Source organism: Tursiops truncatus, chromosome 6 (assembly GCF_011762595.2).
Source record: "Tursiops truncatus isolate mTurTru1 chromosome 6, mTurTru1.mat.Y, whole genome shotgun sequence".
NCBI lineage: Eukaryota > Metazoa > Chordata > Mammalia > Artiodactyla > Delphinidae > Tursiops > Tursiops truncatus.
This window is the reverse complement of record NC_047039.1, coordinates 40,865,366-41,153,723: the sequence shown is the minus strand read 5'-3', so window position 1 is coordinate 41,153,723 and position 288,358 is coordinate 40,865,366. Positions and strand designations below refer to the sequence as shown.

The 288,358-nt window shown below is 37.0% G+C and overlaps 4 protein-coding genes across 11 annotated transcripts; 1 reads left to right on the top strand and 3 right to left on the bottom strand.

The window, feature by feature from the left end:
• Positions 1 to 105,503: 105,503 nt before the first annotated feature.
• CAAP1 (caspase activity and apoptosis inhibitor 1) lies at positions 105,504 to 161,447 on the bottom strand. 2 transcript variants are annotated; one of them, XM_019934911.3, is made up of 6 exons: positions 161,040 to 161,447; positions 156,350 to 156,550; positions 155,429 to 155,513; positions 154,468 to 154,543; positions 128,334 to 128,407; positions 105,504 to 110,485 (listed from the first exon to the last, which is right to left on the bottom strand). In XM_019934911.3, exons 1-6 carry the CDS (start codon positions 161,349 to 161,351, stop codon positions 110,139 to 110,141), a joined length of 1,095 nt encoding a protein of 364 aa, XP_019790470.1. In that variant the 5' UTR covers positions 161,352 to 161,447; the 3' UTR covers positions 105,504 to 110,138. The 2 variants fall into 2 exon arrangements, with proteins under 2 accessions (XP_019790470.1, XP_019790471.1); XM_019934912.3 differs by having other exon boundaries at positions 160,943 to 161,242.
• A 6,428-nt stretch (positions 161,448 to 167,875) lies between these two features.
• On the bottom strand, positions 167,876 to 206,565 carry PLAA (phospholipase A2 activating protein). Its single transcript, XM_019934913.2, has 14 exons — positions 206,248 to 206,565; positions 199,754 to 199,947; positions 192,739 to 192,839; positions 192,531 to 192,651; positions 190,113 to 190,280; positions 189,293 to 189,428; positions 187,045 to 187,214; positions 183,306 to 183,463; positions 182,405 to 182,624; positions 180,256 to 180,327; positions 177,314 to 177,382; positions 174,715 to 174,816; positions 173,020 to 173,184; positions 167,876 to 171,985 (listed from the first exon to the last, which is right to left on the bottom strand). Exons 1-14 carry the CDS (start codon positions 206,394 to 206,396, stop codon positions 171,420 to 171,422), a joined length of 2,391 nt encoding a protein of 796 aa, XP_019790472.1. The 5' UTR covers positions 206,397 to 206,565; the 3' UTR covers positions 167,876 to 171,419.
• A 2,386-nt stretch (positions 206,566 to 208,951) lies between these two features.
• IFT74 (intraflagellar transport 74) lies at positions 208,952 to 286,996 on the top strand. 7 transcript variants are annotated; one of them, XM_019934915.3, is made up of 20 exons: positions 208,956 to 209,067; positions 213,812 to 213,950; positions 217,432 to 217,567; positions 219,624 to 219,672; positions 221,263 to 221,361; positions 221,528 to 221,588; positions 223,963 to 224,022; positions 225,282 to 225,343; positions 242,098 to 242,236; positions 243,657 to 243,719; positions 248,813 to 248,956; positions 250,289 to 250,329; positions 253,025 to 253,104; positions 269,555 to 269,608; positions 270,938 to 271,035; positions 271,535 to 271,661; positions 280,576 to 280,739; positions 281,642 to 281,767; positions 285,250 to 285,310; positions 286,685 to 286,996. In XM_019934915.3, the coding sequence occupies exons 2-20, from the start codon at positions 213,831 to 213,833 to the stop codon at positions 286,801 to 286,803; spliced, it is 1,803 nt and encodes a 600-aa protein (XP_019790474.1). In that variant the 5' UTR covers positions 208,956 to 209,067; positions 213,812 to 213,830; the 3' UTR covers positions 286,804 to 286,996. The 7 variants fall into 7 exon arrangements, 6 of the variants coding, with proteins under 6 accessions (XP_073662166.1, XP_073662165.1, XP_073662164.1 ...); XM_019934916.3 differs by lacking the exon at positions 208,956 to 209,067 and adding an exon at positions 209,101 to 209,239; XM_073806063.1 differs by lacking the exon at positions 281,642 to 281,767 and having other exon boundaries at positions 208,954 to 209,067.
• Positions 230,573 to 234,108, bottom strand: LRRC19 (leucine rich repeat containing 19). The gene is made up of 4 exons (XM_004315031.1): positions 234,028 to 234,108; positions 232,272 to 232,785; positions 231,425 to 231,613; positions 230,573 to 230,901 (listed from the first exon to the last, which is right to left on the bottom strand). The coding sequence occupies exons 1-4, from the start codon at positions 234,106 to 234,108 to the stop codon at positions 230,573 to 230,575; spliced, it is 1,113 nt and encodes a 370-aa protein (XP_004315079.1).
• Positions 286,997 to 288,358: the final 1,362 nt, after the last annotated feature.

Below are 288,358 nucleotides of genomic sequence, written 5' to 3'. Positions count from 1 at the left end.
AGTCTCTTTCTCAAGGTTACACAGAACCGAGATTCAAACCATATCTTCTAATGCTAATTCTCATGTTCTGAGTCTGGCTTGTATCACTTGAAAAGTTAAATAGCCCTTAAAAGGGAAAAAAAAAAAGAGGGTAAATGGGACTTAGGCTGCAATCTCAAATAATCAAAAGATGAGAGCATGGAACAGGATTAAATAATTCTTATATTGGACATTTACAATTCAAAGTGAATTGCCCTCACTCTCCATAGCACAGTCGGATTGTAATACCACAAAAACACTTGACTCTAATCAAAGGCCAACAGAACACTGGTTGTTCTCAGCCATCTGATTTTACACTAAGCTCTAAGGATCTTTTCTCAGTCAGATGTGGAATTTTATATGTTCTGCTGTGGACAAAGCACAGTGACATGGGCTATATTTTGACTCAGAAAAATATAATCTTTTGAATCTAATTTTTATTAAGCAAAATTGTAAGTGTGCACAGGCCAAGGTAGTAGTATCATGATCCCACATGTATCCATCACCCAGCTCCATCAATTATCAAGATCCTGCCATTCTTGAAAAGTAGTCTAAAAAAACCCTTTTAAATCATATCACAATGTATAAATTCGGAATTCCCCACTGCAAATCTCAAAATATTTCCTAAATAAAGAAGTGAATATGTATATTAACAAATAAACTTATACACATTACACATATATACATACTTTTAAGGGGAATAAATTGTTTCCTTCATGGGAATGCATACAAAATGCCTGCTTATAGCTCAAAAATGTGTGCGTTTTCACAATCTGTTTGGTGGCGGGCACTAATGGTCAGGAAAAATAAAATTTAGTCCTTACAGTCTGTCCTGCCTTTAAGCGAAATGTGTGCCATTTACTTGGGAGCTTTATAACAGATGTGAATTTAAAAGGAAGAGACCAGTTATAAAGCACTAGTGGGAAGCTGCACAGATGTCCGTTTTTAATGTGTTACTATGCGGGTCCAATTTATCTCACTGCAAGTGATCTAGGACTTCATGAAATACCTCCAAATTATAGATCACCAACACCCTTTAAAGGCCTTACGTTATAAAAAGAAAAAGCATTCTTAAACCTGGCCATTAAGGCACACAGTGTGGTGTCCTGGACACATTAAATCTGATAAATAAGATGGAAGGAGGGGGACGCTTGGGGACCTCCATGTAAGGCTATATAATACAAAGGCATGTGTGGACAGGCCTTAGCCCTTTGTGGGAAGGAAATTTCTAAGAGCTTCTTGTGGAAAAGAGCATTACATAGTTCATCACACCAGAAGCCTGAAACTGTCATTATCATGAATATGAAAAAGTATTCTTTTTGCTTTCCTAGAGATGCAGTTTTCAATAGACCCACTAATTATCACATATTAAGTGATTGTTTTGTGCCAAGTACTCTATTAGATCCATATATAATATGAAGATAATCTCACTTAATTTATATAATCTTTTACAATAAGTATTGCTAATGTATTTAAGAGATGAGGAAGCTGAGATATGGGTACAAGTAACTTGAGATACAAAGTGGCTGATCCAGGATCTGCACTTGGTTCTTTCTGATTCCAAAGTTTTTTCTCTCATAAACAACAGGTGTCAGTGTCATTGATATAATCCTTTTGAGGACAATCTAGCGATATATATCTCCTTGCTGAAGCCATTGCTTTCTAGAAATTTAACCTGTGGGAATAATTGACAAGGTTCCAAAGCAGTATATACAAAGAGATTCATTGCAGTGTTGTTTACAATATAAAAAATTGGGAACCAGCACAGTGTCCACTGAGACTGAAAAAATTAATTTTGATAAATCCACATACTGGAATAGTATATACCTGTTTCAAAGATTCAAAGTAAGTTATATATTGATATATAACCGGTATTTACTTTGAGGTGAAAAAAGCAAATTATAGAAGATTATTATAATAGAATTATGCATGTGTGTATGTGTGTGTGTGTAGGTATTAGAAAGATACACAACAAACTTATCCGTGGTTTCAGTGTCTTTGAATTATTTAAAATTTTGAATAACTATATTATCAGATAAAAAGGATAAAATGTTTCCAGTTGAAACACTAAGCCCCTGCTTTTTTTCCTCTCAAACGTCAAACTCCTGGGGCAATCCTGCCAAGATTTTAACAGTGGCATCAAGGGATGTTTTGTGGGAAAGGAAGGGGTTAGCTTTATTCAGATGTTACCTAATTTTCAAAACCTTCCCTGACCACTGGAGTCAGAGTGGATGCTCCCTCTCTGGGCTCCCAGGACATGCTGAATACATTCCTCATTATAACAGTTAGTTATCTCACTGCTGTAAGCATTTGGGTTGTAACATGTACCTCTGTCACCCTCAGTTTACTCTGAGACCCTCAAAAGCAGGAGCCACATTTCTTTTACCTGGCACATGACATATATTTAACACATGTTTGATGAATGAATAAGGGAGGGAGGGGGCAGAGGGAGGGAGGGAGGAGAGGAAGGGAAGGAAGGGAGGATGGAAGGAAGAGAGGATGGAAGGAAGGAAGGGAGGATGGATGGAAGGAAGGAAAAGAGGATGGAAGGAAGGAAGAGGGGGAGGATGGAAGGAAGGGAGGACAGAAGGGAGGGAGGAAGGAAGGGAGGGAGGATGGAAGGAAGGAAGGGAGGAAGGAAGAAAGGAAGGAAGGAAGGAAGGGAGGAAGGAAGGGAAGGTGATGTTTAACTTCAAAAACCTGGTGATGCATTCAAAGCCCACACCACTGAACCACAGTAGTCCATTACGAATTAATTAATCAAAGCCTGAGATGAAGGTGCTGCTGTTGAGAGAAAGCCCTGGGTCATGAAAAGAACATGGGCTTTGGGGTTAGACAATGAATGTAAATCCTGTATTTTCCATTTAGAAATTTTGTGAGAAAGTCTCTTCAACTCTGAGTCTTAGACTCGCCACCCGTGAAACCACTTTGGATCTTGGGCAAGGAAGTTGAAGTATTTTGTGACATCTTGTCTTCATGTAATCAAAGACGTTTTCTGATTTACAAAAAAATAAGCAAATAAGTAAAAAGTGAAGATATTAGGGACTCGGATACATTGTTAGTGAATATAGAATCTGGAACAACCTTTCTTGGGGAGGGAGGGAGGCACATTGACAGTATCTATCAATGTGTCAAGTATGCATTACCCTTTGATTCAACAATTGTTCATCTAAGAGTTTACCCTATAAAAACACCTGCAAAAATGTACAGTTCTACATGAACAGTGTAAAACACTGTTTTCAGGAGTGAAAAATCAGCAACAACTCAAATCAATAGGGAAATGACTAAATAAATTATGATATATCCCTCCAGTGGTGTATATCGCAGTCATTAAAATGAAATTGATCTATGTATAGTTCCATGATAAAAATGTGCCACATGTATGAATAAGTGAAAAAGCAAATTGCAGGGCAATATGAGCCCAATTCTGTAAAAAATAGTAATAGAAATTTTTTATATGCATAGGAAAAACCTAAGAAAACATATTCAAAATTATTCTATATTAGGGTAATGTGAGGGGACTTTCACTTTCTACTATGTGCAATGCCTTATCATCTGGATATTACAAATGAATGTGCATTACTTTGATAATTAAAACACAAATATATTTTAAAATCTAAGTTACTAATGGGAAGGAAGGTAAAATATGGGACAAAACTTGACTTTGTTAAGGTCTTAATCTATCCTTTTTGATGATTCTACCCCAATGCACTTTGACCATTAGCCAAAGAATTGACTGTGTCCTATAAATATGTTAGCTAACCTGATAGGCCTGACTGATGGTAAATGGGACAGAGAATATCTAGAATGATCTTTTTTTTCTTTTTTTCAAAATGAACAAAAGCCTAATATACAACCTGGCTGTGAAATATGTAATTGGAAAAATATCGCCCCTTGGTTACAGAAGTGACATCCAATGGGCGATAATTCCTCTAGATTGAACATTTTGTTACAGTTGTCCACAGAAACTTAAAGAAGTTATTTCCTTGATCTGTGGGGCATTCATTTTCTACTATAAACATCCCACAGTGTAATGTGTATACCTTACATATAGAAGATTAATAATATTTCTCTAGCACTTTTCGCCTGAACTTCTCGATACAAGCAGTGTTCATGGAAATGATTTGATCTAAATCAGTTTTGAACACCAGCACTCAAGCACTCCTAGCTGTTACTCCCTCTTACTTCCACTACTGGTGCATATTCTTCCTCTTTTTAAAAAAAAAAAAAAATCACCCCTATTCACTTAAAATCAAAAAACGCAAATAAAATTTTTTCCCACCTACAATTTGGTAAAGATTTAAGAAATGGACAAAATCCAGGGTTGATGAGTACACACTCAGGCACTGTTTTGGGGGTGTACATTAGTACACTTTTTCCAGGAGCTAGTTTGGCCATGTGTATCAAAATGAGAAATGTGAACCCCTTTGACCCAGACAGCTCACACAGAAGTGAAAAGATGTATGCTTAGTGAAAAATGAGATATAACCCGTTCTATCATTAGTAAAGAATGGAATATTCAGACAATATGACATTAGTTCTGAGATACTTAACAGATTAAGGTATACTATAGTTGACAAAGTAGTGACCCCCCAAAATTCATGTCTACATGAAACCTCAGAATGTGACCTTATTTGGAGATAGGGTATTTGCAGATGTAATTAAAAGTCTCAAGATGAAATCATCCTGGGTTTAGGATGAGCTGTAAATCCAGTGACTGGTGTCCTTATAGGAAAAGGAGAGGACACTGAAAGATACACAGGTACACACACAAGGAAGATGGCCATGTGGCAACAGAGGCAGAGATTGTAGTGATGTAGCTACAAGCCAAAAAATGCCAAGGATTGCCAGCAATCATGAGAAGCTAGAAGAGAGGCATGGAACAGGTTCTCCCTCAAAGCCTCCAGAAGGAACTAGCCTTGTCATACCTTGATTTCAGACGTCTGGTCTCCTGAATATGAGAAAATACATTTCTGTTATTTTAAGCCGCTCTGTTTGTGGTAATTTGTTATGGCAACCCTAGGAAACTAACACAAATATGATATCTTGGATTGACTTTAAAATGATCCAGTGAGGAGAGGGTTAGGGGACACTCAGAGGGAGGTATAGATAAGACAAAATTAGATAACGGGTACATGGGGGTTATACCATATTCTGCATGCTTTTGTGTATATTTGAAACTTTCCAGAATGAAAATTTAAAAAGAAATACTATGTAGATTTAAATGTATTGACATGGAAAGATGTCTGTGAACATATTGTTGGATATAATAAAATAGGTCACCAAACTTGTTGGTATCTTATGATTTATCCAAAAGATAGATTCCTGGAAGGATGTTCACCAAAATGTTATGCTTAGTCATTTCTAGGTAGTATGACTTGAGTTGATTCCTTCTCCACCTTTTTTGTATTTTTGGAATTTTTTACAGCAAGCATGATTGACTTTTTTTAATTAAGCTATTTTCAACAACAATAGTAATAATAATAATATCCCCCTCAAATTACACCATAACAAAATTTCCTTCTTTACCCTCAATATGCCTGAGATAAATCTGACACTTCCATTCCCATTTGAAAGAAAATGGAGGATCAGGGAGATAAACTCTAACATCACTAAGGATTTTGGAGCAGAATTTTAAAATTAAGCGCAGGGTTTGTCAAACCTGAAGGTGTTGTCATTGTCAGCTGTTGCCGTAGAAATTTCTTTCTCACTACCAGCAAGAGACTTTAAGAAGTTTGATCCTCACTCAGATATCACCAGAGATTGACCTGGGGGGATAGGACAGGAACACCTTGAGACCAGAGTTTTCTCCCCATGTATCAAGAGGGTCATCCTTTAGTACAGTGACATTCAAGTTATGCTACAGGAAGGAGTGAGATTCAGGAGGAGATTCTCATCCTCCTAACCTCTCCCTACTCCAGCCAGCCAAACGTTTGGAGTGCAGGGGAAACATCCAAAGAGGGTTTAAAATCCAACGAGTGAAAGAAATAACTCTAACATAGGGAGCAAATGCATGACACACTTGTTCCGCACTCCCAGGTCTATGACAGTCATCACTAATCAATGGCATTCTTTCAGACTGGAGATTGGATAACAATCCCCCTACAAAGTTAGTTCACAGGATGAAACTTATTTGCCATCCTACATCCTATTCTGAAACGAATTGTGACCAAAGACCAAAGGAAGAGTTTGTTGGCACAATAGCAAAGTAAAAGTGAACAAAATCTTAGAAAAAGAATGATAATAGTTATACATTTTATTTAGCATCTACTAAGCACCTACTCAATACATGCCAGCTCTGGTGACATAAAGGAAACTAAGACAGGACATTCTCTGTCCTTGAGGATGTTACAGGAAGAGACAGCAAATTGCTGTAGAGATTAGGAAGGTAGACTTTAGAAAGACCAAAAAACAAGATACACAAGATTCTGCTGAGGGCTCCTTCTCCTTGACTAGAACTACATTCATCCAAAGGTAGACTTAGAGTTTAGATTTCCCAGAGCTACAACCCAGGGGCTACTCCAGTCAACATATATGCTTTATTCTTTGCTAAAACCAGAAAACACAAGAAATGCAGGGAATCCTTCATTACAAGAAAAAAATTATAAGTATTACATGGTGATGGATGTTAACTAGACTAATTGTGTGATCATTTTGCAACATATACAAATATCAAATCATTATTTTATACACCTAAAACTAATATAATGTCATGTATAAATTACATCTAAGTAAAAAAAAAAAACTTGCCCTTGAAAATAAAAAATTTAAAAAGAAATTCACGGAATCCAAAGGTGCTGACTCTCTACTGATTATAGAAATACTCAGTACTATCATTTGTTGAGCAAGTGTCAAGCACTTTTTGTTTATAGTCTCCACTCCTCACAACAACTTGGCAAGGCAGATATTATTATTCTCATTTTACTTATGAGGAAAATAAAGTTCTGAGAGGTGAAGTACCATGAACAGGAAACAGCCTTTAAGGGTTTGGAAATGAGATTTAAACTTAGGTCTTTCTGAGTCCATTTGCTTAACACCACGCCACACCACATCTGAAGAGGGGAAAAGTATGTATGAGCTTATGTGAACAGGTACACTCACATCTATCTATCTATCTATCTATCTATCTGGTCTATACGGTCCTATGTATGTGTGTTGCAGAAACCAACACCCATACAGTTGCTAAGGAGAACACCTGCACTTCTATGAATTACCAGAACTAAACAGCAATGGATGCCATTAACACAGACTGCAGCCGTATAAATTGAAAAAAAGTGGCTTCTGATCATAAGAAATGCCCCCTAAAGCATTTGATTCCATGGACTCAAATCAGGAAATTTCCTACTGTACACCTTCACCAGGGCTTATAGAGCAACCAGGAACCTAATCCTATTATTTGAAGTTGTCAGACCCTACAGAAAGCGAGAAAGCAGTGTAGGAAATCACGTCAACAGAACAGCAGCAGGAATATTTCCACCGCCTTGGTCTTGATTTTGCCACTGCTTTCTTCTAAGCTATTGTGGGGCTGAGGGACTGGAAATCAAACCTGGAAAGACAGAAAGGAAACAAAGGGAATGAAACAGTTCTGGCAGACTTTGAAGGATGGTGAGATGAAGGGCAAAAGGCTCATTTCATTAGTCCAGAGGTCTCTAAAAAAAAAAAAAAAAAAAAAAAACTCAGGAAACTAGACCAGTTTGATTCAAAGGTACTGAAAAATGATAAAAACATTTAAAATCTATTCATCTGTCGATGGGCATTTAGGTTGCTTCCATGACCTGGCTATTGTAAATAGTGCTGCAATGAACATTGGGGTGCATGTGTCTTTTTGAATTATGGTTTTCTGAGGGTATATGCCCAGTAGTGGGATTGCTGGGTCATATGGTAGTTCTATTTTTAGTTTTTTAAGGACACATGTACCCCAATGTTCATTACAGCACTATTTACAATAGCCAGGACATGGAAATAACCTAAATGTCCAACGATAGATGAATGGATAAAAAAGATGTGGTACATATATACAATGGAATATCACTCAGCCATAAAAAGGAACGAAATTGAGTTATTTGTAGCGACATGGATGGACCTAGAGACTGTCATACAGGGTGAAGTAAGTCAAAAGGAGAAAAACAAATATCGTATATTAACACATATATGTGGAATCTAGAAAAATGGTACAGATGAACCGGTTTGCAAGGCAGAAATAGACACAGGTGTAGAGAACAAACGTATGCACACCAAGCAGGGAAAGTGGGGGGGGGGATGGTGGTGGTGGGATGAATTGGGAGATTAGGATTGACATATATACAATAATACATATAAAATAGATAACTAATAAGAACGTGCTGTATAAAAAATTAAATTACATTTTTAAAAAATTTTAAATATCTGCATCAAATAAGAGCTTTCTTCACATAATAAATGCCTCTGATTAATCACCCAAAATTAAAGCACACAGTTCTTGTATTTAGTTTTTTATATTGCCAACATGTTCCAGTGTTCAAGTCAAAGCCGAAGATTAAACGTCCTTATATTTTTGTTGTGATTTTACTGCCAAATGCAAATATCTAAGTGCAAGTAAGTCATTACTCTCCCGCTGTTGTGGTCTGATTAATTCTCACAATATTAGCCAGCAATTCATTTTATCCCTTGGCGTCACAAGTCCAGTTGAAGGAGATAAGTGGCTGATAAAAGATCTCTGAGAACAGTTATAAATGATTCACTTTAAAAGAATAATAAAGCAGCCACCGGATAAGCACTGCTGAGTAAACCTTACATACATCGCACAAAACTAATTTAGTTTAAAAAACTTCAGCAAATTACAGTCAATAATCTTCACTGTCACCCTGCTGCTCACAAAACTTTTGAGAAGAAACTTAATGCTGAAATGCAAATATTTAATTAGATTTTAATGGTGAGGTTTATTTTTCCTAAATCTGGTCATCTGTCTCAATTATGTTCTCCATTTTTTACAGTTAACCAGGAACTGTCATCCCCATGGGCTTTGGGGAATGTTTTCTCTTTCCTAATTCCTGTTTAGCACTTGCTTTCTCAAAAGTGTAGTTATTGTGGAAAAGGGTTTGGTTTGTTCTCTTCTCTTTTGGAAAAGAGAAACATTGAGGAAAAAAAAAAACCAACACATGTTCTGAGCAATGCTTTTAAAGCTAATTGTCCTTCTGTCCTAATAACAGAGACTCTTCAGTAGCTAAACAATTAATTGTCTTTTCCTACCTCACTGCACAGGGCAATTAACATGCGTTTTTATTTAAGGTCCAATTAAAGCAGCTTTGTGTATACTTGGAAAATTTTAAAGCTATATGTCTTCCAAACGTATTCTGTACTTTAGATTTTACATTAATTTGAAGAAGTTAGTGAGATGTGGCTGTTCATGCCCCTTTCAACAAAACCAATATTAAAATCGGCCATAAAACTCTTCGGAACTCTTACAGGGGTGAAATATTGCAACCGCCTTCCTGAATTTCTCTTCTCTGTTCTGATCATCAAGCTATGTACCCTACTTCAGACTTGCCCTTCTACACTGATGCTGAGACTGGAACTCTGAACCACCCTTCTGTCCTTTGCCAGATGCTGTTAGACTTCGCCAACAGGGGGCACTAGGGAGACTGGCAGTCACGAGGGGAAAGAGGGGCCTTGCTCACGGTTTCAACTTCCAGTCCCTCTGAGTGTCATCCCAGTAGCGCTTCTTCACCAGCACCAGCAGTCGACTGCAGTTTTTACAACACTGGCAAAAGAAGCCTCATCTCACACTCTGAGACACCAGCGCCAGCAAACTGTGCACCTCCCCCAAAGGGGGGGTGGGGGCGGTTCCAGCCCCAGGGTCCGTCCTCCAAGTGGCTCGGCTTGGTAACACCACCCTCTTTCCTTGGTTCCCTCAATGGCTGGTCACTGCTTCCTCAGCCGCTACCTCTGTGATGCCTTAATGTTCATTTATTGCATTTCCAGTTCTTTAATACCTTTCATACAATTTTTAATAATGAATTCTGAAAATTAGTTGGTGTAGTTTCAGTCTCCTGATTGGACCCTGACTGATACACCTTGTTTACTTTCAAATCAGATAGACCTGGGTTGAAAATCCCAGCCTTACTACTCACCAGCTGTATGCCCTGGGCAAATTACTTAAAATGTCTGCGTTTTCCTTCCTCCTTTATATAAAATGGGTATAATATCCTAAAGTTGTCAGGATTCATGAGATAATCTATGACAAGTGACATAATATAATAAAGGCTTTAAAAAGTTGATTCCTTTCCCCTTCACCTTCTACAGGTTCAAGTTCTCCCATTTACAACAGATAGGAGTTAATGCTCTTTCCCTACTGAGAATAAATTCATTCTTTATGCTTCCTGACAACTTATACCGTGCCAACCGTACTTCTAAAATCACCCGTTGGGACTTCCCCGGTGGTCCAGTGGCTAAGACTCCACACTTCCAATGCAGCGGGCCCAGGTTCAATCCCTGGTCAGGGAACTAGCTCCCACATGCTGCAACTAAAAAGATCCCACATGCCGCAATGAAGATCCCGTGTGCCACGACTAAGACCCGGCACAGCCAAATAAATAAATAAATATTTAATATAAATAAAATAAAATCACCCCTCGTTAGCTCTTTCATGATGCCTTAATTCCAGGCACAACCATCGCAATAATTCTGTCGATCCTGTCAATATCTTTTTATGTTAACCATACTCTTCCATTGTTTCCTGGCAGCCCATCTTCTCTTTGACTTATTTTGCTGATGTTCATGACATTTCTCTCTAAGACATTCCCGCATCTCTTATTCTCTCTCCATATGGTTTCTGGAGTGGTCCTTTTCCCCCCATCTCACCCTCCCATGCAACCTTACCTTCACAACTGACTCCCCACTTCCATTCCCTTGCTTCCTGGAAATTTCACATATTGGTAAAATAATTCCACATCAGGTCACACATGTCTTCTATTAACATGAAATTCCTCTTTGTCCATTCACTTTTCCTTTGTGAAACTTTTAGAGCATGGCTCATAACAGGCCCCTGATAAATATCCACTGAGTGAAAAAATTAATGAAATCTCCATTTATCCCAATCATCAATCGTTCCTGTTCCACCCTTTCCAAAATGCCTTGGCTTCTACCTTTTGAAAGCTATTTCCTCACTCTGAGCAAAAGGAAGAATGAACTTGGATCTTTCTGTTCTACTCTCTCCATTAAGATTATAATACAAAAACAAAACTTCAAAGACACAAAGGGATGTAAGGTATTCAAAGATCTAAAGCAATGTCCTTATGTCTAATCTGATTTCACTCAAAAAACACTCTACTTTCAATTTTTTTATGTATGATCTATTGTTTGATAAGGCACTTAAGCACAGTCTCTGCATGGACAAGCCGTATTAGGTTATTGGTATCCAATTATAGCTTCTGTAGCTGCGTGCATAATATTTGGTAAGTTGCACTCATTTTAGTAAAAACTTATTTATTTATTTATTTGTATCTACTTTATTATGAGCAAGGTTGTAAGGCAGGCAGACACTTACAAATGGACCTTCTTTCCATATGAATATTTTTTAATTGGTTTGTGTGACTGATCTCTTTCCCTTTGGTTAGGTCATACTGAACAAAAAGTTTCACAGTTTAATATTTATATACCAATATATTGCTATTAAAATGTTACGACATCTTTGGCTCCTAGAGTTTTGCCCTCAGTCCCTCTTCTTAAAATAGAATCCTCATATCATGGGTCTATCATTTGTTTTTTCCACAGAACTCTACTTTTAAACCTCCAGCAAGGAATTCCCCAGACACTGGAATTAGGTGTTGACCTTAATTGTTTCAAGACTTGAGTGAGACAATGGAAGCCATCCGTGTGATGTCCCTCCTTCACCACCATTTTACAGGAGATGGAACCAAGGCCCAAAGAGCAGGTGCAGGTTGGCCAGATTACAAAGAGGGGATGGAAAAACTGGGTGGAAGTTTGGATCCTCTGAATCTCAAACCAATATTCTTTGTCTTCATTCTTGTTACTTCTATGGAAACCCTAGACTTTTTTCAAATCTTGACTATCTGGAGGGAACCATTTCATTATTTTTAAATTTTCTTATTTTATTTTTAACATCTTTATTGGAGTATAATTGCTTTACAAGGCTGTGTTAGTTTCTGCTGTATAACAAAGTCAGTCAGCTATATGTACACATATACCGCCATATCCCCTCCCTCTTGCATCTCCCTCCCACGCTCCCTATCCCACCCCTCTAGGTGGTCACAAAGCACTGAGCTGATCTCCCTGTGCTATGCGGCTGCTTCCCACTAGCTATCTATTTTACATTTGGTAATGTAAGTCCATACCACTCTCTCATTCCACTCTGATACATAATTTTTCTATTTTTCTTTCTACCTCATAATGTACACATAAAAATTTGAATGTGTCCATGACTCATTTTCAGCACCCCACTGCCCTACCACTGCTACCAGGCACTGCCTTCTTAACTCAGAGGCAACTCAAGGGAAAAGAAGAAAACTAAGATGTTAAAAACATTTGCAAGCCTGGAACTTCCAGTTTCAAGATGGTGGAGAGAATGTATTTCCCTTTACGAACAAAAAGAATAAATGTTCTTAAAATGAACATAGAATGGATGCATACAGGATGCTTGAAAACAAGAGGAGAACTTTCAACAGACCACAAAAGGTGTAGGAAATCCCTGAAATATATAAAGCTTCTGGGAAGCTACAAATAAATTCTGAATACCTATTACAATACTCCATTAATTACCTCATGACTAAGCCGCAGCACACTCCTTCTTTGTGTTATTTGACTTTTAGCTTGGAGCTGAAAGAGGAAAGGAAACAATATTTATGTGTCATTTCATTTAATCCTCAAAATAACTCTATAATTTGGTGTTATTATCCCCACTTTGCAGGTGAGGAAGTTGAGTTCTAGAGAAGTAAAGTAACCACACTAAGGCCTCGTAGCTAGTAAGTGATAGAAAAGGAACAGGAACGTGGGTATTTCTGGTTCTAAAGCCTGAGGAATTTCCACTACACCGACACCTCCCCACATGTTGGAAGGACAAGCACTTATTACACACTACCTAACATACGACAGGCATGGAACCAGATGCAAAATTATCACTGACACTGCACTGTGCAGGTAATTGTGTTTGCTTAAGGATTTTCAAGGGAGAATGTAAGACAAAGGTGGCTAATCTCACTTATAGTAAGAAAATCTGAGGAATGCAGATACATCAGTTGCTTAGGGTCCTAGAAGTCACAAATGCCATTCAAGAACGGAAATCATCGCACCAGTTAATGGTCACCACCCAAAGTCTCTCTTTTAGTCCCGGCTTGGACCCAGCGGGCACATTTGTGAGAAGACCAGTCAGACAGTACAATGGCAGGCTATATATGGCTCGAGGACTGAAACAAGATCAAATCTGTGCTCTTGTTCTCATTAGCTCATTGTCGTAACATCCTGGGTGGCTCAGACATCAGCTACATTTTACTCCCTTGAAAGCTTAAAATCATCACTGAGGTAACTATGGCAAGTCCCCCCGGAAAAGCAAACCAAGAGGTACAAATGCCAGTCACTCTCCCACCCATGGAAATCTTAGCAGCTTCCATAGAGGTTGGCTGTGTGTGCATCACTGGCTTAAGAGTTCAGAGATCTCACAGTTGTGTCTTCAAGAGTTCCTGCTTAATTTCAATCAGCAGTGGTTTTTGTTTTTTGTTTTTGCGGTACGCGGGCCTCTCACTGCCGCGGCCCCTCCTGTCGCGGAGCACAGGCTCCGGACGCGCAGGCCCAGCGGCCATGGCTCACGGGCCCAGCTGCTCCGCGGCATGAGGGATCCTCCCGGACCGGGGCACGAACCCGCGTCCCCTGCATCGCCAGGCAGACTCCCAACCACTGCACCACCAGGGAAGCCCTTTTTTTTTTTTAAATTGATGTGTAGTTGATTGAAAATTTTCTGTTAGTTTCAGGCATATAACAGTGATTCAATATTTTTATAGATTATACTCCATTTAGAGTTATTATAAAATATTGGCTATATTTCCAATGCTGTGCTCACAGATACAAAGAACAACTAGTGGTGACCAGCAGGGAAAGGGGTGGGGGCAGAGACAAGATGGGGAAAGAGGATTAAGAAGTACAAACTACTAGATACAAAATAAATGACACAATCAGCAATTTTTGATCTGTATTGTGATTCATCCCATGAGCTTGACTTTCTACTGGAGCAACAGAATCTTATTTTAAGGTACTCTCCTCAGAGAAAGAGCTCAACAACATGGGAAAAAGAAGGGAGAAATGAACTAATGTTTAGTAAGTGTCTACTATGCCCCAGACCCGTGTGGAGTACTTTAACTATGTTATCTCATCTAATCTGCACAAAAACTCTATAAGGTAAGGTGTCTGTTTTGACAGTTGGTGAAACTGAAGATTCCACCATCAGTTTCACTTAAGTGTGAGATAAAGAAACCTGCTCAAGGGCTTCCCTGGTGGCGCAGTGGTTGAGAGTCCGCCTGCCGATGCAGGGGACACGGGTTCGTGCCCCGGTCCGGGAAGATCCCACATGCCGTGAAGCGGCTGGGCCCGTGAGCCATGGCCACTGAGCCTGTGCGTCCGGAGCCTGTGCTCTGCAACAGGAGAGGCCACGACAGTGAGAGGCCCGCGTACCGCAAAAAAAGAAACCTGCTCAAGTTCACAAGGCTAGAAAGATTGTGAACCTAAGATTGAAACATGTGTCTACTTGACAACAAAATCCATGTTCTTCTAGTTAAATCACCTTCTATAAAATACAAAAACTGTGAGTTTCCTGTACAATAGCCTATCTTATATATCCTTATTCTTTTGCTAACTTCTGCCTAGAAATAATTTGATATAAAGTATCATTTTGCCTTTTTTGGGAACTGCTGTCTAAATATAGAAAATATTGCACCATTACCTAGTAAATTGTTTTTTTACATACCATAGTTTATCATCTGCAGATGCTGTCAGGGCCTGATGTTTGAGTCATTATGCTTATGGGATTTAATTTTTAATGATGCAAAAATTATGCACAATACACCATCATTTCTCTCCCAAACCCAGAATCTGATAGCTAATAATTGCTCCTTACTTAGTGTGCTAACACTCCGTGATATTAATTAGAATGCAGCTGGAATCAGAAAAGTGACTTTCTGAAAATGGCCTTTATGAATTCTGTGCTCATTTTTTTCCAATAACTTCAAGATTAAAGTTGTTGATTACATGCATCAACAATTTTTTCCCTGACAGACTCTTCTACAAACAAAATATAAGGTCTGCAAAAGCTAGTTGATGACCTTCCCACATCACGAAAGTGCAAAGAACTCTGTAGTTGTATTAGTTAGAGTAATACTGGCTAGTTTCATTTTGTAAGAAAACTGTAAACTGAAATGTTTTTAATATTGAAGGATTGGTACAATAAAAAGGAATTAAAATGTATTTTAATATTGAAGAATATTTGCCCTGCAGCAAATTGCACTCTCATCTCCCACTTACAGGCTGCCCTTCTCTCCCATGTAACCATGAACAATAGTGACAGTAGTGCCACTCAAACCAGCAAGGGGGCCTGCCCTGGATCCCAAGCCAAAAGGCCCCGCTCCAGCATCTTCTCCAGCTACAACCCTTCCCATCGGGTGAGAACCCCACATCTACCACTCAGAGTATGGGGAGAGGGCTTGATGAAGCACACAGAAGAGCTCCCCAAAGCTTCTTCTGTAGCTACCTGTTCTATCGTGTTCTGTTCCAGGACCATGGTGCCCTGGTCTTGCCAGAATTGCTTCTGAGAAAAACAGCTATGGTAACCACATTGCCTCTGCGGCACTAAAGTCCAGGCGAACATAGAATTGAAACTACAGCTCTGAAATCATGTTTCTGAGGTTCATTTCCAAGGGTGCATTTTTGAGTAATTTTAAGAGGCAGCCTGAGGGGGCAAAGGCCATGAATCTTCAAATCAGATTTAGAGTTGAAATTTGGCTTTGAGTCATTAGACCCTTCCACATGTACACCAACCTTTCTGAACCCCAGATTCTTCACCTGTAAAATAACACAACCTGGTTCATCAGGCTATAATACAGGTCAGATGAGAAAATGGGTAACATACGTACTGGAATCTTTGGCACACAGCAAGTACACAATTAATGTTGGTTCTCACTTTTTCCTCTTTTTCTCTTCTGAGGCTGAGTCTTTCACTCTTACTTGGATTCTCTCCCCATCTCTGGCAAACAAATTGACTAATTCTTCAACATGCAACTAATACCTCGTGCCTGAATATTTGTGTCCTTTAACGTCTTTTGGATTTCATCACTTTTTTTCTGACTCCGTCTCTGTGCTCCATATACACCCTCCCACAAAGACTGAGCAAAGCAAGGGAGTAAGAATAAAGAATGGGAAGAAGGGTGTCTCATCCTTTATCACCACCATGCTCAAATTACCATCAAGAGCTCTTGATGACCCTACAGATCAACGCTAGGGTTCTCCATCTCCAAATTTGGTACTTGCTTGCAAATTCGCATAAGACAGGAGCTCTATAAAGTTTATTCTTCCTATAACCGAGATAATTTGCATAACAATTCCAGCTATCAGGAGACGCTGGACTCTGCAACATGCACCATTTGCAGATCCCTACAATGGAGAATCACTTTTGCAACTGATGGGAGAATGTGGGGGAGTTGGTCATTTACCAGAATGACTTTTTCATGATAAGCAGCCAGCAACTGTGATTATTTCCAAAGGCAGGGAACAGGTTCAAAGTCTTACATTATTGGACTTTAATTAGGAGTCAAGTTTGCATACATTTTAAATGTTAATCAATGTTCAGTGAGCCAGTGAACTCAGATAGGTCACCCACAACCTACTCTCTCCAGAAAGAACATATACTCTTTTCCTTTTTGTTGAGATGTAAAGTACCATGGTGCAAGAGCAAAAGATCCTATTTCTCCAAAGAAAATGGCAAAGGACAAGTAGAGTTCAGGATGATGACTCAGAATCTTGGGATCTGCGAATCTCACTACTCAGCTGAATTCTTAAAACATTCCTCCCTACTCCCATAAATGTGGAACAACATATATTGCCTATAAATTTCATTCATTTTGAAGACTCTTTGGGAAGCGCTAAACATAACCTGAGGCACAGAGGTAAATGCAGAAGCAGAGTTTAATATTTCTGGCCTAAAATTAGTCTGAACTGGATTTGAGCAGGTCCTCCATATACGGAACTCTAAACCTACTTCCTGGCAAAATGAGAAAACAGAAGACTAATACAACAATTATATTTCCTTGGATAAAATTGCTCATTATTATACAATTATGTTTGTCTTATTTTTCTGGTATTAAAATGTCCTTTCTTTTATAAAATTAGTTCTTAGATAGTCATGTGTGTTTGTTTTTATTTATTTATTTATTTTTTTGCGGTATGCGGGCCTCTCACTGTTGTGGCCTCTCCCATTGCGGAGCACAGGCTCTGGACACGCAGGCTCAGCGGCCATGGCTCACGGGTCCAGCCGCTCTGCGGCATGTGGGATCCTCCCGGACCGGGGCACGAACCCGTGTCCCCTGCATCGGCAAGCGGACTCCCAACCACTGCGCCACCAGGGAAGCCCTGTTTGTTTTTAAATAAGTCCTTGCTTGGTAACATTTAAAAGTTGATGGGTCTCCTAAGTTTAGAAAAACACAAATCCCTGGCAGATGGATGAAATTCACAAATCTGGGGAATGCTGAGGCAAGAAACCATACTGTACAGGTCTGCAAAAGACCAACACCCTGGCTTTGACTCTGTTGTTTTGTCATCTCTCTTTTCTGTCCAAGACAATGTTTAAAAGTCAATATTTCTCCACTTCCTGTCTGTCCTTTTAATGAGAAAGGACAAACACTTGAAAACAAAAATGTACGCAAGGTGCTTGAGACAGAAATTATTTCCTCAAAGTGCTTTAATCATGCTGTTGAAAACCACATCCTCCCATAGCCTAATCACATAAATCACAGTAAAAGGTTAAAGATGAAGTTCAGCTGTGCCAAATTGCCTGCAATGGTTTCTCAGAAATGGATTACTTTCTGAGTAAGGTGAAGTCATTCTGCTACCCACTGGTATGCTTAGGTGGTCTCTGGCTTGCAACTTCACATCCAGATCATGAGCACGGATGTCTGGTTTGAAGGACTGCTTGTTTAATTTCTTATCAACATTTGACTCAAACCTAGACATTGGGCAGAACTTCCATGAAGTTCAGGACTTCCACACCGCCAGCACCAGGGGGCAGCAGCCAGGCTTCATAAGAGGATAATGATAGTAATACAATCTAAATGCATTACCTGTACCTTGATAAACTCTTAAATACCATCTAAAGCATTTATTCCATTATTATTCAGGGTTCCCAGACACTAAGCATTGTGAACAGAATAATTCCTCAGAAATGTGATTTAGTTATTGAATAAATGTAGGAAGTTATGGAGTATATTGCAATGATTCTTAAATAACTTCAGAAGGATGGTAAAATAGAAAGGGTCTTGGACTTGGGAATCAGGTGACCAAGGGCCTATTTTTCCTTTGGTGTAAGCTTAGAGTTACCTAATTCTCCTAAGCCTCAGTTTCTTCATCAATGAAATATGTGTTTGGTCTGAAAAGACCCTTTTATTTCTGTTCATTAAGCATTTATTTTGTTCTAAGTACTATGCATGGTGCATCACAAATAGTATCTCATTTAATCCCCTATAATAACTCTATGAGATGAGTACTGTTATTAGCCCCACTCTTGTCCAAGGTCCCTTACGTGATCTCACTCCATTCTTCCCCAAACAAAATACACTGAAGCTGCTTTGGGTAAACACAACTGCTATTTCCCCAAAGCTCATCTACAGCTTCTGTGTGTTAAACAGTTTTGTTTTTCTGGTTTTACTTCCATTTTTGTGTTCCTCTTTGGTTAACTGATTGGTTTCCCTTTCAGTGGCATTGCAATTTGCATCTCAGCTCCTTACAATCATAAGAGTAAATTAGCTAACACTTATTAAGCACCAATCAAATGGCATATGCTTTCCAAATATTTTCTCTTATCCTAACAACGACCCATTGCCCCATTTTACAAGTCAAGATATAGTCTCAGAGATGTTTAACAGGCTGCCCAAGACCACACAGCAAGGCGTTCTCTCTCTCTTTTTTTTTTGAAGTATACTTGACTTAAAATGATTCAAGTGTACAGCAAAGTGATTCACTTATACATATATATAGTTTTTCAGATTCTTTTCTATTATAGGTTATTACAAGATATTAAATATAGTTCCCTGTGCTATACAGTAGGTCCTTGTTGTTTATTTATTTTATACATAGTAGTGTGTATCTGTTAATCACAAATTCCTAATTTATCCCTCCCCTTCTCTGTCTCCTTTGCTAACCATAAGTTTGTATTCTATGTCTGTGTAACTCTCTCTCTCGACTAGTCTACCTTTTATTCCCCACTAAGCCCTATAACCTATGACGCAGCTCTTTCAGAAAGCATGTTGACGTCTACATACTTTCCTTCTATACAAGGATCACTCATTTCAGGGAAGGAAACTGTAAATTAGTTTGTACAAATATTCAAATCAGAGCTGTTTGGATTTGATAAGAAAGCTCATGTTTAGAAAAGAAAGAAGGCTAGTGTTTTCACACTCTGTTCCTTAGATTGTATATGACCAATGATCTGCTGTTTAGCAAAAGGAAGACAACAGAGCAGTTGCTACTCTGTGAAGAGCAAAACTAAGTTATCAAAATTTGTTTTTAAAATCTTCCCATTTAATATGAATTGAAAAATGAGAATTATGTTGACAAAAACTTTCAGTTAATGACTGATGCATCATACTCCTGTGATTTTAAACAATGATTTCTTTGTGGCTTTGAGCAAAGAGCTTCTTCATCTATGCTACACTTCAAATGGTACCCCAAATTCCAGCTAATTTATTACATTTTTATTACAAATCAGGACACGGAGTGAAAACTATATAAATCAATCCATCTATTTGTCTAAGATTAGTTGTAGAAATTCAAATCTGAATATGTTTCACATAGCTTAGATTTCACGCCTATACCTGACCCTACTACCAGAGTTTCCTTATTTATTTTGCATCATTATTCCTTATATATCCCACAGTCTCCTCTGTGACCAAGTATCCACCAATTCTTCAGGCTCTGGGTAACCTTTCCACATCAGAATCTTGTTTTCCTAAGGCATGTTTCATCGTCTCCATTTTGGAGAGAAAGCACAAAAAATAGAGTTTCTTTAATTTCCTCCAAACTCTCTCACTCAACAGGCAATGAAGATTCAAACCGTAGGATTCAGCAATCCTACTACTGGGTATATATCCAAAGGAAATGAAAGAGATACCTGCACTCCCACGTTCATTGCAGTATTATTCACAACAGCCAAGTTACAGAAACAACCTAAGTATCCATCAGTGGATGAAAGGATAAAAAAGATGTGGTATATGTATGCAATGGAGTATTATTCAGCCATGAGAAAGAAGGAAATCCTGTTGTTTGAGACAACATGGATGGAAATTGAGGACATTATGCTAAGTGAAATAAGCCAGACAACGAAGGACAAATACTGCATGGTATCACTTATATGTGGAATCTAAATAAAAAGTCAAACGCATGGGAAACACAGTAGAAAAGTGGTTGCTGGGGGCTGGGGAGTGGGGGAAATAGGGAGAGGATGGTAAAAGTGTACAGACTTTCAGCTATAAGATGAATAAGCTCTGAGGAGCTAATGTATAACATGGTGACTCTAGTTAATAACACTGTATTGTATAATTGAAATTTGCTGAAAGTAAAACTTAAGTGTTCTCACATACACACAATAAAAGATAAGTATATGAGGTGATGGATGTGTTAATTAACTAGATGGGAAGAAATCTTTCACAATGTACATGTATATCATACCACATGATGTACACTTTAAATATCTTAAAATTTTATTTGTTAATTATACCCCAAGAAAGCTGAACAAACACCTGCTATATGTGAACTACCACATGAGGAATTATAAATGATGTTAAGATTTTAAAAAGATAGAATGTTGTACTCAAGGGGCTTAGAATCTACCAGCCAATCTGACTAGATGATCTAGTTTCTAACTGACTTACAATTCTCCTACAGAGAGGAAATTAATCACGTTATTCTAAAAAGGGATCCTTCATTTTACAAAAAGATTCACTGCACATTTCCTAATGTACAGTAGGACATTTAAAATATGAGTAGATGGGACTTCCATGGTGGTCCACCGGTTAAGAATCCACCTTCCAATATAGGAGATGCGAGTTCAATCCCTGGTCGGGGAACTAAGATTCCACATGCCACAGGGCAACTAAGCCCATGCGCCACAACTACTGGGTCTGCGTGCCATAACTAGAGAGCCCACTTGCCGCAACTACAGAGCCCACATGCTCTGCAACCCGTGTGCCACAACTACAGAGCCCATGCACTCTGGAGCCCGTGTGCCACAACGAGAGACACTGCAACTACTGAGCCCGCGTGCTCTGAGCCCATGTGTGCACCACAGCTACAGAGAAGCCCGCACGCCACAACTAAGACCCAACACGGCCAAACAATAAATAAATATTTTTTAAAAATAAAATAAAATATGACTAGATGTCCATACAGCTTTTGGGAGAACATATTTGTGACTTTCACAACACTGGAAACAGATGAGTAGTGTGTTTCTGTTTTCCAACAGTAGGAGTTAATTTTTTATGGCATAAATTCTTAAATGTTATTGGTTTTTAGGCAAAAAGTGACCCTGAAAACAGGCAATTTATTTATTGTGACTTTTGCCAAATAGTATCAAGAATGATAGCTACTTTTCCTTTTCCCAAAGTCTCTCTCTTTGTAATATGCTTCTTCAATATGTGTTAAAATGTGCATTTGTTTTATAGACTATCAATTTAATGTGACCATAACCATATAAGCTGTAAAAACTACAAAACTGTTATCATAATCAATATGATATCAAGAAACAAAAATGAGATCTAATTATACTTTACTGTAGTCATATATCCCCTTAATAACATTCATAGGAGGAGCTTCAAGGTAGCGGAAGAATAAGACGCAGAGATCACCTTCCTTCCCACAAATACATCAGAAATACATAAACATGTGGAACAACTCCTACAGAACACCTACGGAACGCTGGCAGAAGACCTCAGACCTCCCAAAAGGCAAGAAACTCCCCACGTACCTGGGTAGGGCAAAAGAAAAAAGAAAAAACAGAGACAAAAGAATAGGGACAGGACCTGCACCAGTGGGAGGGAGCTGTGAAGGAGGAAACGTTTCCACACACTAGAGGCCCCTTCGCGGGCGCATACTGCGGGTGGCAGAGTCGGGGAGCTTCGGAGCCACGAGGAGAAGCTTCGGAGCCACGGAGGAGAGCACAGCAACAGGGTTGCGGAGGGCAAAGCGGAGAGATTCCCACACAGAGGATCGGTGCCGACCAGCACTCACCAGACCGAGGCTTGACTGCTCACCTGCCGGGGCGGACGGGGCTGGGAGCTGAGGCTCGGCTTTGGTCGGAGCGCAGGGAGAGGACTGGGGGTGGCGGCGTGAACACAGCCTGAAGGGGGTTACTGCGCCACGGCTAGCCGGGAGGGAGTCCGGGGAAAAGTCTGGACCTGCCGAAGAGGCAAGAGGCTTTTTCTTACCTCTTTGTTTTCCGGTGCACGAGGAGAGGGGATTAAGAGCGCTGCTTAAAGGAGCTCCAGAGACGGGCGCGAGCCGCGGCTAAAAGCGCGGACCCCAGAGACGGGCATGAGACGCTAAGGCTGCTGCTGCCGCCACCAAGAAGCCTGTGTGCGAGCACAGGTCACTCTCCACACCCCCCTTCCGGGGAGCCTGTGCAGCCCGCCACTGCCAGGGTCCCGGGATCCAGGGACAACTCACCCAGGAGAACGCACAGCGCGCCTCAGGCTGGTGCAACGTTACGCCGGCCTCTGCCGCCGCAGGCCCGCCTCGCACTCCGTGCCCCACCCCCCCGCCCCGGCCTGAGTGAGCCAGAGCCCCCAAATCAGCGGCTCCTTTAACCCCGTCCTGTCTGAGCAAAGAACAGACGCCCTCAGGCGACCTACACGCAGAGGCGGGGCCAAGTCCAAAGCTGAGCTCCTGGGAGCTGTGAGAACAAAGAAGAGAAAGGGAAATCTCTCCCAGCAGCCTCAGAAGCAGCGGATTAAAGCTCCATAATCAATTTGATGTACCCTGCATCTGTGGAATACATGAATAGACAACGAATCATTCCAAATTAAGGAGGTGGATTTTGAGAGCAAGATTTATGATTTTTTCCCCATTTCCTCTTTTTGTGAGTGTGTATGTGTATGCTTCTGTGTGAGATTTTGTCTGTATACCTTTGCTTCCACCATTTGTCCTAGGGTTCTGTCTGTCCATTTTTTTTTTTTAAGTATAGTTTTTAGCGCTTATCATTGGTGGATTTGTTTTTTGGTTTGGTTGCTCTCTTCTTTATTCTGTTCTTTCTTTATTACGTTTTAAATTTTTTAAATTTTAAATAATTACTTTTTATTTCAATAATTTTATTTAATTTATTTTTTCTTTCTTCCTTTTTTTTCCCCTTTTCTTCTGAGCCGTGTGGCTGACAGAATCTTGGTGCTCCAGTGAGGTATCAGGCCTGTACCTCTGAGGTGGGAGAGCCGAGTTCAGGACATTGGTCCACCAGAGACCTCCCAGCTCCATGTAATATCAAACACTGAAAATCTCCCAGAGATCTCCATATCAGTGCCAAGACCCAGCTTCACTCAATGACCAGCAAGCTACAGCGCTGGACACCCTATACCAAACAACTAGCAAGACAGGAACACAACCCCACCCATTAGCAGAGAGGCTGCCCAAAATCATAATAAGGTCACAGACATCCCAAAACACACCACTGGACATGGTCCTGCCCACCAGAAAGACAAGATCCAGCCCCACCCACCAGAACACAGGCATCAGTCCCCTCCACCAGGAAGCCTACACAACCCACTGAACCAACATTAGCCACTGGGGACAGACACCAAAAACAACGGGAACTACGAACCTGCAGTCTGTGAAAAGGAGACCCCAAACACAGTAAGTTAAGCAAAATGAGAAGAAAAACACAGAAAACAGAAAAACACACAGCAGATGAAGGAGCAAGGTAAAAACCCACCAGACCTAACAAATGAAGAGGAAATAGGCAGTCTACCTGAAAAAGAATTCAGAATAATGATAGTAAAGATGATCCAAAATCTTGGAAATAGAATAGAGAAAATACAAGAAATGTTTAAAAATGACCTAGAAGAACTAAAGGGCAAACAAACAATAATGAACAACACAATGAATGAAATCTGAATCAATAGAATAACTGAGGCAGAAGAACAGATAAGTGACCTGGAAGATAAAATAGTGGGAAAAACTCCTGCAGGGCAGAATAAAGAAAAAAGAATGAAAAGAATTGAGGACAGTCTCAGAGACCTCTGGGACAACATTAAATACACCAACATTCAAATCATACGGGTCCCAGAAGAAGAAGAGAAAAAGAAAAGGACTGAGAAAATATTTGAAGAGATTATAGTTGAAAATTTCCCTAATATGGGAAAGGAAATACTTACTCAAGTCCAGGAAGCACAGAGAGTCCCATACAGGATAAATCCAAGGAGAAACACACCAAGACACATATTAATCAAACTGTCAAAAATTAAATACAAACTAAAAATACTGACAGCAGCAAGGGAAAAACAACAAATAACATACAAGAGAATCCCCATAAGGTTAACAGCTGATCTTTCACGGAAACTCTGGAAGCCAGAAGGGAGTGGCAGGACATATTTAAAGTGATGAAAGGGAAAAACCTACAACCAAGATTACTCTACCCAGCAAGGATCTCATTCAGATTTGATGGAGAAATTAAAACCTTTACAGACAAGCAAAAGCTAAGAGAATTCAGCACCATCAAACCAGCTGTACAACAAATGCTAAAGGAACTTCTCTAGGCAGGAAACACAAGAGAAGGAACGGACCTACAATAACAAACCCCAAACAATTAAGAAAATGGAAATAGGAACATACATATCGATAATTACCTTAAATGTAAATGGATTAAGTGCTCCAAACAAAAGACATAGACTGGCTGAATGGATACAAAAACAAGACCTGTATACATGTTGTCTACAAGAGACCCACTTCAGACCTAGGGACACATACAGACTGAAAGTGAGGGGATGGAAAAAGATATTCCATGCAAATGGAAATCAAAAGAAAGCTGGAGTACCAATACTCATATTGGACAAAACAGACTTTAAAACAAAGACTATTACAAGAGACAAAGAAGGACACTATAGAACGATCAAGGGATCAATCCAAGAAGATATCACAATTGGAAATATTTATACACCCAACATAGGAGCATCTCAGTACATAAGGCAAATGCTAACAGCCATAAAAGGGGAAGTCAACAGTAACACAATCATAGTAGGGGTCTTTAACACCCCACTTTCACCAAAGGACAGATCATCCAAAATGAAAATACATAAATAAACACAAGCTTTAAATGATACATTAAACAAGATGGACTTAATTGATATTTATAGGACCTTCCCTCCAAAAACAACGAGATACGCTTTCTTCACAAGTGCTCATGGAATATTCTCCAGGATACACAGTGAAGTAAGTCAGAAAGAGGAAAACAAATACTGTATGCTAACACATATATACGGAATCTAAAAAAAAAAAAAAAAATGTAATGAAGAACCTAGGGGCAGGATGGGAATAAAGACACAGACCTACTAGAGAATGGACTTGAGGATACGGGGAGGGGGAAGGGTAAGCTGGGCCAAAGTGAGAGAGTGCGTGTACATATATACACTACCAAATGTAAAACCAATAGCTAGTGCGAAGCAGCTGCATAGCACAGAGAGATCAGCTCGGTGCTTTGTGACCACCTAGATGGGTGGGATAGTGAGAGTGGGAGGGAGGGAGATGCAAGAGGGAAGAGATATGGGGATATATGTATATGTATAGCTGATTCACTTTGTTATAAAGCAGAAACTAACACACCATTGTAAAGCAATTATACTCCAATAAAGGTGTTAAAAAAAAGAATTAATTAGTAAAAATTCCATGGGGATTTTATATTTAAAGAGAGTGTATTTAGCAATACTAAACTGAAAATACAATCAAATAAGAAATAATAAAAAATTCAATTTGTAACTAAAAGAAAATAATAACATTCATAAGTTACCAGTTACATAATTAAATGCCAGAGGTGTTATCAAAGATACATTTTAAGGTCTAATTAACTGATAATAAGTATGGTTCTATGCTAAGTCTACATGATAATTAGTGAGACATTAGAAGAGAAAGTCTGCTAATCTGAAAATTATGAAGCTATTTCTTACCTGTTGCAGCATGGTTGGAATTCTGCCTGCAAAGAAATGGCCTCAGGTTCTCAGGTTGGACTCAGAAAGAAAAGATGTGGTTTTACATGCTGCTGGAATAAAATATTATTCATTGCTCCTGTGCTCTTTTCTTTTTTAAATTTTTAATTGTAGTAAAATACATATAACAAAATTTACAATCTTTATTTTATTATTATTTTTTTTTTTTCGGTACGCGGGCCTCTCACTGTTGTGGCCTCTCCTGTTGCGGAGCACAAGCTCTGGACGCGCAGGCTCAGCGGCCATGGCTCACGGGCCCAGCCGCTCCGCGGCATGTGGGATCTTCCCGGACCGGGACACGAACCCATGTCCCCTGCATCGGCAGGCGGACTCTCAACCACTGCGCCACCAGGGAAGCCCACCATCTTTATTTTTAAATGTATAGTTCAGTAGTGTTAAAAATATATTCATACTGTTGTGCAACCAATCTCCAGAAGTTCTTCACCTTGCAAAACTGAAACTATACTCATTAAACAACTCTGCATTCCCCCCGCCCCCCACGCCCCAGCCTCTGGCAAACCATTGTACTTTCTATCTCTATGAGTTTGACTACTCTAGGTAGTCTATAAATCCCTCATTTAAGTGGGATCATACAGTATTTGCCTTTTGTGACTAGCTTATTTCACTTAGCATAATGTCCTCAAGGTTCATCCATGTTATAATCTGTGTCAGAATTTTCTTCCTTTTTAAGGATGAATAATGTTCTATTGTATGTATATACCATATTTTGTTTATCCATTCATCTGTGGATAGACATTTGTGTTGCTTCCACCTTTGGCTATTGTGAATAATGCTGCTGTGAACATGGGTGTACAACTGGACTCTTCTCTTGATTTGATATAAACAGACACATTTTTCTGGTCCAAAAATTTGACCCTAACTTCAACCTCCAGTTGCCCCAGTTGCAGTGGCAATGCATCCCCCCTGCGACGGGTGAACCAGCCTTTTCCTTGAGATTGGTATGCTTTTTCCTAGGAGGGAATTTGGAAAAGATCTAATATTTATTATGCCCAGTATGTGTCAGTCTCTGTGAATGGTGCTTTCATCTTCTATTCCTAATAAACCTTTGAAGTAGATATTAATCTCTTTATTTTACAAATGAGGATCCTCAGGCTAAGAGTTTAACAATTTTCCCAAGATGTCAAAGTAGTGTCAGAAAGAAAATATTTTCCACTATCCTCTTAGGTGATTGTACGGAGGGCTGCAAATTAAACTAACAAAAACTTGATTAACAGAAGACACACAATTTTTATTAATGTTTACATGCACAGAAGTTCACAGAAAAGAAATGAAACTCAAAGAAGAGGTTAGTCTCTGGGGTTTGTATAATATTTTAACAAAGGAAAGGCAGTATATTTCTTAGCGACTAGGAGATATATGGGGGAACTAATGGAAAATAAGGGTTATTTTAGTAAAGTCTGTTTATGCACACTTGTCTCAGTGTTGACTCTCCATCTCTGGTAATAAGAGAGTCCTTCTCTTCCTGGTAGAGGAGGACACTTTTACAAAGGGACATTTATGACCTGCCTTTTAGGCAGTTAACAAGAGGGCAGAGACTCTTCCTGCATCTGTTGATCCTCCATTGCCTTCAACTCAAAATAATGCTATGCCAAAGTGGTATATTTGGGGGTGGCATATCCTGATCCCCTTCAGTAGTAAAAAGTGAAATGAAATGAAATTCCAAGTCTTTTGGGCTCTATAACCCATGTACTTTCCCCACTACATTGATAATTAATAGGAACAACTCTTCCCACTTACATTCACAGAAATAAATCATACCATTTCGGGAGGGGCGGTCATTCCACTTGTCAAATATTTCTTCATTTCATCTGCACTGTCACTCCTATCCCCTCAGTCACACGCTGTTATGTGTCTAGCCCTATCCTAGGCACAATGGGATACTGAGGGATACAATGAGGTTATACTTATAAGAAACTCACAGCCTAGCTGGGAGAAAGCATGAAAGAATTTCAAGGGAGTGAGTCTCTACAGACACATTAGGGTGTCAATCAGGGCAGATGAATTCTGATCCAGTGCCGTCCACCGTGCATCCTCTGCAGGACAATTCACCTCTCAGTCTTAATATGAATCTGGAATATGAGGGTATTGCATTGAAATTCCTTTAGACCCTAAATTTCTGATATGTCATTGCATATATACAAACAGGTGTATATTACACGTGGCTGGAGGCAACTTGCTTAAGCCCTCAATGTCTTTGTGTCCTTATTTGTAAAATGGAAGGTTGGATACGTGCCTTGCAAGATCTGGAGGAAATTAAAAGCAATACTTCCAAAAGACAGTCAGGAATACTCTTTGGTACAATAAATGGTAGCTAGAATTACTATAGATCTTCAGGTAGATTTATCAAGTCAACAACTTTGCAGGATAAAGACAGTGATATAGCAATGGGCTTCAGGTGAGGTATGGGAATTTTTGTTTCCCCTGGAAACAAAATAACCCTATTAAATATAACTTGGTTTACCATTCTTTCTCTTTTTGTGAGAATTAGTGAGCACTCTTCAAATTCTATTTTCCACCTGCGAGGAAAACATCCAAAGATTTCATAGAAGCCCCATGGGTAGGAGCGGTGACAGAGTTTTATCCAATCACAGAGTGGAAAGAAACCTTGAAATCATAGAATTCCATGATTCCTCAACCCTAGCTGGTCATCAAATCATCCAGAATACTTATTAAAAATATGGATTCGTAGCCCAGCACCCAGAAGGATTCTGATTCAGTAGGTATAGCTGTGGTGGGTAGCTCTCCAACTATACCTGGACTCTGATCCCTCCACCTACGACCCGTTTTACATCTGGCTTCAACCTCATGCCAGGCTACTAAAGAGTAGTTTTCTAAGCAATTCCACTTCTAGGTATATACCCCAGAAGAAATGAAACCAGTCACTTGAACAGGTATTTATGCATCCACATTCACAGCAGCATTATTCACAATAGCCAAAAAGGGGAAGCAACGCAAGTGTCTATCGACAGAGGAGTGAATAAACAAAATGTGGTAAATACATACAATGGGGCCTTAAAAAGGAAAGACATTCTGACACGTTATAACATGGATGAACCTTGAGGACATTATGCAAAGTGAAATAAGCCAGTGGCAAAAGGACAAATATTGTCAGTTACACTTAGACGAGGTATCTAGAGAAGTCAGACTCGCAGGAACAGAAGGTAGAATGGTGATGGTAGCTGCCAGAGGCTGGGAGGAGCGGGATGGAGTTTCAGGTGGGGAAGGTGAAAACGTTCTGGAGATAGATGGTGGTGACGGCTGCATAACAACGTGAATGTACTTAATGCCAATAAACTGTACACCTGAAAAATGGTTAAGGTGGTAAATTTTATGTTCTATCTATTTTACCACAAAAAATGAAAATAAACTAGAGTGGTAAAAAAAAAAAAGTTTTCTGGCTGGGGGAAGGCTGGGGGAAGAGCCTCTGCCATAAATCAGGTTCCCTTGTTAGCACTGGGGAGATGGTTCTGTTTCTCAAAGAACCCATGTACCTCTAGAGAGAGGAACTGGATTGTTTCAATGAATTGGACCTACAGTGGAAAACTTCTCTGATAGCAGCCTGTGGAGTCAGAAAAGGGAGCCATCAACTCGTCCAGGGAAGGATGGGGTGGTGAGGGACAGTTGAAGGCTTCTCAGGAAAATAACACAGATGCTGAGTCTCCTCCGTAGCTCCAGCTCTGCTCTTACTCGCCTCCCCAGCACTTTCAGAACCAGCAGCTGCATCCTCCTCTACTCCAGCCACTGCCCCATCTCCTCTGTTGCCAGGTCCTTTGTCTCATGTCCTGAAGTCCCAGCTTGAACTTCACGAGCACCCGTTGATTAACATTTTACAGAGGGCTGAGAAATTCTTCCTCAGTCAGAGGTTAGGTCCTTTAGGAAAGTCTCTTATACCTACTATTCTGCAGCTATTTTTGTTCTGCTTTGCTTTCTTATTATTACCATCCACATATCTATTGTAGGAATTTGTAAAAGCGGATAATAAAAAAGAAATGAAAAATAAAAGTCACCAATAATCCCACCACCTACCTACCTCCGAAAATACTAACGTGCACACACACACCACACATTTTACATGAATGGGGTAACACTATACGTTATCATTTTTAACCTGCTTTACCCACTTCACTCTGTCTTATCTCAGGTGACGACCCCTCTAGATTTGTGGATGGGGAGAGCACTGAAACAAGATTCCAACATTCACCATCCCCCATGCAGACATGCAGTTCTCACGCCCAGGTTTTCTAAATGGCAGGATCCCTCGAGGGGTAAAGCAAGGTCTGCTGCTACATGGGGCCAGGAGCCTGAGGTTGAGGACAATGCAAGAAAAAGGAGTTTCCTGCACCTCCTGTCCTTCCAAAGCGCACTGCTCTCCCCACCTCTCCCAGCCATCCCTCCAAATACCACTCACTGAAACTTCAGCCCTTTGGACTACCCCCGCCCTGCCAGGAACCAGGCAGCGTGCCACCCCATCAGATGGGCCAGAGAATAGGTAGTCAATGTTGATTTCCTGGGACAGATAGGAGTATCAAGTGTAGATGCTGAAAACAGGACTCCTAGGTAAGAATTTATCCTTCAGCACTCAAATCATGACAGACAGAGTCAGAATTCTAGCCGAGGGAAAAATTCACTCCGACCCAAGAGGAACAGCTGTCAAGTCTTGGGGAAAAAATGCTTCCGTGGAGAGGGGAGGGCGGCAGTGGGGCCAAGGAGCTCCCTGGTGGCTTCCCCTCGCATTCTGCAGAATCCATCTTCAAGCCAAAACAAGCTTGCTCAGCCCAGGCAGCGCCTGGTTAAGCGGCCATTAGAATGCAGAGCTGCACACACAGGCTCTCCAGATACATAAAGAGTCCATAACATTTGGGCTGCAGCCCTAACTCATTATTTGCTATGAAAGTTTATGTAGCCACAAAATTAAATGAGAAAAGCCCATTAGGAAGGGTTTGCAACCTACTTAACTCATGCCTGACAACAGCAAAAGAGCACAGTGTAGCTGTCAGCTTAGTGGTTCTCCTTCCCAATTTAAATCATGGCTACTCCTTTTGGGAAGTTCCAAGCAAACAGGAGCCTCTCACACATCCTAGGGCCTGCCCGCTGTGGCCTGGGACCCACTCCACAGAGGTAAGCGAGCCCTGCCTGTAGCAGTCGCACTCTTACAGGACACTGCTGGGGCCTCTGCTCCAGCAGCCACTTGGCAAAAGGCTCAGGCTGATTCTACAGGCTGCAGTGGGTCATTTTAAATAAGGTCTGAAAATTCCCATTCAGCCACAAATTAGGCCTTTCAACAAGATCTCCTCTTTTTATTAAATCCTGGGTCAGCAAATCACGGCCCCCAGGTCAAATCCAGTCTCCTACTTGATTTTTAAATACTGTAAGGTTTAACTAGAATACAGCCACGTTTCTATTTACACCTCCTCTAGGGTTACTTTTACTTTCACCCCACTGGGCAGAGTTGTAAAGTTACAAGAGTCTGCAGAGCAAATAAATTCAAAAATATTCACTAATCTGACCCTTTACAGATAAAGTTTGCCAACTCTTCTACTAAACCACTATAGCGATCAACTTTTATTAGTCATTGTTATTTTAAAACTTTTCTGGTATATTTTAGAAAAGACATGAAAACAGTGGTTATTCAGGGATGGAGGGATTATGGAGAATTTTATTTCCTTCTTTTTACAGATGTGTTTTTTTTTCCCACAAATGTTATGTATTCTTAATTATTAATAGGAAAAAAACCATTTTTAAGAAAAAGACGAATGGATGCCTTTGCTATGGAAAAAAGAATCTGTGGGACTGGTTGCAGGTGTACAAATGATGCTAAAACCAGACCAAATTTTCCATCTCCTTCCATGGAGAAAGGTGAATTTCTTATGATACCAAATATAGGTTGTATATGAGTCCAGGTCACCCAAGAAGCAGTACCCAAGACACGGAAGAACTTTCTAGGGGAAATGCCTGTGAGAGAAAATGAGGAGGAGCTGAGAGGCTGTGTAACGCTGGTCTGACCCCAAGTGAAAGGGAAAGAAAAGGAAGATTGGGCGGCAGCGTCTGAGAATGTGGTACAGTTCTAAGAAAAGTTCAGGACTGTCAAGGAGTTCTTGAGCCGAAACCATCTGTCAGTGGAACCCGCCTCTCCCAGTGATGCACGAGCTTCATATCCTAGCCTAGCTCAGGTCACTGACTGACAGCAGCTGGCAGGAAACGTGCCCTCATGGAATTGCAGGAATGGATTTTTAGGCCAGGAGCTGGGGCCTTGAGGAACTACAGTCCTTACAATCAGAGATCTGAGAGATACACTGTCACGGTCACCTCAAAGAAAACCATAAAGAACACACACACAAAAGTACGTGACTCCAGCAAAGGAAACCATAAACAAGACGAAAAGACAACCTTCAGAATGGGAGAAAGTATTTGCAAACTAATCAACAGACAAAGGATTAACCACCAAAATATATAAACAGTTCATGCAGTTCAATATTAAAGAAACAAACAACCCAATCCAAAAGTGGGCAGAAGACCTAAATAGACATTTCTCAAAGAAGACATACATATGGCCAAGAAGCACATGAAAAGCTGCTAAACATCACTAATTATTAGAGAAATGCAAATCAAAACTACAATGAGGTATCACCTCACACCGGTAGAATGGGCATCATCAGAAAACCTACAAACAACAAATGCTGGAGAAGCTGTGGAGAAAAGGGAACCCTCTTGTACTGTTGGTAGGAATGTAAATTGATACAGTCACTATGGAGAACAGTATGGAGGTTCCTTAAAAAACTAAAAATAGAATTACCATATGATCCAGCAATCCCACTACTGGGCATATACCCAGAGAAAACCATAATTCAAAAAGACACATGCACCCCAATGTTCATTGCAGCACTATTTACAATAGCCAGGTCATGGAAGCAACCTAAATGCCCACTGACAGACGAATGGATAAAGAAGTTTTGGTACATATATACAATGGAATATTACTCAGCCATAAAAAGGAATGGAATTGAGTCATTTGTTGAGACGTGGATGGATCTAGGGACTGTCATACAGAGTGAAATAAGTCAGAAAGAGAAAAACAAATATTGTATATTAATGCATGTATGTGGAACCTAGAAAAATGGTACAGATGAACCAGTTTGCAGGGCAGAAGTTGAGACACAGATGTAGAGAACAAACGTATGGACACCAAGGGGGGAAAACCGCAGGGGTGTGTGTGCTGAATTGGGCGATTGGGATGGACATGTATACACTGATGTGTATAAAATTGATGACTAATAAGAACCTGTTGTATAAAAAAAAACCAAACCTAATACTAAACTTTCTTTGGGTTATCTGTATGGAAATATGTTAATATAAATGTTTCAGACATTACATGAAATTTCTAAAAATCTTATATGTTCTGGTATAATGTTATAAGTCATAATTCTAGTAATTACTTTAAAATGTATATCTCAGAAATAACTAAATTTCCTTGTCAATTGCATTATTATGAACTTTCATCAAATCTTTAACCGTGGTCATTTTTAAGTCTTTTGTCATTTACAGACAGTTCTGGGTGTACTCTGATGCTTTTGCAAAAATGTTCCTATAGAAGGGTTTCATCTTCAAGGAATTCATGGAAAAGACTCTGACAAGTACAGGTTTCTGGTAACTGACTATACTGCTGAACTGAATGAATAAGCATTTTCAGAACTCTAATGGAAAACTGATGAACTCATAAAAGTGCTAACAAAAGATCAAGACAAAAAAAAAATTAATGACATGGGACTGAGTGAACTGATGAGGATGATTATAATTTTTGTGACTTTATGTTTGAATAAAAGGAGAAAAAATGTTTAAAAAAAAAGTGCGTGACTCTATGAAACAAATCATTTTAAAACCCCAAAGCAGCATATAAATGAGATTCCAAAAAGACACTGACATTTTGGAAGCAGAATGGACCACAGAACTCCCTAATTCAAGGTGTTTACAGATAAGAAGGTATTTCAAATAGTCCACCCTTTAGAAAATGTCTGATGTCCTATTTTTCAAGAGTATATTTTATATTCTGAGCAACACTGATTTGAGAACTTGAGATTTTCTGACATCGGTTAAATCCACGAGGCAGAGAAAAAGAGTTTCAGAGTTAAAAGTGAGCCTCAAATGTTGGGATGGCCTGGGCCCAAATTCATCAATGGTAAGATTTTCAGGCAGAGATCAAATGGAAACCCCATCCTTTCTTTCTTAGAGGCATATAAAATATCAGATGAAGGCTGGATTATAGAGCTATCTAGTCTAAATCTTTCAATTTATCAGATAAAGTCACTGAAGCTGTGGAAGTAATAAAGTAGCATTTATTGAGTAAATATTACGCAAAGCAATACAACAAGCAGTATCACGAGTTAGGTGTTTTGAGAAGCTAGTTCTAGCAGCACAACAAAGGCAACTTTGGAGGCACACAGGTCAGTTAAGAGGTTATTATAATTGCTGGGGCAATGATAGCAGGACTGGGAACAAGGGGAGACACACATCCCCTGGTCAAACAAGAAAGTGCAGAACCTAGAAAGAGAAACTGGCAAAAAAAGACAAAGGTGTTTCCAGACTGAAGGAGTCAGAGAAGGTGAGGCCTTTATCCAAGAGTCAGTAAGGACAGAGTAGGTGAGGCCAGATGATGGAGAGAGAAGAGACGCTGCTGAGCAAAACCAGACTTGTACAGTTTGAGAGGCTGCTGGAACTTTCCTGTGGACCCAGCCAGAGAGGGGGTGACAATTCAAGCCTGAATCACATTAGCAAGGACAAGGCTAGAGAAACAGACTCAGGAGTCATCAGTACAGATGTGAAGAAGCACCTGGAGGATGACAGTGTTTGGAGAGTGGATGGAGGCACAGTACCCAGCTGGGCACAGTGGGGAAAAGGGGCAAGAAAAGAACCAGGAGGGGCGGAGTCAACATGGCAGTCGAGGAGAATGCAGAGTTCGCAGCTCCGCACAACTCGGGCACCTACCAGGCACTGGTGGAGGACCAAGGACACTGGTGGGAGGAACCTCCAAGCAACTGGGTAGTACATGGAGGGTAAGTGAGCGGGGAGGAAAAGTGGAGGCGGGACGGGACCGGTGCCCCTGAGGGGCGGCTGGAGAAGGGGAGGGGTTCCCACACGCAGAGGGGGAACAGGGGAGACCCTCGGGAGAGCAGAGGAACGGAAGGGAGCGCGGCCAGTGTTTCCCCTGCCCACTTGGGCTCCAGGGAGCCTGCTGAGGTCCTGAGCCTAATCCTTTGGCCTCGGAGGCTCCCTCCAGCAGCTCTGAGCCTAAGCCGGGGCCCCCCTCAGGCCGTGCTGCCTGTCCCCAGGTCCTAAGCATAGGCCCCACCCCACGCTTAAACACCACCCCAAGCCCCGCCCCCACCTGAGTTCCATCCTCCCGCCTAAGCTCTGCCCCCCACAGCCAAGGCCTTTTCCGGCCTTTTTTTTTTCTTTTAGGTTGTGGTTCTGTTTTACCTTGTTGTTGTTGATTCATTTATATTTTTACTTATTCTAATAAATTTTTCATTTTTCTAGTTTTATTTTATTCTTTATACTTTGTTATTGCTCTGCTCCTTTTGGCTTCTTCCCCTTTTTGTTTTTTTTCTGTTGTGGTTCAGTTTTACCTTGTTGTAGTTATTTCACTTATATTTTTATTGTTCCTAACATATTTTTAATTTTTCTAATTTTATTTTATCTTGTATTCTTTGTTTTTGTATGCTCCTTTTTTTTTTCTTTTCTTTTGCTGCACCATGTGGCTTGCAGGATCTTGGTTCCCAGGTCAGGGGTTGGGCCTGAGCTCCTGTGGTGGGAACGCCGAGTCAAAACTGCTGGACTAACAGAGAACCTCAGACCCCAGGGAATATTAATCAGAGTGAGGCCTCATGGAGGTCTTCATCTCGGCATCAAGACCCGGCTCTACCCGACTGCCTGCAAACTCCAGTGCTGGACACCTCAGGCCAAACAACCAGTGAGACAGGAACACAGCCCCATCAATCAAAACAAAAAAAAAATGAAATGACAAAAAAAAAATATGTTACAGACGAAGGATCAAGGTAAAAACCTACAAGACCAAATAAATGGAAACAAAATAGGCAATCTACCTGAAAAAGAATTCAGAGGAATGATAGTAAAGATGATCCAAAGAACTGAAATGAAAAATACACTAGAAGGAATCAATAGTAGAATAACTGAGGCAGAAGAGCAAATAAGTGACCTGGAAGATAGAATGGTAGAAATAACTGCTGAGGAGCAGAATAAAGAAAAAAGAATAAAAAGAATTGAAGACAGTCGCAGAGACCTCTGGGACAACATTAAACACACGAACACTCGAATTATAGGGGTCCCAGAAGAAGAGGAGAAAGAGAAAGGGACTGAGAAAATATTTGAAGAGATTATAGTCAAAAACTTCCCTAAGTGGGAAAGGAAATAGCCACACAAGTCCAGGAAGTGCAAAGAGTTCCATACAGGATAAAACCTAGGAGAAACACAACAAGACACATATTAGCAAAACTAACAAAAATTCAAAGAAAAAAATATTAAAAGCAGCAAGGGAAAAGTAACAAATAATATACAAGGGAATCCCCATAAAGTTATCAGCTTATTTTTCAGCAGAAACTCTGCAGGCCAGAAGGGAGTGGCAGAGCATATTTAAAGTGATTAAAGGGGAAAACCTACAACCAAGATTACTCTACCCAACGAGGATCTCATTCAGATTCAATGGAGAAATCAAAAGCTTTACAGCTAAGCAAAAGTTAAGAGAATTCAGCACCACCAAACCAGCTTGACAACAAATGCTAAAGGAATTTCTCTAGGTAGGAAACACAAGAGAAGGAGAAGACCTACAAAAACAAACCCAAATCAATTAAGAAAATGGGAATAGGAACATACATATCAATAATCACCATGAATGTAAATGGATTAAATGCTCCAACCAAAAGATACAGACTAGCTGAATGGATATAAAAAGAAGACCCGTATATATGCTGTTTACAAGAGACTCGCTTCAGACCTAGGGACACACACATTGAAAGTGAGGGGATGGAAAAAGATATTCCATGCAAATGGAAATCAAAAGAAAGCTGGAGTAGCAATACTCATATCAGATAAAATAGAGTTTAAAGTAAAGACTGTTACAAGAGATAAGGAAGGACACTACATAATGATCAAAGGATCAATCCAAGAAGAAAACATAACAATTATAAATATTTATGCACCCAACATAGGAGCACCTCAATACATAAGGCAAATGCTAACAGCCATAAAAGGGAAATTGACAGTAACACAGTAATAGTGGGGGAATTTAACACCCCACTTACACCAATAGACAGATGATCCAGACAGAAACTAAATAAGGAAACACAAGGTTTAAATGACACAATAGAGCAGATAGATTTAATTGATATTTATAGGACATTCCACCGAAAGCAGAAGAATACACTTTCTTCTCAAGTACACACTGAATGTTCTCCTGGACAGAACACATCTTGGGTCACAAATCAAGCCTTGGAAAATTTAAGAAAGTTGAAATCATATCAAGCATCTTTTCCAACACAACGCTATGAGATTAGAAATCAATTACAGGAAAAAAAACCTGTAAAAAACACAAACACATGGAGGCTAAACAATGCACTGCTAAATAACCAAGAGATCACCAAAAAAAATAAAGAAGAAATTTAAAAATACATAGAAACAAATGACAATGAAAACACAATGATGCAAAACCTATGGGATGCAGCAAGAGCACTTCTAAGAGGGAAGTTTATAGCAATTCAAGCTCACCTCAAGAAACAAGAAAAATCTCAAATAAACAATCTAACCTTACATCTAAAGCAACTAGAAAAATAAAAACAAAGAAAACCCAAAGTCAGTAGACGGAAAGAAATCATAAAGATCAGAGCAGATAAATTAAATAGAAACAAAGAAAACAATAGCAAAGATGAATAAAACTAAAAGTTGGTTCTTTGAGAAGATAAACAAAATTGATAAACCATTAGCCAGACTCATCAAGAAAAAACGGGAGAGGACTCAAATCAATAACATTAGAAATGAAAAAGAAGAAATTACAACTGACACCACAGAAATACAAAGGATCATATGAGACTACTACAAGCAAATATATGCCAATAAAATGGACAACCAGGAAGAAGTGGACAAATTCTTGGAAAGGTACAGCTTTCCAAGACTGAACAAGGAAGAAGTAGAAAATATAAACCGACCTATAACAAGTAATGAAATTGAACCTGTAATTTAAAATCTTCCAACAAACAAAAGTTCAAGACCAGATGGCTTTAAAGGAGAATTTTATCAAACATTTAGAGAAGAGCTAACACCTATCCTTTTCAAACTCTTCCAAAAAATTGTAGAGGGAGGAACACCCCCAACCTCGTTCTACGAGGCCACCATCACTCAGATACCAAAACCAGATAAAGAAATCACAATAAAAGAAAATTACAGACCAATATCACTGATGAACATAGATGTAAAAATCCTCATCCAACTACTAGCAAACAGAATGCAACAACACATTAAAGGGATCATACACCGTGATCAAGTGGGATTTATTCCAGGGATGCAAGGATTCTTCAATATATGCAAATCAATCAATGTGATACACCATATTAACAAATTAAAGAATAAAAACCATATGATCATCTCAATAGATGCAGAAAAAGCTTTTGACAAAATTCAACCATTTATGATAAAAAACTCTCCAGAGAGTGGGCATAGAGGGAAACTACCTCAACATAATAAAGGTCATATATGACAAACCCACAGCAAACATCATTCTCAATGGTGAAAAACTGGAAGCATTTCCTCTAAGATCAGGAACAAGACAAGGATGTCCGCTCTAGCCACTATTATTCAACATAGTTTTGGAAGTCCTAGCCACAGCAATCAGAGAAGAGAAAGAAATAAAAGGAATACAAATTGGAAAAGAAGAAGTAAAACTGTCATTGTTTGCAGATGACATGACACTATACATAGAGAATCCTAAAGATGTCACCAGAAAACTACTAGAGCTAATCAATGAATTTGGTAAAGTTTCAGGATACAAAATTAATGTACAGAAATCTCTTGCATTCCTATACACTAACAATGAAATATCAGAAAGAGAAATTAGGAAACACTCCCATTTACCATGCAACAAAACAAATAAAATACCTAGGAATAAACCTACCTAAGAAGGCAAAAGACCTGTACTCAGAAAACTATAAAACACTGATGAAAGAAATCAAAGATAACACAGATACAGAGATACACCATGTTCTTGGATTGGAAGAATCAATATTGTGAAAATGACTATTCTACCCAAAGCAATAAGCAATCTACAGTTCAGTGCAATCCCTATCAAATTACCAATGGCATTTTTCACAGAACTAGAACAAAAAATCTTAAAACTTGTATGGAGGCACAAAAGAGCTGGAATAGCCAAAACAATCTTGAGGGAAAAAAACGGGAGCTGGAGGAATCAGACTCCCTGACTTCAGACTATACTACAAAGCTACAGTAATCAAGACAATATGGTACTGGCAAAAAAACAGAAATATAGATCAATGAAACAGGATAGAAAGCCCAGAGATAAACCCACGCACCTATGGTCAACTAATCTATGACAAAGGAGGCAAGGATATACAATGGAGAAACGACAGTCTCTTCAATAAGTGGTGCTGGGAAAATTGGCCAGCTACACGTAAAAGAATGAAATTAGAATACTCCCTAACACCATGCACAGAAATAAATTCAAATGGATTAAAGACCTAAATGTAAGCCTGGACACTATAAAACTCTTAGAGGAAAACATAGAACACTCTTTGACATAATTCACAGCAAGATCTTTTTTGACCCACCTCCTAAAGTAATGGAAATAAAAACAAAAATAAACAAATGGGACCTAATGAAACTTAAAAGCTTTTGCACAGCAAAGGAAACCATAAACAAGACAAAAAGACAACCCTCAGAATGAATCAACGGACAAAGGATTAATCTCCAAACTATACAAACAGCTCATGCAGCTCAATATCAAACAAAAACAAACAACCCAATCCAAAAATAGGCAGAAGACCTAAACAGACATTTCTCTAAAGACATCCAGATGGCCAAGAGGCACAAGAAAAGCTGTTCAACATCACTAATTATTAGAGAAATGCAAATCAAAGGTACAATGAGGTATCACCTCACACCAGTCAGAATGACCATCATCAGAAAACCAACAAACAGTAAATGCTGGAGAGGGTGTGGAGAAAAGGAAACCCTCTTACACTGTTGGTGGGAATGTAAATTGATACAGCCACTACGGAGAAAAGTATGAAGGTTCCTTAAAAAACTAAAAATAGAACTACCATATGACCCAGCAATCCCACTACTGGGCATATACCTAGAGAAAACCATAATTCAAAAAGACACATGCACCCCAATATTCATTGCAGCACCATTTACAACAGCCAGGTCATGGAAGCAGCCTAAATGTCCATCGACAGACAAATGGATAAAGAAGATGTGGTACAGATATACAATGGAATATCACTCAGCTATAAAAAGGAACAAAATTGGGTCATTTGTAGAGACATGGATGGACCTAGAAACTGTCATACAGAGTGAAGTAAATCAGAAAGAGAAAAACAAATATCATATATTATCGCATATATGAGGAATCTAGAAAAATGGTACGGATGAACCTATTTGCAGGGCAGGAATAGAAACACAGACGTAGAGAATGGACGTGTGGACACAGGGGGGAAGGAGAGGGTGGGATGAATTGGGAGATTAGGATTGCCATAAATACACTACCATGTGTAAAATAGATAACTAGTGGGAACCTGCTGTATAGCACAGGGAGCTCAGCTCAGTGCTCTGTGATGACCTAGATGGGTGGGATGGGGTGGGCAGTGGGAGGGAGGTCCAAGAGGGAGGGGATATATGTATACATATAGCTGATCCACTTCACTGTCCAGCAGAAACTAACACAAGATTGTAAAGCAATTATACTCCAATAAAAAAATTTTTAAAGGAAAAGAAAGAAAAGAAGAGCCAGGAAAGCCTCGTGCTGAGGAAGGCGGAGGAGGGGAGAGCCTCCAGACGCCATAGCACTAACTTGACCGAGATCAAGTCACCAATACTTCCAAGACACCCTGCCCCGAAACCAGGCCAGCAGAGCAAAAGTCACACTGCAGAGCTGGAATCCAGCAGATTGTAAGGAAGTGGAGTCCAGCCAGGAAGGGAGAGAGTGGGGGAATTAGTGGAATAACCACTGGAGAGATCAAGGTTCTAATTGGCCAACCTTGAGCTTTTCGCCACTGATTTTGCTGTTGTCACATGCTCGGGTACTTGGGACTTATTGCCTTATTTCTTCATTCACTCTCACTCCTGACACTTAAGTTTGCCTAATCTGGTTTCCAGGTAACTGCACCCCACAGAATTCAACTGCGTTAAGGATTAAATAGGATTTTTGTGAGCAAGCCTCACGCTATATGTAATAACCAGCTATAAAGGAAGCTAACCTATTCAGGATGTGGTCTGTCTCTTCCTCTGTTCATAGAGGCTTAATTTATGTCTTTTCTGAGCTTTATGCCTTAGAGAAGGAAATGGATTGCAGTTAAAAGGCTTGTGTACAAGAAAAAATATTTTTAAATTTCTTAGTAAATTGACCTCTAAGCATAATCATATCTTGGATCTCTGTTACTCTCTCTCTCTCGGTCTCTTTCTCTGTCTCTGTCCTTCACACATCCACACAGTAGATGTTAAAAAAAGTTACATGAGTTTTTTTGGCTCTGGGATCATTATTATAAGGTGTAATAATATGGTTTTCAAAACATTTTTGTGTAGGCTCTGTAGCCAATCTTAACTGTAAAGATGATAAGCAGTTACTGTTATATTACAAATAAAACTTACACCTGTCTCTGTCTAAAATGCTACAGTTTATTATTGTTGTTGTTGTTACAGGAAAAGGAAAAAGCAGCCCTATAGGTATAACCCTTCACAGAAGAAAAATATCTTGCTGGCAACTCATTATTTCAGGTTGTTATTATGTTAGATGATAGCTTCTAGGTGTAAGGCACACACCTACAATGATCACATTAAGGCAGAACCTCATTAATAATAGATGAGATCTGATTATATCCATTCCTGATGCTAGTTTAATAACCTGTGGCACTTTTTCAACAAAAAATAATCATTTGAACCTTTTTGCTTTTTAAAAAAGTCATCCTTGCCATATCTTGGTACCAAGCTGGAGAAACCAGGCTGCTTTTGAATCAAGGAGTAGTCCCTGATATGAGTCTTTCTGGTGCCTTTTAGCAGTAAGAATTAACATTTCAAAGAATAATCAGAATAATTTTAGACTGAATTTCTAGCCTTTTAGAGATTTGGGGAGAAGCGACTTGATCATTTTTCATTGTTGTATGTCATGATTTGGGTTTTTTAATAGAACACACCAGCTTCTGCATTTACACCAGACCCAAACACGTTGTATCTCCTGCCAGTGCATTTGGTCCAGTACAGCTATGATCTTTAAGACATGAACAGATATTCTGTGTAACGTACTTGTTATTTCACATTATCAGAAACTTTGTTGTGGCTTTCCCTTGCCCAGTTTTTGTTTAATTCATCACCTCTTATACACAAGCCCCATGTGCTGGGCTTAGTGATGTCCCCTCATTAAAAGATCTCCATATGTTACCTAATATGGCAAAAAAGAACTTTGCAGAGGTGAATAAGATTCTTGAGATGGGAGACTGTGCCAGATTAAGCGGCTATGTCTGATGTAATTACAAATGTCCTTACATGGGAAGAAGGTGATGTGATGACAGAAGAAGAGACTGGAGTGACGTGCTTTGAAAGTGAGGGAAGGACTTACTTCACTTAGGATGATAATCTCTAGGTCCATCCATGCTGCTTCAAATGGCATTATTTCATTCTTTTTTATGGCTGAGTAATATTCCCTTGTGTATATGTCAGACAGAGAAAGACAAATATCATGTACTATCACTTATATGTGGAATCTGAAAAAATGATACAAATGAACTTATTTATAAAACAGAAACAGACTCACAGACTTCGAAAACAAACTTAAGGTTACCAAAGGGGAAAGGTGGGGGGAGGGATAAATTAGGAGTTTGGGATTAACATATACACACTACTATATATAAAATAATCAACAAGGACCTACTGTATAGCAAAAGGAACTCTACCTAATATTCTGTAATAACCTATATGGGAAAAGAATCTGAAAAAGAATGGCTGTATGTATATGTATAACTGTACACCTGAAACTAACGCAACATTGTTCTGGATTGGCCAAAAAGCCAACCGAATAAATCAACTATATTTTAATACAAAATAAAAATTAAATTTAAAAAATGAAATAAATTTTAAAAAATAAAAATAGAAATACTTTATTACGGAAAAAAAAAAAAAGAGAAGAGAAAGAAGGAGCCACAAGGCAAGGAATACGGGCAGCCACCAGAAGCCAAGAAAGGCAAAGAAACGGATTCTACCTTCACAGCCCCCAAAAGAACCGCCCCTGCCCACACCTTGATTTTAGCCCCCTAAGAGTCATTGCAGATTCCTGATCTCCAAAACTGTAAGAGAATAAATTTGTGTTGTTTAAGTCACTTAGTATGCAGTAATTTGTCACAGCAGCAATTGGAAATGAATACACCCCATATCTGCTTTCCTTTCAAAAGAGTAAGAGAGAAGGGTAGATTTTATGGAGCAGAGGAAAAGGAAAAGGAGATTCAATAGATATTATTATAATCCATGTGATCTTGAACAAAAGAAAATGTGATTTTATAAACCATAATTTTCCTATTGAAATATAATGCTTGCCTATATAGAAAGTTGAAAGGTGCGAAACAAAGAGGAAAAATAAACAACCATTTTTAACATTCTATTTTTTCCTTCCAGTGTCTTTTCTAGGTTTATTTTTATATACTTGAGCTTTTACTATCAGAGTGTTGGAAATATCCATGGAAGACAGGTCTTTGTTGCCCATCTTGTAGGTAAGGAATTTGAGGACCAGAGAGGTGAAAGTCATTCTGCCCAGTCATACAACTCATGAAGGACAGAGCCTGGATTCCAGATCTCTCTTAACAACAAAACTCTTTTAACCACAGCATACAATGAAGTTAGGAGATGAGAATAAAACTATGGGGGGAAAGCTCCATCAATTTTTTTCTTTTTTTTTCTTTTTTTTTTTGCGGTACGCGGGCCTCTCACTGCTGTGGCCTCTCCCATTGCGCAGCACAGGCTCCGGACGCGCAGGCTCAGCGGCCATGGCTCACGGGCCCAGCCGCTCCGCGGCATGTGGGATCTTCCCAGACCGGGGCACGAACCCATGTCCCCTGCATCGGCAGGCGGACTCTCAACCACTGCGCCACCAGGGAAGCCCGATCCGTCAATTTTTATGGAGGCTTTAAGATTCCACTCTTGCTCAAGTAAGTCCCAAGGTTCCTGGAAGCTTGGGAACGAGGTGCTGATGAGACACCCCAGTAGAGACATCTTCCTTTTTCCTAAACTGACTCTCCTTCTAACAGGCCAGTGAGGCCAGGAAGATATTAGGTAGATGTAATTGATATTTAGATGAGATGCATAAATTAAAATCCCCTTTCATACCAGCAGCCAAACTGCTCCATTCATACAGCTGAAGGGAGATTTTTTTTTTAATTCTTTGCATCTTGGAATCCTCCAGATAAAGGCTTTCATGTCCATGCATTCTATTCATTGTGCTACCAATGTTATACTACTTTAACTTTTTCCACTTAAAAGTATTTGCTTTGTCTTTTCAAAGGAAACTTAGAAAGGAAGAAAAAAAGGGAGAAAGAAAAGAGGAGAGGGAAAGAAGCAGGGAGGACAGAAGGGAGACAGGGAGGGAGAAAGAGAGAGAGAAAGAGAGTCAAGCTCTATGCAATGTGAAAAGTTGATTAACATGTTCTCACAATTTTGAATTTTGGAGGATCCATAGGCTACTTTTTAAAAATTAATATTCACTAAACATTTCTATTTGTGTCAAGCAATTGGGAGTTGTTTGCATTTAATAGTTTAACGCCTCATGCAGTCACTGATGTAGAGAAATTAATGTAAATGAAAATAAACTGGGTATTATGCCCAGTAGGAAAGCAGCCCAGCCTGCATCCCTCATCTAATTCACTCCCTAAGCCAGAGGGCAAAACTTCTAATGCAGTGTAATTTCCTCTTCGTAAGGTGCAAAATACAGCCTCCACTAATGGTCAATTTGAAGGATGTTTCACACAGGGAGAGTATCCGCATCTCGGGAGGTACTTGGGGAGCTGGTGTCCTTTATAGGGGTTCTGGCTGGGACATTCATCCTGGAGGCAGTTTGGAGAGAGAGACAATAGGCAATAAAGCTAAATCATTGCAGAGGTATCAGAGGGCTGTCCTCTGCACCTGGCTGGTGAAGCTGGGCTTGTAGCCAAGGCTGTACTACCTACTCAGAGTGCAATTCTCCCTCCTTCAAGGTCATTCTCCCTAATAAAAGGGATAGGGAAATGGGGCTGGGACTGAGATGAGATCTCTGACCCCTTTTACACAGAAAGTCTACAGCCACCGTGCTGCTCACATTTCTCTCTTTACGCACGTACCTATTCCTCATAGACCCAGGGCCCGACTGCTCCAGGTCATCTGACTACATGGCTACAATGCATGAGGATTCACTGTGGTTGTGTTAGGACCTGTATTCCAAGATGATGATGACGACGACGACAATGATATGATGACAAGGAGAGAAGCTAGCCTTGATTTATCTCTTACCATGCACCAAGCACTATTTTAAAAGCCAAATGTATATTTTTTTCTTATTTCATTCTCCAATCAACCCTCGGAGGTAGGCACTATTGCCATCACCACCCTCTACATGAAGAAACTGAGGCACAGAGAGGCTAAATAACTTACCTGACACAGCAGCAGCTAGTAAGTGGAGAAGCCAGAACCCTGGCTGTCTGACTTCAGAGTCTTCAGCCAGTATCTCTTCTGCCTCTTTTACATTTATAGTTGGTAATTCTCCCAGCAACCCCTAGGACAGATAACATTAACTATGTTTTATAGATGAGGAAACCTGGCCTTGCCCAAGCTCACTCAGCTTCTCACATTTATTTATAATTCCATAGGGCATTGGTTTGCAACCATTTTCCTTTTGCTGAAGTCTTCCAAGAAGGGAAAATTTATTGGAAGGTTGAGGCCAAACAGAACTTTTCAGACTGGAGTGAGAACAGGGTCACTCTTCACGTCCCTACTTGCAGCAGGCAGACAACATCATCTTTGTTCCTTTCATAGCACTTTTCATAATTTCCAATTATTTGATGTCACTGTCTGATACTTATTCATTGTCTATCCACATAACTAGGCCGTAAGTTCTATGAGGCCAGGAAACTTAGTCTATCTTATTCACCTTTGTATGTCTAGCACCTAGCAATGCTCCAGGCACACAGTAAGCAATCAGTAGGTATTTACTGAAATGTACAAAGTTAAGTAATACTTTTCCGTCAATCCAATTATGGAGCAAATCAAGACAAAACAGAACTTCCAAAAACTGGAGAGCAGAAGGAAAAGTTAAATGAGTTCTCTATTAACTGAGGTTTTAGTCCATTTCTATCGCTAAAATCACTTTACAGGGCATTGCCGCCACTGTGGGGAAAGCGTGGTGACTTAGGTCACAGGCACAGGCTCCAGTCACTCAGCCCAATGGTGCAGTAGGAAAAGGATGAGAGGATGAACCCAACATGCATCTTGGAAGGTAAACAACTACACTTATGCATAGAGAGGTCATCTTCTTTTAATTTGAAAAGTGTTCCCAGAGCATACCTGGTAAATTCCCCAGAGAAACTGAAGTACAATTTACTGAAACAATGCGATGTTTCAAAGGTTTCTATCGGGAAGGCCTGCTAAAAAATTAAAGAAACCATGAAAGTAATGTCAGCAAATTTGGCTAGATCAAATAACTACATAAAATATTCACAAAGTTAAAAGAACTTTAGAAAACTATTTTTAGCAAGTAGGACAGACACTATCAAAAGATCACTCAAATTCATAGGAAAAATTCTCAGACTTAGTAGACAATTCTATAATGGGATTAAATACAAGTCTCCAAAGAACTCCAGTGGAACTAATTCTCCATTAAATGACTAATCAATATAAAGCCGTTCAATTTCACTGGAGAGCAAAAGAACTGTGACTTTAAAAAATGAGCAATGTCATTTTTTATAAGTTAGGTTTATTGAAGTATAATTTACACACAGGAAAACTCATTCTTTTCAAGTATATAGCTCAATGAGTTTTCACAAATATACACAGTCACGAAACCATCATCAAGATCAAGATACAGAAAATTTCCATCACCCCCAAAAAGTTCCCCTGGACCCCTTTCTTTTCAATCCCTTCCCTCTTCCCCAGACCCTGATCCAATTTTTTTCCCTATAGTTTTTCATTTTCCAGAATGTCATATAAATAGAATCATAAAGTTAAGTAGCCTTTGAGCCTGGTTCAATGTCTTTTTTAGTCTATCAAAGTAGCAAAGATGTAAAAGGTAATAATAATGTTCATGAGTGTGCTCAGACACAGCTAATGTATGAATAAACTGTTATTACCTCTCTTGGGTGCAAACTGGCAATATGTACCAAGAGCCTAAAAATATTGATACACTTTGACCACTAATTCAATTTGTAGAAATCCCTATACCAACAGTTAATATCAAAGATGTGCACAAAACTTATATATGCCCGAAGATGTTCATTACAGTGTTATTTATTATGGTAAAAATTTACAAACACCCTAAATGTTCAATGTAAAGGGAATGTATAAGTAAATTCATATAATAAACATATTTATCTATACACCAATTAGAAGTAAAGTTTACTGAAAGTTTTTGATGACATGGAAAATACTTGTAATACTGGGAATAGCACAAAAGCAACATACAATGTTGCATATATATTATGATATCAGAGTAAAAGCACAGAGAAAAGAATGGAAGGAAAATTATTTTCTCTGAGTGATAGATGACTGTGAAAAGTATATATTCTTCTGTATTGTCCTAATTTTCTTCAATGCCCTTCTATTATTTTTATAATTAGACAAATACCTTATAAGAGATATAAAGCTCTGCTTTCTATCTAACCTGAATCACTTTCGCTCTACTCTAAACTCTTAGGAAGATTCAGATCTACTGGCCAATTACTCACACCTTTAACTAAGATTTATTAAGCACCTACTAGGCCCCAAGCGCTCTGTTAGGTGCTAGGACTACAAAGAATTTGACTCTGCCCTTATCTCAAAGGAATATTAGGTCAATATGTAAACACATAATATTGATTACTTCTAATAATTTATTTTACATCTTTACTTTATGCTAGATACTAACCATTTTTCATACATTACCTCATTTCCTCATCTGTAAAATGGAGATAATACTTGGGTGGTTATGAAGAGTCACCCTTAAAGCACATAGCCAGTTCCCAACATAAAGCAGGCAACAGATATTTGTTCTACTCTAAAAGGTGTTATAACAGTGGCAAGAACTCAATAAACTAAGAACTAAATATTCTAGGGGCACAATTCTACAGAGGAAAGAGAGGTCAGAGACACTTGTGCTCTGCTTGACAAGATCAGGATTTTGCAGGTGGTCAAGCAAAGGAAGGGTATTCCAGGCAGAGGGGCCAGTGTACATCCTCATCTCTTTGAAGATGACTTTTCTAGCACTTCTATAAGGAAAGAGTTCCCTGTGTGATTCACAAGAGCCTCTTAAAAGCAATGCTGCCTACTTGCATGAGGCGGTCTCCAGTGTTATGACACCCCCTGATAAATGTCGAGATTCATTTTCTAACTTGATTCTATAGGAAAGAGAGACAATTCCATCCCATGCATTGGAAATTGCCCTTTTGTTGGCCTTCCTACACGGAGTAGGACCTTCACGGAAACTCACCAGAAAGCACACAAGCTACTAGGTAAGTGGAAACATCACACAGACCTTTGGAGGCAGCAACACAGCAATATTATTTTTGCCAACAAAGAGTTTGCTCACTATCTTTTCTTCCTTACTCTTTCCTTGTCCTTCGCACTATCTACTGGGAGCTCTCCAAGTGCACAAACAACATATAAATTCTAGCCATCTCAGTGATCTTCTGGAAGAGGAAAAAAGGGGAAGAAAATTTTCTTTTAGATAAAATTATCCTTGTTTTGCTTCACAAAGATTAGTCACTAGTTGAGTGGTGTGACTGGTTACATCGCCAGCTTGAGCAGCATAAACTGAACACACAAGTTCAATGAAGACAGAGGGCGAATATCCATGTTAGTTATCAACCGTACCGAAGAGAGAGCTGAAGAGAAGCACCACGTCAAGGGAAGAAGAGGCACAGAACAGGTCAACATCATGCAGTTAGAAATTAGGTCCATGTAACTGCTTATGGCAGGAGGTGGAACTTTCAATATACATATTCAGTACAGATAACCTTCAAGGTTTCTGAACCTTCCCTCAAGAATCCCAGTTATTTCAGCCATAATTTCCAAACACCACTGCTTCTGCTAATACTTTGGCCCTGATTTAAGGAAACACTCCTGTTTAATTTAGAACCTAACTCCCACTCATCTTCACATTTTTCTCATGAGCACAGCTCACAAGAGGTTTATTTATAAATGAGTACAGAAAGTCACAATGGACCGACAAAGCCAACGACATCCCTAGAAGTGGCCAAGTCAGCAGAGGCTTTGACATTCCATCAGCAGTCCTCTGCTCCTCTTAATGAAAGCACAGGAAGTAGGAAATGTAATACATGGTGGAAAACACTAGTCACAAGAGACCTTGTGAATATCTGTTCTTAGAGATGTTACGCATATAAATGAGGTCCATCCACCCTAGATTGCTGTGATGCTTTCCTGTTGGAACTGTGGGGCCGGCTCTCAGTTTGCTCACTGATATGATTTTGCAAAAGGTAAATTGAGTTTCTCTGAAGAAGCTTTCCTAAGTAACTTAATAATACGGCACTTTAATGTGATGGGACTATTCAATCCTAGAGACAATTGTCCATGTAGAGTAAGAAGACTATAAGGTGAAAAAAAAAATAGCTTCCACTCATGAATCTCCTTTTCCTAATACCTAGGACCCACTGAACCTTCTGGATGAATATGTGCCATTTTATTTCAACTCAGCCAACCTACAATGGTCCTGAGCAGAACCCATGAATCCATCTATAATTTATTAAAGACTTTCATGGCACTCTGTTCAACCAGTTCACACGGGATGCTCTGTTAAAAAATGGTTCCGTCACTGGAAAAGAGAAAATACAAGTCTTTGCCCCAAAACGTTTAGAGTGACTGCATGTAGATGTTTATAGACTGGAATTCCAAGAATGTCTTGTCGTGATGCTGACAGGGCAAATAGCTCTGCATTTAGCCACAACTAATAGAATATGTGTCCACGGACATTTCCCTAAGTATGTCTGAACATCACTTCATCCACAACTTTCCCTGAATTCAAGGAGTCCACAACTTCTAGGGTAAAATTGAAAACAATAAACACTCAGGTTTTTGGTGTAATTGCAATCTTCTGTTAGCATCTTCTTTTTGCATTTTGAGTCGCATTAGAAAGAAATGCTTCATGAGCACACCATGTGTGAACAACCCTACTGCTAATGTGTTATTTCTATTCTGGGTGTAATATATTTTTACCCAGGGCCAGCAGAAGAAGAGAAATGATGCATAGATTTCTCTAAGAGGAGCAGGAAGGGGGAAAATACTGAGAACACACAACTACACTACCAGAAAGGTCAGCCAGGGATCTGTATAAGTCGGAAGAGCTGATAAACAAGACAAGGAAAAATATGAGCCTTCACTGAACTTAACTTGGTGTCTTCCAGCCTTCTCAGGGCTGCCAGTGACAGAACTAGAGGGACCTCTCAGATTCAGAGTCAATGCAGGACATACTTGCTAGGCACTGTGCTAGATGATATCACCTCCATCATGGGTCACATGCAAAGGGCTCAGGCCTTTGCAGGAAGACTTGGCTCCCCTTTGCTGACCAGAGAATACAATAGCACCTAAGTAGGAGGCTTCCAGGATTGTGAGGCCAAGTGTCAGAGAACAAGTGGCCAATGGTGGGACTAGCACTGCTACTTTTAGAGCATTCGCTGATGTCCAAAAGAATTCCAGTGGCTACAGAAATTTAAAGGGATGAAACAGAAGCTCAAGGTCAAGGAGTGCCTTCAAGGCAGACCGTGCATGGTCGCTAAGGTCTTTTCCCAAGATGCCTCCACAGAATGATATTCACTATCTTGAAAGTAGACCGTGGTTCCCAGTAGGACAAAGTCAAAAACTAAATTTTTTCAGGATCCTGAGAATTAACCCACATCTCATATTAAACAAGCAAAAGAAACTAATGTGTAAAACCAGAAGACCAATGTATTTTTTCACAAAGAGAAATTAGTATCAAAGGGAATACATGGATTCCATTTAACCACTGTTTTCCGGTTCTGTTCACAGATCTCTATGGAAAGCCATTAGAATGTACTTAAAAACAAGTCATAGAAAATCCAGCTCAAATTGGGTTAAACAATAATTTATTGATTGCTTTATATAACCCAAAAGGTCTGTGCTAGGAAGTACTCCAGGCAAGGCTTGATCCAGCAGCTTAAGGCTATCACCAAGAATTAAATTTCTTTTGATATATTGGCTCTATTTTCCATCATATTGGCACCCTTTCCATGGTGGCAAAATGGTTGTCAGCAGCAATAAGATGATATGCATTTTTCTATTCAACTTTAGTAAAAGAATGATGGCTTCTTTCTGTCCAACCATCAAATAAAGGTCCTAAACTTTACTTTGACTGGAATAAATGAGATAAGTACCTATCCATGATCTAATCACTATAGCCAGAGGATTAGTTTAGGTCTAGGTCAGTTTTTATCCCTGAATCAATCACTGTGACAAAGAGTATGGGTTTGTGAAAATTGGTTTACAGCCAATCTCTGGAGTTAAGGGATGGCCAAACTACAATACAATCTATACAGTGTAAATAGGCTGGGATAAATGCTTGGGAGGCAGCGACATGATTCTACTGTACAAAGACATACTGTAAAGAGGGTTGCTTTATAAACCTGGGATCAGAAGAAATCCAGAAATACAAATTTTAATGGCATTAAGATAAACAGCAGGATTCCCCCAACTCCATAGGAATTCCATTGCCAAAGTTTCTAGAAAGTAACTGGCTAACTTCTATCAATATATCTTAAGAATGAAAGGGGGAAAAAGGCCAATACTGTGTGATTCCACTTACATGAGGTACCTAGAGTTAATCAAATACATAGAGACCAAAAGTAGAATGGTGGTTGCCAGAGGCTGCAAGTGGGGTGGTGGAGGCATGATGTGGAGTTATTGTTTAATGGGTATAGAGCTTCAGTTTTGCAAGACGAAAAGAATTCTGGAGCTAGGTGATGGTGATGGTTGCACAATATGAATGTACTCAATACCCCAGGACTGCACTCTCAAAAATAGTAAAGATGATACATTTTATGTTTTGTGTATTTTACCATAATTTTTAAAAAAGGAATAAATGGATTAATTGGATGAGTTATAGGCATATCTTATAGGCCTTGGAGTTGAATTTCAGTATCTCCACTCTAAAGTGTTATGTGCTTTTTTTTAAGTCAAGTTACGAAAGAAAAAAAGCATTATTTTCCCGTTGCAAGAGATCTAGGGTCAAACACCACAATGACACACTAAGAAGAAATTGTCTTAGGTGCCTTTGGGCTCAAGGAACAGAATGTAGGCAGTTACCTAGTCTCCCACCATCATATGGCTTAAGTTGAGTCCGTCTTGCTTAAGTGGGCATAGCTGGAGACAATTTAAATTGTGCTCCAGGAGAGAGATCTTCTGGTACCCACCACCTCACATATTTATAGCTGGGAGGTGACAGAGATCACCTAACCCTGTTGCTCTGAAAATGAGGCACAACCTTGCCAGTGTGAAAAAACATTCTCTTCTCAATGCCCATCTTCTGGGAAGTTTGTGTATCAGAATTGGTGCCAACCAGTATAACTTCTGGCTCTCTCTGCCGGGCCAGCTCATTACTGGACGACCTGAGAGAAAGTTGCTGGAGGCATCCAGAGAGAAAATGGCTCGTTTTTCCTCATCATCTGACATCCAAGTGCTTGGAGGAAGCTTCACTGTGGTCCCTAAGTACTGACTGAAAACATCAATTGTATTTCAAAAAAAAGTCAGTAGGACAGAGGAAAACACTTCATTGGTAGTTAAAGTAGCATGTCCAGGGGCTGGGGAAAGAGCTGGTGGAGTTAGAACCGGTAAAGGATGAAGGAAGGATGCCGAGTGTGCACACCTGATAAGGTTCATAAGCCACGGAACCGCAGCCAGGCTTTGGTTATCTTAGCATAAGTAACAGGGCTGCGTAGAGCTCTTTCATTACATTGACTTTGATTTCTTTATTCCGTGGGATCCCTGCATATCTGATAATTGAACTGTAGAAACACCGCACAGACACTGAGCTGATGTGGCCCAAGAGCAGCCAGAGATACGCCCTCCAAAGACTATGTCTAACGTTGACAACTAAAGGATAAATATCTCACTGACTTCTTAATAATCCTTATAGAATTAATGCCATCATCTGGTGGTGGATTAGCATTTCCTAAATAAAGGAGCAAGTCCCTGGAGGGATGTAAGATGTTAGGTAATGATGAGTTAGTGTTTCATTTAGGCTTTGTAGTGAGTGAGACGATTAATATACCTACTCTTAGTGTGGTTGCACATTATTATTTGTGACATGGTAACAGTGTTTTGAGAATTTATTAACTGTAGGACATTGTGGTAACCTGTATATTATACATCAGCTCCTCTAACCCTTAAAACACTGTAATGTCAGTATCATTCCAAGTTCACAAATGAAGAAATCAAAGCTCAAAGCGTTTGGTAATTTGTCCTGGATCACGTAATCAAGAAATAGCAGGGCTTCCCTGGTGGCGCAGTGGTTGAGAATCTGCCTGCCAATGCAGGGGACACGGGTTCGAGCCCTCGTCTGGGAAGATCCCACATGCCGCGGAGCTACTAGGCCCGTGAGCCACAACTACTGAGCCTGTGCGTCTGGAGCCTGTGCTCCGCAACAAGAGAGGCCAAGACAGTGAGAGGCCCACGCACTGCGATGAAGAGTGGCCCCCGCTTGCCACAACTAGAGAAAGCCCTCGCACAGAAATGAAGACCCAACACAGCCAAAAATAAATAAATTAAAAAAAAATAGCAGATCTGTGATTCAAACTCATATCTCTCTGAGCCAAAAAACTCACATTCTTTTTTTTTTTTTTTTTAAAGAAAAACACATTCTTCATCATCATGGTTCAACAGGCCTATATCTCTGTTGGACTGATGAAGTTTTGGTGGGCATTCTACACTTTGAATTCTTCTCTAAAAAGGCATCTAGACAACGCTGGATGTTGGGAAAACATAAATTTTATCCTTTAGGCAAAAGAGATATCCAGACTTGAAGTTCTATGATATCCACTGTGACTGGCGATAGGCTGCCCCATCAGGAGAGGAAATGGAAACTGTATTCCTTAGTAAGAAGTGAGTTCCCCCATTTCCGACCTTGGTTTTCTTTAAAGAAAAATCACTTTTTATTTCTTTAATGTTGTATCTATTTTATTTATTTATTTTTGGGTCTTCGTTGCTGCACGCAGGCTTTCTCTAGTTGCGGTGAGTGGGGGCCACTCTTCGTTACAGTGTGTGGGCTTCTCATTGTGGTGGCTTCTCTTGGCATGGGCACTAGGTGCGCAGGCTTCAGTAGTTGTGGCACGCAGGCTCAGTAGTTGTGGAGCACGGGCTAGTTGCTCCGCGGCATGTGGGATCTTCCCGGACCAGGGCTCGAACCTGTGTCCCCTGCATTGGCAGGCGGATTCTTAACCACTGCGCTACCAGGGAAGCCCCCAACCTTGGCTTTTGAAGCCTCCTTCAAAGGACTACTGCTTGAATAGTATCAGGTTTAAGCAGGGGTTAGCAGACCTGGGTTCAAATTCAAATTCTACCACTTAATAGCTGGTCAACCTCAGTCAAGTTATGTAATTCCCAGAACATCACTTTTCTCATCCATAAAATGGATATCATACTAATGTAAAATTTTTGCTCCCTTTTAACCTTTGCCATTTAAATAAGCATGTCAGTTGTGGTTTTAGTTTTCATTTCCCTAATGACTAATTTCTCTAAGGACTACATCTTCTTTGCCAAATTCTCTGTCGAAATCTTTTATACAGTTTTAAAAAATTGGGTTGTTGGTCTTCTTAGTATTAAGTTTTGAGAGGTTTTTTAAAAAATAAATTCTGGATACGTACCAAGTGTAGGTGAGAATATGGAGCATTTGGAAGTCTCATGCATTGCTGGTGAGGATGTAAAACGGTAGAACCACTTTAGAAAACTGGTGGCAGTTTCTGAAAAAGTTAAATATATACCTACAATATGACCCAGCCTTTCTATACCTAGGTTTTCACCCAAGAGAAATGAAAACACGTGTGCATGTTCAGTTAGTTTCCAATATTCCCCTTGTCCTGGGGATTGCCCCTTTTACAAAGGAGGAACCCCCCCGCAGTCATGCCTGGACCACGTGACCCTGCCTTCCTGGCCAGAGTCGGTCCATCTGACAGCAGGTCACTAAAGCTGAGAATTATAGATGTCAGTATCCTAGAGAAAAGGTCCATAATTTCCTGCTTCTGAGGTCCCTGACATTGCCTGGCTCCAACCCAACCAAAGACTGGCTGCTTTAACTCTTAGATTTCAGAACCTGAGTGTCCTGTCAATAAATTCCTTCTATGTTAGCTAGCTGGAGGTGGTGTATGTTGTCTGCCACCCAGGGGAAGAAATGAAATTGACATTTAACTCATTGCATTGATATTTCTTATGCTTTCTATCACAAGTGGGCACACCTCTATTTTTTTTTAAACGGGTGTTCAGTTGGCTCTGCGAGTCATTCATCCATCCCTTCATTTAACAAACTTTGATCCGATGACACACTCTATGCCAGGCACTGTACCAAACATTTTCAAATCTTGTTCAAATTATACAACTGCCTGTGTAACAATCGCATGCTCACAGCTGAGAAAGCTCAGGTTAGAGGGGTTCAGTCACTTGCTTAAACTTGGAGTCCCTGATAGGTACTGGATCCTGCCTGCTAGGATTTGAGCCCAGGCCTGACTAGCTTCAGAGCCACACTTTTTTTTTTTTCAGTACACGGGCCTCTCACTGCCGTGGCCTCTCCCGTCGCGGAGCACAGGCTCCAGACACACAGCCTCAGCGGCCATCGCTCACGGGCCCAGCTGCTCTGCGGCATGTGGGATCTTCCCGGACCAGGGCACGAACCCATGTCCCCTGCATCGGCAGGCGGACTCTCAACCACTGCGCCACCAGGGAAGCCCAGAGCCACACTTTTTCCATTACCCGTGCTCTGTCCGCTGGTAGTGGTAAGCCCCAACATGAGCAGTGAGCTCTCCGTGACCAGTCAAGCCACTGTGGCTGGCGGCTTTGGCAGTTAAGGGGTCCCAAGATGCTTCCTGGATGCTCTCATGACCAACGGGAGTTAGGTCAGGAGTTTGCCCCTAAAAGACTTAGTGTCCTGGGAACGGATGAATTATCTATTCTTGAAGGCAGGGACAATCAGAGGACCTTCTTCCCTGATGTTGATGTCTACCTAGTAATGAAACTGACTCCTCGGTGACAAATGAGCAGCAAAATCCTAAAAAAAAAGCCAGCCAACCACAAACACAGGAAATGCTCAACCAGTGCCACCCTTGGTCACAAATCAAAAGATCATAGGGCTGAAATAGTCTTCCTGTGAACTCATTGGAACTTTGACCACTTATGAAAAGCTGAGGATTAAAGCTACATTTTTACATAGTTGCTGGAAACACCCCTAATAATTTCAGTTGCACGGGTTCAGGCTAAAGCCAGAGACCTCGTGATACGTTCTTTTCCTCAGGGAAGTAAGTCTACCAGAGCAGGGGGAGATTTTCATTTTCAATTTAGAGATTTCAGTAGAGTTTAAACGTGCTACTGTTGGATTTTAAAAGATAATAAAAGGGGAAATTCCACAGACCTTCACTTTATATATTTTTCCTTATGATCAGCCTGCAGAAATACGAAAACTGCCCAGAGCTCACGTGCACTGAAAATCATCACAGTGTCATTTGTAGGAGTAAAAATGGAAACAAGCATTCAATAATCTGGTAATGATACGTACAATGTTACAAATTGATTTTATTCAATTTTTTAAAGTTTTTAAATAATCTGGTAATCCATGTGATAAAACTATGTATACATCAAACATATTTCAAATACTAATTTAATAATATAGGGTAATATTTATGATTTGTTACATGATAAAAAATAGGGTACAAAAATAGATATTCAGTCTGATCCTGAAATGTGTGTGGTATGTGTTTGCGTGTGTGTGTTAGGAAGAGAATATACCAACAGCAGTGATATCTGAATATGTATAAAATGCTTTCCTCCTTACTTTTATATCTTATCCATTATTAAAATACATATATGCTAAATGTAATGTGGTACCTCAGCAGATTGGATCCTGGAACAGAAAAGGAATATTAATGGAAAAACATGGAATCTGAATAAAGTCTGTTGCTTAGTTAATAGTAAGGTAGCAATGGTAGTACTTTAGTTTGATAACTGTACCATGGTTATGTAAGATGTTAACACTTGGGGAAGCCGAGGATAAGGCTATATGGAAATTCTCTGTACTATCACCGCAACTCATTTATAAATATAAAATTATTTTTCAAAATAAAAAAAATTTTAAATACATATATGGCAAGCCACAGTGGAACCATAGTGGCAGAAAAGCCGTTCTTTATTTGTAAGGGCTGCATAATTTAGCATGTATAAACTGTCTCATTTTCTAGATGTATCTTGTTCTTCCACTTAGACTATAACTTCTTATGGGTCAGAGCTATCCTGGGCTTCTCTGGTGTTCCCCAGAGAGCACGTAGACCAGTGCTGGGCTAAGGATGTGCGACCAAGACCAACAGCTTCATTGGTTGGTTGACTTGTCCTGAGAAAGAAGACACCAAAAGGGACACCAAAAAATCAACTGTTGTGCCACTTTTCTTTCAAGCACTTATGGCTCATTTCCAAGTGTATTTTAGATGAATGATAGAAAATATTACCAAATTAATTAGTCTGAGCCATATGAAATTGCATTTTTAGGCCAAAGATGTCTAATATTTACATCTATATGGTGCAACTTAAATAACAAGTATTTTGTGTTCATCATTGAGGGAGGCCTTCAGAGGCAATACCTTATAAGCAACAGTATACCCTTTACAGCAATTATTATTTCCATGAGTTCCTCTTCTACAGGGTTTGCTATTTTTCACTCTCAGCTCATGCATTTTCTTCTTCTCCAAAAGTTATATGAGCAGTAAAAATCTCCCCAGTGGTTTGGAACTAATTTCTGAAACACCACTTCAAAAGATCCCATGTCATGACGCACTGATATGTCTTGATTAATTGTGAGGTGTGTAGCAAACCATTCATTATTATTATTTTTTAATCCAAAATTTATAATGGGTTTGTCTTGTACTTTTCATATAAATGAGAACAAATTCAAGGTAATCCTTCTAATAGCCTTATACTCACACTCAGTCACTCTCAATATGGTTTCTCGAGCAGGGAAGAAAGAGGTGCAAAAACAGCCAGGGCTCTGGGAACCATATACAACTGGGTGTGTCCACGTGGCATGTGTCAACAGAGCATCATCAGTCTGTGCACATCTGCAAACAGAGGGAGGGTGAAAACCACTGTTGTAAAGACTTAGCAACTGGTACATGTTCCGAATTCACAATACAAGAGTCTGTTTAACTATTTAACCACACATGAGAAGTTGATTTGAAAGGTATATGCAACGTGACATCTATAAGAATATCTCTTGGGCTTATGGTAACAATCATTTAAAGGAGTGCTTTTTAAACTTTTTTAAAATTAGGGATGACTTTTCTTTAAAGAAAAAAAAAAGCAATCTTACAACTTATTTATTTGTACAAAAATTCTTCCTGAGTGCCTACGACATGCTAGGAAGTGCTGTACCACAGTAATTAATAAAATAGATGTTGTCCCTCTGCACAAGAAATTAGTTGTAGAGACAAACAAAAAGTCAGGCAAACACTAAATAAAGAATTATAAGGAGTCAAAGTGTCATGAAATAAATGAACAGGCCCCAGGTGAGGGGGGGACCCAGTTAGGCAGAGAGATCGGGGAAGGATTATTTGACGCAGTTACGTTGAAGGTGAGACCTTAAGAATCGGAAGAGGACAGCCATACAAAAAACAGGGAGATGGTGCAGGAGAAAAACACAAGTCCCTGAGGTTGGAAAATAAAGATGTGTACTGGTGTCAGTTTGCAGAACCATGTGATTTCCCCCTACTGATGCTCGCTTAGCAGCCCAGGTAAAGGACACAGAAGACATATTTTGAATTGACACAGAATTGGGAATTGGCAGTGAGCATCATTAAAGGTCTAAGATGTGATAGAAATGAAGGTGCTTTGAGAAATATGCAAACGTTAACATTCGGTAAGAGACCAGAGAGATCCAATAATTACCTATGCAGAACCTTTTTTTAATACTCCTCTGCCATCCTTTCCAGAGGTCTGAATGTTTCTTATCCATCACAGAGACACGGAGACACTCAGAATTGTCGAGCAGATTTCACTTAACCTGGAGGTGTCTGGAATAAAAGTGAAGTTCACATCATCAGGATTATACCATTTCTTAGAAGACAGCTGTCATCTATATATCAACAAATGGAGCCTAAGGCAGCACTTTCTTCAGTACTTTTCTGTGATTCCATCCCCCGCCTAAAGGAATATTGCCAAGTCCGTGATAACTTGCCATGTCTCGCATATTATCCACCATTAACATAAATCAAGTTTTCGTGTTTGTAATTTATGTTTCAGCACTTAGGGAATACTTTGCTGGTTATTTTAGATAGATACATCAAATCAAAATTTTGTTGATAAAGTATTAGAAATGTCATAAGACCTCTGATTTATTTAAAGATGTCTAACATTCTTGATCTCCATTTATTTCAAGTTTTAGGAAGAAAAACGGTTAGCTGGATCATCCTGCTCTTATTTTTATTCCTTCATTTAGGAGATTACATCTCAGCTCCAAAACCATTTTTAGTAATAAGATATGCAATTTTTAACTGTTGATATTTTTTTAAAGAATAAACACGATTAAGATTAATTCATGCCATCCCAGATATACTCAAATAATGGATTAGTCTGTATAGCATATTGGATTCACGTCTGATAGCCAAGCTGTTTTTCATTTTAGCTTCATCCATATACTGTATATAGAAATGTACTCCTTTGTTTGCATAAAAGCCAGAACTACTTATGCAATAGAAGGAAATGAATGTAGACTGAACACTGCTAGGTAGCGTATACCAATTACCCAGCTTACAACGTGTATACATTTACAGGGAATGCCTAGGATATAGCAAATTAACACTATAAAACAAAAAGCAGATGGTGTCCATGGATTACAGAGAGGTCTTTTTCAAATGTAGAGTGTCAGGAGATAAGACTTAAATATATGGGAAAAAAAAGTAAAAAGAGCAGCAGAAAACTTTTGGAGGTGATGGGAAGGTGCAAAGCACAGATTGTAGTGATGGTTTCACAAGTGTATACTTATTTCCAAACTCATCAAGTTGTACACATTAAATATGCACAGCTTTTTGTATGTCAATACCTCAATAAAGTGGTTTAAAAAACAATCAAAAGAATTAAACAAATGGAAGACACTGAAAGAAAAAGACAAAATCCGGATAAGCACACAGAGGAGGAATGGAATGGAAACTTTCCTTTTCTAGCAAAGAGTTAGATCCATGCCAGGTATCAAGTCAGAAGCTGATTCTCCATTTTAGGGGCTGCCTTATTTACATTTTCCCTCTGGAGTCCGAGGGACAAAAGGTTTGTCATTGACCTTGGAAATAATTAACAACATTCTTCATCTACTACTTGACTCATTTTTGGCCTCCCTGCACTGGTGAACATGTATATGTTAGATGCTGATGAACATTCAGACAAAACATCATGATGGAGTTAGTCACTGCTTTTACAATTTCAGAGTGGACAGCTAAAGGATTCATAGTCTGGGATCATATTGGAGGAACTTAACATTGATTTATCTAGTATTTGCCAAATAATAATAAGCAACAATATTGAACATCCAAGTAACATTTAGTGTAAAAGTAATAAATAATTCATGACATAAAGGTTAAAAATGCAAAAGAAGCTTGCAGTTCTTAAGGTCATTCCTACTTGGTGCTGACTAAACAAAGCATAGTGAGTGGAGGGGGCGGGGACTTAACTAGGCTCAGCAACTAAGTAGCCAGGGGACCTAGAAAAACCCCTGAGCTTCAGTTTCACTATGGACAAGGGAAGAGTATGAAACAGTATGACTTCTTAGTACCTCTTTCAGCTATAAAGTTCTATGATCTAAGAGCCATGATACAGTTGCCTTCCATTTAGTATAGAATCTTATACATTAGCTTCTGTCTTCTAAGTATGCTTAACTAATTACTGGATAGTCTAATAAAGTACTACACTTTTTAGCTTAGGTCTTGCTACGTCTGAGAAATACTGGACCATAATATTGAAAGAGGTCTTTAAAATTAGTTAGCTGTATAAACTCCAGCCTGAAGTAACATCCTCCTTTCAATTTCATTTCTCTTCCTTACATGACTTGTTCAAAACCAAAAGAAGTCGGACACTGTTCTCTCCTCTCATTTAGAGGAATTCAATACTCTATTGTACACACATTATTCATTGTATTCACACTACACCTTGCACACATATTATAGAATTATCAAAAGAGTAAAAAGAATCGTATGGTCAAAGAACAAATGGTACAAATAGTGCAGTTTGCCACAGTGGCAATTTAAAAACCTCTAAATATTGTAAAGGTTAAATAAGGAAGAGAAAGAATTGCTTACTATGCCCAAAGAGGCATACCTGGGTACAATTAGGAAAAAACAAGAGTAACAAGGATTCAAAGTAATACCTGATACACACCAAAGCCATTTCTTAAGAAAAATAAAGAGGAAAAAAGGTTAGCACTAAGCTTAAACTGGGAAAAGATCAACTTGCAGAATATAATTTTAAACAGAGTTTTATAGCATGAGACAACCTAATGGTGAGTCTTTTTTTTTCTTCCTTTTTCAAATTCACAATTTCTGTGACTCCTTCCAGTGAGGTTGCCAATACCATACAATGGTAATGAAAAAAAACAAATGAACAACCAGCAGCTAAAAGAATGAAGAAAGTCTCTGTATTCCTACGCCCTCAAAGTTAAAATCCGGAGTCACCATTCCAGAGCCTGTCCAATAAGATAAAAGAGAAAAATTCAGATACTTGAATTTAGTCCCCAAAATTGCCCTGTTATATAAAGTGCTTCGCAGTCCTTCTCTCTCTGAAGCTATTGTCATGAGCCCTTTCCATCCTTGTTCCCATTAACACAATAGCATAACTGCCTCTGGCACATATGGGAAAAATGTAATAGCGCCTCGATCTAGCCTTTCCAGTTGCAGGGAATCCAGAGAAGGCTGCAGTGGGAACATATGTCAACTTGCCCAGTAATGCTAGGTTTTACCTGTAGAGTATGAGTGTGTAGAGTATGAAGATGTAGTGGGTTGGAAAAGTCAAGCAAACCAGGACATGGAAGATCTGACTTTGCCTCATGACCTAAAAAGAAAGCCACATACGCCCTCCAATTTCCTGGGCGCAGAGAGAAAGGAGACTTGGTCTGCCTCTCCCAATTCCTGGACATCCCTTTGCTCTGTTTGGTGGAAACATTAGGTGTCATGTGGCCCCGAAGAGAGGCCTCAAATCCCACATCTAAACTATAAGGAGAGGGACTTCCCTGGTTGCACAGTGGTTAAGAATCCGCCTGCCAATGCAGGGGACACAGGTTCAATCTCTGGTCCGTGAAGATCCCACATGCCGTGGAGCAACTAAGCCCGTGCACCACAACTACTGAGCATGCGCTCTAGAGCCCGTGAGCCACAGCTACTGAGCCTACGTGCTGCAACTTCTGAAGCCCGCGAGCCCCAGAGCCCATGCTCCGCAACAAGAGAAGCCACCGCAATGAGAAACCCATGCACCGCAACGAAGAGTAGCCCCCGCTCACTGCAACTAGAGCAAGTCAGCGCGCAGCAACAAAAACCCAGTGTAGCTAAAAAAATAAATAAATAAAATAAACTATAAGGAGGAATGTGTTATCGTGAGATAGGGAAGTGCCCCACTCCCCTGCTCTGGCCATGGCTTCCTCATTGCACCCAGGGATTCAGGATGATGGAACCAGACTCATGAGAACTTACTGCTTTATGATGACCTTCAACATTAACACTCTAAAAAAAAAGAAAACTTATTTATACCCTAAGCTCAGAGTATAGAAGCAGGAACAGTTGTGTATCTCAACCCTTGCCTAACCTGCAAAGGCATCATTGTGATGGTCCTGCCCAATCTCCTTGAATTTAACCTGTGAACAGAACATTCAATGTCTAAGGTTGAGGCATCCTTCTTCATTTCTCAATTATTCCTCTTTCAAATCCAGGTTTTTCTTGGGTCTCTAACAGCTTTCAAAAGTATTTCAGGCAATTCCTAGCTTTCTACCAAGGTTGAAGGGGCTAGAATGAAATTGGTTAATGTTAACACTAGATCCAGTACCCAGCACAGAAGAGGCTGGGATTAACGGGGATCCAGTTACGTGCATCTGACACAAGTGGCCTTTTATTTTAATAAACCGCCTGTACAAGAGGCTTTCTAACAGAGCAAGAAAGAAAAGAAGCTTATGATCTGGCGAAATGTTCTGAGAGGTGTGCTAAGTTTGAATTCAAATTGAAAAGGACCTTATTAACAACGTAGTCTTTCTTCAAAATTGAGCCACAATCTTATTAGGCTCTCAACATCTAAATGCCAGTTAAAACCAATATACAGTCGGTGCTCCACATCTGCAGGTCCCCCATCTGTGGATTCTAGCAACCGCTGATGGAAAATATTTGAACAAACATTTTTTCACAAAGTTCCAATGAACAAAACTTGAATTTGCCATGGCTAGCAACTATCTGTGTAACATTTACATTGTATTAGGTAGTACAAGTAATCTAGAGATGATTTAAAGTGTACAGGAGGATGTGCGTAGGTTATATGCAAATACTATGCCTTTTGATATAAAGGACTAGAGCATCCATGCATTTGGTGTCTGGGGGGAGGGCTGGAACCAATACCTTACAGATATCAAGAGACTTCTGTAGTAGATAGAGAAACAAGTTAAATGAACCTGAAGGAAACTTCAACCTCAGAAAGTAGGACACTCTACAGGACTTCTGACATGGTTTCTCCAATAAACTGATGCCATTAAAAAAAAAATTGTGTCTGTGTGTACTGTTTAGAATGAATAAAATTTTAATGATGTAACAACCAATTGCAACTTGTAGACCATAACTGGATCCTAATTTGAACAAACCAAATATTAAAAGTCACTCATGATAATCAGGGCAATTTAAACCAGACTGAGTATTAGATGATATTAGGGAAAAGCCTTTATCAGTTATAAGTCTATCCTGAAGTATTTACACATGAAATGACAAGCTACTTGAAATTTTCTTTAATGTCCTCAAGAAAAAGGTGGGGAAATAGATTAAACAAGATGGGCAAAAGGTTGATTAGTGTTGAAGCCTAGTGATAGGTAGATGCAGGTCCCTTCTAGACTCATGAATATTTCACAATTTTCGTGATAAAAAAGGTTTTAAAAGCCAATGCATTACCATTAATCTAAAAAACTACATAAGCATCATTATTATAACAATTTATTGCAGCCCAAAATGGAAATAATCTAAATGTTCTACAGGAGAAAAAAAATTTTTAATCTCTGATAAACCAATCTGATGAAAACTAGGCAGCCATTAAAATGACAATACAGAAGAGAGCAACAAAGAAAATAGTTATGGAATTCTTCTTTTTAGAATACGGCCTACATTCACATTACAATCATAACTCTTTAAAATATGTGTGAATATAAACAAAGAATAGACTAGTGTATAAGAAATATAAAATAGCAAGTTGATGTGTCATAAAGTGGTGAAATGTTTTTCTTTTTGGTGATATAATACTGTTACTGAAACAAATAAAAAACTGATATGAACAAAACAACAAAAATTGATATGGACCTACATATGCTGAAATGTAGCCTAATGCAACGGAAATAGCACTGGCTTTGGAGTTAGACAATCTGGGTGATTTCTTTAAACAATCTGAGAATCAATTTCCTCACCTCTAAAATTAATGTAAAATATCGGCCCTTTAGGGATGCTACAAGGATTAGAGATGTAAGTAAATGTCTACCACAATACCTGGCATGTATATAGTAACCATTCTGTAAACAGCATTTACTACTTGATTCATATTAAAAATGGGAGAGTTCTGAAAAAAAAAAAAAAAACAGATAAAAGGTAGGCGAGAGGGCTTCCCTGGTGGCGCAGTGGTTGAGAATCTGTCTGCTAATGCAGGGGACATGGGTTCGAACCCTGGTCTGGGAGGATCCCACATGCCGCGGAGCAACTAGGCCCGTGAGTCACAACTACTGAGCCTGTGCGTCTGTGCTCCGCAACAAGAGAGGCCGCGACAGTGAGAGGCCCGCGCACTGAGATGAAGAGTGGCCCCCGCTTGCCAAAACTAGAGAAAGCCCTCGCACAGAAACAAAGACACAACACAGCCAAAAATAAATAAATAAATAACTTAAAAAAAAGAAAAAAAAAGTAGATGAGCTAATGGTGAAATGGCCGCAGATTTTCATGGTGGTATGGCTTTTACACAAAAAACGAAGATAGGGCAAAATGCAAGGAGGTTTTAAAATCTTATCTGGGCCAGTAGGAGGTAAGGCCGAGCTGGAGAGGGGCCAAGGCTTGTATGAGGGCTGGTGTAATGAGGCCATGGAGCGGGGAATGAGGTCACCCTACAGGAAGAACGGGGGCACCATATAACACCACATTCAAACTACCCTGCAGCTTCAAGGCAAACACTATAGTTCTAGAGGAAGGAGAAGGAGGGAAGTAAGAAAAAGTACCTAGAGGACCCCAAATCTGAATAAGGTATAAGAAATTTAAGTACCTTATTTGGGGGCTAGAGAGATGGGGCTTCTTGGAACTAACGACAATTCCTAACCGGGATTATTATGATAGATGATAAAGTTTCAGAGCTTGAATGACCTGGAGTTCTTAAAAAATTATCTCATCCTATCTCTCCATTCTACAAGATGAGAAACTTAGGTCAAGAAAAGGCAAGTCTCCAGGGACTATGATAAGAGTCTATGGCAAAGCTCTGCCTAGGATGCTGGCTTATGAACCTGAGACCAGGGTTCTTGTCCTACCTCATCATGCCATCCTTCAGGATGGTTCATCCCATAACTTCACCAAGTCAATAACTTTTTCCCATATTTATTAAACATATGTAGCCTTCCATGTCTTCAACAAACAATAAAATACAAGCAGTTAATCTCTTCATTAACATCTTGCACGTCAGAAGCTCCCTATTAACTTCAAATTATTTTGTTGCATGAAACACAAGAGAATGTACTGAATGTTTGTTTATCAAATGTGCCATCAGCACCTACTATGTACCACGCATATAAAAATGAATGGCACAGACCCTGTCGCCAAGGAGCTGACAATCCAGTGAAAAAGACGAGCATGCCTGCATAGAAGCATAATCCTACAGGTACAGATTGCAGTGCTTGTGCTGTGGAAATGAAGAAAATGGAGCTCATTAGACCGGAGATGGTGGGAAAGGAAGAGAAAACTTCATTGCAGGTGATGCTGGAGGAGACCCTGAGGATGAACAGTTGGTCAAAAGGCAGGGACAAGAAGGTGGCTGGGGCTTCCCTGGTGGCGCAGTGGTTGAGAGTCTGCCTGCCGATGCAGGGGACACGGGTTCGTGCCCCGATCCGGGAGGATCCCACATGCCGCGGAGCGGCTGGGCCTGTGAGCCATGGCCGCTGAGCCTGCGCGTCCAGAGCCTGTGCTCCGCAACGGGAGAGGCCACAGCAGGGAGAGGCCACAGCAGGGAGAGGCCCGCGTACCGCAAAAAAAAAAAAAAAAAAAGAAGGTGGCTGGTTCCAATACATGCCTGACACAATAGCTTAGTGAGAGGTGGTAAGGGAAAATACAGAAAATACAGCAAGCATATACAGGAGTGAGAGCTGGGTGGGACTTGTGGTGAGAAAATTCAGTCAGGCAAACTGGCAGCAGAGTCAAGACCAAAATAAAAACCAACCTCTTTTAAGTTGTAAGAAAATATAAAAGAGAGGGAGCGAGAAGAAATATTTCCTATCTCTGAGCTCTAAGTATAATCAGGTAATTAAAAATGAGGATGTGCTCATTGCCAGCTGAGGTATAAGAAGACTCCAAGAACAGAGCTAATTCTGGTCTTGGAGAGATTCCAGCAGCTGCCACAAAACCTACATCTGGGGGTGCTAGTCCTGGGGTGTATATACAAATTCTGGCTTCCTGGCAAAAATTCCTTTATTCCCTCTTTTTCTTCTGGAATTTGGCCTCTCTTCTTCTGGCTTGTCCCCCCCTTGCTCTATAGATCCATTGTGGTATTTAGATTAGATATTCCAACCCCAAAATATTTGGTCTCTCCTCCCTGGACCTGTACGGCTTTCAACAAATGATCCTTCAAAACTACCCGATGATGACAGCCCTCAATACACAGATGCTTCCTCTCTAAAGAACAACGTCAATGAGCATCAAATTATAGGGACATGCTATTACAGTGGGGAACTATCAATATACCCTCAAATCCAAAGTCTACTCCAAGGAAAACTTTATGAGAGCTGCAAAATACATGTGGGCCACACAGGCAGGTGAAGCGAAAGTTCCTGAGGAAATGGACCACTTCCTTGAAGCGAAAAAGAGCAGGAAACGAACACTGCTGTATACGTACCCCCTTTGTGCTGGGCACCACCATGGGTACTTTACACATGTTACTGAATGTTTTTCTTCCCTTCTTTGCTCATTTCATTCAGTTTTATTCTTTCAAGTATCTCTCAGTAGTTTATACACATTATGCCATTTCTACTAAGGATGAATTTGGAGATGATGAGAACAAGGAGACTGCTAGTGCTAGAATCAGAGAAAGCCTATTTCTTCAAACTCATGTACATATATTCTTTGTAAGAGTTCTTACTAGTTTTCAGATGACAGAGCATTTAAGGACATACACTGACATGAACATTAGTATTTCTTTCTTTTCTTTTTTTTTTTTGCGGTACGCGGGCCTCTCACCGTTGTGGCCTCTCCCATTGCGGAGCACAGTCTCCGGACGCGCAGGCTCAGCAGCCATGGCTCACGGGCCCAGCCGCTCTGCAGCATGTGGAATCTTCCCGGACCGGGGCACGAACCCATGTCCCCTGCATCGGCAGGCGACTCTCAACCACTGCGCCACCAGGGAAGCCCGAACATTAGTATTTCTTAAAATACATTGTGGGCATAAAGAATGCTAAATACTCTATGGGTTTTGCCTTGTACTAGCACATCCTTCTGTTCAAAATTAGTACATTTTCTGAAACTGGTTGCTGAGATGTGAATGAAGGCAGGAAGAAGTTAAGAAAGCTTTATAAGGACTTAGCTCTCCCACCTGGCAGACTCTCTGGAGACCACCCAGCAACCCTGACAAATGATTTACATTCTTCTCTGTTGCATGCTTGCCTGGGCCTATTAGACTATTACAATATTAAAAGGGTCTTGGTACCTGTCATTATTAATTTTACAGAGTAACAAGGACATGCTGAGCCATAGTATTGATAGATTTGTAGAATATGTTAATCAGAGCACTCATTACTCAGCTAAGTTACCATTTTTTTTCGGATGGGCTTTCTCCACTAGTCATTTCTGATATTTAACAATTTGTCATTTCCAACTATGCATATACTTGTTCCCTAGAAATCTATTTATAGGGACTTTCCTGGTGGTGCAGTGGTTAAGAATCTGCCTGCCAGTGCAAGGGACACGGGTTTGAGTCCTGGTCCGGTAAGATCCCACATGCCGCAGAGCGACTAAGCCCGTACACCACAACTACTGAGCCTGCACTCTAGAACCCGCGAGCCACAATTACTGAGCCCGTGTGCTGCAACTACTGAAGCCCGTGCACTCTAGGGCCCACATGCCGCAACTACTGAGGTCGTGTGCTGCAACTACTGAAGCCCGCACGCCCTAGAGCCCATGTTCCGCAACAAAAGAAGCCACCGCAATGAGAAGCCCGCATACCGCAACGAAGAGTAGCCCCTGCTCGCCACAACTAGAGAAAGCCCGTGTGCAGCCACAAAGACCCAATGCAGCCAAAAAATAAATAAATAAAATAAATTAAAAAAAAAGAAATCTATTTATATACATATTTTGTAATGTCTTGATAGCAATGATTTATTAAACATTTGTGCCTCATCACGGAAGGAAAAAAATCTTCTGACAAGTATCTGGAGAATTCAGCTAAGAAATGAGTGGATTATGAAATGTGGAATAAAAATAATATGTTTCTGCTTTTGAAATGAGAAAGCTGAAGCATAGAGCTAGATGAATTCCTAAGAACTAACATGCATGAAGATCTAATCTTTTTAATTCCAGAAGCTTGAAATGTACCAAGTTTAGATTTGGGGTGTGCATTTAACAAAGGCAAACTCAGGTATTTTTCTGGGTCAAGGTAAACAACTCAAATATAATTGAAAAAGTAAGAAATATTTTTCTGTTACCTAAAATACAAATTCTCTCTTCAAGTAATGATTCTTCTTTTCTTGTGTGTGGGTGAAGGCCATCACACCCATATATCTCCCCAGTCTTTTTATTCTCCTCAATCTATTTCCACTATCATTTCTAAAAGATCAGTACTTTATCTGCCCAAAACAGAGATGGTGGTAGCAAAACACATAAGCCACAGTCTTAAGTCAGAGAGGCTTATGCTTCATACCCAATTACGTACAGCACAGTCTATATTGAAACACCCAGGATGGTTCAATGCTCACCCTATACTTCAAACAACTGTGTTACTGCTTACTTACTGCAGTAGCCAGTCTCTCCAGGTCAGGGGCTCTGATGAAAGGGTGAGGAATGCAGGTGGAACCAGAGAAGAATTTGTCTGGTTGCAATATCACCATCACTATTTACAAAATACCCCTTAATGTGGCTTTAAGCAGAAACAGAAATGTTTTCAATTTGGAGGCTGAAGTAGCCTCAACTGGGCTTTGTCTAAGGTTGTCTCTATCACAAATCAGGTAGTGATATGTCTCTTTTTTGACAAGGCCATGGCTCTTCATGGCCCAGACTCATTAAATGACAAGTTAAAGTAACAATAGGGACTTCCCTGGTGGCCCAGTGGATAAGACTCCACACTCCCAATGCAGGGGACTCGGGTTCGATCCCTGGTCGGGGAACTAGATCCCACATACTCCAACTAAGAGTCCGCATGCCACAACTAAGAAGTCTGCATGCCACAACTAAAGATTCTGTATGCTGCAACGAAGATCCCTCGTGCTACAACTAAGACCCGGCACAGCCGAAATAAATAAATAAATATTAAAAAAAAATAACAACAGACTGCTTTGTTTGTCCTCTTGAGCCAAAACTAAAGTGCAGAAAAACCTCAACCAACCAACCCAATCAACCAAACAACAAATGAACCATTGAGGTAAGTGTTTCCCATTTTCAATATTGTACAGTTCATGTTTAAACTGACAATCCAGATCTCTTCTCATGACCTTGGAGAAGCTCACATTTTTCAACTGTACAGTGTAAATCTCAGCCCACCTCCCCAAAGCATTGAATAATGAATTCTGTGAAAAAAAAGCATTATATAAAATGGGATGCTCTGGAAATAGGGTGTTACAATAAACCCATGATGCTCCACAAACTCCTTCTTACTTTCTACTCCTGTCATTAGACGTCTGAAAATTAGTTCTTTTGCCATCCTTTATATTCAGAATATAACTGAAAATTCTTGAGTGAGTGAGCCTCCCAAGTGGGTTCATTTGTCATTCTGAAATCAGTGATCAGTCCATGTTATAGCAAGGGTGAAAAGTATGATAGAAAAATACAAGAGAATGTTGACACCATAAGTATCCTGAAGCCGTGGCTTTCCCATTTTGTTCCTGACACAAATGCTTTCTCTTGTGATCTTTTTCCTAAGATTTGCAAGTGGGTGTGGCAGGGATGAGTGAGTGTGGGTGTGGGTGTGTTCGAAGAAGGGATGAAGAATATGGCCATCAAGGGCTCTGGTTCATTGACATTTGCTCCATCGTGGACTGAGCTACTAATATCCTTCATGTCAGCCTTGTTGGCCACACAGTAGCTCTCTTTGTCTCAGCCTTAGTAACTTTGCCACAATAATACAACTGGATGATGCTATGAATTGACCTGTACCACTGCCCCCCCAGATTCATGTGGTGAAGCCCTAACCCCCAAAGTGCTGGTATTTGGAGATGGGGTCTTTGGGAAGTAAATAGGCTTAGGTGAGGTCATGAGGGTGGGGCCCTCATGACGGGATTAGTATCATTATAAGAACAGCCATCAGAAAGCTTGCTCTATCTCTCCCTGTGGATGCACATAGAAGAGGTCAAGTGAGCACCACTGGAGATGGTCATGGTCTGCAAGCCAAGAAGGGAGACCTTCCCAGAACCCAGCCATGCTGACACCCTGATCTCAGACTACCAGCCTCTGGAATTGTAAGATAATTCATTTCTGTGTCTATGGTATTTTGTTATCACAGCACGAGCTGACTAAACCAGGTGAAGAGACAAAGGCATTCCGGGAAGAGTGATCTCCATAAAGATATGGTTGTTCTAAATGCAATGGACAGTTATTTTATCTCCTTCATACTTATATTTACGAAAGTTTCATTGAAATAGACATCCCTTGGCCATGCCCAGGGCTACCACCCTTAGAACAGGGAACAGAAGGATAAGAACTAAGGAACAAGAGGGTGGATACAGCCCTTCTCAGAAGATGGAGCAGTCGATGCCATTTTCTACATTTGATGTCTAGTCCAGTGGCAGCAGGTACAAGCCAAGACACTTCCTGATCGTCCCACCAGAGAGGCCAGCACTGGGGCAGACTGTGGGTCAAAGAGCCCTTCTGCACCCCATCGCCACCCTCCCTTGCCTCTGCGGTACCGGGAAGTGAATTAATTGAAGAGCTCACCTGCCTCCATCAAAGAGTAACTTAAGGAAAAGAATATAAAATGAAAGTATATATATATATATATATATATATATATATATACACACACACATATATATATATATAAAACTGAATCACTTTGCTGTACAGCAGCAATTAACACAACATTGTAAATCAACTATACTTCAATTTAAAAACCTAAAAAAAAAAAAGAGTAACTTAAAAGGAGAGGAAAACTACTAAATTCCACTATACAAACCAGGTTTGTTCAGTTCTTACTTTTGCGCATCTGAAGCGTTCTCTTTGTCTCCTTATGGTTCTGTTACGTTAGGACTTGTGCAAGGCCAAGACAGCTAGGTTTACTAGCTTCCAAGGGTCAAAAGTGAAGAAGCTCTCAGAGACAAATAAGCTTCGAATAAACTAAGTTTTCCCTGCTTTTAAAAAAATAAGAATAAAATGTCAACGCTGGGCAGGCAAGTTTACAGAGATGGAAATGAAAGCTCTGCCTATCACCACAAGCTTTATTTTTTTTAATAAAATTGATTTGGATCAATTGGAGATAACTGCTGGGAGATGCCAGGTTTTATTTTGGAGACATCATTTGTTTTTGTTTCTGATCTGGGCTCAAAAAGGAACATTGCCAGTGTTTTTCCAGTGGCACAATGCTGTTCTAGAAGAATTAAAATAAGAAACCGTACCTGCACGATCTGGCAGGAAACACATGAGAGGAGCAATCAGCTCCGGGAAGAGTTGCTCTGAATGAGGTTTTCCTGGCTGCTTTAGGCCACGCTGTTTGTCAGTCTTTCAAAATTCAAGTCATTACCAGATGCTGATCTACTATAATATTGTGATATTTTATCGGATTACATTTACCTGATTGTGCCTTATCTGCTCTTTGCTTTCCCATTCTTCCATGTATATTAAATGCAGGTGCTTTTATTATTCTGGGAGCTAGAAAGTGTTGACTGCTCTGAATATAAATGGGGATATTATATCATTAACTTGCTCCAAAAGCAGGGCCATTCACTGTATAAATCACATGCAAGGCACCTAGTGGAGACACAATAAACCATAATGTCTTGAGAAAGAAAGCAACGAGGAATGTATAAGGAGATAAAAATTTAAGACATTGTTAAAGAAGGGTAATCTTCAAAATCCTATTTTGTTCTTTCAAACCAGCATTTGTTGATAATACAACCTTTATATTAGAAACTTTTTTAACTTCATAAAAAAAGCTTTGGGGAGAGGCATCATAACATAGAATGTTGTCACTATTGGACTGCATAAAAACATGATCACTAACCTTCTATGGCTTGTCTAGGCTAGAAGAACATTTTGGAAGTACCAGTCTAAACTTTCAGAGACGTACACTCTGCTTTGGCAAATACAGTCTTACCCTCCCTGGGTTGTTCAGCTTAAACAAGGTGAGCAAATGGCCAGATGCTTTCAGCACTTCCAGACATTAAAAGGTGAATAGTTTAGAATCTGGTTGCAAATTTCAAAGGAAGTAATATACAGCAAATTAAGGCAGAACCGTGACCACGCGCGGCTGCCCAACAGTCTGGGGTTATACGCTCTGCTTAGTTTCCACTATGTTGGCCTCACTAAAAGTTAATCCACAGCTATTTAAGTGGAAAGTTTCAGAAAATCTATTTTCAGAGCAAATGTTTCAATGAGCCACTGCCCTCTGTTGGATAGACTATCCGATGGCCTGTTCATTTGTCAGAGTGTCAGATTCCTCCACCAGGTAACAGCTGGGAGCCAGGCCTTGTAAAGGAACACAGATGACACTCCGCCTGAAGCAGGGTGGCCAGAGTCATCATCTGACTATCAGATCTGAACATATGAGATAGAAAAGAACAAGTTATGAGGACAACTGGGAACAGGAGGAGTAAGTTTCTCTCTCCTGTGTCATCAAGGAGGATGTGGTTTCTGCTCTCACTTTCCTCCCAAATTCCGTGCGAGCAGACGAAGCCCAGCGTGTGGATGCTATTCTTGTCTCCCTGCCCCTCACTGTTACCTATAAATGCACAGAACAGTCCATTTTCTTTTAACTAAACAAACATATATTTCAAACCTCTTTAAGTCAAGGTTGCTCTTTAATCAGAGAATCCTTTATTATTCTTAAATGATATGCTTGAAAACAAAGCATGAATATGGAAGATAGTCTGATCTTTTCAATAATCCCATGTTTACACATATTTTCTCTGGAAAGACATTGTAATGGGTTTCTTGTAATGTGATGTTGGGGCTCACAGCAGGACACCCCAAAACATGCCACAATGACATATTGATTATTTTGAACTGAAGTTACTTGAGAAGCAGAGGACCCAAGGAGGAAACTCTGATGTTCCTCTGCCTCCCTGAAAGCAGGAAATAAATCTCTCATGTGAAAAGTGCACACCTTGCATTTGGAAGTAAGACAGCCTTACCGCAGATACAAGGAGTTTGGGCCGAGAAGCTTCTATAAACAAACCTTGTTACTTCTTTAATTTACTACCCCAAGACCAAACTCTGTTTAGATTCTTCACTAATTAAGCACCCAAAACTTAAGTGTCTTTGTCCTGTCAATTCCTCACAAATTATTTCTTTGACAGCTTATACAACTCAATATCAAAAAAAACAAACAACCCAATCAAAAAATGGGCAGAAGACCTAAATAAGCATTTCTCCAAAGAAGATATACAGATGGTCAACAGGTACATGAAAAGATGCTCAGCATCGCTAATTACTAGAGAAATGCAAATCAAAACCACAATGAGGTATCACCTCACATGGGTCAGAATGGTCATCATCAAACAGTCTACAAATAGTAATTGCTGGAGCGGGTGTGGAGAAAAGGGAACCCTCCTACGTTGTGGGTGGGAATGTAAATTGCTGCAGCCACTATGGAGAACAGTATGGAGTTTCCTTAAAAAAACTAAAAATAGAGTTGCCATATGATCCAGCAATCCCACTCCTGGGCATATATCTGGAAAAGATGAAAACTTTAATTTGAGAAGATATCAATACATGCACCCCAATGTTCATAGCAACATTGTTTACAATAGCCAAGACATGGAAGCAACTTAAGTGTCCATGAATAAATGAATGGAGGGACTTCCCTAGTGGTGCAGTGGTTAAGAATCCGCCTGCCAATGCAGGGGACATGTGTTCAATCCCTAGTCCGGGAAGATCCCACATGCCATGGAGCAACCGAGCTTGTGCGCCACAACTACTGAGACTGCACTCTAGAGCCTGTGAGCCACAACTACTGAGCCCACGTGCCACAACTACTGAAGCCCGCACACCTAGAGCCTGTGCTCTGCAACAAGAGAAGCCACTGCAATGAGAAGCCCATGCACCGTGAATTTACCATAGGGCAGAAAGCAGAAGTAAGAAAAACTACAATCCGGCAGCCTGTGGAACAAAAACCACATTCACAGAAAGACAGACAAGATGAAAAGGCAGATGGCTATGTACCCGATGAAGGAACAAGATAAAACCCCAGAAAAACAACTAAATGAAGTGGAGATAGGCAACCTTCCAGAAAAAGAATTCAGAATAATGGTAGTGAAGATGATCCAGGACCTCAGAAAAAGGATGGAGGCAAATATCGAGAAGATGCAAGGAATGCTTAACAAAGACATAGAAGAATTAAAGAACAAACAAATAGAGATGAACAATACAATAACTGAACTGAAAAATAGACTAGAAGGAATCGGTAGCAGAATAACTGAGGCAGAAGAACGGATAAGTGACCTGGAAGACAGAATGGTAGAATTCACTGCTGCAGAACAGAATAAAAAAAAAAGAATGAAAAGAAATGAAGACAGACTAAGAGAACTCTGGGACAACATTAAATGCAAAAAGATTCACATTATAGGGGCCCCAGAAGGAGAGGAGAGAGAGAAAGGACCCGAGAAAATATATGAAGAGATTATAGTCAAAAACTTCCCTAACATGGGAAAGGAAACAGCCACCCAAGTCCAGAAAGAACAGAGTTCCACACAGGATAAACCCAAGGAGAAACATGCCTAGACACACAGTAATGAAATTGGCAAAAATCACAGACAAAGAAAAATTATTGAAAGCAGCAAGGGAAAAACGACAAATAACATACAAGGGAACTCCCATAAGGTTAACAGCTGACTTCTCAGCAGCAACTCTACAAGCCAGAAGGCAGTGGCATGACATATTTAAAGTGATGAAAGGGAAGAACCTACAACCAAGATTACTCTACCCGGCAAGGATCACGTTCAAATTTGATGCAGAAATCAAAACCATTAAAGACAGTCAAAAGCTAAAAGAATTCAGCACCACCAAACCAGCTCTACAACAAATGCTAAAGGAATTTCTCTAAGTGGGAAACACAAGAGAAGAAAAGGAACTACAAAAAGAAACCAAAAACAATTAAGAAAACGGAAATAGGAACATACATATTGATAATTACCTTACATGTGAATGGATTAAATGCTCAAACCAAAAGATACAGGTTCGCTGAATGGATACAAAAACAAGACCCATATATATGCTGTCTACAAGAGACCCACTTCAGACCTAGGGACACATACAGAGTGAAAGTGAGGGGATGGAAAAAGATATTCCATGCAAATGGAAATCAAAAGAAAGCTGGAATAGCAATACTCATATGAGACAAAATAGACTTTAAAATAAAGAATGCTATAAGAGACAAGGAAGGACACTACATAATGATCAAGGGATCAATCCAAGAAGAAGATATGACAATTATAAATATATATGCACCCAACATAGGAGCACCTCAATACATAAGGCAAATGCTAACAGCTATAAAAGTGGAAATCGACAGTAACACAATAATAGTGGAGGACTTTAACACCTTACTTACACCAATGGACAGATCATCCAAACAGAAAATTAAGAAGGAAACACAAGCTTTAAATGATACAAATGGCCAGATAGATCTAATTGATATTTATAGGACATTCCATCCAAAACCAGCAGATTACATTTTCTTCTCAAGTGTGCATGGAACATTCTGCAGGATAGAGCACATCTTGGGTCACAGATCAAGCCTCAGTAAATTTAAGAAAACTGAAATCATATCAAGTATCTTTTCTGAACACAATGCTATGAGATTAGAAATCAATTACAGGAAAAAAAAAACCCTGTAAAAAACACAAACACATGGAAGCTAAACAATACGTTACTAAATAACCAAGAGATCACTGAGGAAACCAAAAAATACCTAGAGACAAATGACAATGAAAACACTATGATCCAAAACCTATGGGATGCAGCAAAAGCAGTTCTAAGGAAGTTTATAGCAATACAATCTTACCTTAAGAAACAAGAAAAATCTCAAATAAACAACCTAACCGTACACCTAAAGGAACCAGAGGAAGAAGAACAAACAAAACCCAAAGTTAGCAGAAGGAAAGAAATTATAAAGATCAGAGCAGAAATAAATGAAATAGAAACAAACAATAGCAAAGATCAAGAAAACTAAAAGCTGGTTCTTTGAGACGTTAAACAAAATTGATAAACCATTAGCCAAACTCATCAAGAAAAAGAGGGAGAGGACTCAAATCACTAAAATTAGAAATGACAAAGGAGACGTTACAACAGATACTGCAGAAATACAAAGCATCCAAAGAGACTACTACAAGCAACTCTATGCCAATAAAATGGACAACCTGGAAGAAATGGACAAATTCTTAGAAAGGTAAAACCTTCCAAGACTGAAGCAGGAAAAAATAGAAAATATGAACAGACTAATCACAAGTAATGAAATTGAAACTGAATTTCATATTAAATGAAATTAAAAATCGTCCATCAAACAAAAGTCCAGGACCTGATGGCTTCACAGGTGAATTCTATCAAACATTTAGAGAAGAGCTACACCCATCCCTCTCAAACTCTTCCAAAAAATTGCAGAGGAAGGAACACTTCCAAACTCATTCTATGAGGCCACCATCACCCTGATACCAAAAACAGACAAAGATACTACAAAAAAAGAAATTTACAGACCAATATCACTGATGAATATAGATGCAAAAACCCTCAACAAAATACTAGCAAACAGAATCCAACAACACTTTAAAAGGATCATACACCATGAATCAAGTGGGATTTATCCCAGGGATGCAAGGAATCTTCAATATATGCAAATCAATCAATGTGATACACCATATTAACAAATTAAAGAATAAAAACCATATGATCATCTCATTAGACACAGAAAAAGATTTTGACAAAATTCAACAACGATTTATGATAAAAACTCTCCAGAAAGTGGGCATAGAGGGAAACTACCTCAACATAATAAAGGCCATATATGACAAACCCACAGCAAACATCATTCTCAATGGTGAAAAACTGAAAGCGTTTCCTCTAAGATCAGGAAAAAGACAAGGATGTCCACTCTAGCCACTACTATTCAACATAGTTTTGGAAGTCCTAGCCACAGCAGTCAGAGAAGAGAAAGAAATAAAAGGAATACAAACTGGAAAAGAAGAAGTAAAACTGTCACTGTTTGCAGATGACATGATACTATACATAGAGAATACTAAAGATGCCACCAGAAAACTACTAGAGCTAATCAATGAATTTGGTAAAGTTGCAGGATACAAAATTAATGCACAGAAATCTCTTGCATTCCTATACACGAATGATGAAAAATCTGAAAGAGAAATTAAGGAAACACTCCCATTTACCGTTGCAACAAAAAGAATAAAATACCTAGGAATAAACCTACCTAGGGAGACAAAAGACCTGTATGCAGAAAACTATAAGACACTGATGAAAGAAATTAAAGATGATACCAACAGATGGAGAGATATACCATGTTCTTGGATTGGAAGAATCAATATTGTGAAAATGACTCTACTACCCAAAGCAATCTACAGATTCAATGCAATCTCTATCAAATTATCAATGGCATTTTTTACAGAACTAGAACAAAAAGTCTTAAAATTTGTATGGAGACACAAAAGACCCCGCATAGCCAAAGCAGTCTTGAGGGGAAAAAACGGAGCTGGAGGAATCAGACTCCCTGACTTCAGACTATACTACAAAGCTACAGTCATCAAGACAATATGGTACTGGCAGAAAAACAGAAATATGGATCAATGGAACAAGATAGAAAGCCCAGAGATAAACCCACGCACCTATGGTCAACTAATCTATGACAAAGGAGGCAAGGATATACAATGGAGAAAAGACAGTCTCTTCAATAAGTGGTGCTGGGAAAACTGGACAGCTACATGTAAAAGAATGAAATTAAAACATTCCCTAACACCATATACAAAAATAAACTCAAAAGGATTAAAGACCTAAATGTAAGACCAGACACTATAAAGCTCTTAGAGGAAAACATAGGAAGAACACTCTTTGACATAAATCATAGCAAGATCTTTTTTGATCCACCTCCTAGAGTAATGGAAATAAAAACAAAAATAAACAAATGGGATCTATTGAAACTTAAAAGCTTTTGCACAGCAAAGGAAACTACAAACAAGACAAAAAGACAACCCTCAGAATGGGAGAAAATATTTGCAAACGACTCAACGCACAAAGGCTTAATCTCCAAAATATAAAAACAGCTCATGCAGTTCAATATTAAAAAAAACAAATATTAAAAAATCCCTAAACAAACATGGGCAGAAGACCTAAATAGACATTCCTCCAAAGAAAACATACAGATGGCCAAGAAGCACATGAAAAGCTGCTCAACATCACTAATTATTCAAGAAATGCAAATCAAAACTACAATGAGGTATCACCTCACACCAGTTAGAATGGACATCATCAGAAAATCTACAAACAACAAATGCTGGAGAGGGTGGGGAGAAAAGGGAACCCTCTTGCACTGGTGGTGGGAATGTAAATTGATACAGCCACTATGGAGAACAGTATGGAGGTTCCTCAAAAAACTAAAAATAGAATTATCATATGACCCAGCAATCCCACTACTGGGCATATACCCTGAGAAAACCATAATTCAAAAAGACACAGGCACCCCAATGTTCAGTGCAGCACTATTTACAATAGCCAGGTCATGGAAGCCACCTAAATGCCCATCGACAGACGAATGGATAAAGAAGATGTGGTACATATACACAATGAAATATTACTCATTCATAAAAAGCAATGAAATTGGGTCATTTGTAGAGATGTGGATGAATCTAGAGACTGTCATTCAGAGTGAAGTAAGTCAGAAAGAGAAAAACAAATATCATTTGTTAACGCATATATGTGGAACCTAGAAAAATTGTACAGATGAACCAGTTTGCAGGGCAGAAATTGAGACAGAGATGTAGAGAACAAACGTATGGACACCAAGGGGGGAAGCGGTGGGGGGGCGGTGGTGGTAGTGGTGTGATGAATTGGGAGATTGGGATTGACATATATACACTGATATGTATAAAATGGATAACTAATAAGAACCTGTTGTATAAAAAAAAATATATGAAGCCCACGCACTGCAACAAAGAGTAGTCCCCACTTGCTGCAACTAGAGATAGGCCGCATGCAGCAACGAGGACCTAATGCAGCCAAAAATTAATTAATTAAAAAAAAAGAATGGATAAAGAAGATGTGGTATATATATGCAATGGAATATTACTCAGCCATAAAAAAGAATAAAATATTGCCCTTGGTAGCAACATGGATGGACCTAGAGAATATCATACTAAGTAAAGTAAGTCAGACAGAAAAAGACAAATATTATATGATATCACTTATATGTGGAATGTAAAGAATAATATGACTGAATTTATTTATAAAACAGAAACAGACTCACAGACATAGAAAACAAACTTATGGTTACCAAAAGGGAAAGAGAGTGGGGGAGGGATAAATTAGGCATATGGGACTAACAGATACACACTACTATATATAAAATAGATGAGCAATAAGTATTTACTGTATAGCATGGGGAACTATACTCAATATCTTATAATAACCTATAATGGAAAATAACCTGAACAAAAAAAATATATGTATATATACCTGAATCACTTTGCTATATAATTGAAACTAACATAATATTGTAAATCAACTATACTTCAATTTTAAAAATTTATTGTTTCTTTGTTTAAATAGTATAAAAGCTGCTTGCTTTGGTCACTTCTTAGGTCTCTGTGTGCAAAAATTAAAATTTGTTTCTCCTATTAATCTGTCTTGTGCCAATTTTATTACTAGTACAGCCACAGAACTCAAGAAGGGATAGAGGGGGAAATTTCCCCCTCCCTGACAGTGAATAAAATTCATTTATTTGTTTATATATAAGAAATTTAACTGGATATTATTTTACATAGCTTAGGAGATCCATTTTTGAAAAACTGTGAAAATTAGTGAAAAAGTGAAATAAATATCCTAAACATAATAGCTAAAACTATCAGACTTTTACAACAGAGTATAGGAGAATATGTTCATGACTCATGAGTAGTCAAGATTTCTCAGGTCACAGAAAGCAATAACCACAAAAGAAAACAAAAACAGGCTTCATCAAAATTAAAAAACTTTTGCTCATCAAAATACTCCATTAAGAAAATGAATAGTCAACCCAACAGACTTGGAGGAATCATTGGCAAAACATATATCTAACAAAGGACTGTTATCCAGGATATACAAAGAACTGTGGCACTTCAACAATAGAAAGACAAAAAAACTATTAAAAATGGGCAAAAGATTTGAAGAATCAAAAATATATATAGCAGAATGGCCAATTAGCACATGAAAGAAGCGCTCAACATCACTTGTTATCAAAATTGCAAATTAGAACCACAAGGAGACAGGACTACACACCCATCAGAAGGGCTACAGTCAAAGAGACTGACACTAGCTACCCATGGAAGCAGGGACGCAGCACCTGGAGCAATGCTGTCCACGGTGGGGTGAATGACACAACCACGCTGGGAAAAGGTCTGGCAGTTTCTTCTAAAATGAAACATACATGTACCCTATGACCAGCAGTTCCACACAGAAGTATTTACCCAATATAAATGAAAATACGTTCACAAAAAAGACTTGTGATGTTTATCATGGCTTTATTCATATAGCCAATAACTAGAAAGAGTCATAGTGCCCATCAACCGAAAAACAGATAAATACATGGTGGTAAGCAATGAAACTAGCAACACAAAAGAACAAATGACTGATACATGAAAGAACATGGATAAATCTCACAAGTATTATGCAAAGCAAAAGAAGTCTTACACAAGAGTATATATTGTATGATTTCATTGACATGATGCCAGAAAATACGAAACGAATCTACAGTGGAAAAACTTCAGAACAGAGGTTGCCGCTGGGGTTTGGAGGAAGGATTCACTAGGAAGGGGAGTGAGAAAACTTTCTGTGTTCTGTGTCTTGATAGCTTATATGTGTATATACGTTTGCCAAAATGCAGCGAATGTTCACTTAAGATGGTGCATTTCATTGTAAATGTTACACCAAAAGAAAAATGTCAACAAATATTAAACTCTGATGCTAATGATATGCCTCTGAAGTATTTAGCGGAAGTACACTGATGTCTTAGATTTACTTTGAAGTACATCACAAATACTAAGATGGGTTTATTTATGGGATTGATAGCTAAGTATCAAGGCAAGTCCGGTAAAGTGTTAATAGTAGAATCTAGGTGTTGGGTATGTGGGTGTTCACTGTAAAATTCTTACAATGTTGCTAATTGTTTGAAAATTTTCATAACAAAATGTTAGAAAACATGAAAAAAATAAATATGAAGTATGATGTGCATGGCAGTAAACTTCCGGTTTGGCTATTTATTAAGGTTAAAATTATAATTGTAGCAAAGGCTTATTTGCTCAGGTCTTAAAAACACACAAACAAGCTTAACTTTATTAAGCTTCACAAAGCAGGGAGTTCTGCCTGTTTAACCAATCATAAGCACCTAGCATGGTGTCTGGTGTATAGGAGGTGGTAAATAAATATCTGTGGAATGAACTTTTTTACATATAATTCTTAATCAGACTATTGCAAGGCTTTCAGAAAGTGAGATGTGATCAAAGCAATTCAAGTGTCTTCTACAGCTCAGCCCATGATCAGAAGTATTTCTAAACTCAGTACAGATGATTCTAACACTGGTTAATATTCGTTGCCTAACTAAATTGATTTTTAAATGATGATGGGAGATAATAAAATACAGAGAATTTCAAGAGTTCTTGTAGTTTATTGATCTAAAACTGAGTTTGGCATCAGAATTATCTGAGAGTTTTATAAAAATTACAGTTTTCTAGGCTACACTTTGGAGATTCTGATTCAGTAGTTCAGTAGTTTTTTTTAAAGTCCTCATGTAATTTCATAGCATATCTAGGTGTGCCAATCAATGACCTTGTTCATTTCTTTTCAACTACTTCAAATATATCTTCCAAATAAATGGCAAGAGAAGTAACCTTTATTTAGCTGCTTCCACATACTAGGTACTGTTCATGTTATCCCATTTAGATCGCACAATGACCCCTACAGGTGAGTATTATTCACTCCACTTTACAGTTTGGAAAATTGAGACTAAACAATGTTAAGTAACTTTGACTCAATTCATTATAGCTAACCGTAGAGGACCCAAGATTTGAAGCCAGATGTGTCTACAAAGCTACAACACTAGAACTAACCTTTTCAAAAAAGAAAGGGGAAAAGTTCCTAGAAAAGTTAGTTTCTCTTCTGGCATTAGCAACTGTGATATCATGCAACAAATTCTTAATTTATTACTTAAATGCCCGTTGGTATAATCTCAGCCTCTGTCTTGTTCCAGTATCAATGGAAAAGAGCAGCTAATGTGACCCTTTATCTGCAGCTTCCAGAAGAGCTTTGGAGGGAGAGGGGAGAAAGAGAGTTCTAGATCTTTATTCTTCAATTCTTTCTATACCTATAGTGCTCTACTTCAAATCCTCAGAGTTCTCCAAATAAATGTCCCAAATTAAATATTGCATTTTCCTCTCTCTCACACACACAAACAAGAGTCTTTAGCTCTTTACTGTTTAAACATACCTTAGGCAAATTGTCATCTGCCTCACTGCTAGAATAAAGAATTTGTGGTCAAGGTCAACAGTAAATTGCTACCTCCTTCCTGGATTGCTGAAGTGACTGTTTGGGCTTTAGTTCTTTTAAGCTGTTTCCAAGTTTGAAGACAATCTAATTACAGACAATACCGCTTCACACACACACACACACACACACACACACACACACACACGTTTTTATTAAGATTTTCATATTCCATATTGTGTTGCACATGATAAGTCAGGGTCTTTTCTCAGGGACAGTGGGATCAGGAATCAGGTGTTGAAAATGTAAAACTTCCATCCTTCATTATATGGTTTCACAGCAGAGGTGTTCTAAGTCTTGGCGCTGTTCTCCCTGCAGGGGGCTCAAGACATCCTGCAGCTCATCCCTTTCAGAAGAGCACTGTCTCAGTCAGACACACTCTACTGCCGAAAAGATCAAGCCTTCCTGGGTCCAATTCCTTTTTAGTGCCCAACTTTCCTCTTTTATCCTAAATATCTCCTTCTAAGGAGGCATCGCGGTGCACATAACCACTTCATGTGATACATGAAAGAAACATAAACCCTAATCTGCTATAACAGCCTATGATTCTTTCATTAACAAATAAGATAAATGCCTAAGTCACAAAAAGAGATGTCTTTTCAATGTTCCTGAGCTTCAGATTCTTCAGCTATATAAAATAAGGAAGTACATTCCATGATCTCTATGATACCTTCCAGTTATAAAATTTTGGTATTAGACCAAAACAGGATTTGTTGGTTTGGAGACGGTTCTCATTCACTTGGTCCTTAGGGTGATACCAAGTGAAAATCAAGATGCACTTTCAATAAATACTAGCCTAAATTGGGCAGGATGTTAGGTTAGAGGTGTGGCACAAAACTCAGAATGTGCCTATACATAATAGGTACTCAAGCCATTTTTGTATTAATCATAATTAACATTTATTGAACACTCTGAATGTGCCAGGCACTGTTCTAAGAAATTTACATATATTAACTTATTTAAACTAACGACACCTTTGAGCTAAATACTATTATTACGCCCCATCTCATAGATGAGGAAAACTGAGGCACAGAGAAATTCGAGGCCAAAGGTCACAAAGGTGCCAGGGTTAGAACCAAGAGGTCCGACACCAGAGCAGAATTAGTATTTGGTTATACTCTGAGAAAACTACCCGGTACTTGAGGGTCTTTTTGGAATATATTTTACTGATCTAACAAGTGGTGGCAAACTCATGACTCACTAGCTCTTCCTGCACCTTTGGCAGACATCATTAATAGATCATGGCCTCCAGGTAGGTTCTCAGAATCCTTTGTAACATAGAGCTCAGAGCAGGCCTTACTGTCATTTGGAGTTGACATGTGAGAAACCTACTATCCCTCACACAAAATAGACCACTGACTGAAAAAGAGATGTATATACAGCTACCAATTATCTGCCCTTACTTCACTTTCCCATTAAATGAAAATACCTACTTGGCACTTGCTCCTGCACCATCTATGATTAGTGACTTCTATGCTATTGGAGCACAGCTAGAAAATGTAAAATGCCTCTATCGATGATTAATGATGCTCTTACCCATGGCGTGCAGCCACTCAAGTGGGGAGATGCTGCTTCCCCTGACATTCACAGAAGGTCACCAATGGCATTCAGGAACAAACAGGGGCAAAGTGGCTGATGGCCCGTGGGCGCCATGCTTCCCCAGGGTGGTATTCCAGTGATCAGACAAAACCTCCTGTCACCACAAGGCACTTTGTTTATTTTCTTGGCTCATAGCTCCAGCATACGTTTTAATCGATTCAGATCCTCGGAGCCAGGAAACCATTTGTATGGGGTGTGAAAAAATCTCTGGTTCCAGAATTAACTTTGTCTCTCCATAATCTGAGAAAGCTAAGAAGGTCCCTATCCTAAAATCATGTCCCCTTGTGATATCCAAAATTCCAGTTACCAGCCATTCATAGTAGAAAATCACAGCACAAAGGAAAGAGCCTGGCTTTGGTGTCAGACAAACGAACCTTGGCTCTGTTATTTTCCTGTGTTATTGTGGGCGTGGCATCTAAGGAATGGGGAGAACAATCACTCCCCACTGGTTTCATGCTGGAGGACAATGTATATAGAGTACTTGGCACAGTGCCTGATACAGGTAACTCATTATCATTATTAGTATTACCATTACCTTTATGGCTAGCATTGCCATTTCCCTGGGTTCTCTCTTAAAATGTCACTGCTCTTGGTATGTGTAATGTATTAAGTCCCCACTGTCTTTGTTTGATGGGATTTCTTCCCTCTTTGGGGCCCAGGCAGCACTGATGGCACAAATCCCTTCAGCAGGAAGGACACTTCAAAAGAGGCAATGGGTTGCCAGAAAGGCACTTGGCCTATTTCACAGCTCTGTCTGAGGACATCCATTCCAAATTAGTTAACATTCCCCATACAGTAGCTTTGCCCCTGCCAAGGGCCATATTGAAAAAAAATCTTTTTTAAAAAATACCTCAGCTTGTCCAAATGTACAGAGGTAGTAAAAAGCAGTGCAATGAGGCAAACCCTGTATGAAGGCTGTTAAAAATGTGACATAATTTTTTCAACTCTGTTTTCAAACTTCTAACCACCCTGCCTGCCTACACCTGCCAAAAGCCCGAGATAATAGCTGATGGCACGTTAGGGACCATTTCAGGCATCTCCTGGTTCCTCGTTCCTCATATGCAGAGATGCATAAAGGACTGCTTGGGTCCATATCTCACTTGAAAATTCAAATCATATTCACTTGCTTTTAGATCATCTCTTTGTTCACTTATAGAGCCAGGGAATGTTGCTAGGTTCCAAACAGGGAAACAGGGGCTATTAGGCACCATACCTATCAAACAACTACAAGTTTATAGTCCCTGCAGCATATTTATAGAGAAACATGGCAAGAGCAGGAAATGTCTTTGGCTACCAAGGTTATACTTTTATACAAGGCAATTGACATATAGATAGATAGATGATCTCGAAGACACCACATAACCCAGCCTCATAAATACGCCAAAAATGAAACTACACAAACATTTTATTGGCAGGTTTTCACAGATCTGATGAGGTTTTCACTGATGAAATCTATACTTTCTCATCGTACGACATCAGGGTAAAATTCAACTCACGAAACAGTCATGGCAAATTTCCATGATAGCAAGTGGAGTCGAGTGTCTAGAAGCAGCACAGGGGCATCTCTCACTGAAATTACAATGTACCTCCACACACCAACGCTCAGTGGTTGACCAGTTAGTCTTTGTTAGTCTGTAAAAATTTCTTGATCTCCAGAGACTCACTGAAATCCAAGGGTCTGGATTAGAAAACCCACAGAGCATTCTTAAAAGTCAAGAGAAGTTGAGTAGCTCTTTGCTTGCAGACTAACTCATCCATCTAGAGATTGATCTCTGCCAAATTCTCCGTGATTCTGTTACACTGTTATTTATGAGGACGGTGGCATCATGTTTCAGAAATTACCATCCAGTCAGCACTGATGGGTATGTATTTTTCTTGCTCACTCAGTGGCAAAACACATATATAATAAATTCTTAGGAACTTCATCTCTTTCAGGGAAAGTCAAAATAACTGCTGGCTCAGTGGTCTGCCACAAAATCTATTCCTGGATAAAAGGGAGGTCCACCCCCTTTTTATTGAAGTATTTCAATACTTCAGCAGTTCCAACAAGAACAGAGAAGTACCAATGAGAAGCAAAATAAGAAACTATGTTCCATGACTAAGAAATTGTTTCTGAATATTTTTATACCATTTTAAATTTGTTCTCAATGGAAAGATGGCAACAGATTAATTGCCCACATGTCCATTTGACAAAAAAAATTTTTTTAAACAAACTTATTTTACTTTTATGGCTGCAGATAGGAGTTATTAACCATCTGTCTTTGTATTACTTAAACAGTATATGAATAAACATTATTTTACAACCAGAAAACAGTTATTCATAGAATTGTACATTTATTCCCCAATAATTCTTCTTTGCCACTTTAATAAGGGCCTAAAGTTACCATCATTTCAACTCTCCTTAAAATTCATTACCTATAATACTAAGGAAAACAGATGGCAATACAGTTATTTCATTGCAAATGAAGAAGGCCTAAAAGAAATTTTTAAAAAATTTATTAGCAGTATCAATTACCTCTAAAATTAAGAGGGAAAACTGACAATCTAAATTATAACTCACACTGTTAAAGGAAATGAGGGTAACACAAATAACTACCAGTTGACGGCTGCACTAACTAATACACTTACGTAGGCAAGTATCCTATTGCGTAATAACAAAACATGGATAAACGATTGACATTTCAGTTCTCTACTTCTATGAAACACAGAAATGAGTACGTCTCCAGAATCAGACAACACATCATATAAGATAAATAGAAAGACAGTTCTTTGCTATGTAGGGTGAGGGAATAGAGGAAAATAGGTGTAAAGAGAGGCAGAGAGAGAAGGCTTCAGATCATCTGAAGGGAGTACGATAAATCTAGATTTATTAAGACTAGAGAAACACCCTAAAGAACAGAAGTCAGAATAAACTAGCCAAAGACAAATCTGCACTGAAGACAAACTCTGACTTGCACTCTAAACCAGAGACAAGAGAGCGACACAGAAAGAACTCTGCAGAAGTACAGAGGCCTTCTCAAATACTCAGCGGGGATTGAACAGGGAATGCAGGCGAGGAAGCTGCCAAAGCCAGGAGAAGAACCACTATAAGGACAGGAGGTAATAAGGCCCAGCATTCACACGAAGCTAGGAGCAGTGCCTGTTCACAGCAGCCAGACTGGAACCTCATGACTCACAGAGCACTAGGCTAAATACACAGAGGGCTTTTTTCAGTAATGAGGACAAACTACACCGAGCATAAGCATGTTCCAGTTGGGCCTAACAAATCTTAAAAGCAAGAATGGAAAGGATCAAATTGTTTACGAGTAACTTAACGATGTCCCAGTAAAAAAGCTCGAGAGCATTTATATGAATAAAAATATCCAGCATCCAACAAAGTAAAAGTCCTACTGTCTGGCATTCAATCAAAAATTGCCAGGCCTGTGTAGAAACTGGAAAATGTGACCCATCAGTAGGAGAAAAATTCATCAATTGAGACGAACTCAGAACTGACACAGAATAAGCAGACAAGGACTTTTAAAAAAGTTACTATAACTATTTTTTATAGTTTCAAAAAGTTAAGCAATGATATGAAAAATATAAAAAGATGCAAATCAAACTTCTTAAATTGAAAATTACAATGTAAAATCTGAGAAAGTATTAGATGGGATTCACAGCAGGTTAGATATTACAGAATATAAAATTGTGAATTTGAAAGATGAAGAGAAAAGAGACTTTTAAAAAATGAACAGAGCAGCAGTGAGCTATGATAAAAACTTAAAGTACTCTATATATGTGTAATGGGAGTTCCCAAAAGAAAAAGAGGGCAATAAAAATTATTTGAAGTAATAATGGCTGAAATTTTTCCAGATGTGATAAAAATAATAAACTCACAAATCCAAGAATACCAATGAACCCCAAGCACAAGAAATATGAAGAAAACTACATAAAGCCACATTGTAATCAAATTGCTCAAAACTAGTAATAAAGAAAACTGTAAAAGCAGTCAGGAAAATACATGTTATATACAGAGGAATAATAACGACAGGAGATATCTCATTGGAAACAAGCAAATGAGACCACAGTGAAGCAACATCTTTAAAATACTAAAAAGGCAGACAATTACAAGTATTGGCAAGGAAACTGGAACCCTAGTACATTGCTGGTAGGAAAGGCAAATGGTACAGTCATTTGGAAAAAAGGTTGCGAATTCCTCAAAAAGTTAAACATAGAGTTACTATATGACCTAGTAACTCCACTCCTAGGTGTGCATCCAAAAGAAATGAAAACATTTGTTGACACACGAACTTGTACATGAATGTTCATAGCAGCATTATTCACGGTAGCCAAAAAGTAGAAATAACCCAATAATTAACCGACTAATGAATGGCTAAATGAAATGTGATATATTAATACAATGGAAAATTATTTAGCCATAAAAAAGGAATGAAGTACTGACATATGCTACAACATGGATGGATCTTGAAAACAACAAAGCTAGATATAAAAAGCCACCTATTGTAAGATTCCATTTATGTGAAATATCCAGGATAGGCAAATCCATACAAAGTATATTAATGTTTGCCAGGGGCTGGGAGAACGTGTGCATGGGAAGTGACTGCTAATAGGTATAAAGTCTCTGAACTGCACACTTTAAAAGGGTAATCTTTAGAATTCCCTGGTGATCAGAACTCAGTGCTCTCACTGCGAGGGGCCTGGATTCAATCTCTGGTCGGGGAACTAGGATCCCGCAAGCCGAGTGGCAGAGTCAAAAAAAAAAAAAAGAAAAAAAGGGTAAACTTTATGGTATGTGAATTATATATCAACAAGACTGTCAATATAAAAGAAATGATAGAAATATAGTGTGGAAGATATTTAAAAGGTGAGAGATAGTGTTACATATCATACACTATGTGCAAATAATATGTATAAAAAATAAACTGCAAAGAAATTCTAAAAAATAAAGTCAGAGATTGTAATATTGGATAAAAAAAGTAAGACCCAACCATATGTTACCTACAAGAATCACAATTTAAATATAAAGACACAGAGTAAGACGCGGAGATCACCTTCCTCCCCACAGATACACCAGAAATACAACTACACGTGGAACAACTCCTACAGAACACCTACTGAACGCTGGCAGAAGACCACAGACCTCCCAAAAGGCAAGAAACTCCCCACGTACCTGGGTAGGGCAAAAGAAAAAAAGCAAAAACAGAGACAAAAGAATAGGGACGGGACCTGCACCAGTGGGAGGGAGCTGTGAAGGAGGAAAAGTTTGCATACACTAGGAAGCCCCTTCGCGGGCGGAGACTGCGGGTGGCGGAGGGGGGAAGCTTCGGAGTCGCGGAGGAGAGCACAGCAACAGGGGTGCGGGGGGCAAAGCGGGGAGATTCCCGCACAGAGGATCGGTGCTACCAGCACTCACCAGTCCGAGAGGCTTGTCTGCTCACCCGCCGGAGCGGGCGGGGCTGGGAGCTGAGGCTCGGGCTTCAGTCGGAGCGCCGGGAGAGGACTGGGGTTGGCGGCGTGAACACAGCCTGCAGGGCGTTAGTGCGCCACGGCTAGCCGGGAGGGAGTCCGGGAAAAATCTGGGCCTGCCGAAGAGGCAAGAGACTTTCTCTTCCCTCTTTGTTTTCTGGTGCGTGAGGAGAGGGGTTTAAGTACGCTGCTTAAAGGAGCTCCAGAGACAGGTGCGAGCCGCGGCTAAAAGCGCGGACCCCAGAAACAGACATGAGACGCTAAGGCTGCTGCTGTCGCCACCAAGAAGCCTGTGTGCGAGCACAGGTCACTATCCACACCCCCCTTCCGGGGAGCCTGTGCAGCCCGCCACTGCCAGGGTCCCGGGATCCAGGGACAACTCCCCCGGGAAAACGCACGTAGCGCCTCAGGCTGGTGCAACGTCACGCCGGCCTCCGCAGCTGCAGGCTCGCGCCGCACTCCGAACGCCTCCCTCCGCCCAGCCTGAGTGAGCCGAAGCCCCGGAATCAGCGGCTCCTTTAACCCCGTCCTGTCTGAGCAAAGAACAGACGCCCTCTGGTGACCTACACGCAGAGGCGGGGCCAAATCCAAAGCTGAGCCCCTGGGAGCTGTGAGAACAAAGAAGAGAAAGGGAAATCTCTCCCAGCAGCCTCAGAAGCAGCGGATTAAAGCTCCACAATCAACTTGATGTACCCTGCATCTGTGGAATACCTGAATAGACAAGGAATCATCCCAAATTAAGGAGGTGGACTTTGAGAGCAAGATTTATGATTTTTTCCCCTTTTCCTCTTTTTGTGAGTGTGAATGCGTATGCTTCTGTGTGAGATTTTGTCTGTATAGCTTTGCTTCCACCATTTGTCCTAGGGTTCTATCCATCCATTTTTTTGTTTGTTTCGTTTTTTTCTCTTAATAATTATTTTTTTATTTTAATAACTTTATTGTATTTTATATTACTTTATTTTATTTTACTTTATCTTTCTTTCTTTTTTCCTTTCTTTCCTCCTTCCTCCCTCCCTCCCTCCCGCCCTCCTTTCTTTCTTTCTTTCTTTCTTTCTACTTCTACTAATTCTTTCTTTCTACCTTTTCTCCCTTTTATTCTGAGCCGTGTAGATGAAAGGCTCTTGGTGCTGCAGCCAGGAGTCAGAGCTGTGCCTCTAAGGAGGGAGAGCCAACTTCAGGACACTGGTCCACAAGAGACCTCCCAGCTCCACATAATATCAAATGGCAAAAATCTCCCAGAGATCTCCATCTCAACACCAGCACCCAGCTTCACTCAACGACCAGCAAGCTACAGTGCTGGATATCCTATGCCAAACAACTAGCAAGATAGGAACACAACCCCACCCATTAGCAGAGAGGCTGCCTAAAATCATAATAAGTCCACAGACACCCCAAAACACACCACCAGACGTGGACCTGCCCACCAGAAAGACAAGATCCAGCCTCATCCAACAGAACACAGGCACTAGTCCCCTCCACCAGGAAGCCTACACAACACACTGAACCAACCTTAGCCACTGGGGACAGACACCAAAAACAACGGGAACTACGAACCTGCAGCCTCCAAAGGAGACCCCAAACACAGTAAGATAAGCAAAATGAGAAGACAGAAAAACACACAGCAGATGAAGGAGCAAGATGAAAACCCACCAGATGTAACAAATGAAGATGAAATAGGCAGTCTACCTGAAAAAGAATTCAGAATAATGATAGTAGAGATGATCCAAAATCTTGGAAATAGAATAGAGAAAATGCAAGAAATATTTAACAAGGACCTAGAAGAACTAAAGATGAAAGAAACAACGATGAACAACACAATAAATGAAATTAAAAATACTCTAGAAGGGATCAATAGCAGAATAACTGAGGCAGAAGAACGGATAAGTGACCTGGAAGATAAAATAGTGGAAATAACTACTGCAGAGCAGAATAAAGAAAAAAGAAAGAAAAGAACTGAGGACAGTCTCAGAGACCTCTGGGACAACATTAAACGCACCAACATTCGAATTACAGAGGTTACAGAAGAAGAAGAGAAAAAGAAAGGGACTGAGAAAATATTTGAAGAGATTATAGTTGAAAACTTCCCTAATATGGGAAAGGAAATAGTTAATCAAGTCCAGGAAGCACAGAGAGTCCCATACAGGATAAATCCAAGAAGAAACACGCCAAGACACATATTAATCAAACTGTTAAAAATTAAATACAAAGAAAACTTATTAAAAGCAGCAAGGGGAAAATAACACACAAGGGAATCCCCATAAGGTTAACAGCTGGTCTTTCAGCAGAAACTCTGCAAGCCAGAAGGGACTGGCAGGACATATTTAAAGTGATTTAAACCATTAGCCAGACTCATCAAGAAAAAAAGGGAGAAGACTCAAATCAATAGAATTAGAAATGTAAAAGGAGAAGTAACAACTGACACTGCAGAAATACAAAAGATCATTAGAGATTACTACAAGCAACTCTATGCCAATAAAATGGACAACCTGGAAGAAATGGACACATTCTTAGAAATGCACAACCTGCCAAGACTGAATCAGGAAGAAATAGAAAATATGAACAGACCAATCACAAGCACTGAAATTCAAACTGTGATTAAAAATCTTCCAACAAACAAAAGCCCAGGACCAGATGCTTCACAGGCGAATTCTATCAAACATTTAGAGAAGAGATAACATCTATCCTTCTCAAACTCTTCCAAAATATAGCAGAGGGAGGAACACTCCCAAACTCATTCTACGAGGCTACCATCACCCTGATACCAAAACCAGACAAGGATGTCACAAAGAAAGAAAACTACAGGCCAATATCACTGATGAACATAGATGCAAAAATCCTCTACAAAATACTAGCAAACAGAATCCAGCAGCACATTAAACGGATCATACACCATGATCAAGTGGGGTTTATTCCAGGAATGCAAGGATTCTTCAATATACGCAAATCAATCAACGTGATACACCATATTAACAAATTGAAGGAGCAAAACCATATGATCATCTCAATAGATGCAGAGAAAGCTTTTGACAAAATTCAACACCCATTTATGATAAAAACCCTGCAGAGAGTAGGCATAGAGGGAACTCTCCTCAACATAATAAAAGCCATATATGACAAACCCACAGCCAACATTGTCCTCAATGGTGAAAAACTGAAAGCATTTCCACTAAGATCAGGAACAAGACAAGGTTGCCCACTCTCACCACTCTTATTCAACATAGTTTTGGAAGTTTTAGCCACAGCAATCACAGAAGAAAAGGAAATAAAGGGAATCCAAATTGGAAAATAAGTAAAGCTGTCACTGTTTGCAGATGACATGATACTATACATAGAGAATCCTAAAGATGTTACCAGAAAACTACTAGAGCTAATCAATGAATTTGGTAAAGTAGTAGGATACAAAATTAATGCACAGAAATCTCTGGCATTCCTATACACTAATGATGAAAAATCTTAAAGTGAAATCAAGAAAACACTCCCATTTACCATTGCAACAAAAAGAATAAAATATCTAGGAATAAACCTACCTAAGGAGACAAAAGACCTGTATGCAGAAAATTATAAGACACTGAAGAAAGAAATTAAACATGATACAAATAGATGGAGAGATATACCATGTTCTTGGATTGGAAGGATCAACATTGTGAAAATGACCCTACTACCCAAAGCAATCTACAGATTCAATGCAATCCCTATCAAACTACCACTGGCATTGTTCACAGAACTAGAACAAAAAATTTCACAATTTGTATGGAAACACAAAAGGCCCCGAATAGCCAAAGCAATCTTGAGAACGAAAAACGGAGCTGGGGGAATCAGGCTCCGTGACTTCAGACTATACTACAAAGCTACAGTAATCAAGAGAGTATGGTACTGGCACAAAAACAGAAAGATAGATCAATGGAACAGGATTGAAAGCCCAGAGATAAACCCACGCACATATGGTCACCTTATCTTTGATAAAGAAGGCAGGAATGTACAATGGAGAAAGGACAGCCTCTTCAATAAGTGGTGCTGGGAAAACTGGACAGGTACATGTAAAAGTATGAGATTGGATCACTCCTTAACACCATACACAAAAATAAGCTCAAAATGGATTAAAGACCTAAATATAAGGCCAGAAACTATCAAACTCTTAGAGGAAAATATAGGCAGGAAAATCTATGACATAAATCACAGCAAGATCCTTTTTGACCCACCTCCTAGATAAATGGAAATAAAAACAAAAATAAACAAATGGCACCTAATGAAACTTCAAAGCTTTTGCACAGCAAAGGAAACCATAAACAAGACCAAAAGACAACCCTCAGAATGGGAGAAAATATTTGCAAATGAAGCAAGTGACAAAGCATTAATCTCCAAAATTTATAAGCAGCTCATTCAGCTTAATAACAAAAAAACATACAACCCAATCCAAAAATGGGCAGAAGACCTAAATAGACATTTCTCTAAAGAAGATATACAGATTGCCAACAAGCACATGTAAGAATGCTCAACATCACTAATCATTAGAGAAATGCAAATCAAAACTACAATGAGATATCTCACACCAATCAGAATGGCCATCATCAAAAAATCTAGAAACAATAAATGCTGGAGAGGGTGTGGAGAAAAGGGAACCCTCTTGCACTGTTGGTAGGAATGTAAATTGATACAGACACTATGGCGAACAGTATGGAGGTTCCTTAAAAAACTACAAATAGAACTACCATATGACCCAGCAATCCCACTACTGGGCATATACCCTGAGAAAACCATAATTCAAAAAGAGTCATGTACCAAAATGTTCATTGTAGCTCTATTTACAATAGCCCGGAGATGGAAACAACCCAAGTGTCCATCATCGGATGAATGGATAAAGAAGATGTGGCACATATATACAATGGAATATTACTCAGCCATAAAAAGAAACGAAATTGAGCTATTTGTAATGAGGTGGATAGACGCAGAGTCTGTCGTACAGAGTGAAGTAAGTCAGAAAGAGAGAGACAAATACCATAAGCTAACACATATATATGGAATTTAGAAAAAAAAATGTCATGAAGAACCTAGGGGTAAGACAGGAATAAAGACACAGACCTACTAGAGAATGGACTTGAGGATATGGGGAGGGGGAAGCATAAGCTGTGACAAAGCGAGAGAGAGTCATGGACATATACACACTAACAAACGTAGTAAGGTAGATAGCTAGTGGGAAGCAGCCGCATGGCAGAGTGATATTGGCTTGGTGCTTTGTGACAGACTGGAGGGGTGGGATAGGGAGGGTAGGAGGGAGGGAGACGCAAGAGGGAAGACGTATGGGAACATATGTTTATGTATGACTGATTCACTTTGTTATAAAGCAGAAACTAACACACCATTGTAAAGCAATTATACCCCAATAAAGATGTTAAAAAAAAAAAAAAAAGTTGGGGCTTCCCTGGTGGCGCAGTGGTTGGGAGTCCGCCTGCCGACGCAGGGGACGCGGGTTCGTGCCCCGGTCCGGGAAGATCCCACATGCCGCGGAGTGGCTGGGCCCGTGGGCCATGGCCGCTGAGCCTGCACGTCCCGAGCCTGTGCTCCGCAACGGGAGAGGCCACAACAGTGAGAGGCCCGCATACCGCAAAAAAAAAAAAAAAAAAAAAAAAAGTTGGATTTCTTGACTTGATTTCTTAACTTTCAGGTAAGTTATAATATTCACAGTTGTTACATACAAAGTATACAATACTTCACTTTGACTATACCACAGGGTTCTCATTTAACTGCAATCAACCATTTGTTAAAATTTTGTTCATATCAAGTATCAGACACATGGGGGAACATGTTGCTATGGAAAAAAATGATATTTGGAGAATCTGTCAAGAGAGTAATATTAAGCACTGCATGTTAAGTAAATGCGCCACCTACTCCTGCCAAGCATTAAAGCCTGTTATCCCTAATTATGTTCTTCACTGAGCTTATACCTTTAAAGTGTCAAACAGAGCCCCCTAGTTCTGGGGCTAATTTCAGTTTTCAGTGATAAATATGTTTTATGCTTCAAATGACATTATGTGGACATCTACCAAGGAATACTCAAGTCCATTTTCTCTATTCTATTGTTTCAGTGAACAGAAATTACATATATTCTAACTGCAGCTAGGACGCAAAGCGGAGATAAGAGAATATAACAGGATGTTCTCAAATAGTTACCTAAAGATGATGTCTCAGTTATCCAGTAAATCAAGAAAAGAAGCTGCCCATATATACAGTCTTCTTATACCCAAACATCTGCTTTTACACTTTACAGCAAAACTTAAATTTGCAAACAATTCCACAGGAACTCCATTTCTTACAGACTCGGATTCATCATTAGACACGTCAGTTATCACACTATAGTGTGATACTTAGAGCAAACAAAACCTCTTGAGTGTGAAACTATTTGCCCCTGCCCTAAATGGTCTCCAGGGACCACGGAACCAGAGCTCTTTCACTTCTTTCATGGTGAGCTGTCATTTCTCCTACTGGATGTGCTTACTCCGCACATCTCCCAGCGCTGTCTCCTACCCCTCCAATATTCTCTGAGCTTGAAGAATCAGCAACCACAGTTAACACACAATTCTACGATATTAACACTTTGTAATTTCTTGATTATATGTATTAAATCTTAGTATCTTAAGAATATCAACCCTATGGCTTTCATTTGTACACATGCTCTTTTTCCTCCAGATCGTTTGCCTTTCATGTTTTTACTCCTTATACAGATGGTCCCCAACTTATGATGGTTCGACTTAGGATTTTTCCACTTTATGATGGTGTGAAAGCAATATACATGTTCACTAGAGACCGTACTTTGAATTTGGATCTTTTCCCAGGCTAGCGACGTGCAGTATATGATACTCATGATGCCGGGCAGTGGTGGGGAGCTGCAGCTCCCATCAGTTACGTGATCACAAGGGTAAACAACCGATACCTTTACAACCATTCTGTACCCAGACAGCCGTTCTGTTTTTTACTTTCAGTACAGTATTCAGTAAATCACGTAAGATATTCAACACTTGGTTATAAAATAGGCTTTGTGTGAGATGATTTTGTCCAACTGTAGGCTAATGTAAGTGTTCTGAGCATGTTTAAGGTAGGCTAGGCTAACCTCTGATGTTCAGTAGGTTAGGTGTATTAAATACACTTTCAGCTTACCGTATTTTCAGCTTATAATGGGTTTATCAGGCCATAACACCATTGTAAGTCAAGGAAGCTCTGTACTCTTGACAACACTGAGTATCTTGACAACACACTGTGTGTGTGTGTGTGTGTGTGTGTGTGTGTGTGTGTTGTACTGCTAATTTGATCAACAATGATTTTAAACATTGGAGAACAAGGTAAAATACCCAATAGATTACGTCTAGACATTGAGGTTCCTCTCTATGCTTTTCTCTTTTGTCCAAGTATTCTGCAATAAAGCTCTAATGCTGCAAAGGAGAAATTAGGAAACAGAGCTTTAAAAAAAGAGAAAGAAAACTTTGAACTCAAAATCACCTAATGTTCATGTACTTTTGATAATTTAAACTGAAGCTGTGGATAAAACAGGAGGAAGAGAATTAATATTTGGGTGACATATGCACTGAAATGATTGTGGGGAATGGGGGAAGGAAGTGGCATGACCAAAAGCTTTAATCTTTTCTTGTAATGGTAAAACACTAATTCAAAAATGAAGTTTTTTGAAGATCATATACAGAAATAGACATTCAATTTGTTGGTATTTTGAACTAGATCTTTAATATCTCATCCAATCAAAAATTCTGTTTCTCTGATTCTCAATTATTATAAAATTCTCAATTATATACTTTAAAGAAAAACAGGTTTCTAAACATAAAGTTTTTGACATTTTTTTAAATATATAGATTGAGAATACAACAAAGAATTTAAAAATTTTTCTCAAATAATGATCAGTTAAGGAAGAAAATGCAGAGCAGGAAAATGAAAAAAGAGCAAAGGAAAGAGTTAATATTTATAGCGAGGTGGAAGAAAAAAGGGAAGAAAAGCAAACAAAGAAGATTTACTAAAAATTTTGGTCAGTAGGGCTGTTTCAAAACAGACACACCAACCAAGCTAACGTGGGTAGCTGCACCCCATGGTCTCCTATCCATTTGTTAGATCCATAAGCTCTATTTAAAGTTCCTTCTCTTACCAGTCAAAACTCTATTTTCTGATAAGATCTAGCTAATAAAGACAAATAATTTCAAACTAATTCACAGTAAAGTGTGCTTAAGATTGCCAACTCACAATGTTTAAATACTTTGAGCTACAATTTAAAAGCTTCTGAATTCCAAATCAACGCACTAATAAAGGTTCATTTTGGAGATTCAGGGGAAAAAAAAAACTGCCAATGAAATGTCTCTCCTCCACTAAAGACTAGCAGGCTTTCCTTAAAAAAAAAAAAAAATCAATTAACATTTAATTAATATATAAGTGGAAATATGAAAACCAAGTTCTTATAGATGTCACATGTCGATCTAAACATGTTCCATAACTGGGAGGGATTGATTTCATTTACTCAACACAGAAAACAATAAGCATTTATAAAAGACTGATTTTTACCATAGGTTAAAATTCACATTAAGTTCTGACAAAAGAGTCTAAAGATTAAGTGGAAAAAGATAATATTCACATTAAGTTTTGACAGAAGTATCTAAAGAGTAAATGGAAAAAGATGATATCTGAAGGTATATTGAAAAGACAATAGTCAATTGTATGAACATATATTTTTTTTAAAAAGAGGGATGATTACTTGTCCTCCACAGTTTCATAAACATACAGTATTTACAGTTATCATCTTTGGTTCTTTCTCATGGGACTATAGCAGCAGTTTGATCAACTAGTGTGCAGCAAAAATCTTTTTGCAGACTTCAGAATGCATAAGAATTCCATTTATGCATTTAAATGTTAATAGCAAGAACTATAAAACATGAAACCTGATTGGAAAATGCAGTATTTTAACCTTCAAATCTGGCTGTAAATAAAATATACATAATAAACATTTTTTCTCTTTTTACATATTGCATATTTGACATAGATGTAAACAAGAAAATTTATATAATCGTGAATAAGCCAAAGGCATAATCGGATTTTAATTTGATATCTTAAGTGTTCCTAATATAGTCTCCATGTTTACTAATAGAAAAATTCCACAAATAAGCTATTACACAAATATTTAATACCAAAACAATTGTGTTACAGTAATCAACCACATCAAGCTATCTTTTAAACTAAAAGACAGAGAAAAACTTTATGTAATAATGATACTGACACTTTCTGAATCTCTTTTCAGGCAGAGTTTTTTTTGGTTTTTGTGACCATGTTATAATAGATTGATAAACATGGCATACGATAGTACCAATTTTTCATTAATATGGTGATTTTAAATATCACACTAAAGATAGAATCTTATTTAAAATCCTCCACCAAATGTATTTAGAGGGAAAAAAATCAGTTACTAAAACTCATAGCTCTCTTTTGGCCTCAGGAAATACGTTCCAGGCAGAGAAGATATACTAAAACAGAAGACTAATGAATAAATATAAGTTATTCAAAGAATAAGAAACAATTTATCTTTTAAAAGTGACAGAGTGAATTATCTTCCCCCCAAATTTTAAAACATTAAAATATTGGTTCTCTGAATCATAATGTCATATCTTTTTATTTTTGTACAAATGACTTTTAATCTTAAGAGAATAAAAAAGATCTTACAACTGACAATAACTATTATAAGAATATACCTAATAAAGCTAATTCCCTTTGCTATTAAGGAGCAGTACTAACGTGTTTTACATTCAGGGTAACAACTGCTTCTACCAGATAACAATCAAGCTTTGGTTTTAAAATTTAAAAGTAACTCTGATAAAATTAATGTAATAATTTTAAGAATTCTTTGAAATAATTCAATAAGATATCTCATATATATGTCAGCTCTCCTTTATATAAAGTACATTTTTATTTGTATACAATGAAGACTGACTACATGTCTTAAAATGAAAACACAGGGGTACCCTGGGAAGATAGTGGTAGCAAAAGCAAGAGTTTTTGAATCTCTCCATAAACCCAGGGAGAGTAATGGAAAGAAAACCCGAAAACCATGGACAACATTTAAAACAAGACTAAGTACAGGTATGCAACAACCTCAGAATATAAGTAGGTAGAACAAACCACTAACAAGTCCTATTACCTTCATAATATCAGCACTTCTGTAGGAGAAAACAAAGGGAAGCCAACTGGGCATCTAACAGATCTGATAATAGGAGATGCTCAAAATAAGTAGAAATCAGGTGAGGCAATTTGAGACAGCAACTGAAGGTGGGATGGGTTTTGCCTCTCATAATAGCAGGTGAATGTGAGGATAATAATGTCTCAAAGCAGCAGGAGCACTCTAGACCCTAAGCACTCCTGAAACGGACAAGCCAGGGCTCCCTTCTAGGAGAGAGTCCCACTAAAAAGAATCACTTGGTGGTAGAATCAAAACTGATCAGGATAGAGGAAATCAACAGATGGAAAGAGGAGTTCAAGTAAAGGTGGGAAAGGGGAACAGAGCTCTGAAAGCAAGGCAGCACAATTTTGAACAGCAGAGAACAAAAAACAAAGGAGGGGCTTCCCTGGTGGTGCAGTGGTTAAGAATCCACCTGCCAATGCAGGGGACACGGGTTCAATCTCTGGTCCAGGAAGATCCTACATGCCGCGGAGCAACTAGCCCCATGTGCCACAACTACTGAGCCTGCGTTCTAGAGCCCGCAAGCCACAACTACTGAGCCCACATGCCACAACTACTGCATGCCACAACTACTGCAAACCAAAAGGAGTATGAAGATAGAAAAGCTAATCTGAACCAGGTTCCTTTTTAAAGTTCAGAAAAATGAGCTTCACTAAAAATGAGGAACAAAAATATCAAGATCAGGGCTTCCCTGGTGGCGCAGTGGTTGACAGTCCGCCTGCCGATGCAGGGGACGCGGGTTCATGCCCCAGTCTGGGAAGATCCCACATGCCGCGGAGCGGCTGGGCCTGTGAGCCACGGCCGCTGAGCCTGCGCATCCGCAGCCTGTGCTCCGCAACGGGAGAGGCCACAGCAGTGAGAGGCCCGCGTACCGCAAAAAAAAAAAAAAAAAAAATCAAGATCAAATCCTATGCTATATTGTTATAAATAAAACAGAGAATAAGGAAAAGAATAACATCCCTCCAGACAATAAAAGTACACCAGAAAGACCCACAGAACATATCAAAACTATTACCTTGTATTTTAAAATGAGATTAAAGTCATTACAAAAATGATACAAGCCATAAAAAAATGAAATATGAATCAGAATTAGAAATGAGGAGACAGAATTTAGGGAGAAATTGGAAATGAAAGAAAAATGTCACTCCAGAAATGAAAACAAAACTAGAAGAAACATAGGAGTGAATAAACATAACAGATAGTGCCTTAAGAGAAACAGGTGAAAAGGGAAAAAAATTTAACTCAAAATGAGGATAAAGAAGGTTCACAAGAAAGTGACATGTATTGAAGATAAGCAAAGACACATGGCAAATAACAGGAAATCCAGAAGAAAACCAAAGCAAGGGCAAAAGAACAAATACTACGATAAGAACGCAAGTAAATACTTGTAAAATTAAAAAGAATGTGAAATTACATAATGAAAGAGCACACGGCACATTTGAAAATATCAGCACAATAACTAACGCCAACACGTATTCTCTTAAAAATTACTAGAGTGAAAGAAGAAAAACACATGGTGACCTACATAAGCCAGCCTCAGGTATCACAGATTCTAGTCTACCATCATCCTTGTCTACTCTCTTTCACACCTTTCCACTTGAAACCAATTAATCTGAGCTTGGATTTAAGAAAAACAAAAACTCAGAATTGACCAAAGCAAAAACAAGTTAAAAATTCAAGTCACATCTGCTTAAACGTATTATAAACAACCACATTTGCCACTGCTCTCTCATGAAAGTCCACCGAAATGATAAGAAAATTTTGGAAGCTGAAGCACAAATGAGTGGAATTGACTTAGCAGGTGAAGAAATTTGCAACCCGAAGGGCCGTAGGAAACTAAGAAGCAACTTGCTCCTAAACACAAACCCAAGTAATGAAGATCCTAGGTTCCTCCAAAGACAGTGCAGAGGGGAAAACGCGAAAGTTGTTTTCACAAACAGGCAACCCTTCTTTCACTAACTCCACAGAAAACTCTGGCAGAGTTGAAGCATGAGATTCTAAACTCAGGCATACCAAGCAGAGCTAAGGGCATTCAGGAAAAAGCCTTCAGAGCAAACCGTGGATATCCTCAGGCAGCCCCAAAGAAAAGTGAATTGTACCAATTAGCGAGCCTCATCCATAAACAGGGCTTCCAATCAGCTTTTTAGGGTCTTACTCATGAAAGCAGCTAAACATCACCACAGATTGAAGGAAATTCGAGACAACCTTAGAGAGGAAAATAAGAAAAAAATTAAATTGAAGGAAGTAGAAGGCAAAAAAGCAGAAGAAAACTTGAAAACAACCACTAAAATTAACATCTTCAGACAGGTAAAAATGTTTCGTCCACGAAACTATCAAGCGCAAGTCCAAGGCAAGGGTCAAGCAAGGCCCAACAGACTTAGCCATTAACGAAAAACAACAAGCTCCTTTTAGATGCAGGCAGCTTATTACTTACACAGTGAAAACATCGTAGTCAAAGGTGCCAAGTCCCCATGGCCTCTGGGTAGGGTGACACCAAAGTAAAAGGAACCAGATGCAACAGGATTAACGGGACACTGCTGCTGAGGTGCTAACGCCAGGCTGCAGCTAAGAAATTTTACAGCCTACAGCTGTGCCTTAAGTGGGGCAAGATAGAAAGTTTCAAGTCTCCAAGGAACCAGGGAGGCAGATGGGAAAATTGCCTCAAGACATCCTTCTGCAAAATAGGGAGCTTCCCTCAAGAAGAAAAGGCCGATGAGAAAATGTTCTTGTGACGGCTCCTCACAAGACTTGACTGTCTGACCACGTTCCTAGGAAGATAACAAGGCATTGCACCAAGACTTAGGCCAGGAGGTTCAAGCTCTGACTGCATGGCCTACGGGGATATGTACAAGGTCACCAGAACACCATGGAGTGGAGCCATGGCCCTACAGACACAACATACTGCTACTTTTAAAAGGGAATATTCAGAGAATTAAAAAATCTTTTGGATATTAAAAATATGATAGGAGAAAAAAATCATTGGAAGAACTGGAAGAGAATATTAAGAAAATATATAAGAAAGCAGAAGAAAAAGATGGAAAAGAGAAATAAATTTTAAAATTAGGCCTAGATATCCACATCTTAATAAAAGGAGTTCTAGAAATAGAGATTAGAAAAAATTAGAGGGAAGGAACTTATCCAAGAAGTAATATTAAAAATCTTCCCAGAACTCAATGATGTGAATTTCCCTTTTAAAAGAGTCCATCAATGATGAACTCAAGGATGAAAAAAAAGATCCATCCTTTAACACATCATCAAGAAATTTCAGAATATTAGGAGTAAAGATAAGATACTAACAGCTTCCAAAGAGAAACAAACAGGACACACATAAGTATCAAGAATCAAAATGACAAACGACTTCTCAATAGCTTCAGTGGAAGTTAAAAGGCACTGGTGTAATGCTGTAAAATTGAAAAGGACAATGATTTCCAGCATAATGTCAACACTCACATAATGTTTCAATTGAACATATGGATAGAATTGAGCCATGTTGGTTAACACCAATGAATCAAAACTATTTATTCTTTATGCAGTTTTTCACAGGAAGCTGCTGGAAGAGGTACACCGCCAAAATGAGGGAATAAACGAAAAGAGGAAGACAGGATTCAGGAAATGGGATATCCAGCATGAAAGAGGTGAAGAGCAACCAATCCAGATTAGCATAGGACAGAGAGCCCCAGGAGAAATGTCTTTAAAGAAAGAAAAAAACAAAGCTAGATTACATGATGTGTTTGAACCTACTAAGAAACTGAAACTCCTGGAAGGTAGTTAGGGTACAATTTAACTGCTACTACAGAGAACACTGAGCAAATGAAAGAATAAGGTCATTATAAATTAATTCCAAACGGCTTAAAACAAAAATTGGAACAAAAAAGGAAATCTAATTACAGATACCACACAACCCAGTTGTGAATAACATTTACACAGTCAAAAGAGTATAAATATTGAATGCTAATTGAACCAAAACTGTGATGTAACTGCACTAAATTGGGAGGATGAGAGAGGAAGCTACATTTTTAGGGAACAGGGAGAAGGAATAGAGCTTAATTTTCATATTCCAAAATAGATCAATAAATAAAATCTAAGACTGAAATATCAAGGAATAGCAAAAAATCATGTTACTCAGAAATACAAAGGTAAAATTTTAAGAAGGCTAAAAGATTTGAAAGTGGTTACCTCTCAGTAGCAAGAGCTGGTGTAAAAAGAATAGGGAAGGCAGTACTGTTTTTCATTATAATAAGCCTTGGAAAAAAATTTTTTGACTTAAAACTATCTACATATTTTGAAATAAATAAATAAAGCAATAAGTTAAAGATAGTAACCTAAGTTTATAGACCAAAGTGAATAATTCTAGACAATACTTACCAAGTGACCCTGACAATAAAGACTAATAGGTAGGACTTCCCTGGTGGCACAGTGGTTAAGAACCTGCCTGCCAATGCAGGGGACATGGGTTCAATCCCTGGTCCAGGAAGATCCCACATGCCACGGAGCAACGAAGCCCGTGTGCCACAACTATTGAGCCCATGCACCACAACTACTGAAGCCTGCACACCTAGAGCCCATGCTCCACAACAAGAGAAGCCACCGCAATGAGAAGCCCACGCACCACAATGAAGAGTAGCCCCCGCTTGCCACAACTAGAGAAAGCCCGCGGGCAGCAACGATAAATAAGTAAATAAATAAATAAATAGTGAAAAAAATAGGTAAAAGAAAAAAAACTGGATTATTGTTCATATCTAGCAACCCTATGGGACAAAGAAAGATTAGACTGTTTCATTTTGAATAGGGGGAAGAGGAGGGGAAGCCCTAAAAAATACTTGAACTCAAAAGAGTTCCCTAAGTTTTACAAATTTTATGGTATTTTCTACTGGAATCACAGGATGTTACAGCAGAAAGAAACCTTATATATTTGCTAATGATTCATCTCTCCTATTTTATAGTTACTTGTCCAAAGTTACACAGCTGGTTTGGGCAGAATCAGAACCCTCTGTTAACTCTCACACTCTTGTCATTTTATCACAATGCATTTTAAAATAATAATTAAGTATCAAGGAAATTGAGTTCCTACTGATATATTCATTAGCACTTTTCTTTTTATTTAAAAAGGGAGACTACTTGAAAATAAAAAGTGTAAAAATATCTATTAGTTTTAAGTTAAAGCATATTGGTCTTTTACTTTTAAATAATTAGACATTATACAATAAAGGAAAAGTATCTATAACCAAACTCTCTTTTCCTACTTTTTATGATGAAATGGAACCGAGAATTTTTAAAACTTTCAGGCTGCCATCTATATTTTGCTTAAATTGTGGGTTCACTCCTGCTTTATCTACCTGGAAAATGGCATTGAAAACACATATTTTATTGCAATTTGTATTACTATTCAAATGACTCAGAACACCTTTATTCAGATAGCTAATCATGCCCTAGGATCTAACGATTTGCTGAAAGTAGGTTTTGACAACAAGATTTACTAGGAAAAGATATACTGCCCTATAGTTTTAAGGAACTGATGGTGTTCAACCAAAGGACTTGAGAGTGTTAGGTGATTTTCATAATTATTATGCTACATACTGGTAACCTAGTGATAGGTTTTTAGGATATACCTTGAGTCTCTGAATTAATAGGAAGATCAAAAAGCGGGCCAAGGCCTATTGCAGAGGACCCATTATTACCAGTTGCCACCTATCATTCAAGTCTTGGGTCAAGTTCCTAGTCAAATATCAGAATTACCTGACTTTGGATGGAAAGTTAGGCTGCCCATTTTTTTTCCTCTTAATCACTAATTAAACATGGCCTAAAATTTTTCTTTACCTTGGCAAAAGGGAAGAATTAGGCATAAAACGAAGCAGGGCTCATCTGTTTATTCATCAGTCTATTCCATGCTAAAATCTATACCACAACATTCCTACACCATAACAGTTTAAGATTCTGAACAAGACTAAACACCTGTGAGGTAGTCAATAAATACCTGTGAGCTGATGATTTAAATGACAGCATCAGATCAATATATGATATTTTCCCATATCTAAAATAACCTTTCCCATATCTAAAATAACCTTTCCCATTTCTAAAATAACCTTATTCCTGTTCTCTAAAGCCATTCATTTGCAAAAACCTCATCTTTCAACATTACAAAAAAAAAAAGTGAGAAAGTTGATTTTCCAAGGTAAGAATCCAAGCAGCCTCTGATTTGTTCAGTTCATTCTACCTCAAACGCTCCCACTCTAGTCAAATGTCCTCTAAACAATTCTGCACAGTGAATACAGCAGACACACAATGCTTCATGAAGGTGGTGACTTTAATCAGCTACAAAGCACTCAGACCTTTTTCTACTCCTATGTTTGATCACACAAAAGTCATCTACTGCATCTTATAATTAATAAGCAGCAATAAAGTTTATTCTGCACTACTTTGTTATTATTTTAACTTTTAAGTGGAAATAGAAACTGATTTTTTCATTTCGAAGCAGTAACTATGAGAACTATTTAAATCATATCCATGTTTATCAGCCTAAGAGAAGCATTTCAAATGATATAGGCCTCTGTCCTTCATTAGAAAGATTCCACAAGAAAAAAAATGACAGGATTATTTAAAGGCATGTTCAGGAACAACAAAAATGAATTTATTAACTGCAACTCCAGTGTTTCATAAATACTATTTTCATAAGAAACCCTCTAAAATTTACATCTAATTAAGCCAGCTAGTAAGACACAATCCCTGTAAGTTTTGTGTATAAGGAAAATCCTCATACAACATTAACAGAACATGGCTTACAAATAAAATATACTGTTTTTGTTAGCAAATATAAAAACAACAGTTCCAGATTTATCTTTTAGAAAAAAAATTAATTTATTTTAAGAGTCTCCGCCTAAATTCATTTTGGTATCAAACAACTACAATTAGTGATGGGGCAAGCATCCATAATTGTGGCAGGATGTTATTTACAAAACCTATACAAAATTAGATTAATTATTACATCAACTTATCAAAGCTTCCTGAAATTAGTTTCATTTTTGGAAATGTATCAAAAGTCCTCAGATCCAGAATGATAGTCTTTATTATTTTTAATTCATTAATTTAAAATTATTTTAATTATAGCACATCAGATCTTCAAGCAAAAACATCGGATGAAAGGCTGTACGATAAAATAGTCTCCTTTTCCTAATAGCTTGGAATGTAAAATGTGTTCCCTTCTTTTTTTTTTTTTTTTTTTTTGCGGTACGCGGGCCTCTCACTGTTGTGGCCTCTCCCGTTGCGGAGCACAGGCCCCGGACACGCAGGCTCAGCGGCCATGGCTCACGGGCCCAGCCGCTCCGCGGCATGTGGGATCTTCCCGGACCGGGGCACGAACCCGTGTCCCTCGCATCGGCAGGCGGACTCTCAACCACTGCGCCACCGGGGAAGCCCTTCCCTTTTTATTGAAGGAAAAAAAATGAACTAAGCGTCCAGTAATATCAAATACCTGTTAGAATAACTTGTCTGCTGGAATTAAAGTTGGGCAATTACTTCTACATTGTTTAAAAATGCTTTAAATTAAGTCCTTTTTCTCTTTTATAAAGAAAGCTTTTCTCAGCCATTTTGGATCTCTAAGTCTTGTAACAAAAATGTCACTCAGTTTTTACTAGCAAGTCCACACCCATAGAAGGCATCTTCAATGCAGTACATATTTTAAAAGTGCATATAAGCATAACTAAATTTCTTAAATTGTTAACAAATCTAGGAGCAATAATTTAATATTCTATCGCAAAATACAGGTAGCCTAAAGGCAACATGCTTGGTCAATCTTTCATAAACTTTTTGGTTTGATGTCAAAACATTTCAAAATAAAGAAAAAAATACCATGACTCTTTGCTAATGGCTTTTCTGGTATTAATTTGCAGATATAGCTAAATACTCATCTAACAAAGTATCCCGGTTACCCAATGATATTTGCCATGAATTCAGAAAACAATAACATATATAATACAAAAGTAACAACAACAACAAAAACATGTATTTTAGGCCTAAAATGAGTTTATCTAATAAGAGTTACATGAGAAATATCATGTAAGACCCCAAATAAACTTTAGATACAAAATTATATGATGTGGCTTTGTTCAAACACATCTAATATTCAGATACAATTTAAATAAACTAGGCTGGCTTTTTTATATCACCAGCTTTCATTAGGGCTTTAATAGCTCTTGCCCTCATCTCAAGTTCTAGCAGCTCCAGCTGCTGTGCAGAAGGCTGAACATCTTCTGGTGGAGGAACAGTCAGGGTGGCGGCTTTCGGTTCCTTTGGGCTAGACTCTGCCAGTCCCAGAATCTCATTCACACTTTTCTCAATGTCTTTCTCCAGGTCATCTATCTGACCAGCTTCACTTTGGACTGTATTTTCTGAGACCTCAGGAGCAGCTGCTTCTTCATTGCATGGGCCTTCTATGTCGCTGTCATAAGCATCTGCATTTATACTGAGTACATCACTATCTTCCCCTTTGCCTGTAACAAACAAAAAAAGGCAAAGAACCATGTAACCTAAATGCCCTGATCAAAATTTCCTTTCTGTTTATGATGAAAGGGCTGCTGTGACCCACACCTCCCACCATGGAGTCCCAAATACATTCCATAAACCCCATCCCAACCCCTGTTCCCCTGACTCAACTTCCTTCCTCCCCTCTTCCCTTCCTCCCTCTCTCCCTCCCTCCCGCCCTTTCTTTCCTCCCTTCCTTCCTTCCTTCCTCCCTCCCTTCCTTCCTTCCTTCCTTCCTTCCTCCCTCCCTCCCTCCCTCCCTTCCTTTTTTTTCCACCCCCACATAGATTGTGGGACCTTAGTTCCCTGACCGGGGATTGAACACAGGCCCCAGCAGTGAAGGCGCCGAGTCCTAACCACTGGACCGCCAGGGTTCCCCCCTTCAACTTTGAAAACAGATCTAATTTAATGTAAATTTTAATGTATTTTTCATTCCACTTTAGAAGAATATGGAAGCACTGGGAAATGTATACCATCATATGGATGTCCCTGATCAATTTTCCTAATTAAAATATCGTTAACTCTTTAGACCACAGTGAAGCCTCTACATTACAAAATGCTGACACCCTTTGGATAGAGTATAGCTTATTACTGAAGAAGCAAAATTCTATTTGAGAAGGAGTTTAAAATACTTTGCCTTATAAACTACAAAAAAGGAAAAATATCACTGGCAAGCTGGACACCATGCGCATTGCAATTATTTCAAAGCTTTTCATATACTTTTTCAAACACTTTGTTCTAAATCAATAAATTAAAGGAGAATGCCTAAGGCCACTTTCTAAGGTAAAATAACTTTTCACCAAGAGGATTTTAATTAATAAAGTTAGCATGCCATAAATTTTTACAGTACGTTTGTTATAAAACTTCTATAACTGATGCTAAGAACTTGCATATAAACACAGATTGTAGCCCTCAACCACCTTGGCCTGGACCATTACTGAAGTCCATGAGTTATTTACAACTTTGAGTGCTCCCTTATACCTCCAATTTATTTATCTTTTAAATTCCTAATATGTTTTTTAAAAAGAAAGTAATGATCCCCCAATTGTTAGCTTTGTTAGTTTTCTTGTAGTAGGAAGAACTTATTGACAAAATATAGATTGACAGATGGAAAATTCTGATAATAGAATGTACAAACAATTCTACTCCATGGATTTTAAAATAAATGATTTAGTGACCTTGATTCTGCTACACACCCTCTCAATGTTTCAAAGGAGAAAATTCTTTATGAAAAAACTTTTTTTGATTATATTTTCTATGGGTTTGTTTCAAACATTTTTAGAGGGCAGAGGTGGGGTTTGCTTTATTTTTTTAATCAGAAACAGCTATACATGTTATTCACTGAAGAAATGGGGCTCTATAAATTTGGTGTTCTCAGTTTACATTAAAAATTATCCAAATCCAAGTGACTGAGTTCTCTGTAGCACAGTATTGGTAAAAGCATTCACAAGTTCCATCTGCCCATTATACCTGCACCATGGATGCCAAAGCTTTGTAGAATCTGTACCTGAAATGATTTAGCATAAGCACTTCACTTCACAAATGTGAAAATAAGGTAAGTGATTTGTACAATGTAATCTGACAAACTATGTAAAGATCTAGGATCATACTTCAAGTCTTTTCACTATTTCTTAATTTTCTTCATTCTACTGACTCACTTTTAAAGTATAGCTTGCAAATACATGAATACATTTTCAAAGATAATTTACTCTCATCCTAAGTATTAGAAATAGCAGGTTTTTTTGTTGTCAATTATGATCCTCAAATCAGAAGGGGTATAACTTGTACACTCTTTCTAAAAAAGTAACTTTAACCTAAAATGCCTCATTCTAAGCCCTCAAAATGTCAGTGTGGTAAAGTTCTGTCCTTCCACACCCCCATTCTACATATGTGAAAATGTGTGTGTGTGCGCATGTGTGCTCACAGGGAAGTGAGTACACATTTAAATTATAAGAGAATTCTACAAAAGAGCATCTTCAAGTTTTTACATGGGCTTAGGAGTCTGAGAGTAACAAATCAATCTCAGGGAAATTGTGTGTACTCCTCTAAAATAAATAAAAACAGTTTTACTGTATGCATGATGTTAAAGTAAGGCTATTGAAATCCACCAAGAAAAATAAAAAGACGGGTCTGAGGTAAAATAATACAAATGTAATTGAAAATATTAAGAATAAGAATTCAGACTGTTGACTGTTAAAGACATTACAATAAAAAATGGCTCAGGGAAGAGAGCAAGCATAAAATTAGACCCAAATTACTGATGTCATAAAGCAGCAAGATAACTAAAGTAACTTAGATGTGGTATATATACAATGGAATATTGCTCAGCCATAAAAAAGAATGAAGTAATGTCATTTGCACCAACATGGATGAACCTAGAGATTATCATACTAAGTGAAGTAAGTCAGAGAGAGAAAGACAAATATCATATAATACCACTCATATGTGGAATCTAATTTTTAAAAAAAGATACAAATGAACCGATTTACAAGACAGAAATAGACTTACAGATATCGAAAACAAATTTATGCTTATTTACAACTTTGAGTGCTCAAAGTTGTAAATAACAAACTTATGGTTACCAAAGGAAAAAGGTGGGGGGAGGAATAAATCAGGAGCTTGGGATGAACATATACATACTACTATATATAAGATAAATAACCAACAAGGACCTACTGTATAGCACAGGAAACTACTCAATATTCATATTGAGTATGAATATAGGTGATAACCTATATGAGAAAAGAATCTATAAAAGAATGAATATATGTATATGTTTATGTATAACTGAATCACTCTGCTGTACACCTGAAACTAACACAACATTGTAAATCAACTATACTCCAATAAAATTAAAATAAACAAATTAAATTTAAAAATAAAGTAACTTTAAAATATACACAAAGAAACAAGAGGGTATGATATATTCCTTACTAGCTTATATAAAAGAGCAGAATTAATGTAACATGGGTGGCCCTTAAAATACTACATACCATTTAGAGAACTTCAGAGAAAAAGCAGCATAACTAAAGAAATGAATCAAATAACTTAAGGGAAAGGACTAAAGGAGTTGAAGAATTTGGCTAAGGAACACAGAGTAGAGTTAAAATATTTTTCAGGGAAAAAGCAATACAAGGATTTATTGAGCATTCATCTCTTATGGTTGATCCCCTAGCCAACTACTCACAAATATACGTTCTATTCCATTTTCCTCTGATCTGGATACATTCATCATTTCTCTTTTCTTTTGTTTTCCTGCTATCTTCTGTGCTACCAACTTGATTCATACCCATCAAACTCTACCCAAGTACCAAAGCTTTTAAAATAACAAATCAATCCATCTAGATTCAGTATCTAGACAGCAAAATGAATCAATCACTATCTAAATTCATCACTAACACAGATGAATAAATGGAACAACTTATCAGAGAAAATATTTGTTTATACTATTTAATGAGGCATAGTTATAAACATGGGATAAAACCATAAAGGGAAAATATCTCACAACTAAACAGAACACCCAACACTCTTTAAATATTTTACTGACAAGGAGAAAATTTACAACTACAAAAGACTCAATCACTTTAAAATTAATATAGTTTCGGTATTTAAAAATGGGAGTGTACTACATAATAGAAAAGCTAAAATGCAATACCTGTATTTTTATTATCATCTATAACAAACCTCAATGCTTGAAAGCTACAGAGATTCCCCTAAGCTAGATAAAGGAAAACATTTTATGTTTTATGTTTGCTTTTTGTTAAAATAAAAGTTTTAATTATCCAAAGTAAACAAACATAGAAGAATTATTAAATATTTTGAGTAATAAAAATTAAAAAGGACTTTTACGTTATATTACATTTAAACCTTGATAGGGCCTATAATATTCCACTTGCAAATAATTCAACATATCAGAATACTTTTAAGGCATAAAATGAAAGCATATCTAATGTTATGAGTGACTACATGCTTGTGAAACTTCTTGATAGTGAGTTATTAAATTAAGCCAAGAGACAAACCCTAGTACATGGAATAATTAAGTACCTGTCTGAATTCCTGATAAAGATGGCAAATTGAGCACACATATCTAATTCCTTTCCCTATCAAGAATCCACTGAAGTGACAGGAGAGATACTTAAAAATAATAGCATAAGAACTGTAAATTAGGACTTCCCTTGTGCCACAGTGGTTAAGAATCCACCTGTCGGGCTTCCCTGGTGGCGCAGTGGTTGAGAGTCCGCCTGCTGATACAGGGGACACGGGTTCGTGCCCTGGTCCGGGAAGATCCCACATGCCGTGGAGCGGCTGGGCCCGTGAGCCACGGCTGCTAAGCCTGTGCGTCCAGAGCCTGTGCTCCGCAATGGGAGAGGCCACAACAGTGAGAGGCCCGCATACCGCAAAAAAAAAAAAAAAAGAATCCACCTGTCAATGCAGGGGACAAGGGTTTGAGCCCTGGTCCAGTGAGATCCCACATGCCGCGGAGCAACTAAGCCCGTGCACCACAATCACTGAGCCCGAGCTCTGGAGCTTGTGAGCCACAACTACTGAGCCCAAGTGCCACAACTACTGAAGACCATGTGCTTAGAGCCCGTGCTCTGCAACAAGAGAAGCCACCCAATGAGAAGCCCACACACCGCAACGAAGAGTAGCCCATGCTTGCCGCAAACTAGAGAAAGCCTGCACACAGCAACGAAGACCAAACGCAGCCATAAACAAACAAACAAATATATAAATAAATTTATAAAAAAGAAAAAAAAACTGTAAATTAACTGAGAATGAAAATAACAAACATCAGTCCTTCCTAAGTAAAATACAAAACGGAGAACCACAAAGGAAAAATATCAACAAACAAAGCTGAAAAAACGTAAGACTTCTGAGAAAGAAAATAGACTACAAATAAAATTATAAGACGGGGCAAACCTATAAGAAAATATTAGCAAAATACATTTTTTAACAGGACAAATGTAAGGATATATACAACGTCTGGGTATTGTTAGAAATAACTAAAAACATGGGCAAAGGATAGAAACGGGTTAAGCATTTCACAAAATATGAAATACAAAGGATCAATAAACATATAAAAAATGATCAACATAATTTTTCATCAGGGAAATACAAATTAAAACATTAAGATATTACTTTTTACTCATTAGTAAAAAATAAGAATTTCAGCCATCTGGAGAAAAAAATAATAAATTGGCAGGATGCAAAAATGATCAAGACACATTGTTAAGTCAAAAAAGTAAGCTAAAGAGTAATACTCATACTATGTTAAAAATAACATAAGTAAGTTATTAATAGTGGTTTACTTCTGGGGAGGGGAGTAAAAGTAGAAGGGGAAGAGAAGAAATTGAGTTTTCCAATTTTGCTCTATGAACATATGTATTTCTTCAACCATTTCTAAGAATATAACCTTGTAGAAAGTTTAAAAAAGAAATTATAATATTAGATAAGAAAGGGTATCATCTAAAAAGAAATTTTGCTGGATTTTTACAAAATGTAAGTAGGCAGGATAAAATTGACAGAAAAATAAAAGAAAAGCAAAATCACTGCCAAAGACACCACAGATAAGTGTAATTCTTTCTTAGAGTCTTGGAAGCAGGGAAGAGTTGGCCTTGGAACATACAGCAAGATAATTAAACTCATTCAGAATAGTTGAGTCAACTGAACCCTTCCTTCCTTCCCTCCCCTTCCCTGACACATGCCCAAGCACTCTATTGAGAGGCCTACCCCATTCACTTACACTAAAGAGATCTGGTAGAGAAATATAACTAAACATCTATTGAAGAAATCCAAACCAGCTACCAGAAAAACTACAATAAATGAAGAACCAAGATGAACAAAGGAGGACATAAAGAAAATTTAGGGATCAGAAGATATTCTACTGGAGGAGAATGAGGGGTTGGGGTGTCTACTTAGTATCCTTATGGAGTTTGAAGTAGACAATGTAGCCATAAAACAAGCACAGGGTGCAATGAAAAAGGACCAGAGAACAAGAAATATTATAATTTACAATTACAGTTATCAAGAGCAAACATTCAATGGCTGTTGAAAGACAATGTTTAAAAAAAAAAAACCTTTCAAAATGTAGAAAATAAAAATATATTTAAAATATGCAATAAAAGTTAAGAGATGAGGATGAATGACTCACAAGTTCAACAACCTAATATAATTAATTCAACAAATATTGTTGAGCACCTACTATGTACAAGACATTGTTTTAAACACTGCGGAAACAGCAGTGAATTTTAAAAATTCCTTGCCTTACCATTAAGTCATAGGAGAGACACTATAAATAAATCAACATCAGGTGCTATGAAAAAAATAAATCAGGATAGAAGATAGTAGCAGAATGTTTTCATACAGAGTGATCACTGTGATTTGAAACAGTAACAGTTGAGCAGAGACTTAAAGCAACAGAACAAGTCAGAAAGCAAGAAGAGAGGGAGTGAAGAGGGAAAATACTATGTATAAAATAGTTAACTAATGAAAACCTACTGTATAGCACTGGGAACTCTACTCAGTGCTCTGTGGTGACCTAAATGGGAAGGAAATCCAAAAAAGAGGGGATATATGTATACATATAGCTGATTCACTTCACTGTACAGCAGAAACTAACACAACATTGTAAAGCAACTATACCCCCCAAAAATACAAATAAAGAAATAAGAGAAGAAAACTGATATGAAACAAAGAAGGCTTTCATACTGAAAGGGTCTGCCAAGAGCATCACACCTAAGACACATCCTGTGAAATATCAGAACTCAACGATAAAAAAAAAATAGTTCTTAAAATTTTCGAGGAGGGAGAAAACAGATGTCCAAGAAAAGATAGCCTCAAGAAATCAAGAACATTCTTATCAGCCACTGTGGACAATACATTCCAATGGCTACAGACATGCTCACAAAAAAGAGGAGTAATGACATACTCTGTGTCTCGAGGACACAACGCTGCTTCTAAATATTCTTGTTAAAAGATGGAACATGAATCTGATCAAGCCTCTATATCTAATTATCAATTTACAGAAAAATAATGTTAAATAAAACACTGAGATGCAATCAGTAAATTTAAACTGAGAAACTCCGACAACCCAGCTTCTTCAAGAAATAAACTGCAAAGAGAGGGAGAAAGGGAGAGAAAGGGGAGTAGATTAAAAAGAGACTCAGTACCATCCAATTGCAATGTAGGGACCTTATTTGGATCCCGATCCTTACAAATATAGTTTTAAAAATACTATAAGACAATCAGAGAAGTTTGAACACTGAATATCTCAGGATTAAAATTACATTATCATTGTTCTGTAACCCCTAATGAAATAATGGAACTAGACAATACTAAATAGCTATTAAAACCATTAGGCTGGCAACACCTGACCCAATAGATCAATCTTAATATCACAATACCCACCAATGAACAACTAGGTTTAAATTTGAACACTTTCTGAATATTATCTGATGGTTTAAGAAATGCTACTTTTTAAGGTATTATGATTATGTTTAAAAACCCACCTCTTATCTTTGAGATATATTGACAATAAAATATATACAAATGAACTGAAAAGATGTAGGATTTGCTTTAAAATAACATAACGGGTAGGAAGCAGGTAGGAATATACATGAAAAAAGATTAGACATAGGTGGATAATTGTTGAAGATGTAGCTGAGTACATGGGAATTAATATTTCTATTTTCTTTCCTATTTTTGCTTGAAAATTTCCCAAATAAAAAGGTTTTATAAAGTTGATTTTTATTTAGAAACATGTAACAACAGGTTTTAATACACACACACACACACACATACACACACACACACACACACACACAATGGAAAAGAAAATGAGAAAATTGAAATCCAATTTTCCTATCAAGCAAACATAGAGTTGGTTATTAGAAGGGTTAAACTACTTTACTTTTTCTATTTTAATTAGTTTTTCTCATCTGATTTTAAGTTATTCACGTTCAGTGGTTATGCCATTTAGAACAACACATTTCACCATCCTTCCCTCTAGAATCTTAACTCTCCAAGGCCTCCGGCGTTATCAATCTGCTGGAATCTCATTAGTAACAAAGCGTATGATATATTGGACAGCAATGCTATGCCTCCATGGATTTCTTTTCTTAGACTACAGATAATTTTGGTTTAAAAATTTTTTAAGTTATGAAGAACACATTTTTAATGTATTCTAACTGTAGAAAGTCAGCTTGATAACTTTTAACATTTTTAGTGAGTTCCAGCCTTTTCAAGAAGCCAAAACTTTATTTTCTGAAAAAGAAACAAAACTGTTCTTTTAATATATAAGAGTATTTTTTTCTGGATAAGCCTTCAATCTTCCTCTCAGCAAAACTAACAGATCTTGGCTATTTTTTTTCATGCAGTGTTTTAAACTATTGATTTAACTTTAAGTGCATGATGTTAACCATCATATTCAAAACTTAATCATGACATTAACCAAATATTACTCATAAAAAAGAAAATGCAAACTATTTAATACAGAAAAACTGTCTAGTATTCTACCAAACCCCTTGAACTATCCATTAAACTTCTGGATAAGTGATTGTCTGCTAGCCTGTAAACCTAACTTTTAAGAAACACGAATCCGGAGATTAGTCCAAGAATCAATAAATATTCACTCAGTATCTATCTACATATGTGCCGTAAAGGCCACAGAAGTAGGCCTTACAAAATGCCACAGGTAGTGTAGACTAAATATGTGTGGCAGGATTTAAGACACAGGTTTTGCCTTCATGGTGCTTGAGGATGCTTAAAATATGAACATCACACTTTAAAATGCTAAATTGTACAATATAAAGTATAATAGAATATCACAGTATATAAAGCAATAGTGAAAAGTCAAGGAGATCTTTACAGACATGTATTATTAAGTAGGTTTTAGAATCTAACAGGTGATATTGACAGGGGAGGAAACTCCAAGTGTGAGGGACAGAATGGACAAAGGCAAAGTATTAGATCTAAACTCAGTACAATATGTGAGCCTAACAGAATAAAACGCAGACGTGAGAATACAGAAGAGGGTAGTACCCAAAATTACTGCCTCTGAAGACATCACCATTCCAGGATAAAAAACACAACAGGCTTTTACAATGGATCAGGTAAGTAAATATTTTGGGGTCACACTGGGGTACAATAACAGGCTAACACATGAGAGATTTCTGACTACCCTTCCTCTAGTAATCTGGAAGTAAACAGGAGGAACATATTTTTAAATGTCATTCATCATTTCTCCTATCATTTGATTAAACAGGCTTCTAATATGAAAACATACAAAACATAAAACATGGGGTTAAAAATGAAGACAGAGTAGCGTATTTACAAGCACTGCTGTTTAAAATCAGGCAACTGTTCTCCCCAAAGATTTGTTGGAACTTATGAATTTAAAAGGGCATCACACTCAAATATTCTCTGCTAGTAACATCTCAGTGCTCCACAATCTGCCCATCCAAGGAAGGCGTTCTTAAACTCATCATCTACCTTACAATAGGCCACGTTTCCTGCGACACTGCTTTAGTTTGTTTAAATATAAGCTTACAAAGAGATACTAAAGACTGTATTCTAATTTTAGATAATGTAAAAGTATCTTTTATATACTCATGCAGAAAGCAGCCAGTCATTATCAGTATGCCAGAAAAGTGGTAGTGCATTTCATAAAACATAGAAATCCTACCCTAAAACTAAAAACACTTTCATTAAAGAAGTAGGAAAAATAATGAAAACTGTCAGTTTCACCCTCATTCTTTCCATAAAAGAAAATACGTGGAAGTAGTGAGAGTCTTTGGAAAAAATAACTATGTCGCCTTAGAGTATATGGTATGAAGGTGGAAAATGCAGTATAAAGTGTCCTGTATGTTTTCAGAATGGTTGGAAAAAAGATAATCTCATGAGGAAGGACAGTTCAAGAGTGTAGAAAGATGCTCAAAAATAAAACTCGGGCTTCCCTGGTGGCGCAGTGGTTGAGAGTCTGCCTGCCGATGCAGGGGACACGGGTTCGTGCCCCGGTCCGGGAAGATCCCACATGCCGCGGAGTGGCTGGGCCCGTGAGCCATGGCCGCCGAGCTCGTGCGTTCGGAGCTTGTGCTCCACAACGGGAGAGGCCACAACAGTTAGAGGCCCGCGTACCGCAAAAAATAAAAAAATAAAACTCTAACCAAACATTAATTATCCAAATGAGGAAATATCCAAAGAAATATAAGCTACAGAAGAATCTCTATGATGACCACATATTTTATAAAGGGCACATGATCAATGCTTAATATAAAAGACTGGTATTAATCTATACAAGCAATATAAACAAAGCTAAAGGCTAAGGGAAACAAACCAAAACATGGCTCAGTTTTGTTAAGACGAGAAAGAAAAACAAGCTTATAAGCAACTCACTCTTTGGGGTAGGTGGTAGAATATTAATAGGTAAATATAACTAATATTCTATTTCATTTCTATCTTCTTTTTAAGAACCTTGACCATACTGGACAGGACAGAAGAGAAAGAAGGAATACTTTTAGTCATCTATCCATCCACTTACTCATTCAAAAGAATATGAGTACCCACTATAGACAAGCAGTGAAGACTTAAAGAATCCTAAGACACAATCCTTTACCTTAAGTACCTAAATTTAGGTACTCACAAATGCTTATTGAATTGAAAACAATTATTAATTATTGGGCAGTGTTATAACAGGAGTAAATAAACAGGCAACTATGGACTTTAGTTAGTAATAATGTATTAATAGTGCCTCATCAATTTTAACAAATTTACCACACTAATGCACGATGATAATATGGGAAACTGGGAGAAGCGGTGGTAAGTGGGTATACAGGAGCTCTGTACTTTCCACTCAATTTTTTGTAAACCTAATTTAAAGCTGTTCAAAAAAATTTTAAGTATTAGTTTTTAAAAATAAAAATAAAGCTTGTTAACTACAAGCTCAATATGTATCAACTAGATGATGTGGCAACCAAAACGGCTGATTAAATCATAGGCTAGGTGTGAGGTGTATAAAAAGTTCAGGAACTGTTAACAAAATTGATTTCAAGCCTAGTATTTACTATCTTTCTTTTGGTAGCAGCACTTCTATATAAGGAGGTACTTTTCCCAATGAACTGGATGAGAACATAGTGGCTGAAAAACGCAGAGGATCCAAACATCTGAGGAAGGGTTGGAGTATGCAACCTCCAAAGTAGCTCCCCTAAGAGTGTGTCTAGGATCCTATGAAATGCATCACAAGATAGAATGTTTAAAATGAGTACAATTTAAAGAAACATGGAAATAAACATTTCTCTCAATACTGAACCAAATTCATAATTTCATTCTTGATAAAAAACACACAGAGCATTATGCATCCAAAAACCTTATCAGTTTACTTTTTTTTTTTAAATCCAGAAAAGTCTCACATTCAAATGCAACAGAGGGGCCTTCAAAAGGAACAGTATGTGTTAAAGGAACAGGAACAGTATGGGCTAATTTCCATATAAAATGTAATTTTTACCCTTTCATTCAACTACTACTCATAGAAAGAGACAAATTAAAAAGCAGGGAGGATCATGTTGGTGTCACTGCTGGTAATAACTTGTGAAAAAGCTCAAAGGAATGAGAAAAGAAATGTAAATTCTTATGCCACACCGATGGTTACACCACAATCTCTTCTTACTTCACCAATTGCTGAACTGGATAACATTTCCCCAGAACAAGTTTTTTTAAATCTTTTAAAGAAGTTAACTCGTGTTGAAAAGCTGCATTCTGTGAATACGTATTTGTTAGAGCCAGTCAAGGAGATAATCAAGGGCAAGGAGGAAAGGAATTAGACTCAAACTTTGAAAACAAATCAGTAGTACACATGCTTCTCTGCTTCCAACTCCAGAACAGCCTTCTAACACTTTCTTTTCAGTTTCCCCTCAGCTCTCTAACACTCCTACCTGCAATTTTGGTTTTCAAAGGAAGAGGCAGCACAGAGCTCACCTGCCAATCCAGACTTCTTCACGTAAAACTTTTGGCCTACAAATGCTACTTAATTAACTGATGATCTTCATTCTCTCTTCCTTTACAGTGCAATAAAAGTCTCTGATGACATTTTTCTCATTATCTTTTCAATTTTTTATAACTTGTACTTATTCCTTCATGGTTGTAAAGTTCTTTTCAGCAAAACTCAACCCCTTTGTAACTGCAAACTGATTTCTTCATTCTTTTTTATTCTAGTCCCTCTCCGTACCTACCTTCCCTTCTCCTAGTGCAGTACTACCTCAGAACAACAACAGAAGCAATAAGAACAAAAATTGAGTTTTTCCATTTCTCTCTCACCTTAAGGACTCAAACAGTCTCACATAATTTTACGTTTAATCTTTGCTAAGTGATGGAAAATATCCCATATAAAATTGAATTTTTTTGAAGTAATAAATGAATACATTATGGCCACCATCAATCCTTTATAATAGTCTAAAAGAGTGGTCTCTCAACTTCATTATTTACATAAACCTATCAGTGAAAACATTTTTTAAGTACCTGTCCAACTACATATTTTTTATTTACTTATAAATTAATACATAATTAATATGAACCATTACAATTACATACATGTAACTGAAAATTTTAAAAGGGAGAGGTTTAAATATATGTTTATATGTATTTATTTACTTTAGAAGCTCTAGTATTTTTATCTTGCATTCCCAGGGAGTATGTATAATTACACCGTGGTGACCAGTGGTCTGAAAGGCTGAAAGAAGCCCAAAGAAAATACCTATCTAAACTTTCATCACACGGTTTAACCACTGAAAACAATTTTCCCCTATTAAAGTCTACTTTTCAAATTCTTGAAGCTCTCAACAAGGTAATTCTTAAAGCTGTCTATCATTCATTAACTGTTTTTTAATTAATTAATTAATTTATTTATTTATTTTTGGCTGCGTTGGGTCTTCGTTGCAGTGCACAGGCTTTCTCTAGTTGCTGTGAGCAGGGGCTACTCTTGTTGCAGCATGCAGGCTTCTCACTGCAGTGGCTTCTCCTGTTGCAAAGCACTGGCTCTAGGCACGTGGGCTTCAGTAGTTGTGGCATGCAGGCTCCAGTAGTTGTGGCTCGCGGGCTCTAGAGCACAGACTCAGTAGTTGTGGCACACGGGCTTAGTTGCTCTGCGGCATGTGGGATCTTCCGAGAACAGGGATCAAACCCGTGTGCCCTGCACTCTACCCCAGGATTCTTAACCACTGCGCCATCAGGGAAGTCCTATCATTCATTAACTCTTGAATTAGAAGGCCAAAATATAATTGCATGAGGCAACTACATTACTTTAAAAAAAGTGACAAGATTTGAGTCTAACCACAGCAAAAGTCTGTGCATTTTGTGTGTGTGTTTGCACATCTTTCTCTAATAGAAAAGAGGAATAATTTTCACATGAGAAAGTTAATGTAAAAGATTCAGAGTAAAATGTAGTCAATGTCTTATTAATTTTAATCGTTTTATACACCATGTGGTTACATTACTTATTTTTATAACTGTATTCAAATGAATGCATCTTAAGGAACCATCACACAGCTTAAAGACTAAAAACTCAAACATCTTTTTCTCTAACAGAAAAATGTAGAGATAGAAAAAATTGTGTATCTCATTCTTCTTCCATTAAACAATTTAATAAAACAGTTACTAAGAAGCACTCTTCACAAGTGCAGACACTGCTCTAGGCCCTGTTCTTTAGAAAATCTGATAGAAAGGAACTTCAAGATCGAGGCCAAACATCCAAATATTTAAACATTGCGAGAATCTGCTCTACAACAGCAACACCAAGTGGCCATTTGTGCAACCTGTGTTCAAACACCTTCAGCAATAGGGATGAACGTATCTCAGAAGGCAGCCCAATGCATTTTCTGATACATCTGATTATTTGAAATAAATAAATCGATCCAAACATGTTTAATGATAACCTTATCTACTGGCCCTGCTTTTATTCTCAAATTCTCAATACAGAACAAGCCTAGTCAGTCTTCTATTTAACAGCCCTTCAAATATTTTAAAGGGACTACTATAAACCTCAACTCTTCTCGTCAACCTAAATACACAATTTTTAACTTAGCTATTTGATTAATCATGTATAGTAAAAAAAAAATTTCTCATAACAATTTCCAAGAAGGAATGCAAACATAAGACTTTAATTCTTGAAGTTACAAAGGAGAATAATTTGCAAAATTACACAAAGTTTACCCCAGTTGTAAACTTTAAAGCAAAAATTTAAATTGTTTTAATATTACTAAATGTCTTAACTTTATTTATTTATAGATAAATATATAGAAGAGAACTCATTAAGATTAGCAAAGATTTGTTTGATATTTTAAAAGTATTTTCTATGCATTAAATACCTTTGACAAACAGCAGTTTCATTTTTTTCTTAACTGTAGCACAAATGACTAATTTAGAAAATTTATATAAACCATTCTTATACAACTACCCTCCTGCTAAAAATGAATGACTTAGGACACTAATCCTAATCCTATTTTACTACAGGACCAATCAATCAACTAGTAGATTATATTTACATTTAAATAATGTTTGCACAGTGAAGGTGAAAGTTAGTGTACAATCTGATACCTTCAGCACAGCCAGTTTCATAAATAAATTTCCTATCAATAAGATAAATAATACCAGTACTAGACAAAGAAATGCCATTTTCAATTTACCTAATTCATAGTCACTGTTTTTCAGTATTGAGTATTTTAGAAACTGAAAAAACTGAAAATATAATTTAAATAACTTGTCAATATCATATACCATTAATAGGGCATATAAGATTTATTTTATCCTGAAAGAACAAAGGGAAAATTCAGTGCTGCTTTATATTTTGGTCTACTGAGCAAAGGGTTACTTTAGTGCTAAGTAAGCTTCAATTAATTTTCTTAAATGGTCAAGCCATTAAATAAAATGACAACGCATTCACAAGGAGAATTATGCTCTGTTTTTATTGAGCTAATAACTGTAAGCAAAAATAGAAAGTTACAGATAATATTAAATCAATTTTGAAAGTTCTGCATATTAAAGACAGACAATATTAGTTCATTTAAAATAAAGGCAAGGGCTTCCCTGGTGGCGCAGTGGTTGAGAGTCCGCCTGCCGATGCAGGGGACACGGGTTCGTGCCCCGGTCCGGAAGATCCCACATGCTGTGGAGCGGCTGGGCCCGTGAGCCATGGCCGCTGAGCCTGTGCGTCCGGAGCCTGTGCTCCACAATGGGAGAGGCCACAACAGTGAGAGGACCGTGTACCGCAAAAAAATAATAATAATAAAAATAAATAAATAAATAAAGGCAATAATCTTTACTGATTATTGAGCCTGTCAGGATTTGTTTCCTGCGGTACCTCACCTTCTTGGTTAACTCCAAGCAAGTTAGTTACTATCTGGTTCAGATTTCAGCTATACTAATATTTGTCTGTAAAAAGTTCCATATAATTGAGTCTTCTAAATGACTTACGTTTATCCCATTATGCAACAAAATTTAAAATTTTAACCACTTCATAGGCATTTTTCTAAAAGACTTCACTTATTTCACTGCTTTCTAAAAAGAGCTGAAATTTAATTTAACCATTTTCTACAAATTTAGTTACAGTATGAACAGGAACTGTACTGCAAAATGGTAACTGCTGTGCTTGGATCTCCTGTTTCCTCTCCTCTGCTTGCTGTCACTTACTGATGACAGTGTGTTCTTGATGTTTCTGATGCTGAGGTGAGAACCCAAGAGTGTCTATAAAGGCTCCTGAGCATAAAAAACTAGGCTTTGTGATATCTGGTTACTGAGTTATTTTTCTCTCCTTCTTCACCTCCATTGCTAATTTTCCAATTACTGAAGTTACCATAAAAAATATATATATATCACAGCAAAATAGGCTGTCAGCGCCAGGAAGGGAATTCTGAAGAGAGGTCCAGGTACCTGAACACAGAAGCAGAAAAACCCCTTCCCTTAGAGGGCAGCACTGGCTAATGTGCACAATGAGGTCTCCATTCCTTTTTCCCTGGGAACTGGAATCAACCTGCCCATTCTAGACTTTTCTATCCTTTATATGGCATTCTTTTTTTAAATTTATTTTTCAGGATTTTTTTTAACATCTTTATTGGAGTATAATTGCTTTACAATTTTGTGTTAGTTTCTGCTGCAAAACAAAGTTCATCAGCTGTACGTATACGTATACGGTGTTCTTCTCTCCACAGATAATTTAATAGCACAGTCTCCACACCTTCTGCTCATTAAATGCAAAGAACAGAACAAAGGCAGAAACAATAGTAGTGCTGTCAAATTACACATGGGGCATAAGAGTTAAATGACCATGACTACATTATATGGAAACGATGTGTGCTTGGCATGTATTGATACACGACAAACAAATGTAAATAAAACTATGAATCTGAGTTTCTGTCTGTGGGGGTGCTGAGAAGGATAAGGGCACAAAGATGTAATTTTGTCTGGCACTGGAATTCTCAAAATCATCAGAAATATTTATAAACACCAGAGAACGTAAGTTAGAATTACAGAAAATCTAGATTTTGTTCTCACTACACATAAACTGAAGGAATCACAAAATTAATTAATCAACGTTTTCCCTTTTTCTTTTAAATACATATTTTGTTTTTTTGTTTTTAATTTATTTATTTTATTTATTTATTTTTGGATGCATTGGGTCTTCGTTGCTGCACACGGGCCTTCTCTTGTTGCGGCGAGCAGGGGATACTCTTCTTTGCCGTGTGCAGGCTTCTCATTATGGTGGCTTCTCTTGTTGCAAAGCACGGGCTCTAGGCACAGTGGGCTTCAGTAGTTGTGGCACAAGGGCTCAGCAGTTGTGGCCTGTGGCTCTAGAGAGCAGGCTCAGTAGTTGCGGTGCACCGGCATAGTGGCTCAGCAGCATGTGGGATCTTCCGGGACCAGGGATCGAACCCGTGTCCCCTGCACTGGCAGGTGGATTCTTAACTACTGTGCCACCAGGGAAGTCCCTCCCTTTCTTAATTAAGCATTAGTAGTACAGGCCACGGCTTAAAAAAAGAAATTCTGCCTAAGTAAACTGATGACCTGTTTCTCTCTACCAAATAAGTTCTTATGATTCAAGTTTTAGAGAAACTATTCTAAGCCATCAAAGACTAGCTGCCTACAAAATAAACAACATAACCCTCTTGGCTGCAACAGATTCTCACTGCTGTGAAGTAATTTTCATCAGAAAAATGGAAAAATGTGAAGTAATCTTTGACTAACTAGTAAAAATTTATTTTTACATTCAGTTTTCCCTACTAGGCATGAGAAAACAACAACAACAACAAAAAGACATCTAAAAGATTAGCCCTATTCATCTACCTGGCTTGAATAAATAACAACTACCATTTTACTTCTGTTAGCTGGTAATGTCAAAAATTACTGATTTATAGAAAATAATATATGAGGAAGAAAGTAAACAAGGATAAAATATCTAGCAAAAAAAAAGACAGAAAAAAGTTACTCTATAAAACTTTCTCCCCATATACAACCCAAAGATATCCAGTTAACACAGCTACAGTATCTTGGAGGTGAGAATATATAATAGATTACTGAATTAAAACTATTCAAAAATGACACCTTTCTGTTGGCATCTGTAACCATACAGCACTAAGACAGAACCACTCCAATGGCTAAAGGAGTCATGAAATAAAGGATGTATATCTTACTCTTGATCTTAGACTAAATAAACTATTTTGTTTCCCTATCTATAAAATGGGGGCAAACTGGAAGACTGTGAAAATTTATTATTGGTAAAATGCTTATAATTTTCAGGTAAAATGTTACAGAAAAAGTTAAGTACGTGATCCATACCTTGTTTTAATTCCAAACCTTCAGGTTGCTTGTTCTCTCTCAGGGATGAGGTAGAATCTATACAGATGTCTTGTCTGAGGAATGAAAATAAATAAAAACAATCTTTTAAACATTATTCAATGAAATAATATTTACTGCTGAGGTTCCTAGAATTAAGTTATACACTTGAGAAGACAGTGAATTCTTCTCAGCCCCCAGGGTACCATTCAGTACATTCTGGAAACTCAGAAACATGTATACAAGGGTCAGAAGCAGCGGCTATAAACTACTACCAATTTAAGTAGTATACTTTGTAAAATCAAGGAACAAACCTGGAATGAATACCGAGGTTAATTTTCTCTCCCTTCCAATACTCTGCAGGGTAGCTGATGGGAGAAGTCATAACTCACAGAAGAATCTAGTAATTTTTCAAGTTCAACTGTTAAATTTAATGGGCACTCTGGCATTCAAATTATTTTTGTTTGTTTGTTTTTGCTGTACGCAGGCCTCTCACTGTTGTGGCCTCTCCCATTGCGGAGCACAGGCTCCGGACGCGCAGGCTCAGCGGCCATGGCTCACGGGCCCAGCTGCTCCGCAGCATGTGGGATCCTCCCGGACTGGGGTACAAACCCGTGTCCCCTGCATCGGCAGGCGGACTCTCAACCACTGCGCCACCAGGGAAGCCTCAAATTATTTTATATTCATCTAATTTCATACCTCAAATGCTTTGGTGTCTACAGGATGTGGAAAATACATATCTTATTTGTAATATACATATGTAATCAAAGTAAATGGATTATGTATAAGATCATGCCATAAAAAAAGTTCTTGATTCACTATTTCTGCAAAAGAGCTGTAAACTAAACTAATACTCTTTCTTAGAGAGCATTATACCATTATAATATTGATGTTACAAATACTTTACAGCAAAAGTCAAGACATTAATTATTGTAAATATTCAAAATAATTATCTTCTTTAAAATACATATCTATTACCTTCTGAGAATTTTTATACACACCCTAAGACTAACATACTAGAAATATCTAGGAAATTTTCGTATTCACAAAACTTTTTATATCCACTTAATAACAAATCCCTCAAATAACTAAAGGATAAAGACTTGCGATTATTTCTTTGAGAAGTTTACAATTTTCTTTCCAGTCAACACATTTGGCACTTATAAGTTTGTTCTGTATTAAAATTTTACTAATACAGTACAAACTCAAATAGAAACTATGAAAATATTTAACTTGGTACTATGACATCTTAGAGATTTATAATTAAGATAGCTCCATTTTTTATCCTTCTTTCTGTCTAATGTTGCCTACTCAGATTTTATTCTTTCACCAGAATGACTAGCAGATCCCAAGGAGGATATCAACAACACACCCTGGCAATCTAGGGGCAGATTAAATGCCAATATACCACATTAAAAGCTTTGCAAAGGGGACTTCCCTGGTGGCACAGTGGTTAAGAATCTGCCTACCAATGCAGGGGACAAGGGTTCGATCCCTGGTCCAGGAAGATCCCACATGCCATGGAGCAACTAAGCCAGTGCACCACAACTACTGAGCCTGCGCTCTAGAGTCCACGAGCCACAACTACTGAAGTCTGCATGCCTAGAGCCCATGGCAAGAGAAGCTACTGCAACGAAGAGTAGCCCCCGCTCGCCACCACTAAAGAAAGCCCAAGCACAGCAATGACGACCCAACGCAGCCAAAAAAAAAGAAAAAAAAAAAAAAAAAAGAATAAGTTAAAATATGCCACCTCAAGCCTTACGTCAAATTAGACTTTACCTACTGGGAACATTTATCTATTTCTAAGTATATTCCTTTAGAGAAAATGTTTGTTTGCTCTAATACCTGAATGGCACTTATTTCTCTTCTAAACACATACACCTAACTTTTTCAAAAAATGACTTGAACAAAAACATAATGTAACATCACCATTAAAAGGACCATGGGCATATGCAATACCTAATAAAGACACAACATCACTCACGCAACATTATAGCTGAGAATGTATAATCTATATCATGAGGAATCATGAGACAAACTGCAAGTGGAAATGAGTAATGTTCTATTAAAAAGAGGGAGGGGAGTTAAAGTCAATGTTATAAAAGACAAAGAAAGGCTGTGGAAATATGCCAGGTTAAAGGAGGCTAAAGAGTCATGACAATTAAATGTTATAACTGACTTGAGACTGCTCAACTGGAGGGGAAAACATTATAAAGGATATTACTGAATCAAGTGACAAACTAAAATACTGATGGCAGATTGGATAAAAGTATCAATGTTAAATTTACTAAAGCTGAATTTACTGAAGTTAACAATGTATCGCAGTTATATGAAAAAGAATATCACTATTTTAGGAAAAGTACAATGTAGTATTTAGAGGTAAAGTGTCATGATGTATGTAACTTAGCCTCAAATGTTTCAGAAGAAAATATACAAGTATATAAAGAGAAGGTGTGCAAATGGGACTAAATGTTAATAATAGGTAAATCCAGGTACAGAATATATGTATGTTTCTTGTACTATTCTTATTCCTGCAACATTTTAATAATTCTGAAATTATTTCCAAATAAAAATTTTAAATTAATAATAATGTAGTGAAGTGCATTATTTTATGCATTATTTGATTTTCTCTGTGAAAGCTCCTTGAATCCCCTTCAAATAAAACTGGACCCCTCTATAAAGTCTATCTGCTGTCATAAACAAATTTTTTTATTGCCCAAAGTGAATGTTTATAATGTTCTGTTTTCTCTTAAGTTGGATTTGATCAGACTGCTGAAGAAAATCACCAAAAAAAACTTCAGACAGTAGAGGTAGTACACCACCTTGTGGCTGAAAAGTGAAAAGCTAGATGCTTTTACATCACTACCATCTGAAGCTGAAAAAATGTTCCAGAAAATAGTTTGGAATTTTAATTTTTCCAAGACGTAGATTTGCAACTAAAATTATCATACACATTCAGAGTTCTGTAATGCAATTTAAACATTTTCACTAAAGAGCATAAAAGGCAAGACAGAAACAAAAAAGGAAATGTCTTAAAGTGTAAGAAAATTATGTCTCCCCCAACATAATAAAACATACTAAGTGTCAGAGTTAGGAAAACTAAAGGAATTCCAATTTATAGTTAAATTACATTTAAATATTTCTATCAAACGCTTTAAAACCATATAAGAATTTTATAACAACTGGAGAGAGAAGAGGTGAAGAGAAAAAAGGGGGAAGGGAAGGAACACACTAAAAATCTGGCTTGGGTTAAGAATCTTGCAATGTTTTTTGTCGTCTTTTCCATTAAGAAAAAAAAAAGACAGTTTTTATTTCCCCAATTCTCTTCTCCCATCTGCAATGCTCCTTAAAGCACCTTAATTTACAATCTTGGCCTTGAATTATAAAAGAGCCCTGTATCTATCCTTGGGATTTAAGTTCTCAAACCAATATCAGTCCAACTTTCTTTCTTTTACTCCAAATATGGTTCTATGAGTGATGCTTTCTTATAACTCCAATGAATTTGTTTTTTAAAATCAGAGTAATACACTGGGGAGATCTGTAGGACTTAATCAAGAACAACCACACATGTGAATTACTAAGGTTTAAAATATATTGCTAAACAGAAAAAAAAAATCAATTTCTTGTCTAAAAGAAAAATACTGGGAAGAGACCTCAACAGAAGGATAAAGAGAGAACCAAACCAGAAGGATTCCTCCCACTTTGGAAAAAGTCAGCTAACAAAGAATCAGGCAAACTGGCATAACGATAGATATACCCTTGGTTCTCGCCACTATCCTGGGAGTAAAACTAGAGGCTGAATGATGCCAGCTTATCATGTTATGAGCTTTCTACTATTAAAAATAAGAGACAGGCAAAGAAACTAGAGTAGCCAAAACAATTGTGAAAAAGAATAACCAAGTTTAAGGATGCACACTATCACATTTCAAGAGTAAAAAGCTACAGTAACCAAGATAGTAATGGTATTAGAGAAAGGATAAACATCTGGATTAATAAAACAGAATAGAGTACAGAAACAGATCTAACACATATATGGTCAATAGTTTAAAACAACAACGTAAATGTGTATCACCGCTCTGTAGGTCAGAAGTCTGGGAGGGGTCTCACTGGACTAAAATCAGTGTCCACAGGCTGCACTCTTTTCTGGAGACTCTAGGGGAGAATTCATTTCCTGCTCATTTGGATTGTTGGCATAAATTTGTTCCCTGAGATGGTAGGGCCAAAATCCCTGTTGCCTTGCTGCTTACCCAGCTTCCAGTCAAGGTCTTCTCATGTCACATCTCTCTGACCTACTCTTCTTCTGTCTTCCTCTTCCACTTTTAATAACTCAGTGTGACGAGACTGGGATAACCTGGATAATCCAGGATAATCTCCCCATCTCAAAGTCCTTAACCTTAACCAAATCTGTAACGTCCCTTTTCTCAATATATAAAGTAACACATTCTTACGTTCTGGAGATTAGAGAGTCATTTTTCTGCCTACTATATTACCTGAACTGGAGAATGGATAAGCAAACTGTGGTTCACCCACGCAATGGAATATCAACTACTCAGCAAGGAAAAGGAAGGAACTACTTATATACACAGCAACATAAGTGAATCTCAAATGCATTATGCTAAGTGAAAGAAGCCTATATACTGTATTTATCTATATGACATTCCGGAAAAAGAAAAAGTGTGAGGACATAAATCAGGTTGTCAAGGGTTGGACACAGGAGAAGGAGTGGACTACAAAGAGCCATGGGGGAAATTCTGGGTATGATGGAACGGGTCTATATTGTGGCTGTGATGGTAGATAAATTTGTCCAAACCTGCATAACTATATAGTAAAAAAAAAAAAAACCAAAACTAAATTACACTTTTATCTAAATTACACTTTTAATATTTTTGTATCTAAATTACACTGTTAATATTTTTTAAGTTGGGGTACCACAAAGCCTTAGAACAAGTTCAGAAAAATGAAATCACCTAGTGCTCAAATGTAACCCTCAAACACTATGGAATGGAGCAAAACAATCTTTCTCAAAGGGCCTTTCCAAATAGCAAATAAATTCACATCTCTAGTGTTTCCCTCAGCAAGCTCATTCCTCAAGATAGCAAAATTTAACCCTTGTTTCCATTTCTTTTCCCCAAATAACATAATTCCAAAAATCAGTTACCATACTCCAGTTTCTCTGATCCATGATTCTCTAAGAATTCATTCTATAAATTGCCCCCCACAACTCCAAGTTTTTGTAAATAAGTCAATTCTCTAAATGGGGGCTCTAATCTATATAAAAGTGACTAAAGGGAATCACAGAGGTTCTCCTCTTTGTTCTATCCCTATATTCCTGCTTTCAAGCCTTTTCCAGTTTTAAAATTTGTATGAGATCACTTTATAAGTGCTTTATTTAAAGGTGCACAAGTAGGATGTGTAAATATCCTACTACTTTGAATGTGGAGTCCTATCTAAGCATTAAGTCGCAATACTGTCAATGATTAGTAGTACTTTCTGTGAAGGTTTTCTGAAAAACGTATTCTGTTATTTCTGATAAAGTTATTATATAGAATAGTCTGCCTAAGTATTACAGCTAATTTAGAAGGACACAAGAACATAAGTGGTGTACAGATAACCAATTTATTACCCTTTACCAGCCAAAAAGCACACAGTCAAGCCCTTTATAATACATATACTATGTCTAAAAGAATTTAGCATACAGAAGTAATGGCAATTTAACAAATTGATCTCATTTGTGAAAAAAATCCTTTTATGCTTTAAAATATGTATACAATAGTTTTCTCTTAATTTAAACTATGTTTGTAATAAATGAAAAAGTTAGACACTTGTAAGCAATAAATTTTTAAAAAGCAGTAGCAGTAAAGAATAATAATTTTAAAAATCACAATGAATTCTTTTGCTTTCTTTAGGCTTTCATAAAAGGAATTTGGAGAAGGGAATCCCCAATACTCATCAATGTAAAGTGGAATTTTAAGAACAGTGATTGTGTGACTCAAAGTAAAAATTCAGTGATTCATAGTAAAAATTCTAGAGCAAATACAGCAACATTTTTTTCAATGCGTTTCAACAACTACTATTCTAAGCACTTTACAATCTCTTCCCATTTAATCATCATCACAATCCTGTGAGTAGGTACTGATATTACCCCTATTCTCCAAACAAGGAAATTGAGGCCCAGAGAGGTTAACTAACTTGCCAAAGGTCAGAGAGATAGTAAGCTGTGGAATTCTGCTGCTAAAAGTGCAGGCAGTTTAACTCTAGAACCTTCATTCTTTACATTTATGCAGATTTTCTCCTACTTAAAGAAATAGTTCTCCAAGCAGTAATATTGAAAATTATACGTTGCCATCATCTATATCTCAAAGTATCAGGTCAGTTTTCATTCAAAATTTGACCCCAAGACCTCATAGGAAAATACTTCTTTCTATTGGAAAAACTAAGATATGCTATTAAATCATCAAGACAGAATTATTATTTTACAGTGGAAAATTTCAATGAAAAGACAGACATGAGCAAATACAACTGGTAACCAAAACAAATTCCAAATGAATCAAAGATTTAAACATTTTAAAAAACCATAAAGTACTAAGAGAAAGTATGAAAAATACTTTTTATAATTTCAGAATAGAGAAGGACTTTTGTAAATATAAAACCCAGGAACCATAAAAGATTGATAAAATCAGACTACATAAACATGAAATATTTATGCATGTGCAAAAGAACAATAAAAGCCATAAACAAAGTAAAAAAAAAAAAAGCAACAAGCAAAAAGAAAAAAAATTGCAACCCACATCACAAACAACGGATTAAAAAGACCAGAGGGGACTTCCCTGGTGGCACAGTGGTTAAGAATCCTCCTGCCAATGCAGGGGACATGGATTCAATCCCTGGTCCAGGAAGATCTCACATGCAGTGGAGCAACTAAGCCCATGTGCCACAACTACTGAGCATGTGCTCTAGAGCCCGTGAGCCACAACTACTGAGCCCGCATACTGCAACTACTGAGCCTGCATGCTGCAACTACTGAAACCTGTGCGCCTAGAGCCCATGCTCTGCAACAAGAGAAGCCACAGCAAAGAGAAGCCTGTGCACCGCAATGAAGAGTAGCCTCCACTCACCGCAACTAGAGAAAGCTCATGCACCCCAACAAAGACCCAGTGCGCCCAAAACAAATAATAATAATAAAATAAATTAATTTAAAAAAAAAGACCAAAGCCCTCTACATACATACACACACAAGGTAAACAAAAATGACAAAGCTCACAGAAAAAGGAAATTCAAATAGCTTTGTAATATATGGAAAAACAGTCAATTTCACTCAGAGAATATAAATTAAAATTCCAATGAGATATCCTTTTTTACCTATCAGATGAACAAAGATCAAAATGTTAGATAACATTATATTAGCTAAAGTATATGAAAACATGTATTCCACATTTTGGGGGAGGGGTATAAATTGGTTTAAACTCTGAAAGTCAATTAGGCAGTATCTATTAAAATTTCAAATGCCCAAACATCTGATCCAACAATTAACTTATAGGGCTTTATATAATCACAGAAGAACAAGATGACTTACATACTGAGATACTCATATCATACGCAGTAACAGAAGACAGTAAACACTTAAATGTCCAGAAGAACAAGATTACTTATATACAGAGATACTCAACATATACAGTAACAGAAGACAGTAAACACTTAAATGTCTATAGACTTTTGCTATATTCAACAATGGAATAGTATACAGGTGTGTGTGTGTGTGCGCGTGTGTGTGTGTATGAAGCCTTATATGCACTACGTAGAACAAAATCCAAAAAAGTCATACTATTAAATGGAAAAAATTAAACAAAAAAGGGTATGGAACAGTTTGCACAGTATGCTACCATTTGCGTGACAAGAAAAACTATACATACACTTATACATTTGTAAATGTATACAATTTCTCTGGGAGGATACACAAGAAACTGGTTTACTGTGGTTGCCTACAAGAAGGGATTCAGAATGGGGAACAGAAAAAAGAGTGAGACTTATTTTCACTGTATACTTTAAAAAACTTTATACTATGCGCATACATTTACCATTCAAATAAATAAGCTGTTAAATAACACACGCAAGATATATGGCTATGTGGGAAAATGTCCTCATTTGCTGAAAATTCAAACATAAATATGTAGAATCAACTTACAGTACTTCAAGAAAATAGATAAAATAAATATGGAAAACTGTAATAATTGTTAGGCCTAGGCAATAGTTATTTGGGGGTTTCATTATACTGTTCTCTCTACTTTTCTATACACTTGACAATTTTCGTAATAAAAAAATAAACACAAGAACAACCTAATACAGTGAAGTCCCTTTTGTCTAACTCGGACAAGATGGTATCACTTAACTGAAAAAAAAAATATTTTATTAACACAGGGAAACACTTTTAAAAGTTACATATAGGAGGAGCTTCAAGATGGCGGAAGACTAAGACGCAGAGATCACCTACCTTCCCACAAATACATCGTAAATACATCTACATGTGGAACAACTCCTACAGAACATCTACTGCACACTGGCAGAAGACCTCAGACCTCCCCAAAGGCAAGAAACTCCCCACGTACCTGGGTAGGGCAAAAGAAAAAAGAATAAACAGAGACAAAAGAATAGGGATGGGACCTGCACCAGTGGGAGGGAGCTGCGAAGGAGGAAAGGTTTACACACACTAGAAAGGCCCTTCATGGGCGGAGACTGCGGGTGGCGGAGGGGGGAAGCTTCCGAGCCACGGAGGAGAGCGCAGCAACAGGGGTGCGGAGGGCAAAGCGGGGAGATTCCCGCACAGAGGATCGGTGCCGACCAGCACTCACCAGCGCGAGAGGCTTGTCTGCTCACCCGCCGGAACGGGCGGGGCTGGGAGCTGAGGCTCGGGCTTGGAGAGCAGGGAGAGGACTGGGGTTGGAGGCGTGAACACAGCCTGAAGGGGGCCAATGCGCCACAGCTAGCGGGTAGGGAGTCCGGGAAAAGTCTGGAGCTGCCGAAGAGGCAAGAGACTCTTCTGGCCTCTTTGTTTCCTGGTGCACAAGGAGAGGGGATTAAGAGCACCCCTTAAAGGAGCTCCAGAGACGGGCACGAGCCGCGGCTATCAGCGCGGACCCCAGAGACGGGCATGGGACTCTAAGACTGCTGCTGCCACCACGAAGAAGTCTGTGTGCAAGCAGAGGTCACTCTCCAGACCTCCCCTCCTGGGAGCCTGTGCAGCCCGCCACTGCCATGGTCCCGGGATCCAGAGACAACTTCCCCGGGAGAACACATGGTGTGCCTCAGGCTGGTGCAATGTCACGAAGGCCTCTGCTGCTGCAGGCTCGCCCTGCATCCATACCCCTCCCTCCCCCAGGCCTGAGTGAGCCAGAGCTGCCAAATCAGCGGCTCCTTTAACCCCGTCCTGTGTGAGCGAAGAACAGATGCCCTCAGGCGACCAACACGCAGAGGCGGGGCCAAATTCAAAGCTGAGCCCCAGGAGCTGTGCAAAAAAAGAAGGGAAAGGGAAATTTCTCCCAGCAACCTCAGGAGCAGAGGATTAAATCTCCACAATCAACTTGATGTACCCTGCATCTGTGGAATACCTGAATAGACAATGAATCATCCCAAACTGAGGAGGTGGGCTTTGGGAGCAAAGATATATATATATATTTTTCCCTTTTTCTCCTTTTGTGTGTATGCTTCTGTGTGTGATTTCGTCTGTATAGCTTTGCTTTTACCATTTGTCCTAGGGTTCCGTCTGTTTTTTGTGTGTGTTTGCTTTTTTTAACTTTTTAAAAATTTTTTCTTAATAATTTTTTATTTTAATAACTTTATTTTACTTTATTTTTTTAAATTTTATTTTATCTTCTTTCTTTCTATTTTTTCTCCCTTTTATTCTGAGCTGTGAGGATGAAAGGCTCTTGGTGCTCCAGCCAGGCGTCAGGGCTGTGCCTCTGAGGTGGGAGACCCAAGTTCAGGACACTTGTCCACAAGAGACCTCCCAGCCACACGGAATGTCAAACGGCAAAAATCTCCCAGAGATCTCCATCTCCACGCCAAGACTCAGCTTCACTCAACGACCAGCAAGCTACAGTGCTGGACACCCTATGCCAAACAATTAGCAAGACAGGAACACAACCCCATCCATTAGCAGAGGGGTTGCCTAAAATCATAAGGTCACAGACACGCCAAAACACACCACCAGACGTGGACCTGCCCACCAGAAAGACAAGATCCAGCCTCATCAACCAGGACACAGGCGCTAGTCCCCTCCACCAGAAAGCCTACACAACCCACTGAACCAACCTTAGCCACTTGGGACAGACACCAAAAACAATGGGAACTACAAACCTGCAGCCTGCAAAAAGGAGACCCCAAACACAGTAACCTAAGCAAAATGAAGACAGAAAAACACACAGCAGATGAAGGAGCAAGTTAAAAACCCACCAGACGTAACAAATGAAGAGGAAACAGGCAGTCTACCTGAAAAAGAAATCAGAATAATGATAGTAAAGATGATCGAAAATCTTGGAAATAGAAAAGAGAAAATACAAGAAACGTTTAACAAGGACCTAGAAGAACTAAAGAGCAAACAAACAATGATGAATAACACAATAAATGAAATTAAAAATTGTCTAGAAAGGATCAATAGCAGAATAACTGAGGCAGAAGAACGGATAAGTGACCTGGAAGATAAAATAGTGAAATAACTACTGCAGAGCAGAATAAAGAAAAAAGAATGAAAAGAATTGAGGACAGTCTCAGAGACCTCTGGGACAATATTAAATGCACCAACATGTGACTTACAGGGGTCCCAGTAGAAGAAGAGAAAAAGAAAGGGACTGAGAAAATATTTGAAGAGATTATAGTTGAAAACTTCCCTAATATGGGAAAGGAAATAGTTAATCAACTCAAGGAAGCACAGAGAGTCCCATACAGGAAAAATCCAAGGAGAAACACGCCAAGACACATATTAATCAAACTATCAAAAATTAAATACAAAGAAAACATATTATAAGCAGCAAGGGAAAAACAACAAATAACACACAAGAGATTCCCCATAAGGTTAACAGCTTATCTTTCAGGAGAAACTCTGCAAGCCAGAAGGGAGTAGCAGGACATATTTAAAGTGATGAAAGGGAAAAACCTACAACCAAGATTACTCTACCCAGCATGGATCTCATTCAGATTTGATGGAGGAATTAAAACCTTTACAGACAAGCAAAAGCTAAGAGAATTCAGCACCACCAAAGCAGCTTGACAACAAATGCTAAAGGAACTTCTCTAGGCAGGAAACACAAGAGAAGGAAAAGATCTACAATAACAAACCCAAAACAATTAAGAAAATGGTAATAGGAACAAACATATCGATAATTACCTTGAATGTAAATGGATTAAGTGCTCCAACCAAAAGACACAGACTGGATACAAAAATAAGACCAGTATATATGCTGTCTACAAGAGACCCACTTCAGACTTAGGGACACGTACAGACTGAAAGTGAGGGGATGGAAAAAGATATTCCATGCAAATGGAAATCAAAAGAAAGCTGGAGTAGCAATTCTCACATCAGACAAAATCGACTTTAAAATAAAGACTATTAGAAGAGACAAAGAAGGACAGTACATAATGATCAAGGGATCAATCCAAGAAGAAGATATAACAATTGTAAACATTTATGCACCCAACATAGGAGCACCTCAATACATAAGGCAAATACTAACAGCCATAAAAGGGGAAATTGACAGTAACACAATAATAGTAGGGGACTTTAACACCCCACTTTCACCAATGGACAAATCATCCAAAATGAAAATACGTAAATAAACACAAGCTTTAAATGATACATTAAACAAGATGGACTTAACTGATATTTATAGGACATTCCATCCAAAAACAACAGAATACACATTCTTCTCAAGTGCTCATGGAACACTCTCCAGGAAAGATCATATCTTGGGTCACAAATCAAGCCTTTGTAAATTTAAGAAAATTAAAATCGTATCAAGTATCTTTTCCAACCACAACGCTATGAGACCAGATATCAATTACAGGAAAAAATCTGAAAAAAATACAAACACATGGAGGCTAAACAATACACAATAACCAAGAGATCACTGAAGAAATCAAAGAGGAAATCAAAAAATACCTCGAAACAAATGACAATGAAAACACGATGACCCAAAACCTACGGGATACAGCAAAAGCAGTTTTAAGAGGGAAGTTTACAGCAATACGATCCTCCCTTAAGAAAAAAGAAACACCTCAAATAAACAACCTAACCTTACACCTAAAGCAATTAGAGAAAGAAGAACAAAAAAACCCCAAAGTTAGCAGAAGGAAAGAAGTCATAAAGATCAGATCAGAAATAAATGAAAAAGAAATGAAGGAAATGATAGCAAAGATCAATAATACTAAAAGCTAGTTTTCTGAGAAGATAAACAAAACTGACAAACCATTAGACAGACTCATCAAGACAAAAAGGGACAAGACTCAAATCAATAGATTTAGAAATGAAAAAGTAGAAGTAACAACTTACACTGCAGCAATACAAAGCATTATGAGAGATTACTACAAGCAACTCTATGCCAATAAAATGGACAACCTGGAAGAAATGGACAAATTCTTAGAAAGGCACAACCTTCCGAGACTGAGCCAGGAAGAAATAGAAAATATGAACAGACCAATCACAAGCACTGAAATTCAAACTGTGATTAAAAATCTACCAACAAACAAAAGCCCAGGACCAGATGGCTTCACAGGTGAATTCTATCAAACATTTAGAGAAGAGCTAACAACCATCCTTCTCAAACTCTACCAATATATAGCAGGGGGAGGAACACTCCCAAACTCATTCTACGAGACCACCATCTCCCTGATACCAAAACCAGACAAAGATGTCACAAAGAAAGAAAACTATAGGCCAATATCACTGATGAACATAGATGCAAAAATCCTCAACAAAATACTAGCAAACAGAATCCAACAGCACATTAAAAGGATCATACACCATGATCAAGTGGGGCTTATCCCAGGAATGCAAGGATTCTTCAATATATGCAAATCAATCAATGTGATACACCATATTATCAAATTGAAGGAGATAAATCATATATTCATCTCAATAGATACAGAGAAAGCTTTTGACAAAATTCAACACCCATTTAGGATAAAAACCTTCCAGAAAGTAGGCACAGATGGAACTTTCCTCAAGATAATAAAGGCCATATATGACAAACCCACAGCCAACCTCGTCCTCAATGGTGAAAACCTGAAACCATTTCCAATAAGATCAGGAACAAGACAAGGTTCCCACTCTCACCACTATTATTCAACATAGTTTTGGACGTTTTAGCCACAGCAGTCAGAGAAGAAAAAGAAATAAAAGGAACCCAAATCGGAAAAGAAGAAGTAAAACTGTCACTGTTTGCGGATGACGTGATACTATATATAGAGAATCCTAAAGATGCTTCCAGAAAACTACTAGAGCTATTCAATGAATTTGGTAAAGTTGCAGGATACAAAATAAATGCTAAGAAATCTCTAGCATTCCTATACACTAATGATGAAAAATCTGAAAGTGAAATTAAGAAAACATTCCCATTTACCATTGCAACAAAAAGAATAAAATATCTAGGAATAAACCTTCCTAAGGAGACAAAAGACGTGTATGCAGAAAATTATAAGACACTGATGAAAGAAATTAAAGATGATACAAATAGATGGAGAGATATACCATGTTCTTGGATCGGAAGAATCAACATTGTGAAAATGACTCTACTACCCAAAGCAATCTACAGATTCAATGCAATCCCTATCCAACTACTGGCGTTTTTCACAGAACTAGAATAAAAAATTTCACAATTTGTATGGAAACACAAAAGACCCCGAATAGCCAAAGCAACCTTGAGAAAGAAAAACGGAGCTGGAGGAATCAGGCTCCCTGACTCACACTATACTACAAAGCTACAGTAATCAAGATAGTATGGTACTGGCACAAAAACAGAAATAGGATAGAAAGCCCAGAGATAAACCCACGCACATATGGTCACCTTATGTTTGATAAAGGAGGCAAGAATATACAGTGGAGAAAAGAAAGCCTCTTCAGTAAGTGCTGCTGGGAAAACTGTACAGGTACATGTATAAGTATGAAATTAGAACACTCCCTAACACCATACACAAAAATAAACTCAAAATGGATTAAAGACCTAAATGTAAGGCCAGACACTATCAAAGTCCTAGAGAAAAACATAGGCAGAACACTCTATGACATAAATCACAGCAAGATCCTTTTTGACCCACCTCCTAGAGAAATGGAAATAAAAACAAAAATAAACAAATGGCACGTAATGAAACTTCAAAGCTTTTGCACAGCAAAGGAAACCATAAACAAGACAAAAAGAGAACCCTCAGAATGGGAGAAAATATTTGCAAATGAAGCAACTGACAAAGGATTAATCTCCAAAATTTACAAGCAGCTCTTGCAGCTCAATATCAGAAAAACAAACAACCCAATCCAAAAATGGGCAGAAGACCTAAATACACATGTCTCCAAAGAAGATATACAGATTGCCAACAAACACATGAAAGAATGCTCAACATCATTATTCATTAGAGAAATGCAAATCAAAACTACAATGAGATATCATCTCACACCAGTCAGGATGGCCATCGTCAAAAAATCTAGAAACAATAAGTGCTGGAGAGGGTGTGGAGAAAAGAGAACCCTCTTGCACTGTTGGTGGGAATGTAAATTGATACAGCCACTAAGGATAACAGTATGGAGGTTCCTTAAAAAACTAAAAAGAGAACTTCTATATGACCCAGCAATCCCACTACTGGGCATATACCCTGAGAAAACAATAATTCAAAGAGAGTCATGTACCAAAATGTTCATTGCAGCTCTATTTACATTAGCCAGGACATGGAAGCAACCTAAGTGTCATCAACAGATGAATGGATAAAGAAGATGTGGCACATATATACACTGGAATATTACTCAGCCATAAAAAGAAACGAAATTGAGTTATTTGTAATGAGGTGGATGGACCTAGAGTCTGTCATACAGAGTGAAGTAAGTCAGAAAGAGAAAAACAAATACCATATCCTAACATGTATATATGGAATCTTAGGGGAGAAAAAATGGTCATGAAGAACCTAGGGGCAAGACGGGAATAAAGACAGAGACCTATTACAGAATGGACTTGAGGATATGGGGAGGGGGAACGGTAAGCTGTGACAGAGTGAGAGAGTGGCATGGACATATATACACTGCCAAATGTACAATAGATAGCTAGTGGGAAGCAGCCGCATAGCACAGGGAGAAAAGCTCGGTGCTTTGTGACCACCTAGAAGGGTGGGATAGGGAGGGTGGGAGGGAGGGAGCTGCAAAAGAGAAGAGATATGGGGATACATGTATAACTGATTCAGTTTGTTATAAAGCAGAAAGTAACACACCATTGTAAAGCAATTATACTCCAATAAAGATGTTAAAAAAGAGAAAGAAAAAAAGTTACATATATAATTTAAGCTTTTTAGGTTAACATAAAACAGAAATGTATCTTCATTCATCAGCCTTTGGATATGAAGTCTTATCTTTGATATGAATCCATGGAAAAGAGTTCAGTCTCATCCTACTCATATAAGCCATTGACTACATCTCTACTTTTGGCTTATTTAAAGCACAAAAATCTGAGTGCAGAAAAAAATAACCCTCTTTATTTATACAGTGCTGCCCAAACTTTTACTGTTGTTATCCCACAGCTAAAAACAACTGCTGTTTGAGTTTTTCCAAAGCATTCAGCGTGATCAAATAATCTTTTTATACTGATATTTCACCTGTTTTTTCATATAACTATATTGTAAAACTACAGTAACTGCACTGGAAACAAATACAAGTGACTCTTGGTAAGCAAAAACTTCAAATGGTGGGAGAAGTGCACCAGCGTATTAAAGAATAATCATTAACAACCAGTTGAGTGCACTTAACATCAGTGAATTTATTTTTCAAGTGAAATGGAAAAGACAGTTAATACAAAGAATCAGATAAGTGATTAAAATCTTACATTTTTTAAAAAAGTCATAAGGGAAGAGCAGAAAAAAGGAAAACTACCTGCTTACATCTAATCTAGTGCTTGAGCAGCAAGCTGAGGCATTAAAACGACTGATGGGAAAACAACAACAGATACAGTTTAAAAATCAGCTTTCTGTAACACAAAGATTTTTTTTGTGTGTAGACAGTTACAAAACCAGAAAATCCTTCCCAAGACCCTCAAAATCCCCCAATGGAAAACACAGTTGCAATTCAAATGAAGAGCCTATCTAAGACCTCTGAGAAGCTCAGGCCCTCCCATTTCAAGGAATGCTCTAAAGATTCTAGAGAGGTGCCTATCTGCTAAATATTTTAAAAGAACTGGGTCAACATCTGCTTCAAAGTTATCAAGTTGAAAGCAGGGGGTTTAAAATAATATGGGAGGAAACATGGTGGGTGATAGGTATTCAAGCGTTCATCATACACTGAAATTTTTCATAATAGAGTTAAAACAAACGAATAACTGTTACAAAACAACCTCATACACTCCAGAGTGGGTTATGTGAGTTAGATCAATCACAGGTCAATTTGTGAAGGTATTATTACTAATAAGCCCGGGTCTAGGGTCTACCTGAGGCCTATTTTTGTATCTATTGATAAAAATGCTTACTTAATTATGTACTGTAGATTTATGCTGTCCATTAATTCAATGCTCCGGAGCACTGTAAATTTTATTCAAATGCTTTATTCCTTTGAAGCTTAATAATAGCAGTTTATGAAGGACTCTTTTATTCCCAACAAGTTTAGTTTTATTGACACTTACTGAGAGTTCAGCATTTGGCTTAGTACTATTGCCCCTTTGAAAGTTACTTATACGTACATAATCCAAGGAGTGCGTTGCCTGAATTGGAACAAATTCAACTCAATACTCTAATGCCAGCTGAGCTGAACCCACAAGACAGCTATAACTCATCAAAAAGGACATGAATCCTTCTCCCTTACTAAAAACAAAACTAACGCTTTTTATTCAACTAACAAATGGCATCAGAGTTCTACCACATATCACTATAAGGGTTGTTGTCCAAATTATATGTATTACCTAAAAGCTCTAAGGCCTGTTCAGGAGTATCTTGCTTTTTCAGAAAGTTAATCACCCAAAACTAGAATTTGATAATAACTAATTTAGAACATGCCCATCCTCTGCTAAGAAGCAGTGACTAGGATCAATAGTTCCAGAACACTCCTATAGAACCTACTTTGCAGTATACCTTAGTTTGAGAATCTCGATTTTTAAATTTCTTTGCCTTCTAGAACTGGAATATTATCTCATCACTGCTTATTATCCATAGAGAAATACAACTTCATTTCCACTGACATCTCCCTTAATATCATTCACTAAAAGCATATTAATTTAAAATTCATAAAGGTATTTATTAAATCAATTCTAAAACATTGTTAAGATTTCCCTAAAGTGTTTGTATTTTTATTCTTTTTATATAAAACCTCGATCCTGATTATTTTATTGCACTATTCAAGATTTAAATTTCACTACAAACATATTCTTTAGGGTGTAATCATCTCACATTATAGGCCAAGCTAATACCTGTTCTCATTTTTAGTGTTACTTTAGCTATAATAAAGCTTCTTTTCCAAATGAAGACAGCGCTCTGATTCCAGGCATATTACCTTATTTACTTAAAATTGTTGTTCTTGTTAAGCAACTTGTAATCTGTAACGTGCAAATCTTGTCACAATATCTAAGTTTTAAAACACTGCAAAATTGTAAATGCTAAAATTTTTAGACTATCTCAGTACAATACAAAGTTGCTCATTTACTTAACTAAGGTGAACTAAAGTGACAGACAAACCCATCCCTCACCTTTTTAAAAATGAAGGTATTTAGAAACTATGAATGTTCTATCTTCACAGTTCCTGCATCTCATTCCGATTAAAATTGTTATAAGTTAACACTAATTTCAAGTTTCAAAGTAGTACACTGTCAAAAATTTCTTACAACTACTACTTTCTTTTTCCTTTGGGTTGTAAAAAAGAACTATTGTAAAGTAAGAGTAAGCGATCAAAAATTTAAAAAGCAGTAGAGATCAAGAGAGCTTGGGGGCAAAAACATGTATTTGAAAGCTGACCTTAGAAGATAAATATAACTTAAAAATATAAAGCTAACAATGTGAGGAGATCATATAAAACTGAAAATATAAAGATTTTTTTCCCTTGTGCATAAACATTTGTGTGTACTTCTGTATTTTCAAACTTTTAATGGTTTATGAGAAAATTAATTTACATAGGGCATATTAAATACCATGTACATACACATACGCATACATATACCTCATACTGAAAGTTGTCACTTTACAGCTTCTTAGATAATTCTAAGAAGCTATTAATGTTATGTCCTTTCCCATAAACACCACAATAAAGCACACAGGTTGCCGTTAAAAGAAAATATCAAAATTTTCACGTGTCTTTAATACCACTGACTGCTTTATCTAGACCTATTTAAAATTCTTTTTGTTCATCAAAATTGGGATAGGGCTTCCCTGGTGGCACAGTGGTTGAGAGTCCGCCTGCCAATGCAGGGGATACGGGTTCGTGCCCCGGTCTGGGAAGATCCCACATGCCGCGGAGCGGCTGGGCCCGTGAGCCGTGGCCGCTGAGCCTGCGCGTCCGGAGCCTGTTGCTCCGCAATGGGAGAGGCCACAGCAGTGAGAGGTCCGCGTAACGCAAAACAAACAAACAAAAAAAATTGGGATAAAAAGGTAAAGGTGTATGTCTCAGTTGATAAGACACTGACAAACTGACAGAACTGGTTCCAAGGCAAACCTTTGGCCTTTATGTATTTTCCCTTGAATCAGAGTTTCACTTTCTAGACATTCTGTACATTAAGCATATAGGCAAATGAAGTACTATGTGGCAAAGTGAAACATATATATGCCACTCAAAAAGAGAGTACCTACACTCAGCTCCAAATTTTTTTTGCCCTCTCAGGAAAGGTTGCTTGATCTGATTTTCAAGCAAGTCAGAAATCCAAACTTTGGTGTGTTATCACTTGATTTTTAAATGTTGGAACTATTTAAAAATCTTTTTAATATTTAAATTGAGCAAAACATCTCTATGGTTACAAGCAACAATCTAAAACTCTGGTTTATGTCTAGGTTTTAATCAAGTACCTTGCATAGTTTTCTATTGCCACTGTAACAAAAATCACCACAAATTTAGTGGCTTAAAACAATGTGAATTTATTATCTTACAGTTCTGGAGGTCAGAAATCCCAAATTAGTCTTACGACACTAGATTCAAGGTGTAGGTAGTGCTACATTTCTTCTGCAGAATCCATTTCCTTGTCTTTTCCAGCTTCTGAAAGATCACCTGCATTCCTTAGCTTGTGGCTCCTTTTTCCATCTTCAAAGTACATCACTCCAATCTCTGCTTCCATCATCCCATCTCTTTTAGCTGCCTTTGACCAGTTAATTACTCCCTACCACCAATGTTGCATGCGTGTGTCTGGGTGGGGGTGGGGGGGCGCGGTTGTTTTTTGTTTTTCTGGTCTAAATGCATTTGCTAGAACCTCCAAGAAACATTGAAAATGAATGATCCTGTCTGATTCGTCATTTTAATTTACCAAGTGGGTAGTTAAGCTTGGTCAAATGGTCATTACATATCTGAATAGTTTTCTACTATATCTTTTTTACCTACAGCTTATATTAGAAATGACTGATGAATATTAGCAAAGGCCTGTTTAGCATCTACTTATCTGACCATGTAATTTTTCTCTTTTAATTTGATGAAATGACTTATGCTAATAGACTTCTAATGAAGTCTCCTGTAAATTCCTAGAGTAAATCCTACTTGGTCAGTAGCATAATTACCCACTGATACACTGCTGGATTCGATATGCTAATATTGTACTTACAATTTTTACATCTATATTCACAAGTGAGAAGGCCTATAATCCCCTGAACACTTTTTTGGCACTATTTATGAAATCTGGGATATTAAAGCTATGCAGAAATCATAAAGTAAACTGAAGATCTTTTCATCTTTTTCTAGGGCTTGGACTAATTTAAATAACACAGGTGTAATCTGTTTGAAAATAGTAACAGATGGCATGCATTATTGAATGTTTTATTAGCTGTAAACACATTAAACACATTACATCATGCAAATAATAATTCGTTGTGAATTCACCTTGTCTTTTTCAACAGATCTCTATTCACCTTTCTAATTTCTTCTTTGTTAATCTTTTCAAGTTTTCCACTTTTGGGAGAAGTTAATTTGGTTAATTTGTATTTTGATAGAATACCATACATTTGCTCGCTTCAAGTTTGTTTATACAATGCTGCATGTGGATTCTCATTGGATTCTCATTATTCTTTTAAACTCATACATGCCTATGATTCTGTCTCCTCCTTTCTCACTAATCTCAATTTTAATTGCTCTCTACCTATTTCCTTAATCAGACCGAAGAAGAGTTTATCTTATTTTCTTGTCTTTACAAAAATCAAGTTAATAAATTTAAATTATCCTTTTGTTTTCTGTTTCTTAGTTTTAATGTTTACCTTTGTTGTTTCATTTTTCCAACTTTCTTTTGGTTTATTTTGTTATTTTTAAAATTCCTTTAAGATGTGAACTAAGTTCCTGGGCTAGTCATTAAGCTTTTCTCTCTCATATCTAAATCTTCTCTTTAAATTAAGCTTTGAAATACTAACAATCAAACAGAACACATGAATTCCAACTGGATCCTGGATCAGAATCAATCAATTAATTAATTAAAATAAATAAGTAAACTATAAATTTTTTTAGTAATTGGGGGAATTTTATATGGGCAATATATTAGATGATATTATTTGAATTACTGTTTATTTCTGAAAAGTGATGATGGCATTGTGGCTGTAAAACTCTCCTTATTTTTAGGAAGTGCACACTGAATTGTTTAAGCATGAAATGTTATGACATCTGTAACTTATTTTTTAATAGGTTATGAGCCGAACTGTTTCCCCACAAAGAATTCATATGTGAAACCCTAACCCCAGTGCCTAAGAATGTTGACTGTTTTGGAGATAGGGCCTTTATAAAGCTAATTAACTTAAAATAAGGCCATTATGGTAGGTGCTAATCCAATCTGACTAGTGTCCTTATAAGGAGAGATTAAGACACAGGGAGAGACACCAGGGGGACACACACAGAGAAAGACAACCAAGTGAAAAGGCAGCAAGAGGGTAGCCATCTGCAAGCCAAGGAGAGAGGCCTCAGAGAAAACAACCCTGCCTGTACCCTGATCTAGACTTTCAGCCTCCAGAACTGTGAGAAAATAAATTTCTGTTGTTTAAGCCAGGCAGTCTGTGGTATTCTGCTATGGCAGCTCTAGCAGCCTAATACAAATGGCTGTTGGGGAAAAAGGATAAATATAAGGAGAGAGCAAAAGCAAAAATGGCAAGATGTTAATGTTGCTGAATCTAGGTAGAGGGTATATGGATGTTCATTACATCATTCTTTCAACTTTTATATAAGTTTGAAGTTTTCCAAAATAAAAAGTTTGGGGAAAAAAATTTCACTGGGAAATATATACACACACACGTACATGTAAGTTTGTATTTGTTTGTTAAAGCTGCCATAACAAAATACCAAAGGCTGGCTGGCTTAAATGACAAAAATGTGTTTCTCACAGTTCCACAAGGTAGAAGTCAAAGATCAAGGTGTCTGCAGGTTTGGTTTCTTCTGAGGCTTGCAGATGGCTGCCTTCTGGCTGTGTCCTCACATGGCTCTTCTCTGTGTGTGCCCAGCCCTGGAGTCTTTCAGTGTACTCAAATCTCCTTTTCTTATAAGGACACCAATCAGATTGGATTAACTTAATCACCTCTTTTTTAAAAAAAGATTTATTTATTATTTATTTGTTTATGATTATTTATTTAATATATAAATATATAATAAATTTATTTTTATTAATATATTAAATATTATGTATTATTTATTTGTTTATTTATTTTATTTTTATTTTTGGCTGCATCAGGTCTTAGTTGCAGCACTCGGGCTCTTCCTTGCAGTGCGTGGGCTTCTCTCTAGTTGTGTGTAGGTTTTCTCTTCTCTAGCTGTGGTGCACAGGCTCCAGGGCACATGGGCTCTGTAGTCTGAGGCACGTGGGCTCTAGTTGAGGCGTGCGAGCTCAGTAGTTGTGGTGCATGGGCTCAGCTGCCCCACGGCATGTGGAATCCTAGTTCCCTGACCAGGGATTGAACCCACATCCCCTGCATTGTAAGGTGGATTCTTTACCACTGAACCACCAGGGAAGTCCCATTTACCTCTTTAAAGACCTTATCTCCAAATGAGATTACATTCAGAGGTGGTAGGGGTTAGGGATTTCCACATATGAATTTTGAAGGGACATAATTCAGCCCATAACCAGGTGTTTTCTCGTTATCCTTGCCCTTACAGTATTAAGTCTTTAAATCAAAAATTTTAATTCTATCATTTCTTCAATACTTTTCTAGCTATTTGTTTCTCTTTCTATAATTTCTAGTATGTTCAGGATAGGTCTAAAATTGTCTTCCAGGTAGCCATGAGTTAAACATAAGGATTTATACTTTTTGTGTGTGGTTTTTATTATTCTGTGTTTATTTATTCAACTTGATTTCTTAGGAAAATGATGTAGCCCCCAGTCATAGCTAACCTCTTTATCAGTTTGTCTACTAAGTTTAGGAATTCAGAATTTATTTTTAGTTCCTAAAACTACATTTGTGGGGACTTCCCTGGTGGAACAGTGGTTAAGAGTCCACCTGACAATGCAGGGGACACAGGTTCGAGTCCTGGTCCGGGAAGATCCCACATGCCGCGGAACAACTAAGCCTGCATGCCACAACTATTGAGCCTGTGCTCTAGAGCCCACTAGCCACAACTACTGAGCCCACGTGACACAACTAATGAGCCTGTGCTCTAGAGCCCAAGCCACAACTACTGAGCCCACGTGCCACAACTAATGAAGCCCGCACACCTGGAGCCCATGCTCTGCAACAAGAGAAGCCACCAGCCCCCACTCGCTGCAACTAGAGAGAGCCTGTGTGCAGCAACAAAGACCCAACGCAGCCAAAGATAGAAAGATAAATAAATAAATTTATTAAAAAAAAACTACACTTGTGCTCTAATTGTACTTCTTTGAGAGTTTTCATTATTTTGTTAAAGTTTTCTTTCCTATAGTCTATTAATTCTGTGTTCCACAGAAGCTACCTATTCAACTTATTCAGCTTCATTTTCCTCTCTCAAATTATTGAATTCCTTTCATTGGTCTTTGCCTACTCGTAACTGTTCCCTCAGCATCTGGACAGCTCAGACTACTGTTATTTATTAGAGAGTAAAAAACCAGCAGGTAATAAAAAACATGGAAATTTTCAGCACCAAGGACCAAACATGTTAACTAACTTAGCCCTCTGTTGAAGCACTGGAACGAGGTTTTTATAAGTCTGCCCACCAGGTTCAGTTCTCTTCTATAGAGATTAACAGGACTGAATTGTCCCTTTAAGCACAAAGCACATAGCAAATGTCAGGAACATGCACTAAAGCCAGCATCTTCTCACATTAACTCCCTGTCCCACCTTCATTGTTTCACACTGCAGTATATCTCCCCATTCATAACTAAGATTATTAATAATAAAATAGTAAACAAATAATAACAAACAAGTCACATTAGCTCATTTAAACCCAACAATCCTATTGAAGCAAGGATTACCCACATTTTACAAATGTATAAAGTGATTTTAGGGAAGGTTAAGTGTCTTAAAGCCAGGTCCATTAACATGAATGCTTATATAATCTCTTCAGAACTAACATTCCTCCTACTTCCACGTTCATTTGTGTGACCTCAGGCACACAAATCTTTCTGGGCCTTATCTTTCCATTTGTAAAATGATGATGCTAATACCACCTACCTCACAAGGTTGTTGTACAAACCCAATGAGTGAATGAAGTCATATAAAGTGATTAGAACAGTGTGTGGCATACAACACTTACTGGCTCAGTAAGTGTTAGCTTTAATATTATTATTTATCTGGCATCTTTAGCTTATTTGGCATCTTCTAGCTTAGTATTATTATTTATTTGGCATCTTGTAGCTTTTTTTTTTAAAAAGCCTATATTCTCAAATAACTCAAAAGAATCCCAATGATCTGGCACTTATCAGATCCACAAGTGGCTACTATGACAGTTTTGGGTAATAAACGCTCATTGCAGCATTTAAAAGCTAACATGATCTGTCTTACAGTAACACTGTAAAAGTGGGTTCTTTGCAATAGTCACTTTGAATCTAATCACCATTTTTTTCATTAGAAAAGTTCAGAAGTCAAATACTACTGTATTTTGTTGTAATTTTTTTTAAGAGAATTAAGTTTCTAATCTGATTGGCTATCCATCAAATGGCTTCTAACAGTAGAAAAGGTAGCATTAATGTTCAGGTGTGAACAATAACGGACTTAAACTTGACACCTCAAAAACTGGAAAAAATAAGCAGAGGCAAACAAAGAGGCAAAACATTTGCCTTAAATAAAGGCAAACAAATGTAATCAAACAGAAGTTGATGCTCTGTAAGAAACATCAAGAAGCAAGACGGTTAATTTAGATAATTTAAGAAACTAAGGACTTCCCTGCCTGCCAATGCACGGGACACGGGTTTGATCCCTGATCCAGGAAGATCCCACATGCTGCAGAGCAACTAAGCCCGTCATGCGCCACAACTACTGAGCCTGCACTCTAGAGCCCGTGAGCCACAACTACTGAGCCCACGTGCCACATCTACTGAAGCCCGTGCGCCTAGAGCCCCTGCTCCACAACAACAGAAGCCACTGCAAAGAGAAGCCCACGCACCGCAACAAAGAGTAGCCCCTGCTCACTGCATCTAGAGAAAGCTTGTGCACAGCAACAAAGACCCAACGCAGCCAAAAATAAATGAATAAATAAATAAATAAAAATTAAAAAAAGAAACTAAAATAAGTACTAAAAAGTGACAAGCCTTGTAAATGGTTAAACTATCTGAACTAGATTAGCATACTAAATAAACAATTTAAAGCTAAGTATTTTGAAGGAAAATCAATAGCAAGACTTCTTAGAAATGTGTACATTTTCTACTCTGTGGGTAAGTATAAATCATCCTGTGACACTCCTAGGCAAGATGTATGTGATGACCAAAAATCTACTGATTATGAGGCAACCAAGATACAACGATTTCTTCAATGCTTCAGTATAAGTAGATTATTTGATGCCCTCTACAGTTATAACATGAAATTAAATTATCTTTTTTCAGTGATACTTACCCAATAGCATTGTATTAGAAATGAAAATATACTCAAGGTTTCAGGTTAAATCTGTGCTACTTATTTATGCTACTGCCTCTGGTTACCTGTTTTTATTTGTGTTCCTGCCTATAGCCAAAGTCTGCCAACAGAGATACAAGTCAGTCTTTGGCAACTACCAAAAAAAAATTGTTTTAGTCAAAAATCATCAATAGATGATAAAATCAGTGGGTGAAAGTTTGATGAGCCCATGGCAGAGCAGAATAATCTAGAAAAAGAAATTAGCATGTTGCTTCTTGATTAGTCAGCATCTCAAAACATCAGGTATTTTTCATCATCACAATAATCAAATTATATGTACCTATATAAAGTGAACCACCTTACTATCTCAGCTATGAAAAGAAGCTATTATCACCAAACATTAATAGGTATGTAGAAGATATTCAGCGAGATAAAGTCTTCTAAACTACTAACATAATGTTTGGTAGAGTAAGTATAATATTTAATAAATAGTGGGATCACTAGTGATACATATATTCAAATTCCAAATGAGAAATGTGATTCTGCTTGAGGTTGGCATTGTTGCAGTCCTATATCTGAGCAGTAGTTTAAGAAAATCATCTTAATCCTGAACGCAATTAACTTCATTCTCATATATACCAAAAGGACTAATCATTACAAGTAAAAAGATCAATCCAACATTGTTGAATCACTTTATATAAACATAACACAGAAAAACAATCACATTCTTGAGGTAAGAAATCACCAAAGGGATAACAAAGAAATTCTGAAATAAAAATGAAAGTTTTTAACTTACTGACTAACTAAATCAGATCCCATCTTAGAGCCATCATCTGCCTCTTCTTCCACATCAGAGTCCATACCACTGTCACCTTATGAATGACATAAAAAAAATTGAAAGCATGCTCATAAAATGTCAGAGTGATTTAATCATTATACAGAAAGTGTCATGTATAAAGTGACGATTAAATAACTTCAGTGTTGCTGAAAGATGACATTTTTAATTGCTTATATTTAAAATGCCTTATTAGGTATTTGTCATTGCCTTCCCTTGATCTATTTTATAAATGTACAAAATATATATAAGCAAGAAGGTGTGTACATATAATACTTACAAACTATACACGCATGTATACATCTATCACCATTTTACATTTTAAAAAGATGTTATATCTGGAAATTGAAATTCTCCATTTTTTTGTTCCTTCTCTTGTAATGCTAATGCTAATATCCTTGTAGAGTCCAAAAAGAAAAGCTTTAAAATCCAAAATTCTACAGGTAATATATACAAAGAAGAGTCTTAGTTCAGGCAGACAGATAAATGTTGGCAATTCTTCTAACTCTGCATTTGGGTCTTATCAGAGCAGAAATGGTATTCAACAGATAATTAAAAGCAGTAAGAATATAAAGCAGAAAATTTTAAAATATTTTAAGAGAAGGCTTTGCCTTCTCAATAAGTAATTTTTTATAGTATTTTGGATAAACATTTTTTATTTCTTTTTTTTATTGTGCACAAACTTAATGCTCTTACCTACACAACTGATTTGGAGAAACCATACATACATCAAAAAGTCCATTCCTGAGATGCTATTCTGATATGTAAACTATATTTCTGTACAAACAGAAGTAAAAATACTCAGTGATTACCCAATAATAAAATTAAAGTAGCAGTTAAAAAAAAAAAGAATACCTCAGGATTTATGCTAAGTATAGTATTAACCACTAAGTTACCAGAAGGTAGAAATACGCATTCTTACCCTCAAGAATCTTCAAGATTTTTTTTTCAGACAGGAGCTCTAACTGTTCCTGGCACAGTTTTTTAATTTCTTCTATGGAACAGTTCTAAAGAAAATGACATTTTAAAAAATGCATTTATATAACAAAGCACCAATATAAACTAGAAAACAGCAACCATTTAAAAAAAAAAGTCTGCTAAGCAAAATCCTACAGTAAAACAAATTAAAAGCCACATAAATTTTTTTCTGGGATGAAATGTGAAGATCTGCCAGTTAACATGTAAATATTATAATTTATAGAGTTTTGATTTGGATATATAAAGTCATGTTTATTATGAAAGAACTGAAGAATAAGTAGGTGCCCAGATATTCTTAATAGCAGCCTACTTATGTTAGGTAATACCTCTAAAGGCTTAAATATTCAAGTCCTAGCTCCATACATCTTAGATATATATGATGTTGGGCTTAACGTGTCCACGGCTTTTTTTCCACATCTGTAAAATTAGAATACCATGTATTTCCCTGAATAATTTTCAGAGATAAATATATGAAAACATTTATGAATTTAATGAAATATAGGCTATTACCAACTATCATTGCATACTGTTACACAGCAGTACACTACTTCTTAAAGCACCAGAAAGAATCAGTATACCTCTAACTTAGTTACTTAAACTGCCTGTATTTAATAGAATAATTTCCAGAAGGTCAAAAAATTCCTTATCTAAATATAGTAAAGTACCCTATTTCTTCCTGGCAAATTTTTAAGTATACAAAGCCATTTATGGATCTACAAAATCCCTTCTTTATATCTTTTCGAAGTAGCTCATATTAGTTGAAAACGTCCGATTATAATTTCCATTAAGTAAAATGACTGCTATAAAAAAAGTGTTTGTATATTCTGTATATGTGGATAGCCTGATAATGTATGTAATGAAGTACCTTTAACACATCAGGAAGCATCTTCTGTAACTTCTTCTCTCCTATGATACAGAAACACTGCTGAAGCATTTCTTTTTTGTCTGATATATAGAAACTAACTGGTTTTAATGCCACAGTCAGGTCTAATCCACCTTCTTCAAGGTCACTGTGCTCTGCCAAGAATAACTCTTTTTCCAGAGTTGGCAAAAGATATTTGGCTTCCTAAAATTAAAAGAGATAAAGAACCATTAAACAACAGAGATATGTCTATAATGTTATACATTTTCATTTCATAAAATCTTCATTAAACATTTCCAAATTCTTTTTTTGCACAAATTATTTATTTAAAACCATAGGAAAGATTATTTAATTGCTCAGTATTCTTTGAAGTTACTCCCCACTCTGTAATTATCAATAAATTGAGAAAAAGTGAAGAGATAATATCCTAGGACACACAAATGAAAATATACTCAATACTGAATGATTTCCTACAATTTTATACTTGTGGAATACGATATTCCTCCAGTAGACAATTCACCCAAGAATTTTATGTATGCATTGTCATTCTTCTTAATTCATAAAAAGAAATGGGATAGCAGCAAAAATGTTATAAACCACAAATATTATATACTAAAGTATCGTTGCTTACCAGAAGCTATTGTCATTTTTTAAAATAAAGATTTCTTTTTAAAAAATATTTATTTATTTATTTATGGTGGCACTGGGTCTTAGTTGCAGCACACGGGCTCAGGCTCTCTAGTTGAGGCGCATGGGCTCAGTAGTTGCAGCGTGCAGGCTTAGTTGCCCCGAGGCGTGTGGGATCTTGGTTCCCTAACCAGGGATCGAACCCGTGTCCCCTGCATTGGAAAATGGATTCTCAGCCACTGGGCCACCAGGGAAGTCTCTATCATTTTAAAAACTGTTATATATCTAATGATATTCAAAGCAGGCAAGTAATTTAAGACATTTCTATCAATTTTACCTCCTATCTCCCAAATCTATCCAGTCTCTCCAAATCTACTGCCATAATCCTGATCCAAGGTACCATCCTCTTTTTGCCTAGATTACCTCAGTAGCACTTAACTTGACTCCCTACATCTAATCTGAGGTCTTGCCAATCTGTTTTGTATACTGACACCAAAATGGATTTTATAAAATGCACATATACTCATCCTCCCTATTTACTGATATAAGCTGTCAATGACTTCCCACTGTTCTTAGGGTAATATAGCCTATTAGGTCCTTCATGCTCATTGTGTTCCAAACACAACGACCTTGTCTGAACTACTCAAACATAAGGTGTTCTCCCTTCATTTCATACAGGCAGGGCTTTTCTACACACTGTTCTTCTGTCTAGGAGAGTCGTTCTTCCCCACTTCCCCATCACTCTATACTCCCAAGATCAACAAACTCAGGTATCAATTTAAAAGTCATTTCCTCAGGAAAATCCCTAACTATATTATTCAAGTAGGTTTCCTTTTTATACTTTCTAACACAATTGTTTAAAATGCAGTTTAAAAACAGGCTAATATTAAAGAACACTATGATAATTACACTGAAAAAGCAAAGGTTAGCTCTTGTTCTAATGGCTCACAAAGCAATTCAGGTGTTAGCAAGGATGTAAAGGAACTGAACTCCCATACAGTGCAAGTAGGAATATAAAATAGTGCAGCTGGTTTGGAAAATGGTTTGTAGTTCCTTATAAAGTTGCCATATGATGCAGAAATTTCATTCCTGGATATATATCCAAAAGAAATGTAACCATAATGTCCGCACAGAAACTTGTACACAAATGCTCATAGCAGCATTATGCATAATAGCCAAAAGTTGGAAACAATCCAAATGTCTATATCAATTGACAAATTAAAAACTTAAATGTGGTATTAGCCACACAATGAAATATTATTCAGCTACAAAAAGAAATGAAGTACTGATATGTGTTAAAACATGGGCAGACTCTGAAAAACAAATATGCTAGGTGAGAGAAGCCAGACACAAAAGACCACATATGATTCTATTCATATAAAATGCCCAGAACAGGGAAATTTATAAGTCTATAGAGGGGACTTCCTTGGTGGCTCAGTGGTTAAGAATCCGCCTGCCAATGCAGGGGACACAGGTTCGAGCCCTGGTCTGGGAAGATCCCGCATGCCGCAGAGCAACTAAGCCCGTGTGCCACAACTACTGATCCTGCGCTCTAGAACCGCGCGCCACAACTACTGAAGCCGGCACGCCAAAGAGCCCGTGCTCCGCAACATGAAGCCACCACAATGAGATGCCCACACATCGCAACAAAGAATAGCCCCGCTCGCCACAACTAGAGAAAGCCCGCACACAGCAACGAAGACCCAATGCAGCCAAAAGAAAAAAATCTATAGAGATAGAAAGTAGATTAGTGATTGCCTAGGCATAGAATGGGAGTATGGGTGTAGGGCTAGTAGGGATGACAGCTAAAAATTGCATATAGGGTTTCTTCTGGGGATGATGAAAATATTTTAAAATTGACTACAGTGATGGTTGCACCACTCTGTGAATATACTCAAAAACCAGTGAACTGTATACTTGAAATTAGTGAATTGTACAGTATGTGAATTATATCTCTATAAAGCTGTTAACAACAATAGGGAATGCAATACACAACAAATATTATGGCACTATTGGAATTTTGCGATGTTCTCTACATGCCTAATATATAATGACTTCTTTTTTTTTTTTTACAACTACAGTTACTTCTCATGAGAAGTACAGTTTAGTTCTGTATGCAAATGCTTATAGAATCCTTATTATTGGTCTCCCCATAATAATAAAGAGTACTAAAGACATGGAAACTATTTAAGATAAGAATGGTGATATCCAAAACTGAATCTAAAAGGGGTGGAAAAATGCATAGATCTATAACTATTGAAGAATTTGGGGAAAAATAGATGGCAGTTAAGAGAAAAAAAAACACCCCTAGAAAAATCCACCAGACCCCGACAGCTGTATGGTCCAACAGTCAAGTTCCGACGTATCTTTGAGAAAAAGATATAAACTACTCTGGAACACACCAAAAAAAATGCAAAGCTTTCCCAATTCAATCCGTAAGGCTACCATAACCCTGATACCAAAACAAGACAGGTTAACTACAAAAATAAAAACAATAAGCTGATTTAACTTAAGAACATAGGTACAAAAGTAAAAATACTGAATTTCAGCCGAGTACAACAACCAAATCAACAAATCAAACAGTATTTATCCCAAGAATGCTGAGGACAATTCAATATAAGTTAACTTATCAATAAAATTACATAATCAGATTAAGAATGAAAACTACTGATCACCTCAACAGAATGCCCTAAAGACATCTGATAGAACTCTACAACCCTCAGAAAACCACGAATTAAAGAAAATGTCCTTAACTTGATCAAAGGTATCTTTCAGAACCTATGGCAAATACACTTACTGGTGTAAAATTAGAAATGTTTCCACTACAAAAAAAATGGGAAAAGAATGCCTACTATGAACGCTTGTGTTCAACACTATACTAAAAGCCTTAGATTAAAAAGAAAGAAAAGGACTTCCCTGGTGGCGCAGTGGTTAAGAATCTGCCTGCCAATGCAGGGGACATGAGTTCAAGCCCTGGTCCGGGAAGATCCCACATCCCACATCCCACACGCCGCAGAGCAACTTAGCCCGTGCGCCACAACTACTGAGGCTGCGCTCTAGAGCCCGTGAGCCACAACTATTGAGCCCGCGTGCCACAACTACTGAAGCCCGTGCGCCTAGAGCCCGTGCTCCACAAGAGAAGCCACTGCAATGAGAGGTCCGCGCACCGCAATGAAGAGCAGCCCCCACTCACTGCAACTAGAGAAAGCCTGTGCGCAGCAACAAAGACCCAACGCAGTGAAAAATAAGTAAATAAAATTTTGAAAAGAACAAAAAATAAGAAATATCAGGGCTGAAAAAGAATAGATATATGTACATGTATAACTGAAGCACTTTGCTGTACACCTGAGACTAACACAACACTGTAAATCAACTATACTCCAATAAAAAATAAAAATTAAAAAAATTATATAAAAAAAGAATTATCAGGGCTGACAAGAGTTAATAAAGAGGCTGCATATCAAACTATTAATGGGGAAGCACAGAGACTTCCATGATTTTCCCTTCATTTCTGTGTTGTATACATTTAAAGTATGTATTCATGCATTTGTTTTATAATGGAAGCAAACTTTTTTAAAAAAACGTTAATATCTTGCTAGGTCGATGGAGCATAAAGAACATGGCTTTTATAATCAGATATTGCATTCGAATGTAGGCGTTATTAACAAACTGTGACTGTGGGTAGACTTCCTTAAACTCTTTGAGCCTCAATTTTCTCATCTTGTAACGTGGAGGAAGAGAGAAATAAAGCGCAGCTCGCAAGGGCACTGAAGGGTAGTTTCTGACCCATACTTTTCAAGGAGACTGAGGAGACCACAGGAGTGGAAGAAGCCAAAAGCAGTATGAGTCAGACGATCGGTAAATCGGAAACTTTAAGTTCAAGACGTGCGAGTGTGGGGTTCAAGGGAACTTAGGAACGTGAACTTCAAACACGGGACCCCTTAGGATCGCAGCGCTAACGTAAGATACCTCCGGCTCCGCATCCCGCTGCCACATTCCGCTCCTAGCCCACCTTCTTCCGGAAACGCAGCCGCTTCGAGAAGAGGCGAGAAGAGCACGCACGCACCTGCTGCAAGGAGCCGGAGACGCTGGCAGATGAGTCAGTGCTCCTCCGCTTACGGCGCTCATTGCGCTCCACGCTGCCCCCACCCCAGCAGCTGCCGCAGCTCCCACCGCCAGTGACACTTCCACTCAAGCTGGTGTTCCCGCAGCAGGTGACGCTCCCGCAGCCGCTGGCGCTCCCGCAACCGCTGGTGCTTCCACTGCCGCCGCTGGCGACGGCGGGAACCGGGTCCGGCGCCGCGAGCGCCGCCGCCGCCGCCGCCTCCTGACCGCTTCGTTTGCGCCGCTTCTCCCGGGAAGACTTCTTCCCCGTCATGATCCCTCTGCTGCAACCATCCGGGGAAAGCCCGCCGCTTGTGGATCGACCGAAACCCTGCCGCAGCAGCTAGCAGCGGGCACGGGGCGTCGCGGCTTCGACGTCACTTCCGGCCGCATCGCTGACGTCAGGAGGCGTTTCTGGAGCCGGGGCCGGGGCCAATAGCGCTGCCTCCGCCAGACGAGGAGGTAGGCTTGAGTTTGCGGCAGATGAGCAGCGCGGGTGGTTTTTTGTTGTTTGTTTTCATACCCCTACAAAGGGCCGAAGGCGGAGCATTACAACAACTCTTTGCCTTATTGATATTGTTTTTCAATCTTTGTCTATATACAATAAACAGTAAGGTAAAGGTATATTGTTTGATTCTCCAGTGTCATTTGTCTTTCAGTTTTTGGTTGACAATGACAACAATAAAGAAAATTTAAGGGAAATCTCATTATCATCATCACGTGTATAGATTTTTTTTTTAATGTATTATAGGGAGTTGTACAAGAGTAGGTTCTTCTGCTTCTTTGTTTTTCCCCATTAACACTACTCACTGGGCATGATGCCTTTTCACTCTAAAGGCCCTTGACGCTTGTATTTATTCTTTCTCAATTTATTTAATATTCAAATACTGGCGCTTAGGTTGTTGACAGCTTGGCACATTGTCAGAAAAATGCCGCTATATATAACTTAAGAAAAAATTTACATTATTTTGTACTCAAAAAAAAAGAAATTGACCAAAGGATATAAGCATCTTATTTTTCTTCTATTTAATCGAGTTCTTTTGAAAAAGAAGGGCTGAACCAACTTAGAATGTCATGCATACACTGAAATCTTTGTAAGAATTTGTTCTAACACATGATAATAGTAGTTTTAACTTGGATTCTTGACTTACAGTGTTGAATACTTTTCCACTGATTGAAACACTGTTTCCTCATCATCAAGTAGTCCGGTATTGTTTAACCTTTTATCTACCAGAATAAGTATAGCGAACTGCTAAATGTAAATTAATTCTTTATGTTGGGGAAAGGGGAGCAGGAATAAAATACTCTTGGCATATTAGTGTTGCTACCTTTTCTCTCTTCATTCTTTCCTCATAAACTGCCGTTTCACACTAGTTCATGGTGTTTTGAAGGAGAGGAAAACAAGAAGAGTTTAGGAGTGGAGGTGACCAATAAGGAGATCCCAGACCATTTTTTAAAGGGATTTGAGGCAAGAAATGCAAAAGAAAAGGAGCAGTGTGTGAAGGCAGCGATGGAAAAGAATAGAAGAGAATTTAGGGAGTACTTCCGGAGATTATGTATTTCCTGCATAGAGTGCATGAGGGACAAGAAAAAGACGAGTGAGTTTTTGAAAATAGATTATGGGTCATAGTTTTATGAATGTTAGCTTTTGTGGGCTGCTGTGTGGGATTTTTGGATCTAAACACAAACCAGGTTTTAAAATCAGAGATCAAGAACACATAAAAAAATGTGTCACCTTTTGGCTTCGGTGGTCTCAGCTGAGGCCTTTAGCCACAGAAGGAAAAAGGTAAGGATAGGGCAACACTAGTTGGGTGGTAGTAATTTTCTAACTTTCATTGAGGTGACAGAAAGCACATTTGACCACATTTCCTACCTGTCTCAGTCACTCAGCAACAATTTAGTAAGTGCCTAAAACAAACCAGGTTGCAGGGGCAATCCCAGGTCTGGGAAAATAGCTGTCTCCACTCGCCATTCCACCCTTATATTTGCCTTCTAAAGTCAGTGCTGAGGCCAAGCCCACTGTGCCCTCAGGAGTTCCATATTGGCCTCATTAAGTCTCATGCCTGAAAGGAATGGGAATATTACAGTATATTCACAGACAGAATAAATACATAAAATCAATAACATGTAATTTTTGTGACCTTGTTATGAACTGAATTATGTTCCTCCAAAATTTATATGTAGAAACCCTAACTAACCCAATATAACTATATTTGGGGTAGGGAGTTTAAGGAGGTAATTAAGCTTAAATGAGTTCATGAGGACAGGGAAAGGGCTTTGACTCATGGTGTGAATATGACATCCAGGTTGTCATAGAGTCAGTGAGATGCCATTGTCTATTTAGGTTGAACCATATGAAATTGCCTTTTTTCTAAGTCAAAACTGGTTGAATGGTGACAGTTTCATATGGTTCAACCCAATATTATAGAGCTTAAGAGGCCCAGCACTAAATATTGTTATGAACTTAAAAGCTCTGCAAGCAGATGCAGGACTGCTTTTCTGCCCTGGAACAGATATATGGGAGGGTGGACAGAGATTGGGATTTATATGCCATTTTCATAACTACTCTTCAGTGAGTTAACCCAGTGAGCATTAATCACAGTGATTGGCTAGGGACAGGATGCATTAATGCTGGGGCCAATCAGTACTTCTCTGGAATTTTATAAAGAGACATTAGATGAGAATTTTGCTCTTTCATCTTAAATTATGAACTATAAGGAAGTTACCTCATAGCTGCTAGTTGTCGTGTTCCCTGTCCTGGGAAGGATGCTAGGAGAATGAGACCAACAAGAGACACTTGCTGAAACAAGACACAGAAAGTCCTAATGGTGTCATTTTTCATCAGTGAGCCAATAATTCTTTTTTTTTTAAGCTGATTTGTTACTTTCTGTCACTTGCAGCCTAGAGTCCCAATTAATACAACTTACGACATGTAAGATGTTCCAGTAACAGCATTTTTTTCTGCTGCCCCATAGCTTTCCTAGAAATATACCCTCCGAGACTATTCAAAAACCCCACCTCCACTCACCTTAACTACATCTAAGATTTCACTTCAAGTATCACTTCTTATTGAAAACCCTTCCAAATCACTTGCATTCTGAACCCTGCTAAGATTAGCCGCTTTTTCCTTTGTAACCTACTGTTCTCCCTACAGAGCAACCAAAACTCTCTACTGCAGGCACTTGCTAATATCTTCTTCAAAATACTGTTAGTTCTCATGAACAGAGGCTGTGTATTACATAGCTTTGTAGTCTCAACATATAATACAGTATCTGGCACATGCTAGAAACTCATTGCTTGTTAAACTCTGTACTGAGAAGTTGCAGATCCACACAGAGCTTCTTTCTATGTCGTCACTGTGGTAAATGGCATTAATGGCTCCAGGTCTTCACCTCTCTGTATTCGTGCCCTTTGCCATGTAATTTGATAATGTCCTTCTTCCACTGACTAGAGACATAATTCCTGCAAAGTGGAGTCAACCATATGACTTAATGAAGCCAAGGGGATATTAGCAGATGTGCAGCAAGCAGTCTCAATAAAAGCTTGTGCAGTTAAGATGGTCCACTCTTGTGCTTCCACCATCACCATAAAAATTATATACTCGGGCTAGCCCATTGGTCCCAGGAGAAAGAGGAGACAGATAGGGCTCAGCTGCCCCAGGTAAGCTATCCAGTCAAGTCCAGAGTAGAGCAGAGTCACAAATGAGCCTAGCCAGGATCAGCCAAACCCCAAACGAGTTAACTCCTGAGCTAAATAAATGCTATCGTTTTTGTTATTGTTTTCTGTGCAGTATTACTGTGGCTATAGTTAACTTATATGCATACTTTCTAGACTCCCCCTGCCCCCTCTTTCCTTGTATTTCTCTGCTAGTTATGAGAAGGACCTTCAACGCTGTTTGATATCAAATGAGTCACTGTTCAATGCTACAGCTGTACGATGGGTAGATGTGATTCTTATATTCTAACAGAAATGCCTTTATATTTCATGGTGAGGTTCTGTGGCATTATAAAGAAGTGTAAGGATATTTGTGTTTAGAGTTCCAACCAACTGCTTTTATTAAAAAATCATCAGGACACCACCCCCCCCCTACCACCTACATGGGCACTTTTTCCCCCGGTAGCAATAAAATCTAGTATTTTTCTTTTCCTTTTAAATATTCTTTGTACACAGCAGTCACTTTCATTGTTAAAGAAGATGTTAGACTTTGTTATCTTTGAAAGTAATGCTTGGTAAACACATATGTGGCAGATATTTTGCTAGCCTTTTTTTTTTTTTTTTTTTTGGCTGCGTTGGGTCTTCATTGCTATGCGCGGGCTTTCTCTAGATGCGGCGAGCGGGGGCTGCTCTTCCTTGCGGTGCGCGGGCTTCTCATTGTTGTGGCTTCTCTTGTTGCAGAGCACCGGCTCTAGGTGCACAGGCTTCAGTAGTTGGGCTCAAGGGCTCTAGAGCGCAAGCTCAGTAGTTGTGACGCACGGGTTTAGTTGCTCCGCGGCATGTGGGATCTTCCCGGACCAGGGCTCGAACCTGTGTCCCCTGCATTGGCAGGTGGATTCTTAACCACTGCACCACCAGGGAAGCCCATATTTTGCTAGGCTTTTACACAAATATCTTATTCTTCTATTTTATGAAATCTCAATGTAGAGATATGTAAACTGGGACTGAGGTTAAGCAACTTGCCTTAACTCATTAGTAAGTGGTGGAAATATCACTGAACTATATGGCTTTTTAACTCCAAAGCCAGTACTCTTTTGCTATATTACACTGCATCTCTGGTTGCTCTTACTACTGAAATTTTAAATAATGTAGACGTAAGCAAACATTTCTTGAATTTATTAGTTCCTTTGAGGACACAAGAATGAAAGAAATGTGGTTTGAGGACTTGTTTCAGGCCACTTTTTTCTGCTCTATGTATCAACCTTACATGCCACTACCAACCATCATAGTTGCTATTATGATAAAGTGAAGTGGCTACTACAAGTCGAGATTTTTCTCCATATGGATGTCCAGTTTTGCCAACATCATTTTTTAAATATAATTTTGTTTTGTTACTACTGACTTGTCAAAAAAATTTACTTGACCTCTTTCAGTTTCTTCACCTGTAAGATTACTAGCAGTACTTGCCCCATGGAAATAATGGTAAACATAGGAAATAGCATAGTGTACTTGCTTAATGCATGCTATTTAGTTTACTTAAATTCATCTGTTCTTTGCAATGCTGCTCAACTGGTTGGTTTTAAATACAGTTGCAAACCATTGAGTAAACATTGCTATATCATATGCCTTAAATGTAGAGTGATGTTATCTCTATCACATCATATCTAATGAAAATATCATTGCCACTTGGACATTATACTTTTGTGATTTATTATAAAGTGTCCAGGAAACCCAGGGTCAAGTTTTAAGTCCCAGGAATTCATCTTAGGCCTAGCATCAATATCAGCTTACCTACTTTACAGAAGTATGTTGGTCAACTTTCTCCTCTAAAACTTCCATTACCCACCTTATTCTGAAGGCTGTTTTCCTCCATGACAGGCACGAGTGGTTTACTTTTGCCCTCAAAGTCAAGATCCTGCCTTTCTTAGTATCCCTGGAAAACAAGCATCCTAATTTCAAATATTAAACAAATAAAACCTGATAACCACTTTAGGAAGCAGACAGGTGGAAAAATATTTAAGAACAAGAAAACTTCAAAAAAATGTTCCCCCATCTTTGTTGAGATGGTAACTAGAATGCCAATTATACCATTTTTATTCTCCTAACCTCCTTTAGTTAAGGGAAGGAAAGCATCACTAAGGAAGCTCAGATATGATGCAATCAAGTAAAAAAAAAAAAAAAATCAAACAAAAAACAAGTACTAATCACCTGTGAATATTCTGGCCACAATAGTCTAATTTCAATCTAACCAAGCCTTTGGATTTAGCTTTCTGTTTATAGGAAATAGGTGTGGCAGGCAAATTCTAAGAGGGCCACCAAAGATCCCTCTCCCTGGTATTCATAACCTTGTGTAATCCACTTTTTTTGAGTAATTTACTTCCAAGCAATAGAGTATCTTGATGTTGATGGGATGTCATGTTTGTGATTAAATTATAAAGATTCTTGTTGGTCCTGCTAGCAGACTGTCTCTTCCTGGCTTTGATGAAGCAACTGGCCATGTCAGGGAGGCCCACCAGGCAAAACTGATGGCAGCCTTGGCCAACAGCCAGCTAGGAACTGAGGTCCTTAACTCAGCAATCAAAAAGAACTGAACACTAACTACATAAGTGAGCTTAAAAAAATGCATCCTTCCCCAGTCCAGCCTTCAGATGAGACCCCAGCCTTGGTGGGCACCTTGATTGCAGCCTCATGTGAAACAAAGAAGCAGAAGAAGCAGCTAAGTTGTGGCAGGATTCCTCACTCACAGAAAATTTGAGATAATAAATGTGTGTTATTTTAAGTCACTAAGTATTGAGGTAATTTATTAAGCAACAGTAGATAATACAGTAGGGTTATAAGAATGTTTGTTACAAATACAAAACGGGAGTAGTTAACATTCTGGATTGGCCAACACACTTCAAAGTCAATGATAAAAAAAAAAGAGATGGAGGAACTGTTGTAGATTAAGAGACCAAACAGCCATATAACCAAATAACTAAATTCAATACATAAACCTTGATTTTTTAGATTAGAGCCTTTAGAACAAAAGTTATAAAAAACATTCTTAGGACAATGAGGAAATTTGAATATACACTGGATATTAGATGTTATGAAATTACTAATTCTTTTAGTATGTGGTTATTAATAAGAATATTCTTTAAAATGTTCTTAAAAGATGCATAATGAATTATTTAGTTGATAAGTGTGTTATTTGTAACTTATTTTAAAATAATTTCAAATGGAAGTATTAATAATAAAGCAAATATGGCAAAATGTTAACAACTGCAGAACCCAGTTGGCAAGTCCATGGGTGTTCATTGTATGTATGAACATTTTCATTAAAAAATTGAAAGGAAACACATGGAAAAATGTTAAATGAGCCTTCAAAATTGTATTTATAATGACAACTACACTGTGCTACAGACTGAATGTGCCTCCTCAAAATATGTTGAAACCTAATCTCCTACGTAATGGTATTTGGAGGTGGAGCCTTTGGGAGGTGATTAGATCATGAGAGTGGAGCCCTCAGGATTGAGGGGTCCCCAGAGAGCTCCCCCCTCCCTTCTGCCATGCAAGGACACAGGAAGACAGCATCTAAGAGCCAGAAAGTGGGCCCTTACCAAACACCAAATATGCCAGCACCTTTATCTTGGACGTTCCAGTCTCTGGAACTGTGAGAAGTAAATGTTTGTTGTTTAAGCCACCAAATCTATGGTATTTTTGTTGTAGCAGCCGAAACAGACTGAGATACTGTGTATAATTTTCTACAGAAGAATGCACTAGAATTTAGAGTAATTATAAATTATTTTTTCTAATGATTGAATAACATTCCCTATTCTCAGGTGGGTAATTTATCTCTCAAGACCTCTAGGAAGGATGATACATCACTAATGATCCTCTATACATTTTATTATTTTTTCACAAAATAACCATAATATACAGTGATAACTGCTAAGGAAGCCATAACCCAGTCTTATCCCCAGAATTATCTTTGTGAAGGTTTTTAGCTATGCTTCTTCCATTATTTTAAGAAGATTATGAGGTAGATAAAAAAAATTTGTCACATTGTTATTTAGTTATAAATTCAGCTAGTCATGAAAAATAATCATAACATGCTCATTTTATTTATTTATTTACTGGCCACACCGTGTGGCATGGGGGATCTTAGTTCTCTAACCAGGGATCGAACCCTGCCCCCCTGCAGTGGAAGCGTGGAATCCTAACCACTGGACAGCCAGGGAATTCCCTAAAATGCTCATTTTTAAAAATGTAATGCCAGAGGGGGACTACAATAGTTAATGAATTAGAGACAATGATAACTTAGCTCTTTTGCAGGCAACTGTTTCTAATGCAATATGAAGGACATTAACTCCAAGACTTTTACCACTGGAGGTGATTTGGCAACATTTATCAAAGTTTAAAAATGTGCATTAACTTGACCCACCAATTCCAAGTATAAAATGTATCCGAAGGAATTAGTAAGAAACTTGTGAGATTTGCCATAGCATTGCTTGATAGCTGAAATAGGAAACAATGTCAGATAATAGGAAATGGGCACATCGATATAACATATTTATTAAGGTGGAAATATGTGTACTATATGTCAAGTTTAAAAATCAGGTTATTGAACAATGTGTATCATACAATCCTTTTTTTAAAAATAAAACATGTTTATATACCAATTGATATGGCACAATATGTCAAGAATGATTCTCTCTGGGTAGTGGAATTATAGGCAATTTTTATTTAATGTGTGTGTGTTTTATTCAATGAATGTGCATTTTTCTATTCAGAAAAAAATAATAAGGGAATGGAAAAAAGTAACTTAAGTAACTTTAAATAACTTAAAAAAATCTTTAAAACAATTAGATCACCACTTATCACTTATCTTTCAAGTGGGATTTTTTTTCCTTTTTGCTAAACTGTATTTTGTAATTTTTCTTCAATAAACATAACAGTATAATAAAAGTGGTTATAAAAACACTTGCACACTAATGGGAAGCAAACAGTGTTTACCATTTGCCACCCCTTACATTCTGAAGAGTAAACTCCTATTCTTAACGAAGACTTTACATCCTACCATTATTCAAAGGTACCTAGTATTTCAAAATATTGCAAATAAATTGCACTTATAATTGCATGCTAAACATGACATGTTAAAAAGAAAGCACTGTATTGTAAGCACTGAACCAGGCTGACCCAGTTACACTCTTAATGCAGTCATTTAACTTTGACTTAACCCCCTAAATCCCAATTCAACAAAAAGCAAAGCACAGGTAACTAATGGAACCAGCAAACAATATTTAACGTCTGGGTACACGCCAGAAAATTGCAATTTAATACTTAGCAAAATACATATCCCCTCAATTTACATTTTACCCATTCTCTTTTGATATTCCAAAAGTTTTTCCTTGGACTAATCTAGACAATCAAACCATTCCTCTCTTATTGGGGAGGAACTGTTCTTCTTAGACTGCAATTTGGCATTAAGCCAGGAAATTCATGGTTCTAAATATCATAAATGTTGGGAATGATGCTCACTATTTCAGATTAAGAATAGTTACACTTCTCTTAAGAAATTAAGGTTCTCTTAGACACAACAAATTATATAATTAATGGGTTGGTTCCTTCTTGGTGTTAGTTGCTAGGATGTTCATAGACAAATTTGTGACCCCTCCCTCTCTAGGAAGTATGGCATGGTTTGTACTTTTCCTTTTTTCCATCATGATTCATCCCACTATCTTTACTTCTGAAAATAGAGATAACATCACCCTACATTTAACAGGATTTGGGAATTAAATATCCAAGTGTTTAGCACTATACCGGGACCATGTTAGAGGCTCAAAAATACTAATTTCCCATGACAGTCTCTGGACTTGCAAATAACAGTTTGATGTATTCTTGCTCGCTCAATTGCCTGATAATATTCAACACATTCCAAATTCCCTTTGATATAATGGAAATGACCAAAAATAGACAATCAGATATCGAAATTGGAATGAATAATGAAGTTACCTCAAATAGTGAAGGGGAAAAGAAACTGGATCATAAGCCTGTAGTCAATTTGGGGCTTCATCTGTCTGAACTGATACACATAACACAGCTTAGTAATTTGCTTTTACTTCAACTGAAAATAAGCCATCAAACAAACTTTCTATTTACAGAGGACTTAAATGAAGAAATTATTTTATATCTTTTCAATATATGGAATAATTTATAACAAACTTAATTTTAAAAATTCTAAAGTAGTTGTCCTAAAACAAAACCTTGAAATCAATCAGTGCTGTTGAAAGAATCCAGCAATGAAAATGAGTAGAGCAGAAATTAAATAAAAGACAACCACCAACAAGTAACAGTCTGGGGTATATAAGTAGTAAAGCAGATTACATAAATAAAAGCCCTTGTCTTCTCCTAGTTGGCTAAGGTAAGGGAACTACACCACTGTAGTTGTGTTGCTGTTGGTCACAGCTCATTCTTAATTTATATCTGAACTATTAAAAAACCTATCCCCATTACCCAGGAAAATTTCACAGTTCACCAGTGCAAAAATTTTATTTCTCCTTTGTTTCCCCTCCCCCGCCCCCACTTTACAAGATCTGAAATTTTACTTAATCCACAGCATTCTTTTCATCATCTGTAATCAGACATGTGAAATGTGAGGAAAAAAAAAAAACTTATCAATTTAAAATCTCAGTCCCCAAGCCCACTGTTACAGTAAATTCAGGATAAGTCTACAGCATTCACTTACTTTAGCTGGTTCTGATACCGAGGCATACTTTTTTATTTGAGAATCAACGCCTAAAGATTTGGCTAATTGTACAGCGTTTGAATCATCACTGATAAGTGTCCCAAGAGCCACAAGAAGTCTAAAAGTGGCTTCCAGGTCTTGTACAACTTCCAAGACTGTGCTAATTACTGACAAGCACTGAGCTTTCCCTTCAATGTTATGGTCTTTATGAAAACAAACAGAATAGTTCAGGGTTAATGTAGCCAGAGCAATGTGAATGTTCTTATTGCTCCCTGATTTCAGTTCTATTGCATGGGACAGTAGTGATTCTCTCTGGGACATCATGAGCTTTTGTCCTGCCTGGCCAACAAAACAATTGCAAAAAGTCCTGAGAGCAAGCAGCTGGTTTGCTGGCTTTCCTTTAGGGTTCAGAAGACTGATGAGATGGCTGCTGAACCGAGCTCCTTCTTTTTCATTGCAGAAGTTCTCATTCACACTGGGATGTTTAATTGATAACCGAAGAATGTCAAGTGCAGGAAAGACAATATCTATTGAAAAGAAAAATTCATTAATGTTAAAAAAAATTTTAAACATTAAAAATCATACGCCTGCTTTACAAAATGTGTATACTTCTGAAACTTGTGTTAACTGATTTTTCATATTTATAGAAACTGTATTTATCGCTACAAGATCACATTACTTTAAAAATATGGTAACTCTCCTGGGTTATTAAAATAGCTTGACATACAGTGAGTATTCAATAAATCTTTGTGCAAAGAATAGGATTGGGACCTTGCTTTTAAAAAATTCTAAAACAAGACCAAAGAATTGAGGGAAAGTTCTTTATAGGAGAATTCCAGTTCACAAATGCCAATAGGATGCTTATTATACACATTGGTAGAAGGATTTATATTTAAGGGACTGGGTAGACACCATGTAAATGAATGCGCTAAACAATCTTAACATCATTAAAAGTGAGGAAAGCAGAAATTATGGGCCCTGTGATATAGAGGTAGTATGCAACATCATTTATAAAGGATATTCACCTGAAAAAAACTACTGAACCAGAATCTAATTATGTCTAGCAGGAAAAACACAGATAGAGGAACACATTAAGTGATCAGCCAAATTCAAAATATAGGACATTTTGCAGGAAAAATGATTTTTTTCTCCAATAAATCAATTACATGAAAAAATAACGGGGAAGAGGACACTTTTAGAATAAAAAAGAGTTAATTAACTAAATAAAAGAAAACATACTTATAGCAAATGTTTGTAGCCTATGTTTAACAGGTCAGATAGAGTTTCGTGGATGGCTTGCAGGGAACCCACAAATGCTCTGAAAGAGTATACAAAATGGTCCATGTATGGGATCATTACATTACCTTCAGATTCTCTTAAGGTATGTGACCAAAGCAAGACTATGAGTTACGGTGGTATAGTGAATCCTTTTTGTGAAGTTTTTCCCAATGCGAATTTCAACTAACATGTCAACTTTTATTTAATCCAGAAACACCAGTAGTATGAAATTAAAAGATATAATTTCTGCTTTCTAGTTACATTTTAAAGAGTGTTTCTGTACCTTCAGGCCAGTTAACAGCTTTCCATAAAATCTGAAGTTGTTGGGCTGTGGGTTTTTCTGAAGAATTATTACATATTAGAGACAGTATCTTTTCAAGAAGTACCAAGTCATCCTCAGTTAACTTCTTCTCTTCCGATGCAGTTCCATTAAGTTCCTTCAGTTTACCTAGAACCCAAATCCAAACCTTCAATTTTCTCTAACTGTAATTAGGCAGATATATCACATAAATGCCAACATTTTCAATAAAAGTACTCTACCACACACCATGGGGAGGTAAGACTTTTCACAGCAATTATCAAAGACCATAAAACAAGAATAAGGCCTGGGAGTAATTTTAAGCTGAGTACAGTATAGAAAAAGAAAGATTACTGTTATGATTTTTATTTTACCTGTTGTCTTCTAAGATCTTCTAAAGCTTTTTGCTTTGAATAAGTTTTTAAGTATACCATATTTGTTATCATTTTGAATGCTTTTCAAAGTAATATTATGTCATATATAAGTCAATCCCCTACTTTCTCAGAGAGAAAATTTATAACGTCTTTTAGCCAACTTATGGCAACTTCTATGACTACCAATGAAATAGTCAAAAAGCTAAATGTGTATTTATATTTAATTTATTGACTTAGTTTCATCTGTACATTTGACATCACATTTAAAAAAAACATTTAATTTGCTTCCCATAATATTGACATTTCATGAAACTATTTCTTTCAAACTCTTCACATGCATCTTCAATATCAGCATCTTTGTCATCATTAATGTTACTTTGAGTCATCTAACACTATTTCCTCAAAAATTTTCATCTCAAAGAATAAAAAAGGCCAAATTTCCATCACAAAAGGTTTAAGAAGATACAATGTCCAAATTTACAAATTTTTATCTATCATAACTGGAAACTTGGATCTATTTCATTATTCTTTGGCATTAAAAATTGCTTAACACTAACAGAATATTAAAACAGTTTATTAAGGGAATACAAAAAGAGATCTTTTATATTTGTACAAGAGTTTAAAAATGTCAAGTTGTCTAAAAGTGTGTATACACTTCTTTATTGTTCAAAAATAAAGCAATTAAGAAAAGACCTATGAATGATTTTTATAAAGACAGTATGAAGGATGATGAGAAACAAAACAAACCTCCCCAAAACAATAACACCCCTGTCATATATTCAGGTATGTATGTTATCTTATCTCAATAGACTCCCACCATAATCTTTGAGGAAAACAGAGCTAGTAATACTCTCAGTCAAAAATAAACAAACAAGAAACAAAACCTAGTCATTTTGTTTTGAGGAAAACATTAACAGAAAAAGCAATGAAAGCCAACTGAGCAGTTTCATTTTTACAGACAAGATCTTTGTTTTTTAAATGCTTTACTCATTCGTTTTCATTATTTTTTTTCTGAAATCAGTTAAGAGCTTAGGGAATGTGACTGATATTTTTCCCCTTTAATTTTTTTTCTCATTAACGTCATCAAAAAGCATTTACTTATATTTGTGTAAGGTTTCTTATAAAGTATTAATGTCCATTATCAGATCGTGTATTTTTAGTTGACTCAGTTGTGTAATACCAAAATACAAGTCTCTATCATGTAAGCACCTGGTTCCCAGCACATGCTTAGGACAGAAACAGCCTTGAGAGTAACTCAAGGAGTCTGTGGATATGTGAGAAAACTATTTAATTAAAATACACTTACCTAATATTTGTGTAGGGTTTGCTTGATCAAAAGTGACAGCCTCTTTTTTAGGAAAATAAATATTCACTGTCTTAGATGCAGCTGATTGGTAGGCACTGTTCCCTATTTACAGAATAGAAGAAAGTGAAAATCGTTCAGAGTGGTCAAGAGCAAGATTTTTCTAACTGATTTTTGTTTTCAAAATTACTGAGATACATAACTATTCAGTGCATGCAATAAAATAACAACCAACTTCAGAAAAAAAGAAAATAAATCCGTAAGATTTTATATACTGTATATATTTGTTAATATAATAAATTTTAGTTTTTGGAATGGGAGCTTCATTGTAAAACAAAGCCTTTCCATTTCATATTTTCTACTTCTCTCATATTTTTAAGATTCAATCTAAATTGAAAGTTTTTAAAAGATCAAAGAACACAAAACAATTATGAAACTTTCCATTTCCTTCTTCTCCAGGCATACTAATCTCTCTTTTCTCATTCCAAATCATGTAGTAGGCATTGTCATTTTCTCCAATCATTTTCTACATCATTTTTATAAATCCCTCCCAAGTTGTAAGCTCCTGAAGGGCATATGTATTTACTTCTTAAGTCCCCATTATAGTAACACTAACTCAGTATCTGATGATGAACAAAAAACTGCCACAAGATGAAAATTCAACAATACTCAGTGTATAAGCTACTTCAACTAAAGCATAATTTAAATCTCATTTATGTCTTTCATTTCAAATCTTAATTTATACAACATTTTTGTTCTGACGTAAAATGAAGGTATTTTGCAAAAATATGAATAAAACATTTTAATCTTCTGAGTATATTAGGAATAGAAAGGGGGAAGGTAGATAAATGAAGAATGAGGTAAGTGCACAAAATTAATTCTAATTGCTTACAAAGCATAAAATATTTATTGACATGATCAAAGACACTGCCTGTACTCCTGGTTGTTAGAGTCTAGTTGTGGTAAGGAGACTGCAAATCAAATTATCATCCAAACAATTAAATACAATGAAAAGTTCTCTGAAGGAAAAGTATAGGATGCATTGAGAGCTTATGATAGACTAGAGGATCTAGCAAGAGGTATATGTGCATATCCAGGAAGTTTCACTGAATTCATTTAATAAATACTATACTGCAAAATTAAATAAAAAAGAAAAAGGAGGGAAAAAGCCAAACAATAATTACTGGTCAAAATAGCAAAGTAGAGGGCACAAGTATTCCCAAAGAGAACAGCAGTACCAAACTCCTGAGGTAGAAAACTGCATGCCATGCTCAAGACACTGATGCAGGCCAGTATGGAAGAAAAAAGGCAGAGAGGAATGTGATACAAGGCAAGAGAAAATAGTCAATGGGAAGCTATTACAGGGTTTTAATCAAGGGAGGGGCATAAACAGAGGACGACTGAGAGACCAATTTGGAGGCCATTATTTCATTGGTCTAGGTGAGAGATGACAGTGGCTTAGATAAGGTATACAAAGGTCCATTACATACACCAAACTGTTAAAAACTTTAATTTCTTAAAAATGAGAGGAAGCACTGTTAACTTTAAGACTCTTTTGTAATACAACAGGTATAACATTACTAAGAATTTATTCCATATAAAATGATTTACATATATTTCGTAATTTTAAAGTCTTATTTCTAGGAAGTAGATATAACTTTACAAATGAGAAAAAGAGAGGCACAGAAACAGAATGACTTGCTCAAGGTAAAACACATAAAAAGTAGTGGAACTGAGATTTGAGTCTAAGCATTCTCACTCCAGAGTCCTTAATCTTAATTACTTACTACATTAAACTTCAATACTGCCAACCAATGTTACTTTCACAATGAAAAAATAGCTTAAAAAATCACATACCAACTTAGTTCTCAAGTAGAGTGCTGGGTTTATGAATATTTTATTATGCTCAATAACATATATGTCACACATATTCTCTTGTATAAAATAATAGGGAAATATATATGCCAAGAGATCTGTCAAGCTTACAAGAGGTGAACCACAAGTTCGGTTCTGCGTTTTATGGCAGCCTATACAGAGTAAAAAAGTATGCCTGCACATATTCAACAATGCTAAACAAGTAAGATGTGTCAGGGTTTAGGCTGGATACTAAGAATAAAAAAAGTTAGTTGCTCAGGGGAAAGCCAAATATTCCAGGCCTAAATCGTAAAAGCAAATTCTTTCCTGAGTCCTCTCAATGTGTAAATAATATTCTAAACACATTAAGTATGTAAGAATGAAGTGGAAGAGATGGGAATAGCTCAGATTTTGTAAGGATAGTGAGGAAACCAGCCTTAATACAGTAGAACAGCAGTTTTCAATCCTGGATGCACATGAGAAAATTACAAAACTACTCTTGCTAAGATCCCAACCCAGAGCAACATTAGATCAAGTGAGCATCGCTGGGGATGAGGTTGAAGTAGTTTTTCTAAGCTCCCCAGATGATTCTAATGTGCAGTAATGACACAATTCTGAGAACACTCTAAAAGCCAGGTCAAAAGTTTGGTCTTGATTTACTGTATAAAAAGTTTTCCAGCAAGAAGAAGATGCCAATTTCCTTAACCTTTCATTACATAAAAAAAAAGAGGAAATGAAAAATGTGTACCTGTAAATGGATCAACTCCAGCTATAGTAGCTCCCATACTTGCAGACCCGGGTACATACCGACCACCACCTAAAATGCAATAATACTCCTAGTAAGCATAGGTAACAGCAAATGATAAAGTTCAAACTGCTCCTTCTTTACACAGAATGACTTATTTTCATTATTAGTCACACTTCAGAATGACATCTTAATAAAACAGCTGTAAATTTAATACAGCAAAATGCTTAGAACAGTATCTGGCATGCAGTTAGATCTCAATAAAATTAGCCGGAAAAGTAATTCTCAAGTTATAAAATAAATATTACATGCCTTATATACTATAATTATAGAAGTTTAATGAATTATAAAAGCATTAATAGATTGGAGAGAAAGAAAGTCAGAAGTTTCCATAATGAAATGTGAACACTATTTTATTGAAATAGAGACGGGATTAGTTGGCACATAAGACAAATAGAAAAGAAACTAGGTAAGAGTTAGGGATGCTATGATAATAGCCCAGTCTCAGATTTGAGAATACTTGTAGCTGCTTTATTGAAAATGGAAAGAAAGAAAGAAACAGGAAAAACAAGTGCAGAGAGAGAATCAGCAGGATTTGGAGATGTTCGGAGTCCTGGATCAGCCTTTGTGGGAAGAAGAAAGATGAGCTATTGTTCTAGCCCCTCTAAGCTTAATATTCAGGAGTTGGTATAACCAGTGCAACAGATACAGAAAAAGCAAACAAAACTAAAAAACAAAACTGCAGATGTGAACAGGATTCATTAAAATAATGAAGAACACAGAATAAGTGGATTTGCTGAGTTTTTACCATATGCTGGCTAGCATGCTAAGCATCTTATATGCATGAATCATTTAAATATTAATTAGAGATCATTATTATATAATATTTCAGAAGAGGAAGGCTGAATAATTTGCCCAAGGCATTATTATGAGGCAGAAAGTAGTCCTACACTGTTCCAAATGTGGTTCTCTGACCACCTGAATGCGAGTCACTGGTTCAATATACAGACTCCCAGGGCCTGCCCATAATAGCCTAGTAGTTCTCCAAATTAGCTTCACTTTAGAAACCAATAGGGAGCTTTTAAAACTACCTAAACAGCAAACCACACCCAAGACCATATAATCAGAATTCCTGGGGAAGGGATCCGACTCTGAGTATTTTTAACCTCCTCACTAATCTAGTGTATCAGAAACTCTGGGTGGGACCTTGCAATAACTAACTTAAACAAGCATCCCATGTGATTCTAACTGACATTAAATGTTTGAGAATCATATAAATGAGGAAAAGAAAAAAGAATTAAGATTGACCTTAAGTGAGAAGCAAGATGGGTAATGTTTTGGCCCCAGTGCTGTTGGTAAAACTGGAGGAACAACATCAACAATAGTAATAGCTAACATATATTGAGGGCTTAAATATATTCCAGGCATTTTGCTAAACACTTTATATGTACTATACCACTTAATTTTTATAATATCTCAATACGGCAAACGTTTTTACCTATCTTTTGTAACAGTGTGGTTCAGTTAACCTATTAATTCCATAATTCTCTTGGACTTTTAGTATGCTATCTTGCATATCTCCATAATCAGTGCATCTTCTGAGTTACTGACACTGTGCAACAGTGAGACATGCTCCAGTTACGATGGCCCCAGTTGTTCTCTTGATTTTGTTGGTACTGTTTGAAGCTTGGTATATTCTTTCTGTTCCAAAAAAAAGCTGCTAATGAGATTCAGGAACTCTGTTGTTCTAAGTTTCAGAGCATCACTGTGCCTGAATATGCTGATAGAGAAAGTTATCATCTTATCTACTCTTCAGATCTTTACTGCCTTTTCAGGGTCACCAAAGACTTCCTTAATAGCCATCATGCTATCACAACATTTAGCTTGATAGTTGGTTTCTGTAGTACACTGGTACACTGCACAGGGTACAGCTATTTATTTGCATCTGGGCCACCAATGCATTCTTAGGAGAAGGGAAGCTCACTGAGAGCAGTTCACAACTTCATGATACTGACCCAAGGTTGTGTGTTGGTCGCATCTATGGTTTAGAAAGGACTATACGGTCACTTTTAGAGCTCACAGTACTAAGTCTGCAAGGCCAATAGATACCATAAATACTATGAATTTCTTCCCAAATTTGGTATATTGTCCAGGAACTCTGGCTGAAGATCCAACAACAGCATCATAAAATACATCAAATGCTATTCTGAAAACAGAGATTTCTTCAGTTGTATTAAAGTCCAATTTTTTTCCAGTAGTGTTGATGCTGAGGCATGCATACCTTTGGTAAATAAAGTCACTTTGAAGAGACACCAACACCTCCAGGGCTTCATGAAGGCCATTAATAACTTAGATTAGGAAGACTAATCCTGGGTAGCTGGGTGGACTGTCTCCTTCCATGCTAAAGGCAAATTATGCCTGGGCAAACTTCTTGACTGCACTGCTCCATCCAATCTCAGGGACTCACATGGCTCCTTCTCTGCTCGTGATCAGTAGCATCTCGCCAGTGATAGCACTCATGCTGTGTCTTGGTTGGTGGATTCCCCTATTATCTAATTTCACAGATAAAAAAAATAGGCTCAGACAGGTTAAGTAACTTGCCAACTTCTCATAGCAAGTAAGTGGTAGAGCCAGATTTTGAACCAAGGTCTGTCTGACTCTAAAATCTATGATCTTAATGACTCTGCTCTCCTTCCAGGAAGGACCACTGGAGAAAATGATGAATTTTAATAATATGTTATTAAAAGTCATGAGGAAAGCTATAAAAGTACTCGAGGAAAAAGAAAAAATTAGAAGTTAAAGAAAAGGAGATCCATCAAAATTGGAAACACAGATAATAAGGGAATTATCAGTTACTGGATAATATCTTCAAAATGTAAAGCTGTATAATACAAAATGTTATACATTTAGTGAAGAAAGACATATTGATCAAAACTGCTTCCCACCTGTAAAAGGATCTGCTGCAGGCAGTGTGTTAGAAGATCCTGATGAAGAGCCTGGAACATACCGACCACCACCTGTGCATGCAAACAAAGAAAAGTCTCAAGTACGCCAGAATCCTGCATTTCATAAATGGCACATTGCTTACATCAGAAGACTCTAAATTTGGGGAGAAATAAAAGAGCAAGGCTGTCCCATGACAGAATAAGAGGAGTTACAGTCAGAAGTCTTATAGTTGGAAAGGTTAGTAAGAAACTAAAATTTCAGTGATTCTCCAAGTTTTGCTTTTGTTAACTTTAATCCTTTATTATATCTTAGCTTCTGCACTTAAATATTAAAATAACTAGGAATTCAAATACAAAAAGATAAATTGCAGTTGGTCTCTGACCTAAATAATATACACATACAATCAGTTCCTGTTCCTATACGAATTCACTAGAATTCCTGCTGCTGTTGTTGCTATCAAACCACAGGCACCAATTGTGAATCTTTTAGAGAACCCCTGGGTTCATTAATTCATGTGTCAAACAGTGCATTCAGTGCTGAGATCTAGCAGGGAACAAGATTGCTTGTATCCACTGAAGCTTACAACCTACTGGAGAAAATCACAAAGGGGATGAGTGGTTCAAAGGAAACAGGCTTCCCATTTATACAATTACAAATGTGTGGTGTGTGTGAGTACGTTTTGTTAGTATCTCTAAGGAAATAATCAGAGGTGTCTACAAAAAGATATATCTAAGGATGCTGACAGAGTTTCAGAGGAGCAAAAAAGCCAAACTGTTGTTAGATTTCCAGACAGAGCCAGCTGCTTTTCGGTCCTCCATCCCACAAGATAGCTCATGAAATACAGTACTCTTTTGTACTGTAGACTGATATTCCAACCAACAGAAATATACAGGTAATAAACATTTTTTTTTCTTGTTCTGTCAAGTGCATCTGCTGGGAGGGTCCTATCATTTATAGTTCATAGTGAATCAGTCTGATAATCTGTTTAAGTCCACATGCAGGTGAGATTAACTTTATTATGTGAACAAACAATGGAATTTTGAACTAGAAGGAGAGGAGATAATTTAGGAGCATGAAGCATCTGTGAGGGAAGAAGAAAAAAAAGACCTGAGACAAGAAGAGGATATGGGATCCTTGCAATACGAGGAAGAGCACTAGCACATGAAAGATAGAGTCAGAAATAATAGGAACCCATTAACAATAAAGTGTCAATTTCAAATTTTTATTTAGAACTAGCCTTATATCTAAGAAAAGATAGATATAGGGTCAGCTCTATATCTATCCCATATCATGGCCTCAGTTCCCAGGGCCCAGAGCTCAGGCTAATACTTCTAGAATTAAACTCCATTTCCAAGGATCCCAGACTCAAACTAATACTACTGGGATTATAATACTACTGGCATGAGAACCTAATCCCATTAATAACATTTTAGACGCTGTATACTATGTTATAAACAACTGACTTAAAATGAACATGAGGAGGGCTTCCCTGGTGGCGCAGTGGTTGAGAGTCCGCCTGCCGATGCAGGGGACGCGGGTTCGTGCCCCAGTCCGGGAGGATCCCACATGCCGCGGAGCGGCTGGGCCCGTGAGCCATGGCCGCTGAGCCTGCGCGTCCGGAGCCTGTGCTCCGCAACGGGAGAGGCCACAACAGCTGGAGGCCCGCGTACCGCAAAAAAAAAAAAAAAAAAAAAATGAACATGTGGAATACAAATAACATGTAAACTAAAACTACCCATAGTTCAGTTCTAGATTTGATGCATAACTAACTAGTTTCGCCTCATGTGAAAACAGAATTTCTATTTACTAAATTTCACCAAAATATATATTTTAAAAAGAAGCAATAACATGAAGGAACTTACAGGTTTCTTTTCATTTCAAATGACTGAATTAGTTTCAGTTTAATTTTATTTAGTTTACAGTGTGGCTGTATTTTTGAAAGAGAACGATTTACAACTGTTTCCATAAATACAAAATTACTATATAATTTGAGCCTCAAAAATATATATCTGCGGCAAAAACCTGCTGTAAATCTTGGTTTTTATTTAAACAGCTAATCATAATAGGTGTTTAAACACAACAAATAAAGAAAAAAAAATAATCAACATTGGTGGAAGTATATAAGACTTAATACAAACCCTAACTTACCTGTAAACGGATCTGAAAAACTGGGATTCCCAAGTCCCAACATTTGACCTTTTGTGTTATCAATAATAAATTTAGCCACCTGATCCAAAAACATAGGATTCAAATCATTCTTCTGCAAGAAGTTGTATGCAGTTAACCAGGGATCGTCAGTGATGTTATATGGCAGTTTATATGATGGTCCACCTTCGTTGACATCAATTGAGAAAACATAATCAAACTCCTTTAATAGGAATATAAAAAGGAGATAAGTGATTACTATCTGTTCACATAAATTAATGACATACATAACACAGATTTATGTTAATAATTATAGTGCTAAACTTTCTCCAAAGCACAATTTTAAAATCTTCCACTTGGCAAATAATGTTTAATAGCAACCATATGCATGTGGTGCAAGAATAGTAGTTCACTGGCAGGTAGATGTGGGGGATGGATTATTACTACATATTAATTGTAAGACCAAAGGATGGTTTCCAATTAATTGATCTCAAGGCCAAAAGTATTAGCTGTTACCTTACCCTACTCATGAAAACATGCTGGCATTATAAGCACAGCCCTGCAGGGTCCCTCATGGCCTGTCAAGTTAAATATAACTAGGCACAAAGCATTACATGAAAGGTGACACAGAAGCGCCTAATCCAAAATGGTTGGGAACAGCTTATCTATGTAACTACCAAAAGGCAAATAATGGCAGTGTCCATCACAAATGCAGCTCTCTCTACATGCAAAGATATCAAAAAAAAAAAAAAATCTACTTCAAGACTAAGAATCTCCCCATTGAAATCTATTTTTAAATGTCAAAACACCAAAGAAAATTTTATTAGCATGGGGAAAGGGAAACAAAAACTTTTAATTTGTCTAATGCTTTAAGATAATAGCAATTAGAAAGAAGTCGACATACTTTCCCTTCATATAAAACTTTTCCAGATGTTTGCTGATTAGCACCAGATGAGCCAACAACATCACCAATTTTTATCCACCTCCCTTCACTAACACTCCACTGATAGGCTTCGACTTTCTCCCCATCTCTGATTAGGCGAGTCTGTCCTTCTCTAGTACCTTAAAATAAAAATTTTAAGAATCAAAGAGAGAATGGCAGAGTAAATTTTACAAACATTAGATCGAAAAGTTTTAACATTAAAGTTTATATATAAAAGAAAATATGTATTTTGGTTTAATAGAAAATTTTATGAAACAAAATATTTTAAAATGTAATTCTACTGGAAACTGGCCAAAAAGAAAATAACAGTTTAAAAGAAACCCTACTGCGACTTCCCTGGTGGCGCAGTGGTTAAGAATCCGCCCGCCTGCTGATGCAGGGGACACGGGTTCGAGCCCTGGTCCGGGAAGATCCCACATGCTGCGGAGCAACTAAGCCCGTGTGCCACAACTACTGAGCCTGCACTCTAAAGCCCGCGAGCCACAACTACTGAGCCCACGTGCCACAACTACTGAAGCCCGCACGCCTAAAGCCCGTGCTCCGCAACAAGAGAAGCCACTGCAATGAGAAGTGAGAAGCCCATGCACCGCAATGAAGAGTAGCCCCCTCTCGCCGCAACTAGAGAAAGCCCGTGCTCAGCAATGAAGACCCGATGCAGCCAAAAATAAATAAATAAATTAATTAATTAAAAAAAAAAACTCTATTAAGGATGGTTAAAAACATGTGATTCTACTAAAAAGCAGCTGGCTGATCGAAAATAAAACAAATTTTATTAACGAGTATCTTCTGACAATACTTCATTTCAGTAAATGATTCTCCATTCTTCTAGCTGATCAGGCCAAAAAGAATAGAAGAGTGTGATTCCTTTCTCTCAATTCTAATCCTTCAGCAAATTCCATCAGCTCTATCTTTAAAATATAGCTAAAAGACTACCTCTTCTCACCATCTCCATTGCTACCTGTTGGTACAAGCCACCATTATTTCTCCGTTGCACTGATTCAATGGCCTCCTACTATAGGCCCTGGAGCCCCCTAGAGTCTATAACACTGGCTCTTTATTCTGCCTACGACATTCTCCACACAGATGTTAGCAAGATTTGCCCCCTTGTCTCCTTAAGGACTTTACCTGAAAGCCACATTCTCAGCAAGGCCTTCAGTGGCACAGACTGCTAGCTGTCCTCCAGAGATTCCTGCTCCTATTCCAATGGGTAGAGCTGTAGCTGTCTAGTCGAAGACTACCTTATTCCGCCCCCTTACATTTTGTAGTCCCTAGATTACACACTGAGTAATGGTCAGTGGAATCTGGGTAGGTGTGATAAATGCCAGTTCTAGGCCTAGTTCATCATCTTCTACCCTCCCCTCTTATGCTGTCTAGTGGCTGAATATCTATAATTCAGGGGGACCCTGCAAGCACATGATGAAGATGGTGATTTCAGCATGGGTCCCTCAATGACCTAGAGGAGTAAAATTATTCTACGAACATGTTCCAGCATACCCTGCTGTCAACTGAACTTCAAATGTGCAACAAATAACCTTCTCTTGTGTTAAGCCACTGACATTTTAGGATTTATCTGTTACAGCAACCAGTGCTATCCTAAGTATTATACATTTCCTGACCACTGAATTTCAAACTCCTGTTTTATTTTTTATTAAAACTCAATGCCTGCTTTACTTTTCCCATAGTACTTATCTGACATACTTGTATATTTACTTATTAACTTTTTAATTATCTGTCTCCTCCTGTACAACATAAATTTGTGAGAACAGAGATTTCTGTCCCTTTTGTTATCTGTATTCCCCAGAGCTTAGACCAATGCAGAGCAGACAGTGGGTACCTAGTAAATATTTATTGACTGTGTATATATAGACAAAAAGATTACATTTTTGCAAAGAACTGTAAGAATATTAAAAACATGAAATAATACAGTGGTGTTCAAACTTTTGGTTTCAATATTTCTTTACAGTCAGAAATGTTATTCAGAAGCCCAAACAGCTTTTTTTATGTAGGTTATATCAGTTGATTTACTGAATTTGAAATTAAAAATGAGAAGAGCAAAAAGTATATTTACTTCATGGAAAACAGTAATAGATCCATTACATATTGAATAAGTAATAGTTCAATGAAAAATAAATATAGTTTTAAAAATTTAGTGAGAAGTCTGGCATTGTTGTACATTTTTGTAAATCTCTTTACTGTCTCTCTTAATAGAAGACAGCTGGATTATCATACCTGCCCCTGCATTTAACCTGTTGCAATCTGTTGCTTGGTTGATGTATACAAAGAAAATCCAGCATCACACGGATAATACAGTTGAGAAACAGAGGACTAGTTTAATAGCCTTTTCAGAAAAATGTGGGTATTCTACAAGTAGTAGATCCTAAAGGTTACAAATTTAAAATCTGAAACTGTATCAATGAACTTTTCATGCTCTATTATACTAAAATCCATTGATGTTATACTCTGAACAGTTCTTTTACCCATGTATGATTTTGTAAGACCATGAACTGGTCATTTGGAAAATACTGATTCACTGAGCTATGCAGATCTTCCATATGATTACACATTTTATTATTCAATATAAAAAAACTGCATTTGTTAATATTACCACTAATATCACAAGTTTTCCAAAATTCAATTTTCATTTGGAAGTCTGAATTTTATCTTTGGCAACGAATGCTGTCAGTTGTTTTCCTTAAAGTGACATTCTCGCTTTGTTCATTTTCAAAAAAATATCTGCCAAATACCTAAGCCTGAATAACCGTAGTTGTTCTTTGAAATAAAAATGGAATTCCCTGAAAAAAGGGAGAGTTCAGCCTGCAACTCAAATGACTGCAGAAGTACTTACCCAAGGCACATGGTACTTCGGTAAACTGTATGTGTACTTTACATTTTGTCATCCAGAATGTTAAAAAAGACACATACTAAAGGGCCAAAATGTAACAAAATTAATTTTTAATGCTTCATCAGGGACACTCCTAAGGGCAGATGGCATTTTTTTCTTTTTTAATGACGACTGCATACCAGTGAAGAACACCATGACTACCTGAATAGTTTGGTGCCACTGCCTCCATCTACGTCCTAAGGAGCCAGCAGTTTTACCCACCACCGCTTTTATACCATAAATGTAGATGATAACACAGTGTAAAAGGCAAATAACATCTTAGTATTATAAAACTAGCTTTGACCACATGGATATCCTGAAAGGATCTCAGAATCCCCAGGGGTCCACGGACCAAGGGATCATGGACATATCCAACCTAAGATTTCATTTGAGACAACTACTGTCCTCTGATTTTAAAATCAAATGATCCCTAACGCATTAAGCAGACATTGCTTTATTTAAACTCATTTTTATTTTTAGTCTCTACAACCTCTCAGAGAATCCAATCAACCACAAGGTATTAAATGAGTGATTTCCGAACACCTACTATATATGAGCTAAGTATTAGGTGATTTATTTAAAGAAAAAGATTCCTGTTTATGGGAACTTAGCTCGAAGTCTTTAAAACTGTGAGGCAGAGGCAAAAAGAACATGATTTTTCACTGTGGTTATGCATAATAAAAAGTATCAAAGATCAGTACCTGGCAATGAGAATAATACTGAATGACTTAACAAAACAATCTTTTTTTCTTGTCACTCATTATTCCAAAAGGCAAACAAGGCAGCATTTTTTACTACTAGATACATTGAAATATTTACCAGGTTCATTCAGATGTTCCCTCCCAGGAAGCTGCTCAGCATTAATGTCCCCTAAATCACCAGTTTTGGAATCAATGGTTGCCTGAGAGAGTTCTCTTTCAAAAGCCTTGATTTCTTCAGCACTTGCTGTCCGATCCTCTGATTCTGTAAACACTCTAATAATACCATCACTATAAGGAAACAGAAAGTGATTTTAAGTCACTGCCACAGTAGGTTAACATTATCACACTTCAATGATCCAAAGCAAAAATAATCTGTATTTGTGAATACGAGAAATGTTACTATGTATTTATTGCTGAGTGTAGAACTATGCCGATTTCAGCACACTACCCTCTATTACTTTCTAAAGCAATGGAAAGGGTGGAAAAAGACTATTTAAGGAAAAAGTTACTGGGAAAGAACAAAGAAATATATATTTAACACAATTTTCAATTCCAAATTAAATATTTACCCTCATAAAAATCTACAGACATAGCATACACTTTTAAAATGAACATTACACACATAGGTATTATGGTATAAAGAAGGGTAGTAAACTGTTTAACTTATAAAGGGCTCAAATACCCAGGACAGGGCTTAGAAAATACCAGATGCTTGATATCCGTTAATCAGAAATGCATGGAGCCTGTCCTTACTATGCCATTAACTAGCAATGTAACCTAACCCGAATCAAGAAAAAAACAGCTTCACCTCTGGAATAGATGACAGTCCCAGCCTCTATTCTCAGAAAAATGACTTCATTTCCATAATTTCTCTTTGTGAAATTTTGGGGTAGGGGAGACAAGTTAGCCACTTTCAACTGTACTAATCCTACTCAACTCTGCAGAAAAACTTTCTTACTTAACCTTCTACTAACAGCAGTGTTACCCCTTTATTTTTCTTCAACTTTAAATGATTTTAGGGTAAAAATAACTAAACCAACAAATCAACCTCTGGCCCAGCCAAGGAGTAAAATACATCCGCTTTATTAGACACTGTATCCCTTATGGCTGTCGCCCTTTTTCCTCTTGCCTTCAGTGCCACAGTAGTCTATAATCCTTTCCCTCATCCATTTCTTCAAAAATCTCTTTCTATCTGTCTCCTCTCATTTACCTTTTTCTATCATTTTCTATGAAAATGTGATGTCAAAAAAGTCACTGCTAACATCTTTCAAAGCAAATCCAAAAGCTTTCCTAACTTTCCATTCCTTAACCCCTTCATGTACTTATTGACACTGATCACAATCTCCCTCCAAAATCTCTTTTCCATCTCTGAATTTCAACATCTGGATTGCTTTTTGTTTAGGCTACTGGCTTCTTTTTCTACCCACAGTGTATCACAAGTTCAGTCTTTAGTTCTGTTCCTCCCCTTCTATGTTTCTTCCCTCAGAGAAAGATGCCCTATTGCTTGACTCTGGAAGCTCTGTGCCAATCTTGATCTTCAGTCTCAGTTGCTACACTAGGACCCAGTCCAAATGCCCATGACCAATCTGCATGAGTGTGGCTTATCACCACTCGGATCCCAGGAAGTTATCACCTTCTTCACCAAACCAACTCTCACTCTTGTCCATTTTTATTAATGTGGACTTCTAATCATCCAAAGTTTGAAACTCTATCCTTTTCTGACACGCCCCCTTCTGATCATTTTCCCTCCGCATTATCTCATTTTCCAGTCTTTTATCCATTAGCACTGCAGGGTCAATATTTCACAACTTCACACCTACTACTGCAATTGCTTACCAACTTGGTTTCCTGCCCATTGTCACCACTAGTTAAATCTAACCTACGTATTTAATAATTCATAAGTTCTGCTTTAATCACAGCACTTCTTGCTCAAGAGCTACAACCCTTTAACCCCAAGCACTGAATCTAACAAATGCTGGGCATTCCAGGTTCTCCATAATTAAGCCCCACGCTACCATCTTCCCCTGTCACCCACTGTTCCCCAGCATTGTTCCTCCACCATTTTCCTTCATTATCTTTCAAAACCCAATTCAAATTTCTTCTTCTCCAGAAAGTTTGCCCACATCAATCTCTAACTTCTCTAATTTCATGTTTCGACTGCAGAACTTACAATGCAATACTATTATAATATATCATGTATCATTAGTGCAAAACCTGTTATACCTACTACTGTTTTGTTTAGTAACACAAATGTGCCTGTGGTCTCCCCAGTTCACCTGAAATTCCTATGGCTTATCTCTGTGCACTCTAACACCTACCTAAGGCCTAGACACATATTATTGATTGATTGACTAGAATATGAGTACCTCGCACCAACCACAATGTCACCATTGTCTAGCACACAGCAGCACCATATAGACTGAGCTGGAAGTCGGATTGTTTGAGCACATTCCCCATGCTTCCAGATTCTCAGAGATCTGTCTTCTGCTGTTGTCACAAAATCTAAAATTAATGAATACAGGAAAAATTAGTTTGAATATATAAAATTAAGTACATTTATATATACCACCTTTCTAAATAGGCATACTGATTTTTAAACCCCAAGTATTTATAAATTATAGCTTTAAATTTTATGTATTTGTCACTTATACAATATACAACTTCAAAGAATCACATTTTTATATATTTAACATCTTACACACTATACTTTATACCAATAAATTATAAGAAGTCTTTCCTCAGATGCCCAAGAACTTTTTTTTTTTTTTTTTGCGGTACGTGGGCCTCTCACTGCTGTGGCCTCTCCCGTTGCGGAGCACAGGCTCCGGACACGCAGGCTCAGCGGCCGTGGCTCACGGGCCAAGCCACTCTGTGGCATGTGGGATCTTCCCGGACCGGGGCACGAACCCGTGTCCCCTGCATCGGCAGGCGGACTCTCAACCACTGCGCCACCAGGGAACCCGCCCAAGAACTTTTTACAACACACCATCAAGTCTGAATTAATATAAAGATGATCATACAGTTTCCTCCTTTAGGAAAAAGATACTTATGAAATAAAGTTACTAAATTACTCAAGTTACAGTTAGTAAATTGATTTAAATCATTAGCCCTCTGCCCCCCACCTCAAGATGGAATAGAACAATGCTCAATACAAAATTTAAAATATGTAGTATAAGACAGTCTTACCTTTACAATTTGGAAAGACAGATATGCTATAAATATAATTTGTATGACCATAAAATACTTCAAGACACTCGCCAGTGATTTGCCACCTTCTAATACTAGCATCATTTGCACAGGAGAGAAATTCTGTTTCACTCAAAATTGCCAAGCCTCTTACACAGTCTTCATGCCCTGTATGAAAAAAAAAAAAAGAACATGATAAATCAATAAAAATGGATCATTTGGTTGATGGCTCTATGTATTTTATTAACATTATAAAACACATACCAGTGAATATTAAAAACTGATTTTCAAGTTAGAGAAATACTTTTTTTTTTTCCAGTAGAAAAACCTGATAGCCAAAATTTGTACTGTAGGCTTGGCAGTATTTTTTATCACCAGTCTTGGGAAGTTCTATATTTACCATATCTTCTCTAAATTATTTCTTAAAAATTTCTTAAACCCCTCCAGAAATAAGTTTCTGATCCCCACAATTTTTTTTAAAGGAAATCCTTTATTTATTGATTGATTGATTGGCTTCACGGCATTTGGGATCTTCGTTCCCGACCAGGGATCAAACGCGTGCCCCCTGAAGTGGAAGCTCGGAGTCTTAACCACCCGACCACCAGCGAAGTCCTCCAATTTTTACTTGACAATTCATGTCAACTTCTCTTCCCCAATAACAAGAGTAATTCATAACATACACAATATTAAAATATAAACAGATATATAACGAAGAGTAAATATCCCCTAAATTTCTCACCACATAATACTGAGATTAATATTTATAAAGCACCAAGAAAAGAAAAACTAAGATTACAAAAAAGATTTCAATTATTTAAGAGTTTGAAATAAAATATCATAGAAAAGTAAACTTTATTAAAATGTGAAACAGGTTGAGAGAGATTAATTTATCTAAAACCACACAATCAGTGGCAGAGCTAAAGCAAGAATTCAAGTTTCCTGCCTCCTATTCCTGCCTCTTTCGATTCAACCAAAACATAAATATAAAGCCAAACATTGTTGCTTTACCAAGGGAAATATTTCATAATTTATATAAATGCAGGCATTAAAATGATAAAATAAAAATTAATGACTATTGATTTTTTAAAAGGGCAAGAATTTATGGAATGAAAACTTCTTGTGTTATGTTGATTGTATATATATATATATATATATATACACACACACATGTGTGTGTGTATTTATTCCTCTCATCAAAGGATATTAAATGTTTTTAAAAACTTGATAAGATTCCATTTTTTTCAATATTAATTGAGGCATTGTAGATGCCACTACAATTTTTTTTAAAAGACAAAACATTCTCAGAAGTTTGTGACCTAATAAAGGAGACCAGAAGTCAAAACCTTTCCCATGCTCAGTATTTCCTATGCTGATTCAGATTATCTATAGCAGATTAATAAAAACTTAACACATATGTTGTATGTATGGAAGCAGAAACAAAGGGATGTTTAGTTACAACTCATTGTCTACTTTCCACCTACAGATAGTTTTATCTGCACAAAGGGACTTCTTGAAGTATTATCCAGGATGCTGATCAACTTTTAAGGAATAAATAAAAGGAAAAACAAACAAACAAAATCATACCAAAAATGTTAAGTGCCCCACAAATAAATCATCAGTTCTAATATTAGACAGCAGATGCCTCGTTTTAGGAGTTATTTAATAGCTGAGGTTTTAAAAGACTACCCACCTGAAACCACAACATAAACAAAGCCTGAAAGTTGTTATTATTAAACAATGTACTTCAATATTAATAAAAGCACAACTGATGTTTTCCTCATATATGAAGATAACACTACTGACCCACCCTCAATAAGACTTATGCTTGGAAGTTTCAGGCTGAACTTGTTCAAATGACAACCAAAACATAACTGAGTACCAAAAATTACATATATAAAATACACAGAAGCACATACCCATATTGTAGCTATTTATTAGTCCGTATCTGGTTGTTTTATGAGAGGTCTCAGTACATATTTTAAAAAGATATTACCGGGCTTCCCTGGTGGCGCAGTGGTTAAGAATCCGCCTGCCAATGCAGGGGACACGGGTTCGAGCCCTGGTCCGGAAAGACTCCACATGCCGCGGAACAACTAAGCCCGTGCACCACAACGACTGAGCCTGCGCTCTAGAGCCCGTGAGCCACAACTACTGAAGCCCGCGCACCTAGAGCCTGTGCTCCGCGACAAGAGAAGCCACCTCAATTAGAAGCCTGTGCACCGCAACGAAGACCCAACACAGCCAAAAATAAATAAATAATTCAAAAAAAAAAGATATTACATATTAACTGTCAGAAAATTTACATTCACCCAAGTTAAATGGCTCAAATACCACTTTAAAACTTCTAAATTTTTGAAAAAAATCACCTGTGCAAATAGGAAGCAAAAAGATTACAAAAGCTGTCTACTCTGATCTTACCAGAAAAAGTCCTCTCGCATCTTCCAGCCTTCCAAAGTTTAATAGTCTTGTCTGCTGATCCAGTTAACATTAAGCCCTGCTCAGGTAATATCTTTACTGCCCATACTGCAGCTGTATGACCCTGTGAGAAAAATGGGTATTAAGTTAAATTGCCACAGAATCATCATCTTTAATTATTTTCTCGAATATTCACATAGAACTACTGTACCTGTAAGGTCATCATGCATTTGTCATTCAGCCAGACTTTAGCAGTAGTGTCCCATGAGCCACTAAGTAATGTCCCAAATTTTCCAGATGAAAGACTACAAACTAAAGGGGAAAAAGGCATTAATTAACACATTTTCATAGAGAAAAATGCTCAACCTTGCTAGTTACTAAAACACTACAATTTTAAAAACACTTTATGAAGTGACAGTATTAGCTAATTAAGGCTCAACTCAATGGAAATGCAGAAGAGTGCAGCGGTCAAGAGCACAGACTCTGGTGCCAGACTGACTGTGTCCAAGTCCTAGCTATACCACTTAGGAGCTGTCTGACCTCAGGGATATTACTTAACATCAGATTCCTAGACTGTAAAATGAGGGAGCAGGATTAAGTGGGCTGCACAATCCCTTCCAGTTCTAAGAAACTACACAGGAAAATAATGCAAATGATTTTCAAACGCTATTTATATAGTTATTTAGGGTCACTTTAGTTAACATGACAGAAAAAACTAGAGTGAAGCTGACTCATTTCATTACTCAACAGTAGTGAAATGGTTAATTAAGTGCCTTATGATCTTGATGTAACACTGTACAAGCTAAAAATTATAAGTATGAAAAATTATCTAAAAACATGGAAACAAAAAAGACAGAGTTCTGATTAAAAATGGCAGATTATCCACAGTAATGCTATAAATGGTATTAATCTACAAGGACAAAGAAAACAGAAAACAACATAACTGACTTAGCAAAATGGAGGAGGTTACACAGAAAGCGATTAGAAGCAGAGTAACTGGCCCCACAAAACTGAGACTAAGTATCCAGCCACTAGGTTCCATAGAGGATGGGGCTAAGCAGAGGACCTGAAAAATGAGAACAGTGATTCAAAGGCTGCACACAACAGAGTGAAACACTAGACCTCTCCTCTCAGCCTACAGTGTCAGGAAAGTACATCCTTATCCACTGCAGGAAGGAGACTGGAGGTTTATTCTCTGGAGGAACTGAAGCAGAGTTTCTAGACTCTGGTCATCAGGCATAATAAAGGGCTGGAATAAGGAACCCTAAGAAACACAAGGGGAATAAGTAGAAAGTCTCCATCCTGAAATGTGGTACCTACAGTGTCCCTGCTCCCACAGTATCCGCAGCCAGGCATACATCCCACTCCACCTAAGTAAGAGGCAGGAGGACTCTTTTCTAGAGGACTGAATAATGTTAAAGAACTCCAGATGCAGACATTCGAGAGGGTTTCCATCTAAAAAGTCAGACCATCAGATCACCCTCTAACGAAGCCCACCAAACATCAAGTTCCACCTACATGAAAGAGAAAAACCAAAACAAAGAAACAAAAATAAGGGGGAAGGGGTTTGGGGGACCCATAAGAAACAAATCCAATTTCAGGAAGCAGAAGAAAAATCTTCAATACAGTATTATTTGCAAACAGATATTATATAAAAAAAGAACTAATGAGAGAACGAGAAAATTAAATGCTAAAAATAGAAGAACCAAACTGAAAAAATAATAAAAAAAAAACTAGGGGGAGAAAAGTCTCCTGAGAATTAGACCCAAAAGGCAAATATATGAAAAATAGGAAAGGATAATTAAGAAAGTTAGAAAGTAATTTCAAAATGTCCAACATCTAACAGGGATTCCAGAAAGAGATAATTGTGGAGGGGGAGGAGAAAGATGAGGCAAAGAACACAGAAATAGTACAAGAAAGATTCCTAAAAATGAAGGTCATGATATCTAGATTGAATGAACCCACAGAAGTGCCCAATGAAAGGCACTTTGAGAAACAGAGATAGACATGCATTGTGAAATTTTATAACATTAGAAATAGAGAAGACTCCAAAAGTTTGGGAGGGGACCAGAAAAGTGATGCTATTTTGATTCCCCATCTTTTCTACGGGACAAACTTCTAAATAACGTTATACATTAAAGACAATGGAGCAATGCCTTCAAAATTCTGAGGTTAAATGGTTTTAACACAGGATTCTACGTCTAGCCAAAAAATCAAATATTCAATAAGACTAGAATAAAGCTATTTTCCAATATGCAAATACAATATATTTAACCCCCATGTCACAGCTTTCTTAGGAAGCTGCAACAGCTGTATTACACTAAAATGAAAGAGTAAGTTAAGAATGACAAAACACGGGATCTAGGAAATAGGGAAATCCGGGATGACATTAGCCCAGGTAGTACCAATCCAACAAAAGGCTAGAAGGTTACAAGAGGAAGTTTCCAGGAAATACATGGAACATATAAATATTTTAACGTGTGTGGTAGCCATTAGTTATATTCATCAAATATTTTCTGCTCTTCACCTTCTAAGCAAATGGTAAGACTGAACTCCCCAGTTCCTTTGGCTTTAGGTATGCTACATGACTTGTTCTGGCATTGAAAAATGAGCAGAAATAATGTTACTTTCAGGCGGAAGCTTTAAGGATACGTGCACAATGAAGCCATGCTCCCTCCCCACTACTCCAATCTCTGTGAAAGCACATGCTGCAGTGAAGCTTCTGTCATCCGGATCCCACAAGGAGTAGAGCCCCCTGCTGCACTGGATCTATAAGAAGCAAAGCAAACTTATTGCATTAAGCCACTGTGATTCTGGAGTTGTCTGTTACCACAAGGTCACCTAGCCTACCTGACCGATTCAGAATTAGTAGCAAAAGTGAGGCACTGCTGAAGCAAAAAGCTGAAATATACGGCAGTGGTTTAACAGGCAGGTAATGAGGAGACTATTACCACAGAATAGAAGGCTGGTGCTCCTTATCATGTAGTAAGGAACATTTGATAAAGCTGTTACCGGCAATAACTCAGGACATGACAAACTTGTAGTCTAAAGAAAGAGGCTGGAAAACAGGACTTCAGTGATGGGTGTCGCTTACTACTGGCCACATTTGGCTAGGTACTAAAAGAATGGAATGAGATCAAGAACTGGCTGGTTCCCAGCCAGAAACGAAGAGTCCAAACTTAGGGATTTGCAGAGTTGGAAGAGCCAATTGCTTCTCAAGCCCAAATGAAAAATGTAAACCCGAGAAGTCCTTTCAGCAGCAAAGGACAACTGAAACCCAGCCATGCAACAGGAACAAATCAAAAACATGGCCATCCATCCTGCACAGTGCCAAAACTTCCAAATGGATTTAAAGCATTTTCAAAGCAAAGAAAATTAAGGTTGTTGCCCTGAAAATAAATGCTTTCACCTGGGAAAAGAGCTCAGGGAAAAGAACCTAAAGGTTCAGCTTTCCAACTAACGTCTGAAAGGCACAAGGTTTCAGTAGCTAAATCTGAAGAGGCACACAGGGAAAGAAAGGAGAGATGGGGAGTAATACAGCAAATCTAGACTACAGCTGAGGTATGACTACTGACAAAGAGATCTGACTGGAAATCAAACAGGTAAAAAACATAAGTTTTTCAGAGAGTCATGCTGCCAATAACTAAAAATGTCTGTGACTGTTCAAGACTTAACACGACCCTTGTGCACCTGGCTCCCACAAGCAGAAAGCAAGTTGAAAAAGTTGGTAGTCCCCAAGGAGGGTCAATGTGACCAAGGAGAATAACAGAAAAGAATCCCAGAGGGTTAAAGGAGAGCCATGAAGAACAATGGATTGGGAAACCCCTTTTGGAGACCAGAGGGAACTGATCACAAAAACCTATCACTCTCAGAGTAGGGGGTCCTTGAAACAGCCACCCATCTGAATTTCAGATGACTACAGATTAGAAACTGCTGTCTTGCATTGCTCCCTTTTCTGAATGGGAGTGCTTCCTCTGACTACCCTCAATATTCCACAGTTGTATACTGAGTGAATGGGTGACAGATAACTTGTGTTTTTTGGTCCACGGATCTCCAAATTTAAGAGGAACTATGTCTGGACCTGATGTAGAAACACCTGAGCATCATTTCCCTGATATTTAGAATACTATGTATCATCCAGAAATTCTTAATTTTGAACTTGATGCTGCAACTGGATGGGACTTTTGGCTTGTCTGACATTCAGAGAGAAGTGGGTATATTTTGCCTGCAGAAGAGAGAGCAAGCTGAATAACTAGTGACCAGAGGCAAACTGTGGTAGCTCTCTTTTTGGGCCCTGGCACTTGCCCCGAAGTGTGGGATGGCACTTTCCTCCTCCATTACCTAAAACCGCAACTTGTAATGTAACTGGAAAGTGTTATATATATACACTGACTAAAAAACAGTACCACTCTACCATTTAGAAAATAAAATTTGGGCTAGAAAGCTAACAGAAAAATGACATGACATAAAGATGTCAATCATTAATTTCTTTATTTCCTACTCACTAATGTGGTATGTTTTAAATTTAAAAAAGAAAGAAAGAAAGAAAGGAAAGAAGGGAGGAAGGGAGGGAGGGAGGGAGGGAGGAAGGAAGGAAGAAATGACATTTGGCTTCAAACCATCAAGTAACTTAACAAAATAACAAAAGATGACCTTATGATAAAGTAGAAACAAACCAGGCAGAAAAAATACTCTAAAATGTGAAGCAGTATTTTTACTGCACAGGTTTCTATGAGAAACACATTAAAAAAAATCAAGATAGGGCTTCCCTGGTGGCGCAGTGGTTGAGAGTCTGCCTGCCGATGCAGGGGACACGGGTTCGTGCCCCGGTCCGGGAAGATCCCACATGCTGCGGAGCGGCTGGGCCCGTGAGCCATGGCCACTGAGCCTGCGCGTCCGGTGCCTGTGCTCCGCAACGGGAGAGGCCACAACAGTGAGGGGCCCGCGTACCGCAAAAAAAAAAAAAAAAAAAAAAGAATGGATGAATCTTAACATCATGAAAAGAAATATTACATGCCTCCTGTTGTGCTACAACAGAAAGTATAAAATTCTTGCTCAAAACTTGAATCTGAATCTGATCAAGCTTCTAGATCTAATAGCTTACAAGACTACGGGACTGAGGAACATGAGGCTAGAGAAATGAGGCTTTAACCAGCGGAGTTCAGATTACAGGAAATTCTACAGGTAAAATAAGCTGGTTTCAAATAGAGAGGGGATTTAAAAAAAGAAAGAAACCAATAGATGGAAAGACAAGTGGACCTTTGGGTCACAATTCAAACAAACTGTAAAAAGAAACATTTGAGACAACTGGGTAAATTTGAACACTCACTGGATATTTGGTAACGAGAAATTAGGTTTTGTTTTGTTTTAGGTGTGATAATGATATTGTTTTTAAAAAAGAGAGAGGGACTTCCCTGGTGGCGCAGTGGTTAAGAATCCGCCTGCCAGTGGAGGGAACACGGGTTCGAGCCCTGGTCTGTGAAGATCCCACATGCCGTGGAGCAATTAAGCCTGTGCGCAACAACTACGGAGCCTGCGTTCTAGAGCCCGCGAGCCACAACTACTGAGCCCACGTGCCACAACTACTGATGCCCATGCGCCTAGAGCCTGTTGTCTGCAACAAGAGAAGCCACCACAATGAGAAGTCCGCACATCCCAACGAAGAGTAGCTCCCGCTCGCCGCAACTAGAAACAGCCCGCACACAGCAATGAAGACCCAACGCAGCCAAACGTTAATTAATTAATTAGTTAAAAAAAAAAGAGAATCCTTATATTTTTGAGGGGTCAGCAAACTGTGGCCTGTAGGCCATCTGTTTTTGTACAGTGCACAAACTAAGAATGGTTTTTATATTTTCAAGTGGTTGAGAGAAAAAAAAAGGTACTTCCTGACATGTGAAAATTATGACATTCAAATTTCAGTGTCCATAAATAAAGGTTTATTGAAACACAGACATGCTCACTCATTTATTGTCAGTGGCTGCTTTTGCACACAATGGCAGAGCTGAGCAGTTGTGAAAGTGACTGTATGACCTGCATAGCCTAAAATATTTACTACCTGGCCCTTTACAGAAAGTTTGCCAAACCCTATTGTAGTGCTATATATTGAAGTATTTACAAATGAGAGAGTATATTGGAAATTTCCTTTAAAATAATATTTTGGAAGAAGCAGAAGATGAAGCAAGATAGGCCTTGTGTTGATAATCCTTGAAGCTATGTAAATACATGAGTAGAAAAGATCATTACACTATTCTCTTTTATGTTTGTTTATATATAACTTATAAAATACTATGTCTCTACTTTTGTATACATTTGAAGATTTCCTTCAAAAAGTTTAAAAAAATCTGTATCACCCTGTATTGACGATTTCCCATACCTACACACAAAACATTTTACAAACTCCTTAAAGAAATTAAGTTTAGACTGCTTATGGGCCATACTATTTGCTTACAGATGTCCCAAACTATTCCAGATACATAAAAAAAAAGTAGTATACATACTGCACTGATTAAGCATATCATTTTATAACAAAGAGCTGTTAAGCAAACACAAATCCAGGAATATAAAAGAATCAGAAATACAAATCACAGAAAATGCTGTTCAAAAGTATTAAATACTCTCAAATAATGATACCAGAACCCTAAATACATTCCTTCTGGGGCTTTAATTTGCTGCATAAATACAGACATAACAGCCCAAAGATAAAGAAGTGCTCTCAGTTTTCCTGAGTAAATGAATTTCTTGCACAAGATAGCTGAAAAACCAAAATTACAAAGTATATAAAACCATAATCTTTTCCTTTTTACATATATAATCATGTCAACCATTACTGATGACAATAAGTCTGTAACAGAGAATTTGCAGAACAATGATGATCCAAAAGGTTTTCACTATTAAGCCATAGCTATAGGTAAAAAATAATAATAATAAAAACTAGGGGGCTTCCCTGGTGGCGCAGTGGTTGAGAGTCTGCCTGCCGATGCAGGGGACACAGGTTCGTGCCCCGGTCTGGGAGGATCCCACATGCCGCGGAGCGGCTAGGCCCGTGAGCCATGGCTGCTGAGCCTGCGCGTCTGGAGCCTGTGCTCCGCAACAGGAGAGGCCACAACAGCGAGAGGCCTGCGTACCGCAAAAAAAAAAAAAAAAACTAGGGAAAGCAGATATAAGAATTTTATCTTCAAAAGGATGAAACTTATTCAAACAGAAAAATACTAAAGCATTATACTCACCAGTATTTTTGTGACCTTTTAGTACATAAAGTGGTGCTGGACTCTCCAGTGAGAAAATGCAAATATTGTGGTCATTTCCTCCAGTGGCGATTAGTCCATGAGGGTACATGTCACTTGAAGGTATGATGCATACACAAGAGACAAAATTGGAGTGGCCGCTCATACAGTGCATTTCTGTAAAGCCCCTGTTAGGACTGGAAAGACATGATAATTCATAAGATATACATTTGTCCTCTGACTTAGCCTAAGATAGACGTTGTCAAAGTACTCATTTTCTTTTAGTATCTAGGTTGAACTTTATATACCACTTTAAGAATCTATTGTTTTAAATTAAATATTAAATACCTAATTTGTCTTAGCTACTACAGAGGCTTAATCAGATTAGGAGAAGTTTAATTAGTGTTTCACTGTTAAGAGTATGTTAATTAACAGAAAGAACAAGGAAGGAAAGGAAAGGAGACAAATATCATAAGTGGTTTTTTTTTTTCCTCCATCTGCATTTCTACTTATCAGTGATTGTTACCTTAAGAAATCCCTGGTGAAGTGAAACATTCATGCAATTAGGATAATGGAATCTACTATCAATAAGCCGTAAACACATTGAGGACATTTGCACACTCTGAAACGTTAACTTAGTACTCATTAGTATAGCATGTGTATCTAAATAGCTAGACTATCAATCACTTTCAATATGCAAACTAAAGGAACTAATACAGGACATACAAATGACTGCTCTAGGGACACAGCATATTAATAACTGCCTGGGAATTAGAATGATTACCAATTTGTTATACACATCCTTCACTTAGTACCACTCCCTTACATAACAGGTCAAACAACAGATTATGATATACTATATGTGGAAGGCAGTAAGTTAGCTGTAGAGGGGGATAAAAGAATTATATCCCTGATTCAAGCTAAATCAAGGAGTTTGTGATCTAGCTGAAGGAGATAAAACAACTGAACATAAAAGGGAAGATTCCCAGATAAAGACTGCCCACATGCTCATCTATATTCACTCCTTTCCCAAACACCACTACAACAATATGTATAACGTATATTTTATATCTATCTATCCATCTATGTATATTTTAAGAAAGGCATAAACCCACAAGGCCAGAGAGAATAAGAAAAAAAAGAACAGAAATATAACTGAATACTGAAAGCTGACAGAAAAGTAGTAAAGGCCTTAGGATACTTGAAAAAAATGAGTTCTAAGCAGGCATCAGGGAAAGTAGGAGGCCCAATTTACCAACGAATCTGCAGAAGGCTCAAGAATTAGCAGCACTATGTATCACTAGGAAATGGGAACAAAAAACTAGAATTAGGAAGACTAGTTGAAAGTCTTTGGAATCAGACACAGAATCATATCAAAAAATCTTCAAAGGAAGGTATTTGGTAGTAGCTAGTTTTAACTGTTTACTTTATTTTGGTGGTGTTTTTTTTTAAGTGTCGTTTTAGAAACTTTTTTTTTATTTGTATTTTTATTTTTGGTTGAGTTGGGTCTTTGTTGCTGGGCACGGGCTTTCTCTAGTTGTGGCGAGTGGGGGCTACTCTTTGTGGCGGTGTGCAGTCTTCTCATTGCGATGGCTTCTCGTTGCAGAGCACGGGCTCTAGGCGTGCGGGCTTCAGTAGTTGCGGCTCGCAGGCTCTCGAGTGCAGGCTCAGTAGTTGTGGCACACGCGCTTAGTTGCTCTGCGGCATGTGGGATCTTCCCGGACCAGGGCTCGAACCCATGTTCCCTGCATTGGCAGGCGGATTCTTAACCACTGCGCCACCAGGGAAGCCCTAGAAACCATTTCATCAATAAGCCCAAAGAAATGTAAAAGATAGGACATGTTTAAAAATCTATATTATATAAACCACTAAATCTACCTAAATGTGTCCCTTAGCACTCCCCAGTACAGATGGGTGCTTGTGTGTATCTACTGTAATGATCTGTGAAGCTCTTAATGGCAGAATCCAGAGCTGGTTCTGCCCAAGTTTGTAGCACAATGTTGTACAGGGTAATCATTAAGTACTTCTTGAATCAGTGAAAAAATGCTTTAAGCATCAAGAAAAAAAAAAAAAAAAGACAAGACACTCCAGCTAGACAACTGCCCCTCTTGTACCCAGCAAAAGTCTGAAGTTTTTTCTTTAGAAAAGGTGAAAGTCTTTGGCTGGGGGTAGACAAAAGGCACAGTTGATCCTTGGGGTTTGAGAAACATGTACATTCACCATAGAGGCCAAGACCACCAAAGACAAAATCTAGAAGCCAGGCAATCATCCTCTAGGCAGGAGATCAGTCCTATGAAACAGTCCAGCCAGATAACCCTACAGTGAAGCTCATAGCCATGAAGCTCCATGGATACACAGATCTTTCAAGTTTTTTAGTTCTCCACCCTTAATGGAAAGCACAGAATAAGAATTACCAGACATTTGGGGTAAAATAGTGACCAAAACAAACAGGGAGGGGAAATAACCAATTTGGAGGAAACAGACCACTAAGGAGAAAATAACTTAAAAAAAATCAGCATTGCCATCCTTAGGTATAAGATATTGCAACCATGAAACAAAAACATAATTTCACAAAAAGTTAAGGCAACTTCTGAGGAAGTATAGTAGAGAGAGAAAGAAAAAAATTTATAGAGAGAAATTAAAAAGCAATTTAGAAACAAATTCAATATATGAATAAAAAGTTCCAGAAAAGAGGACAGAGAAAATAAGACGAAACCAAAGAATTTAAGAAAATGTCCCAGAACTTATGGACATGACTTATGGACATTAAAAGGGACCATACTTAATGAACGTGAAAAATGAATGAATATAGACCACCTCCCAGAGAGAAAAAGTAACAGGTCAAGAATAAGAATGGCTTCAGACTTCTCAACTGTAACACAGTGAATACAGTGGAGCAATGGCTTCAAAATTCTGAAGAAAATTTGGAAACTACAATGCTACAAACATTTAAATTATTATTCAAGTAGCTAGGCAGGCTAAAATCATGTTCCAATTGCAAGGTCTTAATACATTTATTATCACTGCACTGTATTTCAGGAAGCTCCTGGAGGATGTGCTCCAATAAGGTATCAAGGAAGAAAACCAAGAAAGTTAAAGGATATTGATAATAGAAATCTGACAAGAGGTCCAAAAAGGGATGCTTGAGAAGACAGTGAAGGGAGATCCCAGGATCAGCTGTGCACCAGAGGCAGACAGACCAGGTCAGAAAGTTTTCATCATCAGGAAAATGAAACTGTTATATATTCAATGTGTCTAGAGGTCTTGAGAGGAGAGTTAGACAACTAGCAAACAATATGAAGTTGAATTAATGATAAATACATAGAAAATTAAACAAATGAAAACCAAAAATAAGACAATTATTAGCTATAGGGAGATCATAAAATTGTTGAGGAAAAGTTATCATAGTTTATTCCACAGCTCAGGTGTAGACTCTGTACAGTCACAAAACACTGATTTAGTCTACATTAAATTAAACTATGTTATAAGGATCAGGACATAGAAAGGATGCATATGTGATGGGGGTTGGTAGAGGGTAGAAATGAGAGCTAAATTTTCATATTCCATAATAAGAACTAACAGAAAATGCTAAAACAGAAAACTAAAAGAAATTTTAAATGAAAAGAAATAGTAGTATAGCACTTTATATACAGATACAGAAGCAAAATTCAAAAATAAGCCATTAAAAGACATGAAAATTTTGCCTCCAAGAAAAGGGAATAGTGGGTCGGAGGGTAGGAAGGGAATGGCTCTAATTTCTTAAACTCTGTATAACTACTTGACTAAGGACCCAAGGTGCTGAGTGTTTACATGAGGGAGAAGTCACTCCAGCCTTGGCATGGTCAGGGAAAATTTAACACATGATGCTGAATCTGAAGTTGGCGTCTTTCAAATACGGGTAGTTTTCAAAAGGCAAAGCAATCGTTGGTGACAGACTTGGGAAATCCAGTTTACTCTGAGGTGGGCTTCTAGAGGCTTGAAGCAGTCTGCAACAAAGGCATATTGACTGGTTCAGTTCAATGTACAACCAAAAAATGGCATCTCCATTCTGAAGCGCCTTCAGAAGACCCGGAGGCTTTCTGGGTTTTCAGTGGGCTCTTGTGAAAGATGAAATATCTGGTTTAGTCCACCCTAGAATAGAACTATTTTGCCTCCTTGAAACTAAATTAAATCCCCCATCATTACCAGTCCACCCCTACATTATCCACCCCAATTCAGAGTCCTATCAACAATGTACATGAGAAAATAAAAATGTTTACTACTTGGCTCCAAACATTTCACTGCACTTCATTAATTTTATTAATATACCATGAAATAAATAGAAATTGTCAGGATGTCAGCCTTGAGGACACTTTTTATCACACTAAAGGTACGGCTGAGACACTTGTTAGGATGCCTAAGAGTGACTATGAGATGCTCTACCACAGCACTTGGAAATGAGAGGAAAACAACCTTATCTCACCAATCCCTCACTATGGAGTCCTGTGCCTGGTACAATGCAGGCTCTCAATCAGTGTTAATTGAATACCACATGAATTCTAAAAAACAAAACCGAAAGACAACACGAACTAAGTGGGAAAAAAAACAGTTTTCAAAGAGAGGGTCATTGCAGCTCAAAGTTTGTCAAGTTCCTGTGATCCAGTGATTTAAGCTCCCGTCAACCTACCACAGTCCTCCACTGTAAAAGTTTGAGGATTTAGCTGTTCAACAGAATTCAACTATTACAACAAGCATCCTTTAGCTACTCTTTACTGCAATGTTCATATCCTACTGGGCATGTGCTTCTACTGAACAAAATTTTAAATGTACAAGCTTAATCAGTAATTTGTACTCAAATACACAGAAGTTATGTATCAATGTTACCAAGTGGTTTGGAATATCACAGAATCTTAAGCATTAGAGAAGACCTTATCTAATTCAATATAGGAGTTTCCTCTACAATATCCCTAGTTTAGTCTGTCGTATTTTGGCTGCACTACTGCAAAAGCCTCTAAACAGGTCTCCTTCCACATTTATCCCTTTGCGATTCATTCTCCACCTGAAGCTAGCAGAAACTTCTCCACAGGTAAATCAAATAATGTTGTCCTCTGCTTGAAACTCTGAAGGCTTCCACCCACTAACTTCTTTCCTCAGCCCTCTTCCCAGGGCATGATCTGGCTCCCGCCAGCCTCTAAGACCTGCCCTCACCTCACAGTTCATTCCCTCCTGCACATTGGGAATTTCCTCCTTCTCAATCCAGGGCCACTGTGTTTGCTCCTCCTACAGTCTACAGTGCTCTTCCAATTCAACCCTTCTGGTTCCTCACTCCCTAGACCAGCTCAAACTCAGTATCATTTAAGAAAAAAAAAAACAAATACCAAAAACACCTTCCTCAGAGAAGCTTCTTTCTTTAACATCACCCTCCACTCAATTCTGTATGTTATATCTATATTTGTTTTCTTCATAGTACACATGCCAATGAGTAATTATTTACTTGGTTGTTTTTTCATCCATCTTCCCTCCCAGACTGTAGGCAGGATCTATAAACACAGGAAATTTGTCTGTCCTTTTCTTCTTCCGGATCACAAACAAATAGGAGCCACTCAATAAACAGTTGTCATCTGAATTTATGGAGGAAAACGTATGGTTTCAATGAGTGAAACCTCTGATGGGAGAGTTACTACCTGAAGTAACTTAGCTCAATTTTTCCCTATCTGAACTGAAATCTGTCTTCCAGGTCTTAAATTTCCTGTTACAACAACTAAATCAGGGCTAAACCCTTGAACTTGATTTGGACTGGAGCTTAACCTTCTGTTTCCTAATATTTTTTTTGATTAATCTCTCTGAAAATCTTTTAAAGGCAATGGGCTTTCTCTCCCCAAGAAAACACACTCCGCCACATCAAGAAAACACACTCCGCCACATCCAGAAGACATTTGAGAGGTTTCATCCCCTCCGCCCAAGTCTATCACATACCCCAGACTAAGAAAGTCTGAGCTGGACAACGTGGAGAGGGGCCAAGACAACTTTTTGCAATGCAATTTTTGAGAACCTTAATTCTCAAATTTGAGGGAAGACTACAGAACAAATCCCAGGGAAAGAAGTGGACTTCCTTAAATTACACATGCCAGATGCTTTCACACGGCCTCATTAAGGAGGGTGCACCTGGCGTCAAAAGTTTTTCAAATCGAAAAGAAACACAGGAAATCATCGTCCACAAACTGAAGCCACAAAAAATAAGAAGTTCGTCCAAGGTGACTCAGTCGTTTAGTGGTCAAATTAGGACAAGAAAGTAGGTCTCTGTTCCCCCAACCCGGTGCTCTTTCCACGTAAACCTCACTAGTTTCTTACACTCCGTGCCCAGACTGCCAGTGCTCTAAGAACTGGGAGGGAGCGTGGACCGTCGGAAAGGCCGGGAAAAGAGGAAAAGGGCAGGATAGGGCAGGGAAGGGTCACTCTCTTCCCAGAGAAGGAAGCTTGCAGCACAGCCGGGTAACAGCGGGACTCGCAGCGCTCACCTGTCTGGGACCCAGAGGCGGGTGGTGCGGTCTCGGGACACGGACACAAAAGCCCCCGGTGGATAGAGGCAGCATACCAGGCCCCGCACGTCCAACTCGTGGCCCGGGAGCGAGCAGCTCAGCCGGTACCTGGCGGCGCCACCCGCCATGGCCCTAGGAGGTCCGGCGCCCGGTGCCCGAGCACCGCGCAAGATCAGTCCGTCTGAGAGGCCGGGCGTGCAGCAGGAGAGGGCCTTGAAGGTGAGAGGCGTCGGGACCGGAAGAGCCCGAAGGCCGGTGCGGAAGGGCGGCCGGGAAGGGGCGCGCCCAGCGAGCCGAGTGACACAGCAACCCTGACGTGCGCACCGGAATTCATCATCGGCCTTAGCCCGCCATGACGCAGAGTGTGTGCGTCCCGACTGCTGAGGCCGTTGAGGAACTGAGGCTCGATTCCCTCATGCGCGCTGGACCGCCAACGGAGAAAGAGATACCACCGTCCAGCCCCTCAGAGTGGGCGCCCGAATCCCTGACTTTCCCGAGCCCGCGTCCTCACCGAGCCCCGGCTGAGCTTTTTATTGTGATGCCGGATGTGGGCCGGACTACAAATCCCACAATGCCACGCGCCAGCGGGGCGTGAGTCGTAGGCGCGCCAATCCGGATATTTTAAATCTTAGTCCGCTGTGCTGAGGGCCGTTCTGTGGCTGAGTGAATTTGCGTCGCGTGTAGAGTTGGGGGCAGGTTTACGCCGCCGATTTCCCCAAACCTTCTCTGAGTAGTTCCCCGAGATTTTTTTTTTAATCTAAACTTTTTTAAATTAAAACGAGAGAGCTTGGGGTCAAGTTGGAAACAAGTCACTTTCCTTGAATTCTGTGAATACTAAGCCGGGTTTTTAAAAAGTTTTATTTTACGTGTTAAAGATTTAAAATTTTCTCTCAAACTGTCACATCTCTATGCAAATGGCAAATGCTGGGTCCTTAACGTCTGAAAACACTAAGGGAGAAATGTCAGTAGCTTCTTTGTGAGACAACATACGGAATAGTTGGACAGTTAGAGGTTGTAGGAGAGGAAATATCTTTTTTTCTTTCTACTCTTCTAGCAGAAAAGTTTTCTGCTGGGGCTCTGTAGCAAAAGACAGTAACAAGAGAAAAACAGGTGTTTTAACGTGTATGTCATATATACAAGGGAGAAATTCAGAGATGAATAACTCAAAGAGGTGACGAGAGCTTGGGCTTATATGGCATCTTAACAAAGGAACAATAAGTTTTTACACAAGCGATAAAAGAAAAGAACTTTTAAATCTTTAGAGACAGCAAATTATGGGAAGCCGACTATATGGGAAACTAGCAGTAGTTAAAGGCTAATTAATTAGTAAAGTTTTTATGTAGATTCTACTGGTGCAGTCTCCAGGATGGTAAAGGTCTGAAGTTGTCTCCAATGATTAACTTTTGTCCTTCCTGGTTAAGAAGCAAGGAAGGGCACTTTTGAAAATTTATATTCTGCTTTTAAGCAAATAGCAGAATAGTAGAGAACTTTTCCTGTACCTGCTTTTCACTTGCCTTCCCCTCCAAGTAATCCTTATAATACCAAAGTGGCATATTTTGGGATGGCAAATTCTACCACCCTTCACTGCAACGACCATAAGTATAACAAATGACCATTACAAATATGTTGGTCTCAAATGGAATAATTACGTGAAAATGTTTTACAAACTTTGAGAACTCAATCACATGACATTATTTCATTTTGTATTGCACTGGTTTTAACCCACTTGAAGGCAGGTATACAAGAGAATAAATCTGGGCGTAAAAAATGTATACAAGGGCTTCCCTGGTGGCGTAGTGGTTGACAGTCTGCGTGCCGATGCAGGGGACACGGGTTCGGGCCCCGGTCCGGGAAGATCCCACAAGCCGCGGAGCGGCTGGGCCCGTGAGCCATGGCCGCTGAGCCTGCCCGTCCGGAGCCTGTGCTCTGCAACGGGAGAGGCCACAGCAGTGAGAGGCCCGCGTACCGGGAAAAAAAAAAAAAAAAAGTATGCAAGATGGGAATAATGTGAAAATGTTAAAAGTCCAATATGTATGTATGTTTAGAGATCCCATCACATTTTTTTTTTGAACTCCCATCATATTTAAGCTGTCTATTGGAAGACTGGAAAAAAAACAAACTGCAAGTTATTTTTATTAGAGAAATAGGATTTGAGACGACGTAATTCTCATTTTTTAAAAAAACATGTTTAAAAAACATTATTTTAAAACAACTTTGCTTTTAATTCAGCCCTCACAAAATAACTCTGAAAGGAAGCCTAAAGGTATAAAACTTTCAATGAAATGAAACATGGTACCAAAATCGCATCAATACTTAATGCTGTATCGTCTATGTTGTATTCCTTCCTTCTAACAGGAAGGAAACTACTACTTATGAGAAACAAAAAGACTGTACAGTGAATGCTGCCTACCACGGAATAACTTCAAATAAGTCTTATTAAAAAGTCTGATGTATTACAAATGGTGTTACACAGCGATATGATAAAACTCGCTGGAGTGAGTTCAGGTCATGCACACAATCAAGAGAGGTTACTCTGATTACAAAGAAAACCAAGGTTTTTAAAAAATATTCTTCCCTAGCCAACTCGCCGTTTTCCCAGTCTTCCAGAGGTATCGAGGTAACAGAAGTTAGTCCTCAAACATCGCGAGAGCATTTCACTCTCGCTTCACTGAGCGAAGGCCGAGGATTGGCCAATCAGGAGGAGGGGGCCTCACCGCGGCCAGCCCCCGTTGCCGGGAGACGCGAAGGCAAGCGGCCACTAGGGGTTAGGCCTTGAGGGCCCAGGAAAGCTGCGCGCAGGTGAGCGGGGCGTCTCGGGTGAGCTAACGGGTTCGCGGGCCCGACTAGAGGGCTACGCGGTGGTGGAGGGCTCGGAAAGAAGTGCGAGTGCTCTTGAGTCGTGCGACTTCGCTCTTTCCGCGCCCCGCCGCGGAGCGACCTCCCTCCTTCCGCGCCTTCAGCGCTGGCGGAGGTGAGAAATCCCGATCCCTCTTTGCCTCCCTTGCCGATTATTTTAGCCTTGGAGATGCTGATGCGCTTCAAACAAAATAAATCCAGCTCTTAGGTGTTCTCCTCCGCCAAGGAAGTTCCATTTATAGTCCGGCAGAGCGTGAGGAGAGACCTCAAACAGTCCCTTGTGGAGACCTGCCAAGGCGAGACCAGAGGGAACGATTCGAGCGCCTCAAAGATAAAGTTCACTGTGGGCTGAGGGATTTTACGCGAAGTAATAATAGATTTCTGTCTGTTGGTCAGAGCGGAAGGGACTTAGCAACTTTCCACTTCTTCCTATATGTTAAAATGGTTGATTCGGGGAGGATAATGATTGTAATAATTAGGAGCCAGATGTTTCATGTGAAGTATCTGGAATCGTCACAACGGCTGTGCAAGCTAGAGCTCGCTTCCACACTGCAGATAGGGAAACACGTCCAGAGGGGATAATATGGCTGGTAACTGACGGAGCTCCGTTAGCGTCCCTAAACTTTCTGGAACCTCTCTGGTTGTGTGAATAACCCCAGCGATTGTGTGAACATTTGAATGACTAACCCCGGAGTTAGTGGCATATTTGTTACTAGTGCCTCTCCCTTTTATTTTACCCGGTGGAACTGATCTAATGCTAACTAAACTTCTTCCACGATAGTAAAGCAGTGGCAAGGAAAATCAGGTGGAAATTCTATATATCGTACATTTTCTTAAATTTCCTCAGGAAAGCTGGATTAACACTGACTAATTCTGTTGGAAACAGGTTTATTGTATTAGCTTTCTCTGGGAGAAACCGTTTTGACCACAGATCTTGTCTGCCTTTCAAAAAGTTGTTTCATGAAACTCTCTTTTCTATTTGCAATAATAATAGTAGTAATTTTACTACTTTGTCCGAAAAGTTCAAAATGGCAAGAAAATAGAATCACGGAGCTAGTTGGAATGGGAATGTTGTAAGTTTGGCGTGAACCTATTAAATATAAAGTGATAATGGGATATCTGAATAGAAATTCCCAATAAACAGTTGAAAACTTAGAATTGGTGCCCAGTTTAAAGGACAGAACAGGAGATACTGATTTATGAGTAAACAGCCTAGTTCAAGTTATAAGAAAAGGATGAAATATTATGGAGAGACGAGAAGTAATCCAAGGACTGATCATGAATGATGCTAAGGAAAGCCAGGGAAGAAGTACTGGGCATGGGCTATAGAAACTGAGAAACCATTTTAGTTCGAGAAATGATTTATTTCCTTTTTAATAATTTATTAAATTTTTGTAACTGGCAATGCCTTCATGTGGGAGGAAATTCAGACGGCACAAAAGAACAAAGTTTTTGCCTGGCCCTGAGATATATGCTGGGGATATAAAGATAAATAAGATCCAGCTCTTGCCTTCAAGGTAGAGAAATACTTAAGCAGATTATTTCAATTGGTGTGATAGGTCCTGGGCCAGAGATGTGTATGGATCCATCGTAGCATTTATTTAGGTCAGCCCTGTAAGTTCAAATTGAAGAAGGTGGGGGTGGTTATGGTCTGGTCATTGAAGGATTCCTAGGGAGGATAACAGGCAAGATGTGTGTTATGCAAGGGGACCACTCAGGAGGCCAGTATAATAATCCACTTGAGTCCATGAGGCCATGAGCAGTACTGTAGGAATGGAGAGGAAGTTAGATTTTAAGCATTTAGGCATACAATCAGTAGTATTATTTCATTAGCTATGGGAAATGAGGGAGAGGGAGAAATCAAGGACTACGTTTCTGACTTGTGTGGCTAGAAGTTGGTACCAAGAGGAAGAGCAAATCTGGGGGAGATGACAATGAGTTTACATTTAAATATATTTATTTTGAAATACTGATGATATATTGAAGTGGAAATGTCAAGTAATTATTTGGATATAAACATCTTAGAGTGTGAGAAGTCAGGACTGGAGATACGGTGTTGTGAGTCATTAGCTTATTGTTAAAACCCTGAGTGTAGATGAGGTGGCACAATGAGAGCTTAAAGAGGAAGAAGAAAAATAGACTGTGGATGATATCTTGAGAAATGCTGCTAATAAAGGCAGGTAGAATAAGATGGAGACTGAAAAAGGAGAAACAGAGGAGGGGAGTGTCACGGAGATGGTTTCATGTAGGAGTGGACACCAGTAACAGAGAGATGACATTTACATTCCTAGCTGCATTGGCAGGAACCATTTGAATGGAATAGTAGGAATCCAGGAGATAGAGGAAGTGGAAAAAGTAGAGAATAATGGATATAAGCTATTTTTTAGAGTTTGCCTGTGTAGAAAAAGGACATATAAGACTGTATTAAAGGTGGTTTCAGGATCAAGAAATTAGTTTTTAAGGTTAGGAAAGAATGGAACATGATAACAGACTGAAAGAAAGGAGAAAGTTTAAAGACATACGTAAGAGCTGGATAATGCCCCAAAGGAAATTGGGGCAGGCGTGAGGGAGAAGGAGGTTGGTAAGGAGAGGGAAGCTAATGTCCCAGAGGTATGGGATCAAGAGGATAAATCAGAATAGAGACTGATCTTGAATGAAAGAAAGGATGGCTATTGAGATTGGAGGTCAGGGTGGATATAGGAAAGTTTATGTGCTCCAAATGTGATAGATTTCATGTCTTAATTTTCTCAATTATGAAATTGAGTCATCTGCTGAGAGTGGCAGGAACAGACTTAATTAGAAAAGTGGTTAAGAATTGGAATCATCAAGGACGGAGTAGCTTATAAAGGATTAATAAAATAATTTCTGAGATGAGGGTCCATCTAAATTTGGTTACTATGGCTTTGCAGTTCTCCAGTCTGTATAGTCTTGGGATTTCCATCAACAGTGTTCAGCAGTCCAGGTTGAATGTAGAGAATGGTTTCTGATTTTGCCAGAACGGTTGAAGAAGAGTTCGAGGATGCAAATTTGTTGATGGTGCTCCTGAGACAGTAATTTAATATTGAGAAGGAAAGGAGTCCTTGAAACTGACCTCCTCAAGGTCACTAATGGTTTCTTGGATGGGGATTCCAATGGACATTTCAGTGTTCATCTTACTTGAATTCCCAGCAGAAAATGGCATTGACCATTCCTGCCTTTTCTTGGCATCTCTGACACATACTCCTGGTTTTTTGTTTGCTTTCTGAGTCTTTGTTTTCAGTCTCATACTAGTTTCTCCTCTTCTGTGCAATCTCTAGGTATTGACATTCCTGAGGCCAGAGTCTTGGGCACTCTTTTTCTCCATATTCTCTCTCTAGTTCAGTATCTTTAAAACTCTTTTGAACGTGACCTATAATAGGACATATATTTTACATTATAGACCAGTATACACATATGTGTAAATTTATATAAATATAACTGAAAAAGAATTTAATGAAATAATACTCTTCCTATGTGCAGTGAACTCCCTTGTATTTTCTATTTTATTTCATATTTAAACCATATTGGTCATAACCTGCTAAATTGTTTTCATAAGCTACTAATAGGTTGTGACCCATAATTTTAAAATGCTATTTTAAATTATTAGCCCAAACTTTAAATAATAATATATTCTGATGAGTAAAGGAGGGGGCTGGTAAACTGGGAGAGAATGAGTGAATAAAGGAAATAGTTTAAGGGGAGGTGTAGTGAGAATAAAGGTGAGAAAAAGGTAGAAGGGGAGGAAATTAAGGCCAGAGAATAAAGTGTTTCAATTAAGATATTTGAGATGAAGCAATTCCAGATGATGACAAGCTCCAGCTCTGGCCATGGCTATGAATGACTAAAATAGAGTTGAAATAATTATTGAAATTTAGGTCAGGGAACTGTGAAGCTAGAATGTTACATATTGAATCCAGGATCCATATGGAAGTCATCCAGGATGTTGGTGGTACTGGAATAGAGGACTGTGAACAAAAGACTAGTAAACATGGGGGAGAGATTAGGAGGTCCCTAGATAAAAGCAACCAAGAAAGATGCAAGGCAATATAGTTGCATTATTTGGTCCTCAAAGGAAGAGAATCCTGTTTATTTTTTTAAAAACTTGGAAGAATAATGTTTTGACAGTGACATTGTGGAGCAAGGAGAGTGCGATGTACTCCTTTGCTTTGGAATTGTGGGACAGGAAGCTAAAACAGCCTTCACTACCAAAAGCATTTTCAGGAGAAGATGGGAACCTGTTATGGCAAAGTGTAAAAGGAACTATTTATAATAGGATTGAGAATATAAAGGAGTTTATTATAGACCAGAAGTCACAGAGAAAATATCGGCAGAGAAGAAAGATACTGGTTTTGCCGGGAGAGAGAAAGCTTACTAGAGTATGGGATGAGAGTCCAAGAGAGAAAGATATCTAGAGGGGCTTGCATTTTGATAAGATAACAGGGAAATGAGGAGGGCATGTTGTAATAAATGACTTCATGGTTCTAAATAGAACATTAATGTCAAATCTGAACAGAATTAAAGCAAGCTCAACCTTGTACGTAGTGATACCTGCAATGGCAATTTGCAAGAAAAGTCATCATGGATTAAATGTTTGAAGGAAGGGTATGCAGGTCACTACTATCTTGCTACAGAAGATACCAAAGGAGACCTATTCCTTGTTTCCAAACAGTGGTTAAAGTGAGCAAGCAATGGCCAGTAATCACAAACCTTCAGCAGCTCGGCCTGTTTCTCGAGGTGGGATTGGATTGACAGGAAGGCCTCCTTCTGGAATACGGCCCCCATCAGGAAATATTCGAGTGGCAACTGGAGTAAGTTTAAAAATAATTGAATTATTATGCATATATCCTGGTAGAATTTGGAAAGCTTGTCTATAATAAGAGATTCTTCTTTGTTTTTCTTTATAAAGAAAACATATTATTATATAAGTATGTTTTTTGGAAAACATCTAGAAGTATAAATGTGGGAGAATGTTTGAAAGACACTGTTATGAGAAAGAGGCCTGCTCATGCTGATATTCAAATTTATTTTAAAGCTACAATAATTTAAGTGGTATAGTGTATTGGTGAACCAAGTGAAATGGAAAAGACCAGAAATGGAATTGGGCATGTAAGAATTTAATTAATGATTAAGGTGACATTTCAAATTAGTTGGAAAAACATGGAGTATTCAGTAGTGCACTCAAATAACTGGTAAACCATTTTTTTTAAAAAACCAAGTCCCTCCCTCACACAGAATTCTAGATATTTTAGAAATTTTATATTTAAAAAATGAAACCATAAATGTATTAGAGGAAAATATGGGTAAGTATTTTGTATAAACTTGGCATAGGCTAGGCCTTTGTAAAAATAACAGGAAACGTCGAGTACTGAAAAGGAAAATATTTTTATATTTATATATTTGAATTAAAAAAAATTGAAAACATCATAAAAAGGTTAAAAGAAAAATGATAAACTGGTTAAAAAAAAAGTATTTGCAACATATATGTCATACATAGAATTCAGACTCTTAAAATGAAAAAGGAAAGTTTACTCATTTGTAAAAGCTCTTTCTGTATTAAAGGTATAAATCCTATGTCCAATCAAAATTCCTTGAGCTTTCTCTTGGGGTAGAGGAAGGAATATCATTGTAAAACTATTCTAGCATTCACTTAGAACGGTACAAAGGCAAAAATAAGAAAAAGTACAATACTCTAATATAAAAATATAAGAAGTAAAACAGTGTTCTGGTTGCTACAGCAGCCTAGAAACAAACTCTAGTAAATGTTAAGAGCTTAATGTAAGATAGAGAGTGTCATAAATCAGTGAATCAGTAAGAGAAACACACCACATTAGAAAGAATTGGTAAACTTTATAAGCTGATAATTCTAAGCAGAATAATATCCTGTAAGGATATATATTACATTTTCATTATAATTATAATAGTGAAAATTTGAGAACAGCCTAAATGGCCTTACAACAGGTTAATCTTAAATAGATTATATGTCTATCCCTATAATCGGCTATTAAGTAGCCTTTAAAAATTATTTTCAAAATATATTTCAGGAAATAATATATCTTTATAGTACAGTATTAAGTGAAAAAAGCAGTGTGGTGTCCGTTTAACATAAAGATAGATATATATATATTTACATTTACATAGAAAGAAATGAATACACCAAAATATTCATAGTTATTTCTCTGATGCTCACAAGAGATGGTTTTGCCCATCTCAAGGTGCGTGTGAGGTACTCAAGCTCGGACGGTAGACTAATTGCAAACTAGAGATAATGTTGGGTCCTGTGTTTAAATCATAAGAAGAGCAGCAATTTTTGGAGGGAATAATTTTGTTAAAGTTAGGTTTTCTTAAAGTTTTAAGATTTTTCTAGAGTTTTAGGTAATATTATCAACATCATCATCAACTTATACTGAAATGATTTTTCTAAAGTCTTCATATATATGGTACTGAGCGAGGGTATCTTTTTCTATTATTCTAAGAGTAAGAATTTATGCTTGTTAAATATTTATAAAAGGAATCTGAAATATATTGGCCACCTACTGTTTGCCAGGTGCTTTAACTAATTTTTGCAGTTACTAAAATAGTAATGCTTGCTGTAAAACATGCAAAGGAAAAGTGTCAGAGTTCCCTCCTTCTACCCCAGGTATAACCATTGTCTAAGGTGTGATGTGTATCCTTCTAGACCTTTTTCTATCCATTTACAAACACTAACACACATCCATATATAATTGTATGGTTTTAGTATTTTCCAGAATGAGGACAGTGCTATATGTATACATTCTTATTTATCTTGTCCTTTTCTTTCAATAAGGTATTGTAAATATATTTCTGTGTGAACACATGAATACCTACTCCATTCTTTTCAATGTGTGCAGTTTTTGGGTTTTTTTTTTGCGGTACGCGGGCCTCTCACTGTTGTGGCCTCTCCCGTTGTGGAGCACAGGCTCCGGATGCACAGGCTCAGCGGCCATGGCTCACAGGCCCAGCCGCTCCGCGGCATGTGGGATCCTCCCGGACCGGGGCACGAACCCGTGTTCCCTGCATCAGCAGGCAGACTGTCAACCACTGCGCCGCCAGGGGAAGCCCTGTGCAGTTTTAATTTATGCTTTCTTCTCTATACTTTCATCTGGTAAATTTTTTTTAAGTGATATAGTTATTTGAGTAGCTGTCATAATTATGCTTGCATAGAGCCAAAGAGGAAATTATTCAGAAGGTTTATCCAAGGAGAGATTTAGCATTCCTTCCCAAAAATCACTCAGGATAATCCTGAACTCATTTCATTTGAATTTGTAGTTGACAGTATTCCTGTATACAATGTATTCTTTGGAATGTGTTACTGTTCCTGGCCCCCATACTCAAATTAATTACCAAGTACTTCTCAGAGTCACTTGAGAACTATGTTAGCTGATAGAATTTGAGGCTACCAGCTAAAAGAATTAAAAACAATCAAAATCAACCAGAATGGTTGTATCTAAACTCTATCTAAAATTTCTACTACATATTTAAATCTACTAGTTTATTCTTTGACAGAGAGTGAGAAAAAGAAAAGAGGGAAAGGAAGATAAACAAAAGAAGGATATCTTGGAACAGTTTCAGGCTGTCCTTTATACCTTCCCATGCCTGTACATACTATATGAACTGACAAGAAGGGAGTCTTTTGACCTTTCCTCAGGGTGTATAATATTACATTAGATTCTGCAGACCTGAAGTAGAGAATCATGTAGAGTAATAATATGAATGCTTGCTGAATGATGGAAACTCTTTAATACTTATATGGCTATCTTGTGATGTAATTATATCTTTTTTTCTCAAGATGAAAATTTCTTTATTTTTTTCTGATTTTAATGGTAATATATACTTACTGTAATGATGTTGAAAATATGAAATTATATAAAACATAAAATAAAAATGAACTATTATATCATTATATAGGGGTAAACTTTGTTACTATTTTTTAATGTAATCCTCCAGACTTTATTTTACAAAAATGGAATTATAACCATTTCCTATGATTAAATAAGAACAAATAAGTGGACATTTTGCTCCTTTCCAGTTTGGGAGTACTATAAATACATCTACACATAAAATTTTAAATTTTAAAGCAATGTATTATTTAATTATCATAGAATTTTAGAGGTTAATTTTATTTAATATTTCAGACATTTAAAATGTAAGGAAAATTTTACAAATTATATAGAATCTTAGTTTTTTTTAATATTCTCTTTGCAGTCTTAACAATATTAGAGGCACAGTCTTTTTCTTGTTTATTAAAACTGAATCTTGTTTGTCATTTAGATGCCACCTGGAACAGCAAGACTGGGCTCTCGTGGTGGTCCCATAGGGACAGTAGGAGTTCTGTCCTCTCAAATCAGAGTTGCTGATCGTCCTGTGACACAACAAGGTTTGAGTGGAATGAAAACTGGGATGAAAGGTATCTATTTTAAGAAGATGAGTATATTTTGTACAAGTATTACAGTATCATGTTACTAAATCAGAATTGTAGACTGAAAGAGGCTATTTTACTCAATTCTTATTCCTTGATTCACAAAATTGTAAGGGTTAAATAAAAGAATGAATGTGAAAATTCATTGTGAACAGCATAGTGATTCAGTTATATATACATACATATGTATATATATACTCCTTTTCAGATTCTTTTCCCTTATAGGTTTTTACAAAATATTAAGTATAGTTTCTTGTGCTATACAGTAGGTTCTTGTTGGTAAACTTTGCTATAACTTGAAGAAATTTGAAATAATTTGAAGAAAAGAAAAGCTCAGGAATAAAAATTAGATTTCTAGTACTATATAGAAATATTCTGAAATACTTTTTTGTTTTTGGTTTCTATACCAAAGTGACACTGGTAAGGTACTTGTGTATTTATGAGTAGTGAATCAAGAATTGTTACTTTTGGTAATAATATTCCATTATAATGCTTAAGTAAGGAAGTGAGGCTAACACATAGATTTATGTACTACATCTCTCATTATGCCTCTCTGTGTTTAGAAAGGCATAATAATATATGTTATGATTCAGAAAGTTGGTCTATAATATATATATAATTCAAAGCACGGTGAACTGTTTTATAATGAGCTTTTTATTTTCTGTATTTGTGCAAATGACTTATCAGAGATGAAGATACTCTACTGGTACAAAATTAATTATAAGATGTCATACTACATTCTGTAATACAGTATATCATGCCTTTCAGGAGACTTAAATTTTCTTACTTGTATTATAATACCCTTAGCTCACTAAATATTAAAAACCAATTGATTACTGGACTTCCCTGGTGGTCCAGTGGTTAAGACTCCATGCTTACGATGCATGGGGTGTGGGTTCAATCCCTGGTTGGGGAGTAAGATCCTACAAGCTGTGTGGCGTGGCCAAAAGATGAGAAAAAAAAAACAATTGATTATTTAGAAATGCTTGCTTAATAATTATCAATACTGTGAAGGAAAATGAGTCAAAATTTTTTAGTTGTTTAGTCTTTAAAAATGTCTTCATAGAAGTGTTTATGTTTAATATTATTTAAAAACAAGGGTAGAAACATACTACAATTCTATAGAGAATTCATCAAATTTTATTACTGTATTAATTTCTCCTTTAAAACAGAACCAGTATCATTTAAGATAGTAATTTTCTACTTCAAAGCCTTGTGCGAAAGAGTTCTGATTGTTACCATCATGCACCACTGTCTGCTGTGACTTTTGCTCTTACCTGTTCCAGTTTCTCATTTCCCATTCTAGTGAGACATTCTCTCCCTCTTCTCAGTATAGACCTCAGTCAGTACTCCCTAGCCGTTTCTCTCATGCCTTGCAGGGCACTTTACCTCTCTCCAGGTTTGGGACATTTAACCTAGGAATACTTTTTTAGTCCTACTGAAATGTAAGATTATGTTTCTTTCTAAAAAGTCTCTGAAAAAATTATGTAAAATCATAATATCTTGCCTACATTGAGAAATTTGTAGTCTAAATCTGCACTGTCCATTATGATAGCCAATAGGTATATGTGGCTATTTAAATTTAAATTAATTAAAATTAGGTAAAATAAAAATACACTTCCCAGTAGCACCAGCCATATTTCAAGTGGTCAGTATTCCCATGCAGCTACTTTATTGGACAGTGCTGCTATAGAATATTTCCATTGTTGCAGAAAGTTCTTTTGGTTAGCCCTGTTCTAGACCCCCTTAGACCCAGTTTCCATTCAGCCAACCTGACCTGTAGAATCCACTGTTTTTGTTTTTGTTTTTTTGAGTCCATTGTCCTGACACTTTTTGTGGTCTTAATTCAAGCTTCCATTATGTCATGATGCTAAGATATTAGTTCTCTTTTCTATTTCAGTGCTTCTTCCTTATTTTCAGATTTATTGGGGCATTTGTCAGTATTATTAGAGAGCTGTTGAGTGTAATTCTGGTTGTGCTTTGGATTTGCTATTTTGGTGGCATTTTCAAACTGAACACTAATACTTAAAAAAATGTTTTTTAGGTCCCCAGAGGCAAATTTTAGACAAATCTTATTATCTTGGGCTTCTTCGGTATGTTAAATACTTTTTTTCTATGCATGATCATGAAGTTTTAACTACGGTACTTATTAAGATAATTAGGTTGTAAAGCAATTATACGCCAATAAAGATGAAAAAAAAGATAATTAGGTGTCTGTTAATTCCTAAGAATTTTGTATTCTAACATCATTTTTGGTTAATTTGGCTGTAAATAGATGTCATCACAAAATGTGGTGATACAGTTAGGCTGAGGTTTTAAATTTTATGTATTTGAATGTATGTGAACTATATATTTCAAGTTCACTGTTTTTCATTTAATAATAATAATCTTTTATGCTTCTTTCACTAGTTATTCTGAAATATATTATTCATACATATATGAATAATATATTATTATGTATTAATGATATCTGTATTAATGGTAAAATATATATGCTTATTTATAATAAGCATATATGTATTAATATATATGTATTAATGATAAAATATATATGCTTATTTAATATATTTAGTACAGAGTTTTAAGTAGGTATGTATTTGGTCAGTTGCTATAAATGTGGCCTAATTTTAGTTAATTCATAAGCTTTGTTATATATCTCTAAGTATGCATCTCTAAATTAAGAACTCTTTTCTCTTTCTATACCTACCTTTTTCTCTGCTCAGGTGTCCTACTTTCTTATCTCCATTTTTCCATTACACTTTGTTTTCTTGTTGGCTCATCCTCTATATCTTCTTTCTCTCTGACTTGCATTCCATTTAATGCATCCTTGTATCGTGTCCTGAAAGCTCTGTTTTCTTTCTTAGTCCTTCTTAATTCTTTTGTTGTTCAATTACCTGAATCCTTTTGATTCTCAAACTCCAGAAGGCAATAGGAGAAGGGTAGGTTTTCTCCATCTGTCCTCAAAGTTGACATCAGTAAGAAAGATAGTGAGGCCATCAGTTGAATTGCATCTTTTGATATCCAGCCACTTTTTAATCAAAAGAAGGGAAGGTGATAGAGCTGTTTCTCATCATTGCATTGCCTCTCTTCTCCAGGATTTGTGCTTCTGTATTAAAAAATAGTTTTACCTATTTGTGTAGTTGACTGTAGAGCAGTGGTTCTCAGTTGGCAGTGATTTTGCCCCCCAAGGAACATTTGGCAATTTTTAGACACATTTTTAGTTGTCATAATTAGGTTTGGGGGGTGTGCCACTGGCATCCAGAACAGAGATGCTGTTAAACATCCTACAGTGCACAGAATACCACCCCCCTACCAAAGTATTATTCAAAGACCTAAAATGTCAATAGTGCTGCTCTTGAGAAACCCTGTCCTAGAGGGTAGCAAGAGCTGTAAGGGTGACAATTAGGTATCTACTTCTGTCTTAGATTGTACCAGTTTGCCCAGGTTTCCATACCAGTACTGTTTCATCTTTTTTAATAAATAGAGAACCTGTATCAGTTTATCAGTTGGGATATACCTCCTTAATCAAATAAGCCACTTAAATTGTTTTTCTTTTTTTAGTGAAATTTCACAAAACCATTTATATTATTGTTACACATTTATGAAAAGTTTGTTTTGTTTAACTAGAGAGACTGTTTTCTGGATTGGAAGTATTACTGACTTTTTAATTTCTTTTCACTTAGAAGTAAAATAAGTGAACTTACAACAGAAATCAATAAACTTCAGAAAGAAATAGAAATGTACAATCAAGAGAATTCAGTATATTTGTCATATGAAAAGAGGTGAGTAATTTTGCAGTTAAAGTATGCAAGATATGTTTTTATTATGAGTAACATTTAATATAGTATGTATCAGGAGTTTAATACTGAATTTGTAGTTATACATAATATTCATAATGTTCATCTGCCTATTTCTGTATTTATGAATGTTTTTATTTTATGTTTCCAGAGCTGAGACTTTAGCTGTTGAAATCAAAGAGTTTCAAGGACAACTAGCAGACTACAACATGGTATTTGTTCTTTTCTGAATCTCTTTTGAATATTTTCATTGTTTTTTACCAGTTTAAAAAATGTTATTTTAAATACCAAATAATACATGAATACATGCGTAGTGAGAAAGATTGAAACCATAGAAAGTGTAGATATTAAAGTTTCGCTTTGCTTTCTCCCTCCTTTCCCTCCCCAGAAATAATTTGGCTTAACAGATTGATAAGTATTCTTCAAGCCTTTAAAAAAAAAAAAAAGAATTTATCAATACTTAAAAATACAGAAACATGCACACATTTTTTCCCTAACAATGTTAAAATAATAATTTTTAAAGTAGATAAAATTTATTGGGTACTAGCAATGTCATTACTTTAAAAATGTTTTTGTCTTTCTATGGAGTGTTGTCATCATGAAATTTTAAAAATTTAATTACTTAGTCCACAAATTACCTTCATCAGTATGTTTCATTCAAAATACAGTGTTTGCCTTCTGTCAAAATAGAGTATCTAACATAAACATAGTTTTGCTTCCTAATGTGGACTTCCAGAAGATGATTCCTAATGTGGATTTACAGAAGAAATGATCCCGTTGGCAGTGTTGATTACTGCCTCAATCTTTGGGGTAATCTTGGCCCCATGAAAATTTCTAGTGGCAAAATTTTCTTCCTTCCTACTCTGTAGGTACTTTAGGCAGCAGTGGTCTCTGGACTTATTGAAAACTTTTATCTCACTTCTCCAACTAAAAAATAGCGTTACAGGGCTTCCCTGGTGGCGCAGTGGTTGAGAGTCCGCCTGCCGATGCAGGGGACACGGGTTCGTGATCCGTTCCGGGAAGATCCCACATGCTGCGGAGCGGCTAGGCCCGTGAGCCGTGGCTGCTGAGCCTGCGCGTCCGGAGCCTGTGCTCCGCAATGGGAGAGGCCACAACAGTGAGAGGCCCACGTACCACAAAAAAAAAAAAAAAAAAAAAAATAGTGTTACGCAAAATAAGAAACATGCCACCATAACGGTTAGGTGAATTATGATATACCTACTTGATATTGTTACATTGTACTCATAAACAAAATTTCTCTGATTATAGTATATTGTAATTTTCACATTTGTTGGACTTTATAATCCATAATATTCTGTAAATGATGTTCTGTTCTAAATATGAGAAAAATAGTTTTTTTGTTTGTTTGTTTTTGTTTTTGCGGTACACGGGCCTCTCACTGTTGTGGCCTCTCCCGTTGCAGAGCACAGGCTCCTGATGCGCTGGCTCAGCGGCCGTGGCTCATGGGCCCAGCCGCTCCGCGGCATGTGGGATCTTGCCGGAACGGGGCACTAACCCGCGTCCCCTGCATCGGCAGGCAGACTCTCAACCACTGCACCACCAGGGAAGCCCGAAAAATAGTTTTTTATAAAATATAAAAAGACATTAGATGAAAGGGATTTTTAGTTGTACTAGAATGCATTAGGTAAGTTACTTAATATAAAAATATTAATAACATGTAAAATATGCTGTTTGTAGGTTTTTCTCTGATACAGAGAAAGCAGTTAGTTAGCCAGATATCTAACATATAGTAAGGTCTCAATAAATATTAGAGCTCATTAGCACTTATTATTCATACCACAAGTGAAAACGTGATATATAGTAATTTATATTATATTAGGAAAGCTTAGTCTTTTAAAATCAATTACATCCAAATAGTTTGCTTTTAGTAGCCTCCTGTTCAGATTCTGGCTCTACAACTTGCTAAATTTCTGTATCTGCAAAATGTGGACAAAATATCTACTTCATAGGGTAATTGTGAAAATTAAGTGAAATAATACATCTAATAAGTTCAGAACAGGGTTTGGTACAAGGTAAATAGATAAATATGTTTGCTATTCCTGTCATTGCCTAACTCTTTGAAGTACGCTAACTAGTGTTCTGTTTGTGCCTTGCCCTGTTTTTTTTTAAATTTTTTTTTTAATTTTTAGAAGACCAAGAAAATCATTTTACATTTACACTGGTGTAAATTTGTAAATCCGTTAACACTCCTCCCCGCTGAAAAAAAAAAAAAAAGAGAGAGTGTGAGATCTTCCCCCAGATTTTGTCTTCTCAACATCCTTCTTTATAAGCTCAGACATCTTTTCAGAGCAGACAAAGCTCTTTGAGGTACGATCGGCAGGAAGAGTAGTTCATTACTGCCTACTTTTCCACCCTAAAGACGTAGTTTATTGATTGCCGTAATTCATAGTATATGCTTACTTAGATAGCTCAATATTTGTTTTTGTCTTAGAATGTAAAGTACTTGGAAGTATTAATACTTAAATGACTACTCATTAGTTGTAAGAGTGAATACCTATATTATGGATTACAGAGAAAATTTATGAAGACTAATATAATATGGTTTTTTTGTACTTTTCTTTTTAGTTGGTAGATAAACTTAATACCAATACTGAAATGGAAGAAGTAATGAATGATTACAACATGGTAAGAAAGTTTATAAGTATAAGCAATAGATCTACACTGCCTCTAAAACAAAGCATTTATATGTAGAAATAATTTGATAAAACCTTATGTACCTTGGAGATAGGTATTACTCTGATCCTAAATACTACTGTTATAGTTGAGTTCCTTTAGTTGCTCTTTTAAAATTTCTTCCTGTTGGTTGGCTCTCCCAAGTGGATGCTTCAGTGTCTTTCTGCAAGGCTGTGTTTAAACTGGTCTCTCACTAAGCATTAGTTAGGGAGTCCCATCTACATATATATTATGTATATGATATACATAATATATATTATGTATATAAATTAGTTTCTATATAAATTAGTATATATATATACTAATTGTATATAAATTAGTTTGCAATACTTCTGGTTTAACATTTGTGCAAATGGAGCTGAGTACTCAATGAAGAGTTTTATTAGAAAGGGAGAAAATGAATAGTTACCATATGATGCCAGACATAATACTACTTTTGATTAGTAAATGAGAATTTATGTTCAGTGGTCTTGGATTATTTGGTAGAAAACAGTAAAATGATAATTGCTAGCTTAATTGATTATAAATATTTGGAAAAAAATAACATACAACTTATAGCATAGTTTATAATTTATTTATACAATCAAAGACTATTTTATAAAAGCATAGGATTTATAAAATGACTTTTCTAAATTGGGATTCTATTAATAAAAGCAATGATAATGTAGTGAAATTATTCTTAGCTTTAAAACACAGGAGAATTCCCAATTTAAAAATTGTATTTTTAATGCCAAATGTGAAAAAGTAAAATCTTTGTGTTTTCTTAGTTTTTTGGGATGGGTCCAAATTCTAGGCTGAATATGCACAGGTAGAGTCAACTAGGAGTACTCAGGTAAAATCCTAAATGATTTAAGAATGCAACTTGCATTGGGTGTAAATTTAACATATTACTAATCAACTATTGAATACTTAAAAAAATCTTGAAATTCTGTTTACATTAATGAAGTTTACATTAGATTACTTGACAGATCAGTAAACAGTGAATATTTTTGGTGTGAGATTACAGTGCCTGTGAAAAAGACCATTTATTTGTATTTGGTGTTTGTAGTGGTTTGTTAAATGAAGCATACTGTATTTTTTAAAACTTTGCCTGTGGCATTATGATTATTATAATAATCTCTAATTGGTTCATAATCAGAACAACCTTTAAAGAGATAGTTTGGCCTAATGGTAATTTTTATCAATAACTTTTGTGTTAACTCTTTATTCAGCTTAAAGCTCAAAATGATCGAGAAACACAAAGTATGGATATTATATTTACTGAGAGACAAGCGTGAGTACACTCTGTTTAGAAATCAAACAGATTTATAAGTGACTTGTATAAGGTAGTTTACCTTCTGAGCCATTTATTTCTTTACAATTTTGTTAATTGGTTTTCCCTGATGTATTTTTTATTTTAAAAAGTTGAATATTTGCAATACAAATTGTATTGTTTATGTATCTTATCTTCATTCAGAGAAATAAAATTTCTACGTCTTGGAGTTTAAAATCTAAGATGGATAAGAACATCTTCATCTCTACCATTTGCAATTTTAACTTGAACTCTTTTTTTTAAAAGATTTGTTTATTATTTATTTATTTTTGGCTGCGTCGGGTCTTTTTTTTTTAACATCTTTATTGGAGTATAATTGCTTTACGATGGTGTGTTAGTTTCTGCTTTATAACAAAGTGAATCAGCTATACATATACATATATCCTGATATCTCCTCCCTCTTGCGTCTCCCTCCCACACTCCCTATCCCACCCATCTAGGTGGTCACAAAGCACCGAGCTGATCTCCCTGTGCTATGTGGCTGCTTCCCACTAGCTATCTATTTTACGTTTGTTAGTGTATATAAGTCCATGCCGCTCTCTCACTTCGTCCCAGCTTAATGCGTCGGGTCTTAGTTGCGGCACACGGGATCTTTGTTGAGGCATGCAGGATCTTTCATTGCGGCATGCAGGCTCTTCATTGTGGTGCACAGGCTTCTCTCTAGTTGTGGCATGCAGGTTCCAGAGCACGTGGGCTCTCTAGTTTACGGCACGTGGACTTTAGTTGAGGCACGTGAGCTCAGTAGTTGTGGCACGCAGGCTTAGTTGCCCCGCTGCATGTGGGATATTAGTTCCCCGACCAGGAATCTAACCCTCCCGCCCTGCATTATAAGATGGATTCTTTACCACCGGACCACCAGGGAAGTCCCTAACCTGAGCTTTTTAACTAATTCAAATTATGAGATTTAAGCCCCAGTCTAATGAAATGCACATTATTATTCAGTGGGCTATTTATGTTATTTCATTATTCAATTATTAATTGATAATTAGTTGTTATATTAGTAATCTAATCATAGATGTAGATTATTTGTGCATCTTTATATATAACCTGGTTAAAGACCAAATACCAAGTAACTTTGAGTTTCGTTATAAGGTAAATGTGGCAGTGACAGTAATGACTACAAAGATAATAAATGGATGTAGTGTAGTTATCTTAGCCCATTTGGGCCGCTATAACAAAATACCATAGACTTGGTTACTTATAAACAACAGGAATTTATTGCTCACAGTTCTGGAGGCTGGGAAGTCCAAGATCAAGGCACCAGTATAGTCCTATTCTGGTGAAGGCCCTCTTACTGGTTCATACCTAGCACCTTATCAAGGTATCATCATATGGTGGAAGGGGCTATGGAGGTTTGTGGGATCTCTTTTTTTTTTTTTTTTTCCAGTACGCGGGCCTCTCACGGTTGTGGCCTCTCCCGTTGCGGAGCACAGGCTCCAGACGCGCAGGCTCAGTGGCCATGGTTCACGGGCCCAGTCGCTCCGCGGCATGTGGGATCTTCCCAGACCGGGGCACGAACCCATGTCCCCTGCATCGGCAGGTGGACTCTCAACCACTGCGCCACCAGGGAAGCCCTGTGGGATCTCTTTTATAAGGGCCCTAATCCCATTCAGGAGGACTCCACCCTTATGACCTAATCACCTCCCAAAGGCCCCAACCTGCTTATACCATTACCTTTGGTGGTTAGGATTTCAACATATGAATTTTGGAGGGACACAAATATTCAGACAACAGCATTAGTTAACATAATTATTCTTTATCGACTTTTTGATCTTAATTACTGTCTAAAGCAGTGCAAACAGAAGATGAGCTATTTTGTACATACTAATACTGCACACATTTTGTTCCATAAACTTATCAATATCAATTTCCTTGAGAGCAAGGATAATAATTAACCAAAATTATGTAACATCAAACATACTGTCATATTACCTCTGCATGTACAGTAAATATTTGATGAAGAATAGGATTTTAAATATAAGGATGAACTATTTGAAAGATAAATGTAATTTTCTATTGATGAAAAACAAAGGAATCTCATTTTCCCCGTCTATCATTTGATGCTACTGTAAAGTGCTATCTTTTTTTTTTTTTGGCTACACTGGGTATTAGTTGCGGCATCTGGGATCTAGTTCCCTGACCAGGGATTGAACTCAGGCCCCCTACATTGGTAGCGCGGAGTCTTAACCACTGGACCACCAGGGAAGTCCCTAAAGTGCTATCTTAAAAATTACAAATATACTGGAAGTCTCTTCCCTTTTACAAAGAAAATTCCATATTCATGGTGACCAAGCACTTACTTGAAAACTTCCTTTTGTTTTTGTTCTGGTTTTAGACCATTTAGCAAATATTTATCATTTACTACATATAAAATACTTTCCTAGGTACCTAAAGAATAAGAAATAATAAGCTATACCCTGTTGAGGACCTTATATAGTTTAGAACATTTAGGTCCTCATTTATTTCATCATTTATCTGAAAAGTTATATGATACCCAGGTCAGATTTATAAATATTATATGTACATGTTTTATAGATATTTTATCCAAAAAGATAACTCCCAGATTATAAATTTAAGAATTTCATAGGTTTTTATGTCTACTTGGTTCATTTGATTAAGGAAAATGTTCTTAAAATAAGGTACTTTGTCCTGAAAATGTCAGCAGTTTCAAAACTTAATATCTGTAGTTTGTAACTAAGGCTGAGTGAAATAGGTTCTACTGACCCTTTAACAGGAAATTTAAATTAATAACGAATTATTTTTATAAAGTTTATTTTTATATATCACAGGATAGATTTATTTCATGTGTTAATCAGATAGCCAACATCTTAATAACACGAGACTTTACCTTGACTCTGTACATTCAAAGGGAGCAGGAAATGTCATACCTTGAGAAAGCAGGTATAAAAATCTTGTTTTTATTCTCTTCTCTTTTAGTACCACCATTTACTGTGGTATGAGACCATCTAGTTTATTATGGAACACCTATTTTTAATAAATTGGTTATAGTATATAGCTTCAATATGTTACTATGACACCTGTGGCTTTAATTCAGTTTCATGTGCCTGCTTGAACTAATGATTCTCTTCCAATTCTAATGTCTACAGTTTTCTAGTTTGGTGTTAGCTAAAATCATTTATCCGTTAAAAATATATGAAATTATAATTTTAAACCCATTTATTTTTCTTTGTTTAGTCAGATATCTATTGAATACCCAATATTTAATTATAAGAGGCTTTTGAATGTAAGAGATGAAAGGTAGTTTTTGCTCATTCATAATTATATTTCATTTTACTACATTTCTCAAATATGAATATTTGCCTCAAATTAAGAAATGATATTTTGGTAAAATGATAGATTATTTAGAAAAAGATGACTTTTATTTTTAAAGTTATCTCACTCTTATAATTGAGATTTAAAACCATAACGTATAATTTACATGATCTGTTAGGAAATATTACACTTAAAACATTTGTATATTTTATTGAAAACATGTTCCTATAAATACAAATACGCATTACAAATGAGTCAGTTCTTTTATTTCACAGGGTATATCATCCAAAACAGTTTTTATTTTCCTCAGTAGACATTTGAACTGAATTTACTATTGATATAACCTTAAAAATGACTATTTTTAGGATATAATGTACATCTACATTATTTTTAGTCTCTTTTTTCTAAGAAATTATCAGGTATGTACATGTGTTAAAAACTTTATGTTATAGAGAAATTTCAACATACCCAAAAATTAAATAGTGTATTATACTCCTATACACCCATCTCCATCAGCTTTTATCCAACCCTGCTCCATCCAGACCACTAGACACTGTTGCCTTCCCTGTATAATGATGAAGAAAATTTAAAACCCCATATTATTTAATCCATAAATATATTTCAGTGTTTTAGAGATATTCCTTTCTCTAAAAGATATGAATACTGTATACTAAATTTCCTCACATATGGAAGGTAAAAATGATAGATTTTGTTACAGTTTTTAATGCCACTATTTGCATTAAGTTGTTAAAATTATGATTGTAGCCAATGGATTATAAGGAATTGGCAAATAATTCACTTTAGACTCTTCCTATAATAGTCTCAAGGCCAGTATTCTTTGGACCATTGTTGTCCTATGAGGTATTAGCAGCCATACATCAAAGAAAAGGTTTTGTTGTCAAGGAAGTTTGGCAAATTCTTAATATTTCGCTCTTGAAGAGCAGAGAGCAGTTTAGTAAAGCCTTGGGTAGGTCCTATAGTAAAGAAACTTGTTTGACTTTGTTTAAACCCAGTATTTCCTAGTAATTCTATAGTAGTTTGTCCATGTACCTTTTAATCCCCCACCCTGTAAATACTTCTGAATGTCTCTCTGGAAATTAATGTTCTAGAAGACAATTTGGGAAACATTGCTCTATCTACAGCATGGCAAAGAACTGACCACGGACCAACTGAAGATTCCTCAGCCACAGCACAGAATCATTTGAATAAAAATCTAAAGAGAGGCAGAAATAGGTATTTTAAAAAACAAGATTCATAGATGATTCCCACTTTGGAAGCCACCATATTATTCAATTGTGACAGTCATACATTTTGATGACAGTCTTTCTTTGTAACGAAAATCAAGAGATTGTGCCTGGACATTGAACCTGTGCTTTAAGTCGCTACTAAATTTTCAGAAATTTAAAAAAATTAAAAAAATTTAAAAAGCATTTTCCAGTTCCATGAATTCATTCTATGGGCATAAAATCAACCTTAGCGTGTTGTCAGTTTAAACTATGTCTGTTCTTCACTTTGACTTGTGATAAAATTCCATAATCTTTATTTCTTTACTGATTCCAATCAGTAAAACTTTAATATGTATTACATCACATATCTGACTAATATGAAAATCTGTTCATTTTAATTAATGAATAATTTACTTTAGGCCTTTTCTACTGTTATGTATGGTCCCCTGAATACTGCTGAGAATAGTAATGCTAGTATTTTAACTGTTAGCTAACAAGGAGTGGCAGTTACTGTATTTGGACCTACTTGCACAATGCCAATGAGAAGAGCATAATTTTATGATATATATGTGTGTTGCAATTAATATGATGGTCTACTAGCTATAGTTCAGTATGTCATGTATCAAAATCTCCACGTCTAAACTGTGAGTGAGCTGTTAACATTTTTTAAAGAATCAAACATTGAAAGAAATTAATTTTCTTCACGTAATTCATGAGTATCTATGTATTTGTCTTCAATAAACCCATCATCATCTACCACAAATTGACGTAGTTGTTCAAATATTACTATAGTTTCTTCGGAGCTTGTGTCTGGTATCTGTGGAGGAGGACTTGGGTTTCTGGTAAAACTATCTTCATAGGTTTCTGCTTCATGCTCTTCCAGGCGATGATGCTTGTAACTAAGCAGAAAATTATACCATACTGGACATTTGATAGCAATTGAAATGAGGAGTGAAGTCATCAGTACAGTGACTACCACACTGACAAGAAAAGTCCAGCTTTTTCCTTGAGATTCACGTTCTTAAATGGAATACCGAGAAAGAGAGGGTGGGGGTAGTTTTGTTAAATTGACAAAAATAAAATAATCATAATTACATGTCCTAATAACTCCCCAATATTGGTATTAGAAATAAATGTACATAATCTTCTTTAAGCAAAAGTTACTAAAACTGCCAAAAATAAAGATATTTCATAGTGTGGTGAAAGAATACCTTTTTTCAAAATATCTACCTGTCTTTGCAGGTATTGTTTATCCGTTCACCTAGGAACATTATTGATTTATACCTGTTAAGAATTGTGACTTAACTAGTTAATACCAAGTCTCAGAGAAGTTAAATATCAATAATTTGCATAACGGCATTTGACTGATAGCTAGCAGAGCCTACTTTAGAAACCCAGTGTTTTGTCAGTCTTTCCTTGGGTGGAGGAATTGTTCTTTTACATAGTTTCTAGAAATTTAAAATACAAAAAAATAATGAAAACTATCTCGATTTATTTGGTATGCTATCCTCAGCAATATTATTATTCAAAACCAGTACATTACCTGAATTTCTTGTTAAGTTGTTCAAAAAACTATTAAATGTTGAATTGCTAATGGACTCAAAATGAATGTAAAGATCTTCAGTTATAGATGAAGGAAATTTTGAGTAGCATTCAGCCTTGTAAGGTACTGTTTTGATATTGTAGCACTTCAGTGTATCCGGATAGCTGCACATGGTGATGTTCTCATTTTCTAGTAAATTAGAAAGAATAAGATTTATTATGGAAAATAATATTATTATGGTTAATAAATTATTACGGTTAACATTTTATAATTTTTTATCTAGAATTTTTTGACATATTTATCTGTCATCATTAAAGGTATTATAAAAAAGAAACTGTTGTATTTGCCTAGCAACACAACAAGCGAAATGCCCATTTCTGTTTATGTTATAAATGTAGCTTAAGTGCAGTATCTGTTTATTGTTTAGTTTGTCTGTGTTAGTAATGTAAAAATGTTATGATTTAGATTATGGTGAATATCTGGAACATGGCATGTAGTTTAGAAAGTGGATCACCTGTTTTCACCTACTCTCTGACAAGCTATCCTAAGAAAAGGAAGTGCTTTTAAAAATTAGTCTTATATATCGAAACTGCAAACTTAGTATACAAAGTGACAGTTTCATCTCATATATATAGAACATTTAAGTTTCTTTTCTTCTTTTTCTTTTTTTCTGGAGAGGCAGAGGGAGGGCTTGTACTCAGCAATTTCTTTTCAGTGTTTCTTCTTGTTTCCCTTAAACAGGAAGTTTCCTTTTCTTTTAGACATGAAACAAGAGACTTTTCTGGGGTAGAACAATCCAAAATCAATCACATTTTGGTTTTGACTAATTTAAATTATGATTGCTTACCTAGTGTCACATTCGATGTGTTCAACCAGTTTTGCAAATTCAGTAGACTACAAGAGCAGTTCCACGGATTTCCGTATAAAATTATGAATTCCAGATGAAACAGTTGTGGTACATCAAGATAGCTTATCAAATTGCCTTGCAGATTCAATAGTATCAGGCTTTTTAGAGGCACAAATATATCATGATTCAGTTGAACTATTTTGTTTTGGCAGAGATATAACTGTTTTAGTTTATCTAAGCCTGTAAAGGCACCCTGTTGAATTATGTGGATGGAGTTTCTACAGATATTTAAAATTTCTAGATTGGAGAGGTTACCAAAACTATTATTATGTAGGATAATGACATTGTTCTCAATCAAATAGAGCTCGGTGAGTGAAAAATATGTCTGTAGAACTCTTGTATCTGTAACATTCAGAGTAATTTGGTTATAACTGAGGTCAAGTATAGTAACATTTTTATTGATATTTGCTGGAATCAAAGCATAATTCTTTGCAGTGAAATTACATTTGACTTCCTAAAAAGAAAATTAGAAATGCATTAATAAGGAAAAATGCTAGCAGAATTTCCCAAATTTTCATATGCAGGCAATTAGACATTAGAAGGAAATACTTTTAGAAAAAAATCTACTATCTAATCTTTTTTTTTTTTTTTTTCGGCACGTGGGCCTCTCACTGTCGCGGCCTCTCCCGTCGCAGAGCACAGGCTCCCAACGCGCAGGCCCAGCGGCCATGGCCCACGGGCACAGCCGCTCCGCGGCACGTGGGATCCTCCCGGACCGGGGCACGAACCCGCGGCCCCCGCATCGGCAGGCGGACTCCCAACCACTGCGCCACCAGGGAAGCCCTACTATCTAATCTTTTTATGTTAAAATATGAAAAAGGTAAAGCAAATACTTTTTTTTTTTATTGGGATGGAATGTTGAAGATTAAGGAATTCTGATATATATAATTGAGGAAGGAGATTGTAGTTTGTCATACAAGTATCTTCCAACTGTTATTAAATAATCATTACAGAAAGAAAATATTGGTATATTACCATTTATATATGCGGAAATAAATGGTAAATAATAATTCTGTTAACTTATTTAGTATTTCAGTGTGCAAGATTGACATTTATAATGAGAAAATAATGTAAAAATGTAATTTTTAAAAATCAGAGCTACCAGCACTACATCTAGGACTATTAAATAATTAAGAAACAATATTCAATATATATCTCTATAGGGTTAACAGCTCAAAATTTGGTGTTTTAAAAGAAAATATCTTGTAACAGAAATTGAGCCATGTGTTGAATTTAAAGAGTCAGGCAACAGGAAGAAGTGCTTTCCTTATGTGGATATAAATCCAAAGAAATAGTTCTTGATTTGACTGTTTTTGTAGTTGAAATGTCCCCCAATAATAATAATAATGTAACAACAGCAATTTCCCTCATAAATACGTGGTTTTTTAAAAAGTTTCCTACATTTTAAAGTGTGTTTTTTATGTCTTAACTAATCTCCGGTTTTGTAGTGAAATTTTACGTATTTCTCCTTTTGTCAGCTTTTAAAGAACTCAGTTTTTTAAAAAATGAAGACCGCTTTTGTCAAATTAGAATCTGGCTCAGAGATCACATGTTTTGAATATACACAGCTAACTAAAGAGTTTGTTTTGATAGCTTGACTTTTTTCTTCTTTCTTTTATTGCCTTCAATATTTTACTAAATCTACACAAAGTGTACCTTTGAAAATATTTTCACTAGCTTGATTGTAAAAACTTACGGTTTTAGACGTCTGGCTTTCGTCTGATAACAATAGCATGGAGAGTAGCCAAAACAAGATTGTGATGCTTGTGATTTTCATATTGCAAGCCTGACAGAAAAGAGAGTATTTATATCTCATTAGGAGACTAGAACATTAGAGATTTTTTAGGACATTTTGATTTCCATTTTTCTCCTTTTAAATCTATTTTTTCTTAAAATATATAAAATATGAAACAAGTAAATATCCCTTCACCCTCCCTGCACTCTAATCTTAAAAAACTGGAAAGCTCTTGGGGAGAATGAAAGACAGTAATTTTCAGGGTGTCTTTTTAGTTCCTAGATCTAGTGAAAGGAACTTTAAAACAATTGAAGTGGTTGTACATTTTAAAATTTTAATATATGTGCACAAAAGCAAGTCCAGAAGGATATATATTTATGTATATATACACGTTTAAGTATATGCTTATATTGCTACTTCTTGATTTTTCAATTTTAGGCATTATCTATTGATACTATCCTTTGACTTAACACTTTGGGAGATGAGAGTCCTCAGCTTTCTTTCAAACACTCCCTACCTTCATCTTCAATGCATCAAATATATACTTACTGTCTCTTTACTTTCCGAGCATAGTCACTTGTAATTTTGTTTAGATGAGTACTCAGTGTTTATACTATCAGGAATGTATAAAGCTGTCAATGACTGAGCCCTGTTAACAGGATTATTATTCTGTTCCTGCACACTGTTTTTCCTCTAATTAATTGTCCTGGTTTTCTTTTCATGTGCTTAGGGTTTTTTTTTTTTTCTCACTAATTTATACCCAAACTCTCCCTAGCAAATCTCTCAATAGTTTATGTATATTAGATAGTTTAATTTGTTTCATTTGCTTGAAGAAGTCTCTCCCAGAGCCTGCTGCCATGCTCTGATCTAGATGAGCTGATCACTAGGCCCTCTACACAGCCGTTGACTTCCACTCTCCTTCCACCCTCATTGTAAAGACTCCCTTTTGCCCTTGTTACTGGATTCCTGTTTTCTAGAATGCCCTGTCTTGGATTACTGCCTTTTTTCCATGGAGCTTCCTGCAGGAGCTTCCTGAGAAGGTCCATAGAAGAGAATTTTTTTTAGACCGTGAAAGATATTTTGGCTAGAAATAGAACTCTAAGTAGGAAATAATTTTCCCTCAAAAGGTTGATGGCATTGCCCCATTGTCTTTGGGTTTCTAGTATAGTCGTCCCTCAGTATCAGCAGGGGATTGGTTTCAGGAGTCCCTACAGATACCAAATCTGTAGATGTTCAAGTCCCTTACATAAAATGGTGCAATATAATGAATACAGTGGACCCTTCGTATCCACGGGTTTTACATCTGTGGATTCAACCAACCATGACTGTATTACTGTTAAGAACTGTGATGCTATCCCGTTCTAATTCTTTATCCTTTTATGTAACTTGCCGTTTCTTAACCCCAAAGCTTTTTCTTTGCTCTACAATATTATATAGTTAGAGGTGTACAGTATAGTGATTCACAATTTTTAAAGGTTATACTCCATTTATAGTTACTATAAAACATTGGCTATATTCTCTGAGTTGTACAATATAGCCTTAATATGGATATTCTGAAATTTCATGATCCTTTATGAGAGTCTGTTTTCATTCATGAAACTGGGCGGTTGGTGGGCACTTTCAATCTGGAAACAATGGGAAATTTTCTGAATTATTTGATTGATGGTATTGATAATTTTCTTCCTCATTAAAAAAAAAAAAAAAGCCTCACTTCTCTTTCTAGAACCCCCTTAATTAGGTGTTGGATCTCCTGGTATGATTTTCTAATTTTTTATGTTTACTCTTCCACATTTCATCTCTGTGTGTTTTTGCTCTGCTTTCTGGAACTTTATCATCAAACTCTTCTGTTAAAGTTTTCTTTTTCCTGTCATCTTCTTAATTCTGAAAATTACTTTTTTAGTATACTGTGGTATGAATATATTTTTTCCTTGTTTTTTTCTTGTACCTCTTGTTTTCTTTTTCCTTGAATAGCCTTTGTACTCTCAAGTTGTGTTTTTCCAGTTTATTTTTATAAGTATCCTTTATGTTAGAGGTTTTCTTTTGAACTTTGTGTATCTGTTAATATTTGGTTTAGGACTTACATATAAGAGTGGGAAACAAAAAAGCTGATGGGAAACTGTGCGTTTGTGTGGTTCTTATTAACTTCGCTATTATTTTTTGGCCACGCCGCATGGCCTTTGGGGTCTTAGTTCCCTGACCAAGGATCAAACCCGTGCCCCCTGCAGTGGAAGCGTGGAGTCCTAACCACTGGACCACCAGGGAATTCCCAGTTCTTATTAACTTTAGATCTTACTGTAGAGTGACCTTAATGGACTGTTTTTTGGGGGAATCCCTAAATATCATTATCTTTAGATTGTTTCTCTTGGGCTGCTTGGATTCCCCAAAATGACATTTTTAATCTGCCTGAAAAGGTGAGGCCAAGTGGCCAGCATTCTGAGAGCTCAGTGGTGGAAAAGTTGAGTTTACCTCAGTAATTAGTATGTAAACTTTAACTTACTCTCCCTGCTTTTGGCATAACGTCCCTGCAGTCACTTGTGCCTAGTGCCCAGATTCTGTTTGTTTTATTTTCCCCAGAGCAAAAAAACAGAAGCCTTATTTTTCTGCTTAGGTAGGAGAGGACCTTTACCTGGCTGGGCAGTGTCAGGGAGAAAGACTTTCAACTGTGTTTCAGCCCCTCCTTTTCTACTTCTAGAATATCTGGTACTGCCAATCTCTGGGCCGTCTAGGGATTCTGCAGTGTAAATCAAGTGGCTTCTCAGCTTTCCCCACTGCTGGCTTGGGAGAATTTTGCTTTCCCAGTCAGTTTGCCCTTAACTGTTAGCTTTCTAGTTTCTAGATTTTATTGCTGTTGTTTCCTCTTCCATTCTTTTTGTCTTTATGAGTTTATATACTTCAAATTACCTTTTATTTTCATTTTAGTAGGGTTTTGGACAGGAGTCAAAGTTAGTGGGTACATTCAACATGCCATGTTTAACTGGAAACTGCCATTTATTTCAGTAATTCTTCTTACTATAAGTACTTTCCATTTAGTCATTTTATTCATGACCTTGATATTTCTTATTTTTATTTCTGTTTTGTTAAAGTCAACATTAGAAACTGCTGCATAAAGCAACTATTCTCCAATAAAAATTAATTTTAAAAAGATCTATTAAAAAATAAATAAATAGGGACTTCCCTGGCGGTCCTGTGGTTAAGACTTGGCCTTCCAATGCAGGGGAGTGCAGGTTCAATCCCTGGTCAGGGTGCTAAGATTCCACATGCCTTGCGGCCAAAATACCAAAACAGAAGCAATATTGTAACAAATTCAATAAAGACTTTAAAAAATGGTCCACATCAAAAATAAATAAATAAATAAGAAATAAATAAGAAACTGCTGCAAACAAATGATCTGTTTGAAATGATATGAATATGTCCTGTTACTATCATCCTTAGTGGTTAAAATTTAGTCTTTTGAGCCTTCTTATTGCACTTGTTACAATTAGTTGCTTATGATTTTTTAGGAAAATTTATTCCACGAGAGCAGGAGGTAAGAAACTACTCGGTGAGCAAGATTCATTTCAAGTTACTAAAGTCTGTTGCTGCATTAGCAATGAGGAATTTATTGTTATGCGAGTACTGGTCTATTCTAGTTAACTTCCTCATTGCCTTCCATCTGATGATCTGTTTATGTTTATTCCTTTTCCACTTTCTTTCTTTACATGGCTAAATCAAAGTTTGAAGAAAAAGCCACTGTTCTCCTAGATTTTACAATTTGAACGTAGATCATAACAGAATCCCTTTTAGAGTCAGAAATGAATTCAAGTTATCACTTATTCCAGACCACTGCCTACAAAAGGAGATCCCTAAGTCATAAATAAAAGGTAGTTTACCCGTATTTAGTGATTTCTAGGAATAAGTATGCAACCTCTCCAGTGGCTTGTTTCAGTATTTCTCAATGGTGTAGTGAAATTCTTCCTGATGTTTTTGTAGGATGCCCATGTGGGTAGGGCAGTGGTAAGGAAAAAGAGCTTCTTTTTTTTCCACAAGAAATAAATAGGATAAGGGTGAATAAAGGAAGCAGATAGGCTACAAAGAAAATTAACTAAACTAAAGAGTTTATGTGGAATAGAAGCAGCCGGAGAAGGTAATGGAGGTCAGGTGGGACTGTGAGACTTGTGAAAATGGAGACAGAGGATTGTCTTGTATTTATTATCTTTATCATCTGTGTTATACTAATAATTGTGTTCTCCAGTATGCTAAAGTGAATAAAATCGTAAGGGTTGGAAAAGGAATCTTTTTTTTCCTTCTATTTGATAAATTTTAGAGTTAGAAACTATATATACTTAGAGCTTAAGATAGATTCTGTACAAGAAAGCAGTCAACAGATCTAAACCATTATTAGGTCTAAAGCTATGAAATGCATTGATTGAGCCACAAGGTCCATGGGGCTTTTCGTATATTTGTACATGTTTTGAGAGGGGAAAGATTGAAAGATGGGGTAGGTAGATGTTGACCATCACAACACTAAATAGACAAATCCTTAGACAGCAACATTTGCTAGCTTTATTGGCTATCTTGAAGACATCAGATTGGCAGAATAACTAGCCAATAGTTCATGCAGAAATTGTTCTTGAGTCAGTTTACCCTATTTAAAAAGTTGATTTAAAAGGAAACAGCTATTATTGCCTTTTTCTCCCTTTGGATTTTTTTTTTCAATTTGATATTTATTTTGAAATGATATGTGGGCTTGAGTTTAGTGATTAAAAAATAGAGAATAAATGGAATATCAGTTTTTTTTAAAACTATCTTACAAAATTAAGTGCCCTTTTATATAGCCTATAACCTATATTACAGAAAAAAAGATTTTCACAAAAGGAAATGGTAGATATTAAAAAAGAAACAATGTTCTTCTTAGTGCAGTTTCAAGTACAAGTTTCTGAGAAGTTTTTGGTCATGTACTTTATATGACTATTATATACCATGAAATAAAAAGATATTGCAATTATTTTGGTTTTGTTAAATAAAATGTATATACTGTAATACAGTTTTGTCATTAAATATTTTAGATATTTATACCAGAATTCAATGTATTTGGAGTAAGGTATTAATAATTCACAATTAACTTATCTCTTGTAATTTTATAGAACTTCTTTTTTCAAACTTAAAAACTTTTATAATGGAAACTATCAAGAAAAAACCTCTAAGTAGGATAGTCATTGCGTAGTTTCAACAATTATCACCTGGTAGTCAGTCTTTTTTCATCTTACAAATTTGTTTTTAAGTTAATATCACTTCAAAATGCTCTGTGATTAACATATTTCAAAATAAAAAGATCTTATAAATTTGATTGGTTAGATGAAACCTTTTTTTTTCAAAAGAAAAATAATTAATTTTTATTACGTTTTCAGTTTATTTGGGAAAGATTTTTTGGCCATGTCCCAGGTTTATATTTCTAAGGTAGATCTTGTGAAAAATACAATCATATTTTCTTCTCTTTCATCACTTATTAGAGACAGAGATTTTTGTATAGACTTAACAAGTTTAAATATGATTTCAAAAAATTCATCAGTAATCACTGAACCTATAAATATATAGGATCTTACCTTTCCTTTTTTCTTTTGTCTCCGAGACTGGTGTGTAAGGAATGTACTCTCTTTCTTCCACACCATTAAAAAAAAAAAAGTATGTCATATGATTTTATTTCACTTTGTTTTAACCTTTGTACCGTGAACAGGTGGAAAAAACAAAAAAGAAAGAAACTAGACTTCCTTAGCAAAAGATTGACTAGAAGAATAATTTCTTAAAGTCATCTTTGACTTTTTCAGTGTAACAACTAAGGTGGCTTGCTTAACCTTTGTGATTCTTAATCTTAGAAAATTTAAATATTAACAAATTTACTTTGTGAGTTAAAGTATATAATATTGAGAATGCATAATTTGAAAGATACATTGCTAAAGTGATTTAAGTGTTGATCCTAAAGGTACTTTGTATTTTGAAAGATTCAAGTTGAAAAGGTTCCACCAAGTTTTGTATTCCACTGAGTTTCAACTTTGTTGTTTACTCATTTTTATGACACCATCATTGGTAGTTTTACTGCCAAGTTATAACAGGAGCAGACTGCTCAAAGCATCAAAAGACCCGACCCTTGGCCATTACGTGACCTTCAAAAAAATCAGTTACCTTCCTTGTGCTTCCTTGTGTAACTTCCCCTCTGTAAAATGGAATACTTTACAACATTAGTTCCCATCTAACTGTAGTAGATATATCAGGCAAAAACATGGTTAAGATTCATTGTTGGTAGTAAATAATCATGGAGTTCAGAATGAGTTAGATCTAACAAACTTCTCTGGGCTTCAGTATCCTTAATCTGTGAAACAAAGAGATTGAAATAGATGATCTTTTCTGTTTGAAATTTCTATGAGCACATGCATATACCCGTGTAAATTGTAGCAGCAGCAGACACATTTTCTTATGCTATAGTAATTGAGGCTCAACGTGAAGACATCACTTCCTGTTCAATAATGAGACAAAAATAAATAGAAATTCCAGGTTGTCTGTTTCATTATGTTCATCTTTTATTTGGTTATTATGAGATGCTCTCTGTAGGAAAATTTCTGAGTTTAGATTATCTTATTCTGGTACTAGGGTATGAATGTGTAAAGTGTGTGGAGGATAGATATGTGGATCTATGAGGCTCAGTTAGTGATTATGAAAACTGTTAACGATATCTACATTTGAAAGAGATTGAATAGAATAATTATATTTTGAAACTCAAAGTAGAAATTTATGATATTGAGACTGAGAATTTATCTTCAAGCAAGCTTTTTATATGTAAATCTTGAAGTATTTACATGATAACTAGCATCTTACCTCTATTTTTTTCAGAATTTTTCTTTACCCTATTTATAATTGATCTTGCATAGGTAATAAGTGGCACATCACTGGTATTTCTTGTGATTATATGATAAAGATTGTTATTGTTTGTAATTAATTTCATTACTACTACTTACATGATTAGACTTATAATGTTCCTGTTATATTTTCAAGGAAATTAGCTTATTATTTTGCAGTGCTAAAGTACAGTTGATAATTTGTGAAATATCAATACCAGTTTTAATTAAAGCAGTAGATAAAAGGGAATTTAAGCAAAATATATTAATCTAAAGCTATGAATTTTTTAATCAAATTGCACTGTTGGTCTTCCTACTCCCCAGTGCAGTCAGAGCTGTGTTACTTGAGATGATTTATGTGGTAAACTTCCATGCGAGATTTCATTTGGTCAAAGAATTCTATAGCTAAAAGATACTTGAAAACCACTATTCTAAAATTTAACTCTCTTGTTTGTCTTGAGGGTATGATAACAAAAAGTGCAAATACATTCTCATATGTATAAGACTTTAAGGATTTTCTGTGATAATCTTTGTGGTTTTTTATAAGAAAGTAAAGTGGAGAATAAGGAAATACAAGGATTTGGAGATTGAGAAGAGAAAGATGTAAAATAAGTCTGTGTTTTGTTTTGTTATAAATTTATTTGTTTTTGGCTGCGTTGGGTCTTCGTTGCTGCGCGCGGGCTTTCTCTGGTTGCGGTGAGCTGGGACTCCTCTTTGTTGCGGTGAGCAGGCTTCTCATTGCGGTGGCTTCTCTTGTTGCGGAGCATGGACTCTAGGCATGCGGACTTCAGTATTTGTGGCACACGGGCTCAGTAGTTGTTTCTCGTGGGCTCTAGAGCGCAGGCTCAGTAGTTGTGGCTCACGGGCTTAGTTGCTCTGCAGCATGTGGGATCTTCCTGGACCAGGGATTGAACCCGTGTACCCTGCATTGGCAGGCGGATTCTTAACCCCTGCACCACCAGGGAAGTCCCAATAAGTCTGTGTTGATGGGGCCAAATTTTGTACAGGTCAAATAAAATTTGTGTGTACATCTATAAGGACTTTTAGATCACAAACTATGGTTAAATAACTTTTACGTATCCTACTTAATTGAGACTGAGTAAAGTTAATTGATTTTTCCCCTCAATATTGTAAGAGGAATATTGTATACCTTTGATTTCAGGAAGGAAAAACAAATTAGAAGTGTAGAAGAAGAAACTGAACAGGAAAAACAAGCAGCAGAGGGCATTATCAAAAATATGCCTCCAGAAAAACAAGTCAAGTATATAGAAATGAAAACCATGAATGAGAAATTGTTGCAGGTAATACTAATTACTACTCTGTGCTGGGCATATAGCAGTCTTACTACTAAAAAGGTGATCTGAAGGTGGGCAGCATTGGCATCCCTTGAGAGCTTGACTAAACCTACTAATCAGAGTCTTCATTTTAACAAGATGATTCATATGGACATTTGAATTTAGGAAGCACTGATCTAGAAAATTTCGTTTTCTTATGTTGCATAATGACCTAGCTTTTACTCTGTTATTCAGTTCTATGCATCATTCATTTTTGCAGGTCATAAAGATACATGAAACAATTGTTTTCTAATGAACTTTTAATGAAAACATTAAAAGTCCTCATACACCAGAGCCATATGGATATTTACTTTCTTTCCTTTTCTTCCTGCCTAATAAACAGCAAGTCGTTTACTTGCTATGCCCTTAATTTGAACAGCTTTTGTCCCCTAATTATGGTGTTTAAATAAGAAATTTGGATGTCTACTGAGGGATTATTGAGAATCCTCTCAACATTCAGTCATGGTGGTGACTCAGGTTTACAAGGTAGTGCCCTTTCATGTCCAGATATCCCTTAACCAGTTAACAGAGAATTAGTCCCCGCAAATGCCAATAATGAATGTAGTTCTAGTTTCTCAGATAATCCTTTACTGAAAATTTAATATAACTTTTTATGTTAGACAGAATTTATAACATATAATGAAACATTGATGAAAGAATATTATAAAAATACCAAAATATTATCAAAATATAGCTAATATCACACAGGGGTGTTTGAATGGGTCTGGTTGGCCCTTGAACACCTTGGGTGTTAGGCACACTGACCCCTGTGCAGTTTAAGTCTGTGTATAATTTATAGTTGACCCTCAGTATCGAAGGTTCCACATCCACGGATTAAACCATCCATGGATTGAGTAGTACTGTAGTACGTATTTCTTGAAAAAAATCCACATGTCATTGGACTCATGCAGCTCAAACGTGTCTTATTCAGGGGTCAACTATAAACAGTTCAAGGGACTTATCCCTAAGAGTGAGCCATATAAATGGCTACAGGTCTTGGCCTTAAAAGAAAATAGGCAAAAGATATGGAAACATGGTTAAAAAGACAAATAAAAATTATAACTTTAAACAGTATCATCATTAATTTGAAGTATTCTGATATTTGATATTCTCAGAATACAGTGATGATTCACTGTGAAAAGTTCTGGCTCCCTTTAAAAAGCTCATAAGTATTTTAAAAGGTTGATCTTGGCAAGGTTTTTAGTAATAATGAAATAAATTGGCAAAAATAGAAATAATGAATGTTAATAAATTCTAGTCAGATTTTAAGATATGGGTTGAAAACATTTACAAAATTTACTTTGTCACATCTGTATTTAAAATGTTGAGAAGGAAATTATTCTTAATGTAATTTGCCTATATATTTGATTTTTTTCCTTCTTCTTAGGAATTAGATACACTTCAGCAACAACTAGATTCACTGAACATGAAAAAAGAGAGCTTGGAATCTGTAAGTAAAAATCAAGTAAAAGTTTTCATATTACTCAGCTACAAAAGAAAATTCAGTTAAATATATTAATGGAACTCATTCAGGTACATATTTATTTAGTAGTTTACTAATAGAAATGTAATAATTTTTTTTCCTATTCAGGACTGCAAATATCTTAGTTTAGTAAGAAAGCAGATTCAGTTATTGAGTACCTACCCTGTACAAAAATCATTCTGCCTTGCTGAGGCACACAAAATCTAATGGTAATTTAAAACTACCAATGGCAGTTTTCACAGAACTAGAACAAAAAATTTCACAATGTATGGAAACACAAAAGACCCCGAATAGCCAAAGCAATCTTGAGAAAGAAAAACAGAGCTGGAGGAATCAGGCTCCCTGACTTCAGACTATACTACAAAGCTACAGTAATCAAGACAGTATGGTACTGGCACAAAAGCAGAAATATAGATCAATGGAACAGGATAGAAAGCCCAGAGATAAATCCACGCACATATGGTCACCTTATCTTTGATAAAGGAGGCAAGAATATACAATGGAGAAAAGACATCCTCTTCAATAAGTGCTGCTGGGAAAACTGGACAGCAACATATAAAAGAATGAAGTTAGAACACTTCCTAACACCATACACAAAGATAAACTCAAAATGGATTAAAGACCTAAATGTAAGGCCAGACACTATAAAACTGTTAGAGGAAAACATAGGCAGAGCACTCTGTGACATACATCACAGCAAAATCCTTTTTGACCCACCTCCTAGAGAAATGGAAAAAAACCCCAAAAATAAACAAGTGGGACCTAATGCAACTTAAAAGCTTTTGCACAGCAAAGGAAACCATAAACAAGAAGAAAAGACAACCCTCAGAATGGGAGAAAATATTTGCAAACGAAGCAACTGACAAAGGATGAATCTCCAAACTATACAAGCAGCTCATGCACCTCAATATCAAGAAAACAAACAACCCAATCCAAAAATGGGCAGAAGACCTAAATAGACATTTCTCCAAAGAAGATATACAGATTGCCGACAAACACATGAAAGGATGCTCAACATCACTAATCATTAGAGAAATGCAAATCAAAACTGCAATGAGGTATCACCTCACACCGGTCAGAATGGCCATCATCAAAAAACCTACAAACAGTAAATGCTGGAGAGGGTGTGGAGAAAAAGACACCCTCTTGCACTGTTGGTGGGAATGTAAATTGATAACAGCCACTATGGAGAACAGTATGGAGGTTCCTTAAAAAACAAAAAATAGAACTACCATCTAACCCAGCAATCCCACTACTGGGCACATACCCTGAGAAAACCATAATTCAAAAAGAGTCATGTACCACAATATTCATTGTAGCACTATTTACAATAGCCAGGTCATGGAAGCAACCTAAGTGTCCATTGACAGACAAATGGATAAAGAAGATGTGGCATATATATACAATAGAATGTTGCTCAGCCATAAAAAGAAATGAAATTGATTTATTTGTAGTGAGGTGGATGGACCTAGAGCCTGTCATACAGAGTGAAGTAAGTCAGAAAGAGAAAAACAAATACCGTATGCTAACACATATATATGGAATCTAAAAAAAAAAAAATGGTTCTGATGAACCTAGGGGCAGGACAGGAATAAAGACGCAGACTAGAGAATGGACTTGAGGACACAAGGAGGGGGAAGGGTAAGCTGGGACAAAGTGAGAGAGTAACACTGACATACATACACTACCAAATGTAAAATAGATAGCTAGTGGGAAGCAGCCACATAGCACAGGGAGATCAGCTCGGTGCTTTGCGACCACCTAGACGGGTGGGATAGGGAGAGTGGGAGGGAGACGCAAGAGGGAGGGGATATGGGGATATATATATACGTATAACTTATTCACTTTGCTATATAGCAGAAACTAACACAACATTGTAAAGCAATTATACGCCAATAAAGATGTTAAAAAAAAAAAACATACAAGCAAGAGACTAAAGACAAGTGAAGATGGAGAAGTCAGTTCATTACTTTAAAGATGTAAAAGCTTGCATTTGTTTTATTATTTATTTAAAGTGTTTTTAAAGTCACAAAACATGTTTTCTATTAAAAAATTGAATAAGATGAAAGTAAAAATGCCTATTTATTTTCCCTCTTTCCAGACAGAACTGCTCTCACATTTATTGAGTGATTACTATGTGCTTTTTTTGAGCTCTTTACATATGTCACCAGCATTGTCATTTTATCTTCACAGCAATCCTATAATCCTACCTTCATTTTACTGTTGAGAAAAACCTTAAGTGGGATGTACACTGGATATGCTGTCTGCAGCTTTTTTTTTTTTTAACCTAACATTCTCTCTTGAATGTCTATTCATGTCAGCTCTTAAGATATCTTTCTCATTTTTTGAAATTACTGCATTGTATTACATTGTATGACTATATATAGCACAGCCTTGTAGATGACTAGATTGTTTATATTGATAGTTTTTTGAGATTATAAAACAATGCTGTAGTGAAAACACATTTTATGCAAAGTTACTACGAGTGTATCTTAAGATAAATTTCTTGCATTGGGTCAGAAGGTACAAACTTCTAAAACGTTGTAACATTGCCAAATTGCCTTCCAAAAAAGTTCCATTTTCTACTCCTAATCTCAATGTATGAGAGTGCCTATTTCCCCCGTACTCATTAACAGCTGCATTATCCATCCACCTTTTCCATTTTTACTAGTTTACTAGTTTAAAATTAGTATCTTGTTTTAATTTTCATTTATTTATACAAAAAGTTGAGTATCTCTTTATATATTTGTTGGCCAATGCATTCTTTTTCTGCAAACTACCTTCCCACTGTCTGTACATCAAATCTTGCCTGCCTTTCTTGATTTCCTATGTATTCAGGTAGCTATAACGATGATAGGATTAGTAACAATTGTAAATTGACATGATTGCTTTCACCTAGCTTGCAAAAGAAATAAACCATGAGTATTTTGTAATCATTCTTTTGGAAATTTGCTATTGAAAAAACTAGTTTGCTTAAAAATATTAAGATGATTTTCTATATCCAGTTGTCTACATGTGGGTACACAGAATTTTTATTTTCTTTGATCTCTATGGTAATAAAAATATGCTTCAAGGAATAAGGACTGCATTTATATAGTATTAATACAGCCAGCTTTCAGAATTCCTCACTATCTTTTTTTAGGGTGTGTAGGAGAGAGTTAGGTCTTATTTCATTGGCAGATTTAGTTTCCACAGGAAGAGGTGTAGGGTATAACCTTGGAATTAGTGTTTCTATTGATGCCACTCTACTTTGGCATTAGTACATGTATGCCTAAAATTACATGAATTTAAAAAAACTTACAGTATTCTCAAATGAAGAAAATGTAGATCCTAATTCTGTTTAACTTTAGCTGGATTCCTTTGTGGGTCTTTTTGGGGAGAGGAAGATTTGTTCTTCAAGATAACATTATGTCAAATATCAGTCAAGTAGTGTTTATTGCATATCTGCTGTATGCTCCCTACTGTGCTAAGTATTGCTGATTCAGTTCATAGGAGTGTGAAAAAAATCAGGTGAAAGATCAACAAGAGCTTGAGTCTTCAGGAGTGGTTTTATCAAGATGCAATGATGAACATGTCTATAGGTGGTTAAGCAAAAGGGACGGGGGAGGTACTATGAAAAGGGATACATCAAAATGTCTGCATTTTTTCTATCAGTATTTTATTATCATGCCTTTTCACCTGAAGCTAATACATTACTTAAGCTGTGTATATAACCCTTTGCCTATGGACTTTCAAACATTTCCTCTTGTTCACTTTTTCCTTTTTTTAAGATTCCTTCTCTTTTGCTTTCAAAAAGGAGGAGGTCTCCCCTCTTAAAAATCTTGTTCATACTGTGAGCCTGTTTTCAGATATCATTAACTTTTTTTTCATGATTAACTTTTATTTTTGTTAACTTAGAAAAATTATTTAGATATCAGGTCATCAGTTTTCTCATCTGTAAAACAGAGATGATAGTACTATCTTACAGAGTTGCTTTGAGTGTTAGAGATAGTATATAAAAAATATGAAGTATAGTGCCTGGCACAGAATACGTGCTCAATAAATAACAGCTTCAAATGTCATTTTCATCATCATCATCACCACTACCACCAACATCCCTAGCTCTTTTGGTTATCTTTTAAAATTATCACATCCCTTATTTTCTCTTTGTGAACAGTAGAACAGTGGTGAATACATGATAATTTTACTACTCGTGTCTATTAGTTTCCTAGTGCTGCTGTAATAAAGTATCACAAACTGGGTGACATAAAACGACAGAAATTTCTTGTAGTTCTGGAGGCTAAAAGTCTAAAATCAAAGACTTACTTCTTTTGGGACACTAGGTGGAATCCTTCCTTGCCTCTTCCTAGCTTCTGGTGCTGGCTGTCGATCCTTGGCATTTGTTCCTTGACTTGTAGCTACATCACTCCATTCTTTGCCTGTATCATCAAATGGCATTCTCCTCGGGTGTCTCTGCTTTTTATCTCTTCTCTTCTAATAAAGAGCAGTTAATACTGGATTAAGGTCCACTTTAATGACCTCAAGATAATCTTAACTTGATTAAATCTGCACAGACTCCATTTCAAATTAGGTCACGTTCACAGGTGCTGGAGATTAGGACTTCAGCATACATTTTTGGGGGATATAGTTCAACCCATAAACTTGTAGGAAAGCATATATATGATCTATTCAGGGGAAAATATCTTCCCTCTAGCGATCAGTTCCTTGGACTTTGGATTGGGTTTTGTGGTTAAAGTTATACATACATCGTTACATTTTCTTTATTATCTTCCCATTAGTAGAGATGTCTTTATCTTTGTTTAGGTCTTATATTTAGAAGATAAACTAAAGCTACCACCTTCTTGTGAACCTTAGACTGAAAATTGCTTATGAAAGTATACAGGGATTTATTTTTATTCTTCAATGTTTAGAAACGTACTTTGTAGCATTATTGAGTACTCTAAGTTCTTGATATCTCTATTTAAAGATGCTGGTAGTTTAAATTTGTCCTTAGTCTTATAAACTGAAAACTATTTGAATAGTTTTTGATAAAATATTAAAATTATTTTAATTCTCTTCAGGAAATAGCACACTCCCAGGTAAAACAGGAGGCTGTATTGTTGCATGAAAAACTTTATGAGTTGGAGTCCCATCGAGATCAAATGATTGCGGAAGAAAAAAGCATGGGATCCCCAATGGAAGAGAGAGAGAGATTACTTAAGCAGGTAGGAAAAACAAACATATGTATTTTAATATGTCAGGATTTGGTAAATGTATCAGTCTGTTTTATTTAAGGCATATGAATTGAACAGAAAACTAATAAGTTTATTTTCTTAAAAAACAGTGAAAAGTGAACTCCATCTAAATTAATATGAACTGCTTGACTAAGAAGATCTAGGTAAAAGTCATTTCTCAAATAAACTGTTTTTTTTTTTTTTTGCTTAAATCCTAATTTTATATGGTCTTCATGCATATTTTGGTCATTTTTTCATGTTTTGGATCCTTATAAGAAAAACTTGAAACTCTTCTTATTGATCAGTAAATAATTAATCTTATTGAAGATGTATTCCATTATTTGTTTTGGGCCTCATATTTAGAAAATGAAGTGCCCCAAGGCTGACAACTTTGTGTGGTTATTTCTATCAGTGCCACCATGAAGTGAATGGAATTAAAATGTCCTGTGAAATCACAGTATGTCACCATGTTATGTCAGATGTGTTCAGTAGCTTTCTTACTATCCCAAGACTGGCTTTAATTTATCCTATTGTTTATCCTGAGACACCCTAAATATACAGCCCTTAGGAGCCTATATATTTGGGAGCACCTCTAGTCAGGAACCTACAAATGGGACTCCTTTGTGGTCTTAGATTGAATCCAGTGGGTTTGTAGGAGGCTTAGGGATCAACTCAGGAGCTATTTAAGTGTTAGAATCATTCTAGAAAGGTATCAAAATCTAGAATCTCTGAAGTTCCTTGGAAAGAGATCATTGAAGGCAGGGGACGAAGAGTGTGATCTTGGTATAGAATTTCTAGATAGAATACAGAATGACTAGTTAAATTTGAATTTCAGATAAGCAGTGAATAATCTTTTAGAATAAGTATACACGTAAGGACAATAAGTGTATTCCAAATACATACCACAAAAGTTATTCATTGTTTTTCTGAAATTCAGATGTAATGAGGATTGCTAAATCTGGCAGCCCTACCGTGTGCATGGGTTGGGGGTGGGGAGCAGGGGGAGCAGGGCGGGGGAGACAGGCTCAAAAATCCTAGATATTTATGTAAATTGATCCAGGCCTGAAGATGTGTTAACTTCTTGGTGCCACGTGGATAGGTATGGATATTTATCAGTCACCACTCTTCCTTTGAGGAGGAAAGAAAAATCTGTGAATAGTTCCCTAATGATGTTCCTTTTAACTTCAAAGGCTGAATTTCAAGAAATAAGTTTAAAGCGACTAGATTTGATATTTTAGTACACACCCTAGAAGGAAAATCTCTTTAAGATAGCCTAACAATGAGTAATTCTTTAAATTCTGTTTTCTCTTCATGCCTTTATAGGTTAAAGAAGATAATCAGGAAATAGCCAGCATGGAGCGACAGTAAGTACTTTTACACTAGGACATTTTACATTCATTTCTCATCTTTTAAATTGCATTCTAAATGTGTAAGAGGTGCATATTGTTACAGTAATTTTTTCTGTGATTCACACTGACAATATTGATGCAGCTTTCAGTTTTATTTATAGCTTTAAATAATTCTTTGAATGTTTAGTTAAGAGCCATTACATAGTATAATTGCTTTTTAAAAACAGCTTTATTGTGGTATAATACATACCGTACAATTCACATTTAAAGTGTACAATTCAGAGTTTTTTATTATATTCACAGAGTTGTGCAACCACCACCTCAGTCAATTTCAGAACAGTTCAGTCACCGCAATAGAAACCCATATCCCTTAACCATCACACCTCTTATCCCCCATTCCCAGCCCTAAGCAACCACTGTACCTTATGTCTGTGTAGATTGGCCTGTTCTGGACATTTCATATAAATGAAAGCATACAATATATGGTCCTATGTGGCTGGATTCTTACACTTAGCATAATGTTTTCAGGGTTCATCTGTGTTGTAGCATGTATCAGTATTTCATTTCTTTTTATTGCCAAATAATATCCCATTTGTGTGGCTATACCGTATTTATTTATCCATTCATTAATTGATGGACATTTGGATTGTTTCTATTTTTTGGCTGTGATGGATCATGCTGGTATTAACAATCGTGTACATGTTTTTGTGTGTGGACATATATATTTTCACTTCTCTTGGGTATTTACCTAGGAGTGGAATTTACCTAGGAGTGCTGGTTCATACGGTAACTCTATATTTAACTTTTTGAGGAGGTGCCAGACTATTTTCCAATGCAGCTGCACCATTTTACATTTTCACCAGCAGTGTATAAGTGTTCCAGTTTCTCCATGACCTCACCAACACTTGTTATTATCTGTCATTTTTGATTACTGTGTAGCCGTCTTAGTAGGTGTGAAGTGGTATCATTGATTTGCATTTTCCTGATGATTAATGAATGATCTTAAACTCTTTTTCCTGTACTTATTGGTCATATATATATATTCTTTGGAGAAATGTCTATTCACATTCTCTGCCCATTTTTAAAATTTATTTATTTATTTTTTATAGATCATTATTGGAGTATAATTGCTTCACAATAGTGTGTTAGTTTCTGTTGTACAAAAAAGTGAATCAGCCATATGCATACATATATCCCCACATCCCCTCCCTCTGGAGCCTCCCTCCCACCCTCCTTATTCCACCCCTCTAGGTCATCGCAAAGCGCCAAGCTGATCTCCCTGTGTTTTTGCCCATTTTTAAATTGGGTTATTTATTGTTTTATTATTGAATTGTAAGAGCTCTTTATATATTCTAAATAAAGTCTCTTATCAGATCAATGATTTGCAAAAGTTTTCTTCCATTATTTGGGTTTTCTTTTCACTTTCTTTATGGTGTCCTTTGAAGCACAAAAGTTTAAAATTTTTTTTAAGACTTTATTTTTTAAATAAATTTATTTATTTTATTTATTTATTTTTGGCTGCATTGAGTCTTCATTGCTGTGCACGGGCTTTCTGTAGTTGCAGCGAGCGGGGGCTACTCTTTGTTGCGGTGCCCGGGCTCCTCATCGCAGTGACTTCTCTTGTTGCGGAGCATGGGCTCTAGGTGTACAGGCTTCAGTAGTTGTGGCTCATGGGCTCTAGAGTGCAGGCTCAGTAGTTGTGGTGCACAGGCTTATTTGTTCTGTGGCATGTGGGATCTTCCCAGACCAGGGGTCAAACCTGTATCCTCTGCATTGGCAGGCGGATTCTTAACCACTGCGCCACCAGGGAAGTCCCAGTAGTTTTAAATTTTGATTATATCTGGTTTATTTATTTTTTTCTTTTGTCATCTTTGCTTTTGGTGTCATATGTAAGAAACCAATGCCTAGTTCAATTTCTTGAAGATTTATGCTTATGTTTTTTTATTTGTGTTTTATAGTTTAGTTCTTATGTTTAGATCTATGACCCACTTTTAGTTAACTTTTGTGTATGGTATGAGGTAGGAGTCCAGTTTTATTCTTTTGCTTGTGTATATCCAGTTATTCCAGCACCATTTGTTGAAATATTCTTTTAAGAAATATTATTTAATGTTCTTTCTCTGTTTAATTGTTTTGGCACCTTTGTCAAAAATCAGTTGTATATAGATACAGGGTCTTATTCCTAGACTCACAATTCTATTCCATTGTCTATCCTTAAAAGGATATGTCTATCCTTATTCCAGTATCATACTGTCTTGATTACTATAGCTTTGTAATAAGTACAACTGCTTTTGTTAAAATTTTAACCCATATAATCTTCTCTCAATGGTAAATTTTCTCTTATTTTCTAACTTTTAAGACAAACTTGCTAACTTAGTTTAGTTTATATAAACCTACAAAAAGAAGGTTGCTAAAGATTTTTTATTTTCTTAATATCACAAGTAAAGCTCAAAAGATGGCTGGCAGGGAAGGGTCTGCTGTTGAAGTCAGGCAAGCCAGCATTCTCAGAACACACTTTGTACTCTAAATGCGAATCATGAAAAAAGATTTTTCTCTCAAATTTATAGTATTGTCCTCAGAATAAAGCATATTATTTATTGATATTGTTTCTGCAGATTCAAAAAGATGTAAGATTTCATAACATCGTCACTAAATGTTTTTACTGAATATCTAAATTGTCTGCCATAAATTCATTAAATAATATTTTCAACAGGTTAACAGATATAAAAGAAAAAATAAATCAGCTTAATGAAGAAATTAGACAACTTGACATGGATTTAGAAGAACACCAAGGTAATTTTTTAAATATTTTTATGAAGTATAATATAGATACATAGCAGTATTTATACAGTATTAATAACTTGGGCCTCAGGGACTGTTTACCTGGGGTTTGTTATTTAATTCTTTGTGATATCACTAAGTTTAACTATTAAAATACTAAACTATTAAAATATTTAGTAGTAGTAACTAAATATTATAGTTAGTATTGAATCATTTAAGTAATATTTTAAATGTTATAGTTAGTATTGAATTTTAATAGTAACTAAATATTTTAATAGTAACTAAATATTATAGTTAGTGTTGAACTATTTAAGCCAACTAAAAACTTATATAACTTAAAATGGTTATATAATGGCAAGAATTTATTTTGTTTTGCAAACAAATTTTTTTGTTAATTGGGATGTAGTTGTTTTACAATGTTGTGTTAGTTTCTACTGTACAGCGAAGTGAAGTAGAGTTCCCTGTGCTATACAGCAAGAAATTTTTTTTTTTTTTTTTTTGCCATACGCGGGCCTCTCACTGTTGCGGCCTCTCCCGTTGCTGAGCACAGGCTCCGGACGCGCAGGCTCAGCGGTCATGGCTCACGGGCCCAGCTGCTCTGTGGCATGTGGGATCCTCCCGGACCAGGGCACGAACCCGTGTCCCCTGCATCGGCAGGTGAACTCTCAACCACTGCGCCACCAGGGAAGCCCAAGAAATTTTTTTTTTTAATCAAGTAAAATGGTTTAAAGTTGCTCACAGATTTCTAAGTTATACTTCTTCAATATTGTCAGCTATTAACTGGCGTAAGTGGTAGAGTTACAGGGGAGTGAGGATCACATCACAAATATCACAAAAAATGTAGGAAGAATTATTCGCTAGGGGACCCACTAATGTGGTGGCAAGTACTGATTATTCCAGTCCTCTCTCAGCTTTCCCCAGCAGTGGGATTTGAAGTGCCAAGGCAGGGACCAGAGCACTTCGGGTGGAAATGCTGTGGTGGGGATTTGGGAGCTACAGTGTATGTGTGGTTGAGGGAAGAGTTTGGGCATCACAGGTTCCTAACCAACTTGTCTCTAACAAGGGAGGAAAAGCTGGGTTACTATGGCACTTTAATCACAGATTAACTGCAAGCCAGTTAATATGCTGTTGGATTATCAAGAGTTGACTATATATTCTTATGAGTTAGGTATTCTATTGTAAATAATATGCCTATTATGGCTAAAGAAACATTCATAGCAGGGGAAAAGGGTGTTCTTTTCCTAAATTAATTTTTTATTTCAATTTTAATGCAGTGTATTAGTTTTATTTATACATTTTATTGACTTATGAATAATAGCATTAGCTACTATTAATTGATTACTTACCTGGACTGGTTACTTTGTGATCTTTGCAGGAACACTTTGAAGGCTTCTAACCTCTTTTATGCTTGTTGAAACTCAGAGAAGTTAACTCAAATTCTCACAGCTAGTAAGGGGTAAAGTCTAGATATAAATCAAGTTCTCTTTGACCCCAGTGTTAGCTCTATTGCCCAAACCTAATCTTGGCTTTCTGATATGAAGTGCTGTATTTGTGAAATAAAAATATTCTTGTGAAATGCTTACAGTCTTATTTACATGTGGCTACATGTAAACAAGACATCTAAAATCAGACAAACTTTAAGTCCTGGTTGTTAGGTAAGTAAACTTATCTGAGCTTTCATTTTCTCATCTGCAAAATGAATATAGTGGTCCTACCTCACTAAGATTTACAAATAGTAAGTGGTACACATGGCAAGGTAGGTTCACAATAAATTGTTACTAAGGTCATGTTGTTTTCTTTATTAAATTATTTTATTGCTTTTAATTTATGTAGATCTAGTATATAGATTTTCTTTGTTAATAAATTATTCTGAGAAATCTGATAATGTTCTTGATTTCAGATGCTTTATGGGATACATTTTAAATAATATTCCTCCTTCTAAATTTAAATTTCTAGCAGAATTCTATTTATTTTTCCAGTAAAATAACTCATTTGGGGGTAACAATTTATTTTATTTTATTTTTACATCTTTATTGGAGTATAATTGCTTTACAATGGTGTGTTAGTTTCTGCTTTATAACAAAGTGAATCAGTAATACTTATACATATGTTGCCATATCTCTTCCCTTTTGCGTCTCCCTCCCTCCCACCCTCCCTATCCCACCCCTCTAGGTGGTCACAAAGCACCAAGCTGATCTCCCTGTGCTATGCAGCTGCTTCCCACTAGCTATCTATTTTACGTTTGGTAGTGTATATATGTCCATGCCACTCTCTCGCTTTGTCACAGCTTACCCTTCCCCCTCCCCATATCCTCAAGTCCATTCTCTAGTAGGTCTGTGTTTTTAAACAATTTATTATTAATTGCTAGTTCTACGATAAATAGAATGCTTTGAATTGTAGCTTCCCTTTTCCTTTTTGTTTTCGTAAATTCTTTGTCCTTTTTTTTTTTTTTTTTTCTGGCCGCACCACAGCTTGCGGGCTCTCAGTTCCCAGACCAGGGATCGAATCGGTTCCTCCTGCAGTGGAAGTGAGGAGCCCTAACCACTGGACCACCAGGGAATTACCTGTCCTTTTTGATTAATGTAGAAAGGCACAATCTATAATGTAATGTAATAGTAGCAAAAAAGCATATATATATGTACATATAAAAATATATGTGATATATAAATATTATGTATTGTATGTTCACATATATATCAATGCATTAGTTTTTTGTTCTACTACACTTTGATCATCCTGGATTATTGGGGTTTTTATTAGAAGGTCACTTGTTAGTTCAGGACCTCATTATTTCTTTCCTGAACTATTTCAGTAGTCTACTAACTGGTCCCCGACCTCCAATCTTGCTCCCTGTCAGATTCATCCACCACAGTGTTGCCAGAGTGACTTATGTGAAATGTGATTCTGTATCATTCTCCACTTAACAGTGGTTCCCCGTGACCTACAAGGTAAAGTTTAAGAATCTTTGTGTGGCATTCTAGTCCCTCCATAATCTGACCTGTACATTGTCAGCCTCCTCTCCTACCCCTCAGCATCTCTATCCTTACATTCTAAGAATAATAATAATAATCTACCAGTGGTACCTCACACCTCACCCTCTTATCATACATCAAAGGATTGTTTCATGCTCAATCCTTTGCTCCTATTATTTGTTCCCTTTTCTTGAATGTTCTTTTCTCTGTTACTTACTTTACTAACTTCTCATTTTTTAAGATCTAGCTCAGGTATCCTTTCATATCCAACATAGTAACCCTAATTTCTCTCCCTGACCTATTTCTGGGCTGGGCTAAGTGAGTGATCCCCTCTGTTATCAGAACACACGGCATAAATGTATTGACCACATTACTTTACCACTTTCTACTTAGGTGTTTGTCTTTTCCCTTAAGCTCTACATCCTCCAGGACAGGGACTGTGTCTTGTTCACTTTGGTAACCTCTTTCATCAACACAATGCCTGGGAAAATAAACATTCAATAAGTCTTTGTGGAATGAATTAAACAGTCCTGTATTTTATTTATATATTTTTAAATAATTATTATTTTTTTGGGCTGCACCGTGCAGCTTGTGGGATTTTTAGTTCCCCATCCAGGGACTGAACCCTGGCCCTCAGCAGTGAGAGCATGGAGTCCTAACAGCTGGACAGCCAGGGAATTCCCAGTCCTGTATTTTAGAAGGGAAGGATTTGTAGAATGAATTAAAGGTGAGAGTTGGGCTCTAGTCACTTCTTTGGGCCCTCTAGTTCTTAAGATATACAAATGCACTCTTATCTACAGAGAGAGCTTGATTAGTTAGCAACAGTTTTATTACTTTTTAGAGGATTCCTACCTTCGATTTATGATTTCCAGTAAAGAGGTGGATTCTTATCTACATCTGCATTCTCAGCAGTCCCTTGACTCAAGATTGTGGATAATCTGCTCCTTAAGATGTGGAGGATTATCAAGTTATTTTGACTTTCTGGTCCATACTTATCTCTGCCCCCAGCTTTATTCCTTCTGGCCATTTTATTAATTTCTTAGATGTTACCTGGTTTCTTCCATTTATGGCACCTGTGTGTAATCCAGCTAGGCCACCTTTTGCCTTGTAGGGGTTCTGGTTAACATAACACTTAAACTGTAAATGTGTTTGTACATGTCTGACTTTGTTAGTACTTGCTCCAACCCTTCAGTTTTCAAATAAACTTTTAAAAGGTTTGCATAATTCATTCTAAATTTAAAGGCATCCTTTGATACTGGTTTAGGTACAGTTATGTTCTCTGCTAGATATTAATGGTGGTCCTGTAATCCAACAGCTTCTTCAAGTTCATCATATTTTTGCACTTTTTAAGTCCTTAAAGTTACAATTTGCTAAAAGTTACATTGTCTCAAAGTTAACTTAATAAAATCAATTAACAGTTATTTGGCTATTCTACAAAAATCTTCGTTATTCCTAGATGCTGAGTTATCAGTTTCTGTGACAATCTGGATAATGCAGAAAAAATCCTCATAATACACTTACACTTTTGACCAATTCTAGATGGGCTTCTTTGCTCTCAAATCTTTATTTAGTCTTTGTAAGTAATTTTTAAAGGAGAAATAACCTGATAACAGAGAATTTTCATTATAATAAGGTGTCATTACTTTTTTAAACTGCTGGGGGATTTAATCCTATTATGTTAAGTATTTGTTAGACTTCACCCCTACAGTAGTTTTACTTTATTGCTGGATCAGGTAACTTTGTTATATGGGTTCTAAAAAATACTTAGGTTTAAATATGTGTACTATCCTATATTTTAGCAGGAAAGGAATTGTTACTATTTTTGCTAACTAGAAGCAGTGAGAAATAGCTCTATTGAAAGTTGTTATATGGTCAGAATTCGGCTACAATCTGCATCATTATTAAAGCAGAGTACTATTGGCAGATGCCATGCTACTTTTCAGAAAAGCCTGATTTCTCCTGGAATCCATCCTGATTTCTCCTTTCTCAAGCTGAAGTGCCAACCATTAAATATTTACTTAATTGTTGCTTTTTAAAATGCTGCTTCTGTATGAGAAAGGGAAAGTAATGGAAAAGGCGTTGTAGATCTAGGTGAAGGCAACAAGCTAATAGTAGCCTATATTCTCATTCAACATAGGATATTATTTTTATTATTCTTTTACCTAAAGATTTACTTCTAACATATGGTTGAGTAGTTAGTTTTTGATAAGGTAATTGTTGACTAAGAAAATTTATTCTCACCACAAATTAATTTTTGTATATTTCATATTGAAGGTCCCTCAAAGTAAATGGTGTTTATTGGTCCACTTAACTCAGGCCTCTACTGTACTCTTCACTATATTCCGTTAAATTCTAAAAAGAGCAGTGTTACTATTTTAAGACACGACAAAACCTTCCATGGTGTAGGAACACAAAATAAGTGATTGTCTATGCAGAACTCCTGAGCCTTTTGAAATCTGGTTAATTCTCATCTTTACCCAGTGCAGCTTAGGTTTAGACTTTCTCAGGTCTGCTAAATTAGTTACCATTTGTCCATCTGCTTCCAGCTTCCAAAATTTTATTACTATTGTCTCCTCTCCTATTTTTCTCATTGCTGGGAGTTTGACCTTTAAAAATTCTTTTTACTATAATTTTAGTGGAGTTTGGGGGGTGGGGCAGGTTAGGGTTAGATGTGCATGTTCAACCTACCATCTTTGTCAAAAAATTACCAGTTATAAACTTACCCAGAATTTCTGAAGCGTTTTAATCACCTTGAATGTACTTCATTTTATGGGGGTGTGTGTGTGTGTGTGTGTGTGTGTGTGTGTGTGTTGCCTCAAATGACCATTCTCATGTATTGTCATTAACTGTGCAAATTATCAGTCAGCATCGAGGAGGTTACCCCTTACTAGTTTTAAAAAATTTTCCTTAAAGTAGTTAAAGTTATTTTAAAGACTCCAATTAACTTATTTTTTTTAATTGTGTACTTTTTATGTACAAACCTGGTGTGTACTTAATGTGGAAAATTCAAGCAATACAAAAGTGTATAAAGTAAAAATCATCTCCTTTCTCCTCATACGCATCCCATTCTACAGAGGTAATCATTGTTTACAGTTTGATATGTATAGCCTTTTAGACTTTTTTCTATACACAGCATATATATATATATATTTAATGTATATATATTTAATTGAGTGATACAGTTCTTCTGAGCTTGAGTCTTTTCATTTAACTGTATATAATGAACACTCTTCCATATGAGGATGTATATACTTCATTCTAAGAAGTATTGCATAGTAGCCAATGTCAGGGCTTTAAAGCCAGACTAAGAATGGTCCCTGGCACATATTTAAGTACTTACAAAAACTATTAGCTGTAGTCATGTTGATATTCTTGTTAAATAGTATTAGCTGTATCCACATTGACATTAGGTTGTTTCTAATTTTTCACTACCAAGAACAATGCTGCACTAAATAACCTTGATACATATATGTTTGTTAATTTGTATATTTCTATAGGCTAAATTTCTAGAAGTGAAATTTTGAATAGAAAGTTACTTATGTATACAATTTTGATTATTTTTGAAAATTTCTTTCCAGAAATGGTTGTACCAGTTTATACATCCAGCAGCAGTATGTGAAAGTGCATCCTCACCAGTGCTAATTACTTCTCTGACAGTTCACTGTTCTCAAAGGCCTGAATTTGTAGTACTACCATGATCCACGAGGTGGAGCTAATTTTCTGGACATCTGCGTGCTCAGACAAGGCTTAAGGAACACAGTTTACAAAGTACAGTCACATTTCTCCCCAAGAAGGATTTTTGGGCATTATTGCTCACTACAAATTATTCCTTCAATTTTAGAGTACAGTATCTTCCCAAAGATTGATAAAACGGAATATCATGTGGTTATCAATACAGCATATCACAGACATCTAAATATCTAACAGCTACAATGTGATAAATATGTATCATAATAGAAGTATGCATAAAATGCTACAGGATCATTGGATTACTGCCCTAAACTTCAAATGAATTCATTGCAATTTACTCTATAATTTAAATGCTGCTTTCAAGGGTAGTAAAAACATAAAATACAACCCTTTTCTTTGGTTTGTCTGTAGGATACTTCTTCCTACTCATAGTTCCAAGGCCCAGGTTAGAAGCTTTTATTCTCTGGTTATGTCAGGTAAAATAGAATTTATAAAGACAGAATAGTTTTGTTTTAGGGCACGGGTTCTGCAACCCGCATGCTAGGATTCAAATCTGAGCTGTGCTGTTTTACTGGCTGATCTCAGACGTGCTACTTGACCTTGCTGTACCTTAGTTTCCTCATCTTTAAAGTGGCAATAATAACAGTACCTACCTTCCTTTTAGGGTTACTGTGAAGATTAGATGAATGGAACGTGTGTGTGTGTGTGTGTGTGTGTGTGTGTGTGTGTGTATGACTCAGAATAGCATGCAATTTAAAAATTGCACATAAATGTTAGTTATTGGCTGTTATTATTAATGCTATTAATTAATTTTTTTAAAACAGCTTTACAAAGGTTTAATTGACATACAATACAGTAAACATATTTAAAGTACATAATTTGATAAGTTTTGACATATGCATCCACCTGTGAAACCATCACCACAATCAAGAGAGTAAACATACTCAACGATCCCCAAAATCTCCTAATACCCTTTTGCAGCCTCTCCCTCCCACTCCTACCTGCTTCACTCTCCCATCCTCAAGTAACCGATGATCTTGTTTCTGTCACTGTTGATTAATTTACATTTTCTAGAATTTTATATAAACAGAATCATAACTATGTACACATTTTTCTCTGGTCCTTCACTCAGCATAATTATTTTAAGATTTATCCATATATTTGCACATGTCACCAGTTTGCTCCTGTTCATTGCTGAGTAGTATTCCACTGTGAAGATAAACCACAGTTTATTTATTCATTCTTCTTTGTCTGACTTGGATTAATTATTTTTAATGATTCCATTTTATCTTCTTTATTGGTCTTTCAGTTATAATTCTTTGTTTTGTTATTTTAGTGGTTGCTTTAGGATATTGTGTATATCTTTAACTTATCACAGTCTACCTTCATGTTATACCTCATTATGTATAGTATAAGAACCTTGACAATGGCATGCTTCTACTTCTCCCTTCCTGGTCTTTGTGGTATTGTCATCACACATTTTCCTTTTACGTATTTTATAAGGTAATAACTACATAGCTATTTTTTTTCACACACATACACTGTATTTTATTTTTACAAGAGATAAACTGACACCAAGCATTGTAAATGGTTGACCACAACAAAAGCAACAATGATTGCAATTACTGAACACAAAACACACTCATACTATGTCATAATATTGACATTCAGTCCAGTAATCCTCCATTGTAACAACAGCTCCTTTACTTTGCAGTGAAAATTGGTTTGTATATTTTTTGCCTCTTGAGTCCTTGTGGGATTTTTTTTTTAATTCAAACAGAAAGTCAAAAAATTATAATCATCCTCATCAGTTCACTCAGTCCCATGTCATTAGTTTTTTTTTCATCTTGATCTTTCTGAAAATGCTTATTCATTCAGTTCAGCAGTACAGTCAGTTACCAGAAACCTGCATGTCTCAGAGTCTTTTCCATGAATTCCTTGAAGATGAAACCCTTTTATAGGAACATTTTTGCAAAAGCATCCGAGTACACCCAGAACTGTTTGTAAATGACAAAAGACTTTAAAATGACCACGGTTAAAGATTTGATGAAAGTTCATAATAATGCAATTGACAAGGAAATTTAGTTATTTCTGAGATATCCATTTTGCATAGCTATTATTTTTGACAGTCAATTATATTTTTAAACGATTACTAATAAGGAGCAAAATCTTACTATTTACCCATTTCTGCTGTTCTTCAGTCCTTAATGTAGATTCCAGATTTCCATCTGAGATCTTTCTCTTTCTGCTTGAAGGACTTTGAACATTTCTTGTAGTTATGGTCTGCTGGTGATGAATGCTTTCAGCTTTTGTATGTCTGAGAATGCCTATTTGCCTTCATTTTCAAAGGATATTTTTGCTGGGTATAGTCAAGGTTGACAGATGTTATCTTTTAATACTTCAGAGATGTTGATCCACTGTCTTCTCACTTACATTGTTTCTGATTAGAAATCTGCTTTTTTTAAAAACATTTTTATTGGAGTATAATTGCTTTACAATGGTGTGTTAGTTTCTGCTTTATAACAAAGTGAATCACTTATACATATACATTTATCCCCATATCTCTTCCCTCTTGCGTCTCCCTCCCTCCCATCCTCCCTATCCCACCCCTCTAGGTGGTCACAAAGCACTGAGCTGATCTCCCTGTGCTATGCGGCTGCTTCCCACTAGCTGTCTATTTTACATTTGGTAGTGTATATATGTCCATATATACACTACCACTCTCTCACTTTGTCCCAGCTTACCCTTCCCCCTCCCCATGTCCTCAAGTCCATTCTCTAGTAGGTCTGCATCTTTATTCCCATCTTGCCCCTAGGTTCTTCGTGACCGTTTTTTTTTAGATTCCATATATGTATTAGCATACGGTATTTGTTTTTCTCTTTCTGACTTACTTCACTCTGTATGACAGACTCTAGGTCCATCCACCTCACTACAAATAACTCAATTTTGTTTCTTTTTATGGCTGAGTAATATTCCATTGTATATATGTGCCACATCTTCTTTATCCATTCATCTGTCGATGGACACTTAAGTTGCTTCCATGTCCTGGCTATTGTAAATAGAGCTGCAATGAACATTTTGGTACATGACTCTTTTTGAATTATGGTTTTCTCAGGGTATATGCCCAGTAGTGGGATTGCTGGGTCATATGGTAGTTCTATTTTTATTTTTTTAAGGAACCTCCATACTGTTCTCCATAGTGGCTGTATCAATTTACATTCCCACCAACAGTGTATGAGGGTTCCCTTTTCTCCACACCCTCTCCAGCATTTATTGTTTGTAGATTTTTTGATGATGGCCATTCTGACCGGTGTGAGATGATATCGCATTGTAGTTTTGATTTGCCTTTCTCTAATGATTAATGATATTGAGCATCCTTTCATGTGTTTGTTGGCAATCTGTATATCTTCTTTGGAGAAATGTCTATTTAGGTCTTCTGCCCATTTTTGTATTGGGTTGTTTGTTTTTTTGATATTGAGCTGCATAAGCTGCTTAAATTTTAGAGATTAATCCTTTGTCAGTTGCTTCATTTGCAAATATTTTCTCCCGTTCTGAGGGTTGTCTTTTCGTCTTGTTTATGGTTTCCTTTGCTGTGCAAAAGCTTTTAAGTTTCATTAGGTCCCATTTGTTTATTTTTGTTTTTATTTCCATTTCTCTAGGAGGTGGGTCAAAAAGGATCTTGCTGTGATCTATATCATAGAGTGTTCTGCCTATGTTTTCCTCTAAGAGTTTTATAGTGTCTGGCCTTATATTTAGGTCTTTAATCCATTTTGAGTTTATTTTTGTGTGTGGTGTTAAGGAGTGTTCTAATTTCATTCTTTTACATGTAGCTGTCCAGTTTTCCCAGCACCGCTTATTGAAGAGGCTTTCTTTTCTCCATTGTATATTCTTGCCTCCTTTATCAAAGATAAGGTGACCATATGTAATGCTATTAATTGATAAACTGAAACTTTAATAACTTTCCTGGAGATTTTCCCAAAACATATTTGGAAAGTATTTTCCCCAGGATGTACAAGATAATATATTCAGTTTATCAGCTGGTATCTGAGTTTCAAATGGCATCTTTACATTGCTGTTTTGTAGCTTCTCAATATACATACAATGAAGAAGAATGAATCATTGCTTATTGTTCAATTTGGGGATTGGTTAAACTATTTATTAGTATGGTGGTATTATCTTCAGACCAGGCACTTCAGCACCATCTGAAACTTGTTAGAAATAAAACTTCTTGGACTCTACCCCAGACCTACTAAACATGAAACCTTGGGAATAGGGCTTAGCAAATTGTGTTTCAACAAACCCTCCTGATGATTCCGATGCATGCTAAAGTTTGATAACCACTGCTTTAGGAAATAATTAAGAACTTACATTGTGTTTAGTATACATGCCAAGGATTACTCATTATACCATCTGATTTTATGGACATTACTCTGTTGAAACAAACTTCTTCATAGTCCTTTTTATTTTCTTTAGAAATGGTGAGGCTTTAGGCAATAATTTAACTTTTACATATTTAGAGAATTTTTATTGTATATATTTTAAATGCCTCTAGTAGATAGAATAATCAGACCTTGTCTGCATAGCTGTAAAGAAACTTTCCTGCCAAAATATAAAACATTTTGTTGAATGTATAATTGATAAATTGGGTGAAGCTTGAAGCTAAAAGTTAGTTTAAAACATTAAACTTATATGTACTCATTTTAGCATACCAGTTTAGCAATATTTGATATATTAGTTTATCACTTACTGCTATAGTGATGTGTGAAAAGTAGGTGAGAGAGAGCCTGAATGTAAAAAGATGAAGTTTAATAGGACTCCAAAACTAATTAAAATTGAAGCAGAAATGGGGGAGGAGAAAGTGCTGTATCTTACTAAAATATGTGAAAATGTTAGAGGGGGTTTAGATAACTGCTCAATGTGAATTCATGTGATACAGCCTCCAGAACAGCTGGAATCGTAGATTACATTAACAAAAGATGAATATATGGACTATGAGATGAGAAGTGATAGTCTGCTTGGAATCCTGTTTCTTGGCATCATACTTTAAAAGGAATGAAGAAGAACTGGAGTAAGAGTAGAATGAACTCTTAGTCCAGAAGAACTGGGCTAAGAGTAGAATGAACAGAATGATAACAAGACTGAAACTATGACACATAAGGAACACTTGAAGGTACTGAATGCTCGAAGGTACTGGGATATTTAGCTTGCCTCAGAAGGACCCCAAGTGCTAGAAAGGAAAGAATCCTACCTTCCAGCAAAAGTACCTTGGTGTTTATTTTTGCCCCTCCTCTCTAATTTTATTTACTATCTGCTACTTTTTCACCTCTAAAATCAGTAGGTCTGCTGACTTGGGAGCCTTGCAGCCAGAGGAGTCACTAGCTTGTGCCTTGTTGTACACTGATCATGAGAGAAGATTGGGGTGGCTACCTGTTCTGGAAAATGGTGATCAGACCCTTCTCCAGGGTCAGAACTGCTTCTCAGAGTATAAAAGCCAAGATTGCTCTGTTAAGCCTTGATTCAAGAGAACATTTTATGATAGAGAGGTAAAAGAGTCAGATGACCTTACTGACAAGTGAGGAGAAAGGTGGTTATGGTGGTACTCAGCCCTTTAGTGCTGGAAGAAGAGCCTAGTTCCCTTACTCCACTGGCTGGCTATAGCTGAGAGTATCAAAAAGCAATAGTGTCCTTTCTACAATATCCCAAGTCTTTTGTAACAGTCCGTACTCATTTCTTCTTCCCCCCTTGTAAGGGGAAAGAGGCCTGAATTTATAGTGGAAATTTTTGGGTACTTGTCTTACTACAGCATAAATTTCTTGAAGGAAAATATCTTATTCATCTCTATAATTCCTCCGTTACCTGTTAAAATGCCTTGCTGATATGATACTTTCTATATAAAAGCCTTCTGAACTCTTTTCACCCATCTAGTTATCATAGTACTTCATATATAGCTTAGTTACAGTACTTATGTTGCATTGTAACTTTTTGCTTTTGTTCACCTAACAGATTGTACACCCTTCTAGGATAGAGTGGCAACTGTCTTGTTCATTTTGATATCCCCAGCACCTATTATAGTATCTGGCACATAATAGGTACTCACTAAACTTGGAAGAAATAAATTATGTAGAACTATGATCACATCAAATACTCAGAGTTTGAGGATAGCTCTAAAATAACCCTCATTTTATGAACGTGTCCTTTTCCCTCTCCTTTGGTCTCTTCATTGTTGATCTTTCTAAAATGATTAGACCCTTTTTATGGCCTGCTTTGCACCTCCAGTGTGATAACTGATAAGCTTCCCCTGTCTATGATCTTGTCCTCTCCTATAATATTAAATCTAAGGATAGATTTTGTAACAAGCCCTATATTTTACCCTACTTTAGGACTGCCCACATCTGTACATTGCCTCTTATGAGAAGCTCAGATATTAATCCACCAACTGAGAAATCACAAAATAGAGGAGTTCACTAGGGCCCTGATCTCTTCTCTTTTTAGCAACAGTGATATGGGAGGAGGTTTTATGAAGCTTGGGAATTTGCTAAGATATATGGGAGCTCTGTCCTAGCTAATCCAGCTGGCCAGCTGTATAGCTGGGAGACATTGACCAGATATGTCTTCCAGCTCAATCTGATGGCAACTTGGAGCATGGATTTGAGGGGAGAAGGAGGGAGGAATCTCCCAGGTTTCTGACTTGGTTGATAAGTGTATGGTGAAGGGCTTTCAAACATAATAGGCAATACAGAGGGGTACAGACTTTGAGGGGGAAGACTGATGCATTTAATTATGGATAGGCTGTGTATTAGGATGTCATGAAATGTGCCCACATGAATATATGTAGTAAACAATTGGATAAAACAATCTGAAAATTAGGAAAAAGGTCAAATTTAAGAGTTTTTAAACCACAAGAATGAGTGGGATTTCCTTGGATATAATGTAGCATTAGAAGTCAATGAAGAGCAGAATCCAGAATTTAAATGAAGAAAGGGAAAGTTATGAAGGGAAGACAAAGAAGGAATGAGAGTAAGAAAAACCAGAAAAGCCCAACCCCCAAGCAACAAAAAACATAAGCGGAAAAATAATTGGAAGAAGAAAGGATGTATCAATAGTGTCAAATATTACAGAGTAAGATAACTTGAAACTGCCCCTTGGATTTGATAATTAAGGAGTCATATAATCTTACTGTGAACAATTTCATTGGAATGTCAGGAGGAGAAGCCTCATTGCAGTGTCGTAAGGTCGAATAGCAAGATGAGGAGCTGGAAACAGCATGTGTAGGAAATTCTCTTAAGTTTAGAAGAGGAAAGATAAGATGGTAGTTAAATGCCTATAAAGCCTAGGATGCAGGCCTTCTTCTTAATCCCTTAATGCCTGACCAATCTCCCAAGAGGACAACTTCTCAGACAGCCACACAAGGAACTAGGACTTTTTTAGAAACCTAGGCCATGGCAGATTCAGCAGATACTAGCTTTTCTGCTACTTCACATATGTTATATAATATTTACGAGCATATAAGCCTCCTGTGAGGATATTCCAGATCATGTATGCTGCAAGCTCATATTCTTTCTTTGTTTCCCATCCGAAAAACTATTGCCATAAATTACTGAATGGTAACATCATTATAGGGCTAATCTTAATCTGTCTATAATGTATTTTTCAAAAAAAACTTAATCATATACAAACTTTGTTATTAGTGAAACAAAAAGATCTCTCCCCTTCCCCTTACAACTAATCGTGCTGCATCATTATGCCCTGAGACCATTGTTAATCATCTGAACTGATCAGTAAAGTTGTTAATGCATCCAAAGTCTTAGAGTGAACCAAATGTTTCCCATTCGTTCTGAGTGTTCACTGGCTGGGAATTCATGACCTCTGGGTATTTACTATCCTTATACAGTAGCTTTCAGCCTTTTTACTATGAGTACTGGTGGTGGGGGCCTTGACAAGGTTTTCTCTGTATAAGGATTGTCCTCGGTGAATTTGGGAAAAATGTTTTCAGACCAGAAAGCAGAAAAGCTGTCTGCTGACCTGGGTCTCTGACTTTGCCATCACCTTTGTGTAATTGTAACTCACTTCCCACCCAAGCAAGTATACAAGTGGAAGTCCGTAGCCTCCACGTAATTAGGGGCTCTATTCTGACTGTCTACCTCCACTCCCTAATGTTATTGCTGCTCTAGCCGGTACTTGGCAAAACTGTAGAGCTTATAGGAGGATAGATAGAACACAGACTGACCAATGGGTTTTAGCCTCTGGACTCTAACTATTGGCTCCCCCATTTTCTTAGAACTCTTCTTCCTAAAGTCCTTCTAAATGCCAGCTTCTTACCAGGAACACCCTTAGGAATCTCTTATTCTCTCCATCTTTGCTGGGCATTGTCTTAGTAAGCTTCCTTTGTTTCTCTAGAATGCTAAGATCTAACTGACTTTAATGAAGAAACTGTACAGATTGGATCAAGCACAAATTTATTCTGCTTTCTTTACCTGGGGCTCTGGGAGCACAGGACTGCAGCCATCTCACTAGTTCAGGAAAATAGCCCTGGGCCTCCAAATCTCAATTTCTGTTACACTGAAAATCCTGTTTATCTAAAATAATCATGATCCACCTCTACTAATGGTCCCTTTATGCAGCTAAAGTGTCCGATTTCATCCATCTGTACGGGCCATGGATTTTTGCCCTTTTAATCATGTCTTTTACATATATTAAATGCAACATGGCAGTTTCTTCCTCAATTTTCTTTTTATTTATTTATTTTTCAGTACCACAATGTCCTCGATTACCCAAGCCAGAAACCTGGGAGTCACACTTGACTTCTCCCTCTCTGACCCTCACCAAAATCCTCACCTCACTCTGGCTCTTAAATGTCTCAAATGAAAATCCTCTACCTTACATCCTAATTGCCCAGGCAGTCTTCCTCTTTCATTTGGATTACTTTGACAACCTCCTAACTGGTCTTATTGCTTCCACTCTTACTTCTCTTTTATTCTCCAGATCAGAAATGCAAGTTGATAATTTTATTCCTCTGCTTAAAATTCTTCAGTAATCTTTGCCCTTAGGAGAGAATCCAGACTTTTATAACATGTGTCTTATAAGGTCTCTCATAACCTGCCTCATCTTTGTGCCACTTTTTCACTTCACATTCTCTGCCTCAGAACTCTTTCGGTTTTCTGTGCTACCATATTCATCCTCACTTTCATATTTCTGTACTTATAATGCTTTGACTTTCAACTCCTTCTATATTTTGACCAAGTAACTCCTATTCATCCATTCTTTATAATGCAGCTTAAATATTACTTCTTTAGAGGAAAATTTCCTGAATCCCTGAACTAGATTAATTGTCCTTGCTGTGTGCTGCTATAGCACCCTTTACTTTCATATGATAGCACTTAGTACATTTTAATTGTTAAATCTCTAGACTTTAAGCTCTGTGAGGGAAGTAACCCTGCCATCTTGTTTGCTGTTATGAGCTATTCAGAGATGAAATGAAATTTCATGGGAGCTTATGTTTCCCGTCACCAGTGTGTGCATGCGTAGGTTGAATAGCTCCAAGTTGGAAGTGAAATAGAGAACCATTGGAGAGTCTTTCAGTCCTTTCCAGTCAGGGGATTGTTCTTTCCAAATAGTCAAACATACACATATATATAGCTGTTTTGAAAGACCCTGTAAGTCAATGTAAATGAATTTCACCTAATTGAAAATACTGAATATTTAATGACTAATGGCATATCGAGAACCTAAGAGATATTTCTAATTTAGAGTACTATATCTTAAGTTCTTGAAACTAATGTTAAATTTTTTATCTCTTATAGGTGAAATGAATCAGAAGTACAAGGAGCTAAAAAAAAGGGAGGAAAATATGGACAGTAAGTGATAATCTTATAGATGTGAAAATATATTCTCAGTTGTTCATTTATACTGAATCAGAGATCTCATTTTGAGAAGATTTAATGACTAATAATAGAAGTGCAGAAGTGTGGACATTCAAAGCATTTGCCTTGAAGTATTACTAAATATCTAGCATAGTTTAGATGGGTAGAGAATTCTAGAAAGATTTTGTACATGTGTATGTATGTGTATGACTGTATGTTAGGGATAGATTCTAAAGCTAATACGTACATTTATAGTCTGTATAATCTATAGACCACTCATTGATTGTTGAATGTTCTCTTTCACATGCTTCACCTTTAATATCTTTCACCTTTTTTTTAAGCTTTTCATAGTACTTATCTCATTATTTATTAGCCCTCACCTCTGATTTTGTTTCTTGGTTCTATTACTGACTGAAGCTTTAGTAGCCTTCTATTGTAACTTCTTATTCACTTTTTTAAAAAATCTGAAAAAAAAATCTGAATTTGACTTTGTAAATAGATCTTCACTTAAACTTATGTTGTACATTCATAAGTTTATCAAAATTGACTATATTAACAATTACTGGTTTCCTTTTTAAATTATTATTTTTTAAAAATCTGACATTTTTATAGGTCTGAGGCCGATTGTTACCTTCATAGAAACATGTCATAAAGCAGTAATTACCAACTCTGGCTTAACGATATCCCAAGATTTCTTTAAAATCTCAGCAAGTACCAAAAATTATCTCAGAATTAATTTGTTGTTTCATGCTAATAGTAAAATTATTTTAAGTTAATTTTTGGAAGATCCATAGAAATATTTTAAGAATGTAAGTAATAGCAAATTATGTACTAATTCTATGTTAGAGAAGAAAAGGGAGGATTTCTTAGAATATTTATTTGTAACAATAAATTACTAAACTTACTTAGTTGAGACTAATTTGGCATTATAAAATACTCAATTTGCAGGTAGTTAGTAATATTTTCCAAAGTAAAGTTAGTGGCTAATTATAGATGTTAATTGTAGGTGTATCAGTGAGATCCTAGTGTAAAAACATAGGATTTATTCTCATCTCCATTTTATCAACTGTTACTTCTGAGCCTGAATTTATAAATTTTTAGTTTATTTATATTAAGGTCATAACAAACTTTAAAAGCCTGAAAGTATGTAGAAATGTTCTTATTGAGTAGTTTAATTACCCTTGGGTTAATAAAAAATTAAACAGTGATAGTTTAAAATTTGCCTTGAATTTCTAAAAAGTACTTTTCACACCTACAAATCAGAGCTTATGTAGTGTTTAGCTATATCAGCAGTAGCATCTCATCATATTTTTCAATTGGCAGCCTTTATTGAGACTTTTGAGGAAACTAAGAACCAGGAACTGGAAAGGAAGGCACAGATAGAAGCCAACATTGTTGCACTCTTGGAGCACTGTAGTCGAGTAAGTACCATGTACCTGTCTTAGTGTCTTCATTATTTTTTCTGTGATTACCTTTCTAAATACAACTCAAAAACTGCAGTGGTTCACTATTATGTAAGAGTACAGGATACCTAATGAGTATCTTGATTCCTCAAAAAACATTTATTGAGCAGCTACTATTGTGTGGTACCATAGGAGGAAAAATGCGTGGTCTCTTTTCAATATTCTAAGTGTTTTAAAAATCCAGTCAGTTCCTAAAATAGAATAGTTGAATTTTTTCTACAGTAAAATAAAGCAAATGTAAAAGAAACGATTCTGAATTTTAATTTAACCTCTCCTTATTGAGAAAACCACTTTGAATCTCACTGTATTCTTTTATAAAATATATATATAATGAATGATGTATTTCAAAAAAGAATACCCTTTCAAAACATCCAGTCCTTTAGCAGCATTTTCAAGAGTTTTATTGGAAAGTTAAATCAGTGGAATTTTTTCCACTTCTATGTCTCTGCAAATACAGAATATAAATCGTATGAAACAGATATCCTCTATCACCAATCAAGAGCTGAAGATGATGCAGGATGATCTCAATTTTAAATCTACTGAAATGCAGAAATCACAAAGTACGGCTAGGAATCTGACTTCAGGTGAGGAAACAACCTAGATTTTAATATCCTTTCTTTCTGTAACAAACTGGAACTTTTAAAATCTAATGTTATTCTCTTTGATTTTTTTTGAAAGACTGAGGATATAATTTATGACTGCCTATTGCTGCAGTCATTCATAGGCTCAGAATTTTTTGTGACTTTTCATATCAACTTAATAGTAATTCATTGGAATATTCTCACTCATTTAACATTTATTGAGTATTTGCTTTATGCCTTTGCTGTAACTTGAGTATACAGGGATTAAAAAAAAAAAATCCAGTCTGTTTCCTCAAGAAACTTGCAATCTGGTGGAATGCCAAACAAACAATTGAAGTGTAATGAAACAGTGTTAAGACAGAAGGATAAGGAGCAATGGACGTGCACAGGGCTCATATCCACTGTGGTCTTGGGTAGTTAGGAGAGAGGTATCCTAGAGGTGGTAATGTTTTAATTATAGTTTCAGCCATTATGACTAACATGAGACTAGAGTAGCGTTTTCCAAAAGAAATGTAATGCCAGCCACATATATATTTTGAATTGCCTAGTAGCCACATTAAAAAAGTAAAAAGAGACAGGTGAATTTTAATAATATATTATATTTAACCCAGTGTATTCAAAATATTATCATTTCAACATGTAGTCAATATAAAATGATCAATGAGATTTTACAGTTACAGCCCATCTCAATTTGGACTGGACACATTCCAGTGCTCAAAAGTCATATGTGGCTAGTGGCTGCCATTTGGATAGTCCAGGTAGAGATTAGAAACAAATATAATTGAGCTTAAAGAGCCTAGGATAAAGTCAAGTCAAAATTTGTATAGTATCTTTGGTTTTCTGAAGTGGTGGATTCTAACTATGATGGTGTATGGTGACTTTGAATTAGCTATGTTTTATTTATCTACTGGAAATTACTCTGGCAGTTGTGAGATCATGGAGAAGGAAGACGCTATTTGCTAACTTAAAAATGTTTAAAGATTCCCAAAATGGAATAGTTTCCATAATATCCCTTTATCTGGAATCCCCAAATCTAAAAAAGCTCTTTACAGCAAAACCTAACCTGACCTGAACTGACATGAGGCTTTTTAATTATCCTACCTAGTGTGACTGTTCATACTTTTTGCTGCAGAAGTATATTTATCTACTTGATGTCGGATGCTGCCTCAGACCCTGTCATGGGAGTTATATAATAATCAGTATATACACTATATTACTTTTCTAAAATTCAAAGAATTCTGCATTCTAAAACACAACTGCCTAGGAGTTTTATATAAAGGATTGTGAATCCACAAATGCATATTGAACGCTGTTAACATGCAGTTGAATTTAAATTGATGATATAGGTGGAAAATTGTCATTCTGTACATTTATTTTATCTGCCCAGATTTGCTTAAAGTTTGTTTGCCGTAGTTTTATTTGTATATCTGAACTATATTCCACGTAAGTGGAGTAGGTGCATTCTAAATTTGATTTATACCTACTGTTGGTTTAATTATGAGTATTTTTTTAATTGTGATAAAAAACACACGAAATTTACCATCCTAACTATCTGTAAGTGTACAGTATAGTAGTGTTAACTATCTACACATTGTTAATGCAACAGATCTCTAGAACATATTCATCTTGCAGAACTGAAACTTATACCATTGAACAGCAGCTCCCCATTTCCTCCTCTTGAGCTCCTGCTAACCACACTCTACTTTATATTTCTAAAAGTTTGACTATTTTAGATACCTCATATAAGTGGGATCAGGCAATATTTGCCTTTTTGTGACCAGTTTAGTTCACATCGTAATGTCCTCAAGGTTCATCTGTGTTGTGACACGTGACAGGATTTATTTTTAAGGCTGAATAATATTCTGTAGTATGTACATACCACATTTTCATTATTCATTCATTCGTTGGTGGACATTTAGGTTATTTCCACCTCTAGGCTATTGTGAAATCCTGCTGCAGTGAACATAAGTGTGCAAATATCTCTTCAAGATCCCATTTTCAATTATTTTGGATGTATACAACTATGAGTGTTTTTACATCTTTATTTTCTTTTTTCTATAAGCTGAAGAATTTTATGTTTAATTATTTCATCTAAGAAACTTCTGTTTTGTGTTTTAGACCATAGTTTTAAATTTTTCATTTTCTAAAGTCAATACTAATTCAACAAGTTTTTGCCTCCTTTAAGCTACCTTTGTATAATGGCTGTCGAGAAACATACATTTTTTAAAAGGGTAAATATCAATACCGGGAAATGAATTCAATAATCAGGACTTTGTATTCCTTTCATACTTTTATACTTTGTGTTTACATTTCTTTTAAAAACCTAGTCTTCTCCAGAGATGTAGAATTAAAAAAGAATGAGAACTGGCTTCAATGGAGATAAAAATCTGGTTTGTTACTATGATAAGGATTTTACTGAAAGTTTCCCTTTTAAAGTTTGAATTATCTGACCCCTACAATTAATTTCATTTAGTCAGTTATTTTTAAGTGTTAATTTAAGCCAAGCATATAAATTGTTTTTCTTCTCTTAATACCATCCCCCACAAGAAACTTTTTCTATCTGGAAATCACCATAAGAGGTTTATAATATTCTGGTTCATCTTTCAGAGATAATGAATTTTACATTCCCCTTTTGTGAACTGCCTCCCTTTGACCCTTGAAGTTAAAATTGGAACTCACCTGATTTTCTTAGTGTACTCTGTGCTTCTTAATGGAGCAATATCACTCCCAAGGGGGCAAAATTACTTCTTGGGGGGAGGGTAAAAAAATTTTATATACTAACTATAAAGGTGTGTGGCCCTCCAAAAGGTCACTGTACATAAACAGATATACATCTGTAATATAAAAAATTCATGGGAGGTGACTGTGAAAACAATAGTCTACAAAAGGCTCCTTAGGGGGACAGTAATGAAAAAAAAAAGGTTAAGATACACTGATAAACTGCATGAGTAAAGAGACAAGGAACCTGTCAGCAATAGTTTTTATTTATATTTTTGGAAAGGAAGCTCCAGGGAATAAACAAATGCGCTGATGGCAGAATATTTCAGGAACATTTCCCCAGGTCAAAGTGGTTCCTTCTGAGTTTTGCTACTATGTACACACTACTTGGTAAACTTTGCAACTTCATAGCATATCAGAAGGAACTAGTCTGCATCCTCTTCCTGTCTCTTCTCTTGGAGAAGCTTTTAGCTTTTCATGGGGTCCTGCGGTTGAAGGAAGATAAACTTTACCCTGTACCAACCAACCGTTTTCTCCCTTTCTCTAGAAAAAGCAGTATATATAGTTTAAAAATGTATTTCCCTAATATATCTTTAAATTAAACTTGTAGTTAGATTTATATAACTTTTCACCGAACAGCCAAAATATACAAAGTAAGTACATTTCCTATTTAGAGCATTGAAACACCATAAGCTTCAGTGACTTTGATTCAGCACTTTGATTCTCAACTTAACTATTTCCAACCCTAGTAGAAATATTAATCCAATAAAACAAAACCCTCAACATTTCAGTCCATATATTGGTATATCTTTTAAAATAACATATAGTCAATGTGGTTGAGTCTTAAGACTCTTTAAAGAGACAGAAGGAAATGTTCACATTTAATTATACCAACTTCGGACAAATTTGGTTGGTAACAACCTCCTTTCTTAAATCAATGTCTTTTGAAGCTTTTTTTTTTACTATTTGGTATTTTATACTCTATGTGATTTTTGTTATATTCATAAGTAGAGAGTTGCTCGATTCTTGAACATGACATTTTTATTATAATGTCACCTTCCAGGTATATTTTAGTCTTTCTGATTTCATAGGTAGAAGAGGAAGGTTTAATAATTAGCAGCTTTGTATTGATTTTTCCATTAGAGAATCTTTATAGGTAATAAAACTTAAATTAAGTCCAAGTAAATTTTGCTAAATCTTACATGAAGAAACCAACTTACTTACTCATTGCCTGCCCTGTATAAGAGAGACATCCTGGTAAGAAGGAGTGCCAAAAATCTATGTATAAACTCTAACCAAATCCTAATCTGACTACTGAAATGTGTATGCATTGAGTAGGCTTTATGGGACCTAGGAAAAAGCAGCAGCTAGAAGTTGAAAGAACTGAGTGCAGAGATTTAAGATGCTACCCACTCCAAAGGAGAAAAGTTTAGAGATTTATTTAGTTCGGCAAAGTTAATTGCTTATTTATAATATATATCAGCACTTTTCAAAGGAGCAGAATGCAAAGTCTCTACAACATGTTATTTAAAATGTCCATTATAAAAATTTACATTTAGTAAATTTACTAAATTTACATTTAGTAAAAATGAAGAAAGAAGAAAATGTGAGTCAAGGGGAATCACTACACACTGAACCTGAGATAATCCAGATGTTGAAATGAAAAGAAAAAGGACTTTAAAAGTTTATAAACATATTTAAGGGCTTGAGGGAAAATAAAAGCATAAAAAATGAACAGATTGGAGAATCCCACAGAGAAATGGAAATTACAAAAAAGAACCAGGTGAAAATTCTAGAGTTGAAAATATAACTAAAATGAAAAATTCACTGACCTGAATAGAAGATTGAAGACAGCAGAAAAAAAGAATCAGTGAACTTAAAGATAAATAAATAGAAATTATCTAATCTGAAGAAGAAAAAAGAATGAACAGAGCCTAAATGACCTGTGGGACAGTTTCAAGCAGTCTAATTTACATGTAATTGGAGTCCCAGAAGGAGAGGAGGGACAGCGAATGGGGGAGAAAAGATAGTTGAAATAATGGCTGAAATTTTTCTGAAAATTTAATGAAAAACTTAATTGTACAGATCTAAGAAGCTCTTTGAACCCCAAACAGGGTTAATGTAAAAATTCCTTACCTAAGCACATCATCATCAGACTGCTGAAATGCAGCAATAAAGAAAGAACAATAAAAGGAGCCAGAGAAAAATAATATGTATACACAGGGTACAATATATCCCACTATGAGATTAAATTTTATCATAAAAATCATTGTGAAGTTTGTATTTTACTCTGAAATATGTTACTTTAATATAAAAATCTACCCCTAAATCTAAGTAATTTAAGGAAGATGTTCATATTTGGCTTTTGACACTCTGAAATACCACTATTTTTTTGAGGGTATTCATATTCCTACTTTAAACTAGAGGAAAAGTGAAGGTAAAATGTTCTAAGATGACAATGCATCACTGTATGCCTCTACAAATAAGTAACTACAGGATGTATTGGGTTATTCCCATGCCTATTCCTGGGAACACAGAAGAGAAGAAACTGGCCAAGGCAGGTTTGAATCCAGATTTCTTCATCTAAATATACAGGATATATATTTCAATTCCATTTTAGTATCTGTTTTTGAGTTAGCTGAAATCAGATTTTATTTTGGTATCTATAAGGAAGGCAGAACAAAGGATGGGGCCTGGGGAAAGAAGCCTGAAGTAGCAAAATTGACCAAGTGTTACTCTTCCTCTTCCCACAACTCACTGTTGCTCATTGAGGCATCTTTGGATCGTAAAGTAACATTTGCTATTGTAAAATATGAACCTTTCATAAACGTGATAACAATATCACTCAGCACCAAAGCTTGAATGGCTGTTGACCTCGGACAGTAATTACCTTTCTAAGCTTTAGTTTCCTCATATAATAAAATTTACCCTTGCCCAGGGCTATTAGGGAAAGTAAATCAGATAATATATAAAGCCAGGCACATTCCAGGTTCTCAGTAATGTTAGTTTCCTCTTAAACCTTTCTTTCTCTTTAAAAAAGAGACCTTTAAAGCCAGCATCACAAAGTTAAGAAGTCTCTGAAATAGAGAAGGTAGGTATTATATAATCCTACCAGAATGGAATATTTTTAAAAATACTGTTTTCTGATTATAAATGGAATTCATATTCATTATAGAGGATTTAGGAGATGTAAGCAAGCATAAATAAAAACTAAAAATACAATCCCACTATCAAAAGTTTATTACTATTAAAATTTTGGTATCTTTTTAGTCTTTTTTCCGTATTTTATCACATCTTGGAAAAAAATAAAAAGCCTATTCCGAGTATTCTCTGCCCAACTATTATCCCTCTCTTTCAAAGGTTTCACAGTCAAATTTCTTAAAACCTTCCTCTCACTCTTGATTCCATTTCTTTCTGTGAAATCTGTTCTCAGAAGATACATCCAGGTTCTCCTGGTCAGTAAATTCAACACATATTTTGCCATCTTTTTCTTTTAATCTCTAAGTAATATTCTGTACTACAAACCACTTCTTTATTCTTGAAATATCTTTTCCCCATGACTTCTGATTTTTCTCTTATTTCTTTGGTCATTTCTTATTCTATATGGATCCTTCATGTTAATTTATTCTTTAAAAATTTGGTATTCTTATAGGTGCAGTCATGAATCCTTTTCTGTTGATGATTTGAACCACTCCCATTGTTTCAGGTGCCATCTCTATGCTGGTGGTTTCAGAATCTGTATCTTCAGAGCTCACATTTTTCCCTCTGGGCTTTAGACCCATATTTCTATATATGGACATCTTTACTTATCTCTGTTTGGATGTTTCTGAGGTATCTCAAACTCAACAAATCCTAAATCGACTTCAGTGTATCATAAATCCCTCCAACAGACAAAAATTTATATGTCCCTCTGCTTACCCTCCCATACGCTCATTTATTCAAGTTGGAAACGGGATTCCGCATTTTCTCTCGCTCAACTACTGTATCCGGTTGATTACCTGTTTTGTTAATCCTAAATGCCTAATCTTTTTTGAGTCCCTCCAGATCTCTCCTGCACTGTTTCTTCATTTATTTTTATCTGACATAACTGTATATTTTATATATATAGTCTTTTTCCACTGGAATATAAGTTCTTTGTTTGTTGCTATATTCCCCATGCCTTTCTATTTGCCTGGCACATAGAAAGCATTTATTTAATAAATACTGGGTTTTTTTAAAGATTTTTTTTTTGATGTGGACCATTTTTAAAGTCTTTATTGAATTTGTTACAATATTGCTTCTGTTTTATGTTTTGGTTTTTTGGCCGTGATGCATGTGGGATCTTAGCTCCATTACCAGGGATCTAACCTGCACCCCCTGCACTGGAAGGTGAAGTCTTAACCACTGGACTGCCAGGGAAGTCCCTAAATATTGTTTAATGAAAAAAAAATCCCCACCAGTCTAAGATTTCTTGCCTAGATCACTGAATCAACACTTAACTGGTCTTCCTGCACATAGTTATGCTATTTCGATTAATTGTCCACATGGCAACTAGAGAGAACTTTCTAAAATTTAATTATGTTACTCTCTGATTTGAAACTCATTGATGACTTGCCACAGCCCTTAGCATAAAGTCCCAACTCCCTGTCTTGACTTAAGCCCTTCATGAACTGAAATCCTTCAATTTTTCAGTTTTCTCTCCTACCACCATCCACTTTGAACTTTGGGTTCTAGTCATACTTCTCTTATTTGTGCAAAGGTACCATGCTTTCTTACCTCTAGACTTTTAGACTTTACCTCATGCTTTCTTACCTCTAGACATTTTTGCACATGTTGATTATTTTCTCTGGAACACTCACTTTTTCCTTTGTGTGGTTGATTCCTAATCCTTAATGCCTTAGTTAAAAGGCATGTCTTCAGAGAATTCTTTTGACCAATGCCACATGTTCTGTGGTACCCTGTATTACTCTTTTCATAGTAGTTATCCAGTTTACTGTAAGTGCTTATTTAATTTCCTAATTTAACCTCTAGAATATAGCTCCTCGAGTGAAAACAATGATGTCTCTGTTGATTTCCATTATATCCTCAGCACCTGGCACATAGTAGATGCTCAATACTTTTGAAAGAAAGAATCGCGCACACACATACACACACACATGGGCAATTTTCATTATTTATGGAGTCTGTATTTGTAAACTTGCTCTCTCACTGAAATTAATTTGTAACCCCAAATTCATATTTGCAGCACTTTCATGGTCATTTGTGAACACACGCAGAGGTGAAAAATTGGAATTCAAATTTGAAAAATTTGAATGCTCGAGTTCCCAGTGGAGGTTGATTAAGGCAGCACTATGCCTTCCTGCATTAGTTCTCATACTATAAACAAGTATCCTTTTCATGGTATATTATTTAATGTCACTTTTTTTTTTTTAACCACACTTTTGTGTGTTTTTGCTAGTGCTTTTGCTATTCAAAATGGCTCCCAAGTATAGTGCTGAAGTGTTGGCTAGTGTTCCTAAGCGCAAGGCTGTGATGTGCCTTACAGAGAAAATATGTCAGTTATATAAGCTTCACTGAGGCATAAGTTGGCCTTGAGTTCAATGTTAACAAATCAATAATATATATTAAATAACATATTTAAAGAGAAACATACATAAAACAAGGTTATATATTAGTTTGATGATAAAAGTATCATCAAAGTTGATAAAAGTATCGTAACCAGAAACTCACAGAAACCTAATCCTGTATATCCCATAGGAGTTCAGTATTTGCTAACTCAGTGTTTACAATGACTTTTCGGAATATAACTACCACAAATAATGAGAACTGACTATATATGTACTTAAAAAATTTTGCTCATAACGTTTCATAACTTGCTTTTTTCTCCACATAACTGTGTGTATATGTCATGCACATATTAAAAATGATGAATCTTTATCTCATATATTATTAAGTAAGAAAAAGAACTATGTGTGTTCTTACATGTTTGTATGAGAATGGAGACAAATGTGATTAATATACATCGGTTTATGTTGGTTACCTGGGGGGTAAGTAATTTTTTAAAAATTTATCTTTGTATTGTCTCACTAGTTGCAGTGAATGCATGTTTCTTGTGCAGATACTCTTGTAAAAAAATGCATGATTTTTAATGATTGCATTTCCTTTTGTGTAAGGAATAAAATTTCGACTAATTATGGCTTTGAATCTTCCTGCGTTTCAGATAGTCAGCGTCTACAGTTGGATCTACAAAAAATGGAGCTACTGGAAAGTAAAATGACTGAGGAACAACAGTCTCTAAAAAGCAAAATTAAGCAAATGATAACTGATCTGGAAACATATAATGATTTGCCAGCTTTAAAATCATCAGGTGAAGAAAAGAAAAAGGTAAATGGTAACAGTTCTATGAAATTGTAATTCAAGTTGGTTTTTTCTTGATTAAATTTAATAATATATGTATTTTTAAAAATTTATTATTTTCAATTGACTATTTGATATATAATCTAAGAAAAAATAAAGAAGTTTACATATATAGTAGGAATTTAGAGTGATTTAAGTTTCAAAACAAAAGACAAACATTGAAAAGCAAGTAATAGTGTACTTCAAATATAAACTTTGTTAAATGCAAATTTGATAACGATATTTCTGTACTTAAGACTTCTCAGTGGCTTTTCATTGCCATTTACATTAATTTAAAGTAAATCTGGGACTTCCCTGGTGGTGCAGTGGTTAAGAATCCACCTGCCAATACAGGGGACACAGGTTTGAGCCCTGATCAGTGAAGATCCCACATGCCGCAGAGCAGCTAAGCCCGTGCGCCACAACTACTGAGCCTGTGCTCTGGAGCCCGCAAGCCACCACTACTGAAGCCCGCACGCCTAGAGCCCGTGGTCTGCAACAAGAGAAGCCACCGCAAAGAGAAGGCCGTGCATCACAACAAAGAGTAGCCCCCGCTCTCTGCAACTAGAGAAAGCCCGCACGCAGCAAGGAAGACCCAATGCAGCCAAAAATAAATAAATTAAATAAATAAATTTACAAAAAAATTTTAAAATAAAGTAAATCTGGTGGAGTACAAACACATATGACAGCCCTAATAAGTTATTATTAATATAGTTAATTTAGCTTATTATCATTAAAAGGATATTTTTACAAACAGCTTTTAGAGTAATTATAGCCTTGGTAGAATTTTATCAGAATATTATTGAAATTGTTTAAGTCAAATGCTGTTTATATTGGTTTACTAGGTATCTGCTAAAGCCTGTTACTTACTTCTGTTTGGATCTATCTAGAAATTGCATCAGGAGAGAACAGTATTATCAACCCGCAGAAATGCCTTTAAAAAACTAATTCAGAAACTAAACACAGAATATGAGACACTAAAAACACAATTGCAAGAAAACGAGACACATTCTCAGGTAAAAAGAAAAAAATAAGACTGAAATTCATTCTGTTTTTAGGCTATCTGGCCTGTTCTCTTGATCTATATTTTCACTCCCAAAGCAATCCATTCCCTTTTTTTTTTTCACCTGCTTTATTTACCTTCCAGATTTTCTGGCTTTGAAGATAACTAGATTCTGTATAGTCTCCACTCAGAATGAATTTACTCCTGCTTTCCTGACTTCTGTAAACTTATATCGAAGGCCAACTCTATGCTAGGCACTGTTCTGGGCACAGCCATTATGGTAATGGCTTTTAAAAATTTCAAAAGTAAAGTTTTTAATGCAGAAACTTTGCTAATACATAAATGCTGCAGATAACAAAAATGAGCCGTAATGACTAATATCCCACCACCCAGGAGATGATTCTGTGTATATGAAGACAGATATTTCTAGTCTATATTTCTATGTTATGTGTACACTTAGTTTATACATGTACATACGTACACATTTATTTCTGTATATTTATAGAAATGGTACCATATTGTACCTATTATTTGGAAACTTGTTTTTCATTATTAACTATACATCATAAATACTTTCCCTTGTCAGTAGATTTTGTAAAAATATGATTCTATATAATATTTGACTATATGGATATAGCATAATTTACTGAGTCAATTCCAAATTGTTGGACATTTAGGTTATTTCTTGTTTGCAAACTATTCAAATAATGCTATAAAGAGCAGTAATGTTCTTGAATTTCTTTATTTACATCTCTGATTATTACACAGGATGCATAGACAAGCCCCCTTTTCATATCACTCATCCTGTTGATAATTACCTGAACAAGGTCTAAGGTCTTCTGCATTGAGAGCTCTTTCTAAGGGCAGAAATGATGTCTCTTTCCCTCACTTTCTTCCCAGCACTGTGCTAGTGGTTGGCACATAATAGGTGTTCAATAAGTATTTGTTGGAGGATTAAATGAAGCATGCGTGTCATATACAAAATCAGTAATTGTGGTCTGATAAAGGTTGGTCATTCTCACATCTAATTATCTACATTAGCAATTTGCAACTATGATTTATTAATGCTAAATGCGTTAAATGTTTTCTTCCTTCGTGTAGTAATATGATGATGATGATAGACAACCATCATTAACATTTTGGTATAATATCCTTGTAAATTTTTTTTCCTTTGCAGTTATACACCCTTAATTGTATTGATTTTTACAAATAATGAAATCATTCTATGCATATGCTCTTTAAGCAATTGTTTTCTTAAGTGTTTTCAAGCGCTTTTTTTGATGATATTTTTATGGCATCAGCTATTTCATTGCGTGGATGTACCATTTAAAAAAAAGACAAGCCTTATATTCTTCTTGAAAGGGATGGACTCTCATCAGAGTTTGCCACAACTACTAAAAACTTAGAAGTCACTAATTTACATATTTCAAATTTATTCGTCAGTTACTCTGTCTCTACTTTGTAATATACAGGCCTGGATATAGACTTGTGAATAGCAAAATTATCCTAGTCTGTTTAGAGTGGGAATGGATACTGGAGAAGAAACATAAGAAAAAGTTCATGAGGCCATTGTCTTATGTTTCATAGGAAAAAATACTGATATTTCATATGGATTTTTGAGCCTCCTCTTCCACTGAATGGATGATTTAAAGAGGAAAACATTTGACAAACACAATTTCTTAGAGCCAGTCAGTGGCTACCTCATTTATTCCCACATTAAGTACTAATCTTATTCGTAACCCCACGTACAGGAATTTGTAACATAAACCACAACTTACAATGCTTCTCTGTATTATTTGTTGCCTTTTGTGAATCCCAACTGTTTGAATCACATCCTGGTCTCCCTATCTTTTGCAGTTATTTACTCAAAAACTGGCTTTTGAGATCTGTAATTTATACAATAGACCTTTTTTTTTTGAGTGGTTATTGATTTGAAATCATTTAAACACATTTATATTGGAACAAACTGTAAAACTCCTAGAAATCATAGGGGAAAAGCTCCTTGACATTAGTCTTGGCAACAAGTTTTTTATTATAACACGAAAAGCACAAACGACAGAGGCAGAAATAAATAAGTGGGTCCACATCAAACTAAAAAGTTTCTACACAGCAAATGAAACAACAAAATGAAAAAGCAGGATAAGAGTAAATATTTGCAAGTTATATGTCTCATAAGGGGTTAATATCCAAAACATATAAAGAACTCATAACAGACTTGTAAAATAAGTTGTAGGGAGAAAAAGACAGATGTGTGCTTCATAACATCCTTGGAGCTTTAAAGGCAAGTAACTGAAATAGATGTATAATATAGAAGGAATTTGACCATCTGACACAGTGTTGCTTTTATATCATTATTCATGTAGCACTTAAGGGGTCTGCTGCATTATAAGGCCACCCCTTTGTATGAAACAAAGAGGAAAAATTTGGTACTTGACTTTGCAAAAGGTTATTAGAGATTTATTGTCAAAAAGTGCTGACTGCTTCCTTAAGTCCATCTTAACTTCAAGGTTCTATCAGGGGAAGCTAGATCTGATTTAGTAGCATTAAGTCACAGCACATACAGTTCATATAATTAATTAGTTATGATTCATCCTAATATCTAGATTTATCTCTTTGGAGGAAACAATGGGATGGATGCTACATTAAGACTGAACTTATGCCCTGAAAATAATTTTAACATGAGATTAGAAAGAAATATTAATAATGCTGTTTCAATTATCAGATTTTTTAAAATGATTATTACTTCTTGGAAATGTCCAGGCAGAACATTATTTTAATGTTTCATTTTTCAGACTGTCCTTTGTTTAGGAAAAAAACTATGTGCATCTTAAAAAAGAAAGACCATAACCCAGAGTTACAAGGTTAATTAAATCAGAAAAACAATTTAATTCTATAACAGTAAAATTGTCTTTGGAGGAAGCAACCATCAATATAATATCCACATTAGCTTCCTGTTGATGCAGAAATTATTGTAACAGTGCCAGCTTTTTACCAGCCCTCTTATAATCTTCACACTGCAGCTCGGCTCTTATCACAGCCTGTGGAATTAGACAGGAAATTTAGCCCTGGAAATAAGGAAGTTTCTCCTATATAGCTGAACCTTTGCAGTATTAGAATATATAGTACTTTTGTGACATTAGACCTTCAGGTTTCAAGGAGAGATTCCTATCATGTCCCATTCTTCTGTTTTAAGTTCTTTTAGGAAAGGGAAAAATCATAAATTGTCTTTCAGTTGGTATGTTCATTGGTATAATAAATAATTTCCAATTAAAGTAAACAGAGTAAACCTGTTGTCAAATTCAGCATTGTATTTATTATTGTATTACTGTTATTTAATTTTTTTAAATTCCTTTTTTGTCTATCATGGCTTTATCTCAATAAAATGCAGGGAGTTGAAAAGATTTAAAATTGGGGGTGTTTTTTTTCTTATCTCAAAGGGGTGTATAATTGTTTTGAATATGGGCACTGGTTAACATTTTTCTTTTGTGTTTTTAGCTTACAAATTTGGAGAGGAAGTGGCAACACCATGAGCAAAATAATTTTGTGATGAAAGAATGTATCCTTTAAAAAACTGCGAATGAGCTTGACTGAGTGATTTTTTTAGGAATTTCTTTAAAGACTGAAATGAAATTCAGTTCAACATCAAATACCTAATATGTACAAAACACTGGCTAAACTATGTGGGAAATAAATGAATAAGACTTAGTTTCCATTCTATGATTTTGTGTGTGTGTGTGTGTGTGTGTGTGTGTGTGTGTGTGTGTGTGTGTGTATACACCAAACTAATAGAAAGCAGACTGTACAAAGCCATAGTGCAGCATAGTGATTAAGTGTACAGGTTTTAGAGTCAGGAGATCTAATTTTAAATATTGACTCTACTACTTATAGGTTATGGACTTTGGACAGTTTACTTAATTGTTTAAACCTCAATTTTATCATCTCAAATACAGTTAATACTTCCTTCTCATAGAGTTGTTGGGAGAATTACATATAACCATATATATGTATATGTATGTATGCATGTACGTATGTATGTATAGTCATTTGTTGTTACTTATAATGCTATACCTTGGATATCTGGGCAGCAAAGGGAGAGATAAACCAAGTAGTATCATGAGAAATTTGACCTTCGAACTCATCTGTGTTTCAGCCAATTCAGCTTCATCTACCAAGATAAGTACTTATGTCCCATCTTATTTCTATCAAGATAGTTCTTATATTCAGTCTTCTTGCTTGTCTTTTTGTATGGACATAGAAGGAAGCAGCTGCTGAGGACAAGTATTGTGGAGTTGTAAGAAACATTTCCCCAAAGGTTGTTTCCTAGTCCCCTTTTGACCTATTTACGGACATCTCTGCTTAGAGAACTAGATCCTGACTCAGTGGTTGCATAGATTCTCCTCTAGGACACTACTGAACATCAGCTCAGGGCAGCATGGACCCCAGCTTACCTCCAGATGAGATGCTTTAAGGGCTTTATTCCCAGGGGGTGTGCAACTTATTTTAAAAGCAGAAGATTCCCATTCACAGTATGATAAAGTCCAGAATTCTGGTTTTGTGCAACATAAAGTAGGTGATTTTGAAACAGAGTGAAGTCTAGAGACTTGCCTGAAATCCTGTGTAGTACTTTAAAGGACAGTTCTTCTGAACATTGAGTTGTTCTATGACCAGATTAAGATTGAGATGAATGAAATGTTAAGTCTAAAAAAGATTTTATACCATAGGTGAACTTTTTTGAAACAAGTTTTGCCTGGCCTTTTAGGTTTCAATTGATGCTTAATCTGTTTTTTTTAATAACTATTCTAATTGTGCTTTTTTGTGCCATCTTCAGTTTTCAATAAGAAAAATACTAGTACAATTTGGGTCCTTTCTGAGTCACAAAATTAGATTAATATTTGTTTTGATACTGTTTCCCCTTAACTCATGTAATTAGTCATAGCAACCAAGAGTCAAGAGAGTGATTACCGGCCAATTATGAAGAATGTGACCAAGCAGATTGCAGAGTATAATAAAACCATCATGGATGCTCTACATAGCATGAGCAGAAACTGAGTCTGAACCAACTACAAGTCTCTATAGAAATATCCTTTTGCTGCTAAACTTCATACATGCCGGCTGAAAAATAATAGCTTACCCTTGAAGAGTTTTACCTAAAATTTTTGAATGTTACAATTTTTGTGGCCTCTTTGAAGTGTGAAATTTTAAATAGTATAATAGTTAAATAAATAGTTTACTTATAAAAAAGTATCGTCTCCTTTTATACTTGTATTTGTTTTGCGTGGGTGATAAAATGTCTCAAAGAACCAGGAGAAAAACAAACTAAAAGTGGCCATTGTTACTCATTTAGTTGGTATAATACATCTATGGCAGCACATGAGATCGTCTTTTCATATGTCAAGCCTAGGAGGGGTGTGTGGAGTATGATTCTGATTTAGCACTTATCAACTTTGCCAATTTTTGCTTCTAGAAAAAGTAAGAGTAGAAGGGAGATATTTAGTTTTGAGCTTTACTTCTCAAATAGGGTATATTTGATGTGTTTTAAGACATATAAAGTCACATGTAAATATATAACTTTCTATATATCAGTTATTCCTAAAGATTTCAAATTAAGGCTTTTAATCTTTACATTTTTAAAATACTTTCTCACATGTAAATATTTGCTAGGAAAAACATGAAATTTAAAAGAAATGTTGTACTTATGGCCGGCTCTTCTGGACTATGGCTACTGCTGTTCATTTCCACCCTGGAGTATACATTCACTCTTTAGTACTATAGGAGGACTTAAGTAGATTAATTTATAAGCATTGCTAGAACATTTGAAAGGAAAAGGTGGAAGGAGTAGAATTGTGTTATAGGAATCTGGGAGACATTATGGTAACTAAAGATGTATCCTCTCTTTTGGGCAGGAATGAGTCACCTTGCATATGCACCAGCATAAAATATTCCTTAAAACTATCCTTCCTTCGCTCTGATATCATGTTCATCAAGTTATTCTTCTTCTCAGTATTCATGAAACACAAGCATATTAGTTTCTTTTTTAAAAGACTTTATTGAGATACAATTTATATACGAAAAAATACCCATGCATGTTGCTTTCTTGAAGTAAATATTTATCATTAAATTATTCAACTTTAGTTCTGTGTGAGTTTAGGTAGAGGGGTGAACATTGTTGAGTTTGATTAATTCTGAATTACTAGTATGGCTGAAGATCTTGCACAGTGATAAGTTCATTTAGGTGGCATTCATAAAGTGTGCTCTTCAGATCCTGAGCTCCTCAGATTTTTAATAGGTGTTATACCACCAAAGGATTCATAGTCAAAGGAATTTGGGAAACATTATTTGAAACAAAGGTAAATTGTTTTCTTTCTTCTTGACTGCTCAGAACCCTTAATGTGCTAATGTGCAATAAGTTCAAGAAGAGTATATACTATTAATATTAGGGTCTTTTTTTCTGAGTAGTGGGATTGTGGGTCTTTTCATCTTCGTTGGACTTCCTGATACGTTCTCAAAATTTTCTGTGATGAACATATAATACTTAGACATGCAATAAAAATTCAAATAAAGTCATATATACAGTTAGTACTTTAACTTGTAGAAAGGACATATG

Coding starts and splice junctions, on each gene's coding strand:
- IFT74 (XM_019934915.3), top strand. CDS start 213,831: ATGGCCAGTAATCACAAACCTTCAGCAGCTCGGCCTGTTTCTCGAGGT. Junction 225,344..242,097: donor ATATTTACTGAGAGACAAGC/GTGAGTACACTC, acceptor CTTTGATTTCAG/GAAGGAAAAACAAATTAGAA. Junction 242,237..243,656: donor TGAATGAGAAATTGTTGCAG/GTAATACTAATT, acceptor CCTTCTTCTTAG/GAATTAGATACACTTCAGCA.
- CAAP1 (XM_019934911.3), bottom strand. CDS start 161,351: ATGACGGGGAAGAAGTCTTCCCGGGAGAAGCGGCGCAAACGAAGCGGT. Junction 155,514..156,349: donor TGCTTCCTGATGTGTTAAAG/GTACTTCATTAC, acceptor CATTTTCTTTAG/AACTGTTCCATAGAAGAAAT. Junction 128,408..154,467: donor GGATCTGATTTAGTTAGTCA/GTAAGTTAAAAA, acceptor TTCATTCCTCAG/ACAAGACATCTGTATAGATT.
- PLAA (XM_019934913.2), bottom strand. CDS start 206,396: ATGGCGGGTGGCGCCGCCAGGTACCGGCTGAGCTGCTCGCTCCCGGGC. Junction 192,840..199,753: donor AAAAGGTCACAAAAATACTG/GTGAGTATAATG, acceptor TTTCCCCTTTAG/TTTGTAGTCTTTCATCTGGA. Junction 182,625..183,305: donor AAGTTTTATATGAAGGGAAA/GTATGTCGACTT, acceptor TTCCTATTAAAG/GAGTTTGATTATGTTTTCTC.
- LRRC19 (XM_004315031.1), bottom strand. CDS start 234,108: ATGAAAATCACAAGCATCACAATCTTGTTTTGGCTACTCTCCATGCTA. Junction 232,786..234,027: donor AAAGCCAGACGTCTAAAACC/GTAAGTTTTTAC, acceptor TTTTCTTTTTAG/GAAGTCAAATGTAATTTCAC. Junction 231,614..232,271: donor CACATCGAATGTGACACTAG/GTAAGCAATCAT, acceptor CTAATTTACTAG/AAAATGAGAACATCACCATG.